The sequence below is a fragment of the Desmodus rotundus genome, chromosome X (genome assembly GCF_022682495.2).
Source record: "Desmodus rotundus isolate HL8 chromosome X, HLdesRot8A.1, whole genome shotgun sequence".
In the NCBI taxonomy this organism is placed as follows: domain Eukaryota; kingdom Metazoa; phylum Chordata; class Mammalia; order Chiroptera; family Phyllostomidae; genus Desmodus; species Desmodus rotundus.
Window position 1 is genome coordinate 78,533,985 of NC_071400.1, and position 288,358 is coordinate 78,822,342.

The 288,358-nt window shown below is 37.8% G+C and overlaps 1 protein-coding gene and 3 pseudogenes across 1 annotated transcript; 2 read left to right on the plus strand and 2 right to left on the minus strand.

Annotated features, from left to right (window-relative positions):
- Positions 1–35,292: 35,292 nt before the first annotated feature.
- LOC112310297 (melanoma-associated antigen B16-like) lies at positions 35,293–36,315 on the minus strand. The gene has a single exon (XM_024566515.1). It carries the CDS (start codon positions 36,313–36,315, stop codon positions 35,293–35,295), a length of 1,023 nt encoding a protein of 340 aa, XP_024422283.1.
- A 31,200-nt stretch (positions 36,316–67,515) lies between these two features.
- On the plus strand, positions 67,516–197,484 carry LOC139440526 (PIN2/TERF1-interacting telomerase inhibitor 1 pseudogene; annotated as a pseudogene).
- Positions 197,485–206,875: 9,391 nt separating this feature from the next.
- LOC112310302 (small nucleolar RNA U3) lies at positions 206,876–206,951 on the minus strand (annotated as a pseudogene).
- Positions 206,952–256,300: 49,349 nt separating this feature from the next.
- Positions 256,301–257,794, plus strand: LOC139440527 (zinc finger protein 772 pseudogene; annotated as a pseudogene).
- Positions 257,795–288,358: the final 30,564 nt, after the last annotated feature.

The following is a 288,358-nucleotide window of genomic DNA, read 5'->3' on the forward strand; positions in this document are numbered from 1 at the left end:
TACTCAGCTAGATTAAAGTCTTACATGAATAGAGATATTCCTCTCTCTTGAAATTTGTTTTCTATCTCTTCAAATAATTTTTACTCATTAGTTTAATATTTAAATTCTCAGAAAATTATTTTCTGTATTTTAAAGTTATTGGAGTAAGGTAATTTCATGTTTGTTTTGAATAATGTGTATATAGTACTGGTTACATGAGTCTTGTGTACTCAAGAAGATCCAGAAATTTACTATGAAGAAGACAAGAATTATAAATGTGCCCACTTAACAAGGCTGAAAAATGGTGTCTGGACCAAATGAATCCTTATTAGGATTTTTCCATAGCACAACTGAATAAGGTTGTCTAGAAAAGTTAACACAAAAATTTAACAAAAGATTCTTTTTATCTATATTGTAGTTTTCTATGGATCTGTCACTTAAAAAACCTACAGCCTATTAAAATATGAAAATGAATTTCTTGATTATAAAAGAAAAGTTATAAAATAGTTTGTGTTAGTCCACTTAGGCTAAATTTTGCTGTAATAACTTTCAACAGAAAAATCTCAGTGGCTTACTACAACAAAGATAATTTTTCCATTTGGTTTACATATCTGTTATAAGCTAGATGTGACTTAGTTCCAGAAGCACTGCTGCAGATATCCTTGGCCTCATGGCAGACAAAAAACAAATGAATAGAAAGCCCCATACTGACCATGAACTCTTCTCCTGAGAAGTGACAAATCATATGGCCAAAACAAGTGATATGGCCAAGCTTAAACCCATGGAACAGAGAAATGTATATTTCTACTGGGAGAGGAAGACAGTGCAGAGAAACATGGTGCACGTATTTGACAATAAGACAATGTACCATACTCTCCGAGTCACCTACCTTGAAAACCAAAAGTATGTGTCTTTCCATCTATGATACTTGCCACATTCTTCTTATCAGGACTTATCATCATTGATGAATAATATAAGGTATTAATTGAATGTCCTATAACATTTTTGAGACAATTAAGTCAGCGTGGACTAACTTATTGAATAAGAGGCTTGACTTAGATCTTAAGTGAATTGATGGAGTACTGCTAATCCATGCCAAGTGAAAGCATATCCTTTTTCTGTCCTCTCCCATTTAACAAAGAAGAGAAAAAAGTGTTGCTAGGTTACAAGCTGCACACCAAGCCTGTGTTGGTGTGTTCAAGCAAAGAAAGCACATTTAAATCAGTAAGTAGGCTTACAGTAATTCACTATTATTCTTCACAAAATGTTTATCTTATACTTAGTCAAAACAAGGTATGATCATGAAGATATAACAAATAATCACCTCTGCACAATAAATTCACTCTGACTAACAAGTGAAAGTGGTTACTAAAGAATGTTGGGTACCTTACAGAGTCTTGTGAGGCTAAAGAAAGTCTAGAGGCTAACACTCTAAACTAACAGACACAATTGTGTTTATTAGGAAAATACCGTTGCAGCTATGAAAGCAACCCCCACTAGCTGTAACAACTAGGAACTTGACTTTACAGAGACTACTATACTTTCCAGCACCAATGCCATTTCTGTGACAAAAAATCATCCTTTCTTCTGAAAGGTAGATTCCTCTTCTGCCAATAAAGATAAATAGAACCGAAGCTCCATACTGGTCCCATTTTCTCACACTTCTCAGTTTTGAATCAAATTTACCCATCGCATTTCTGGACCATAGAAATAAGGTCACATGCCTGCTCCTAGCTGAAAGGAAAGTTTGGAATATGACATTTTGTTTTTTATGTATGAGATAGGTAAACTTCACAATGCAGAAATTTTCTCAAATATGGTAAAACTATTATTCATGCAAATAATGAGCCATCATGAAAATGACATATACTTCATACATGGAAGTCACTGACTAAATATACAAGGGAAAACTGAAAGCTAAAACTGCAAAAAAAGAAGCTAGTATGAAACAAAATGAGCGGAACAACAAAACTCTAAAAAGCCTCAACAGAAGGAGACAAAGCCTCACCTGAAAACTTTGCTCACCAGATGTATTTAAAATCAAGGAATTGGTTGCATATGTGTAAAAAGGACAATTTGACCTTAAATCTGTCAAACAAAAACCAAATTCAGACTTAGTAAACTGGAAGTGCTTTAATCCAGAGGACTATTGCAAAGAGGTTTTTTTTTTAAAAGGAGAATGTTCTGACAAGCATCTCAATAACTAGACAAAACAAATTTTTTCTTTTCTAGTGAGAAGTAAACGAATGGAGTATGGGCAAGAGATATGAAAAAACACAATCATTAGTAATGATCAGGGAAGGTTTTATTCTGAGTCCATCCTATTCTCAGGAGAGGCTATTAAGGAGGGACTGTGCTCTCCCTCAGGCTGAGGACAGGTCAAAGTTCAGAGACCTGGGGAAAGGAGAGAATCTTAACCAACTTTTTATTAAAAACCATTTTGTTCTGATTGATAGTTAGGGGGGTGAGGTTGGGGCAAACAGTTCTGCTAATCATATACAAGACAAAGAATGGGAATTTAGAGGGTCTGTGTCTGGTCTTGTTAGAAGTAAACAAGGGAAGGATTTGTGAATCTCAGCTAAGTCATATGGAGAAGTGTGATTCTTTGCAGTAAGCCCTTGTCCAGAACGCAAAATGGTGGAGAGGATTCCTTTAACCTTCACTGTTTTTCAGGAACATAGATTGAACATTGTCAAATACCTTACCCTAGCCAATAGAGCACAGAAACTATTCTGCCTCTGCCCTCCAGGGCTAGAGATTTATTCTCTAGAGAAGTTAAGCCAGATAGAATACATATTGGAGAGCACCAGGCATACCTGAAGACAAGAGTGAGATGTCATAGTGAAAACAAGGGAATTCAGTGAGACCTGTCAATAGAATGCTGAGAACCCACCCCTCCCCGCCAGTTCCTTTCTGCACATAATCTAAGAAACTATGATATAGATTATAACTGGCCCAGGAGCAAAAGCCTATAAATATTTCCACATGTAGAGGGGCATGGGGGAATGAGGGAAAGAAGAAGGGATAGGGAGAGACATAGAGGAAACTTACTAAAAACAATTCAGGGAGAAGAAAAAACGAATATTTTTAGAAATATAAGGAAATATTAAGTCCATTAAAGAAGTGATGAATGTCATTATTTTAAAAAATACTTTTAAAGACCAAGAAAAATATATTGGAAATGGAGTCAAAATATCAATTAAAAGGTTAGCAAATAATATTAAGGAAGTACTTCACAAAATAAAGAAAAAAATAGAGTTGCAAAATAAAATAAATTTTAGAAAATTAGGGGATTAAAATCAGAATAATACATGTTTCAGAGAATAAAAAATTTGACAGGAAATTATTTTTAAAAAATTATTCAAGAAAACTTTCCAGAAGTAAAGGATATGAATTCCTTGAATTGAAAGGGCCCACTTAATGACAAGAAAATTTAAAGTAAACAAACAAACACACAGTTATAAAACACCTGTGATAAAGAGAAAGTCATAAAATATAACAGGGAGATAGGATTTCAAGGATCAAGGATCAGAATGTGATTAGATGCCTCTTTGGCAACATGAACCTAGAAGATAGTGAAGAAATACCTGTAACATCTTTAAGGACACACTATTTCCAAGCTAAAATAGTGTACCCAACCAAATTATCAAATATGACATAGAATACAGGCATTTTAGAATGTGCATGGTCAAAAATTTTTCTTTTATAGTGAGAAGTAAACAAATTAAGTATGGACAAAACAAATCTAATGGATAAAGAAAACTACTGGAGGAAGTATTCTACCAAAAGTTAGAAAGCAAATAATTAAAAATAAGGAATACATTGACAGGGTTCAGAACAGCCCTTCCCAAGATGAGCCACTTTGGCATGTGGATTATTTTGAGCTGAAGGCAATCAAGACCATGCAGGCTCACAAGAAACTCTTACCTCTTCCTTAATTTTTTTTTTAAATTAGGGACCTTGCAGTTGGTCTGAAAGTTGTGGGTTATTGTTAAGCTGATTAAAATTAGGGACCTTGCCCATAATAAAAGTTATCACCAAAGATCACTTTTTATTACTATCTATAGGATAAGTCAAAATTCTAATTTCTGAACATATGTTCTTCTTATGTCCTTCAAATGACCTTCCTCTCCTCTTAAGCATCAAGGTGATCCTTAGCTCAGAATGTTATATAGGCCTCATTTTCCCTTTCTGTCTTTGAACCTCTCATGTATGTGGGGTTCCCATATGTATGTATGTAATTACATTTGGTTATTTTCTCTTGTTAATTTGTCTCATGTCAATTTAATTATCACACCAGCCAAAAGAACCTTGAAGGATAGTTTCTTCCTCCCCCATGATATTTGGAATGTAGAAAATAGGGATACAACGCAAGTGTATGGTTAGTAGAATTCTGAGGCTGAGGCTGAAGGGAAGTTCCAGAAAGACAGCTGTAAGGAAACCAAGAGAATACATAATTATTCCACATTAGAGAAGGAGGATGGAATGTTTAAGGAGACAAATTCAAAAAAAAAAGGTGAAAGTGAGAGCATACCTGAAGCATTTGACTATTTGATTGGAGGCGTACAGTTCTATTGAAAAGACCAGAGATGAGTTAATGGAGAGATAAAGTAAACATGTTATTGTGTTATAATGAGATATATCTTATCTTCAAGTTCTACACTAAATGCTTTGGAATTTATACAGGGAAATCATTTTGCCCATGGACCTCTTTGTAAAGAACATGTGACTATTCATTCAATCACTTATTCGAGAAATGCTACTTATGACTTAATACATATGAAGCATTGCTCTAGCTGCTGGGGATCCAGCAAGGAAACAACACAGACAAAAATCCATCATTCACTTAATGGAGCTGCCAGTTCGGTGGGGGAAAGAGACAAAATTAACAAAGTGAATAAGCAAATTCATGAGAGATGATGTCAAATGCTAATGAAAAAAAAACAAAAAACAAAAAACCCATCATTTTGGATCGGGGAGTGCCAAAAGGGTGAAGTAGGAGAGTAGAGAGTGGGACCTGATAGAGCAGCCATTGATGGATAAGAAAGCCTGCTAGGTTGAAAGGAGAACTCATTGTTTCAGAAGTAGAGCCCGCCAATTGCAGAACTATCAATTATGCTGTTCCATGAATGACTCAAGCCACTTGTTCTGAGATCTGAAAAAGCCTAGTCAGTCCTGTAACTGATTGCATGGCAGTCTTTTCATCATTCCAGCGGATCAATAAGTGTCAACTGTAGGCATTTATTTGATCATTTTTTAAATAGTCTTTCAGCCCTGGAATTAGCTTGAATAATTTTGGTTGAAGCATTATCTTGAATTGGTCATAGTTTTGTATAAAGATTTTGCCAATGGAATGTGTGGTCAACAGATTTGAATTTAAACTTCTAGTTATGCCGTTTACTCTCTCAGTGATTTTGGACAAGAGTTGCAGACTGGGTTCCCCAGGTTGCAGAATCTGACATGGACTTTGGCAGGCAGGATGTTTAGTAAGGAGTGCCCTGGGAATCAACACCTGGGGGAGGAAGGGGAAAGAAGGATGGGATAGAGGGAAAACTCCAGTTTCAGTGTAGGCCCAGTGGAGACCCCAACCATTCCCATGGGGAGATTAGCACTGGGAAAACCCTTCAGAAATGTCTGAAGTTGGGCCAAGATAGAGATTTTTGTACTCATTTTCATTCATTTCTAAGGAGATTTATCAAGTATAGAAAATCGACTTGATTGTTTGGTAGAATTAGGATTATGTTAGCATATTAATTTATTGACATGAATAGAATTATTCTGAAGCATTCTGAATAACGCAAAGGTAGCAAAAATAAGGAAATGACCTTTAAAGGATATTTTCCACCTGGGAATTTTATACCAGGCTGAGAAACGTGGCTACAGCTAGCATTTAAAGGCTACCCTGAGTGCATTTAGATATTTGAAACTATTTTTAGGCCTCATTGTCTCCCTGACAATGCTTTTATATTTTGAGGTCACAGGAAAATTGGAAACCATCCTGTAAAGCAGTTGCACTTTAACTTGCAGCTTATAAATATACACATTTCTAGATGGAAACAAGGCTTTGTAATCAATGTGCAGTTTTAAAATGGGGCTTTGTTTTTAGAGGAGGACGTGCGGTAACTACCATTAATCATTTACTCCATCAAATTATAAAAATAAAATAATGGCTTTTATTGTTTATTCCATGACTCTTAAGATCAAATAAGACTAATATTTAAAAGAAATGAAATGCATTCTGCAATTATTGCTCTTGTAAATATAGAAATGAAAACTCACTTTACCAAGAATTTCCTAAATTAATTAATAAATCTATATACTGACAAATATTATTTGATAAACTTCTATATACTCTACTCTGTTCTGAGCATTATGATGCAATTTACCTTAAATATAAGATGCAGTCTCTGCCTTCTTATTATTACCAGTTTAAGATCTAAAGAATCTGAAGAGAGTATAGTTCAAAACTGATACGTATCTGTCAGGATTTTGTTTTGCAAATTAAAACTGACTTTGGCTTACTTAAGCAGAAAATGAGTGTATGGCAAGGATATCTGTCAGCTCACAGAACTGACAGGATGTCTGGAGAACCAGGCTCAGAAAATGAAAACACAGGGATGTTTATATAAGAACAAAATGATACAAGTTTTTTCCACTGCTGGTGAGCCCAACCCCTTGTGCCAGATGCTTCCATAGCTGTACATCTAATTGCTTCTTTCCTTTACCTTCATGACCCTCTAAGAATTCTGATTCCCTAAACACAGAGTTAAGTTGGGTTGGGTTGTTTGCCAAGGGCAGAGAAAAGGATATTCCCCTATTTGGCCTTGTCTTTCATAAAGATTCCGTTTAGAGAGGATTCCTCTGAACTAAAAAAGGAAAATTGGGTGCTGGGAAATCCAAAAAAAAAATGACAAGAGTGCATCCAGTGGACGATATGAATAAAGATGGAGTAGCCAGGAACGCGCCTTCTGGAGAAGGAATAAACTAAGATACATAGGCCCAATGTGAGGCCCTTGGGTCAATGGAGGAGAGGCAAACCTTGGCAGTCCTGCATGTATCAGAAGCCCTGCTGGCTGCAATTCAAGGATGGCATGTGATCCTCTACAACTTTCTAAGATGCTTTAACTCCCTTACTTCTGCTCTGAGTGGGTCTGTGCCCCCAAATCACGATGGGTCATTCTTCCCCAACCCGATCATAGACACCTGCAGTTTGTGATCTTCACAGGACAATGGACATCACCTGGGCTAAAGGAGGTTTCTTATTTTACAGAGGACAAATCTGATGCCCAGAGAGGGATAGTTACTTACTGAGAACTCATTAAGTCAGTGGCAGAGTCATATTCAGAACCTGCCAACTTGGCTCTAAGGTTGGCATTCAATCAACTACGTTTGTTGTTTCTGTCATATCTTAGCTACACCGAAGGCCCTCACTTACACTGCTGTTCAGGTCGTAACTTAGACTGTTGCCTTGGCCTCCTAAACTCTCTGTCCCCCTTGAGTCACCCCAGCTCTCTACTGATGCCAGATTTATCTTATAAAACCAGGGCTCAACCTGCAGTGATTTCCCCAATGAATGAAGTTCAGACACCTGAGCCTAATTTCCCAAGCCCTGCCTGCCCCTTGGGCCTTCTCACCTGCAACACCCCAACTTTCACACTGAGATTCAAGTACTTATCAAGCTCCTCCCATTGTTTGTAGTTTTATATACTTTACCCTCTCCCTGGAACTCCCTCATCGCTTTTTTTACTTTGAACTCCTTTACATTTCAAAAACCAATTGAACTATAACTTTCCCAAAGAAGTAGTTGCTGAGTAGTATTAGCATTGTTTGCTGTGGTCCCATAGCATCCTCACACACAGCCACTGCACTCCCAATTGAGTGTATTGGCTTAAATGTGTCTCTTCCTCTCTATATTGTAAATGCCTGGGATATATATTGTATCCTCATACCCAGGTCAATTTTTTAAAATACCACACATTCAGTGAGTAATTCTGAATAAGTAATTAAAGCAATTTATCTGTATAGCTTCCAAGAACTTCTATGTGTCCAGGAACATGGACTTGGGAAAGACATTGCATGTTTTAATCCAACACTCTCCTGCACTGATTACAGATTATTTTCACTTTGGAATTCTAACCCAATTGTAACATCTTCAGCTTTTTGAAAATCAAAGAGTAACTGCTTCCACAAATGTGACTTTGTCATCATTGAGAATGGATTCAGTTTTATACATTTTTATGAAAATCTGATTCCCCAAACTGAATTGATACAGTAATCTATTAAAACTCTGAGTGATGTCATGAGAAATAAATTTAAAATAAAACTGTGCTCCTTAAAACTAACTAGTGTAAGATTTTTTTTAAATATGAATTGTACAGGCTTGGGGCACTGTTTAAATTCTAACCCATCAGTATTCTTTTTGCTAAACCAAGTTTTGTATGGTAAGTGTTCAAGAGAGCTGTCAATAAGAATGACACTAGTTTATTTTCCCTCTTTCTTTTCTTAGTACATAATAATAAATTAAAGAAATAAGTAAAGGATTAAGAAAAAAGAAGAGGAAGAGTGAAGAGCAGTGGGAAATTACTCTGGCACCTGAGATAATTCAGCATCTCAGTTATTGAGATTTCAGAAGTGTATGGACTTAGGAAATAAAGATTTTACAGGAGAAATACTCGGGTTCTGGAAGAGCAGAGCTGAGCTCCTTTTGACTATTGCAGTAACAGCGGCATACGTCACCCCATCAGAATGTGGCAATATAAGACCAAGGTCAGTTACAACACTAGAATAACATGGAAACCACACTGATGGGTTTGTGAGAGCTCTTACAGGACAGCTGTGCCCCCCTGCTGCCTCTCCCTGGAATGTAAATCAATAGAAAAGGGCACTTGAGCATTGCACTCTCGCGAATATTAAATATCAAATGCTTCCCAGTGCTGGCAGTAAGTGGGACACATCGATTTTTTACCCTTACTCTACTGGCATCCTGCTAACGAAGCCTGTCTCTGGGGACTTCTACTGTATATGCGAATGGGCACCATGGGAAGAATGCATCCTATCAGAGCCCCAACCCTGTGAGAGCAGTTTGTGGATAAAGAACGTTTGCTCTTAGAACCACAGCCCATGTTAAAGTATCTGGCTTAGGAAAGTATGATTCCTGCCACAAATGTATGTCTCATCAAAGTGAGTTTGCATCTTTGCAGGTCTGTGTGATGTCAGATCCATGTCCGTTCCAGAAACACAAACTGCTGTGATGGAAGATGAAAGGGATAATCCTCGACAGGGCTGCAAAGTAGAGCACAAAGCACCAATTCTCACAAGTGCTTGCACATCAGAGTCACCAGGGGGTTTTATACAATGAAAGCTGACTGGACCCCACCCCCGGGAACTCTGATTTAATGGTGTGGGCTGTGGCCTTAGCATCCGGATTTTTACCAGCCCTTCAAGTGATTCTAGGGGCAGTCAAGGTTGAATGCTACTCATGTGAAGAATACATGCTGTGGTTCAAGTTCAGAGAAGGCATTCTTCCACCGAGTTGGTCACTGATAATGATTGTATTTGTGTATGCCCTGGCTCACTCACACTCACGTTCACAGGCTTGATATGCTTACTCAGCCTCTAGTAGTTAGTGTGTGTGTTGTGTGTGTGTGTGGTATGGTGTGTGTGTGGTATGGTATGGTGTGTGTGGTGGTGGGGTGTGTGTGTGTTTGGGGGAGGAGATGCACGTTTGGGAAGGAGTGAGTCACTTAGAGTATTTTGCTTTCTTCATACTTAACTTGCTAATATTTTTATAGAAACCTAAAACAAGCATAGAATTTTTCAGAAAACTCTTGGCAATATACGGATATCTCTTTATACTATTAGTATAAAACTGAACTTGATTGTCAGGTTTAAAAATGAGGAGGCTGAGCCCTGGCTGCTGTCACTCAGTTTGTTGGAGCATCGTCCCGTGCACTGAAAGATCGCTAGTTCAATTCCAGGTCAGGGCACATACCTAGGTTGTGGGTTCAATCCCCATTCAGGGCGCATATGGAAGGCAACCAACTGATCTTTCTCTCTCACACTGATGTTTCTAAAATCAATAAACATATTTTTAAAACTTTTTTAAAAGAAAAATGAGTAGGCTTTTTATTTAAAATAAATGGTTTAGGGTAGTGTGAAGGGCTTAGTCTACCTCCTGGAATTCACAATCTGGGGTCTCAGCAGACCACAGAGGACAGTGACCTAGAAGCATGGAGAGGCACTTCCACCTATTTCCAATGCTGTCTGGCCTGCTTTTCCAAGAACCAGAATATATGCTGACCTAAATGAAGCCATAAAAGGGTCACAACTGAATCAGATGATTATTGCAAAACCAAATAGATTGAGGTAGGGTGCAGTGGGGAAGAAATGCAGCCTTCTAGCAACACTCCTTGTACTACAGAGATGCGACTGCCTCATCGTGAGCCGTGGGGAAGGATGGGAGTGGAGGGAGAGGGTCCTCCAGGGATACTCCTTCAGCCTCCTCAGGCAAATGCATGATCCTTCTGGATGCCCCTACCTTGCTCATTCCAACTCCTTTCTCCAGTCCTCTCTCACTCAATAATTGGTTTTCTGTGCTTTCACTTTCCCCAGTCTTCCCAACTATCACCTCTGCCTAAGGAAATCAACTTGGTCCCTTAAGACTTACAAATGTGGCACTTTTTAAAAAATAAATGTAAATGACATTTGATCTGCCCAGTTACTGTTGGTTCTGTCCAGAGGGGTAGTGGTAAGGGGTTTCCTTTGGTCCCAAGAATGAGGTTTGGAACATTGAAAGGCTTCAACCCTGTTTCTTTTTTTTAAAATGTCTTAAATTATTCATATCTCAACTTGCAGGAGATCATTTTCTTTCAAATACTCCCGACTATGCCACAAAAGAAATTCTTCTTCCTCATCTACTTTGACTTTGACTTGACTTCTAACTAAACAGTATCTTCATATATTAAGAGAGTTTTTCTCCTTACCCTTACCTGGTGATGTTATAAGCTTTCTTTATTAACTATTCATGAAGGGCACCATGCCCAGATTACTTCATTCTGATCCTTAAACCCAATGTGTCTAAGGGAGGCAGAGAAACCTCAGTTTAACCACCACACTACATAATCCACATAGCCCATTATTTCTTACACTGATGAAACATCAATATGTGGTTGCCCTTTGCTCACCCCCTGCTGGGAACCTGGCCTGCAATCCAGGCATGTGCGCTGACTGGGAATTGAACCAGTGACCCTTTGGTTCGCAGACTGGCACTCAGTCCACTGAGTCACACCAGCCAAGACAATACCTTTTTCTTTCAAGACACAAAGTGCCTATAGGTCACTGTGCAAGCATTTCTCTAAAGGTGACTTGACAACAGTAGTCCCATTAGTGACATCCTTTCTGGAGTCATTAGACTTTTTTTGTTGTTGTACCCATAACTATTTATTTTATACCCCTTGAGGACTCATCAGGTTTGAAAATAAAGGAAAAAGACATCTAGTGGAAATTCTGAAACAGTCCTGAGATGGCCTTGCAAAAAGAATCTAATGAACACAACAGACGAACAAAATAGAAACAGAAACAGGGACACACGGAACAGAATGACAGCTGTCAGAGGGGAAGGAAGACTGGATGAAAGGAGCTGAAGAGATTAGCCAAAGAACATATATGCATGACCCATAGACACAGACAACAGTGTGGTGATAGCAAGAGGGAAAGAGGAGTGGGAGATAGGTGGAGTTGGGCAAAGCCTGGGGGGATGGCAGGGGAATGAGGACATCTGTGATATCATCAACAATAAAAATACAGAAAAATAATCTCCTTATTTGGGAAAAATATTACACTAAATAGGTAAATGGACCTACCATATACATTCAATGTTATAGTATTTAAGTCTTTCTAGGTTTGATCCATTTGAGGTCCCACTGTTGCTGACTAATAATTCTGGGAAGCTAGAATGCTATTCAGAGACATGCAGAAAAAAAACACTGCAGTTTTAGGTCTTGATCTTTTTTTATGCTTTTAATTGTTTTTCTTCTTCTGAGGAAATCAGGATGGTGCTCTGCTTAAAAATAAATTCTCACGTTGAAGAGTAATTCTTGGGGAAAAAATCAGTAAATCCAGAGAATTGGTGGTGTTATCTTGGCAGATGGCCAATCACCCTTACGTTATCTAGAGTTACATTGCGTGCAGTGATAACCACCAGATGGTCCATTTTCCCATCTGTCCAGAGCCACTCAAATTATATCCAAAAAGAAACATTTGGGAGATTCTCAAGTGTGACATGCCAAAAGATAAAAGGTGAAATGCAAGTGCAAAATAGGAAGAATGAAAAGTTCCCTTAAGGGTGAATTTTTTAAGTCACCAAAAATTAATGAGGTTTGCATGGTGAGTAAATTGCTAGTATCCATTTGGGTTACCAATGAGTAAATATGAACCAATCATCATTCTATTCACTGTGTGCTCCTCAATTGAATAGTGAATGCCTGTCCCTACCTTACCAAAGCTCCACTCAGCCTCACACACCAAAATTGCTCAAATTGTAGCCTCAGTCACATCTAGCTTCTGGTCTTGATTAAGATCTGGACAAAGGCTGGTGACATATTAGCCTCATACCCAGGTCTGTCAAATATATTACCTTTTTAATTCATGTATCTGATGTGCCAAGGGTAACCCAAGCTGCAGGCTCTCTACGTTTGAGCTTCCAGGCATGTGGTGGCTTTTGCTCTGGTTTCCTATTTTGCTTGCTAGTTTTTTATTTTTATTTTTAATGAGGTTAGTTTGCCTTTTTTGAATTAAGACTTAATGGACCTTCACTCTAATCTTTCACAGATAGCTGTTCAGTCCTTCTCCTCTTCATAACATGCCTATCTCATTCATTAGGGAAGAGATACTGAAGCACAAGAAAGGATCCACAGGCCATCCTAGTCTCCTGGGGTCTTCTGCAGCATCCCATAGAGTGACAGCCTATAGACCTTTTCCAGCAGTCTTTTAATGGGAAGATGTGAAGAAATAGTGAAGCAGAAGCACATCACGGGATGCCAGATGAATAGACAGCCTCTTTATAATCCCACCCTCTGTGTATGAAGCACGCTGGGGCAGTATACAAGATAGAGGAGTTTCTCCATTGCATACATTATACTTCCTTTCCCACGTTACCTAATTGTTCATGTACTCTGCTTCCCCACTTGTCAAATGGAGATAATACACCTACATATGGGGTTGGGTGAAGAGTAAACTAGTTAATACATTTAATACTTAAAATAGGTCTGGCATGAAGAAAACAGTTATTATTATTAATATTACCATTAATTCTATAATGAAAATATTAAAATACACAAAAATATTAACATTAATTAACTATGGATTAGCAAGTGGTGGGAGTTCATAGGTACACCCTTTACATTTGTTTTTACTCTTCTACCTTAAGTTTCCAAAGGAACATTGTTTATATAATTATGGAAAGTCAATCAGTGTCATTTTTTTTAGATTTTATTTATTTATTTTACACAGGAGGAAAGGAGGGAGAAAGAGAAGGGGAGAAACATCAATGTGTGGTTGCCTCTTGTGCAAACCCACCTGGAGAACTGACTCACACCCCAGGCATATGTCCTGACTGGGAATTGAACAGGGTACCCTTTGGTTCGCAGGCCTGCTTTCAATCCACTGAGCTATACCAGCCAGGGCCAATCAGTGTTATTTTTAAGGTACTAACAATTCTGAGGAGTAACTTACTAAAATATAAGTTTTTCTTAGAGCAAAGGAGAGTCAGAGATATGATAATACCTGAAAGATTCTAAATGATTGTTTTAAAAGTATTTAAAATTTGAATAATTGCCACACTGTGGAATCTGCAAAAAAAAAAAAAAAAAAAAAAGGCACAAAAAATGGGGAAAATCACAAAATCCAAAGACAGACACCATTCTATTTTTCGATGTAACATAATTCCAGGAGTTCCTGTGCACGGTCCACACCGAGGTTTCCTCTGGTGGTGACTTGATGGAGGAGGTGCCGCCCCCTCAGGACTTTCCAGCCCCATATCCCAGAATTCTCTCCTGCAGGACTTTACCAGCAGCACTGGGATAGAGTCTTCAGGCCAAGGAGGGAAATTCTTTCATGCTGCCCCTTTCTCAGACTTTTTTTGCAATCAATTTTTCTTAATTTCTCTCTCTGTCTCTCATTTTCTTCTCTTTTCCTCCCAGTGAAGGCTAAAATAATAATAACCAATCATTAATTATTAGGTAACCAAACCTTCCTTTCTGAGCATTATTTAAATTGGAAAAATGTTACTACAACACAGCACATACATGTGTGTGCACATGTGTGTTAATTCATCTCTGGAAATTTTAGAAAAACAACTGGTAGGGGTTTTTTGGGGGGGTGGTTAGAAAGAAAGGGGAAAGAGTTCAGAGAACTGATGCTGCTGAAATACAATTTTCCCAGTTCAGATACTGTGAGAATACTATCCTCCACTGTAGTAAATTAAAATCCCACCTTTGAAGTGTTAGACTTTAAAATACTTTTGAAAATATATTGGGAGAAGAAGTTGTTGCAGATGAGGTCCAAGGATCTATTATATACATTGCACTATATATATATATATAGTGTATATACGTATATAATATATATACTAATATGCTATACTTCTAAAGAAACTCTAGAGAATGTGTTGCTCACTCAGAAGCCAGAGTCATAGCTTCTGTCTACCAGCAGTAAAATGTGTGTAATAAGAATTCACATTTATAAAGAAGAAGAAGGGAAAATACATTAGCACTGTGCTGTTTTGAAAGGTAGAAAAGGCATTTGATCAGATGATTGATTCTCATCTGTCATGAAAAGCTTTCTTATAAAGAAAAAAAGAATCTCAGTATGTTTCTAATAGTAAAACGGCCGATTCTCATTTCCTGCCTAATGAATTATTTACATACTTTGCCCAAGGCCATTTATACTCAATTTACTCTTAGGCAATGCTCCAGAAGATGGCGCACTCATTTATAAATCTCTGCTTTCCATATATATTCGTCATTTACTCTGTGAAATGTTGGTGTGCTCCACCTCAAAGAAGAATGAAGACATGTTTTATGATGCATTTGCTCTTCTATAATCACAGAGCAAAACAGGTGAAGTGAATTTTTGTGAGGATGCCATTATTTGATCGACGGAAATAAACAGAATAGACAATTCAAGACCAAGCAAGAAAGAGCCACTGCAATCCGAAGGCACGGCCCAGCCCTTTAGTCAAGACGCTTTGAGTCCTGTTGCCATTTCCTGACTCTCTGCTCAGGGGCCTGCTCTCTGCCCGGCTCCTCCAGGCCCTCGCACTCCTTGACCTGGCAGATGTTGAAGGGAATTTGAAGAGGTGGCATTCTTTAAACAAAAGATTATGCTTTAAATATCTTGGGAAACCTTCCAAGTGACAAATTGGTTGTTATGTTTAGGCTTCCTTCCTTCCAAAGACATGTGTTGACAATACCTTGCTCATTAATATATACAGCAGCAGGCTTTCCTCTCACAAAAAGGCCTGTTTTTGCTCTGCATGGTGTGTGGCAAGAAAAATGTGTCTTGAAAGTTCTATAGGTGCCTTCAGTTTGCTTTTTGATACAGAGATGACCTGGGAACTTTATGATAACAGTAGTAACAGCTGGTCTCCAGCCAGAGGTCCCAGTGCAACAGAGTAAATACAAGTGAAATGCAGACCAGCTGCCTCTCAAAATACATTGTGTTTCCCATGTCATGTTGCTGGCAGAGTTAATTTCCCTATTTACACATCAACTGAAAAATGTGGTTTTGACTCCTTGAGCAACCGTTTTTGGGAACATTTCCTAATTTTAGTGTGCTATATCAGTTCCAGTTATCAATTTGATATAGGCATTAAAATAAAATACATCACTGTGTGGAGTAAAGATGTGATTGTGAAACTAACAGAAATATTGCAGCAGCATAGATATATAGCTGGATTAACACATCCTTGAAGCCCTGTCTCCAAATACAGCTGCTTTGGGGGTTAGGGTTTCAACATAGTGGTTTTGACCTAATTAATTTCACCCTTAAAATGGATGGGGCTTTTCATGGTAAAGGAGATTCAAAAAGCCAGAGGGAGATTCTCCATTGCTGGCTCTGAAGATGGAGGAGGAGCTAAGAAGGGCCACAGCTGACAGCCAACAAGGAAACAGAGACCCATCCCTAAACTGCAAGCAACTGAATTCCACCGCACCCTCATAAGCTTAGAAGAGGAGCCTGAGCTCCAGATAAGAATACAGCTTGACTGGACAGCTTGATTTTAGCCTTGTGTAACCCTGAGCAGAAGATCCACCCATGCTATGCCTAGAATTCTGACCAACAGACAGTGAGCTAATGAACTGATGTCGTCTTAAGCTGCTAAATTTGTGGTAACTTGAAAGGCAAAAATAAAAAACTAGTATATATTTTGCTACCTGAAAATGATATTTGTATCTATGCTTTGCAAAATAACACACTGCCTTAATTACTGTAGCTTTACAATAGATCATAAAGTTGGGTAATGTGACTCCTCCGACTTTATTCTTCCCTTTCAGAATTGTTTCAGTATTCTAGTAATTGTGCCTTCTCGTATACATTTCAGAATCAGTCTGTAGATCTTTTTATAAAAGGAGCTTGTTGAGATTTTTATTGGGTTTGTATTAAATCTTTAGGTCACATTAGGGAAAAATGACATTTAAACTGTATCAAGTTTTCCAACCCATGAATACAGATTGTCTCCCTAATCATTTATATCTCCTTTGGTTTCTTTCATCAGTATTTTGCAGTGTTCACATGCATATCCTGCACATATTATGTTAGATTTATACCCAAGCACTTTAGTTTTTGATGCTGTTATAAAAAGTACAGACTTCTTAGTTTAAAATTCAAATCGCTTATTGCTGGTATACAGGAAAGCAGTTGTCTTGTAAATTGACATTGTTTCTGAGACCTTCCTAAATTTAGTTTTGGTTCAGAAGTTGTTTTGTTTGCTTTGTTTAGTTTTTAAGACATTCATGTTTTCTATATAGACAATCATTACCATATGAAAATAGCGATGTTTTTCTTTCGGAAGTGTAAACTTTTATTTTTCTTGCCTTATTGAACTAGCAAGGATTTACAAAACAATGTTGAATCAGAGTAGTAAAAAAGGATATCTCTGACTCATTTCCAATTCTTATTTTTATCAATGGATTCCAAATTAACCCAGCAAGGTTCTCTAGAAATCCATTCCTCCCCACTGATCAACAAATATTCTTTGCTCCTTTTCTTCATATAGTAAGAGTGCATATAGGAATTGCTCTGTTTCTGTCTATTCTATTTCTATTTCTATTCTATTCTATTCTATTCTATTCTATTCTATTCTATTCTATTCTATTCTAATTTGGTTGATTTTCTATTGAAACACCAATCCCATATATTCTTGATTACCATAGGTTTGTAATAAGCCCCAATACTGAGTCAGGCAATTTTTGTACCTTGTTTTTCTCTACGATAGTCTTGACTCTGTTTACCACTTTTTTTCTAAATGCAAATTTTAGAATCAACTTTTCCTATTTCACAATGGGATTTAGACTGGGATTCCACTGATTTTATAAAACAATTTGAGTAGCATTGATATATTGACAGCACTGAGTTTTTCAATACATAAAAATGTATCTATTTTATTGTTTTTCTTAAGTTTCTTACCTTAAGGCTCTACCGTGGAGATGAGGACCAGCAATACAATGTTGAATAGCTGTGTAAGAGCATGCTTATCTCAAATGGAATTCTTTTCAAATTGTCACTCTTTAACAGATTAAAGAATTTCCTTTCTATTCCCAGGTTGCTAACAGGATTTTTTTACATTTTTATATTGGAAAGAACACTCAATAAGGCACCTACCCCTAAACAAAATGTAAGTGCACACTATTTTTTCTTTTTTAATCTTTCATATTTGTGAAATTTAATACTATGTTTTCTTTCATTAAAATGATTATGTGAATTTTTCATTTTATGATAATGCAATAATTTCCATTAGCTGACTTTCTAATGGTAATTTAACTCTGAGTGTACTATTCTTTTTATATGCTGAAGATTCCATTTATTATTATCATGTCCAGGATTTTTGCATCTATGTTCATCAGTGAGATTGACCTATAAATTGACTTTCTACTTTTCTCCTTCACTTTCTGTACTTGGGGGTCTGGCAGCATGAAACTGAACTGGGAAGTATTCCCTTTTTTCATCCTCTGGGAAAGTGTGTGTGAGATTAGAATAATTTGTCCTTGAACATTTCAGATCACTAGAAGCCATCCATTGCTCATACCCAAGCAGCAGCATTCCTTGTAGATCCTGAGGATGGGTATAGCGTGGGCAAAGTGTGGGCAATGTAATTCTAACTTTTGCTAGATTTAGCTAAGATTCATATGGGGAAGATCCCTGTTAGTCTCCAGCCTCTGGCAGGCCAGCACTTTACCTTTTGTATCCTAAACCAATATTTTGAAAACTTAAAGTCAAATTCAATGAATTCCCTCAGGGTGAAAATGGCTTCCATGCTCAGTTTAATGATCTGGTTCCAGCTTTCACTTCAGTTTGCCCTGATCATTATTTCCTGTTTTGTAAGCTTGGCAATATTTATAAAAGGTTACTTTTTATATTTCATCTAGTAGTTTTGGTTATTTTTGGCAAGAGGCTCAGTCTGAACACCTGACCATCACTAGTATCAAAATAGAAGTTAGATTTGAACCTAGATTTCCATAAATTTTGGTCTGTTTTTCCTTTCTAGAAAAGAAATTTGTTTGGGAACAAGAAGAATTTCAATTTACTTCAGTTCCTTTTATATGCCAGCCACAATGTGAAGATGTGGATGGTACATTTATCATGTATAAGACCTTCAATAAGGTCTTACACATTATAAAGCCTGAAGGCCATGAATAAGACCTTCAGAGATTTCCATTGCAAAAACTGCACCAAACATTAGAGACTAGCAAGAACTTCAATTCTTTTATGCTACTTTTTTAAAAAAGATTTTATTTATTTATTTTTAGAGAGAGGGGAAGGGAGATACAAAGAGAGGGAGAGAAACATCAACGTGTGGTTGCCTCTCCCACACCCCTACTGGGGACCTGGCCCACAACCCAGGCATGTGCCCTGACTGGGAATCGAACCAGTGACCCTTTGCTTTGCAGTCTGGCACTCAATCTACTGAGCTACACCAGCCAGGGCTTTATTTTTTTGAATTTTGGATAACAGTCTTTAATCAGATGTATCTCTTGCAAATATTTTCTCCCAGTCTGTGGTTTCCCTTATAATTCTCTTGATATTGTCTTTTGTGGGTCAGAAGTTTCAAATGTTAATGAAGTCCAGCTTATCAATTTCTAGTCCTTTTCCACTTAAACCTCATTTATATTTATAGTTCTTCATCTCATTCTTCATAATTGACTGACTATAGGTAATTTCAGTGGTATTTTGCTCTTGACTGCAAGACTTAGGCTACATTCCAACTTTCTGATTCAGTGTGATTAGCCTAAATTGTGCTATCACCACAGAAATAAGCAGAGCTTTACATTATCACCACAGAGAATTCAGCAGGATCTGCGGAGAATGTTCACAGCAGCATTGTGCAGACATGTCAGGAGTGTGACAGTATTCAGGCTACTTTGAATCTTGGGTGATGAAGGTTCAGGAGGCGTGAATGTTTCAGGGTAAACTCCCTGCTGAAATGTACTCTGAACACCGGTTTAGAGGAAGAAAGGACTGAATTTCATGTACCTTTCAAGCTGCAAGGTAGGGTCTGGGGAAAAGCCAAAAAGTTTTCCTTGTAAAAAAGGGTGTTTCCAAAATGAAAAAGCAAAGAATGTAAAACATAAGCCACGTGTGGAACTGAGCTGAGTCCCCATAGGTTGGTGAATTCCTAGTGACAACCGAGAGAGGGCAATTCTTTTAAAGTTTCCCAAATTTTGTATCTTCAAACAGGCCAGATTTTAGAGTTTCCTATTGCTAAAATAAACTAGTCTCTATTGACTTGCAATGATCAGTCTTTTATAAGGTTTAGGAGCAGTGGGATGTTTATTTTTCCATTTCCTCACAGTTCATGATTAAGCACATGCAAGTAACATAAATATTAGTCTATAAAGACCTATCAACATATCATCCATTTTTGGCAGCTGTTTATACAAAATAATTTTTAAAAACTGATGAAGAATTAGTTACATATTCTTATGAGGTATTTTTCTGGCTTTCCGCAAATAAAAGCTTACATTTGTAAAGTTTAAAAGGATTTTTCTTGTCTTCAACTTTATGTTTGGCAAGGATTGGAAGCACACACACATGTATCCATTTTATCAAGCTAGCTAAAGTGCCTTAATACTATTAACTGGGAACTCATATGGGAAGCCTTGCTTGCATTTAAGAAAATAAAATTCTAAAATGTGTAGTCTACTAACCAGAAACATAAGTAAGGTAAGCCTACTTGACACAAAGAAAAATATTTCTTTGTACTGAAGAAAGAAGACATTTTCCTCAAAGCTTCCTCAGGCGTCAGCATTTACCGGGTGTAGGTAAGTTGACTTAAGAAGAGGTGGAGGTCCAAGTACTAGAGATCTAAGAACTGAGTAGTTATGAAGGGTGGGGAAATATATCTCTGTCTAGCTCTCCTTAAATAGCACCTTTCCCCCCACAGGGAAATAAACGAATGTAACCTAAGACTTATTAAAGCCCAATTCCTGAACTTTTACTCTCTATTAAGCAAACGATGTACATTAGTTCGAACATTTACCAAAATGAGGGGGCAGGGAAGCACTGTTATTCCCCCTTTACAGATAAGCAAATTGAGTCACAGATTGTCCAAAGTTCCATTACTAGTAGTGGTAAAAGTAGAACTTGAACTCATTTATTTCTGACTCCAAATCTTGAATTATTTCCACTACACGGTAAGCTTAATGTTTAATATTGTGAACAAATAAACTGTGCACATCTTCTTTTAACACATTTAAAAACTGCACATTAGAGTCGCCCAAGTAACTCTACTTAGTTTTACACAAAGTAGATTTTTAGTACTATATGAAATTAAGTTTAATCTTCTTGTTCCCATTAAATATATAAGGTTTCAGGTCCTACTTATTGTACCTTTCTCTGAGCCCATTCCTTCTGGCTCCCTTCCCCAAAGCCACAGTTAGAAATAAATACCTTAAAATGCTGAGGTTGAGAAGAAATTAAAAAGTTGACTGAAGCTTCTTCTCACTGCAGCCATTTTATCAGAAGGTATAATAACATATATTTGATCTTTACCTATTCCACAGAAGGGGAAAAAATGAGAGAAATGTATTCAAGAAGAAAAGAACATAGAAAATTGAGGCAAAAGATTTTGAGACAAAATATGATTTCTCCTTTGTACCTTAATGCTCACACCTGCATGAAAGAATTTTGGGAATCCTGATGACACGAGTTTACTGCTTATTTGGAAAATATTTTGAATATAATATTTTACCAATGGGGATATATTTATGTACTAGCATTTGTAAACAGACTTGACTAAACAAGAGAATGGGCTTGATGAAGGGAGATATATGTAAACGTATGTGTTATATGATAAGGGCCCAATTAATGAATATTCCTATTTATTTCCATCATCTATTTTTAAAAATCATTTTATTTTCTGTGGAAGCTACTATCTTGAACAGAAAGCACTGTTTAGGGTATTAGATATATTTGGTTTTATATTTTGATTTTATTTTATCATAGCTCTATGCTACAGGGCAAGGCATTTAAATTCTCCAAGCCTCGTTTTATTTATCTCCAAAATGGATCCACAGAGTTATTATGAGGCCTTCATATGCCACTCTATTTAGGGAACATACATACTAAAATGCTTGTGGTTCGATTATAATTATTCAGTGGTACACCTGCCAGTAGGGAAATAGATTTCTAAGAAATTAATTTACATTGAACCATTTATTTAGGTCTCCATGTGATTATAGGGAAGACTTAAGGCCTCATAAGAGAACTGAATCATCGGGCACTACCAGTTAAGTCAATCTACAACTCCTGACCCACAGACACTGAGATAATAAATGTTTCTCTCTTTACGTCACTCGGTTTTGGGGTAATTTGTTACGCAGCAATATATAACTAATATAACTCTTTAAAAAGGTATATGTAACATTTCTAAATGTAATTTACTAGAATTTGTGAATATGTTAAAGCTATCTGTGAAAGAAAGACCTAGATAATTAATGAAGTGATATAGTATGAGGAATGGGATGAAAATTTAAGAGTATAAAAAAAACTATTTCAAAAAAAAACCCAACCTATTTCCAAGAATATAGATTAATGCCTCCTGTTATTGTTTGTGTGTTTTGTTTCAATAGCTTTTCAAAATAAGGATGTTTTCTTGACTAAAGGAAGTATCTTTTGATAGAAGATATGGTTTATGTTACATAAATTATATTTTTGATTGTCAAAAGGAAGTTTCAAAGCTCAGTAAAGACAGCCAGGAACATGCTTGTGGTCAAACAAAGTCAGGTTTATTTAGTAGACCGCAGCAAGTGAAAACAGCCCATAGGGAACCTTGGGGAATCTTAGTAATGGGGATTTAGAGGGGCTATTTATAAGTCTGGGTTTGTGTTTCATATTCCCAGGGGTGATTATGGAATCCTGTTTTGATTTAGATTTTGTTGAGAAGAAAGAAAAGTTCAGCAAGTAGATTCTCAGTAACCTTTGTTCACAAGGTAGGGTAATAATGCTGACCTGGGGATATTACTGATAAGAAAACAAAGATCGCTGACAAGGAGGGATCATTAGTCCTATTTTCAGCTGTGGTGTGGCCTTGTATATATACACTGCTTACATAACCTTGTCCATGTCCCATTGGAAACACTCTTTTACCAGTAGTGCTGATTTTCACATTCTCATAAGGATATTATGATACTACCTACATGAAGTGGAGAGTTTTAAGAGCTCCCATAGGACCACTGAGTTGGTACATGCTTTTGCCTGCCTTCTGATCAGTCAACACATAGTTAAATAGTAATGAAGGACAAGACCTTACAATTGTAATTTTATGGATGGGGAACCTGAAGTTTAGGGAAATGGTGATTAGCTCAGGGTCTTCCAGGTTATTTGTGCCAGAGGGAGAGTTAGCACCTAAGTCTCTGTCAATTAGCCCAGGAGCTTCACCAGAAATCAGTCCACAAATGTACTCACAGTGACCGGGAGCATCAGGGTCAGGTGTGAAATGTTTGCAAGTTATTTGTTACTGATTAGAGTCAAAATACTAAAGTGGCACTCTATGACCATTTTCACACTGTAAAAATTTTGGACATACAGTCAGAAGAATTAATCTCTTCACTTCTCTTCAATCTCCTCTCTCATCCCTACCACCATATAACTTTATTATGAGTTCATTCTGTGTGGATGAAAATTTGCATTTGACTGTTATATAAATGTAATAATATAGCAATATATATTGTTTTGCAATTTGCTTTTCCCCCAACTAATAACATATCTTGGAGATTGTTTTATATGTGTTCATAAAGTTGGGAAACACAGCTAGCATTATTTTACCATTTTCCAGAGTGAAGATGTCCTTTATTATAATCTATATACTTTTCTACATCTCCAGACTTTAGGTACACTCTATAAATAAACCTATCTTTTTTCTTATGTAAAAACATAACTAGCACTAATTAAAACACTGAAATATTTTCATTCAAAAATTATATTGAGTAGCAAAGGTTTTCACATACATAATCAATGAAATTTATAGGTCATTTTTTTCCATGGGTCATGAGAAATATGAGAAAAAAAATGCCTAGTTTGAATACTACTTGTCTTAGTCTGTTTGGGCTGCTATAACTAAGTACCACAGACCCGGTGGCTTATAAACAACAGAAATTTATGTCTCACAGTTCTGGAGGCTGAGGAATCCAGGGTCAAGGTGCCAGCAAGGGAGGAGGGCCCTCTTCTGGACTGCAGACTTCTGGTTGGATCTTTGTAAGGTAAAATGGGACAGGGACCTATGGAGAGTCTCTTTTGTAAGGCAATAATCCCATTCATGAGGGCTTGACCCTTATGACCCAAATATCCCCAAAAGTCCCACCCCCTAATACTATCACTTCAGGCATTAGGATTTCAACATATGAATTTTAGGGGAATACAGGCATTCTGACCATAGCACTGCTATATAATATCTTTCTTTCTTGTATAAACTTATCTCAAATTCTTCATCTTCAGGGTACAAAATCCTGCTGATCATAAAGAAATATGATGATAAACATATCAAGTAGCAGATGGAGAAAAACCCAAAACATGATATCCTAGCCTTGATTTTCACAGGCTTAAATGCTCCTATAGTGAAGACAGGCACAGTGAGGGATTTTTCCATTCGTCCCTCAAGAGCTCATTATATCATTGTTATGCTGTATTTGGGTGAAATAGTTTTTTAACCTAATCCATCCTATCATGAAACTGTTTCACATCCCTCTAGGCTTATTGTATTTCATTTACATTCTTTTTGTGAGCCTGGAAACAAGAATAAAACCACCTACAGAACCGAGCATCTACCTTTGGAATGCAGCTTTTACATCTTTATTTCATTTTTCTTTGTCCACTTTGATGTACTTTGTCATTAATCTAAAATAGATTGCCCTTCCACATGTTTTTCTATTTCTTACAAGATGAGGGCTTCATAGAAAGAGATTCTTTATACAGTATGTGGCATTAATTCCATCATGAGATTTTAATACTTTCTTCTTCATTTGCTCCCCTATTTGGCTCTACATTATCCCTCATTATAAAGCAATTAGGATTTAAAAATGGATAAAAGATAGATGTAGAGTATGTAACATTACTCTTTTTAATTTAGGGTGTTTTAATGGCACATTAAACATGTGCAATTCACAATAAACACATATGTTAAGTAAAAATTGAATTAAGAACTTTTTTGGTAAATATAACAAATGAACTTCTAATCAAGGCTACTTTTAATGTGTTCATTGTTCTATAAAACTAGAACAACCAAAGTCACCCTAATATATTTAATTTTAAAAAACTATTAACTGATAAAGATTTTACTACACAATGTAACCTCTTTCTTTTTCGTAACCCCAACCACTAAGTATGCCCCAGAATGGTGATTACTCAGCTACTGAAAGCAATTTTTCTGAAATCAGAACTAAGAGCATGCTATTAGGTCATGTATACCTTGAACAAGTTGAAATATTTGTCTGTAGATCTACAAAAAACAAACAAACAAACAAACTATAACATGGCAACTATCATTGCAAAACTGCTCTATTAAGACTATTAAATGAGCTCTGGCTTGTGTGGCTCAGTGAATTGATTGCCAGGATGCAAATCAAAGGGTCACCAGTTTGATTCCCAGTCAGGGCACATGCCTGGTTTGCGGGCCAGGTCTCCAGTAGGGGGGGGTGTGAGAGGCAACCACACATTAATGTTTCTCTCCCTCTCTTTCTCCCTCCCTTCCCCTCTGTCTAAAAATAAATAAATAAAATACTTAAAAATAAAAATAATAAATTAAAAAAGAATATTAAATGAATGAGTTTCTTTTGGTTACTGAGATTAAAATAAAAAGTCAAAAGTGTATCCTGCTCATGCAGCTTTTTAATTAAACTATTTATAATTATTGTATATTGTAAAATGGCACACTACATACTCTATTAGATTTGCCCATGCTGCTCCATGTATAAGAAATTACCATCGAATTTGCTTTCACTAGGTAATCTCTCTCCTCTGTTCTGCATTTTTTAAATACATTTTCTGGAACAGCAATCAGGTCATTGAATGTTAGGTTACAAAGGCTGTGTGTCCGTGCATAAGTAGTCTACCTTAAGTGACCATCAGTTGCTTATAAACAGACCAGTAACTAACTTTTCAGTACCAAGCTGACTTGACTAGTTTCTCATAGAATTAAAATACATTGATTGTATCAAATGATGAATTGACATACTAAGACAATTACTAGTTCACTGAACTTTAAAGACAGATAAGAACTTAGATCAAGGTTTCTAAATCTAAGCACTACTGATATTTTGGACCAAATAATTTTATTTTATTTTATTTTTTAAAGATTTTATTTATTTATTTTTAGAGAGAGGGGAAGTGAGGGGGAAAGGGAGGCAGAGAAACATTGATATAAGAGAGAAACCTCTATCGGTGACCTCCTGCACACGGCCTGACTGAAATTGAACTGACAGCCCTTTGTTCTGCAGGAAAACGCCCAACCAACTGAACCACACTTAACCAGGCTGGGGCAAATAATTTTTTTAATTAGAATATGATTATTGATTTGAAAGAGAGAGGAATGAAGAGAAAGAGAGAGAGAGAGACATCGTGAAAGAGAGAGACATTGATTGGTTGCTCCGACTTTGGTATTGAACCCACAACCTAGCTGTGTGCCCTGGTGGAGAATCGTACCGCCAGTCTTTTGGTGTACAGACTGTGCTCCAACCAACTGAGCCACATCAGCAGGAACAATTTTTCCTTGTTGTTGTATGGGGCTGTCTAGGGCATTGTAGGATGTTCAGCAGCATTCCTGGCTTTTGTGCACTAGAAGCACCAGCAGCACTCCACTTCAGTTGTGACAACCTGAAATGTCTCCAGATTTTACCCATTGTCTTCTGGGGGACAAAATCCCCTCCTTTTGAAATCCACTGCCTTGAGAATATCTGACCCAATATAGTCATTTATCAAACTTAAAGCCAGGTAGATAAAATTACTTGGCAAAGGTAACTGAAAGAATTATATAAACATCATTATAATTGAATAATAATTTAACATCATTACTTCCAATTCCACATTCATAATGTATTTTACACAGCTCATGTAATAAGCATATTCACTTGATTTTGGGGTTGCTATATGGATTGTGAATTTGAAATAACTATATCTCACAATGTAAGTTTAGTAGGTGATATTCTCCCAGATGAACCAAAAGTGAACCTAAGTAAAACACTACTTAGTGTTTTACTAAGGATTTGCTCACAGGAGAAACTATTAAGAGAGTGAAAGAGGCAGGATAGAAAAGGGAAAGTGGCCAAGTAAGTGTATAATTTCAGGTGAGGTCTCAGAGTCAGCCTAATCCTACAGGGAGCTCTGGAGCATAAAATACACCTCAAAAGTGTTTTGGCCTTGAGGCCAAGGAGCTTTTCTGTTGTTGACTATGGACCATTTTGGGATTGGATGAGGGAATGTAAAATTCCTAGGCATCTCCAATTCCCTATACTGGAAAAGAGACCATGGATTGTCTGAGGACTGGAAGGGGATAAGAGGGATATAAAATCACTAGAGATTTCTGATTCTCGGTGTGAACAAGGAGACCTCATGCCCAAGGGTGACTCTCTGAGGGTTAAATGTATGACACCTCAGCAGCAAAGCATGAAGAAGTCTGTCTAGAAAGGGATGCACAAAGCTGGTAAGACATATCTGAAGGTATCTGGGCAGGGCACTTACGGTGTTTTTACTCCAGTGGAATTGTGGAAAAAACAGGGAATTTAGAGATAGAGAAATATATATATTCAAGTTCTGCCTTTCTACTCACAACATGACCTCAAACAAATTACTTGAATTTATAGACCCACAGTTTCTTTATCTTTAAACTTGAGGCGATAACACCTAGCCTAACTCATATGATGTGAGAATTAAAATATATAATAAATACAACATGGAAACCATATAACAAGATTGTTATTGTACTTTTCAATTCATGGAAAAATATATCTCCACATTTTGTTTAGGTTTTTTTACATTTTCTTTCATTATGGCTACAAAATTTCTTTGTAAAGGTCATATACATGTTATGTTAGATATATTCTAGGGTATTTGACATTTTTAATCCTATTGCAGATGGTATTTCTTAATTTTATATTTCATCTTTTTTCCTGATATGAAGAAATGCAATTGATTTTGTTTTAAGGAATTACTATCTTGAAAACTCATTATTTCTCATACATTCTTCTTAGGTTATGTTGGATTACTCAGATACATACAATCAGATCATTTCTGAATAACACAATTTTGTTTCATTCTGTACAATTTCACTCTGTTTTGTTTATACTATCTGCCTTCCTGTGGAGGTGAAAATATGCAATACAATTTTGAGTAGCCATGTAGACCATTATTGTCTCAAATGAAACTCTTTCAAAATTTCACTAATGACCAATAATCTTTAGCAGGTTAAAGAACTTTTTTCCTGTTACTAGGCTAAGAGGATTTTTTTCTTTTTCTTTTGTATGCTGAATGTATGTTTGAATCTATCAAATGCTTTTTCATTAAAATAATTTTATGCATTTTCTCTCTTATTCTGACCTTGTAATGATACATTAGCTTGCCCCTGGTGTATTGATGTTTTTATATGTTGTAGATTAAGTAAACTTTTATCATGTCTAGAGTTTTTGCATCTATGTTCATGAGTGAGATAAACCTAGAAGTTGGCCTCCTTGTACTTCTCAGCTTTCTGTGCCAGGGGTATGGTAGCGTGAAACTGAATTGGGAAGTGTACCTTTTTCCTGTCCTCTGGAAGTGTATCTGTGAGATTAGAATCACTTGTTCTCCATCATTTGAAAGCACTAGAAACCATCTTTTGCTCATCATCCAGGCAGCAATATTTCTTACAGTTCCTGAGAGTGGGTAGGGTATGAGACAGCTTTACCTCTGGTTCTTCCTTAGTTAGGGCTGCCAGATTTAACAAATAAAACTGAAGGGCACCTAATTTTGAATTATTTTAACTGTCTGTGTTAGTTTTCTATGGCTACCATAACAAAGTACCACAGACTAGGTAGCTTAAACAACATAAATTTTATTTATTTATTTTTACAATTCTGGAGGCTAAGATCAATGTGTTGACAGGGTTGGTTTCTTCTCAGGTCTCTCTGGCTTGTAGATGGCTGCCTTCTCCTTGTGTTTTTTACATTGATTCCCCTCTGTGTATAGGTGACCTAATTTCTTCTTATAAGAACACCAATTATATTGAATTAGGGCCCACCCTAAAGATGTTATTTTAATCTAACTGCCTTTCTAAAGACCCTGTCTCTCAATACAGCCACATTCTGAGGTACTTTAAACATATGAATTTTGAGGAAACACAATCTAGCCCATAATATTTTCCATTATACATATACATTTTATATACACTTTGAAATAAAAAAGAAAAAGCATGTGGGATATACTAAACCATTATTTCTTATTTATGTAAATTAAATTATAAACACTTCAATCATGTATCTTTCTTTCATTATATTCCCCTGATGATTTACCTCTTTTTAACAGTTTTTATTTTTATAGAATTTGCTTATAAAATTCCTTGAATTTTCAGTCTGTCTTCCATTTCCATTGTAGCATAACTACAACAGAAGTCACTGTAACTTGTTTCATTATTTCGTCCTTTGAAAATTCACTAATAAGAATATATGCTCATCGCCAGCATTATGGGCTGGTATATTGAAAATGTACTGACATAGTTAACAATTCTGAGAGCTGCTCTTCAATTTTGCTTTGTTCAGTCACATAATACCATCTTTCATGGCACACCTCACCCTTCCATTGTTCAGGATTGTGTTGCATCTCTTAACTTTTTTAAAAAATGTTGCTCACTGACAAAAGAGGACACTCTCATCAAGTGTTATCCTTCTTGCTTCCTTGATGGAAGAATATTCAGTAACATTCATGTTACTAATTCAAATTCTTCAAGTGATGAAATTCATTTCAAGTGATAGTCTTGACAAGTTTCATAATAATTATCCACTCCAAGTCAGAATTTCTTTTTTTGTTCATTAGTAATGTTGTTCTTTTTTAAGAACAGTCTTGACACATGAAGGGAAACATTTTTTTACCAGTTCACTCTCTAACGCATTCAACAAGTTCCTTTAGTCAACGAAGCATGTTAACAATGCTGCTCTTCTTGCAAAGTACATAATCTTATTTCTAGAGAAACATTAAAAACTATGAACAAGAAATAAGCAGACTTTGTTCAGTGGCTTATTGGAAAAGTCAACAATTTTGGGGATTTTCTTCAGAATTAAAAAGTGATATCAGAGCTTCAAATAAATTGAAGTTTCTTTCAACTGCATTTGTTAAAAGGAATCAATAGATTTTTGAATGAGAATTAAAGAATTCTAAATGCTAACAAACTCACTACAATCCTTTAATAACTCAGTTCAAAAAATATAAATGCTGAAGTAAGAATCATTTTGTGACTATTACTTCACTTTCAATAAAAGAACATCAGATGCTGTTTAAATTGTATTAGGGAATGCAGACTGGTGCAGCTACTGTGGAAAACAGTATGGAATTTCCTCAGAAAACTAAAAATGGAATTGCCTTTTGACCTGGCAATTCCACTGCTGGGACTATACCCTAAGAGCCCTGAAACACCAATCCAAAAGAACCTATGCACCCCAGTGTTCATAGCAGCACAATTTACAATAGCCAAGTGCTGGAAGCAACCTACGTGCCCATCAGTAAATGAGTGGATGAAAAAACTGTGGTACATTTACATGATGGAATACTATGCAGCAAAAGGAAAGAAGGAACTCCTATCTTTTGCAACAGCATGGATGGAACTGGAGAGCATTATGCTAAATGAAATAAGCCAGGCGGTGAAAGGCAAATACCATATGATCTCACCTATAAGTGGAACCTAATCAACGAAATAAACATGCAAGCAAAATATAACCAGAGACATTGAAATTAAGAACAAACTGACAGTGATCAGAGGTGATAATGGGGGAGGGGGAGTGTTGTTAAGGAACCTATACAAAGGACATGTGAACAAAGCCAAAGGGGTAGGATTGAGGTGGGAGATGGGGATGGCTGGGGTGGGGTGGAGTGGTGGGGGGGGAGGTTAATGGAGACAACTGTACTTGAACAACAATAAAAAAAGAAAAACAAACATTTAAAAAAAGTTTTTCTGTGGGAGATCCTTTTCCAAGAGGAATCCTACTTTGACGGATGTATCTTTTGATAAAGAGATAGGAAGTGAAATGAAAATTTAAAATAAAAATAAATAAATTGCATTATGCAGAATATAGAATACAGATAGTACAGATAACATTTACCACAGAATCATGCACACTTTGATGTCAACTTTAACCTCTTTAATTCATTAAGTCCTAACTAAAACAAAAGGAAGTCTGCAAAAAATGTTCTATTGTTTCTGAGGCCACATCTGCAAAGGATTTTACTCACAATAGTCTTGTAAAAAATCCTTTTCTTCTGTGGCCATGATGTCAAAAAGGTGAAATATTTAAATCTTTGATGATCACTGTAATAGTAAATGCAGCTACTGTATTTTTTATTATTGCAGTAGATTTATCTGGTTCTGCAACTTCAAAATTTTCTTCTACCTTGAGGTGAAAAATCAGTGATATACAGTATAGAAGGCCATTACAACTTCTGTTGTGATTGTTTTATCCTTGTAATCTGAATATCTCTTAAATAAAAAATGCACTATTTTTTAAATGTCATTGGTACTAGTTAAGGAAATCATACCTCTCTCATGCTCAGCTGTTAGTATAAGCTGGTCTATATCTGGATTTCCACCTTTTTCTCTGTTGAATGAAGTATTGCACGTGGCACAAAATGCTTTGAAAGGGCTTGTTCCTCATTTAATAAATGTCCACCATTCATAAAATTTATTGCAACATTTAAACTTATGCTTGGGCATTTTGAGGTTCAAATATACACAAAACTAGATGAAAGCAACCATAACAGGGTTTGAAATGACTGAATTTGAAAATCTCATGACCACATCAGTCAGTATGCCTGACACTCACAAGCCTGAACAAATCTGTAAATAGGGTTTGTTGAATGGTTGAAATGGTTGTGAAATTGTGAACTAAGAATAACTTGAAATCCATATTTGATGCAAAAAGGAGAACTTCTCATTAGCTTGAGGGGAGAATTGTATTGTAAGGCTCAGTCTTCCCAAATAGTGCCGGAGCTGATCTCGTATGAAGTTTTGGTTAGTTTGGGGATTCAAGAATGGAGGACTTACAAAAGCAGAGTGTTAGGGATCAGCAGACTTATGGCTGTGTTCCTGCAGTTATTAGAGTAAGGCCGTTATAGACCTGCTGACTTTCAGAAGTATGGCCTCTGGACAGAAGAACTTGCTGATTGGATGCTGACTGGAAGTGTGAGACTGTCACCAATTGGATGACTTTCAGGACAGCTGTTTGTGAGGGTATCACTGATTGGCTGATTTTCAGGAGCCTGACAGTTTTTGGAGACAGTCATTGATGGGTTGATTGCACTGATTATATATTTAGTTAATGGTGGTTACTTGTTCATGACATGGGAGTAGGGCCAAAAACAGGCTTTTTCTTTCTGGAATATTTCCTTTTTTTAAATTTTAAATACACCCGCCACCCCAAAGCTCTCAAGAGAGCAGATCTTTATTTGTGAAGGTATGATTTTTCCACACAAGTGATTTAATCACAAATCACTATGGTTGAAAATAGCTCTAACTGCTAAATTTGTGTAACTTGCTAAAAAAAGCTGAATATAGGACATTAGGGTGTCCTGACAAAGTTGACATAGAACATGAGACGAAATCCAATAGAGCACATGTCCTGTGTGTTCAGGACGGTTGGCAACCCTAGATGAAGTCCATGTCCGAGGCAGGGCCTTCCAGCACTGAGCTTTCCCAGCAGTGTTCTGGGAGCACCCTGGAGTTCTGTGGGTATCAGGGTCCACTCTCCCCAAGGGGAAGAAAGGGCTGAGTAGACAGGACTCTGGAATGGTAATCCCTACTTTGTCCAGATTGCTAGACCTTCCTTATGTCTACATGATGCTGAATTCTAGATTCAGATCCCTGCCTGACAGCCTGCCATTAAGTTCTCTGGACTTGGTTTTGGTGGTGGTTTTCCTCAAGAACTCTAGAAACTGCTCTCCCCCATCACCCTCCACATGCCCCTCACTAGCTGAGATTGTCTGGCCCCAATCCCCAGTACCTCGTTATTCTAACTCTTTCTTTCTCAATGTAAAAGGAAAATTTCTTGTTGACATCAGTTTTAAAGCATGTTCAGAGGAATCATGTGACTGAGAACATCTCTGTAGAAAACTAGCTTTACATGGGCAAGAGAGTAAGTTAATTTTCTGCACAAACTAGTTAGAAAACAAGGAGCTACAAATTAATATAACTATGAAACATTTTTAAATATAAAAGTTTGAGTAAAAGTTAAAGGATCAGAAAAACAAAATGTGAAGAATATAGGGTATTTACAGACTTTAATTTGTGAAAATATGAATTGGTAGATTAGTGGGATGATACTTTGGCAATATTTATAAAAATTTACAATTTTCATACCCTCACAAATTTATCCCAATTTCTGTCTGCTTTCCTATGTATATTTCCCCAAGAGTTGATGTCCAAAGATGTTGATTTCAGTTCTGTTAACCATAGAAACTAGTGGGACCTACTTATATATGCATCAAGAGGAGAAAAGTTAAACTATTATGAAACATTCATATTTTAGAACCCTAGAGAGTCGTTAAAATAATGAGGTACATTTATATGTGTCATCATGGAATGATGCTGCATTCGTTTGATTAAGTGACAAGGTAAACGGGAGAACAATATGTCCATTACTACCCATTATATTTTAAAAATCACAATATATTTTATAGCACACCTATCAATTAAAAGCATAAAATATCTTTAAAATAATATATACCATATTTCTATTGTGGTTACCTCTGAGGAGAAAGCTTAATTTTGGAAGAACATTATAATGGGATAAGATAGATTTATGTATGTTAGAAATATTTGCAACAGGAATATATGCACTATTATTAGCTTTGTCATTAAAATGTTAAAATAAGCTTAACAACATAAATAGTACCTGTTTATTAGTTAGAGAAAGTAACTGCCATCTGATGCAAAATATAAAACCTAAAATCTGAGTGGCTGGACACAACAAAGATTTATTTCTTGTGCATGTAAAATTTGATGTGATTTGGCAGGGGATTTTGCTAGTGACTGACTCAGAGGTTCAGGCCGCTTCCCTATTGGAGGATATATTACTTAATAAGGGCTTTGGGGGAGGGAGTATTTCCCAACTGAGTGCATCTCAAAGCTCCTAGAATTTGTGTCAAGGACCAACTCCTTCCCTCCCTCCCAGTTGTCCTTCCAACAATACATCTCTTTTTTCATTCATTCACTCCCTCCAAAACTCTAGGCCTTGCTTAGTTTGTCAAATTATATTGAACATAACCTATTTAAAATGTCCCTTAAGTGATGTGGGCTCTGGATCTCCCAGCCTCGGGCAAAGAGTGCCAGCTTCGGGGTATCTTACCTGAAGAAGGTATCACGCTTATTTCTCACAAACTCCTTGAAGATGATGTTCATAAAACATGAAATTTGTGCATTGTGTTCAATTGCACTTGGACAACAATATAGGATATATTCCACTCTTCTCTCAGGTGGGATCTGGTTTATCCATGACCCCAAAGCAACTAGTAAGAAAAATTTCCTATTCCTGGCCCCTGCTCACCACTCCCACAGCCTCATCTACTGTACCATGCAGCTTAGTTTAAAATTACTTCCCAATGAAGGGCGTGCAGTTACCCAAGGCCTCAGCCTGCCTTGTCTCAGGACCTTTACACTAGATTGCCTTCACACAGACCCCCCCCCACCTCCTGACTTCTTTTGAAGTTTTCTTTTGGTATTAAAGGATACCCACCATTGTCTTTACATGATCCTTGCTCCTAGTCTCCCCAGTTCTATGGGTGGGTAGTGAGTCTTGTTTATCCTAGCATCCCCTGTGCTAACATAGTGCTTTCCGAAGAACAGATGCTGAATTAATGTTCGGGGAATAAATGAGCCAGTGTACAGAGGGTCTAATTTATTAAGATTTATTTCTCATACATCTTAAATAAGCTAAGAAAATGCATGTATATGTCATCTAATTTTACAGAACAGCAGATTAAAAGGAATAAGAGAAGCCAAGAATTGTTTTTTTCTTGAACCCAACTATTTTCCTGCTGAGTTCTCCTGACAGTTCTAAGGTAAAGTCTATTCAAATGTCATGTTATCTTTTCAAGAACACAAAATAAGACAGTCAGTTTCACAATTTAACTTACAAACAAATAAAACTTGCATTCTTAAATTGCATAAATAGCAATAAGTATATGACCAATGTCATTCATAAAGTTAGATTCTGAAGCTAATGAAATGTTTATTAAAAAGAACATTTGAAAACTAACTCTCCCAAATAAGATAAACCTCCCTCTTAATCACATAAAAAAGTGACACAAAGAATCTAATATACTATGTTCTTTACTGCTGTACCCTAGCACTCCACTACCTTTCATGAAGAATCTGCCTCAGATGGCACTGGAACTTGCTGTGTCCATAGCAGTAGTGTCCATCCTGGCTGAAGCTGTAGCTTGGGCTCTCTCTTCTTCATCTCTCAAAGCCTCCTCATACTGCGATGGGAAGTCAGTGGGATCACACCCATTGACCTTGGCCAAAAACTCCAGCAATTTCATCTTGCTGACTTCAGCATGGGCTCTTGGACCCCACAGGAACTCATAGCATAGAGGATCACTGTTGGGCACCTGGTGGTACTCCAGGTATTTTTCCTGCACCAAATCTTGGGTGATGAGTTTCCTGGGCTCCCCAAAAACGAAGTGATTCATCCCAGGATGTAAGTTCATTGTATTTAGCACTTCCCAGATATCCTCTTCAGTGGCGCTATTGCCCTTCATGAAGATCACACCCAGGACCATTATCAAGAGGCTGGTCTTGGGCACGCCCTCATCACTACTCAGCCTTGGATCATAGGTGATGCCTAATTTGTTAACAAGGGCATAGCTGTGGCTGGTCGGGTCTACTTCCTCCACATCAACGCCAAAGACCAGCTCCATGTACTCAAAGACTCTCCTGAAGATCTCAGGAAAGTCATCCCTATACTCTTTGATAACAACATCAATCATGTCTGCCTTTGTGATCGGCTCAAACATTTGATACTTGTGCAGCAGGAACTGCACCAGCAAAGTCACCTTCTCATCTAAAGGGTCTTCAGGCAAGCTCTCGGTTTCCGACAGGGACTTTGAAGAAGCTGAACTATCCTCCCTTTCTTGGCTGCCAGAGCTCTCATCTGATTTACCTGATGAGGTGAAACCGAAGAAAGTGGACGTTGAACAGGTACTCTGAGGACTCTGTGGGCTATCGGGTGTGCGAGCAGCCAGAGCCTCCTCCAGATGATCAGGCATTAGAGTATAGAAAGGGGAGGATGGGCTCACCTCCATAGCCTCGAAAGCCTGTGTAGCATCCAGGCCCTCGGTGTTACTATGGACATGTTGTTGTTCCTGTGAATCATGTGGAATCTCCTGACGCTGAGACATGATCACTCTAGTCGGTGGTAGCAGGCAGGGATTTGGCAGGAGGGAAGATTAAAGGGGTCCACAACCTAGGGAGAAAGGGGGATGTGAGTGGTCTCATCCGGGAAACTCAACTCAGTCTGACCGTTAGGCCGCTAGAGCGCCACAGCCTGACAGTTACTCCGCGAGCTTCCCGGGATAATAAAAGGGACGGAACTTTATTCAGTGGGGCCCCTTCTATTCTGAGATTATTGGCCCCCTCATTCAATGTCCTTACCTTGACACTTGTCCAGTTCTAGAATTACTCTTTCTATTGATTAAGGCCGCGTCTTTCAGTACAGGATTTCACCAACGAAACTCGAGACCGGAAGTTGGAGGATGTCCCTTCCGAGCTTACCCCTAATCGCAACTCCATATGTTGACCGGGCCGTCCCACCCTGAGTGTAGGAGTAAGGTTCCGTGGGCTCCTTATATTCTGGGGTATTTAACCTCATTCAGTGTCATCTTACGGTATCCATTTAGAGCCAGGGATTCCTCCTTCCACAAAATTGAGGTTGTGCCCCATACACCAAGACCCTCATCACCACTGTCAGACTCCCAAGAGAGCAGAGTCAGAGGAAGCCTCTATCAGAGTTACTCCGGAGCTTCTCAGCACTAACAATAACGGTGGAATTCTTGGAGCTTCAGCCATTCTGCAGTTCATGGTGCTCTCAGTCTCAGCCCAATGTCTTAACCGGGACACTTCCCACTGTTAACATGAGGCTGCGCCTCCTCAACTCGAGGCCCTCATTAGTTTTACACTCTGGAGTCCCCAGTCAGGGGATGCCATTTGTAGCCACCTCTGCTGGGAGTCTCCCAGGATTGAAAGCAGGTGTGGGGCTATATGTGGCCCCTCTCTTCTAGGGTAACGGTTTTCCATAGCTCTCACTTAGGATCTATACTATGGCTGCAGTCCTTTTGATTAATTACTTCCTAGGCAGTGCCACCTCTCTGACAATCTGTCTGCATTTACCACACTGTGACTCTTACACAGATTAAGTCCAAGTTCCAAGTTAGATGCTAGGTGGTCAAGCTTCAACACAGTGTATAAACACACACACAAACAGCCCTTCACATGGGGTCCTTTCTCCAGTCAGTTGAGAATCTGTTCTTAAAGACTTTCTACAGGGAAGAGCCTATATAGACACATTGTTACGGAGTCTTGCAACTCCCACTGCAAACATTGCATCACTTCTTATAATCATGAAGTGGAAGAATTCTAAAGGCCAGCAAGGGCCCACTAGGTTAATGTCTGCCTCCTGACTTCTGATCACTGGATAAATAATTGAAATAATAAAGCAAGACAGAACTGTGATTTTACAGATGAGGAGCCTGGAGCATAGGAAAGTGTTAAAGTGTTTTGCAAGTGATTTGTTACTGATCAGAGTTAAAATATTAAAGTGGTGTTCTATGACTATGTTCTCATTGAAAACATTTCAAACAATAGATTCAAAACAAAATTCTATCTTGCCTTTTCAGTCCTTTCCATCACCTGCACCACCATATAACTTTATTCTGAGTTAATTTTTATAGATATAATTGTGCATTTGATTTACATAAAAGTTATGTAAATTACATAAATATAATAATCAAGTACATATTATTGTGCTATTTGATCTTCCCTTTAATTTATAATCTGTCTTGAGGAGTGTTTCATATCAATCTTCACAGTGACATGAAAGTTTGGAAAACAGATATTTTGTTATTATTTGCAAATTGAAGATGTCCTTGATGACATTCTATATATTTTCTATATTCCTAGACTTTATAAGCGCTCTATATATAGATCTGCCATTTTTTCTTTTATCTAAAAAGTAAAATAGGTGGCTATTTCCATAATTAAAACATTGTCATGCTATACAGTAAGTCAAAAAGCTGAAGTAAAAGTACTTTTAATGTAAAAACTGGAATTCTAATCACAGTAGTTTTAATGTGTTTGTTGTTCTATTAAGACTTGAAATAAAGAACAATCTGACAGTAACCACAGAAGAGGAGGGGAGGGATAATAGGGGATAATGGGGAGGCCATCAAGGAACATGTATGAAGGACACATAGACAAAGTCAAACGGGGGTAGGATCAAGGGTGGGAGGTGGGGATGGGTGGGGTGGAGGGTCATTATGGGATAAAAATGGAGACAATTGTACTTGGACAACAATAAAAAAAGACCTGACAATTGTTATTGGAAATTTGCTGTACTGAGAAAAGTAAATTAAAGCACTAAATTACTTTTTCTTGGTTCCTGAAATGAAGATAAAATGTCAAAATGTCAATACTGTTTATATAGCCTATTGGTTAAGCAGTCTATCATTGTTTTGTGTCATAAAATAGCCTGATATATACTATATTCAATATGCACAAACCACCAGAATAAATAGCAATCATCTTTCAAATGAAAATGCTGATATCCAAATAAATGCAATGACTTGGCCAAGTTCACTAAATAAATAATACACACACTTGACTGATTAAATAATCAACTCAAATGATTAATTTTAATTCCATAACCATAATGTAATCTAAAAATTTTATTAAAAACACATTCTCATGATCTTGTAGTTAAAATGTAGATGAACTCATAGTGAAATATATATATAATTTAATATAATTTATATAATTTATAGCATAAAATAGGTATCTCAACTCAGGGTCTCCAAGAAGCAAACCCTGAATGAAAATTTGAGTGTTAGTGATTTACTAAAGAACTATGCCCAAGGTAAAACCAGTAAGAAAGTAAGGGCAGCATGATTATAGAAGAAGAAGCAGCCAAGCAAAGATACAATTGTAGGTAGGTGAGCTTTTAGCCTGATCTGATGAGGAACTCTGGAACATAAATTAAACCTCAGAGTTCACCTTGCTTTGTGGCAAAGGAACTTGGCTTTTAAACTCCCATACCAGTCACTCATTGGTATTGTGGGGTGGTGGGGGAGTAAAGCACGAGGCCTCTAAGATATTTATGATTCTATGTTTAGGCAAGGAGACTCCAATGTCCAAGAGCAGCCCTTTTATAGGTCAATCAAAGGTACAAACATTTGGTACCATCACATGCACAAATGAGGAGATCAGCACAGATAATTAGGAAAGGGGATCTGAGAAGATCATGACTCTATGCACCAGTGCCTGCAACTTGGTACTGTGGGAAAAACACTGGGCTTTAGGGAAAGAATTACATGTTCAAGTTGTGGCCTTGCTCCTCAGGCATAACCTTGGGCAAGTTACTTGGGAAATCTTACACAGATTTGTGAATAAATTCTTTTTAGTTTTATTCCCAAACTTTAGCAAAATGCCCAAAACACCATTGACATTCACGAATAGTGTTGAATAAATGAAATCTATAAACCTATTTTTATGTAGCTCTAGTAGGATTCATCTTGTTGAGTTTTGTCATTATTATTGTTTGTTACTTTTTATTTTTATATTCCTCCCTCTATTGCACACAACTTTACTTCCATAGTTTTAATTTATATCTATCTCTAGCCCAAGCATTATCTCTATCTCTACCTAAGGATTGACTGGGATTGATTTTCACATCATAAAATTTTTATCTATCTAGGCCATAGATATAATCACATTTATGTATTTATTTATTTTGAAGGAACTTAGCAGCAAGTCTGCCAGCCAGATCCTAGGAAGCAGATTTGAACTCTGGACCTTTGATTAATTTCCCCATATGTGTATTAAGACCAAACCATCAAAAGTAGATTTGATTAGCTAATTACTACTAATATAATCAATGTTGATCTACCAAGTCATACTTAAATGGAAAAGCCATGGAAAATAAAGTAGAGGTTATGAACTTATTGTTCACTGCCTGAAAACATGAGGAATATTTTAACTTATATTCACTCTGGGGGGCCATGGGAAAAGTTTATTATAAAATACCCCATCATTAGGTTGCTTTAAAATCTGTTCTTATTTTGTTATTTCTTATACCTCATGGGTCGTTTATTTCTCTTCAGATATTGATGGCTTCAAGATAGTGCTTCTCAAACTTATTCAGTGACCTTAGGAGAGAAATTCATAAACTTCTATGTCCAGAAATGTACAAAAAGAAGAAACATTTTTTAATGGAATTGTAAAAGTAGGATTTTTTTCTTGTTGTTAAAGTACAGTTGTCTCCATTTTCCCCCTACCACTCTCCCCTGTCCCAGCCACCCCCACCTCCCACCTTCAATGCTTCCCCTCTTTGGCTTTGTCCATGGGTCCTTTATACATGTTCCTTGATGACCTATAAGTAGAATATAATCAACAAAACAAACAAGCAAGCAAAATATAACCAGAGGCATTGAAATAAAGAACAAACTGACAGTAACCAGAGGGGAGGAGGGAGGGAGATAGTGGGGGACAGAAGGGGAAGGGTCATTAAGAAACATTTATTGAAAAGGTGCTTGTGCCTGGCGCGGTAATGAGGATTATCATATTTTATTTCTCGTTTTATACTCAGTGCGACTCTATGAGTTAGGTACTACAGTCATCCCACTTCCACAAATAAGGAGATTCAGGCTAAGAGAGGTTAAGTAATTTGATCATGGCATGTAGTTAGGAAAAGGCAAAATCTGGATTCACAGTAAGGTGATTGGAAGCCAGAGACTCAACTCCAACTTCCAAAAGGGAGAAAAAAGTTTGAAAGTCTATATTAGACCTCAAAGCTCTCTATGGAGAATCCAGCCTACTTTAAAACCTGGGAAATTGAAAATACAAAGAGAAGGCTCTGCTCCCCCAATTAATATAACCTACATTACCAAACAAACCAGAAAATTGTTTATTCTCCATAACTTTCTTAACATATCTTAATGACCTATTCTTCACCCCTAACTCCAGTGAACACAACTGCTTATTAGTGAAATATCATCATGAGAGTTTGTACAATGAAAACAGTTGAAAACCCCACTTAGATTCCTTAGACACAAAAGAATAGTTAACAATCTCAATGATTCCTTGGGGGATTGAGGTTTTCATAGGAAAGCTAAAAGTCTTAAGATAGCTTTTCATTTACCTTTAAAAAGACAGATTTTAACAATTCCGTTTTAGCAGAGCAGTCTTTTTTCAATAGAAGTCAAGAACTAGACAGTCCTAATTGTGCTGTTTCACTAACAAGAACATTTAAAACAATTTTACTGCCTATAATATGGGTACACACTCATATTCAATGAGAAACTCCATTAATTCATAAAGGAAGCATCACCAAGTGCAGGGAGGGCACCAAAGTGAGCAGAGCAACAGCCGAAATGGGAGGTTATTTTGTTCACAGAAGACGTACACCTGCAAATTCTCAAATCTGACCTGGCTCACTGTGGACTAAATTAGAGATGAAACTGGCTCAGTGCTAGCATTAGGAAAGGCTTACTCTTCATTGGGTAACTCTTCACTTCATCCAAAATGACCAAAATACAGTAGGAAGGAACATAAATCTTGCACAAAACAGATCTTCACATTGCAAGCATTAAACATGGATTTGGGGTAAACACCTGCATTGGTAGCTGAGAGAATGACACAAGACTTTGGCATATGAACCCCATTATGTATGTAGCATTATGAGTATAATCCATGAATCACATCTGCCCCAATACTGTAGTTCTGTATTGCTACAAACTCTTAAGGACAGACCAATTACAGATGGAAAGTCCCACTCATTTATCTAGGCAGAGCCCCAGTATTCCCCGTACTGTACATCATGCCATAATTAAGTTAATTGAGACAATCTAATTTCTGATGCTCTGAGTATAAGGCCCGACATTCATCGTGTTCCCAGGGTTTGTCCACCACCCTTGCTCTGGTTGTGAAAATAGCATAGAAGCAAGTGGAGTAAGGAGAGGAGGTGGGACTTGGTAGCATCAGTTACATTTTCCATTCTCAAACACACAAAATAGAGAAGTGAAAAGATTATTTTCATGGCCACGCTGTGGTGACTGCGCAGGAGAATTCTGCTAGGGTGGCCAACAACCTACATGACTAGAGAAGGGAATAGAACGGAAAGCCGTGTTTCCTACTGAGAATTATGATGGAAAGTTGTTGCTGCCAGGACCTTGGGTTATACTGAGACATTTTCTGAGCTTCCTCTGAGTTTCTGGACAAGACCAGTTTTGCAAAGTCTGAGAGCCATAGAACTGCTCTTCTATTTCCTTCGTTAGGAGCAATTAATCATGGTTGGATGCCACCAACAAATATTTTTTTTAGACGGGCAGGAAAATTGGAAAGGAAATCAGGAAGAGTGTTCCATTCTAAATACATCTTTATTTATTTTACATTCAGTGCAGGATGTTTTTGTTTTATTAGTACACTTCCAAACACAGAGCTGAAAACCCTGAGGCCAAGTAGGTTTATTACACTACAGTCTTGTGCTCCCAGTCACACCTTCTTGCTAATTTAAGGATGCTGTCAGTGCATTTTCCTCCTAGTAATAATAGACAGGCATTTTCCTTCTGGTAGAAAGACACAAGGGTTCCATATCTGTGCAATCCATAGGTCTGTTCCTAGGTGTATGGTTACATTTGCCTTTTCCCAATATTTTACACATTCCAGCTGCAGTTCTTTTTGTGAATTTTAATGAGAGAAGATTTCACACAAACTGGTCTCAGTGTGCTTCAAAGGACTTTCAGTAACGGTAGTATGGGACTTTTTGGTTTTGTTAATGAGAAAAATGAAATTTCAAGGCTCCATACTTCACTCCTTCCTGGTCCAACTTTGAGGGTGGGTTCTGAACAGCCTCTTAGAAGAGAGCACAAGGATGCTGTAAGCACCCTTCAATGCCTGGCTTGATCCTGTATTGTCCCCTCACAGAAATAGTCACATTGAAAAGTTCAGTTAAGCTACAAAATTTCCAGTATCTGCAACTTAAAACAAAAGCAAAACCAAAAGCAAGCACAGAAACAAACCAACCTTTCCTGGAAACTATGTTTTCTTCAGCATAGTGTGTGAAGCAAAGATCAACATGAGAGTGTTTTATTTACCTATTTTTCAGAAGTAGGGAGAAATATTAAATGAGGTCTACAATAACTATTGTTTTTACTATTCCCATTCAATATTATTTCTTATTTTGTGTTATAGCTTGGAGATTTCACAGAAATCCCTGTAAACTCAAAATGCTGTGCTTAATATTGCTCTAGCTCCTCAGCAATTGCCAGAAAACTTTTATTTCCATTTGGTTTCATTCGTGTAGCATTTCTGCTTTAATGAAGGCTGTGTGACCTGTGGTTAAAAGCAAATGGGAAACAAACTTAAACCCATTCATTTCACAATTTAAATGGAAATAATCCTTGTATTCAGTAACTTCCAAGGACATTTTTTTCATCTAAATATGTCCCATAAGCTTTTTGCTCCCAGTAGTCTTAAATCTAAGCTGTGATGTTTCATGAAATCAGTCTCATTGCAGATAAAGTAAGTTAGACATTTTTGCTTTCTGTTTTCCTGTTATGCAACAAGTATTTATTAAATATCCATTTTTGAGCAAGTCATATAAACTTTTTGAGATTCCAACACCTCATTTCTAAAGGAAGATACTAGACTAATGTTTAAGATACTTTGAACATTAATGTTTCATTTATAATCTTGCTATAGGCTTAGAATCTTTCTAAACACCAAAAAAGGTTATATATAAGAGTGACTGTCGTGACCAACTGGAAAGATAGTGGACTCTATAGTAAATAGACCGTGTTCAAATCTAAGTTCTGTTCCTCTGTGACTTCTGTGAGCCATAATTTTCTCACTGAGCAAATGAATACATTATTACTGTCCTCACAACATTGTTTGGAGAATTAAATTAGAGTAAAGAACAAAATATGCAACACAAAGTAGTTTAACAATACCGGCTGATCTCTTTTGTCTTCTTTCAAATTGCTTCCACTCCAAGCACCAAGAGAGGATCTGTGCAAAACAAAAAACATATAGCAATGCAATGTTAGTAAAGGCTGTATAAAAAGCAATTTATACATAATGGACATCTTTGGTTCACAGGTCCATGCTCAATCCACTGAGCTACACCAGCCGGAGCACATAATGGACATCTTAAAAACATTTTGCAATAGGGAGTTCAAATGAAGCTTAGCTGCCCCAGCCCTGTTTAATTCTAAACTCTGATCCTTATTTATTCCTGATTATTGCCTTGACTTGACATCTCTTTTTGGTGCTCCTCGTTAACCCTTGGTATGGTAATAGATCAAATAAAGTCTGAATCCATTTTCCCATAGTTATGAATGTTTAGATCAGATGTAGGAGCTGTGGATAGGACAGGAATCAAAGTTCTGAATTGAGAGGTAGATCACTGCTAAACGGTGGATGCTTGGGGCCTGAACACAGCTAGAAAGTCCACTTCTTCAGCTTAAGCTTACTTCACAAATGAATTAATCAATCCCTGCTAGCTGAGGCAGCCTGATTCCCCATTGGGCCCTGACAATTCATTAAAGATAAAAAATAAATAAGTAAAAAGTCAGGAGAGCAGACATCCTTTATCAAAACCTTCTAATAGGCACATAGCAAAAAAATTATAGAGAGCTTTGAGGTGCTTAGACTAAAAGGTATTGCAAATAATACTGATAAAATCCAAAGTTATCAGTAAGTCAAACTGATAACTGTTATCAAAATTATCTATAAGTCAAACTATGTAGTTTGCTCTGCACAAGTTTGGATGGCCTCCAAAAATCCTGTAATTAGAACCTATTAGAATAACAGGCAATCCAGTACACCTACCTTATTTTACAGATGAAGAAACTGAGGCCCACAGAAGTTAAATGACTTGCACAGTAGCACATAACTCAGCAGTTAAGAGCAAGGATCTACTCTATCATTTCCTACCAGTGAAATTTCTGCAAGTACATGGCCTTTCTAAGATCCAAGATATTTATATGTAAACTGGGTCTAGAATAGTAAGTAACCCATTTATATCTGTATAATACATGCAAAATATTTAGAAAAATGCCTGACATATATTAAATATTATTATCATTATTAAAATGTGGGTTAAATGTGACATTATGATAATTTATAATTTGGAATAATGAATAGGAGGGCTCTACTTTTTTTTCAATTTTAAAATTATTTTATTGTTGTTCAATTACAGTTGTCTGCATTTTCTCCCCACCTCTCTACCCCACCTCAACCAAACCTATCTCCCTCCCCTGCTTCCACCCTCCCCCTTGTCCATGTGTCCTTTATAGTAGTTCCTGAAAACCCTTCTCCCCACTATCCCTTCCCCCCTCCCCTCTGGTTATTGTTAGATTGTTCTTAACTTCAATGTCTCTGGTTATATTTGGTTTCCTTTTTTCTTCTATTTATTATGTTCCAGTTAAAGGTGAGATCATATGGTATTTGTCCCTCACTGCCTGGCTTATTTCACTTAGCATAATGCTCTCCAGTTCCATCCATGCTGTTGTGAAGGGTAGGAGCTCGTTCTTTCTTTCTGCTGTGTAGAATTCCATTGTGTAAATATACCATAGTTTTTGGATCCACTCATTTGCTGATGGGCACTTAGGTTGCTTCCAGTACTTGGCTATTGTAAATTGTGCTGCTATGAACATTGGGGTGCATAGCTTCTTTTGGATGGGTGTTTCAGTGTTCTTAGAGTATAATCCCAGAAGCGGAATTGCTGGGTCAAAGAGCAGTTCCATTTTTAGTTTTCTGAGGAAATTCCATACTGTTTTCCACAGTGGCCTCACCAGTCTGCATTCCCACCAACAGTGCACTAGGGTTCCCTTTTCTCCATATCCTCTCCAACATTTGTTTGTGGATTTGTTTATGTTGGCCACTCTGACTGGTGTGAGATGGTACCTCATTGTGGTTTTAATTTGCATCTCTCTGATGGCTAGTGATGCTGAGCATCTTTTCATATGTCTCTGGGCCCTCTGTATGTCTTCCTTGGAGAAATGTCTGTTCAACTCCTTTGCCCATTTTTTAATTGGGCTGTTTGTCTTCCTGGAGTGGAGTCATGTGAGTTCTTTATATATTTTGGAGATCAGACCCTTGTCTGAGGTATCATTGGCAAATATATTTTCCCATACTGTTGGTTCTCTTTTCATTTTAATGCTGTTTTCTTTAGCCATGCAGAAGCTTTTTATTTTGATGAGATCCCATTTGTTTATTCTTTCCTTTATGTCCTTTGCTTTAGGGGACATGTCTGTGAGGATGTTGCTGCATGAAATGTCTGAGATTTTCCTGCCAATGTTTTCCTCTAAGACTTTTATGGTGTTACGACTTATATTTAAGTCTTCTATCCACCTTGAATTTATTTTCGTGTATGGCGTAAGTTGGTGATCAAGTTTCATTTTTTTGCATGTAGCTGTCCAGATCTCCCAACAGCATTTGTTGAAGAGGCTATTTTTGCTCCATTTTATGCTTCTGCCTCTTTTGTCAAATATTAATTGACCATAGAGACTTGGGTTTATTTCTGGGCTCTCTGTTCTGTTCCACTGGTCTATGTGCCTGTTTTTATGCTACTACCAGGCTGTTTTAATCACAGAGGCCTTGTAATACAGTTTAATATCAGGTATTGTGATCTCTCCTGCTTTGTTCTTCTTTCTCAAAATTGCTACAGCTATTCAGGGTCGTTTATGGTTCCATATAAATTTCTGAAACATTTGTTCTATATCTGTGAAATATGTCATGGGTACTTCAATAAGGATTGCATTGAATCTACAAATCGCTTTGGGTAGTATGGCCATTTTGATTATATTAATTCTTCCAATCCATGAGCATGGTACATGCCTCCATTTGTTTGTGAGGAGGACTCTACTTTGTATATTACTTAAACTAAAGAAAATTTAGATCATGTTTATGATCAACCTTTGACCTTGCAAGCAGAAAAAACTGCAAAGCAGAATATTTTCCCTAATATTTTCCTTAAAGACAAGTGTCTTTTGCCAAAAGCCTTCTATTATAGCAACATTCAGAGAAATTCCCCAGTAGATATAATATTTAGAAGAAGTAAAATTTATTTCCCTATAAATTCATAATAAATATTTACTCTAGAACATCCATATACACTGAGTGATCAACCCCCTACCTAAAAAGGAATAAACCCAATATAACAAATGAAAGAAAAATAATAAAAGCTTCAAATATTATAGTTTTATGGCATTGAAGGCTCCTTTGTTGTGGTATTGTGTGGCCTTCAAAAACCTAGACATGTTTTGAGGTTTATACAGAAAGCAATCCTTACCAAATAAGAAGAGATTTATGTAGATCCATCTTCCTTAAGCATTTCTTCTTCCTGTAAGTCTTTTCCAGTTGTTAAACTATTTTGAAACCCACATGAGGGCTTGCAAGATAAAGGGGTAGTATTTTAAACAAATGTGTAAGTTGCATTCACACCCATTCTAATTCCAAATTGCACTGTTTATGCAGTTTTTTTCAGAAAAGACATAAGGAAACCTTCTGTGTCATTTCATTTCATTTCTTTCATGCAAATGCAAAAGAGACTAAGCTCTCTTGAATGGAGGTAAACTTGAACCTTAGCTAGATAGTTGCCAGAAGCCAGGTCAGTGGTAAGTGGTTCTAGGGCTATGAGGTGTCATAATGGAGCCAAGGATGTCAGAATGCTAAAATTAGAGCACAACCCAGGGCATTCAAATGCTGAAAGACCCTTAGTTAATCCACTTTGAAACTGTAGAGAGGGTTCTGCATCATGTGTCAGAATAGTAGGCAATATTATCTGATCCAATCTTGCCTTTGGAAAAGAGGTAAATATTGTTAGAATAAGTATCTTATAATATAATCTGATGTTTTTTCCTGATTAGAACCAGAAAAAAATAAAAGACTTGATTATGCCCACTCTCACATGCATGTACCCACTCTATTTATTTTTTCTTAACTTGGAGTTAGACTTGCACCCATTGTGGAGTACACGTCATATCCCACAACACATCAGTAATCAGCAGGAGGGGCTTTATGGAGGATGCTATCTTAGTCCTCTATAAAAGGTTCTATAATGCAGACCCTTCCCATTATGATCACTGCTCATTTTACTAATAATATATTTCATGGTCTATGTCATGGCCCATAAGATCTTGAAAAATATTTAGATATTTCTATTCCTTCATATAAACATTACACATTTTGTTTTTAATATAATTATTCCCAAGTTAATTATTTCCAATAGCCAGTTATAAAAACTACATGTACCATGGTCAACATTCATGCACTGAACAATATATTCTGTCTCAAAATGTAACTAGATGCATCAGGTAAACCAAGTCCCAAGGAAGGCACATTTGCTTTTCATTTAATTTCCCAAATGTAAGACTACCAGATGACTCATAAAGTTGTTATGCCCATTAGTATCAATGAGATTACTCAGGATGAAATAAATACTTGAAGCAGTTTTATAGTAGTACTTATTTTTTGCCCTGACACAATGATTTTGGAGTAACCATGTGGGCTGAAAACCATAAATCATATATGTTTGAGAAAAAATAAATTGGGTAAAGACTGGATATTATTGAATTTAAAGGGTTGATTCTTTATGAAGGAAGGTTTTTGTTAAGGGAAAATATATTACATTATGGCACCAATCAAAGTGACATTTATTCTGTGGTCTCTAGAGACTTGCTGCTCACATCAAATGGAAGACTGACTTGGTCCTGAGCCTCAGGGCCAAGTTGTTCTACAGGTTGAACTCCAACTTGTCTCATTACATGATTAATGACATCTGCAATAAGAGTGATGCACAGTTAAGTTTGTGGTGCTTCTACACAAATAGGTTCAATTTTAAAAGTTATAAATTATAAGGGACAGAATGTTCTTTTATGCAACCAGGAAATCACTTTTCCTGGTGGGCTTTTAATAACATTGAATTTATCAAGGGTTGACACTTCTGTTATTTCCTCTAGGCTATAAAAAAATAAACCTTAACTGTTCATCCACAAGAGCCAGGATATTTTTTTTTAAGAAGGAGAAAAGGATGAAGTGGTGATATGAATACCACCAGATAAGTGATTACCAGAATATATCGCATTCTGTCACTGAATTGCCTTACATGAAGCATCAAGGGTGAATGTAAGGGCTTCAAATGCCAAGGTAACTTCTATGATGAAATTGTGCACTTGAAGATGGAAGAACCATGACTATCTATTTCCAAAACTAGTTCATCACCCCAAATGGAAACTGTGTTCCCATTAAGCAAAAACTCCCTTACTCCCCTTCTCTTCAGCCCTTAGTAATCTCTAATCTACTTTTTTGTCTCTTTGTATTCGTCTATTCTGAGTACTTCCTATAAGTGTTATCATGCAATATTTTTCATTTTGTGTCTGGATTATTTTGCTTTGCTTAATGTTTTCAAGGTTAATCCATACTGTTGCATGTGTCATAAGTTCATTTATTTTTATTGCTAAATAATATTTAATTGTACAGATATGCCACATTTTGTTTACCCATTCATCTGCTGGTAGACTTGGGTTGCTTACAACTTTTGATATGAATAAGGCAAAAAATAAGAAAGACTTCAATAAAATCCAAATAAAAATACTCTTACATGGCTCTTCTGTCAGTCTTCTAGTAATATAATGTTTACCTTGTCATGGTTGAGTTTACTTTATTGCATTATATTTAATACATGAGATATAACATGCAGAGCACTTATGGGGCTACTGAATATATTGCCACCTTCAGAGTATATTATTGAATATCTGGATTTTTCTGAAAACACAGCCAACTTCCAAAAACTAGAAGTTTCACCTAAGCCCAAACACCCACTGAGTAAATTTGGCTCATCATCATCCATGTGTGATTTTTCTTGTCTATGTAAATAAACCCATGAACAAACTAACTAATCGAAACAACCCTTCCCAGTCAGTACTGCTTACCTTATTGCTATAGCACATGGCTATTTGTCTTTATTTTATTTGGTATCAGCATATTTTGATATAGCTGATGGCTTCCTTCTCATAACACAGGGTGTGGCACAAAAATGCCCCTTTTTATTACAAAATCATAAGCATGTGATTCTGTAACATAATAATCTTACACTGAAGCAAACCATATGACATTTTAGGTTAAATGTTCAAATTAAAACTATAAATTATTACACCTATGTTATTACCCTACCAACCACATTCAAGCAGGTTTTACTTCTGCTGGACCCTGTACTTTTTTCATTTGTTTTTGGGACATCACAGTCTCCAGGTTTTCATTTTCAGCCCCCTTTGTTGTTTGTCCCTCTTCTCTCTTACATTTTTAACATTGGAATATCCTAAGGTTCAGTCCTGAGACCTCTTCTCATCTTTTCATTCCTCCACTTACTGATATAATTTCAAGTTGGAGCTCTGAATACCATCTGCATTATAATGAATCCCTAATCATATCTCCAGTATGGGCATTTCCCCTGAACTTTAAACTCATAATGTTCAATTGCCTGTTTGATGATTCTCACTTGGATATCTAATAGACATTTTTAAAATAACATGTCTGAAATTGAACTCCTAATCATCCCCAGGCACCTGCTTTTTCCAGTCTCGGTTAATGCCAACTCCAATATTCCAGTTGCTCAAACCAAATTTCTTGATATTATTCTCAGCTCCTCTCTTTCCTTTATTCCCATTCCCAATCTGTCAGGAAATCTCTCTTTCTAACAGTTCTACTTTTAAAATATACCCAGAATCTGATGAGTTATTTTTTAAAACCACTTTATTGAAGTATAATTTACATACAAAAGCTGTATACATTTAATGTATTTAACTTAATGAATGTCAGCAAATATACACTTGTGAAACCATCACCTCGATTTATGCCACAAACATACTTCCAATACAACCAGCGAATTCTCAATCACTATTGTTTCCCTCTCAGATTACTTAGTAATGGTAGCCTCCCCCAGACTTCCCTCTGATTTCACTCTTGTTGCCCTACAGTCTGGTCTTAACACAGCAGCTAAAAGGATCCTCTTGAAAGTTCATTGGGTTATGTCATTCCTTTGCAAAAACTATGCCAACGGTTCCACATTTCTTTAAGAGTATAAGCTCAAACATTTAAAATATCTGACAAGTCCCTATACAATGTGGTTCCTTTCTAATCTCATTTACTAATTTCCCACTACTCCTCTCTGCTCACTTTGGTCAAGCTGTGGTGAATGTCCTCTTCAAACACCTCTGGTGAGTTCCTGCATCAGAGATTTGGCACTGGATTTTCCTACTGTTTAAAATCCTTTTCCTCCAGGCATTTGCGTGATTCATTTCACCTTCTTCTTCTTGGTGAGAATGCTGCCTGTCAGTGTAAAGGTTGTTCTCTACACTAGAGTACCTGGAGAACAGGTAAGTGGGTGCAGAACCCATGACTCCAGGTATGCCTTTGCACTTGTGGGCTAGCACAGAACTTGCTTCTCAGTAAGATGCATCCTGACCAGCCTCAGAAGTCCTGGTTTTTCTTACTGTGATATATATATATGAAATTTTCTGTATTCTGATGCTTTGATATCTGGGAGTTTTCTGACATGGAGGGACTGCTCCCGTCCCCAAGGTTAGCCAGTTTCTAAAGATAGTAAAGGATTTGCCAATGCACCTTTCATACGCAAACCAACCAACCCAAAGTCCCTATGCCCTAACTACTTCTTTTATCTAGCTCCTCCACTCTGGGCCCTCATACCCCAGGGCCAATTACTAGACAGCTAAGGACAGTCCCTACATCCCAGAGCCTGCTGAAATTAGTCAAACTAGCCAACCATATGCTTGCTTATCCTGCCTCACCAGAACCTTCTTATGGAAGCCACAATACAGGCTCTTGCCACTGTTTCTTCTCTCCCTTCTGCCTCATGACTGACACTGGTGTTTCCCCATGTGTCCCTCCAGGGCATTGAATGTCCCCTCCTTTGGGGAACTGAGGATAAGAAACTATCTTTTCAGTGGCAATCATTTGTTGATCTGTTGGCTTTCTTACACCCCAAACTTTCTAATATACAATATTTTAAAAAGTTCATATAATCTTCTAACATGTATATCATTCTCTTATTTGTTTTTTTTTATTTTTTGTCATTTTATTGTTATTCTGTTACAATGGTTTATTATCTATCTTCTCCACTTTATCAATGAAAGCAGGAATGTTTGACTATTTGTCGTTTTTTTCACTGATATATATCCTAGCTTTTATAATGGTGTGTAGAACACAGTAGGTGTCCATTAATAATTTGAAAATGAATAAATAAATGAATAAACAGTGGCAGTCAAGAGCCAATGTACATGTTTCAATGATTTACATGGTGTTACTGGCTGGAGGATGTGATCATGGATTATAGAAAGGGCCATACACCATCCTTGAAGAGGTAAGGGGACAAGGGATGTGAACAAAACAAGGAAGAAGAGCACCAACATGTGTGCACAGTGGAGTAACCAGACAGATATGACCAAAGGGGCAGTCGTACACTGTCAAAAGCTGAGGTAACTGGGCATGGGATACAGACAGGGCAAAAGAGGAGCCGCAATCTGTAGTGCAGGTGTGTAACTGGGCTGAGGAAGTGAGCAGTACAAAGAGGAGGAATTCTGAGATACCAGCTATCGGGTGTAACTAGAATGAGAATCTAAACAAGGCAGAGGAGGATCTCACACCTTTAGTGTAGTGTACAAATGGGTAGGACACATGAACTGGGTGAGGAAGAGCAACTTCCTTCATCAGTGTGACAGTATACCTGGACAGAAGAAGTCCAGTGTCATTCTGGTGCCACCATACACCTTTAGTGCAGTGAGTATTCTGGGCTGGTTTTGAGAACGAGGCAGAATAGGATGCTCAAGCTGTGAGACCAGGGGGATAAGCAGTCTGCTGATGTGGCAAAAATGTACCCAGTGCATTGGTGTAGTAGAGTAACTGGGTGGAGGGAGGAAAGAGGGTGATTAAGCAGAACCCTGCATCCTTGGTGCCCTCAGTTACCTGGGCTGGTTGCTGAGCAGCACAAAGAGTGATTTCTAAACAGTCAGTCCAAGGGGAAAGACGGAGGGGATATGACAGTGGAAAAGAGGGGAGACCCTGTCATCAGTGCTGTGATGTAATTGAACAGGAGATTCGACCAAGATGGAGAGGAGGAAACATACTGTGTCATTGAGGTAGTGTAAGTGGACAGAGGAGGTGCAAATACAAAGGGGAGTTGGCTCTGATCATCAGTGCAATTGGTGTTGTACTAGCAGACACAAGCTGCAAATGTCAAAGAGAAGGCCCCTCACATGATAGCTATGTGGTTTCAGTAGTCAGCAGATGAGAACAGGAGAAAAGGAAGGAATACTACACCATCAGTAAAGGGATGTTGCTGGGGATGGGATGTGACCAGGACAAAGAGGACAACCTCATCCCAGAAGTGAAGTACAGTGACAGGGTGAGTGATGTGAACATGGCAACCAGTAGGAGGACCACACCATTGGAGCAGCATCTGTGCAGTGATGTCACTGAGCAGAGTGTGTAAATGGGACAAAGTGTGCTGGCATCACCAGCGTCACTGGCCAGGGGATACTATCTGTGCAAAGAATAGTGTCCCTACACCATCATTTTTACATTGTCATAAGTGGATGGAGGATGTGAACAGGGTAAAGAGGATGAGGCACCACCCATGAGGACAGTGATGTGCCTGGGCAAGTATATGATCATGGAAAATGAAAGAGCTCCACACACACTTGCTGCAGTGGGACAGCTGGACTAGAAATGTCAACAGGGGAAAAAAGGGGATCCCTGATCTATCCACACACAAGTGGCACTGGATATGGAAGGCAAGAAAGGCAAAGATGAGGAGTTCTATCTCAAGAATTCAGTGGCGATGTGGACAAAACAGGAGAACCCTCACACCATTAGGCCTGAGGTGTAACTGGACAGGATCCATAAATGGAGCAAAGAGAATAAACCTCGCCATGAGTTCAGAGATGTCATTTGGCGGGGTTATGTGAATGGGGCCAAAGGGAGGAATACCACACCACCAGCACAGTGGTTCCATGGCAGAGATGTGGCGGGACAAAAGCAGCATGTGAAAAACTCTGGTGTGGTGCTGTTCCTGGGTTGGTGACATGAACAGGACTGAGGAAGGCATGATCAAGGCAGTGGTAGAAGTGCACAGTGGATCCAAGTGGGCACGGGGGATCCCAACAGCATCATTACTGTGGTGTGCATGGACAGGGCATGTGAAAGGTGCAAAGAGTTGGCTCACAGCACTTCAGTGCAGTTTTGTAACTGGTTCCAGAATGTGAATAGGGTAAGAGGTGCAATCTGATCAGGGTGCTAGTTGAGTGGAAAGGGAAAGTTGGAGGTGGAGCAGCTCCACATCAATACAGCTGTGTGAGTGAACAGGAAGTGTGAGCAGAGCAAAAAAGTATGATCTTCCACCCTCACTTTGCTTGGCCACAGGACAAAAATAAGGCAGAGGTGAGCATACACATACTGTCACTGCCACAGTGTCACCAGGTCTGGCATACTCAGGTCAAAGAAGGAGCTCAACTCACCACTGCAGTGGTGGGCCCATACCAGGGGTATGAACACAGGAGAGCAGATTGTCAGTGCCACGTGAAACTGGAGAGAGGATGTGAACACATACAGAGGAGAAGCCCAGCCACATCAGAGCCCTGGAGTAACTGGGAATGTGTGTGAACAATCAGGAGGAGCCCCACCACACTCATGCAATGGAGTAACCTGGCTAAATATGAAAACAGGCAGTTGAGTGGAGCCTCGCCCCATCAGCACAGTGGAATAGTGTTGGGAACCGCCCTGCCTGATTTCAGAAGCTGTAAACCCCCATGGTCAAGGCTGAGTCAGAGACCTTGGGACCATAAGCCACTAAGGAGACAAAGCTTATCTCCCTGGCAGGGGCGCCACCTCTGCCCACTTTACCCTGCTTGGCCCTGAGTTTGACCAGTTAGCCAATGACAGGTAAGATTCCTCAAGGGAGGGCTGACCTAAGACAGGCATGGTCATGAAGAGGCCCTCAGGGAAGGACTCGGGGGGCTATAGAAAAAGGGGGTGATGGACCCTCACCCCTCAGCTTTGACATAGCCTGAGTCCTTATTCTGTCTTCAAGAAGTCTCCTAATCTCTTGGTTTACTTCCCCTGCCTGATTTAAGCCCGAAACAATGCCAGAGGGTGGTGCAGTCCTGTGCTGGAAAGGGCAGATTCCCTGGGGCAATCAGGCCTAAAAAAGAATACATAAACCCCTGTGAAACCTGCTTTGCTAATACCCTTAATTTAAATGATAAGGGTCCAAGCCTGAAATGAGTGTTTCCCAAAGTGTTATAGCCCTTTAGCTAACTGACCTTAACCCAGAATAAGCCCTCAGAGTTCTTTGTGTGTTATCTATCATTTGATTCTTACTGCCTGACAATGATTGATGAGCTTTACCTGTATTCTTGTGCAAACTGAACCCAATAAAAGCCCATGGAGGAAAAGGCTCTTGGCCCTTCTCCTTTGAGAGATCGGTCACCTTTCCTTCCCAAGCAGATTCTGTTTTGGTAGACTTAGTCTCATCCTTGGTGGCTGGGGGTGGGGGAAGAGGGGGGGCCCTGTGGGTGGAGCCCCCCCACAGAGTAGCTGGGGGGGGGATGTGAACACCCGCACATGCCCTGCTCTGACTGGCTCAGTTTTCCTGTGCAACTGAGGGAAAGCAGGGATGGCTTTGATGCAGGCAACACAGGCTTCCCCCAAGTCAGTGAGAATTATAGGGCTGCTCTACAGCACCCCAGGAAAATGACCAGTTTGCCTTCAAGATAGTGTGATTTATAGTCACAGTGTCCTAAACCTTCCATCTGCAGTAGATGGATCTGCTTTCCAGAGCCTGAGGTGACCTTCCAGACATTGCTCAGCTAGTTGGTGGAAAGCCGATTCTCCTGCAGTCCCGCTCAGAGCCTATCTCGTGTCTTGTAACATATATCACTGAGCACTGTGAAAGCAGGGGCCCTAAACCTCAGACACTGTAATAGTCCAAGCTAGCTACCCTGACAGAGATAGGCATGATGGTTACACTTGGGAACATGCTCTAACTAACGTGGAAACCAAGTCAGTGACCCAAATCCAGGCCAAGTGAGAGTGACTAAAAGCCGTCAGGAGCGACTGTCTGGCAGCCTTGACAAATTGAGTTCCAGCAGCAAAGAGAAGGGCTCACAGAGCGACCCCTGCTGAAGCTGGAGACTTATTGATGTTTCTACAGCCACAGCCAGGAAATCAATGGACTGTGAACACTGAACTATCCTCTTACTCTGGACGCGATCCCCTCAGGCCTCACTGCAGGATGTGAGCTCAGTGACTTGCAGGAACGTGCACCATTCCAGGCTGCCTCTCCTTTGGCTTTGGGAATGCAGAGACCTCCTTGAGTTCAAGGCCGTGGACCTGACATTCGAAAGGAATACTGTGTTCACCACGGAGCCATCTATTCAGCCAGCTGTCTCTCTCCCTGTATGTCTGTGCTACTTTATACTCACCAAAGTTAAAGTACACTGGAAAAGATAGGCCAAATCAATTTTAATGGATAGAAACTCTAAACTTCTTAACAAAACTTAACAGGTAGGCATGTTGTGCTCCGAGAAGAAAGGAGAGGAAATGAGTTTGGGAGGAGTGGGAGACAAGTTTGAGGAGTGTGAGCATGCTCAGCAGGCCACCTGCAAGAGCTGAGTGGTTCCTGCACTGCAGAGTGCCCAGTCACTGGGGACTGGGGGGGTAGGGTGGCAACAACCTGGTCCATGTCCTCTCCAATGTACAAACCTCCCATGCTGTGTGTGCCAGAGGGAGCACTGCTTTCTGAGTCCTCTCTCACAGGGGGACATTTTCCATGGGGTGGGGTAGGAGCTTTTCCAGTTCATTCTCCTAGAGACAGTACCTTCTCACTCACTCCCATGGGATGGAGTGTTAAGAGGATGCTTTTCTAGAAGTATTCGTGCCCTGGGGAGGCCAGCACTGATAGATATGTTTTCTAGGTTTCTCATGCAGAGACCGCAGTATTACACGTGTTTCCTTCCTCTGCCGACAACACGGTGCAGGGACAAGTGCACCGAGTAATGGCAAGTTGCAGGAGGTCCGTCCCTGCTCTCTGTGAGCAGCCATCCTGATAGCAGCAGCTCCGTGCAGGGGCCACACTCGGCCACACCCCCAAAGCCAGGAGTGCTGGCCCATGTGTGCATCCTGGTGTGGAAGGTCAGTCACCCTCTCTGGGACTTCTTCAAACCGCTGCTCTTCCCAGCCCACTGATGTCCAGACGGTGCTTTTCAGCACCAGTCTGTCTTCAGGCCTGAAAATCTTCAGGAATGTAAACAAAATCCAGGCCATGAAACACCACTTCCTTAGAAAGAAGTTTATCTCACACCGTCTACATTTCGTAAGGCCTCCCCTTTCTTCCTTCCAGTGATTTGTGTTGCTTCTTCCCCTACACTCTCGCCCTAGAATTCAGTCCCATTAAATGTCTAATTACAGATACAATGAGTTCGTACTACAGAACCATTTTCACAGGGCCTTGGATATTATAGGAGGAACTATCCCAGATCAGGACCTATAATTTCCCAGGTAAGTTTCATTCGTGTATACATTCATTCTACAAACATTTCCTTAGTATAAACTATGCACCAGGCACTGTTTGGATGAAACCATTCAAAACTATAATAAAAACCAATCATTTAAAGCTCCTTGAATTGATCCTAAGGACATATAGCAAGTGAAGAAATATCTATTCATGAAAATCAGTGGTTGTTCAATAAGAAAGGCAAGACTGATATTTGAACCTGCCCTAGACCCTCCCAGCTGAGCAAGGTGGAGACCCCACTCCAGAACGCTGTAAGGCTCTCTCTCCCCCAGATGCCAGCCAGAGGGCTTTCTTCCTGGGAAGAGCTAGACTTCAGCTTTTCTCATCTTCCTCCAGCTGCCTGTTGCAGAGGTTAAGTCCCTGCAGACTGAGATTGTGAGGTGAGGGCTGCCTCCTGCGTGACATAGATCAGTGGTTGCTTAAATCTGGGGCATGGTAGCAGGAGATAAAAACCTTAAAAAAATTAAAGGTAGCGCTACCATATGATCCATCAATGCTACTTCTAGGTATATATCAAAATGAAGTGAAATCACATTCTTAAAGAGATATAGGCACTCCCATGGTCATTGAAGCATTATTCACAATAGCCAAGACATGAAAACTTTTGAAGTGCCCACTGACAAATAAATGGATAAAGAAAATGTGATATGTAATAAATGTATAATATGATATTAGACCATGTTTGTATATAGTAAGCAGCAGTTATTGCTGTAATTTTAATGACTACCTGTGTAATTATTGAAAGGCAAATACAGTCACTTAAAATGATGGCATGTTCCTGAGAATCAACTACAAAACTGCTGTATATATAATAATTATATAATGCATAACAAATAATATAAAATATATAATATATCTACAGATTATATACTTATTAAGATTATATGGTATATATTATATGACAGAATATACTATATGTTATCTATTATATAACATAATATATTTGGTATATTATATATAATATTATATTACAGACAGTGCTTTTATATAACATATGTTATATAGCATATATTATCATATAATATATATTCTATTATATAATACATTCTACATTGTATACATTATGTTATATTACGTATAGTTTATAATGTATATTATACATAACTTATATAACATTATATGTTAATGGAAGCATTATTCACAATAGCCAAGACATAAAACTACTAAGGTGTCCACTGACAGATAAATTGCACAGCAAAGGCAGAGCAGAGCCAGAGAGCAGGAGAGGGAGAGAGAGAAGCTTTCCCCTCAATTCTGATTTGTGAATCCCACGGGAAGAGAGGAGAAAAACTGGAGCTTGCAGTCAGGACCTGCACCAATCCATGCCTGCAGCCAGGCCTCCCCCTGTGATTTTCTGACCTCTGCAACATTGACGTTTCTCCTGCTTCTGGCTCTGATTTGTTTCATTAGGCAGAGTGACTGTGTCACATCCATTAAAACAGGTTCCCAAGTCCACAGCTGTGACTTTCTCAAGGCTCCTGATGTCTATGCGATGCTTTTAAATTTCATGGTAAATGTCAGTTTTCATCAGCTCAAATGTCCACATGACATGACTTAAAGATATGCAATCACCTCCTTACCAGATTCTTCTAATTAGACAGAAGTATTGGGTGGGGAGGTACCCCTTAATTACTTCTGAGGTGATCAGGAGAAATCACATTTGATTATACGCTGTGTGTTGGCTTCAGGAAGCTCAGAGCCAGCATTTACTGCCACAAGGCTCCTGGGAGGCAGGTTTCTTTTCCTGAAAGAGGCTTCATCTCTCTCCACTCAGCTTCTTCGAGTCCCCTCCTCCCCCTTTATTTCAGGGTGTGCAGATGGCCAGGGACCTTGTTTCGCATTATAAGCGGACCACCAACCAGGCTGAGAGCCAATGCTGCACAGTCCTAGAGATACTCAACAGTCAAAACGAAGAGGAAACACACAGGTGTCAGGCAGCTTGAATAGGAAATCACTGGGAAATATCACAAGGGCAGACATTATGGTTAAAGGGAACTTGTCGACTAGCAGGGAAGTGACAACAATGGTATCTGGTTTTCTGTATATATGCAAGAGAGGAATTTAGTGATGTGAACTGAATTGAGAAATCCCTAAAGAGCTACAACCACGAGATTTTAGAGACCATAAATCCATTTTATGTACTTTCACCTGCCAATCTTTTGGGGTACATTTTATGTCAATAACTCTTAGTCTGATTCATAATTGTTAAAATTTCATGTTCTTAAACTTGATAGGGTTTCAATTAAGCCACACCTCTGGAGTGACAGTAAACAGCAAAACTAGGAGATCCAGGGGACATTTTGAATGAGTGTGTGGTTTGCCTGCATCACTTCTACTGTCCAGACTGGGGCATAAATACAGAATGAAAGGCTCCCATCAGTGACTCGGTGAATTTGTCTATCCCGGTTTACATGTTTCCATGGGTTTTCTACTTAAATATGGAAACACCAACTAAATTTTCTGCTGTGATTTCAGGGGTCCAGAGAAAATGTGAAATGTGTAATTGGTGTTGACATTTATTAAAGTAGAACAGAATCGGGCCCACACTGCAGCATTCAATGCTTGAGTGATTTAAAAAGTGAGTGGAAGTGGTACTGTTCGTTGTGGTTTAGAAAACGGGGACTGTCTATTTAACAGGGTCAACAAGGCCACAGAATGTGCTTTAATGTCAAACGGTTTTGGCTTTCTAAGTCTGCATTCACCAGTAATTGCACAGACTGCATTCTGCTTACAGAACTTGTGAATCTATGCATTTAGAGACAACTTATCTTTTGATATTTCCTTGCAACACTTCTGAGGGGGAAGATAGTATAGCCATTCAAAGTCCAATCCAAAATGCTAAACGTATAAGGTATTCATGCTTGTAATGTTAACAATGAGTCATTTAGACCTTAGATGAGAAATGATTCAAGAGTAACCTAGGATTATGCAAGAGACAGCAATAGAGAAATGTAGTACCCGATTTAATCAACATAAACAGCCAGAAGAATCATTTCAAGACAAAATTAGAGCTCTGTACTCCCAAGAAAGCTGACTGTGCAAACTATTCAATATAACCACCCAAAACAATTTAAATTACCTATATTTAATAGTTATTTATTTTGCAGATTAATGAATAGTACAGTAAGCTGACACCATCTAATTCCAATTCATTATTTCAATAGAAAATATTTGGCAATTAACATTTATTCTTGTTGTACAGCCATGCACCGATAAGCATTGCTTATTTATGTTCTTGGAGTGAATGTAAATGCCTCTTCACCCAGGTCACTTTACTGGTCAACAATATCTATCCAATGCCATAACTATTAACTTGATTATTTACGAGGTTATGTTGGGAAGGGGTCTTCAACTTAATGGAAATACAGAATTTACCTGCCCTTGGAGCTGATACAGCAGCAGGGAGAAGAGGCTAGAGGAGTTGTGTTAGTGGATGGGGTCAACAAATTGTGCTGGTGGTAAATAAAGGACTCTAAACGTGGCCAAGCAGGACATGAGCACCATTAACAGTAGAATGAATGACTCGCATTTGTACATGTTTGCATTGTATTGCTGGCCTGCAGAGTACACCACACAAATTGGGATTAGTGGCTAATAAGCAAAACACACCCTGACATTTGTAAAAAATAATTCACAGGGAACTATAGCAAACCAACCAGGCTATGAAGGCAGGAGGAACACAGAGCAGGGAGCTCAAACTCTGCAAAATTATGACTCAAATATCCCTCCCCCATGTCTCAGTTGTCACTAGGCTACACTTTCAGAAGGGTGAAATAAAGGGCTTGCTGTCGTCTTTGATGGCTGCATCACACTAAGATTGACCCTGTTGGGATCATGAAACAATGCCAAATCACATAATCACTGGCACAAAACACCTCAGCTTGTACCATGAACAGCATGGTTTAATTTTCTTTGAGTTGAGTTTGGTTTAGTTTAGTTTGTTTCTGTAACTGACCTTTTAAATTTTTTCTGAACAAAGAAAACAATATTTCAAACATGTTTGAGCCTGTGGTTATGTCTCCAGTGCCAGGTCAAAATGCCTCAGTAACAAATTTTTTTCCAGCTCAGTTAGCTGGAATACATGATATTGGTAATTCTGTGGTCCTTGGAAGTAAGAACTTCAGGGGGTCCACAGTGGCTGTAATAGCAGCATCTCTAGTTCCAGCAATAAGGACTGGGGCAAGTTGTGTATATATATCCAGCTTTAGGGGCCAGCTGCAAGTACAAGTGCATTGGCAAGGGCCAAGGCCAGTAGCAGGGGCCAGGGCTGACTTTGTGTGCACATGCAGCTTGGGGGGAGGAAACTGGCAATATTCATGTTCACAGCTGCTAAGGTTATCTGTGGGCATATGCATGGCAGCGGGAGCCCACTATATATGAGTGCACAGTGACAGTCACCAGGTTGGTGTCATGCATGTGCATGATGTCAGAGATTGCAACCAGCTGCGGGTACATGCATGCTTGCTGCACTGGATCCTAAGGCCCAGGCACCTGCAGAGGTACTGGCTGGTGTGGCTCCATTGGCACTAAGGAATTAATGCATGTGGCTTTAGTTGCAAAAGCAGGAAACTGTTAAGTCCTCATGAAAAAAATTTTAATAAAGTTATACTATGGACTAAATTCACAAAAGACAATATAGAGTTGAATATTAATTTTGTGAGCTATCTTTAGTGATTATGCAAACTATTTACTGTTTGATATAGTAATTAGAAAAAAGAATAAATTAAGCTTTTAGAAGTTAGATACAGCTATTCAGCAAGATATATCCATGACTAACTAATTACCGAAGGAAAAGGATGGTCCCTTCACAGTGTGAATTTTTTCATAATTATAGCTTTGGATACAATTTATCTTAATTAGAAATGTTCAGTGTATTGAGGGATACTACATATCATCACTAATCTTATATTCATAACTGTTATGGTTGTTCTTTTGTTTTAGAAGTTTTGTATTAAGTAGGTAACTGCACAATTACCATAAAAACCTGGGAGATGTGTGTCTATTGACTTTTTTCTATAGTAAAAAATGAGCAATCTTGAGAAAAAATTTTAAACACTTATTGGCTGATACATAGGTCTTTATCAAGACATATTAAAAGTGTTAATATATTATAATTTAATGAGGTCTTTATCAAGACATATTAAATGTGTTAATATATTATAATTTAATATACATAATGCCATTGGTGATATTAGAAAAATTACAATCATTTGTTTAAAAATTTTGGTGTGATTATGACTACAAAAATCCCTGCTACCTGACTCTTGTAATTTCCACTTACTACTGTAATAAATTACCAAAATCTTTGTGTGTGTGTGTCTTTTTTTGTTTATTGTTATTCAAGTACACTTGTGTTCATTTTTACCCCACCACGCCTCCCCAGCCCAAACTCATCCCTGACTTCTATCTACCCACTAACCTACCCCCTTTGGCTTTGTCCATGTGTCTTTTATACATGTTCCTTGAGGACCCTTCGCCTATTACACCTCTCACCCCTCCTCTCTGGTTACTGTCAGTTTCTTCTTTAGTTCAATGTCTCTGATTGCATTTTGCTTGATTGTTTTGTTGATTAAGTTCCACGTATAGGTGTGATCATGTGGTATTTGTCTTTTACCACCTGATTATTTCACTTAGCATAATGCTCTCCAGTGCCATCCATGCTGTTGTGAAGGATAGGAGCTCCTTGTTTCTTTCTGCTGTGTAGAATTCCATTGTGTAAATGTACCATTGTTTTTTGATCCAATCATTTACTGGTGGACACCTAGGCTACTTCCAGCACTTGGCCATTGTAAATTGTACTGCTATGAACATAGGGGTGTACAGGTTCTTTTGAATTGGTGTTTCAGGATTCTTAGGGTATAATCCCAGCAGTGGAATTGCTGGGTCAAAAGGCAATTCCATTTTTAGTTTTCTGAGGAAATTCCATACTGTTTTCCACAGTGGCCACCCCAGTCTGCATTCCCACCAACAGTGCACTCAGGCTTGCTTTTCTCCACAACCTCGCCAGCACTTGTTTGTTGCTTTGTTTTTGATGGCCATTCTCAATGGTGTGAGGTGCTATGTCATTGTGGTTTTAATTTGCATACTCTGATAGCTAGCAATACTGAGCATCTTTTCATATGTCTCTGGACCTTCTGTATGTCCTCCTTGGAGAAATGTCTGTTCAAGTCTTTTGCCCATTTTTTAATGGGTTGATTGTCTTCCTGGAGTGGAGTCATGTGAGTTCTTTATGTATTTTGGAGATCAGCCCCTTGTCTGAGGTATCATTGGCAAATATGTTTTCCTGTACTGTTGGTTCTCTTTTCATTTTAATGCTGTTTTCTTTAGCCATGCAGAAGATTTTTATTTTGATGAGGTCCTATTTGTTTATTCTTTCCTTTATGTCCCTTGTTCTAGGGGACATATCAGTGAAAATATTGCTGTGTGGAATATCTGAGATTTTCCTGCCTATATTCTCCTGAAGGAGTTTTATGGTGTCACGACTTATATTTAAGTCTTTTATGAACATTGATTTTTTTTTCTGCATGGTGTAAGTTGGTGATCAAGTTTCATTTTTTTGCATGTAGCTGTCCAGATCTCCCAGCTCCATTTGTTGAAGAGGCTGTTTTTGCTCCATTTTATGCTGCTGCCTCCTTTGTCAAGTATTCATTGACGGTAGGGACTTGAGTTTGTTTCTGGGCTCTCTGTTCTGTTCTATTGGTCTATGTGCCTGTTCTTATGCCAGTACCAGGCTGTTTTGATTACCGTGGCCTTGTAATACAGTTTTGATATCAGGTATTGTGATCCCTCCTGCTTTGTTCTTCTTTCTCAAGATTGCTGCAGCTATTCAGGGTCGTTTATGGTTCCATATAAATCTCTGAAACGTTTGTTCTATATCTGTGAAATATGTCATGGGTAGTTTAATAGGGATTGCACTGAATCTATAAATCACTTTGGGTAGTGTGGCCATTTTGATGATGTTAATTCTTCCAATCCATGAGCATGGTACATGCTTCCATTTGTTTGTGAGGAGGACTCTACTTTGTATATTACTTAAACTAAAGAAAATTTAGATCACGTTTATGATCAACCTTTGACCTTGCAAGCAGAAAAAAAACTGCAGAGCAGAATATTTTCCCTAATATTTTCCTTAAAGACAAGTGTCTTTTTGCTGAAAGCCTTCTATTATAGCAACATTCAGAGAAATTCCCCAGTAGATATAATAATTATTTAGAAGAAGTAAAATTTGATGATGTTGATTCTTCCAATTCATGAACACGGTACATGCTTCCATTTGTTTGTGTCTTCTTTAATTTCTTTCTTCAGTGTTGTGTAGTTTACTGAGTACAGGTCTTTCCCTCCTTGGTAAGGTTTATTCCTAGGTACTTTATTTTTCTTGTTGCTATAGCAAATGGGATTTTCCCCTGAGTCTTATCTTTCATTATTGTTGTATAAAAATGCCTTTGATTTTTGAATATTAATTTTGAACCCTGCTGTTTTTCCAAATTCGCTTATTGGGTACAGTAGTTTTTTGGTGCAGTCTATAGGGTTTTCTATGTACACTGTCATATCATCTGTGAAAAGTGACAGTTTTACTTCTTCCTTTCCAATTTGGATGCTTTTTATTTCTCTTTCTTGTCTGATCACTGTGGCTAGGACTTCCAATATTATATTGAATGCAGGTCATGAAAGCAGGCATCCTTTTCTTGTTCCAAAGCTCAGTAGGAAAGCTTCTAGTTTTTAGCTGTTGAGTATGATGTTCACTGTAGTTTTCTTATATATGGCATTTATCATGTTGAGGAATGCTGCCTCTACTCTCACTTTGCCGAGTGTTTCAATCATAAATGGATGCTGTACCTTATCAAATGCTTTTTCCGCATCTATTGATGTGATCATGTGATTTTTGTCTTTGCTTTTGTTTATGTGATGTATTACATTTATTGATTTGTGAATATTGTACCATCCTTGCATCCCTGGGATGAATCCCACTTGGTCATGGTGTATGATCTTTTTAATGTATTGCTGGATGTGGTTCCAAGTTTGGGAACTCTTTTTATGAAGCCAGCATCATCCTAATCCCAAAATCAGATAAAGACATGACAAGGAAAGAAAACTTCAGGCCAATATCGCTGATGAACATAGACGCTAAAATCCTCAATGAAATATTGGCAAACGGCATCCAGCAATACATTGAAAAGTTTCTCAGTTCCTTGTAGTTGTCTCTGAGCTTCTTGAACATATTTATAACCATTATTTAGAATTCTATATCTGATATTTTCTTATCTCCATTTCATTTAACTCTTTTAGTGGGGAGTCTTCCATGCCTTTTGATTGCATGTTCTTTTTTTGTCTCCCCATTTTAAGTGACTCTTTCTGTTTGTTTCTGCAATTCCTGATGATTCACTTTGCTAGCTGTCTTTCTATGGTGGACTTTTATGGTAGGAATTCTATGGGGTTCAGTGGTGTGGTCTCTTTGATCTCCTAGTCTGGACATTCTAGGTTTGCCTTTTCTTCTGTTTTTGTGGATATCTTGTTGTACTTGGGTTTTTACCTTTTGGTGGTTCCTTTGTTGGTGGTTTCTCTCTTCTAGTAGTTATACTGATGTTCACAGCTCCCACCTATTCTTGTATGTGATCAGTGGCAGGGGGTAGGCAAAATGGGTTAAGACAGTGGGAGAGTATTTTATGGGATTTAATGTACCAGCAAGTAGAGAAGAGATAATAGATTCTTTGGGTAAATATAGGGTTAACTGTGCTATTTCACCCAACTAGCCACTTTTTTTTATAAAAGGTGAAAGAGAGATAAGACTCTTGTTAGAGGGGAGGAGGACTGTGAGCTGAATCCAGAAAACAAAGCACTTGTGCAAGGTTAGGTGATGAGATATAGTGAGAGTAAAGGATAGAAGGTAGGTGTAGTCTGTGAGAGAATAGAGTTAACCACAACAATAATAATGCTCAGGAATAAAGTGAAGTGGACTAAGATCTGGGAGGGTTGCTGTGTAGTATGTACAATTGTATGGAACAACAATTATTTACAATAGTACTGGAAAAACAATAATATCACAAGAAATATATGATTTGGATAACCAGAATAGAAAGTACCTGATCAAGAGTAGTGTGTTATTGGAACATGAGTGAAGTGAAAGAAGGAAAATTAAAATACATTAAAGAGAGAATAAGGAAAAGCAGTCAAACAATGCAATTAAACAGAGAAATAAAACAAGGAACACTAAACATGAGGAAGAGAAATAAAAATACTAATAAAATAAAAGTAGTAAATATAATGAAAAAATAATAATAATACACATAAACAATAAAATGCCAGTTCTATGGAATAGCAAAGTGACATTTGTCTCAGTTTCTCAATTTGTGGGGTTAGCCTTGTGCTCCCCCTTTGTATATGTCTGTGGACCTTTCCTAACTCCACATCTTATTGTCTCACTTAGGGGAAGAAAAAAAATGAAAAAAAAAAAAAAAGAGAGAGGAAAACAAAATAAGCCTCCTGCTGACTTTAAACCCGTTCAGCGAGTTCTGCTGGTCTTCCTGAATTCCACAGGAAGAGGGGGGTTGGGCTTCACTTTTCTCCCTTCCTATGGTTTTGCAAGGATGGGGGCCAGGTCTGGGTCGCAATACTCACAGTTGCCCAGGTTCCGGCCTAGGTCTTCCACAAGCTGCCAGGCTCAAATCAGCCACTCATTCTCTCAGCACGCAGTGCGAGTCAACCTCTGGTGCATGGTTCCAACTTAGGCACTCAGTCTCTGGGCATGCGCAGCTCAAATCAGCCTTGGGGCAAGCCAGCCACCGTTCAAGAGCTCATTACAAATCAGCTGCCCACCATTCTTAACAAGCACACGGCTTTTCATACATCCCGACTTTCTAACCAGTCCAGAGACTATCCGAGTCAGGGTCCTACAGGACCCAACTCCTCCCTTCTCCAGGTGTCGCCCAGCACCCGGCGTCCACAGTACCAGCGGATGTATACTTCCTGTGTGTGTCTCCCACTTCTTCTTTATTCCCCTAGCGACTTCCAGCATCCAAGTCCCCTCTGGTGCCAGGCTGCCCTCCCTGCTCTGTTAGGGGAGGGAGCTGGTGATCTAACTCTCCTCCCTGTATCCTGTGGCAGGCGCCAGGCGAGGGCCACAGCGGCCTAGGTCCCTGCGCAGATCCCAGGGACCTTACCATCCCAGTGCAATCTCATTACCATCTGTTTTTTAATGTCCTCTATACTTTTTGGCCTCCAAACTTCATAAAAGCTGGGATTCCATTGGCTGTTCACTCTGTTCCTCAGAAGATCGGCTAGGTGTTCCAGCTGGGCACAGGGAGAACTAGGCTCCGCTCCCACCTACTTCGCCACCATCTTCCGCTTTTCATTACTTGGAATTTTTTTTGTCATTCTTTCCTGGCCTGAAGTCTATCTGTTGAGAAATCAGCTGCTAGCCTTATCGAAGCTCCCTTGTTTGTTACTTCTGGTTTCTCCCAAATTACCAAAATCTTTAGTGCCTTAAAGTTTTTATCTCAAATTTATTATCTCAGTGTTATAAAGGTCAGAAGTCAATAAAATACCACGATAACTAAATAACCCCTCCCCTAAATGCATAATACATGACTATAAAATATATGAACGACTAGTTTCTATAAGCATATACGATATTTCACAGGGAAGTAAGTGTTTTCCATCCACAGAATCATCATGTGATGATAGACATTTTCCAGCAGTTAAAACATTGAAGAAATCTTGCTTTGAACTTGTGTTTGTGTTCCCTCATTAGAGTTTCCTGAATGGTGAAACACTGTTCATATTTTGGGAGAGGGTGAGTTTTATATTTAGAAATATAAACACAATATTTTGAGTTACAGCCAGTGAAAAAGTGGCTGAGTCTTTCAAATTATACTGTTTGCTGTTGTTTTTATTATTGTTAGTTTTGTCCAAAAGAGCATGTCCACAAACTGGTAGTAGTGATTCTGAAGGCAATTTCTAAAGAAGAGATACAAAAAAGCAAAATTAAATGAAAAGTTAGTAAGCCTTTATTGGAGTAGTTCTATAAGGTGTTAATATGAATATATGAATTGAAAACTCTTATAAGTATTCATGAAATTTGCTATATGTGGTGCTATTATATAATCGAACCATATGTTAAGCACTAAACTTTCAAATCTAATGCTTAAAATTTCAAATTATTTTCATTACCAATGAATACACACACACACACACATTTCAAAATGACACCACTCTACATGTTTTCTTGGTTGTCCTGACTTTAAAGAGTCACTAGTCAGTACTTAAAAGCAACTAGAAGTTGCTTTAGGATAAAGATGTACATGGTGAGTACATTTAAATGAAACATTATATAAGAAAACCCTTTTCCTGTGGCCTTCTCTACATTTTTCATTTATATTTAAACTATCTTTAAATGTTCACAGTGAACCATTTTGAGTCTTTCTTGTAGCTTGGATCCACTCATGCTGGCACTTGCATTTCTCCTTCTCAAACACCTCTAGTGGTAGGAAAGTCACTGTTTCTAGAAGTAAGCAACTCTACATTTTAATTGCTTTAAAGTGTTCGAAAGCTTTTCTTGAGATCAAATCAGTCTCCTTATAGCTTCTCATCATTGGACTTTATTTGCCAGTATGGATCAATTCCTTCTTCCATTTGGAAGTCTCATGGATTCTTAAGTGAGTACACATGAAAATCACCAAGAGAGCTCTGTTCATGTGGCTCAGTTGGTTGGAGCAATGTCCCGTACACCAAAAGTTTGCAGGTTAGATCCCTGGTTGGGGTGTGTAGAAGACACAGCTGATTGATGTTTCCCCCCACACACACATCAATGTCTCTCTCTTTCTCTCTCTTTCTCCCCTTTCCTATCTCTCTCAAATCAATAAACATATCATGGAGTGAGGATTTTTTAAAAAATCAAGAGATTGCAAGAAAGAGGAAGGGAAGGAGGGAGGGAAGAAGAAAGGAAAGGAGAGAGGAAGAAAGAGAGGGAGGGAGAGGGGAGAGAAAGAGAGAGACAGAGAGATATCCAGATCTTTCTTTAGACCAAAATAAATCAGATTTAGGGGTAGAATCCACTGCGTAAATTCATACACATCCTTAACTCACTTATTTATTCTTATGTAAATATAGTGAATAATTAACATATGCCAGTTACTGTTCAAAATACTGGGGACACATCAGTGAACAAAGCTGACATCATAGAATGTACATATTCAGCATTTTGGACAAAGAATAATATGGCAAGTGAGAGTGTTTTACTTGTGGATTCGAGTAGTGTGTATTACCGCAATAAGATAATCAGGCTTTTGGGGGCGATGGGGGGAAGCCACAATATACTATGCATTATACTATAGCTACTTTCAGTTAGCATTATAGTCAAGTATTACTCTCAGAAGAGATGCAATCTTTAAGCAATAAGTTTAATTTTTTTTAACTACGAACAGACATTAATGCAGAGTAGGTTAAAACTGAGCTGGCCCCAGAAAAAAGGTGAAACGTTGCTGTTCAACTACCCAACTTCCAGTAGCTCACATCCAGGCCCTCCAGCTCACCTGTGATTTATGTGTCTTTGCTGAAATTAAGCACCCCCACCCCAAAAGACCTATAAATCAAAAACTGGCACATATTCCAGTAACAATAACAGTGGAACTTGTTTTTTCTCTATTTGAAATGTGTGCACTTTTAGATATGTGGCCTATGGTATTTTAAACTAGAGCAGTTTAAAACACCCTCACCTCATACAATCCATTAGAGCTGAATCACACAGGCCTTCAACCATTTGACAACTGGGTTCTGTGTGAGGAAATGGCCCGTGTCAAAGAAAAGTGACAGGGACCGTTTTTATAACATGTTTTAGGAGAAGAAATGTGGTTAATGTGAATCTGCAGGAAGACTCCCTCTGACAAAGAGCAAATGGCAGCAAATTGGGGTAAATACCTTATATATACAATGACAAAGGAATGTAAATAGAAAATTATAGCTTTGGTGCTTAACTGTATCCAAAAGAAACCACTAGTCTTTTCCAAAAGAGCTATTTAGCTGGCAGTTCCTAAAGCTGTAATTTTCCTTGTTTTGTTTGCTTCCATAAAATCCTCTGGAAAATAAACCAAAGAGAATTTTTGAGAGACCATCCTTCCCTGTATTCTCTGGAAACATAATGGGAAAAAGCACGCATCTCTTCATCTTGTCTGAGTGATATTTGATATGGATGTTGTGTATCTTTATTAACACTCTGTGTGACATTTGCTATCATTTTGTAGGTCTGGGTCTGTGAGATTAGCATTTTAAAAATGGTTTATTTGCTTCCAGACACTGTGTCTATACTTCAAGTAGCTGAGTGAAAATTATTTCTCAGGTTATACAAATAAATAGATAAATAAGCTAAGATTTCCCAGATGCGTATGACAAACAGCAGCAACAGAAGCGTGATTCAATACATTATGGCTTTTTCTCTGAAATTAAACTTTTTATTAATCTATTGAATGCATATGATTAATCTCCCCTTGGTACTTTTCTTCCATACTGCTCCTCTTCCAGTAACTTATCTAGGGGGAAAATTTTGCATTTCATATTGACACATGTTATTTCAATACCTAAATCCATTCAGTAGGTTTTGACTTATAGTACAATGAAGGCCCAAATCTTACACGTGAACTTACAGACAAGGAATAGTTTGACACCCCATTTCTTCAGCTTGACCTTACACCATGTTTTCCTTCACTGTTTTTTTCTAGCACCTCTCTCTTTCTTCCAGTTTTTCCTAAGCTCACTCACCTCACATAGTCTACGCAGATCCCGGCTCGCAGGATCTGCTGTTGTGGCAGCAATATACAAATACACACGGACTACAGAAATCCTGTGGAGGAAAAGGGACGGTGTGGCCACTCTCTCAAGAGGAGAACGTCCAGACCCTTGCCTTGACAGGCTTTTATTGTTTTTTTAGGCCCCTTACATCAAAGATGGTCCTCCTTTACTATGCAAAGGTTTGTTTTGGGTGGTTATCTTTCGCAGACAAAGGAGAGGGTGTCGCTGAATACATAAAAGAAGGATATTTGCAATGTAAAAGGAAAAAGGGTGGAAAGGGTTATGTTCCATACCTGGAAGGTCTAGCTCAGATTCTGGGAAGATAAAGATACTCAGTAAACATTTGCTGCCTCAGTGTGAGGGAGTTTTAGCAAGAGCAAGTCTCATAGCAGTCTAGGTACAATGCAGGCCTGATTGCCCACTGGAGAACCTATCCATGGACCTGGGTCCTGCCTGCCAATCTCGCTCCCCACTGGCTTTTCCAAGTGGGGGCTGAGCCACATTACCCATGCTTGGAACGGTTCCCCACACATAGTTATAATTTTAAAACTATCTTTTGAGAGGCTGAAAAGAATTTAAAAGAATAGAATAATGCAAACAAATTTATTTGAAAGTAACACTTCAGTAGTTTTTCAAAAATATAATTCATATTCTTTGCTGAAAGAAAATGATTGGCTTCAAGTGTATAATATAGTTTTAGACAGGAACTGTATATATAAACACATATACATGAAGAGATTTATTATAAGGAATTGGCTTACGTGATTATGTAGAATGACAAGTCTCGTGATCTTCAGTTAGTAAGGTGAAGGTCTAGGAGAGCCAATGATATAATTCCAGTCCCATTTCAAAGGCCTGAGAACCAGAAAAGTTGGCAGTATACTTTCATTCAGAAAGCCAACAAGCTCAATACCCAGAAGAACTGATGTTTCATTTCAAATTTAAAGGAAAAAAAAAAAACTGATGTCCCAGCTCAGATGCAGCCAAGTAGAAGGAATTCCTTTTTATTCAGGAGAGAGTGAGCATTTGTTCTATGCAGGCCTTCAACTGATTATACGAGGCCCACCCACATTAAGGAAGATAGTCTGTTTTATTCAATCCATTGATTCAAGTGTAAAAATCAAGGGAGTGACATAAGCAAGACATTCACAAACTTACTGTGATAATTGTTTCACAATACAGTGGTACCCCAGTACTCATGGTTAATTTGTTCTGGAACTTGTGACAAGTGCCAAAACTGATGAGTCCCAAACGATGAAGCATTAGCTCTTGCGGGGTGGCATTTGAACTCTCACAAGCTCTAACAAGTGTGATGAGTCTCAAGCAAGCGCCGAGTGCTGAAACATTATTTTTTTCATCAAAATGCTATGACTACAGGGTTTGCCGAGTTCTGAAGCCAATGAGTACCAACGTATGACTGTATATACATTTTATTGTACACCTTAAACCAATACAGTGTTATATATCAATTATATCTCAACACTGTATACCTGTATACCTCAACTACCTGATAGAGTATCAACACATAAAAATAATAATTGCACTTCAATTGAATGTTAAGTCTCACTTTTTTATGAAAGTGAATATTTGGCTGTTCACCTATTATTTTGAGACATTTTTCTACCTTCACTCTGAAAACATCTTAGATAAGATAGTTCTGGACAAGTTTCTCTGCCATCAGAGACCAATGGAGATTGTCTCCCAACAGTAGTATTCATATATACCATTTCTTTTTTGTTTTAAATATTTTAATATATTTTATTGATTATGTTATTACAGTTGTCCCATTTTTCTTCCCCTTTATTCCCCTCCATCTTGCACCCTCCTCACACCAGCATTCCCCCACCTTTAGTTCATGTCCATGGGTCATACATATAACTTCTTTGGCTTCTCCCTTTCCCATACTATTCACAAGCTCCCTCTGTCTGTTTTGCATGTACCATTTATGCTTCTTATTCCCTGTACCTTTTCCCCCATTATTCCTCCCCTGCCCCCTCCCCACTGATAACTCTCCATGTGATCTCCATTTCTGTGATGCTGTTCCTGTTCTAGCTGTTCACTAAGTTTGTTTTTGTTTTTAGGTTCAGCTGTTGATAGTTGTGAGTTGTGTTTTTACTGTTAATTTTTTTGGTCATCTTCTTTTTCTTAGAGAAGTCTCTTTAATATTTCATATAATAAGGGCATTTTTAAAGATTTTATTTATTTATTTTTAGAGAGGGTAAGGGGAGGAGAAAGACAGGGAGAGAAACATCAATGTGTTGTTGCCTCTCATGAGCCCCCTACTGGGGACCCGGCCTGCAACCCAGGCATGTGCTCTGACTGGGAATTGAACCAGGAACCCTTTGCTTCACAGTCTGGTGCTCAAAACACTGAGCCACACCAGTCAGAGCCATATATTCCATTTCTTGTTGATAGTAATAAGAATCATTACCTACACTCATATATGCAGTGCTTACTGTGTACTTGAACTATTTTAAATATTTTTACCTATATTAACTTATTGGATCTTCCCACAACAGTGTGAATTAGGCCCTAGTGTTTCATAGTTTAGTATACTCAGGCAGAATGGTTAAGCACCTTTCCCAAGATCTCACAGCTAGTAAGTGGCAGAGCTGGGGACATGTACCCAAGTAATATATTACAATTCTGTTTCATTATCCAGTATGCCGTTCTGCCTCTATAAGTTATTATTTACATATTATGTTATACAGTATAATATATTGTATCTCAAATTACAATTTTATATTTTATACAAGATGACAGGACTTTGTCCTTTGAAGAACTCTCTGCCTCAAAGTATCTCCCCCATCAAGCTAAAAAAGCTAGGAACAATTCATCTACTTTATTAACAGTAGGGAGCCCTTAAGAATCATTCATGCAGAGAAAATAATTAGAAAAACAGTCAACAGCCACACCACACTGGATAAGAAGTTTTGGTCTGGGTCTCATATTATTCATACTATCATGTTCAAGCTTTGGCATGCCCTGTTCTTTTCCCCTTTTCAGTTTCTCAAATGTTGCCGAACATTTGGCACTGCATATATATTCAGTATTGGTCTCTCAAACATTTCTGTTTTACTTGGCTTTGCCTTTTGAATTTAAATAATTTGACTAACATGCAAGCCCTGATTCTCTATCACTACCATATTGTGAACGGTTTAATAAAATTTCTTAATGAGGTTCATATACTGTCTTTCTGTGCTCTTCCCCTCATCTGCTATTGTAGTGAAGAATGAGCCTTGTTGAAATAATGAAATGAGGTAAGTTAGACTTGACTTGTCATTAATTAATTCATAATGGTGCCTGGTAAGTACCACTCCACACCTAAGTTCTCATTAAAGCTCTTGGCAAGAATTAGTTTATCTTAAGAAATGCATTATAAACTTCCTCTTTTGCTGAAAAGAATGGTTGTGAGAGAAAATTGCATGGCAAAGGCATTGAGCAGTAAAGACGTAGGTGTTGGCATATTTGTGTGCCTGCGAGGAGAAATGAAAAGGTTCATGCTATCAGGAAAGAACACTAACGCTGTAGTCAGACACCTCTATGTTTGAAATGCAGTAATAGGCAACAGAAAATGAGGGATTCAATGTCTAATTCGCAGCGCATTTGTAAGGACTAGAAGCCACTTCAGAAGGATTCGTTTTCTACAGGATTTGGTACTTAGTAGTGACTCACCTATTTTATTACTGAGTGAGAGGGAAAATGGGGAGGTGGGGGAGGCGAAGGGGAAATATATAGATTAAATGAGCATGAAATGCATACCAATCATAATAATATACAGGTATTATTTAGATCTTTATGGAACAAAATGTTTTAAAATTATGGTGTAGAAATCAGTTGTAATTTTTAACACTAGACATTTGATGATGTAAACTATTTTTATTTTAAGTGCAAAAATGGTATTGTAGTTATGTTTTGAAGTTTATCTTTTACTTATACAAACGGAAGAATTGACAGATGGAAAGGGAAAATAAATAGGGTGCAGAGGGCACAGGATTGGCCATGAGGTGATGGTACTTAAGGATCAGGAATGGGTACCTAAGTGTACATTATGTAAGCTTTTCTGCATTTGTATATGCTCAAAATTCTTCATTAAAAACAATTAGAAATAATGAAGTAGTTCCCCCAAAATAGGGGAGGGGAGGAAGACTGCTCTGAATCATAGCCTAAGACATGAAGCTACCCTGAGAAGCCAGGCCCTCCCAGAAGGGCGCAGGGGATTTGAAAAGTGGCATGAACACATGTAGAGTTTCTGAAGGGGAAGTAGTGAAGGCCAGAGAAGTCCTTTATTTGTGCCACAGATCTCCCTGGGTCCAGGCTCTTCCACACATAGTAATCGTTATGAATGTCACGTAACATAAAAGTCGAGTTGTATTTAATGTCAGCTTCACAGATCTCATTTGGAATTCTGGCTCTTCATTAGCCCCTTCAAAACCTTGTCCTGATGCATCTCCATAATCGATAGCTTTGCTTGTGGCTTTGCTGCATCTTCATTGCTGACTGTTCAACAGTCTATTTCCCCTGCCTTTGAACGACCTCTGCTTCGTTTCATGATTTATTTATGCTTCTAGAACATGCATGCTGATATAAAATGTCTCATTTATTCCCTTAGGGCACACTGTAGAGTATTAGCTTTTCCTTACCTTTTTTTGTCTTGCTATTTCAATCATGTATACTTTAACTATATTCAGAAGAAAAAAATCATTAAAATTCGGTAGGAGATTATGCAGGATTGACCAAAAACTTAGCTGAGGTAATTATTTTAGTTACAGATAATCTCAGTTGTCGACCAATCAAATGGATGACTACGTAATTGACTCTAATTGCTTGTTAAGATGAGGGCAACAACTAGCAAGATGACACCTTGATTCAGATCAGTTATTTTAATGACTGAATCAGAGCTCTGTGATAATTCAAACTTGAAGAATCAACTGCTACTGAGCTGAAAGGAAGTAAATCAACTAGTAAGGGCTACACCCTTTTTATAGGACTATGTCAGAAATCACACTGAGAGAGTTTAAAAATAGCATCAATAGTACTATATAACAAGGGTGCTGCTACCTTCTAACTTATCATTTCACAGAGTCTGATCACCTATAATTTGAACCTGCCCTTCCAGGTGATTAGCAAGGTACCATAGGAGCATAAAACACATTTTGCTTAAGAGTTTTTAGTGTCATTTATAACTTTTGAATATACAGGTTTATTTTATGTGGGCCTTTATTAGTTCTTGTTACAAGCCCTACAAATGTTACAGGTGTGAGCAGGGCTGGCATAGGGAATTTGACTTGCTTTTGTAGCATATGCCATCATTTAACATGTTAGATATGCTTTGATAACATCAGAAAACATGTCATGATGACCATCAGAGCCTTATTTGTCTTATATTTAAGTAGCTTCCCTGCTTTCCTCCTGTACGTACCCTAAAAGTAACAGAGCACTTTGGGAAGCCTCTATTGAGAGTTATGAGCCAAATATTAAGAGTTCAAACTCTCCTGAGAATTCAGGGCAATTCAATCAAAATTATTCATCCATTCAACAAATAATACACATATAATCATGTACTGTGTAGATGGAAGACATTTTGAAAGGCTCTTAAGGGATAAAAAAAGATGAATGAGGCTTAGTTATTATTTTCTTGTCTAATAATGGAGATTGGATTAGCAGGTTAATGACTATAATCTAGGGCAACAAGCACTATGTCCGTAAGAGATGTCATTCTGTGGGAGTTCCTAGGTGGGCAAATTGGTGTGGGAATTACGTGCACAGATTCAGTTGTGCCGCCCAAGCTTGAATCCCCAAAGCTCACGGCTGCCTGCTCTGTCTGCTTACAACCTTCTTACTTCATTCTTTTTCTAGCTAACTCCTAGCTAATTTTGGAAACTCAACCCATATATTACAGTCTCTGCCAGGTGCATTTCCTCATAGTCTAGTCTCCTTCCCTCGGGTAGGTGTGTATCCCCCGAGAACCTAGAGTACTGCATGCACATTTTTCACTGTGGTCTAGAGCTTGTACATCTGTTTATCCACTAGAATTAGATCCCTCTAGGGCACAATGCTATCTTCTATTATGTCTGACCCATGCTACCCACAATGCCTGGATCATGTTAGCAACAACCTACAGGCCTGTCGAACGACTGCGGACTTCAAGGGGACAATAACTATATTGTAGAAGACATCGAGATGGGACTTGAAGAAAAAGAAAAGGGAAAACTATTTGAGGTGAATGAAATATCGTGAGCAATGCACAAGTGAGACCCTGACAGAGTAGAAAAGCAAGTAGTGAAGGGGAGGTTTGCTGTGGGTTTTCTGGAGCTGTGATTTGGGAAAAATGTAGGAAGTCATGCAGACTAAGGAGGTTTTCAACATTAGGCTAAGGAGTCCACACCTAATTTTTTAAGCAGCAGAATCATGTCAAGAATGCTTTTAACCAGTAGAGTTTTACGACTTGAGCTCTGCTTGAAGAATTCTAACGTAATGGTATGAATGAAGATGCATCAGAGCAGAGACTAGCTGCAGCAGATGAACTAGGAAGTCTTCATTCAATAAGCCATTTATTGAGAACATGTTAGTTCACAGGCATTGGTCTAGGATCCGGAGACACTGAAGCACATAAACAACGATCTGTCTTTTAAATCCCACAGTCCAGCACGGGAGACTTACCTTTAAATAAGGAGGAATAATTCTGAAAGATATTGTCGAGGTTTTATGAAGGGAACTTTGTAGGCAAGGGAGCAGAAAGAATCAAAGTTGGCGGTGGTTAGAAACTGACATTAACCTGGAGGGAAGAAACTTCCACTAACCAAGTGAGACGATGCAAAAGTAGGGGTTGCTCCGGGGGAACTACAATCATTTAATCTTACTGGGTGACAGGCAGAAATAAGAGCACAGGTTTGTTGAGCACATTATGCCTCAAGAATCGCGTGTTTTAATTTCTGCAGTTACCACCATAATGAAACATAAGGAACCACCAATGTTAAACTGGAAGGCAGGCAGCCACTCCTTTATTTGGGGCACCAGTAGTGTCAAGTTCATAGAGAAAACACACGATGTGACTGTTGGGAAGACAGGGTGAAAATTTAACATGAGCCACATGGGACCAGGAATCAAGTTAGACCAGACATTGGCAAACAAACATCGGTGTGATTGCTAAGAGTGAATCCCCTTAGCACTGTGGGCTAAGATGGCCTACCTACCAATCCATGTACCTCACTGTGCTGAATTTCTAGAAAGCTACTGGAACAAGAGCTCTGGTATTTGTTTAAAGAAGACCACTTTCTGCTCCTGATGAGAATACTTTGAGTTTGAGGAAGAATTCCATATGGGAAAAGCAGTAAGGCAGGAATCCATTCCCATTAGTGAGTGAGTGCATCTGTCACACCTTTCTCCACACACAGGCCAATAGCAAGCAGAATCATTCAGGCCCAGTGCTGCTAGTTCTGGCCCCTACTTCCGGCTGCAAACAAGTCTGCCAGTCAGTATCACCTTTGTCAGGAAATACTGTGACACGAATGCTGGAACCAGTCCGATGGTTCTGTTCACACAAACTATTGAGAACCTGTCAGAAGTAACACCGCAGGTGTCACCATGGAGACCTGCACGCTGTGTGACATCCAAGGCAGTGACCTAGAGAGGGAACATTGCAGTACTTCCAAATCCTATTATAGATTTGCCAATTCAATGTGGATGGTAATGAAACCTATTACACTTTAAGACAAGGAGGCTTGACCTGGGGTGGCGAACACACAGCACAGTGTACAGATGATGTGTGGTAGAATCGTGCACCTGGAACCTGCATAATTTTGTTAACCAGTGTCACCCCAATAAATACAATAAAAAGGGAAAATAAACAAATAGTAAAAATTTCTCAGAACATCAAAAAAAAAATAAAAGCACAAGCAACAAATTTGGAAGGAATCAACTCCAGAAATCCATGGCCTCAAGATTTCTAATAAAACCTCACTTATCTTCTCAAACTTATAGTTGACATACAACGCCCCATATTATGTTAGTTTCAGGTGTACAGCACGGTGATTCAGCATGTCTCTGCCTGCTGCGTGATCACCACAGTAAGTCTAGTGCCCGCCTGGCACTGCACACAGTGTTCCCATGTCACTGACTCCATTCCCTGTGCTGTGCATTACACCTCTGTGACTGATTTCATACCTGGTAGCTTGTACTTCCTAATCCTTCCCCTTTTTTGTCCAACTCCCCACAACCCTCCCCTCTGACAACCATCAGGTTTTTCTACGTATCTATGAGATCGTTCCTGTTTTGTTTGTTTGTTTCAGATTCCATGTATAAATGAAACGTATGGTCTTTGTCTTGCTCTCTCCAACTTATTTCACTTAGCATAATACTCTCTGTGTTCATCCATGTTGTTGCATCATTTTTATGGCTGAGTAATATTCCACTGTATGTATGTACCAAACCTTCCTTATCCACTCATCTATCCATGAACAGCTAAGTTGCTTCCATATCTCAACCATTGTAAGTAATGCTTCGATGAACATAGGAGTTAATATATCTTTTTGAATTATTGTTTTCATTTTCTTTGTACAAATAGAATGACCCACAGGTAGAATTGCTGGGTCATATGGTAGTTTTATTTTTAATGTTTTGGGAATCTCCGTCTCTTCCATAGTGGCTGCACTAATTTACAATCCCATCGATAGTACACAAGGGTGGCCTTTTGTCCACATCCTTACCAATACTTGTTATTTTTTGTCTTTTTTGATAATAACTGTTCTGACAGGTGTGAGGTGCTGTCTCAGTATGGTTTTGATTTGTATTTCTCTGATGATTAGTCTCAGTCCCAAGTAATTAGCTGCTCCCTCATTATCACTCACGTCATCACATCTTCTGGTATTTGCTCTGAGATTTCCTCTCTCCAGAGTAAATGGGACATGTAACCTGGACAATGTGCTCCTTTAGGATAAGGCCTGTGACTGCTCATCTGCATACGCCCAGAACAGCTCATTGTAAAAAGTGAGGAATAATTAATTAACTGGAAGAAAAACCCACTAGCTTCCGGGTATCTGGATTCTAGTCCTACCTTAACTCCAATTTCCACGTTTGCAAGAAGGCCAAGAAAAGTGTTCTGTTCCCTGAAGGGAGAAAACCCATCTCCAGGTTTCTCCTGGCTCTAAAAGTCTATTTCCCTAAAAAACGAGACTATGTCCACTTTCCTGCCCACCCGCTGACACCTGTTCTGAGGAGAACGTGAGCAAGCCTGCCTTTCTCTGGGCAGGAGTCTTCCTACCGACCTCCTTGTTGTCTGCGTTCTGATGTCGTGTGCCCTCAGCAGCATTGGCTGGCATGCAATTTGTCAAGTGCTTGTTACAGTGTTTTATTTTTAGTTTGCTGAGAACAGGTAACCATACAATATTACCTTTTAAAACATCTAAAACGTAAAATGGAAATAAAGATGGAAAAATTATTTTCCTCCTTTGGAAGAGAGTGTTTAGTGCTCAGTAAGGAGAAAAGTGACAACTACCAATGAGTAAGTGTTCCAGAGAAATGCAGAATGAGATGCTGGACAATAAAGCCTCTACTTACAAATGGTACAGCCAAAACACCAAACCAGGGCACGGATACTTGCTGTTAGTTGTTTCACTAAAAAATTAAGAGTACTTGAGTTACTAAAATGTATTTGGACACCTCTGGCAGTATAGCATTTGTGTATATTGCCCGGCCTTGACATTCTTCATTTCTGATCAGGGCAGGCTGTAAAACAGCTTAGAAACACATAGTCTGTTACTAAGAATCAGACTGAGTTTATATGACTCACAAGAACAAATGGCCATCTGTTCTGGAAAAATGAAAAACTACAATATATAATTTTTACTCCATAATAATACATCATTCAACAAATAATTTTTGAGGAGCCACCAGAGCTAGATTTCAAGGCCCTGTGCTCTCTGGGGTGGGGGGGAGTCCACGTGAATAAGACATGGTTCTTCTCCCAATGACGAGGAAAATTAATGATTAAAGCACCGATTCTTGCAGCCTAAATTTGCGGTATTCCAATCACTCATTGATTCTGCAAACAATTCACTCATGTGCCAGCAAAATCACAGGTAAACAGGGGACTTATCATCATTTTTCCATCCACCCACAAGAAAGTAACCTTAAGAGTCTTTCTTGGTCTGGTTTGTTCCTGGAGAAATGCCTGGCACACAGCATCCATTATAAATATCTGTTCAATAAAGAATCAACTCACTCCCTAAATACTTCAGTTCACACTGTGTTAGAAATCTGAGAGGTTCCATGACAGTTTGTAAGATGCACACACGTGGTCACTGTACCCGGAGTCCGTACACAGGAGGTTAGGAGCACAGTCTCGGAGTCATATCCTTGTGTCCAAATTCTGGTCCAAACTCTCCAGCTGTGTGACCTTGGGTAAGTTTCATAACATCCATGACCTTCAGTTTGCACATTTTCATTTGGGAGTGGTGGTCATGAATGTCCTGACAGTGTCCTGTGAAGGTGAGTCTGTCTCACGTGCGTTCAGGGCACAGCATGATGTCTGGGCAGGTCCCCAACTGTCCTGGTTTGTGGTGCTCTTCTTATCAGTTAATAACATCCAGCTCATCTGAATTAACTCGCGTCTGCAAAGTCACGTGAAATTGCCCTGGAAGATGAAAATTTAAAATGATGGGACGTCTAGGACAGAGCAAAGTGCCAAAGGCACAGTAAGTTACAATCTAATTCACTGGAACAACAGAGAAGCTGGGGAAATGTGATTTCCAGTGTGTGTAGCCCTGCGGCGGTCCCTGTTTATCTTCCGCACGCGGCTTTCAGAGCGCATCGCTTACGTTCAGACAGGCAGCATCAAGTTGTTTCTTCCGAAGAAGCAGAGATGAAAACGACAGTTCAGGAATGTGTGAGGGGTTGAAAGGAAAGGAGGTAAAGGTGTTCAAGGACCCCTGACTACAGAGTAACAGAACATAAGCAAGGGCTCCGCAGGGGGCCCACCAGGACAGTGCACAGGTGTTCACATCCCATCAACACTCCTGGGGACCTTGTATCTCTCCCAGAGGGAAGCTGTCCAGGAAAACATGTGCCTGTGAGCCAGAAAAAGACAGTTTCTTCACTGTTGCCCGTAAAAAGAGATGAAATTAAATCTTCCTAATGGAGCTGCGTCCCTCATGTGTGTGGAAACAAAAAATGTTAAAACAAGTTTTAAAATTGATGTATGTCTTAAATAACTCAGTTTATATAGACAGATTTTTCAATATCAGTAAGTGGTTATGAAGAGTAAACACGCAGCAGGGATGCAAGTATGGAAATAACAGCGCACCACGTGCTGCCGTGTTACAGATGCAGGGGCCGCACTGCCTGCTGAGGGGACGTTGCCATAAGGAGCGCGAGGAGCGGCTGCCAGGGCTCGGAGTCCCTGTTCTCCTAGTCGCTGATTCTGCTTCGGGAAAACCCAGCAGGCTTCACTGCGTGCCCAACGTTAGGGGGATGAAGTTCTGTCCCTTGGAGAAAGACAATAACTGCTCCATTTCCTCCTGCTCCCCTCAGTCAGAAATGGATTTAGTGCCAACGTTAGGGATCGATTCTGATGATATGTGAGATTAAAACCCCCAGGATGTGTTTTCAAGAGTAGAAGTGGTACAGCCAGTGTCACATTCAAATTCATGCTGTGGATCTGGTGTTTTACCTACTTAAGTGCCCTATTTTTCATTTTAAATATTTCTCGAGTTTCAATACTAAGTAAGTGGTATGTGACCTCTTAACATGCACAGAAATGTATGTTTCTGCGATTCTGGGTGAAGAGAGTGTACTGGGAACACGTCTTCCACTGTCTTCCCTCCAAAGCATGCAACTGACTCCTGTCACATCTCTCACCTCACTGTGCTTGTCAAAGCCACGGACACATAGACATCACCTGGGTGCCCAGGGCTGTATCTACTGTAGCAGACTAAAGACTACGCTTAACACACAAATATGAAAAGGGGATAAGCTTGCTTTGCAGCTATTCAAATTTCCTTTCCAAGTCACTCTCTGCACTCACCCCTCACCAGGACAGTGAAACCCACGTCATGCTGTTCCTCCAAACTGTGTGTCCCCTCCTCCACCATCCCATATGTACCCCATCCAAGCTAGTCTTTTCTAAGTAGATACATCATCTCTCATCCTCTTCCCCAATAAGACTTCTCCCATTTTGTCTCTTCATTTGTCTGACATTCTGGGTATTTTGTATCAGTGATTTTGAAAAAGCATCAAACATTAATCACCCTAGAGGTATATTTGTGTTATAAAAAGGAGGTTGTGAAGCTACAGTGTTTTGCTCCAAAAGTTAAGAATTTTGAAATCTCAGGTCTAGATCTCTCTGTTTACACGGCAGGGTTATAAGGTATGGGCTGGAAAAACATGAGGTACAGGCACTTTCAAGTTGCCTGTGTGACACTGGGCTTCACTGAGGCCAACTGTATTTGGAGTGGGCAGGGTGGAGCACAATCAGAACATAGTTGTCCGTGATTCAACTTTATACCTCAAACAATGGCACAGTGTTTCTTATGGAATATGTTATCCTGTGACAAAAAAAAACTATATGATTGAAGGACAGTGGGTTCTATATTTTTATAAGTCTAGTTTCAAGACAAATATTTGTCTCTCAATTACATCTTTCCCTAAATTCCAGAGGAAAAACAAAGCTATATCGAATCTAAGCATTTAGCAAGATAAGAAAGTAAATAAGGCAAGGACACACTATTTTCAAGTCTCAATACTACTTCGAAATAGTCTTTAAATTCAATATAATTTAATAGAAATCCCAACAGGTTATTTTTGTGGAACAATGACATCAATTCAAAAATTAATATGAAAAGTAGAGAGGATCCTAAAAGAGACAAAACTCTAAAGAATAAGGAGGCAGACCTTACCTTACTAATTATCAAATAATAACCAAAACAGGTGTTATTCACAAAGAGAAACAAATAAATCAATGAAACACAATAGGATGTTCAGAAAGACTCTCAAGCTCATCTGTGTACTTGATGAGTATTGGAAAATACATCATGGGAGAAGAATGGACTAGCCAATCAATCACACTAGGACAACTGGCTTTCCTTAAATTTTGCAAAGATTAATAAACTAAATGTGAAAAAAACAAAACTAGTATAAAAAAGTAAAATAATTCCATGCCTTTAGGCTTGGGAAAATATTTATTAAATGCAAGATAAGTGCACTCTAAAAGACTGAGAAATGTAACTATATTAACATCAAAACCCTTCAGAAGAATGAAAAAGCAAAAGCCATAAAGGCATTTTCTATCATTTCAAGTGCATCAAAATGTATAAAACCTATATGAGCAAAAATATGCAACATTAAAGACATGACAGATAGGGAGAGATATGTGCAAAATGTATAAAGCAAAGAATATAATCCAGGATATATAAATGAGCAACAAAAAAAAAAGAAAAGTGACCAAAGGGTATAACAGAAGAGGAAAATTAAATCATGTCCCTACCAATGACCTAATTTCCCAAGTAAGCACAGAAACAAAAACAAAGAAATATTATTTTACACTAATTACTAGGAGTCTCCTCCAAAATATTTTTGATGATGTGAGGTGGAAAAAACAGCATACACTCTTGATGGTCATTATTTAAAAGAATTAATTAGACTTAGAAATTTTGAGTAGAGATGTCATTTATTTTTTTATTAGGTAAAGAAAAGACCCTGTAGACTACCAAGTAGGCTATAATATAATTTTAATAAAGAAACAACAAACCATTTTAAGATTTATATGTTTAATAAAATAGAAAATTATACTAGGAAATAGAACAAGTTATGAATATTGACTATCTTTTTTAAAAATTTTTTTTTTATTTTTAGACAGGGGAAGGGAAGGAGAAAGAGAGGTAATGAAACATCAGTGTGTGGTTGCCTCTCACACACCCCCTACTGAGGACCTGGCCCACAACCCAGGCATGTGCCCTGCCTGGGAATCGAACCAGTGACTCTGGTTCACAGGCCCGTGCTCAGTCCACTGAGCCACACCAGCCAGGGCAATATTGACTATCTTTGATACATGAGTGACACAGAATCAAGCACACAATTTGTAATATATACAGCTTTGTTGTTTGAATTATCATAAACACATTTATTATAATTATACAATAATACAAAAGAAATAAGCTAAAATTAATATCAGAAAATGTTTAATTTAAATAAAAATAACAAATGGAATTATTTTTCTTGGTAAAAAGACACAATGACCAAAATTACAAAATAGCAATATAATAAGCAGAGTATGTTATTAATAAAAAGACAGTTTAAAGCAGTACAATAGATTAAAGTTGTTTTCACGGTGGTATTGATTTTAGTGAAAAAATATAAACAGTTTTGTAGCAGAGAAGGCTAATTGTTGGTCACAGATTTGATGTCCTTCTTCCACTGTAAAAAGGTTTGAGCTATGAAAAGGTTTTAGCTATAAAAAGAAATGATGAATGCTATTTCTAGGTCTGATCAGTGAAAAGCTCCCAAGGGAGATCTGTCATGCTCTGTTCCCATGGAGTAGAGGGAAAGACCCTAAAGGGGAGCAGAGTTGGAGTAGCACCACTTAGGTCCCCAAGTGGAGAAAAAAAGCCTTCCATTAACCAGAAATGTAAGGCACAAATAAAGTCTTACTGAGTTAAGTCACTAAAATTTGGAGGTTTGGTTTTTATAGCAGTTAGAGTTGTGAGCAAATTCGTTAAATAAATCATGCTGTATTCACGCAAGGGAACATTAAGCAGCCATTTCAAAAGATGATGATATAGAAAGAATCCCATATGTTGATTACAATAAAATATTGGTATTAAACAGGATCAATAAGATATTATGCCATTTTAAATAGAATCTATATCAGTGTGCATCCATCTCTATGTATGTACACCTATATTATGTATTTATATCCATCTATACATGCCTATCTATTTGCATATAAACACATAGACAAAAGTCTGGAAGAATAAACTCTAGAATGTTAACTATGCTTATTTCTGGATGGTGACATTATGAGTGATCTCACCACTTTTTCCAACCTTTTCTCTATTTCCTAATTTTTAAGACTATACATATGAATAACTTTTAAAATAAAAGGCAAAAGGGTTTCAAAAAACTTCCATAGGTATGCCAATTTTCCTGCCCAACATCTGCCCAGATGGCAACCTCAGCTTAGCTAACCAAAAAAAGTACAAGGTAGTGTATACACGGGCATGTTCTGTGGAGACGAAGCAGGAAATCTGACTTTGCTCCAGCACTGAGGTAGAGAGTGTTCTGTGCCAGATGACAGTAGATTATTGGACCTCTTTCCTTGCTCTCCAAGTTCAGCCAAAGCACATGCTCTGCTTTTGTAAAGCATGCAGAGTCCTGAACACTCACCTCAATGAGCTAACTCAAGACAGAAATAAAAAAAAGAAAAAGAAGACCATGAATTTCTTTTTCATTGAATTTATTAGGGTGATACATTGGTTAATAAAATAATATAGGTTTCAGGTGTACAATTCTATAACACACCATCTGTACAACGTATTGTGTGTTCACCACCCCACGTCAGGTCTCCTTCCATTGTTATTCATCTCTCTCTACCATCTTCTACCTCCCTCCATCCCCTTCCCTCTGGCAATCACCCTACTGTCATCTGTCTCCATGAGTATTTCTTTAATTTTCCTGTGCTTAATCCCTTCACCCTTCTCACTCAACCCCCAACATCCTGCTTTCTGACAGCTGTCTGTCTGTTCTCTGTACCCATGAGTCTGTCTCCATTTTGTTAGCTTATTTTGTACACTGGATTCCAAGCATAAATTATATCGTATGGTATTTGTCTTTCTCTGACTGGCTTATTTCACTTAGCATAATGCTCTCCAGGTCCATCCATGCTGTTACAAAAGGGTAATATTTCCTTCTTATTTGATGAGATAGAGGTTCACCATCTTATGCACTAATTAATTGACTGAGTGAGAAATACATACATACGTGGCCCTAATAAAATGCAGATTAACATTAAAAATATGCACAAAAGAAGTGTATAGGGAAGACAGGATTTATTAAGGTCAACGGAAAGAGCACCACAAATCTTAGAGGGAAAGTTACGATCTGTTTACATAATGAGTAGGAAAAAACATTACAGATTTTAGAACTAAGACTCATTTAGTAGCAGCTCACACTCAGCAACCTTTTGTTTAAAATCTACTATCCACAAATGTATATTATAATTTCTATTGAAATATAATGTTTTTTCTCCAAAATTACTCCTACTTTTACCAAAGATAGCCAAATTAAGGTTATTTATTTGTAAAATAAGTCGTTTCAACTAACTTGGCTTGATTATTTATATAAGTCCAGCAAGAATATTAATTAACCATATAGGCACTTTAAATCTGCTTTGCTTGAATTTTCCATAAAAAAATATTCATATTGAACTTAAAAGGCCTCTCAAGTCCGGAAAAGCCAAGCTAAGAACTCACCATCAGACATTGACTGCAATAGCTTTTGGGTGAGCTCTTCTCTTGTCAAAGTCCCTAAAATGTCTTGAGGTTCTTGCACCTGCTAATAAGTGACATTTTTTATTCACATGGTAAGGCTGCTGGGAACCATGTAAGCGGTGCACCAGGCCAATATTTCCAAGGGGTTTTATTGGCTTCCATAAGTCAATCTTAATTCCTTAAAGCTGTCTGGTTGTATCCAAGTCTATGCATTTTCAGCAGCCTTTATTCTGGAATTTTGACAGGCATTCCCACTAATGAGGAACATGATTGCAGAGCTATTTGGAAAACCAGCATTACAATGGGCCCGATGTACTGAAAAAAACTGTTTTCTTGATGATTCCCACATTGTCAAAATTAGAATCCATTGTAAAGTACCTTGAAAACTGTAAAAGGTAGCCCACAAATTGGGGTAGTTACAAAATAGTGACATAATAAAATCAATAATATTATAATAACTATGTATGGTGCTGGGGGGTACTGGACACATTGGGGGAACACTTTGTAAAGTATGTAATTGTCTAAGAGCTATGCTGTACACCTGGAAGTAATACAAAATAATATTGAATGTAAACTGTAACTGAAAAATAATATTTTTTAAAAAGAGGACCCAGAGAGCTCTCTCCCTTCCACCATGGGAAGACACAGCAAAAAGATGGCCATCAATGAACTAGGAAGAAAACTCTCACCAGACAGAAAATGTGCCTGCACCTTGATCTTGGACTTCCCAGCATCTAGAACTGAGAAATAAATATGCATTGTTTAAAAAAAAAGGATAGCCTAAAAAATAGAAAAAATAATCTCTCTATATGTGTGTATAGTTACTATAGCATATATAAATGTGTGTGTGTATATATATATCTATATATATATATATTCATTAAACTAAAAGACACATTCAAATCTCAAAAACATTGAAGCAGTTTTTGATTATTTTTAAAATTTTAGTAATGTTATTATAATTATTACTATCATTATTATCACTGCAATTTCTCACTTTGTCCTTTAGGACAAAGAACTAAATTTTCTACAAATATTTTCAAATTTTGAGGTAGAGTACAAATATTGAAAGCCTATTTAGCTCCCACTTACAAATATTCAAAATTCATCCTTGAACATGTATTTAGTGTAGATATGATAGTTGTAGCTTACATGAAATAGTTCCTTGGTACTGGAAGGCGATATAAATTTTAGTTAACTTCTAAATATTTAATTTAGTAGTTGATGACTTTAAATGGGAGAATAATACAAACTCATAGGTTATTATTAGAATTAGAATTAATACATGTAAATTTCCTAATTGCATGCCTAATAATGATGATGCCCAATACTCAGAGCACTTGATATGTGTTAGACGTGTTCTAAGTTTTTTTCATGTATTAATTCAACTGATGCTCACAAGTACTCCATGAAATTGGTGGTACATTTAGACCTCTTTTACTGATAAAAAAAAGTGAGATACATAAACACTTAGTAACTTACCCATGTAAGTGGAAGCCTTGGGATTAAAACACTGATAGTTTAGCTCCAGGGACTACATTCTTATAATATTATTTTAGTACTATATACAATTGAAGCAGTAATTATTGAATATATATATATATATATATATACACATATATATATGTATGTTAGGTAATCTTTGAAGCTACTTTACTTAAATCAAACATCTGATATAGCTATTCATTCACTAAGGAAAATCAAGACAAGCAAACTGGTCACCTACTGAAATAATTTAGCACTGCATGGAAAATGCAGTGGTGAATAAAACATAGACTGTATCCACTATTATCAGTAGCTTGAAGGAGAACTTCAGTAATTTCTATATTCTATAAGTAATGGAATTCTTCTCTCTTTCACTTGGAGTGGTATATACCTCCCTGCCACACTGACTTTTGACTTAGCGGGGTGACTTATTTCACTCAATTGAATATTAGCAGATGTTCACATGCCATTTAACATGAGAATAATGTACCCTGGTAGGCATTGGTCCAACAAAGATATTTGGAAACAATTTTTCATGACTGCCCTGCATTTCTGCCTATCTTCTGAGCAAAAGGCATTAACAGCTTTGTTCTGAAACATCTTTTCCTGGATGCTTGTAGAGCAAACAGCTTCGATAAGTCAGAGTTGTATCTCCATCTAAAGCAGAGGGATGACTCCTGACCAAAACAACAAAGGTAATGTCTCCTTCTAGGCAATGGTTGGAAAGGTTTGCTAGGAGCCTCCTTTTAAAATACTGGTTTCCTAAACTCAGAGTTACCCACATGTGCAGAACCCCACTAGGTGCATAGCATCCAGCTGGACCTGCCTCCACATCTCCCCCTTGGAGTCTGGGGTTTAAGAGAAACCAAGGAAAACATGAATCTCATGCTGTCTGCTGTGGTATGAACAATAAAAACAAATACAATGAAATAATAATAGCTGTAATAATAAATAATAAAGTTCTGTCACTATCCAAGGAGTCTCGATTCTTCTGCCAGCATCTGTGGAACTGTGGCAAGGAACTTGTTAGCTTTCAAGTAACATAAACTCTCAGGCACTTCATAGATAGTAACATAAGTTAAAACTCAAATGGAGCAAACTACAATCTCACTCATTACTTGCAGTTAAGTTCACCACACCTGTAGATTGAAGCAGAGTCCAATGAGTCCAGACCAGTTGAACCACAGCTGATTCAAAGTCAAGCGAGCGAGATCTTTGTACTTACTGTTTTAAGCCACTGACTTTGGAGTAATTTGTTTTGCAGTTATTGCAGCTTTAGCTGGCTAATATCAAAACACTATACCATGTGCTATGGTAAGATCAAGCATAGGTTATAGCAATGGGAGAAAATGACATAAGTGCCTAAAATGAAATTATATATTCTCTGACAAGTACCATGGAAAGTAAAACAATTCTAAGATTTTATATCATCTACCTAACATCCAGAAAAACAAATTCTTCTCACTGCTTGCTTACCAAAATTTATAAATTATTCCTTTTTTGCATTCTTATTATTTTAACATGTAATAAAAAGCCTTCCGTGCTAAGTTGAGATAAACATACTGAAATATATTGAGTTGAAAATTCCCAATCTAAAATATTTCTCAAGCTGAATCTATAAAGCCTAAAATTTGGAGTTAATTATGGAAAAATAGCTGACACTAAATTTAATATAGTAAGTCTTAGAACGAAAGTATTGGTAAACTTTATAAAACTACAAATGATGTAGAAAAGTCTCTAGAGCCAAGTGTTTACTTCATCACGCAAGATGTTTTCTCCATGACATTCTGTCAAAATAAGAATGGGAACAATTGAAAAGAGTTGTCGGCCCCTTCTTGTTAAAGTACCCACAATCATGAGACAGAAACCTTTCAATATTTCAAGCATACTGCTCAGAGAATTAGACAGGAAAAATGACCTTCTTAGAGTAACTTCTTTGGAATATCTATTGTTATTAGTGCAAATACTTTTGGTTAATTGGGCAATTTTGTTACTTCCAGTGAGTTTGTCAGTGGATGGCAAGAAAGTTATGGGAGCATTATCTTGGCAAAAAATAAGAAATGGGAACAATTATTCTTCTTAACTAGATCTTTTATGTGAAGTTCCTTTTTAATACTAGTGCATCATATGCAATTCTATGTGAGCTTTTTTTCCTTAGGATTTATGAACTCGATTTTACATCTGTCATGGTTGCACGCTATGAAAGCAAGATTGGCTTACTCTCCTTGTCTCTACTAACTAAAGAGTTTAAACAGCAGTTGTCACTTCAAGATGTCAGAGAATGCATTTCATTCTGCTCAAGAATAACATTCTGCTCATGTGTGATGTTGTAAATATGGGTGCCAATCAAGGGTAATTTCTAGACAATGGCTTTCCCTACCCAGGAGAAATTTGAAGACCAAAGTAATAATGTATCCACAGAGAAATTTTCATTGAATACCTGTTAATAAAATCATATATGTGTCAGGTGTACAATTCTATAATACATCATTTGTATATTGTATTGTGTGTTCACCACCCCAAGTCACGCCTCCTTCCATCACCATCTACCCCTACTATACCCCCTTCTATCTCCCTGCACTCCCCTTCCTTTTGAAAATAGAGCTTTCTTAGGGTCTATATTTTAAGACTCCATGTGATAACAAATGTGGATATACAGCAGGAACTGCATAACTCCAATTTTTAATAGTGTGTGCATTAAAATTCAAAATTTGAGCCTAGACAAGAAGTTGAGAATTTTTGCTGATTTTATTTTATTCTTGACACAAGTTAATCATTTGGAATTATATAATCATATTTTTTTAAAGTATGGGACCCAGAAGAGGACCAAGAGGATGAAAATACCAGGACAATGATGGTATATTAAGACAAAGATAAAAACCAAATAGTCCTGACTAGTATTTTATGAATAACTGTTTAGGTGAAGTATAGATCATGATCAGAAACAGTGTAGACATATGTTATATGAATGGGCATGCTTTGTTGTATTATGCAGTAAGTAATCTGTATAGATATAGGTAGTTTCATATAATTAAATTATTCTAATTCAAGTAATTGAGATAGACAAATACATAGAAACATAAATATGGATACAGACATTTATAGATATTGTAAGGATAGAACCATATATATAATGTATATGGTTATAGGAAGGTATAGCAGTTTACCTCAAGTCGAGGCTCTCAAGTACTCCAAATGAACTATGAATACCCTTATAAGAAAGAAATGTAATATTTAGAAGAAACTTAAATATGAGCTTTTTAAATTATAAGTAGTTTTGAAATAAATTAATTTGAGCAGTATTAACTGAATAATAAAACATTTTGTGATATAAAAATGAAAAATTTTACCCACTGACAGAATTAATTGATATAACTAAATTTCTTTTAGTCTTTACAGACTTGCAGTGTACATAAACACTATCCTTGTGTTAATTCTGTTGAAGGAAGAGTATATTTCAGGAACATAACAAACACAGAAAAGAGAACTTTGTACATCTTCCAAAGTTAAACAAGGATAGTATTGCTTACTTTACTGAAACATGGTGAGGATTAAATGAGACTATGTAAATCCCTTGGCATAGCATGGTTGTTTTAGGGTAGCTCATTTTCTTAGCCCAACAGAAAACCTTACTTTTAAGGATGCAGCTATGCCAATGATTAAGTTGACTGTGGGAGGAGTAAGAGCAATTACCAGGTGGTATTGACTTGTTGAAGAAGGAGGAATAAAGCAGAGTCATAGCTCAATATAAAAACAATTTGGGGGATGGCTGGGGTGGGGGGAGTGGTGGGGGGGTAAATACAGACAACTCTACTTGAACAACAATAAATAATTTTTAAAAATAATAAAATAATAAAATTAAAATAATTAATTCTTTAAAAAGAAGTTTGTGAAAGTAACACACCTGTACATTCATAGTAGTTCATTTCTAAATTGGCTTATATTACTTTAGATTTGAAATATTCCAGTCAATTTTTAAATGCACATGTATAATTTGTAAAAGTATCCATCTATACATTTTGACCTAAACTATGTTTTTGCTAATATTGCTAACAGTAACTGTTGCTTCATTAAATTAAATAATGTTATTGTTGCTGTATATGAATACAACTGATTACTAAAGGTTCATTTTCTATCCTGTGGCTATAATAATCATATTTTTATTATTGTTCATTCTAGTGATGTTCCAGCCACTTCCTTAAACATGTTACATAATCTGGTCTTCTACTTTTCAAGAGTTAAAACTATTATTACACTTTTTTTGCCTTAAGGTATTGGCTAGAATTTCCAGAACAACGTTGAAAATAGCAGTAAGAAGAGGTAGATATTCTTAAATAGTTTCTTAATATTAAATCTGTAAAAATTCAGCACTGAAATAATTTTTACCACATTAATGATGTACATGTCCATCCAGGTTTATTGAGCATTTTTATTTTGAAAGGTTTTTCAATTTAATGAAATGGATTTTCATGGTTAATTTACATGGTTATAGTTTTTTATTGTATCTACTGCTATATTGTATTAATAATTTTTATACTGTTAAACTGTTAAATTCTGGAACAAAATCTACATAGATAATCTTATTAGGGTTCTGTAAAATCATGGATTTATTAAATAAATATTTTATATTTAATTCAATTTGTTGAATTAAACAAATGTTTTATTAAAGTTATTCTTATTTTTAGAGGATATTTGCATGTATCTTTTTAGTAGGCAGCTTTTGCTGGGTAAAGCTAAAGTAACAAACCATTCTAATATGTCCGTGGTGTACACAACAAAAAATGTTTTTTTCCTCTCTCCCCAACAAATTACACGGTGACTACAGTTCTGTGGCTTCGCTCCATTATCTTAATCATCCTGGGATCCAAGCTGAAAGAACAGCTCTTGTATTTTATATTATTAGAGGAAAAAGGGCAAAAGAGCTGGTAAAAATCAGCAATAACTCTAAACCTTTTGCTGGGAACTGTTAAACATGATCATACTCACATTTCATTGATCAAAGCATTTATGTGGCCAAGCTTGATATTAATGAGGAATCATATTTCTACCACAGGGAGATAATGCATGTCACATGACAATGGACAGGCATATATGATCTTCTTACAGGGAAGGAAGACATAAATAACTGGGAATAATTATCAATCCAATCTTCCAAAATAATCATAAATAAGATTGGTAATGCTCAATTTAATTTTATCTTTGTCAGATTTCATGTTGTCTTTTTCCAGGTATGGTAACCTTATAAAATAAATCTGAAAATTTTTCAGATTTTCCTCTGGAATTATACGCACATAAACACAAATACACATGCAGTTGATTTTTATTAATCTTGGTAGTTATTTTCTATAAAGTCACCACAAACACTGAATTAGCAAATACTGAGCCATTGCTCCTAGGGGAAATACGGAGTAAGGTTTCTGTGAAGCTCTGTTCATATTTTCATTAGCTAATCAAAACATAAACTTGTTTTATGTGTGCTTCTGTTTGAGATACCATAGTTAATATACAGATGATTCAGTAACATTGAATTCATAGCCAATGACACTATAACTCACTCCTGAACAAGGCTTATCTAACGTGTTTTCTCCATAAGACATGTCATGACATTTTGACACATAGGAATGCTAGACTGCACTTCAATGATATACTTGGGGCCATTTTAAACAACAAAATCATCAAAAAGCACCAAAATATGAAAAATGTGACACTAAATATACTGCATTATGGGAGCTGAACTTCTCATTCCTCCCTCCCACCCCAGCTCCTGACAACCATCATACTACTTTCTGTTTCTATGAGTTTGGCTGTTTTTACATTCCACATATAAGCAAGAACATACAATACAGCAGTCCCCTCTTATCCATACGTTCACTTACCCACAGTCAACTGTGGTCTAATAATGATGTAGTCTTATGTCAAACCCACTCTGTCCTGCCCAGAATGCGAATCATCCCCTTTGTCCAGCATCTCCATGCTGTAGACACTCCCTGCCCATTAGTCACTTAGTAGCTGTCTCGGTTACCAGACTGATTGTCATGTTATCACAGTACTTGTATTTAACTCACCCTTATTTTACTTAATATTGGCCCCAAAGCACAAGAGTAGTGATGCTGAAAATTCAGATAGGCCTAAGAGAATCCATAAAGTGTTGCCTTTCATTGAAAGGGTGAGTGTTGTACCATAATGTATTTTGAGAGAGACTACATTCACATAACTTTTATTACAGTATATTATTATAATTGTTCTATTTTATTGTTAGTTTTGGTGGTTAATCTCTTAGTGTGCTTAATTTATAAATTAAACTTTATCATAGGTACTTTTGTATAGAAAAAACATAGTATATGCAGGGTTCCATACTGTTTTTGGTTCCAGGCATTCCACGGGGGGGCCTTGGAATGTGTAGACAGTAGACAAAGGGGGGCTGCTGTATTTCTCTTTCTTTGCCTGACTTTTTTCATTTAGTATAATGCCCTCAAGATTATTCAAGTTTTGGAAAATGACAGAATTTCCTTCTTTTTAAGGTTAAACTATATGTAATATTTTATGTGTCCATTCATCTGTTAATGCACATTTAGATTGTAAGATTTCACTTTTAATTTTACAAACGTTTATGCTTTTAATATTTTTTGACACATTTATATGTTTAAATTACTATAAAGGTTTTAAAGGCGGGCATACTAGGGGCAAAAATACTGACTAATCAAGAGTCTAGTCTGGTACCTTTGTGGATGCAACTCAATTCCTAAGCATATGTGGGAAGTTTTTGCTTATTTTAAAGCAGCATAAAATAACGGAGATCTTTTATGAGCTGCTGTAAGGTTGGAGGTGCCCAAGGAATGATTATTCCTTCAACTAATTATAAAAAATGGTGTATTCCTTAAACTCTCCCTGACTTAGGAGGAACAATTGGATATAATTTACATTAATTTTATCTCTACTAAAGACATACAGATGTATTATTAATGCTGCTGTTAGTATTTTCAATAATATGCATTTCTTGAATATTTCCAGTGTTCAAAGAATTGCCCTTATATGGTTAAATTATGATTTCTTAGAAAAAAAAAGTCATATGATACAGCTAACCAGAAGAGATGTTAATACTATTTTTAGAATTTTCATCTTTGTCCATAAATTGAAAATCACAATACTGAGAGACTTAATATGATTTGGCTTTAGGAAATATGTCATTTAAAATTACATAATATAATCTAATTTCAAACTAATATTGTACAAAGATCCACAAATACCTCTACTGTTTTCCCCTTCATTCAGTTTTCCTGGTAAGGGTCAACTCTAATCTAGGGAAATGACTTTCCAGCCATTATCAGCCAAAGCACTATTGGTCAGCAAGCCAGTTAAATTTATCTTTGCTCACTGTATAAAAAGATACAAGAGACTAGTTATAATAATGCTAGCTTTGACAATATGGGCTTTCTATGTTAAGAGCTAGAGCAACACTGTCAATTAATTTCACCTGGATTCTTAAGCAACTGTAGTGATAACTACATGTTCAATCAATAAATACACTGAGTTGCATCAAAATAATTAGCCCAAAAGAAGATAGGTTCCCTATGATAGCATCATTCTGTTGAAAAAATTATTCCCTAAGTGAAATCTCATAAGCTCAGTAAGATGAGCTACAATATTTAAAGGATCATTTTGTAGGCTTTTCTCCTTTTTCAGTACACTAAACTTTGCAACAGACCAGGAATGTGGCATTTAAGAAATTAAACTCGATTCATTTACTAAACCATGAAAGGGAGTCACATCCAAGTGGTAAGTCTAGATTTTTGTTTTCTTGTTACATGTAGTCTATGGTTTATTTACTTTTAAAGGAAGAAGGAAAATGGTATGAGGAAGTTACCTCCCAAATTTTGTACTCCAAAATACTTCTTTTATTCTATGGCTCAGATCAAGGCTTTCCAGAAGTTCTGCCAAGGTGTGTTAGAGTCCCCCACACAGAGGAATGAGATTAAATGTTGGAGTGGGGGGGAGAGGAGAAAGGAGGGGCAACAAAAGAGAGCTATAAGGTGCACCACCTTTTCAAAGTCCAGAAGCTCAGTAAGTTTTATATGTAATGGTGCTAGATGATTTTGTGTAGAAAATGATTACTTTGATTTTTAAAATCTTAAAAACTATAAGCCTAAATATTTTTATTTCCTATTTGAGGAAAATTGGCATAGTATATGAAATAAAAGTTTTTCTGTAGGCAAAAATAAGAATGAAGAATGCAGCAAACCTTTAAATGTTGGAGTAAAGGCTGACTTTGTGCATTGAACATATTCCTACTTCACAATAGTAGTTTTTAATAGTAGTAATTCATATTTTGTTTTGACTTCCAAAAAAGTGGAATCTTATAATCAATAAAATGAATATTCAGGAATTTAGAATTTTCTGAATGTAAGTAAATTAATTCACTGGTAACCATAAGGAGCACCTCGCTAAGCATTTATTGATGACTATTGATGATCTTTGTTTGCATTGAAGGTCCAGATTTCAATCCAATTCTGTGTCTCTAAAATGAGGATGCATACGTGATTGTCAATTCAACATGTATTTTCCAGCTTCCTCTTTGCTGAGAGCATTTTACTTTTCTTTACCTAATTTTGAATGTCCATCATGTTTGGGCAAGACTAAATCCCTACTGAGACCTGAGAGGTGTTCCCTGATTGGTCTCAAAGTCTATCATGCCAGTTTTGTTTTACTTTTTAATTGTTCAGCAATATGATGCAATTCTGGTCAGTGAGATATGAAGTATATATGCATAGGAATGTACAGGAAATGTCTAATCTACCTTAAAAAACAATCAAACAAGGAAATTCTTATAAACATGTTAACCTGAATGTGATGTGTGGAACTTATGTTGTCATAATACAGCAATATGCTGATAAATGGTAGAGAAAAAAGACAGATCCTTGATAATGCCATTGACTTTACCTTGAAATCACCTACTATCCAGAGTTTCATTACAGATACAATATAGATCCATTTACTATTGCTCATTACGCAAATTATCTCATGTGGTACAAAATACTTGCTGCATCACAGATGTGAGTTCCAAGTAATGATTTTTTAAGCTAAGAAAACTGGTTATGGAAATATCATGCTGTTTATAAGATTGATGTGGCAAAGTAGATGAGTGAGAATGTCCAGGAAAAAGTGAAAAATGAATATTGAAGGTGCACTAGCCTAACAACATGCTGAAATTAAGAGTTTACAGAATAGTTATGTCCAATAATAGAGTTATGTGTATATACAAGCTTACTATATCATAAAAATATCATATCAAATTAGCGGAGAAAAAACACATTAATAAATAAGTGGGTTGGAACAGCAGGCTAAATTCTTTCTTTACACCATCAAACCCCAGAAGAATCAAACATTTATACAAAAAAAAAAGAAGAAACAATTCAAGTACTGAAAAGTAAGAATAATTTTCTAAAACTGTCATCTTGGAGTTGGTATGTTCTTGGTAAACACCATTAAAGAAACTCTAAGAGTAGTTTAATAGAAAACCTAGCAATAGAATTTCTATATTAACAGGAAAAAAGGAGTAAAAGTATATTATCATAATACATACAGAAAAGTGTATATTTCAATATTCGATTATTTTTTAAAAAGCTTTTATCAGCCAAAAATAGAAAGAAATTTTATCAGAAGAATAATAACTACCAAAAATCTATACAAACATCATACTTAATGGTGAAATGTTGGTAGCTGTTCACTGACATCAGTGAATAGACACAGAGAGTGAATAGACAAAGATATTCACTCTCATTACTTTCACTCAACATTGTACATGAGGTCGGAACAAGAAAAAGAAATAAATGTTGTAAGGATTTCAAAGGAAGAAATAAAATACACGATTTGTAGACAATATGATTATATAAGAATTCCAAAATAACCTGCATATTATTACACTTTTTACCAGGATTTATCAGAGAATTTATCAGGATTGTTTTGTAAGAATTAATGTTCATATGCTATCATATTATTACTTATATGATATTAATACCATGTAAAAATTAATTATATTTTTATAAATAAACAACACAACTGGGAAATAAAATTAAAAATAAAAATATCATTAGCAATAACATAACAAATATAAAATGCTTAGGAATAAATTTGACAGAATATTTTTGAGAGCTGTATGGAGAAAACTATAAAATATTATAGAGATAATTTAAGATCTAAATAAGTGGAAAGATATACCTGCTCATGAACTGGAAGCTTTAATATTCTAAAGATGTTAATTATCTCCAAATTTATCTACTGATATAATGTGATCCCAATTAAAGCATATATATTTTATAATGGAACCTGACAGGATGTTCCACAATATATATGAAAATGTAAAGAGGCAAGAATGTCAAGATATGGCACATGTACAATGGACAAATACATGAATGTATATGGCACTGACAATTGAGTAACAAATCAATGGAAACAACCCAATGGATAAATCAAAGGTGGTATTGTCACACAATTGAGCAGTATATAACAATGGGCATGAATGAACTCCATTAATCAAAATGAATGAATCATAGTTAAGCAAAACGTGTCAGACACAAACTGATATCTGATTTAATCAAATAAAAATGTTTTGAAAACAGACACAGTTAACGTTGGCAATGCCTGCTGAAGCATAAAAGTCCTGGATAAAATTAAGGACTATTACTACCAACATATGGATGGGGTTTTCCTTTGCAGGGGAAGAAGGGAGAGCGTAATGATTGGGATGACACATGAGAGAACTTTTTGGTGCTGTCAATATACGTTGGTGATTAATTTGCCATAGATTATTGAATTGTTCATTTGTATTTCTTGCACTTTAGGTATGTGATATAGTTTGTGATAAAAATAGGTGAAGTTTGTTATATATAAATTTAAAACTTCTTAACAGTAATAAATAAATAAATAGGGGTGGAAGAAAAGGCAGCCAACTGTAATTGAACAATAAAATAATTTTGAAAAATAAAAATAAAAAGTACATGAAAGCAAAATAAATAATAATAATAATAATAATAATAAACAGGAAGGATAAATATCAAAGTGAAAACAATATTTCCCACATGTGATGGGCAAAGGGCTTATAAATCACCTAGATAAAGGTCTGTTCTTTTTTATTTGGGTTACTGTTTCCCTGGCCCTCTAAAAACCTTATCATTTCAAGCTCCCTTTCTGCCAGGGTTGGAACCAGCACACTAGAGTTTTGAAGCACTGTTAAATGTGCAGAATATTTAGAGTCTGTGTCCTCTTGACTGTCATAAAGAAGACATATCCTCCTGTATTTGCCCCTAGCACTTTTTTCAAAGAGACTGTTCAAGTAAGGAATGCATGTGAACTAAGTGGGTGTTTGGGTATAGAAATCACTGAGTTCAGATTTATCCACAATTTAGAGGAGTAAGCTAAGCAAAGAAGGCTGTGTTTAGCATATAGGAAATGGGGCTTAGCAAAATGAAAGTGGTGGAATGAGTAAAGAAGATGTGGTATATATGGACAATGGAATATTTATTCAGCCATAAGAACAAAGAACATCCTGCCATTTGCAACATGGATGTAACTTGAGCACATTATGCTAAGTAAGATAAGTCAGACAGAGAAAGACAAGTACTGTATGTTACTTATATGTGGAACCTTAAAAAGCCAAACTTATAAAAACAGAGAGTAGAATGGTGGTTACCAAGGAATGGGGGGAATAGAATATTGTTTAATGGTAAAAACTTGCAATGAATAGTGAGTAAGCCCTGGAGAGCTAATGAGCAGTATAATGAATACTGACAACAATGTTGTATTAAAATAATTAAACTTGCTAAGGGGCTAAAACTTGATTGTTTCCACCACTAAAATGAAATAACAATTATGCAACATGATAGAGGTGCTAATTATTGTTATAATGAGTCATATTACAATATATAAAAAGTATCAAATTAACATATATGCCTTAAATTTACACAATGTTATATATCAATATATTTCAAGTAGAAAATAAAATAAAAAATTAATTTTTTTAAGTGGTGGAGATCAGAGGAAAGACTTTACTTTCAAGACCACTCTCATTTTCTCCCACCTTATCACCTTGTTTTTAATGGTCCAGCCAGTGAAGATCATTCCCCAAACCAGTCTCATTCTATGGAGAGGAGCAGAGAACAGAGAAAGAGTTGGAATATTTTCAGGAGAGAGTTAGGAAAGGAAGGATATCTATAAGGTGGGAGGCTGTACATCATGGGTAAGAAATATTTAAACAGAGAGGCATGGACAGGAGCATGAGTGAGGGTCTATGTTTAAATGACCCAAATGGCAATATATTTTGAGAGTAGAAAGTCACCATGAGGTAGATTGGGACACCGTGGATTCAAATAGAAGGTCTATACTATACAATATTTGTGTGCTCAATTATGCACACACACACAAAATATACTGATTGCAGAATCTTAGACACGACAGATACACAGAGAATATCAACCTCTTCCATTAAATTGAGGGTAAGGACAGAGACAAAAAGCCACAACATTTGGGTATTATAATGAATTATTTTATTTAATTAAATTTAATATTTAAGATAATTATAATTCTCATTGAACATAAAATTCCCACATTAAATTATTTAAATTTATTTCTTTTATATTTTATTATCTCTTTCTTCTGACTGAGACTTCTGGAATTGTAGTTTAGATCATTACTGGAAATAGTGTGCTCATGCCAAAAAAAAAAAATGCACTAGGAAAGTTCTCTCGAACATAAATTATGGGTTAATGATTTAGCATTCAATGTCCTAACCAATAATTTGGAAAAGAAAGATTCCTATTTTAAGCCAAATCCAGCAAAATGGATGCCCATGTGTATTTAGCATGTAGTATAAAGTATAAACACTGGGGGAGAAAGTTTTCCTGACTTTGAAAATAATTCCATGACTGATGTTTGAAGTATTTTCATCAGCAACTCTGTGAAGACACAGCTTGAGATCTGGCAAGTTTGTGAACTTGACTTATATGAAGGTTATAATTAAGGATATAATTGGCAAGTGTTAGCAAGATGTTAAAATGTCTTGTAGACAGTTTGACAAAGGCACGGTCAGAAAGAATGTTAAAGATCAGAGGAAGAAATCATAAAACCTACAGGAGAGATACTAAAATAATAATTTTTAAAAGATTAATTCTAGTTTAGCCAGTATTTCTAGCTCAAGTAACTTAATCTGAAGATAAAGTTATACAAAAACATATATGAGAATGCTCATTATAGTCTTGTTTTTAATAATGGAAAATTGTGGGCAACTAAATTATCCACCAACAGAAGAACTGATAAATAATTTAAAACAGGGAGGGACTCTTATTTCTATGAAATACCATAATAGAATTATTATTTTAACAAAGTTATACCTGAATAATATTATTCTCATATTTGTTTTGAAAAAAATATATTTTACTTCTCTCTATTGTAGAAAGGTCAGGTCTAGGGCCCCAAGACTATTATGTTTGTACCCGCCCCCCGCCCATCCTTGCCATGAAAGTCAATGAACTGTGAGAAATACATAAGCCTATTTGTGCCTTGGACACAATCTTATGTTGATCTGGCCCAGTGTAACAGCTTTACTACTAACCTTTTGCAAGTGCAACCTGAATGTCATATCTAATGACTTTTTCATATTTTCCCCTAAATATAATATAATATGAATCTGTACAATATCTAAACACTATTAAAATATATAACATAGTGAAATTTCTATATCTATATGGATATATAAGGTGGGGGTAAAAGTTGGTTTATAGTTGTGATTATACAAAACACAGAGTTCATTCTTATATTATTATTTATTAAGTATTGTATTATTTTCCATATGAACAACTGTAAACCTACTTTTGCCCCACCCTGTATAAAGGTGTTATATATATGGGGGGGTCACACTGTAATGTTCTGTAATTTTTTCATAAAATATACCTCACTCTTGACTTTTTACTCTCTTAATCATATCTTTTGATGGATAGAAGTTTCAATTTTAATTAGTTCTATCTATTTTAACTGTCTTTTCCTTATGATTAGTACACTGTCAAATATACTGTTAAGAAATATTTGCTTACCCCCATATTTATGAAGTTATTATACAATGTTATCTTCAGGATGTTTAATTATTGTACCTTTCATATTTAAGTCTCCATATAATCCATCTACAATATATTGTTCATATTGTATGTGGTAGAGGCCAAGATTTCCTTTTATTCATTTTATTCCTGTTAATGTCCAACTATCCCAGCACAATTTATTAACAAGATGATCCAATGTGATGCCATCTCTATCACAAATCAGGAGACTGTGTACATATAATGCTATTCCTGAACTCTATTCTGTTTCATTTGCTATTTGCCTATCCCACTGTGCTATTTATAAAAAGTAGCTTGGGTTCTTTTGAATTGTGTTTCAGGATTATATGATCTCACCTATTAGTGGAAACTAAACAACAAAAGAAATAAGTAAACAAAATACAACCAGAGACATTGAAATACAGAGTAAACTGACAGTAACCAGAGTGGGGGCAATAACGGGGGAAAGAAGGGGAAGAGTCATCAAGGAACGTGTATAAAGGACCCAAGGACAAAGCCAAAGGTGGGTAGGATTGAGGGTGGGAAGTGGGCATGGGTGCGGTGAGGGAGGGTGGTGGGGGGAAAGCGGGGACAACTGTGCTTGAACAACAATAAAAAAAGTAGTTTAAATCTCCTAACTTTAGTTTTTTGTCAATATTGTATCACCTAATCTTGATCCTTTGCATTTCCATATTTTTAGAATTAACTTGTCACACTGTCCCCCTGCTGTGGAATGAATGTTTGTGTTCCCCCAAAATTCTTATGTTGAACCCTAATCCCCAGTGTGATAGCATTTGGAGTTGGGACCTTTAGGAAGTGATTAAGAAATGAAGGATTAGTAAAAGAGACCCCAGAGAACTCCCTTATCTTTCCTGCCATATGAGGACAAGGCAAGAAGATGGCTGTCTATGAACCAGGAAGTGGGCTCTCGCTACACACTGAATCTGCTGGCACCTTGATCTTGGACTTCCCAGCCTCCAGAACTGTGAGAAATAAATATCTGTTGTTTATAAGCCACCAGTCTGTGGTATTCTGTTACAGCAGACCAAATACTCTAAGAAATCCCACCCCACGCCCCACCCCACACCACCACCACGAGTGCTTGCTGGGAATTTAGTTCAATTTGCTTACCTTGTGTCTTACAAACTATGAGTATATTTTAAGGCTCTTCATTTGGATCCATTTCAATTTCTTTTGAAGTAAACAATTTACATATATTTTGTTAGAATATTATTAGGTAGTTGATCTACTTTAAAACTTTTATGACTACTTTAAAAGTTTAATTTACTACTTGTTGCTTCTAAATAGAAATTGATTATTGTATATTGAATTGCATGCAGTTAGTTTTAATTAATTGTAATAGTTTTATTAATAGATTTCTTGGATTTTCTATGTATGCAATATTGCCCTCTCTGTAATTATAATTTCATATTTCTTCCTACTCATTGTATTTTTAACATATTTTTTCACCGTATTGCAATCTGTATAACCTCCAGGATAAGGTTAAATAAAAATGGGAATTGCAAGTAGACTTTTTCTCTGATGACAGAAGAAAGCTTTAAAGATATAAGCAGTAAATATAATGTTTCTGTATTTTTTGTGTGTTTATAGATGATCTTTATTAGATTAAGTGTATTCTCATCTATATCCTATACTTTGTTTTCTAAGAGTTTTCCTTTTATTTTTGACCACATTTAACTGCCATTTAAATATATGAAATCATACTTTTTCATTTCTTGGTTTTATCATATGCTTCTTCTTTAACCTGCAAACTTAGTGATTTATAATAATTGAATTTTAAATATTTATCCATATTATATTCCTGGTACAATTGATTCTGACCTTTCATATATCTTTGAATTTGATTTTCTGGTATATTGTTTATTTTTTATGCATCTATATTCATGAATTAGTTTGGGAGGTAATTATCATCATTTTATTGTACTTTTGTCAGATTTTGACATTAGGCTATGTTAGCTTTGTAGAATAACTTTGAAAATCTTCCTTATGTTATAGAAGGGTTTTTATACCATATTTTGCCATGTATAATGTGTACTTGGCCCCAAAGTTTTGAGGAAAAATAAGCATGTGCTTTATACATGGGTAGTACCTGAAATACCTTGTATCTGTTCTTGTGTTTTGTAATTATTTGTTTTTTAATATAATCTGTATTGTATTTTTTCATTACTGTTTAGTCACTTTATATCCCTCAGCTCCCAGCAATGACCAAACTGTTGTCCATGTCCATGAGTCCACAAAAACCTGGTAGCGCATTATACACAGCAAAATACAATGATATTAGTGTCATTTCATTTGTTCCTCAACTATTTGGAAGAGTTTGCTGTAAGAGTAAGTTTTGAATTGCAGGCTCAAATTCTTTATTAGATATAGCTTTTCCATTTACCCTTACCCTTACCCTTACCCTTACCTTACACAGCATTATTAAAATATGTTTTCAAGATGTTTATTTCATTTAAAATTTAAAAGTACTGACATAATATGGTTTCTAATAAATTCTCATAACTTTTCAATGTGTATAGAATCTATAATAACTTTCTTGGGGATTTACAGAAATCCCTTTTTTGATTTCTGTTATTGTTGCCATCTATCTTCACTCTTTGATCCTGGGATTTATCCATTTTGTTACATTTTTGAAAGAATCAACTTTTGGTTTTCTCATTTATCATATTTTTATTTTTTATTTATTAGACTTCCTCTACTTTCTTTGGATTTAATTTGTTGTTCTTATAAGTGCTTGAGATAAAGATGTAGAGCATTGATTTTCAAACTTTTAAAATACATGCATGTGAGTCTGCAAGTTTTTTATCTATGCATGGCTTCGCTTTCATCCTGCATGTTTTGATACGGCTAATCAGTTATCAGTAATTTCTGAGCATTTTCTAATTTTCATTGTGATTACTTGTTTGATCACAGTTTATTATAACTATATAGATTAATAACAAATATTAAGGAACTTACTTTTCTGTGTATCTTTTTGTTACTGATTTCTATTTTAATTCCACTTTTTGCAGAAAATAAAATCGCCTTTGAAATTTATTGAAATGTGCTTCAGACTCCATTATATGGTTAATACTGGTAAATTTCCAAGTACACTTGAGTATGTCTTGCGGTTTTGGGGTCCAGTATTCTATATATGTCAATTAGCTCAAGTTTATTAATGGCATCATTCCATTCCAATCAGAACCCCAGCAATGTTTTGTTTTGTTTTGTTTTTTAACATGTTGATAAAAATCTGATCTAAGTGGGAAGAAGCAGAAAAAGTCAGGTCCACCTGAGTATATTTTATTATTCTCATAACCTTGGTCGCCAAGTCCTGACCTTTTTTATTGTCCTCCGATATCTTTAAACAGCTCTTCTTTGAATTTTATCCAGCTTTTATTACTGTTCTCAGTAAAAGGGTTGCTCTGATGCAAGCTACTCTGCCAAAACTAAAATGTAGCTCCCCAAACACCATATTTTCACTGACGGCATTACTATTTCCAATGGAATGAGCTCTTTTCCTAAAAGTATCACAAAATAAATCTATTTCTAGCCTGGAAATGTGTTTTCCAGGTTGTTTGAATTTATTATGTAGTAATTTAACTAGTGTATTTCTAGAAAACAGAATGGATAATAAAAGAACAAAATCAAAGATTTTTTCAAGCATATAAGGATTATTCCTATGTAAAGAGTGTCGGCATTTGCCTCAAATCATTATGTTTCAGGAGGGCTGACCAAAAAAGAGATAGAGCCCATTGTTTTTCTCTGGGAGACATACTGCTCATGGCTGAGCCAAAGCTAAACAAGCCTGCCAGAACATAGGAACCCCTCACACACCAGCACCAATAGTTTTTCTACCAAAGTCAAAATGATCAGCGTATGTTGTATATGGATGTGGTGACTATAAATGTTTATGTGTTTGCATGAATGTGCCTATGTCACATGAATGTAGGTATACATATTTATGTGCATGCAGTTTGTGTAATGGCTTATATATGCCAACCAGTTTATCTATAGGCATCTAAGGAGAGCTATGTATACTTGCAGATAGTTGTGTGGGAGCTAGTCCCATCAATACATACATATACACATGGCATGGGTCAACACGTATCTGCAGGGTACTGTGTCCAAAGGGTTGGGCTCATGGATCTGGGGCAGAGGTGTCCAAAGATGGGGATATGGGAAGAGGAGAAGCATCACTTGATAGTGTGAACCGTGAATATTAGTGTGCTTTGGCACTTTTATGCCCATCACCCTGTGATATATCACCTAATCTCTTATGTTTATGTGCATTCTCCTAAAAGGTCTTCTGTCTTAGTATACAGACAATATTTCCATTTCTGCAGTATAAGAAAATCTTACTTTGGCCTTGATTCTTGTGAAACCCCCAAACTCCTGCTAGCTTCCACCCCCCAGAATCTGGACCTCCATCTTCGTGTTCTCAGCTGCTCTTCGTAGTTCAAACAAAAAGCTTCCTTGGACCACATGCACCTATCTGACTATAAATTTGACTTCTTTCCAGAGACTCTTGTTAGATCTATGAACTGTATCAGGCTAAATGCTGCTATGATCCTTTGAGTATTATTTTCTACAAGCACAATACACATTTCCAGGTCATTCACCTCTACCTACTATTACAGTCCCAGACTACCTTCCTACTATTACAGATTCAAAGGAACTTGTGGCTGCATCTACATGACGCACAATAGTAACAATCATTCACAAACCTCATTATGAACTATCACAATGCTATATTCATTCGCAATTTCTAGAGGCAGCAAAACTGCCTAAATTTAATAAGAAGATATTTTAATTATACTATATGAGAGTAGGAAAGATAGGGAATGTTTTAATATATTCATTATGGTAACTCCATATATACTTCCTGCCCTATTCAATTAATATTACAGAAAAATTCAAAAGAAACTTTGAATATACTCTTAGTAAAAATGATAATCTCAATAATTTTAATTTTGAAAGTCCATTATCATAATTTTTTTAATTTGAAAATCCCTGGAAACAATTTAAAATAAGAGATTTTAGAATTGACCAAATTTTGTGTGAAGTGAATGTAGTGACCACAGGGAGACATTATGGGTTCACTGAAAACAAGTAAGACTAAAATAATTTCATGTTCTTCTTAGAAAGTATGGGAAAGTGATGGTGGGAAAATGGAGACAACTGTATTTGAACATTAATAAAAAATGATAGAAAAAGGAAAAAAGGAAGTATTAGTATGTTGGTATTCCACGTAAATGCTATTGTCATTATTTCTCGATTCAATACGATTCTTAAAATGTAACTTTCAGAACCATTTGGAGAAAATGGAGAACTATGAAATAAAAGTAATTAGATAGATTTACATCTGGTTCAATCTCCATATCCAAAGGTTATCATTTAATGAATCAGTTTTAGCCTGGGTCAGATATCCTGGAAGGTAGCTATAGATCTTATGGATTTGGCAGTCTTTGAGTATTGTTGCTCCTAACTTTCCCTCTGGTTCCATCTAGTGGCTGATTATGCACTAATGTATGGTCATGGCATTCATCTTGCTTTGTGTTTACATGGAACATCAGTTATCTAACACAGCTGTGATTATATAACTTCGTGGCGGGGAGCTGCTTAGCCACTTCCTGGTGCATCTTCATTACCAACAATGAGAACCATTCTATCTTCAAGACCTCGGTTATGCTCCAAGTCTGAGGGTACAAGCTAACTGAGTCCACTCAAGAATCAGAGAGTAGAGAATCACTTTACATTAAATACCATGCAAGTCCCGTGAATTGGATTCTTTTGCTTTCTTTTCTGTGGCCTTTTCTGCATTACCCTTTTATTCTGCTTCCCCTTATATCTGTGGACTCCTTTTTTCTTTTATGTATTGTCTCCTGGTTTACATCGCTCATTATAATAACACTAGTGTAAATGTTGGCCCCAAGTGGATTAGAGTTTTGTGGATTATAAGTACATCATTAAGTGGCATTTTATTTAAATAGACAGGGAGTTTGCGATTTTCTCCTGACAGATGAAGACACTAAGACTCACGTATGTTAAGATTACTGATCAAGCTGTCACAGTTTATTGTGAAGCCTGGGCTCCAGACCAGCCCCCCCCCCCACCTTTTCACCTGTATATACACACACACACACACACATATAGACACACATCACACATATTATATAGACACACACAATAGATAGATTTCCATTTTATTGAAGTATGATTGACAAATTGTGAAATATTTAAAGTGTGCATCTTGATGATTTGATCCCAGCCTAGTCTTTTGAAGAATAATCTAGGTCTCTTTCTAATCATCATACTGCTTAGCAGAAAAGCCCCAAAGTCCTCAATGGCCTAATGGCAGGGAACTTCTTGAGTGCTTTCACCTTCTCCTCTAGCTGTGATGCCAACACATCAATTTTGATCAACAGACTTATGGAGACAAATATGCTCCTTGCCCCATGGGTCACTAGGACAAATTCCTCAGAGCACAGACTCACTGGGCCTCAATTTGAACTAGAATACAGTGTCTTACCCCTTCCCTGAAACTTCTTTAGTATCTACAGCAAAAAGGACCTTAACCCCAACAATTTTTACTGGACAGAGGTTGCTTATACTTAGCATTACCCTTCCCTTATCTGCTAACAGCAAGCTGCCATAGTATGTCAGGAATGAAGAATGTGTCCAGGGATCCTTCAATACACAAACACTACTCTCCAGCACCCCTCATCACATACTCATAATCACAAATGATACTTATTGAACAATATCCATGGCAAATAACTGTGCCAGGTGCTGGATCTTACCTAATCCTTCTAAGTCCTGAGATGTAACACTTCCTATATTTTAGACTGTAAGTCAGCTGAAACTTAGAAAAGCTAAAAAATAAAATAATAATAATACAGATAATAAGTTGTTGAGCTACGAATTGAAACTAAGTGTGTCTCATGCTCCTGGCACCCAGAATGATAACTCCTACAGGTACCCACTTCATGCAGTACAACAGTGATATACATCTTCCCCCGTATCTCTTCCTGCTCTTATAAGAAATCTATCTTAATATAGAACCAAATGGTCTCTTGGTCTTTCGAGGTCTTAGACTCTATGAACCAAATTATGAATCTTGTCTTACACAAGCCTGAGAAGTAGCAGAGTTTTGATAAAGATATGACGAATAAGCCAGACCCCACACTCCCATGATAAGAAACATTAATTCCGGAGCTGCAGCCAAGAGGGTCTTGCTTTTGTTTTCAAAGAAACTAATTTACACAATAAACCCAATGGAATCATCAGTGATAATACTTGCCAACATGGCTCAGCACACTCCAGTGGAGAATTACCCATCCCTTGTCATGATGAAAGGAAATTGGAAGGTCAAGTATCGCCATACCCTTGTACATGGATCCAATGCTGCAGGTTTTGGATGATTTGCTGTAAATTCCTTTTCCACATCATTGTTTCTGGTGGTTTGGGTTGTTAGCTAGCTGTGTGGCTTATAACTTAAGAGACCTAAAAGAAGGTTCTTTAAAAAAGGAACTTAGTAAGAAAACAAAATCAAATCTAGTTAGGTTCTTAAACATTTAGGGTTGAATAATCTTTAAAATGTTCACATGATAGTAGATATTGTCCAACAGAAGCATGTAGGGTAGTGATTTTCTTTAACAGCGCATGAACATTTGCATGTACTAACTACAATTAAGAAAATCCTGCAAAGACAAGCAAAAATGGTACTTGTAATCTTGTTCCGCATACAAACAAGTTTTGTTAATATAATACAATGTAATACAGGTGTTGATACAATACAACCTTTAATGAGGTTGCAGTGAAGGTATCATTTGATGAATGCTTACATTTTTAGATGTCCTCAATGTTACAGAAACAAAATCCGGCTTCACTGCATTAAGTGACAGTGCAAAATACCTTACACCTCTGTCTAGTTCTGCTGCTCTAATGCTACTTTCACAAAAGTTGCTGCTAACACTGAATTAACAACTTCTCTTTCTACTGTCAGATATTTTACATGCCTGTCCAGATGCAATTATAAACAGAAAAAACAAAATTATAACCTCCATATTCTGTCTAAAATAACCATTACTTTTCCTAAAGTGTTACTAAAATAATTATCAAATAATTCTTTATTCATTCTTTCAAATTTGAACACGTGGAGTAAATCTCACTGACTGAAGTCAGAGTCATAATAACTAATTGGTAAACATTTAAATTGGTTGCTGGAAGGTGAGTGAAATTAGTATTCCGAAACTGGATGCACAATTCATTAATCACAATGGTCATTTTCTACTATGATTATGGAAGAAATCTATTTTATTTAAGATTTGATGGACATAAGACATTAGGCAAATGTTCCACTAATTTTCTCAATGGCTTATTTTTAAAAAAATCTACCAAGGAAATTGGAAAAATCATTCCTTTCAGTTCACTCCCAATACACAGAATAATGTGTTAGTCTCCACCTCTGAGAAGCTACTCAATGAACTATAATAGTCATTTCTACCTACGGTTGTGTCAGTTCAGGCAGGAATGTTATCCCATTTATCATGCACCAATGAGTGACAGACCTTTGAATTAGAACTCTGAGTTGTAGGCTACTGTTTCTTTTGTTGAAACCCAGAGCTGCTTCAATTTTCAGCTCCAGGTGATAAGATATACTTATCTGCACCCCTATCTCGAGTCAAAAATCCAACATAATGTGGCTGCAAGGTGCTTACAGTGACTGGATGCCTCTTCACAAGGCATGTGGAGAAAAGAACATTGTTTCTCTCTGTGCACAGCGTCTACCGTAGTCCTCAGGGATATCAGCACCCTTGTCTTTATCAGATGCTTAGAGAGAGTTGCAGGGACGTCACAGATGTAGAGCCTTGGAATCACATGTATATAATTCCTAGATTATATATAAGCCCCTGCAGAGGAAGTATTAGTCACATATTTATTTTTCATATCTTCTGACACAGGTTGAGCTCCCAGCAGGCATTCAGTACATTCTTGCAGACTTGTTTAATTGTTTTGACTCCTGGGCAGCATAACGGTATACAAATAGGAAGTATATGAGGTTATGACTGTTACATACGCTAAGACTGGCTTCTGGTTGCAGGAGATAATCAGGTATGAGATGGAGAATGAAGATAGAGGGATGTGTGTATATGTCAGTGGCGGGGGTGGTTAGACTTTCCCCTCCATTTCAGGAGCTCATATTACTGCCAGTTTCAATACTGCAGGAAAAGCAAATCTAGAAGCATTTAATCTACTCCATTTATTTATTAGATTCCCTTCATTTTGTGGTAGGCCAAAATTCTGTAATAGGGAAATCATTATTTCAAAATAAACATGTAATATATAAATGCAAAGCATAGAATAAAAACAAATTTATTTATGTAGTCATGAGAGTATTTTGGAGTTAAGAGTCCTCAAACATCATTTATGTGAACTCCCTCGTTTTATGAATAAGAAAACTAAGGCTCAAAGAGGGGAAATAACATCTTCCAAGCCAAATATCAATAAAGATTAAGGATCTTGACTTTTAGTTCAGTGAGCCTTGTACTTCACAAGGTGCCCCGCATGCTCTTGGGTCACTTTTCCATTTCCAATCTCATGCGGCACATCAGTGAACTCATCATGGAAATGACATGAATGGGAAATGTCTTTTTTTCTGCTCTTCAGTGGGTATATATATAGATGATTTCTTTTAAGCCTTGTGATTTAGGAAAATACTTCTACCCATTTGTAGATTTTATAATCAGTTTTTATAATCATTTACTTAAAGATTTGCAATTTTAACTTTTAGACATTTCACTGGGTGGTTGACCATTCTCTTTTAATTTTGTCCACATTAGAGTGGTCTGTCTGTAATACAGACAGGCCTCTGAGTTCTTTTTGTCTGAAAAGGCATCCAGGATAATTTATACTCTTATAGACAAAGAATAGCTGCTTTTGGGCAACATTTAAAACCATACTTATCAAAATTCAGAAGGGAAGCCACACTTGGCTTTATGTCTGGAAATCATAGTTGCCCAAAACAAATAAAGCTATTATTTTTACTAATAATATTATCACTAGTTTAGGATTCTCACCCTCAAATTTTCCTATCCTGCATTCTTTTTCTATCTGATTTGTATTGTTTCCATTTCTGTATGTACCATTCACTAGTCATTGGTGATCATCACCCTGTGCTTAAGATATTAAAAAACCAGTTCAACAAAATAATAAAAACACACTTATTTACCATCAAAAATAGATGTGAAACAACTCCTCATAAATTTACATAAAGATTGGCAGTTATAGCTGTTCGTTCATTCCCATAATAGGATGTTCAGCTTCTCATGGTTATCACCTGCCAAACCATTTCCTCCCACTTCCTATTGCTTCTAAAATACAATGAATTTCCTTAATTTACTGTTTTCTTTTCTCCTGTAAAGATTTAATAATAATTTTTAATGATACTTCTCTTTGAATCATCAGAAAATATGGAGGTAAATGTATTTAAAATATAATTTTTAGCACAAATAGGTATTGAGTTCAAGGCAGGTAAGTTAATATATAATTTTGGTCACAACTTAGGATCTGCACTGTGCATTTTCTAAAAAACATCTGCACAATATTTTAATAATATTTTTGGAGACCTCAAATTATATGTAACAATGTCTTTTGACTCAACGATGGCAGAAACATAAGACTATAACTCCTGAGCACTGACAAAACAAAAGAATCACCCTTTTGATAACAGAAATGAAGAAACTTCCCTCAAAGGTTTTCTAGTGAATCCCCATCCTAATTCAAATGCCAGGGTAGATTCAATGAAGTTTATCTAATTTATATTCTATATTACTGTTACAGCAGTCTAAGAGCTTCCCAGTTGCCAAATTGTACTTGATTTATATTGTGCTCTTAGGCAGAGAGTATGAATTTTATGGGTTTGAATCTTTACATTCAGAGAGATTGTTTTGTGGGTTGATTGGCTGGGTTTGGGTTTTTGCACATGAATTTTAATTCTTTCTTATCACACAATGGATGTTTTGAATGTAAATGCTAAATATTATCATGCAAACTATTAGTTATGCCCTAAGGTCCAGTCATCTGCATATAAGAAATTCATGCATGTCCTTTATCTAATTCCCCCCAACTCACTCTCTCTCACTCTCTCTCACACACACACACACACACACACAGGTTGCCTACTTACCTGTTAGTACTACTTGGAAATAGTTACTCAACAGGCAATGCTAAATGTTCTCAATTGGCTTTAGAAAAGACTCAGCTGCACTTAAAATCCTCGAAGTCTGTGGCAGCATTTTCCTAACCTACTTTTTTTGAACTCCTGTGAAGAAAAGGAATGAGGTCACTTTGGTGGTGAAACTTCTCCTTAATAAAGCCTGAAGTCTCCTGGTGACCACTGATGCTTTCACTTGTTCTTGTGTTCACAAACCATGAGCCTCACAATCAATTTGGAGACGATTTGTATGTAGAAACCAAAGTCACTTATATTACAAGTCAAATTCTACCATTTCCTTTTAGGTTCTGGTGTTCTGACATCTCTCTCATTTCCATGACATCTTAAACACGACTAAAATAGTTCTACCATTGCTTCTGCAAGAACTTTATAAGGTGAAAGTCATGTGGGTTTTTATACTTTAGGTTATATAAGAATCACTTGGGATATTACTAAAATGCAGATTTTGGTTCAGTGGGTGTGAACTGAATGTAATATTTTTCACTTCTGATAAACAGTTGACGCCTCTGCCACTGGTCCATGGATCATAATTTGTGTAGTAAGGAACTAAGGGATGATTCTCAAACTTGAATGCTCATTAAAATCGCCTGAAGACCTTTAAAAAATCTATGTCTGGGTCCCATCCTCTGAGATTTCTATTTAATTGGTCTGAGAAATTGTTAGGAATTTTAGAAGTCCCCATGTGATTCTAAGTGCATCTAAAGGTGGCAATCACTGGCCCTTTCAGCCCTTTCTGTACCAGTGCATTTGCTTTGATATACAGAATGGAAGCAAATTAGCAATTGCTCTTTCAAAAGCAACAGAGATGGTACATCTCCTTTATCCATTTATCTATTGATGGACACCTAGGTTGCTTCCATATTTTGGTTATTTGTTTATTGCGATGAACGTAGGGGTGCATATATCTTTTAGAATTATAGTTTTTGCTTTCTTCATACAAATACAATGGAGTATTACTCAGCAACAAAAAAATAAATCTTGTCATTTGTGATGACTTGGATGGACCTAGAGGGTATAATGTTAAGTGAAATAAGTCAGACAGAAAAAACATATACCATATAATCTCATGTATATGCAGAATGTAAAAACAAAACAAAACAAATGAATAAACAAAAGAGAAACAGGCTCATAGATACTGAGAACAAGCTGATGGCTGTCAAAGAAGATGGTAGGGAGAATAGGTGGGAATAAGAACGTCTGGCTTCAAGGTCATCTATAGGTGCCTGATACATGCAGTTATTGGTAAAACAAAAGACAAAAACAAAACAAAAAACAAACAAACAGAAGAGGGATGCCAGTGGCCAAAAAAGCTCATTTGCTCATTCATTCACTTACTCATTCACTCATGTATTTGTTCATTAACAAGCACCTATTATAGGCTGGGCACTGGGGAAATTTCTCCCTCATGGAACATCTGTTCCAGAAGGGAGAGGCCAAAGAAAAAAACAAGAACAACAAAAACAAAAAGCAACAGAGCAAATGGCTTTCGTGGCGCATGCTGATGATTATAATAAGGCAGGAACCATATCTGATTACATGTATGCCCTGTTCTACTGCTAGTATGCTGGGCCCCTGTGACTGTGAGTGTGGTACCGGGATGATCATGTGACAATTGTTAGAAACGAAGAATCTCGAGCCTCTCCCCAAACACTCAGAATATAACCTGCCGTTTAACAAGATGTTCCAGATGATGTTTATGTACATTAAAGTTTGAGACTCACTACTCTAGAAAGCTCTGTTCCCTGGGCAACTTCTCTGTGCCAAATACACAATGCACCAACCAGTCCCATTATAAAGGCCTTGGAAGCGAAGAGAGGAGAAAAGCAGCCAATCCAAGGTAAATGATTGAAAAAAATGCTTAATAGAAACTTGTAAGCGCATTCCAAAATAAACCCACAACCAGGGTAAGTTTCAAATCTGTCAAGAAAGTATTTATGTAGCAAATAAAAAGTAATAATTATTATTGCTGATTTATACAGCATTCATTTTTTCTTTCTTTTGGTGATTAGTTGTGCAGGTGGTCTGTATAGCACTACAGTTCTACATCAGTAGTTCTCAACCACGGGCAACTTTGTTCACCAGGGGACATTTGGAATTTGAGTTGCCACAACTGGGGAGAGTGGTGCCTAAAAGGTAGAGGCCAGGTATATTGCTACCAGGGAAACATCCTACAGTGTAGGGGACAGACTTCCACAACACCGATGTGGCCCCAGATATCAATAACAACACTGAGGTTGAGAAACCCTGCTCTAGAGCATATCAATTTAGGAGGAGACACATGATTTCCTGAAGAGGCAAAATCTCACTTGCAAAAGTAGAATAAGGCAGTTAAAAATTTCCTCTGGAAAATCACTCAATTATGAGAATCGGAAGGATCAGGATGATATATCTACTTTTTATTTCTCATTAGTGTCCAAAGTGTCAAAGCCCAGTAACCATTTAGTAAACACCCTCATACTGGTGAAACCTTTAATCACTTGCAGGATTAATTCCCAATTTGTAAAATGCACAATTGTGAAACCTTCTGAGAAGTTCTCCTGGTTTTGCTCTTATCTCATTTTATGTGATCATGTTGAGTCTGTTCGGAGTTGTTGAAGTTCTTCTGAGGAAAACCAGTATGGCATCAGTCAACCTTGAACGCGGGTAGGAATACTTGTATGGAAACAGCCCGTTAACTGTCAGATACGGGACTCTATAGTGAGGTGCACAATCGGCAGTGACGGATGCAATTCTTGGGAATATCAGACCTAAAAAAAAGGTAGAGGACTCGCAGCAGGGATCTGGCAGGCTGACGGTGTCAGCCTCCTTAATTTCTCTGCCTCCTACTTAGGCTTGCTCTATACCCTCTGTCTCCAATGTCCAGAACACATCTTTTAGGGGTGTTTCATGTGACCCTCTGGTGTGTTAGAGGAAAGTATTAAGCCTTCCAGTGAAAATGTTCTGTGTAAAAATGGAAAGCAAAGAGGTTTGCTAATGACTGAGATATGACTTTCATACTTGGTTTGTCTACTAGATGCTCAAGTATCACACTGTGTCCTGAGGGAAACCTAGAGTCTCTCCACAGCTGTGACTTTACTAGTTCATTTTTTTCGATGTAGGGAGACATACTGTGGTTTCAATGTACTCAGGTATGTGGTTTTACCATCTCAAAATGGTACAGTGAATCTTCACAACATTGTTTGTTGGAATGGATTATAAGCATAATATTTGTTTCCCATCAAGATTCACTGGTTAACTTCGGCAAAGCAAAAAAAGAAAGTACTTGAAAATAGATATCAACTTTTCCTTTTAAAAAAATGATTGGAATTAATTTGCGGACCTTTTCAAGGATGACCAGTGACTGTCAGTAGTGCTACCTCGCAGTCATTTAAAGACGCCCATAGACACCCACATGCAACCTGTCACTTAATACTAAGTGGGTTTTTATAAAGAACAAGGCGGTAGTGTTGTTGAAAATAACTCGTGCTATGCAGATAATGTTATACAAAAAATTGGGAGGTGGGATTTTTCCCCATTTCTGGGTTGTTTTTTGCTGGAAAAAATATGCATCATTATAAAATCTCTGAGATCTTGTTGCTTTAATAACTAGACTTCAATTTCCTACATTATTTGAAAATCTCCCTGAGGAACATTTTTAGTGGAATTTCAATGTGTTTCATCAAAATCTTTTGTTCTCCCTCAGAGGTTCACTGGCTAACTCCTGATAAACAACAAAAAGGCATAATTGACATTAAAGCTGTTATTTTTTAAAAACAAAAGGTAGGTGTTAATGTGCTGGTATTTTCAGAGATGTCCAGTGACACTCAGTAGTTCCTACCTCACAGATATTTAGAGACACAGACGCACTCATATTTGGCCCATCACATATCATGAAATTATCCCTGTTAAAGTGTGTAATTCCATAGTTTTTCACTATATTCACATGGTTGTCCAACCATAATCATAATCGGAGAATTTATGTCACCCCAAGATGAAACCTGTACCTATTATCAGTAAATCCTTCTTCCCACCTACCTTTAGCCCCAGGAATTGATCACAAAGGGCCACATATTGAGAATAAGCAAAGATAACATATATTTACTCCAGAAAATGGTTTTCTTGGAATATAAGACTGAATCAACTACGATAACTCTAAGCTTTTATATCATAAACTATGCCCAATCTTAAGCAGTTGTCCACTTCACAAGGACAGCCTTAAAATCACCAAACCCAGACTCTAAACTCTTATAAATATTGTCTCCTGACTTCTTTTCTGAGACACTACTAAGACTCTGTTAAGTTCTAGAACTAGCCTAATAAACAGCTTTGCTTGATCCACAGGAGTGCTTCCCTACTACAATGAGTCTGGTACACTTACCTTTGAACAAGCAACAGAAGTTTCTGGTAGACTCTTGGAATCTACACTTAGCAGTCCCCTTACTCTCCCAATTGGGCTTCTTGGGCAAGAGCCAAAGAATGCCAGCTCTCTCTTGCTCATGCACCATGAAAAACACTCACACATTCTCGTGCTTGTCAAACTCCTGGAATGCGGGTTGATTCCAGTATAGTTCTTTTTTCTTCACTTTGACACCAAAGAGCTTGCCTTCCTGTCTCAACTGCCTTTGTGGTTTTCCTAGTAAGTAGTGAAATTCCAGTCACTTGACAACCTCACGGAACATATATAAGTATCTCGGCTCCCTTAAAATCCTTCTCTTTAAGCTTGTGCTAGGATCCAGCTATATCCACGTTGGGATTGGAGGGAAGCAAGGGGTGAGATCACAGCATGGCAACAGCTTCCTGTGAAGAAATCTCATAAATCCACTCTTCACAATTTACTCAGCTGTCTAACCCCCTTAGAGAATTCAAAAAGTTGAAAAATGAGCAATTTCGAATTTTCTTTGAAAATTTGAATTTGGTATGGCAATCACATTTTGGAATATCGTATTTATTGTGTCCTTGTGTGTCAGTCAAAACTCCCATTGTGACATTCAGCTACAGTCATCTTTGGGGGTGAATGTACCCAATGCTTCTTTTACTAAGAAGGGTATGGTATTAAAAATAAGTTTGGGATATATATAGTGTTACTTGCAAAGTCATGTGTCAAGAAGAAAACTGAAGAGAGCTTGAAAAATATTCTTGGTGAGATTAAATATCATATATAACAGCATCCTTCCTAAAATGTGAGGTATTCACTACCCGCCTTTCATTATATTCTCTTCCTAACTCGTTCTCATACTTCACTTGCCCAAAGAGAGAAAGAACTGAAAGTTCTGCTTACACCACTTGTGGGATAATGAAAATTCTAATTTTTATTGAGATAATTTTCTATGTAGATGCAAAACAACTGGAATGATTATGAAGTTTAAGTCCTCGCACCATGCAGTAGGACTGTGTTTGTCCAACCTGGGGCTGGAAAGTGCTACTGACTTCCAAAGTGTCCACAGATTGTGGTGGTAGCAGCAGTAGTGCAGCCTAACTTGGTATTCTAATGTACACCTTCACTGTTTGGGACCCTGAGGTGATAGCATTTTAATAGTCAACTGTAGATGGTAGGTAGCAACTCATATATCCCAATACTTTTTTCTTCTTGTTCTATTACAGTTGTCCCAATTTTCCCCCATTGCTCTCCCCTGCCTTGCCCACCCTCCACTCCCACAGTCAATCCCCACCAATATCCTTTTTTATCTGAATTGTTGCTATAATTTTGAGGTGCCTCTATTGCTGGCTTATCTTTCATTTATTTGTTTAATTTTTAAGTATTTGATCATGTTTATAAAACTATAAAACTATTATATACTATAAAATTAGTAAAGATAAAAAGTTATAGTCCTCCCCTTCCCTTCCTGAATCCACATGTATACACTTATAATCCTGTAACACCAATTTATAAGAACCTATGCACCCCAATGTTCATAGCAGCACAATTTACAATAGCCAAGTGCTGGAAACAGCCTAAGTTCCCATCGATAAATGAGTGGATCAAAAAACTGTGGTACATTTACACAATGGAATACTATGCAGCAGAAAGAAAGAAGGAGCTCCTACTTTTCAGGACAGCATGGATGGAACTGAAGAGTATTATGCTAAACGAAATAAGCCAGGCAGTGAAAGACAAATACTATATGATCTCACCTGTAAGTGGAACCTAATGAACAAAACAAACAAACAAACAAGCAAAATAGAATCAGAGGCAAAGAAATAAGGAACAAACTGACAGTGACCAGAGGGGAGGGGAGGGGAAGAAGAATAACAGGGCAAAGAAGGGGAAGGGTCTAGTCAAGGAACATGTATAAAGGACCCATAGTAATGGACAACAGAGTGGGGACTGACTGAAGGGGGTAGGGGAGAGCAATGAGGAAAAATTGGGACAACTGTAATTGAACAACAATAAAAAAAGAAAAAATAAATAAATAAAAATAAAAATAAAAATAACTTTGGGGACCCATGATGTAGCCCTGTGCTTCTCATACTTAATGTACAGACAGAACCTCCTTGGGAATCTTGTTAAAATGCAGACAAGCAGGTTTTCGTTCAGCAGGTCTGGAGTGAGGACTGAGAGTCTGCATTCCTTCCAAGCTCCCAGGAGAAGCAGATGCTGCTGGGCCTCAGACCACACTTGGCACAACTAGACTGCAGCCAGCCTCCGTGTCTCAGGGTTAGATCAGACTGGGAATTCTCTGAGCTGGAAAATTGAAACCAGAACGACAACCAGAATGCAATCACTCATCTCTATGCTGTCCAGGCGAGGAGACAAGGAGCAAACAATCTGGATCACGTGTTGGGCAGAATACGAGCGCTGGTTACATTGAAAAGTGGTCGTGAAGGGTCAGGAGGATTTCAAAAGGAGCTTGACTGGAAATGTGAGACACAGTAGGCAGGAGAAAAGAACAGGTCAGAAGAATAAGAGAGAATAATGGGAGGAGGAACACGGCAAGACCAACATAACCTGGCGTTTCTAGTTTCACTGGGTGAACACACTACCCAATGCCAGCTGTGCTCCCCAGCAATTTTTGTTTTGTTAGATATTAAAAGGAATTGAGGGGGTAGAGGATAGTTTGATAATTGGGAAGACACAGGTCCAGCCTGATAGAACATACTAATTCTGTTCTTTTCTGCTTATTTACAAAACCACGGTCACTATGACTCATTTGGGAAATTTTATTTTGACAACTATCCAAACTGATAGTAAAAGTATTACAGAAGTTGAAAAAATAAAATTATGAAAAAGTCCAGCTTACACAAAAATATATTTACCTTGTAAGTTTGCTGGAGCTAGAATAATTTCCAGTGTTTTCTCTATCAAAGACTACTCACCGTGATTTTGTTTGTGTAGTTAATACATAAAATTTTAGGAAAGTGTGGGGGTTGGTGATTTTCAGCAGTGCATTTTGAAAGAGCAAAGATGAGACTGGATAAAGAAGTGTCCATGAGCAGGAGTTTCCACTTCTGGACTTCTGTGTTTAGGAGAAACTGACCATGTTCTATCAAGATCTCCCACAAGCAACAGTGACAGAGCATCTCACCTACATACATTCCCCACTTGTAAATAAATACTCTGAGACCAACTGTTTAAGTGAGACACCGTGCAGGCACCACAACCAGCAGCAAAGAAATTAGTGTTTTTGGTCCAGAGACATAACCAAAAATAGGAAAAGAAAACAAATGAAAAAAAATAGTATATTTTTAGTTTACTCACTAAACTAGAGAAAAAAATAGGTACTTTTTACTTCTTAACTTTTAAACATTTTATAACAGTTCTGGTCATAAGAAAGCTATGGGTAATTTCAGAGGTAACTTACTGTCTTGAGAGTGGACAAATAAATGTGACTCTATCCAGCAAATATGTGGTTGCCATAAATTAAAATATTTACTTTATTATAAATATACAAGGTCTCTCCAAAAAGTATCCAGCCATGCAATATGAAAAATAGAGACATTTATTGAAGAAGATACAGGAAGCATTGTACATAGGACAATAACTCATCCCACCATGTAATATGAAAAAATACATTTATTGAAGAAGATACAAGATACAAGAAACATTGACATAGGACAATGACGCTTCGGTCCCCTTCAAAGTAGGCACCTTGGGACCTCACACAGTTCTCCCAATCGCGATCAACTGCCTCATCATATTTTCCTTAATCTCATCAACAGTCTGAAATCTGTTCCCTTTCAAAGGTGATTTTAGTTTTTGGAAATGCCAGAAGTCGCAGGGCACCAAATCTGGGCTGTAGGAGGGCTGAGTCACCTGGGTGATTTCATGTTTTGTCAAAAACTCTGCAAGAGATATGATGCATGAGCAGGCACGTTGTCGTGATGAGGCTGCCAATCACTAGTTACCCATAGCTGTGGCCTTCTGAATCATCCAAATTGTTTCTGAAGAGGAATGTTCAAGCTTAACATAAAATTTGGTGCAGATTTGTTGCTCTACTCACTCAGTCATTTTTAATGAAATGACCACACAGCACACATGCTCACTCAATGATGTCTACTGCCCCCACTGACCAGTAGAGTTAAGTTGTCATTGTCCACACATGTGCATTCCAGTCCACTCTCCTTGAGTGCCCAGTTACATCAATGTCACACAAACCATTCTCATTATATTAACAATGGTTGGATTTTTTCCAGACAGAAATATATATATTTACCCAAGACTAACATACTGGGTGAAATCTATGCCTTGGTTAGCTTTTAAAAATAACTTTCCTAGTTATTATATTTATATGCTGGTATCCTCCTTATTATCACTTCTGTCTCTTCTTTTGGGAACAGTGTTATAAGTGACTTGTGATACAAAAAATAAATGCAGATGAATCATGAAGATTCTTTAAATGAGTCTTAAATCTTATCAAAATAGTTGAATCATTTATGTCTCCCTCCCACAGGGGCAATATAAAAATTCATTTAGGCTAATTTGTTTCACTTTCTCTACCAGTTTCAGGATTTTTAAAGTTGAATAAACCTTCAGAACATTTCCATCTAAGGGATTGAGAACCTGTGTGTGTGACCCTAAGAAGGGCAGGTTGGGTGGGATTGGCATGCTCTTATATTACAATTTTAACTTTTTGTGCATAATGAAACACAAAAGGAGAAGAGAAAATAAATTATGACTGCATCAATTAAAGTAATTAAAACCTCAAACTTCCAGTCTTTCTTTATCTGTTGATTACAGGCCTTTTTCCCACTATACCTAACCAAACTTCCTCTGATGTCCAATTCTTGTCACAAAATTCCTACTTCAATTGACTGAATAAATATTACAGATTTTGCAATTTATAGAATTTTTAAGAATTTCAATCATGTTGATTTGAGGACAATCTTGGAAGGGATTCTATTGGGATACATGTGTATGGCAAGTCATTGAAGCCAAGAATATACATATGAGCAATGTATGTCCACATAAGGATCCTGGGTTGTGATAACAGTGGCTGCTTAGTGCTGTTTCAATTGGATATTTATTCCCCCAGGGAAATGTATTTCTGGGGGAGAGTGTGTTAGATTTCTGTTGCCCACAACTTCCAGTCAAGATGGAGGCATAGGTAAAAATGCCTCACCTCCTTGCACAACTACAGCAAAAAATTACAACTGGACCACAAAATAAATATCACCCAGAATTGTCAGAAAATCAAGCTGTATGGAAGGTCTACCACCATGGATTTAAAGAAGCCACATTCACCCAAACAGGTAGGAGGGGCAGAGAGGCAGAGCTGTGCAAAGAGGCACAGAGACATGGGATGGGTGGTGCCACATCCACATGTGGTGGATAAAATTTGGGAGGGATACCTCAGAGCAAGGGATCCCAGCCCAAGGTTCCAGCATCAGGAAGATACATCCGCATAACTTCTGGCTGTAAAAACACTGGGAGATGGGGTGGTGGAAGAAACTGCACTATTCTCAAGAGACTCGTCTTAAAGGCCTCACAATGGTCTTTGGACTTATGCACCCTCATCCTGTATGGGATTCATTACCATGACAAGGCTGAAAGGGTACCACTGGCATAGAGGAAGAAATTAAAGTGACTGGCAACAGAGTGAGTGATGGGAGACAGATTCCTCCTGGGCAAAACTCCGGAAGCCAGGTAGCAGCACTGTCCCATCTCAGAGCCCACCCCACAAAGAGCCACAGAGCAGTGAGACAGGTTGCCCCATGCCTGGCAATTACCTATGGCTCTATCCCATACAACTTACAGGTGCAGTTTTCTACAGTAGGCCACGCTACTAAGACAAGGAGACAAAGCAGCTCTACCTAATACACAGAAACAAACATAGGGAGGCTGCCAAAATGAGGAGACAAAGAAATATTGCCCAAATGAAAGAAGAGAACAAAACTCCAGAAAAAGAACTGGACAAAATGGAGATAAGCAACCTGTCAGAGGCATATTTCAAAACCCTAGTTATCAGGATGCTTAAGGAACCCATTGGGTACTTCAACAGCATAAAAGAGACCCAGGCAGAAATGAAGGTTAGTTACACTAAGTGAAATAAAGAAAAATACAGAGAAACAACAGTGTAAGGGATGAAGCCAAGAATCAAATCAACAATTTTGAACATAAGGAAGAAAAAGAAGCATTCAATCAGAACAGCAAGAAGATACAGGAAAAAAGAATTAAAAAAATACAAGGATAGGCTAAGGAGCCTCTGGGACATCTTTAAATGTACCCACAGCTGAATCATAGGGGTGCCAGAAGGAGAAGAGGAAGACCAAGAAATTGAAAACTTATTTGAAAAAAAATGAAAGAAAACTTCCCTAATTTGGTGAAGGAAATAGACATACAAATCCAGGAAGCAGAGAGTCCCAAACAAGAAGGACCCAAAGAGGGCCACGCTAAGACGCATCATAATTAAAATGCCAAAGTTTAAAGATAAAGAGAGAATCTTAAAAGCAGCAAGAGAAAAGCAGAAAGTTACCTACAAAGGAGTTTACACAAGACTGTCAGCTGATTTGTCAAAAGAAAAAAAAAAAACAACTCTGCAGACAAGAAGGGACTGACAAGAAGTATTCAAAGTGATGAAAAGCAAGGACCTACAACCTAGATTACTCTATCCAGCGAAGTTATCATTTAAAATTGAAGGGCAGCTAAAGTGATTCCCAGACAAGGTAAAACTAAAGTTCACCATCACTAATCCATTATTACATGAAATGTTAAAGGGAATTATATAAGAAAAAGAAGATCAAAACTATGGACATTAAAATGGGAGTAAATTCACAACTATCAGCAATTGAATCTAAAAAGCAAACTAAGCAAGCAGAACAGAAACAGAATCATAGATATGGAGATCACTTGGAGGGTTTTCAGTCGGAAGGAGGAAGCGGGAGAATAGGAGAAAAGGTGCAGGGATTAAGAAGTACAAATTGGTAGGTACAAAATAGACAGGGGAGTGTTAAGAATAGTGTAGGAAATGGAGTAGCCAAAGAACTTAATATATATGGCCCATGGACATGAACTAAGGGGAAGAACTTCTGGAGGGAATGCGGGTACTGGGTGCAGGGGGCAAATGGGAAAAATAGGACAACTGTAATAGAATAACCAATAAAATATATTTAAAGAGATATAAAATAAAATAAAATGAAGGTTTTTATTGCCCATAGAGGTCTTTATTCTTTAATTAATGTCTCTGGTGCAGAGATAATAAAATGGTCTTAGAAATTTGAAGTGTGGTTATACTGTGTTAGTATTTTGTAGCTAGCTTAAGGACTTACAACATTCGTAAGATTATATTGGAAAATTGCCAATATAATCTTTATTTTGTGAAAACATATTGGAATAACACTGCCTTTTGATGTTTTTAGATAGAAACTATAAATGAGCCTATACAAAGGAAAGCGATTTTCTGCCTACCTCAAAGACTAGTAATTGAATTGAATTGGCAATGTGTGGTATTTGAAATTAAAATCACCCACAAGAAACCGTGGTGAGCATCTCCCCTAGGTCGACGAATGTAGTGGAGGTGGATTCTACGGAGACAAAACCTCCACCATGCCCACTGTGAAGATGAGCTCATTTGCCCAAACTCATACTTCTCCATCTGTTGCCTGCCAAACAACTAAGTATAAATGAAAATCTGACTAACTTGGTTGATTTCGGTCCTAATTTTTCCTTGGGAGTCAAATTTGCTCAATTTGCAAATGTTATAAATGTTTGACATCAGTTTCATCTTCTTATTGCTCAACTTAGTACAACATAGCTAAAATTATTGTTGGTAAGGCAACAAAAGATAAATAATTGGGCAGGGCAGCATACTTAAATGACAAATGAGCAATACTAATTAAGAAATCTATATTCCTTTTGAAATTTGTTCTATGATCCTATGACCTGGAAGCTTTCTGCCTCTGTAGACCTTCCCCCGTGATGTTTTTCATAGTGTCTGGCCTATATGTTTTCAATTAGTCCTACATGCTATTTAAAGAAACAGCATTAATTTCTTTCCTAACAGACACTCTGTTGTGTGAACACCAAGTACTCCTAATGTTTCTCCCTCAATGCTGTCCTTGATGAGTGGTTCAAATATTTGAACTACTGAAAATTATCTATTTACTGAATATAAACAGGTGACTCCAACTCCCCTATTCATTTTAAATAGCATCCCATTTTATATCCTGACTTGTTGAAGAGAGTGCACTGTTTTCTCTTTGAATACTAAGGTAATAAAAATAACTTCAACAATAGAAGCCCACAATGTTTGAATCATTTTATCTCAAGTGATAAACAATATTTATAGTGATACTAAATTAATTTACAAAAAGAAAATGATTTTCTGCCTAGTTTTATGAGAAAGGCCGATTTTGGCATTGAAACATACTTGTGAGAATAATAAAAATGTTAACATCCTACTACAGAATTCTAAAAATCCACCATAAGATATTTTAAAGTGTATGTAAATTTATATTTTTGGTATGGGACAGAAGATGGGTGGGTGGAGATATGTAGGAGCCAGATAGCACAGAGAACACACTTTGTTACTCATAATGGCTCAGGGGAGAAAAATTACTGAAGGAGCTGTGCTATAGCCAGCAGACTCAGCAACAACTCTTTCTGTGGAGGATCCAGTGATGCATGGGAACCCATATTCTTGGGACTGTTCTGTGAAACACGGATTAAAATTTCAACAACATCAAAAAATATTACCACTTAGCAAGGATTTATAGTTAAGCAGCATCTTTCTCAGAAGTATCTTACTAGTCTTTATTGATGAATATATAACTTAGTTATTTAAAACCCCACTGTTTTTCTTTTGGCTATAACTACATAAACTCTAGGCTATGTCATAAAGATGGTTCTTCTAAGTTTTCAAGATTGGCTGCTAACTTATGAAGACTGACCATCAAGAAATTATTTTTAATGCCTTGATCCTTAGCACCATCCAAACATTGAGAGAAATGGAATCCAAACATCAAAAATGTTTTGAGACGTAATTCTAAATGGTTGAAACAATTATTTCTTTTAGTCTTATAAGGAGGAAATAATGCACACCCCATTTTTTTTACAGAGCTAGATAACCAAATATATAAAATATTGAGTCACTTGATAAGTGTGATATTAATGGCAAGTTTAAACAAAAAAAAGAAAGATATTTTAACCCAAGAAATTATGACTGTTAACTGGGAAATTTGGGAGAATGAAGACTTTAAGCTGATTTCTACCATCAAAATCAGACTCCTCCAATATTTAGGTCAGAAAGAAATAAAGCATATTGTTTCTATGTGACAGTATGTGACAGAAGCCATAAAAATGACACAAAATAAGTGATATATTAACAAAGTTCAGAGTGACCAGAAAAACTAACAAGGTGAAAGAGGCCAGTCAGCCTTACAGGTGGGTAGATTTTTAACAAAAGAATCATTAGTACTGAATTCTCTACAAAGTAAATAACATGGGAACAGAAATGAATGCAGTAAAGACAATGCGTCATCAGAGAATTGTGAATATTTGAGTCTAGCTGGATCACAGGACTCTTGTACCGGAGTAGCAAGAAGAATTTCTCTTTTGGAGAATTTTGATAGTCAGGTAAAACAATATGGGCACATCTCATGTATATTTGACTTTTTAAAAAATGGATATTTTCCTTGAAGTATTTCAGGAAGATAAATCTGGAAGTATAAAAAACGTGAATTGGAAATAGGAGGCTCTGGAGGCCGATCTGAAAAATATTGAAATAGCTTCTTCATGCAATGATAAGGTTTGAGCTTTGATGGTGACAATGGCAAGGAAAGACAGCACCACTATGAAAGGTCAGGAGAAGGAAAAATTCATTAGGATTTAATGACTGGCCTTGGGAAGGAGAAAACAAAAGTCAAAACAACAGAATTTCAGACAATAGTGACTCTCAGATCCAAGTAATTTTAAGAGAGAAACAGAAAGTATAGGAAAAGACTTGGTTGCTAGTAAATGACATATTGGCTTTTAACTAGGGTTAATTCTGTCAGTGTCTTTAAGACAATAAAATGGCATTTTCCTCCCCAAGGCGGTGTCGGGGTATATGAAGAGAATGGTGTGGAGGCTCCCCCTGACATGTAAAAGAAGGTCCTCAGGTGCGATGCCCTCTACCCTCCTGGCCTCTGGAAAAAGATTCCTGGTAAACATGGGTGGTTAACCTCGCTGATTGTCACGGCTGAAGTCTCTGATTGGTTCAGTTCGTTATCTGGTCTCTTTTAACTTGGTCAGAACAATTTCACCACAACTTGGCCTTCACTGCTGGCAGGTTACTGATGGCAACTGATCCCCCATCACGTGCTGGCTTGACTGCTGCAGTGAGCTCCCCTGAGGAGGCCAGCCAGATTTCCATCTGTGCCCTATGGGAATTGGGGCTCGGTCAGGAAAGGAAAACTTAAGGGCTTCCCTCTGTCAGATCCCATTATAGACCAAGTTCCCAGTCTTGTTCAAGGTTGGTGGGAGAGGGGCAGCCCAAGAGGTGACCCTTTCCTACATTTCTCAATGGAGAGTGAAAGCAACAGCCTCCTTCTCAGCCTTTACTGTTATTCTTATTTATCAAAACTCCATCCTTTCTATTACCCTGCAGCCACAAATGGGGAAATTGGTAACTGCTTCCTTCTTTCCCATGTTTCCTCATTTTCCTCTTCCTTCCAATGATTTCCTAGCCAGAAATGGGCAGTATTTCTCTATACATCCCCTGTGCTCTATTTTCCTTGTACCACTAGGAAGTGAGTACAAGAGCCTAAAGTCCTACATGGGTGCGGTAAGGAATAACTATAAACTGGCTTCATTAGGTTGACGCTTCATAGCCTAAAATCTGGACAATACATGCTTGTTAAAGACAATACTGGATTTGCAAGGTTGCCATCTTGTGGCTTAATCCAATTTAGAATATTATTAATTATTACCTGGGTCTTCTGTAACCAGTCACAATGATGTCTCAGGCAGATGGATATCTATGGAAAACTAAGTCAATTGCAGTTTACAGAAGCAGTCTAAAAGAAACTAACCTGTTATTTCAGGAGAGCTGATTTCTGAAGGTCGTGGTTTGGACTGCCCTCAGGGCCCAGGGACAGAATCTCGTGTTCAGTCTGCCCTCACGCTCGAGGATGCTCAGCTCTGGCCGTAGATCTCTAGGTCATTTGAGTTGAGGATGCCCCACCTCCTTCTCAAACCTTCCCCACCTCCCATTTGTTTTCATCCCTGAGATATCCTTCCCTTTTATTTTTCATAGTTCTCACCATGGGCAGTATTCAATCAACCCTGCCCGATAACTCCCCATTGGGTTGTCTACTTAAGAACCTGAAGGCTCTGGGACTTACCAACCTCAAGCCTAAGCGCTTGATTTTCTATTGCAACACAGCCTGGCCCCAGTACAAACTGAGTAACCGGGAACTCTGGCCCATGAATGGATCTCTCAACTATAATACTATCCTCCAACTTGACCTGTATTGTTGCCATCTCAATCCCCTCCTTAGGTTTAGTTCTCAAGAGCAGATAAGATTTTAACCTTCACCTGAGATTCCAGGGATTCCAGGCCTCTTTCTCCTAACTATGACTCCTTCATATTCTCCTCTCTCTAAACCCCCCTCTCAAACTGTAAAATACTCTGAATTCTCACCCTGGAGACCTGGGAGCTGCTCAGTCCTGGAAACAATTGGGCCTGCCAGAGAAAAAAATGACATTTTAAACTCAAGCTGCTTTTCTGCCCCTTCACCTGACACTTTAACACCCTCTCCATCTCTTCTTCCTACTTCTCCTCCTTGAATCTCTCCCCATTGTCCCCAGCTTCAGACTGGGTTTCTCCCAGCCACACCCATTCCTGCTGTCTCTTTCAGGAAGCTCCCAAGAGAAAACTGATCTTGAGCCTGACTAAATGTTTGCTAACCATCTTTCTTCATTATTAACTTCCAAGAGAGCCTTAGGGACAGCTGAACAGGGTACCTGCTCACCTCAGAATGGCCCAAAACAGTCCAGAGATTTACAGAGATGCCTCTCTCAGCTTGCTACATATTTGTCTTTCTGAGTGGGTTAAATCCATTCCCAGGGCATTTGGCTGGCACTCTCCTCATTGGTAAAATCACCCTCAGGCACAGGATAAACACATCCATCTCTTTGTATTTCTCTGCTGGTGTGGGTATAACTCCTGGCCCTCCATCTGCAGCATATGTCTTCTGCTACCAGGTGTCTGACCTTTCAGGGGCCAAAGTAGCCCTTCCCAGGCTCTTTCCTGCTGCTCAATTCCTTGGAGCTGAGACATTATTTCCACCACTCATTCACAGTCCTTAAAGCTTGTATTGAGAGTCTCAACAGGTCTTCTTGCTTGGTGTTTAGGCCTTTCCATCCCCTTTCCAGTCTTCTTGAAAGTTGCCAAAGGCAAATGAGAAAAATCTTATGCTTTTCCTATAAAAATTAGTAATTCAAATTATGTATATGGTCTTTATGTGTTCAGTCTTCATGTGTATGGCCTGTCTGTGATATGTGTTTGTCTGTGGGTTACATGTGGCATGTCTTCTGTCTCTGGATGACATAACTAGGGTGTAATATTTTATAGGCCTAAACATATTAAATACTTATATAAATTAAATGAGATCCTGTGGTTTGAACAAATTATTTGATATCAAAACCAGTTTTAAGTTTGATTAATGTCTTTTATTGTTATTACCAAAAAATATATTTGTTTTACAACAAGGTTATGTTATAATCTTTTAGTTAAGCTTGTTTGACACCTTTCCCAAAGTTTAAATTTTAAAAGACCTTTTAACAGAGAAATGACTTGGGTTGGTCCAATGGGCCCTGGAATGCCTCAAGGATTTATTCTCTCTCCTTATAAAAGTTTTTGAACTAATAACTTGACCTACTTAATATGCTCGAAATTACATGGAAATTATGTCAAGCAGAATAATAACAACTATAGTCTATTTGTGTATATATATATATATATATATCTTTTTTTTATCAAAATAGATTTTCTAGAAATTTCAACCTGCCACAGGGAGGAACCTGCGAAGATTCAGAGCCAAGTCCAAACAAGAAATTCTCAGGGGTAACAGGTGTCCTGTCAGTGACACTGGACAAGCCAACAGTGACGGTTCCCTGTACGGACATCAAGCAGTGGTAGTCTGGATTTACATGCCAGTCTCTTTGATAAAGTGAGGGTAATTTTAGGGAAAATTGTGTTTCAATGGAATTCACAGTGTCCAATTGTCACCCACAAACTGAATTAAATCCTAAAATCCTAATTTTCCTAGTTTTCTTTCAAGCTGATGTTCCACTTTCTTTCTTTCATCCCTTGCCTTAGAATTATTGAGAGCTACTGACGCATTGTCAGCCATACAGAATTTAACGACTACTCCACCTTTCCCTTTTGGGGATTTTAAGGCCAATATCTAGCCCTGCTTTTTCCTGGCTAACTCCTTTCCTAGGTCCTACCACAGCTTTTCTCTTTGTTGTTGCTTCAGGCCATGTCTCCTAAGGCACCTTACATCTTTCATCCAACAAAGCATCGAAGCTCTAGGAGACTCCTTTTGCAAACAACCCCCAGCTACAGCACTTGCCTTTCAGGCTGTCCAGTTCCACCCTCTCCCTCTTAATGACCCATACCCGGATCCACAGGCAGGGGCAACTCTATGGCCATAATACACAGGAAGTAGTTCCAGAAGAAGAGTCCTTTGTCACTACTCACCAGAACGAGAACAGGTCCAGATCATGAAGAATAAATTCATCTCAAAAACCAGAGGGAGGAATAATAGGACAAAAGCCACTTTCTCAGGCTCTCTTTCCTAGAGCTGGCTGGACCCCATAAAGCGTGACTGACTCTAATTGTTTTATAAGCCTTTATCCTCAGGACTAGAAAATTACTGGAAATGCCCTGAAGGCACAGAGGCTCCGGGAACTTACAAAACAGGACAAAGGAGACCACAAGGACAGGACAATCAGACCCTGCACCCAAAGATAACATCGAAACAAGCTGTGGCCAAACTGAAACATCCTGGTCTACAAACACCCCATTACCCAATAAGCTCGCAGCACTGACCCCTCAGTGTTGGTGCTGGTGCTGGTGCATTTCTCTGCACCTAGCCCTTTCCCTCTCTTGAAAAAGTAAAATAAAACCTTTACTCTCTGCACTTCTCTTTGTGAATTCTTTCAAAGCCCATGTCACCGACCACCCTAACATCCTCTGATTTTTTTTTCTGTTACTGAAGGGATATTTTACTGAGAACTCTGAGAGAGTGTGCTTCCAAAAGTTTTACATTCCAAGAGATTTGCTCTCTTTTTTAATGTCAATGAGCACGACAGATGGTGGTAATATAGGTTTTATATATATATTTTAGATTTATTCTTTAAAACTTTGCCTATAGTCATCTCAATGAATGATTATATTTTTCCAATCTACAATCTGATTCACTTACTCTATAATTCTCCATTGTGTCTGTTCTAGAACTATGAGGAAAATGCCAAGCATAAGATGTGAGCATTTCCCTAATCAAAGCAGAGAAGTGAAGATTGTAATAAGTCTATTTAAAGTGCTCTGGGGTCCGTAATAAAAATGCTAACATAGCACAAAATATACTATTAAACATATTTATACACTGAATATCCCCTAATGTTGTACAAATACTAAATCTTAACCAAAACTGGTTTCTATTCTGTTACTAAAATTCCATTTTTCCTACTTCATGAATTATTTCAAAGACTTTTCACCAGCATGTGATTGTAAAGTACTGGTATTTTTAATCCTCTGTAAATACATTCAAAGTTTAAACACAGTGGGAAGATTATTCTCTGTTAGAAATTTCGTACAGTTGTGCTGAGCAAAAGACGTTGAGTTCTTTTTCAAATTGGACATATGAATTTAAATAAAGTAAAGCAAACCCTGTAATGTAGGATACTAACCTGAGTTAAAAACCACTAGTTCAATGGTTAAAAATCACTCTTGTTTTAAATAAAACATTAAATTGTTGAGTAACAAATCGGATCGTCACCATAATACCAGTTCAGAGATCAAGTTACATGAATTTGGAAACAACTGAGTTGTACATACCTGCCATAGAGTAGCACTGACCTAGCAACTGAGCTCGATTTTCATTAAACTTATTTCCATTCACATGCACACAAAGAGCCTTCAAAATATTCCCTGTATTCTAACCAAATATGCACTTAAGAAAAATACTATAAACATTATAATTTCCATCATTCTCATTACTTCCCTAACTGCAGAAACATTTTGAGTCTTGCCTTGACTAACAGCAAAATTGTACTATCGAATGTTTTCAAGGTTTTGCATTTCAAAGGGCAGAGAATACTGTTCCAGGCAGTAATTTCTAGAAAGCATGATAGATTGAGGCAGGAGTCATAAAAACCAATCCTTTGATTCTCTCCAGTGATCTCATGTGCCTATGGTGAAAACAAACCTTTCAATATTTGGAACCATGTCAGGAATAAATTGGTCTTTTGATTTAACCCTACTCAACCAGACACATCACCAGCTGAACAGAATGTGACATAGTCTATGAGGCACTACTATTGACTGATGCAGAAAGAAAGGCAATAAGACACACTGGAGACTATGTCCCACTTTGCTGAGTTAAATAAGGCACTAGGATGATTACAAATGTCCAGGAGCCCTAATCAATATACCTGTTAGACTCAGAGAAGCCTTAACATTTTAGACTATCATCAGCAACGAAGATTGAAAGCTCTTATTAATTGATCTGAGCATACTATATTGTCACCTTAAGCAGAAAGAAATAAAGACAGACCTGGCAATGACACATAACTTTGGGGACAGAACACAGGGACAAGAAGACACGGAGTTGCAGGCCATCATGATGCATGTTGTGTGGTGATGTCAATCTGTAGGTGGACCAAGGTTCAGGAGAGGGCACCTCACTAGAGTACAGGAGACCCGGAGGGAAATGTAGCTATCTGAAACAAGTAACAATCAACATCAGAGAGCAAGCTGTGTGGCATGTATTCAAAGGTTGTCCAAAAAATTCTTAAACACTTAAAATGTGAAGTCTAATTCTCCTCTTCTTAAATATAAGCTGGGCTCAGTGACTAGCATCTAACTAATAGAATGTGGCTAAGATAATGCTGCATTTCTTCTAAAGCTAGATTTCAAAAGGCAATACAATTTCCTTCTAGCTATCTCTTTTTTAAGATGTTTACTCTTAAAACCTAGGTCATGTGAAGAGGCCCCACGAAGGTGTTCCCGTCAGCAGCCTTTGCTGAGGTTCCAGCACGCATCCGGAATCACCTGCCAGCCATGTGTGAGTGGAATTTTCAGAAATGGTTCCAACCTCTGTCACTGTCCAAGTACATGGAAGACTAAAAGAAAGAACTATCTAGCTGAATACAGTCAACACCTAAAACTGTGAAGAGATAAGAAAAACAAATGGCTGGTGTGTTGTTACTTTGTTAAGTATGGAAGAGTTTTCCGACAGTAATAGATAACTGAAACAATGGGATATTTGCAAGGATAATGATCCTAAGAGGTGGCTTGTTGGGACATTCCTGTTGAGTGTAGCATGTTACCCTCACATATTCCAGGGATTATGGTAGTTCTCAAGTCTATCACAGACATGAAATGCAATTTGTATAAGACAGTATGTGATTGCAAGTTATGGTGACATACGTTGTGTAACATCACCTTTAATATGAAGCGAAGTGATTTGCATATAATCTATAAAATGTTGAGTTAAAGAGTAGAAATTGTTCTTTGTTGTCCAGCACTGTCTAAGAGAAAGTGTGACTTTACCGTGTGCCATGAGTATTCTAGACAACTTGGCAGATACCCGTAATCTCACCATGGAGATAGAGGATATCCGTGTACAATAATCTAATGAAACTAGCCACATAATCGTTCTTTATTTAAGTTATATACTTATATCCCATATAGTTTCAGAACAGATTTGAGGAAGCTTAAAAGGATATATTCCTTGGAAAAGGCAGCATAAATTTAAAATGTGGCACAAACTTGGCTCTAATTATTTTAACATCCAAAATAAAATGTGAAATTTAGACAATTATATAATTCACAGGGTTCACAACATTAAACAAAACCATTACTCAGGAGTATACTTATCCCTAGCATAAAAAATGAAATAGAATTATTTTTCTTTTGGGGCAGGATCATAAAATGAGGTTATTATGTTTTGTAAATGAACAATATCTTTTCAATTACTACACAGGCAAGTTCTAGAATATTTCTTTTACTTTCATCTTTTTGTTACTGTCTTACAGTTTAAATTAAATAAGTAAAACTAGTTTTACTAAAAATAAACAAACAATAGAGAGATATATAGATTACGAGATGAAAAATACCCCTTTATTTTTGCCTCATCTTTGCCACCCAATTTGAAATGTCAATGTCATCAAACAAGAAGTTTTGGACTCTGTTTTAATTTGACAGATTTATTTATTTTGCAACAGCACCACACAGTTTAACAAGGTTGTTCCCAGACTTTCCTTCAATAAGAATAGTGGTCAAACATTTCTGAGTGTGTGAAACAAGTGACAAAGGCAATGATCTAGGCATCAGATCTGCTATGACAATCTAAGAATTCATTTCAAAATGTCTGGACGAATATATGTACCACATGTCATTCAAACAACAGTTATGAAATACTATTTTTGTATCAGTTGAAATGGTACTAAATGATGAATAGTGAATAGTGCTGAGCATAAAAGTATTTTATCTAGTAATTGTCTAGAATGTAGCTATTAAGCATTCAACAATAGTTCAGAGTCATAGATGTATTATCAATAACAGTGTAAGGGTATATATAGGTTTAACATAATTTTGTGAAACCATAACATGTGCCCACTGGTATAAAGGGATATTACTCTCTCTGAGGAGGGGTGGATGAGGGCAGAGCACACCTACTTGAAGGGTTAGGCTTCTTTCGATAACCTATTTGAATTGACTGAGACTTGTAGAGGACCTGGTGTCCAAGGCCCCAAGGTTCTGTCCCACAGCTCCAGTGATTTCGTGGTTAGCATTACCTTCATTTGATTTTGGTCAGTAAGTACGGCTTATATATTACTTTCCTACAGAGAAAGAAGAAGATCATTTGATATAAGTATTCATGTCTGTTGGCAGTCTTATTTCTCAGTACCAAGTAATTCACTAGCATTTTATTTATCATTTTCCCACATTTTCAAAGAATGTACCATTCACCTAGTACCTAATTACACTGACCAAGTGAATAGAATCAAATGTTGAAAGTATGCTGTGTTGTGAATGACTTTTTCCCTGCACATAATAAATATTAACTATGTTTGGCATTATTCTTGATGCTGACTGAGGTTAGAATGTTTTGCAAGACAGGCAGATCGAGTTTGTCTGGTCCTCTGAAGTTTATCTTCTATTTCAGAAAACAAACAACATATAAGTAAATACAGCCATTCCAGAAAGCATTATGATGCTTTAAAGCTGGGTTTTGATCTTGGAAAATTGTCTTTTAATTGTAAAGTATAAGACTAAACACAAGAGGAACTGAATATAAACATTGTAATCTAGTTTTGGCAAATTTATTTCTCAGGAGAGTACAGGTTAACAATTCTGAAGTTGCTATCCATGTGTACTGAGATTGAACAAACAAGTATATGCATGGCAGATGGTAGGAGGTTTCTCACCGTTGAAGTAGGAGGTTATACATAAGCAAGGAGGCAGAATAAACCCTTTGATATTGTACTGCAGTTGGACACACCAGTATAAACTCATCATTAGCTTAACATAATGCAACTGGACAGATACAGAAGAAAATCTAGGTATGTGTGTATATGGATTAATATGCATACATATATTTTCTAGCTCTGTTCACTGACAGTGTTTATAACCAAGTATGCCTTCAGAGTAACAAGCCCAGTCAGTGCCCAGACCATGATTTCTAATACCATTAAAGGAACTAGGGCATTTTTGGAGAAATGTTAGGGCACAGAATACACAAGATGAGTCTGGAACATCTTATACTACCAGAAAGTATGGAAGTGTTCAAACAACACAAAGATGAAGGCATATCAAAGGGACATAGGAGCCAATCAGAAAGAGTTCCCATTGGCCAAAGCTGAAACAATTTGAGCATACACACACACACAAAAAAATAAAATAATGCAGTAATGGATTATAACCCAAAATATTAAATAAATATCTGAGAGTTCATACAAAAACACAGACACAGTGGAATGTCTAATATAAATAAATGATGGGCCCTGGCTGGTGTAGCTCACTGGACTGAGTGTTGGCCTGCAAACCAAAGGGTCACTGGTTTGATTTCTAGTCAGGCACATGCCTGGGTTGTGGACCAGGTCCCCAGTAGGGGGCGTGCGGGAGGCAACCACGCCTTGATATTTCTCTCCCTCTCTTTCTCCCTCCCTTCCCTTCTCTCTACAAATAAATAAATAAAATCTTAAAAAATTTTTAAGTAAATGATGGAATAATAAATAAATAATAAATAAATAAATGGGAAAGAAGGAACACATCTCTGGCACAGAAGAAGAATTTATGTAGATACTCTCCACTCAAGGAAGTGGAGCTTACCTCCCAGCCGTTGAGTGTGGGCTGTGCTTCATGACTTTCTTCCAGAGAGAACTGTGAAGGAACCAGTGTGGGAGAGAAGAGTAGTTTAACAGCGGAGAAACCTGATAAACACTGTCTCAGCCAGCTTATCCAAGTTGCTATCATCAGTGATAAGTCATGTTGATAGCATGTAGTACCCTTGATCTATTCTAATGGGAATGACCTTTACCTCCATGATCTTCCTCTCTAAAACCCATAACCCCAGTCTAATCATAAGAAAAACCACAATTGTGGGACTTTCTACAAAATAACTCACTAGGACTTCCCAAAATTGTCAAGGTCATCAAAAACAAGGAAAATCTGAGAAACTATGAAAGACAAGAGGCGACTAAGGAAACATGATGACTAAACGTGACTCAGTATCCTGCCTGTGATCACAGAGCAGAAAAGTGCATTAGGTAAAAAACTAGTGAATTCCAAGTACAATGTGCCATTGAGTTAACAGTAATATAATAATGTGGGTTTTCCTGTTGTATGAAATACATTATGGTAACATAAGATGTTAACAATATGGAAAACTGTATGTGAGATATAATAGGAACTCTTTGAACTATCTTTGCAAATTTTCTGTGAATCTAAAAGTATTGCAAAATTAAGTTTATTTATTTTTTTAAAAAACCTGGGTTTTCTGAAAACAATGAGAGGCAGTGAGAGTTAGTTACTTTAGACTGGAGGTAGTCATGGAAGGCTATTCTGAGGAAGTGATATTTGAACCTAGACAAAATCAGGGTTGCAAAGTTCTGGAAGAAGGGCATTCTTGGTAGAAAGAACAGCAGGTGCAAAATCTTGAGGCAATAAGGAGTTTAGGCTCTTGAAGGAATAGGAGAAAGACCTGTGAGGCTTAGAAAATAGTATATGAGTGTTGGGAACCGCCCTGCCTGGTTTCAGAAGCTGTAACCCCCCATGGCTAAGGCTGAGTCAGAGACCTTGGGACCATAAGCCATTAAGGAGACAAAGCTTATCTCCCTGGCAGAGGCGCCACCTCTGCCCACTTTACCCTGCTGGGCCCTGAGTTTGACCAGTTAGCCAATGACAGGTGAGATTCCTCAAGGGAGGGATGACCTAAGACAGGCATGGTCACAAACAGGCCCACAGGGAAGGACTTGGGGGGCTATAGAAAAAGGGGGTGATGGACCCTCGCCCCTCAGCTTTGACATAGCCTGAGTCCTCATTCTGTCTGCAAGAAGTCTGCTAATCTCTTGGCTGCCTTACTTCCCCTGCCAGACTTAAGCCTGAAACAATGCCAGAGGGCGGTACAGTCCTGTGCTGGAAAGGATGGATTCCCTGGGGTGATCAGGCCTAAAAAAGAATAGATAAAACCCTGTGAAACTTGCTTTGCTAATACCCTCAATTTAAATGATAAGGGTCCAAGCCAGAAAGGAGTTTCTTTCCCAAAGTGTTATAGCCCTTTAGCTAACTGACCCTGACTGAGAATAAGCCCTCAGGGTTCTTTGTTTGTTATCTATTGTTTGATCCTTACTGCCTAACAATGACTGATGACCTTTACCTGTATTCCTGTACAAATTGAACCTAATAAAAGCCCATTGAGGAAAAGGTTCTTGACCCTTCTCCTTTGAGAAATCGGCCACCTTTCCTCCCCAAGCAGATGATGTCTTGGTAGACTCATTGTCATTCGTGGCAGCTGGGGGGAGGGACCTGTGGGCGGAGCCCCCCCAATTATTAAGCATATTAAATTGTAAGTCAAATAAAGTGACCCAGAAAAAAAGAAAGTTCAATTTCTATATCCCTCAACTTATTCTTAGTGAACTAATTTTGTCTGACCCCCAAATCTTCAATCCCCTGTCACAATTCATATCTGCGTGAATCATTTGCCAAGGTATTCCTAGGTATTGATAACTTGTCCCGCAGTTTTTTCTTGGGAAAATTACAATCTTTATGCTTTTGAAGATCAGAACCTCTCCCACTTCTTCAAAACACCACTGTTACAGAGCAAGGGGGTGGGGGTGGTTCCTTCACGATAAATTATTACAGAAAGGATTCCGCCTTTCTGTCTCTGGAGGTTCCTTCCCCCCCACGCCCACCTGCTAGGTTCGCAATGCCCGCCGCCAGAGGAAAGACGTCTCTCAATGCCAGAGACTGGTGAAAAGGAAAGGAATTGTTTATTCAAAAGTTACACAAACTTAGAATAATGACCTAATGTCTTCAGTAAGATACTAAAGTCCTCTAGAATACCCACAGATGCACAGTCCTTCCCTCTCCCTGTGACCAGTCCGGGGTACCGTGTCTCAGGAAAAGAAGTAGAAGTCCGTGATTCAGGCCCCCCAGCACCATCAGCTGTGTGGCTGCTGCGATCTCCAGTTAATCCAAAGCCATGTGGCACCTTCTCATGGCCCAGCAGCAAGAGTCCTTTCTCCCCTTTCTCTATGGCTGCAAAGTCTCTCCTGCTGCCTAAGCCGCGTGGCAAGAAGAAGCACCCCAAAACCACACGGTCCTCTTTACTCTCCTTCAGAACCGCGTGGTCCTTTTCCCCACTTCAGAACCACATGGACCTCTATCTATCTACTTGCTTCAGAGCCTCGTGGTTCACTCCTTCCTTCAGAGCTGCATGGTCTCTTCTTTCTCCCCCATAACCTTGTGGTCCTCCCTACTCTTTGAAGCCGCGTGGTCTCTCTCCTCTATGGCTGCCGGGCCTAGGTTTAAATCCCAGTGCCCATCTTCCTTTGCAGCCCCATTTCTGACTCCTCCTACAGTCAGCTACACCTGCCAGCATCTCTGTATTCTTCCAGCTTTACTGGGCTGCCATAATAAGTCTGGGCAGGTGTGGCCCCAAGGCATGGAGCCAATCATCTCCACGCTCTCACGCAGGTCCTGTAACCAGGGGGAGTTGCTTCCCGTGGAAGTCACGCCCATCCCCCTGGCTCAAAGCAAGGCCACAGCTATTTAACATATCTATGAAACCAGTTAAAGGTTATAGATATGTTAAATGACTGTGCCAAGGGTTAGCTGCAAAGCTCTTGCTACCCAAAACAGCTCTGAATGGCCCTGTTCCATGTGTCCCATCCCCCTTGGCTCAGGCCTGTGGGGGTGAGGACATCCTATACACATTTTTCTAATATTTCCTGGACACCCCGAGTCCTGCACCCCATTACAAATCCCTTCTTGGGGCCCTCCTCTTGGCTGCACCCTGCTTCACCACCACTCCGTACCTGTGATTGCTCATTGGTTACTGGCAGTCATTCGGTAATTTACGGCAATGAATCTCCTTTTAGTTTAAGTAGCAGGTTGGGATAATCATCCTGCGATCCTGGAGTTTGGCCAGCATGTTAATATTGGAGAGCTCTACCTGGAATTGAACATCTCTTCCTTGGATGCACATGGCAATGAGGGACAGCACTGTCATGAAGCATCTGCTTTGTGTCCTGCTAGGTCAAGAAAATGGAGGGAGTCAGTAAAGGAAAGGCATAAAGACATACAGAAAGGCAACAACTCCAAGAAGTCATTCTGGCCAAGGCATACAAGAAGCCATAGTTCTTTGTGAGAACTCTCGTATGATGGCATGGACTACAGTCAGTATTAAATTCTCCAACGTGTAGATCAGGTTTTATGTGTATATACAACAAAAATTATTGCAGACCATATTTCAATGGTGTACAATGCCCAAATATAAAGACCAGCATTTACTAGTACTGTTGTCTACAAGGGAGATAAAGGAGCAGCTCACCTTGTACTTTTAGAATGGAATTATGTATTTAAAAAGCTCATTTAAGCTTAAAAATAGCCTTCTGATAACATGACCCCATTTACAACACAGGAAACAGCGCTCAGAGAGTTCAAGCATTAGGAGGAACCATATAAAAGTGCCATTTTTGTGGGTCAAAAATGCAAATATCAGTAGTTTTATACTTAGTCTATTCTGGCCAAAAGTCACAGTGTTGGTAACAAAGCAGATCTTGTTCTTTTCATTTCACTACACTGCATTTTTAGGATGGCAATAATTTTTAAATATATATTATTGATTATGCTATTATAGTTGTCCCATTTTCCCCATTTTATTCCCTTCCACCCTGCACACCCCATTGCACCTGCATCCCCACCACTTAGTTCATGTCCATGGGTCATACATATTAGTTCTTTGGCTTCTACATTTCCTACACTATTCTTACCCTCCCCCTGTCTATTTTGTACCTACCATTTATGCTACTTATTCCCTGTACCTTTTCCCCCATTCCCCCTCCCCCTCCTTGCTGATAAACCTCCATGTGATCTCCATATCCATGATTCTGTTCCTGTTCAAGTTGTTTGCTTAGTTCATTTTGTTTTTGTTTTTTTTTTAAGGCTCAGTTTTGATAGTTGTGAGTTAGTTGTCATTTTACTGTTCATATTTTTGATCATCTTCTTTTTCTTAAGTCCCTTTAACATTTCATATAACAAGAGCTTGGTGATGATGAACTCCTTTAACTTGACCTTATGCAGGAAGCACTTTATCTGCCCTTCCATTCTAATGATAGCTTTGCTGGATAGAGTCATCTTGGATGTGGGTCCTTGCCTTTCATGACTTTGAATGCTTCTTGAGAATGGCAATATTTTCAGTAATATAAACATCTGGACAATGGGCTTTCTGACTTTTTGTATGTGGCTTGCAAGCAATGAATGGTCTGAAAAATATTAGAAAATCAAGGATATTGCTCATTTGGTATTATGTTGACAAGAGTTGTTAGGTCTACTGCTTATTAGCACTACCTGATTGATAAAATACGTTTTCCTGGACCACATACCTGGTGATTCTGATTAAGGATGTTTGTAACAAGGCTCAAATCCTGTATTTCAATAACTACCTAACATAGTTCTGATATACCTAATTCTGGAGAGTTATTGGGGATTCAGTGAGATAGAAAAAGAGACAGTTGTGATGAATTGGATGTTTCTCTTTGTGTGCAGAGTGTTTGAACACCATGCAGTTACACTTTGAGTCTGAGTATTGAGTTTGGGTGCTACGAATAGGAGATTCAATGATTAAGCATCAGGTTAATGCTCAGTGTACATCCATACACAGCTGGCTATGACTGCATCTTCAGCTCCAGCTATACTGAGAACACCTGCTAGGGGGTGAGTAAATTAGAATGAGTAGATTCCTTTCTGCCTTCTCACACTCTCCTGCTCCCTCTTCTCTAATGTCACCAGCCCCCATTTTCTATTCTCCTTGACATTTCCTGAAGCCAACAGCTGCCACTAAGTAGGTGTGACCAATCAGATTTCTGGTGGGAGAAACATCCCAGAGATAAGCCATTTTGCACACAAACTTAAAAAAAAAAAACTATTTTGATATTACATTAGAAACCTTGTTTGTTAACCAAAGAAAATCTGTATGCTGTCTCTTAGTATATACAGAGTAAAAAGCAAATAAAACGAAAAATAAGGTAATTGTCTTTCCTTCCTTCAGATTTATATTCTATTTTCTTTGACCATTAGTAAACTGGCTTTTTATTTATTTGCTTCTATAACTCAGCAAGTTTGGCTTATATGCTTCCCCAAAATAGCAAATGATTATATTTTCTCTGTGTCAGTCATTTATCAATGTCTGACAGGGATCTGAGGTGTTCTCTACCTAAACCTCTTCCCACCATCCTGCAACACACACACACACACAAAAAAAAAAATCCTGTTTTTCTCTACATTTACATCCCCCAAATTTAGAGGATTGGGGAATAGGAATGAGGTTTTAAATGTTTCCCTTTCATCACCATTGACTTACAAATAATTAGGTGCTGTTTGTAAGTTCTACATACCTAAATAAGATTTAAAAACAGTCATTCATTCCAGGACATTTACTGAGTGCATATTATATAGCAGATGTGCTAAATCACTGGGATGTATCCCTTCAAAAAGCTAGGCAGTATTCATTGCTTCTTGAACTTTTGTTCTAGGAGGGAAAATGAACATTAAACATTTCATTGAGATGATGATGATTGTTATGAAACCCAGAATACCACCAAGGGAGAATGTAGTGGGGAGACATAACCTAATCTGGGATTCAAATAAAGCCCCCAGGATGACATACTTCGCATATTGGTGGGGGCAGAAGAAGCAAAGGGAGAAGGTGGCAAGAAATTAGGTGAAATTAGGAGCAGGGGCCAGATTGGAAAGCTAAGCAGCATTGAAAGTCCTTGATGACTCATTGAAAAGTTTAATATAGAATTTAATAACTTCTTTCATTCCACTGTTAGTTCACCATCTTCAAATGAATGGACTATTTGCTTCGCAATGTATTACCATGTGTATAGGGTTCACTTTCAAAACATTTTTGCAACTGTCTAAAGTTGCTTAAATGTTTAAATCTATTGTACTATTTGTAAAACTAGCTTCATCCCCTCCTTAGTATATACTTAACAGTAACCATGTTTCATAGGTGTTTATGTGACAATTGATAATAATACAGTGAGTTAAGGAATCCTCCAATGGACCATCTTACTCCAAATTAATTTTGGCTCATGGGTGAGAATTTCTGGAAAATCCATTGATTCCAAGAGATCAATGCATTACATATAAGAAGCATCATTTTTTTTGTAATTTACTGATGATTTCATATAGTTCAGAAACCAGTCTTACCTAAATCAGGATATATTTAACCTCAGCAGAATCCTTTAGCCCATTTATACTCTCAATATCTCATTCTATACCTATGTTAATGCTCTTACTTATAACCATTATTTTAAAGCAGGAAAGGGATTTAGAAATAATTGAGTCCATACCACTTCCATTCGGAGACACCAAGAGGTTTAATGATCAGCCCCAGGTCACACTATGGGTTAGGACAGAGTGGGGCTGTGTACACTGGTCTCCTGCTTTAGTTTCAAGTTTTGACCATGCCATGCAGTGTGGGGAACTATTCCACGCATGGGAAATGTGGCTCAGCCCCCACTCGGAAAAGCCAGTGGGGAGCAAGGTTGCCGGGCAGGACCCACGCCCATGGACAGGTTCTCCCATGGGGAATCAGGCCTGCATTGTACCTTGACTGCTGTGAGACTTGCTCTTGCTAAAACTCCCTCACTCTGAATTGAGGCAGCAAATGTTTACTGAGTATCTTTATCTTCCTAAAATCTGTGCTAAACCACCCAAGTATGGAGTGTGAGCAGTTTCCCCCTTGAGCTGTAACATCCTTCTCTTTGAAGTAATTAGCAGTATCCTGTCCTTTGTTGTCCTTAAAAGGTAATCACCTGTGGTGAACCTGTGCATAGTAAATGAGCACCATCCTCCATGTAATATGCCCAGAAAAGCAATAAAAGCCTGTCAAGGCAAGGGTCGGGGAGCTCTCCTCTTGAGAGAGTGGCTGCACCGTCCCTTTTTCTCCACAGGATTTCTGTAGTCCGTGTGTGTGTATTTGTATATTGCAGCCACAACACTGTTACAGAGCAAGGGGGGGTTAGTTCACGATAAATTATTACAGAAAGGATTCCCCCTTTCTGTCTCTGGAGGTTCCTTCCCCCCACGCCCACCTGCTAGGTTCGAAATGCCCGCCGCCAGAGGAAAGACGTCTCTCAATGCCAGAGACTGGTGAGAAGGAAAGGAATTGTTTATTTAAAAGTTACACAGACTTAGAGTAATGGCTTAATGTCTTCAATAAGATACTAACGTCCTTTAGAATACCCACAGATGCATAGTCCTTCCCTCTCCCTGTGCCCAGTCCGGGGTACCGTGTCTCAGGAAAAGAAGTAGAAGTCCATGATTCAGGCTCCCGGCACCATCAGCTGTGTGGCTGCTGCAATCTCCAGTTAATCCAAAGCCATGTGGCACCTTCTCATGGCCCACCAGCAAGAGTCCTTTCTCCCCTTTCTTCCTGGCAAAGTCTCTCCTGCTGCCTAAGCCACATGGCAAAAAGAAGCACTCCAAAACCTCGTGGTCCTCTCTACTCTCCTTCAGAACCGCGTGGTCCTTTTCCCCATTTCAGAACCACATGGCCCTCTTCCTTTCCCCTCACAACCTCATGGTTCCCTCTATTTACTTCAGAACCATGTGGCCCCCTATTTACTTCAGAGCCGCATGGTCTACCCCTCTATGGCTGCCGGGCCTAGGTTTAAATCCCAGCGCCCATCTTCCTTTGCAGCCCCATTTCTGACTCCTCCTACAGTCAGTTACACCTGCCAGCATCCCTGTATTCTTCCAGCTTTACTGGGCTGCCATAGTAACTCCGGGCAGGTGTGGCCCCATGGCATGGAGCCAATCATCTCCAAGCTCTCCCACAGGCCCTGTAACCAGGGGGAGTTGCTTCCCAGTCCCATCTTGGGTGGAATTCGCTCCCATCCCCCTGGCTCAAAGCATGGCCACAGCTACTTAACACATCCATGAAACCAGTTAAAGGTTATAGATATGTTAAATGACTGTGCCAGGGGTTAGCTGCAAAAAGCTCTTGCTACCCAAAACAGCTCTGAATGGCCCTGTTCCATGTGTCCCATCCCCGCTGGCTCATGCCTGTGGGGGTGAGGACATCCTACATACATTTTTCTAATATTTCCTGGATACCCCGAGTCCTGGACCCCATTACAAATCCCTTCCTGGGGCCCTCCTCTTGGCTGCACCCTGCTTCAACACCGGATCCTGCGGCCTGGGATTCGCATCAATGCAGCTTTTGCCAGTCCTCAAATGCAGGTTCACAGGCTATCCTCAATGCATACTGAAAATGTGGGACTCAGGACATGTTACAATAGTTACTGTGTCAGGAGATTTGATGTATGACATATACTTCTACACCTGTAATCAGAAAATAAAACCAAAATAAACCCCCTCCCAAAGTAAACCCCAAACTTTATTTTCCTTCTTGAAGAACAAGGATCACTTGGACCTTAATACCTAAAAAAGGTATATTCAATAATTATTAAGGTTCAAATACTGGCAGTAATTTCCACTAAAATATTTTTTTCTTTTTTTGATAAAAGAAAACTTGTTACTAAAAACTGCGAAGGCTTTTACAGAATGTAAAACACCTTGTATAAACCCATAACTTGATGGTATAATACACAATGAACTTAAATTGAATGCACACCATTTTCTTTAAAGATAATCTAATTATGAAAAGTTAAGGAATAATGCTTGGCACAATCTTATAATTATTCCCCAAATATCCTTTTCAAAAGTGAGAACAACGTGCATTTGCTCATTAAAGAGGAGCCTGTTGCTTCCATTCATTTCAACAATAGTAATTTAACTTGGTTTTTGTTATTTACTACGACATACTCAGTGGGTTACGTACTCCCCGGGTGTTCAATAAATGGTTGCTGTCGGACTGACTGACAGTTGTGCTTGATCTCCTAAGGACTACTGTAGCACGCACAAATAGATACACAGATGTTGAAAGGGAGTAACTCATACATTTATGAAGGGAAGCAGAACAGAGGTGGAGGTTGGAGGTCATCAGCAAGCTGAGACACTAAGTCCTATACGTGCTTTTTGAAATTCATGTCTGTTAGTTATTTAGAAGCATTTGTAGGGAATTAGTAAATCTGAGGTATACAAAAAAGTGTGACAAGTTACTGATATTGTTAGATAAACAAAACAGAGTTCTATCTTGGCCTTTTGTTTTCATCCCAAATATTTTTGTAAATTTCAAGAGGCAAGCAAAACTTACCAATAGCGCATGCCAGGCCCTAGAATACACCTAGAATATCTATAGTAATTTCCCATGGGCCAGGCTCTGTGCTCTGGCTGTGCACGTAATGACAGAAAAGACAATTTCTTCCTGAATGCACTCCCAAATCAGTGATACAGGTGAGGTGTCTCCCTCACTTTGGACACCAACCAATATTAACCATAACTTTTATTCACTATATTCTCCTGCTCTGACATCTTGGGGTCTTACTGACCCTGGAGGGACTTCACTCCCAGAGTTAGCTATTTTCTAAACCTCAATAAAGGCTCTAGCCCATGTGTTCCTCCTGCTCCCTCTGCCACCTCACTAACCATGGTACTACCTTGTGTGGCCCAGAATGGCATGCTGTGCCTCCTGTTCCAGGAAACTCTGACTAGAACAAACTTCTTTCTTCATGACAGTCAGATCCATGTCTATGAGTCTTACCATTCCTGATTAAAACAAATCCTGGGCACCCTGAGAACACAATTCCACCAAAGCATTGTGTGCTTTCAACTAAGGGCTCTGAGATTATTTGGGGTCAGTGGGGGGCATGAGTGTGGATGGCCAAGGCAACAAGTATCTACAATGTACAGACAGCTACATGAGTCGTGAGTTCTTCATAAGTAAAGGAAAGAAAGGGCCATGAAATAAAATCCAAAAGAACTAGATGCCAATATATCTAGTGAATAAAAGGCAGTAACTTTAAAGGACTTATTAAAGATAAAGCTGAGTGCCAACCTCTAAATGAATTTCAAGGAATGAGACAGTTTGTCCATATGGGTTAGATTTGTATTAATTTTGTTGAATCCATTCTTTGGAAATCATATAGCAAGGTTTTTCAGAAGATGGGTGAAAACATCTGTGGTCAGAAAATACCAATGGTGGTAGTTGAAAGTACTTGCATTTTGAAGGATTAGGATGAACCTCAGGAATGAGGTATTTTTATGTAATCTTGAAAATAATGAACATGTTAAGGACTTAAAAGTTTGCAGTCGTGCATACTTTGGGAGCCAAAAATCAGTATTAATTAGCATTATTAAAATGCTCTCAGTGTGCTCAATATTTTCAAATACATTTTTCTACTCTTTAGAAATAGATTTGTGATTATGAATGCTGATTGAATTAAGCATGCCTTTTTTTGTACAGAAAGAGCAGTAGTAAAAGAAAGAGGATGATTTTTGTCAGAATGGGTGATAAAATTCTCCCTTCTTCGCATAGAAAAATGCCCATAGTTTCCATGATCGATTTGCATGAAGACCATTCATAATGAAATTATATGCTTAATAGTAGCTAGTATGTAGGCCTTCTGACAGCTGGTATTACAAAATCACTCGCTCAACACTTAGCTGCCCCTACCTTCCTCCCATTCACATGCTTCATGGAGGTTATTGAGTAGACAAGGCAGATGCCCTGTGCTTTGTTTTTGTTGTTGCTTTACCCACACTGATTAGGTCTGTGTATATATATTACATAGTTTCAGACATTATTTAGTTAATCAAGCCAATAAAGAAAGCAAAAGAACAAGTAGCTTAGAAATTGGCATTATGAAAATGATTAGTGTAATGCATTTGCTGTTCAGCATGGAGGTTCACACCATTATGTGTATCATGAGAAAAATCCCTTGAAATGCTGCAGCTGTGAAACCTAATGAAAACCCAGAGTATCTGTACCGTGACAGACATTCATTGACAAAGCCCTGGTGCTGGCCCACTGGTGGGCATGGAGAATGTCGACCAATGTCTCCAAGAACTTCCTTCAGACATTCCAGAATCATTAGGACTAGCCCCATGGCAAAACACATTTATCAAGGCTTTGCGGCACATTGTTGATTTCTTTTTTCTGCAGCCGATGTGCAATAGAATAGAAGGACATGCATTCTGAAGTCACAGGTCACATTGCCTAAGAAAGAAATATACATAACAAAAATCTATTGCTAATACAGAAGTGAAATTCTCACTGGTCTATTGTAGCAACAAACCATCAAGTGCGAAAAATTAGAAAATAAACTCTCACGCAGATGAAAGGAGTCATGAAGCCCACACATATATTAGATGCTTAGAGAAAGAGTGAGAAATCTTACATGTACTGAGTAATTAAATTGCCCCATGCTCTGTACTAGAGGCTTTACCTATGTGATCACATTTTAATCACCACACCAGCCCTATGGGAAATGATAATAACAGCAACAATATAATAATAAACATTTTGGGCGCTGGCTATGTCTCAGGAACCAAGAGTTTTACATATATTAACTCAGTATTAAATTTTCTCAACAAAGCTGAGTGGCGAGACATATTATGGTCCCCATTTTAAAGTTGAAGAGACTGAAGCACACAGAGTATGTAACGTTCCCAATAGCCAGAAAATCAGAGAGCCAGTGCACATCACATAAAACAGTTGGAGGATTCATTAAGGGATAAGGAAAGATGTAATCATTATTTCTTCAAATAGGGTCTCAATCCCTTGCTTATTCTCTTCCTCTGGTATTCCCTTCATGTGGATGTTTACATAATGAAATACTACCCAGCTGAAAAAAGAAGAAAATTTTACCCTTTTGCAACAGCGTGGATGAACCTGGAGAACATTATGCTACCTGAAATTAGCCAGTCAGAGAAAGACAAATTCCATATGATTTCACTCAGATGTGGAATCTAAAGAACTGAACTAACAAGGAAAATAAAGACAGACTCACAGGTGGAGAGCAGGGGACAGCTAGTGGGGGAGGGGGGTTAGGGGGTGGAGGGAATGAGTAAAAAGGAAAAAGGACTCATGGACATGGACAACAGTCTGGTGATTATGGGGGGGAAGGGAGTAATGGAAAAATACAATAAAGTATGCAAAAACACAAATAGATATTCTTAATACCAATTGAAATATTTTTAGGCTACAAGGGAATAAATTATTGAGTTGCTGGAATGAGTCAGACCATTATCTAGATGGACAACGTTACATTTGTTATCATATGTCCAATAAAAATATTTTGAGAAGGCATTATCTTCCTTTTACCAGAAATAATAAAATAATAGAAGTATGAAAAAAGAGGATAAGGAAAGATTCAAAATGGCACGAGGTTGATGGCCACCTCCAAAAGTATGGATGAGTGTCACGCAAAGGAGAGGTTAGATTGGATCTCTATGGCTCCAAGACCTCTTGCCACGAACAGTAAGTGAAGACAGAATCACATTCTGAATTGCTCAAGATTGAATGCTGCCTCAGAGAACTGGAAACTCCATAGCAATCTGTCCATCACAGGAGGGTTCAAGTAAAACTAGGCGACCACCGGACAGAGTGAAATGAGGCAAAGAATCCAATCTTTTGAATCTCCGTGAGCCGGGTTCAAATCAGCTTTGCCTCCATTCCCTAGTCAATCCAAATGAAACAAATAAAGGCACCTGGTTCACAGATAACCATGTTTTCCTCATGATAAGCTTAATACAATGTATCACTTGGCAAAAATGCCAAGGTCATTTTCACAACAGGTTAAGTTAGCACATTTCTAAAGTGTGAAGTTGTAGCATGCCCTGACTAGCTACATGCAAATGTGTGTGTGTGTGTGTGTGTGTGCGCGCGTGATGGATTTTTTCTTATCTTTTATCTTTTTGGCCTTTATGTGGATTTCATTATTGAAAGTTCTGTGAGAATTTTATATGTAAGGACAGTACAAAGACACCAATGGTGAATATATTTAGGACATTCTGGCTCATGATTTTTGTTTCTGTGAGAATGAATTCTAACAATTTACTTTATCTCATGGTGGGGGGCAGTGGGTATAAGGGCTTTCTAAATATTGAGGAGATGATGCCTATTTTTTTACTTACTCGTTCTGCAGTTGTCCTACTAGTGAGATTCACATGCAGAACATCCTCTTTGAGGATTTGTCCTTTTCTTACATTTGTCTGTTATGACATATTTTCCCTAAAATACAGCTGCCAGTTTGATCTGCATGCTGCGTCAGCTGGAGGGGTAGGAAATGCCTCTCTCACGATTCAGCTGGTCCAATGGAGTGGCTTTGATTTGCTTTCCCAGCTGTTGTGGAAATTGGCTGCTCCTTGAGTGTATTAGAACTAGTTTATGTTTCATAGCATATAATAGCTCTAGCATTACCAGAAATATCTGTCATAATAGTTATGAAAATGATAGCACTAATTCTTCTTCTTGAAAAGACAAACTTCCTTCACACATTTCATCTCCTATTCTGACAGGCAAAGGCAATTATTGGACAACTATGATTCCAAATTTGCAATCAAGTATTTGGGAAGGTTCTTGAAACCTTATTTCTTAATTCCTCCCTGCTTTAAATTTCAATTGCTTCATTTTCTTTATTTTAATTTTTCTCTCTCCATGCGCTGTTTATCTATGTGAACATAATCCCTCACCTCCTTAATTTCACAAAGAACAGAAGATTAGATGCACATGACACCTTCTTCCTGTGCTAAATATGGTCTATTGGCAGGGAAAATAAAATGAGAGAATGGGTACTAGAGAAAAAAGGAACGTAGATAAATGGTGAGTTACCAGTTATTTCATCCAGTGCTCTCCTGGCAACACCAAGCCACCCAGGCCATTCACTCATCTTTTCAATCCCTCCCGATCCAATAAGGTTAATTTGAGCTTCAAAATAGACTTTCTTTAATAGACCATAAAAATCTAATTTTTTTTTTACCAAAAATAAAGCCTTTTCATTTTCTAGTAGTGAACCAAAAGTCTTACGTGGGAATAATCACATGGAAAATATAACATAAAAAATTAAAATTACACAGAAAATAGTCGTATCTTGGACACCCATCATTTTGGGGAGAAGATTATGCACTGCTCTCTGAAGAGTTTGAAATGGAAGATGACACCTCTGTAAACAAACTAAAAACAAAGTCTTTCCCAACTCTTACGAGATACTGTCCCATCCTTAAATCACAATTCCACCCCCAATCTGGCCTCCAGGTTATCAGTGAGAGAATCCTTTTGTATTAATCCATATTATTCTCTGAGTTGATTCTATTTATTCAGCCCTAAAACATCCCAGTGGATCCTGTTTCCTGGATTCTTCCCCGCCACTCTCAAACTTGAATCACAGAAAATGTTTAAAATAATATAAATGCTAGTTCTGCTTACCCATATTTAGACACAATACATACTTCCTTCTGACTGTGAAGAAAACAGTCTTCTTGGTCTTTGATGAACTTACTTAACACAAGTGGAGAGTCAGATTCTTTCAACTTGACATTGAGCAACCATATAGCCTTCGGAAAGAAATGGAGATCTATTGGTATCCTGAAAGTTATAGAAAGAAAATCTCAGTCAGTCAGTGTTGCCTTCTCCCTACAACTAAAACTTCAACTTGGATCTAGAACAATGGCTGCCAGCAGACCTTGAAGGATTTGCACACCCCTGGGACACTAGCTTTCCTCATTCGCCCTTGGGGATTTTAAAATTCATTTAAGGCCTTCTGTGCCTGTGCTTTGTTTTGGTTTGCTACAAAGGAATTCAAAGAGAAGCAGTCACCATTTTGGCATTTATAATCCCAGATGAATACCATTGTTGACCTCTACCAAGGTTATTTTAACTATCTCTTTTATGACATGGATTTTTTTTCTCTCTTTCTTTCTCCTTAAGTTCTGGTGATTTTACACTCAAAGTGTTTATTTGAATATGGTCATCTCAAGCTGATTTTTTTAATGGTGGCAGGTGGCATGGCTAAATGTTTGACCTCCCTTTCATTAAAAAAAGTTGTATTTGCACTGAGCCAGCAAGCCTCTTCCAGAGCCAAACAAAGAGCTGAACAGGCACAGAATACTTGGCCTTTTCGCAACCATCTGGTTCAAGTCACTCTCGGCTGTACCAAATCCATCCCCACCTGTGAATTTATCTTCGAGGGCAGCCAGGCTTTCCTTGAGTCACCGCCAAGTTTAGCTTTCACATCTGACAAGAAGGATGCTTTCAGCCAACTGACATCCCTCTTAAAGCAAATGCAAACTTGTTTAAGTAACTGTAAGAACCAGAAGAGACCTTGTTTTAAAAAATTGCTTTATAAATACAGTACATACAATTTGGCAGTTGATAGCATTAGAAGAAATAGAAAACACAACTAGCTTTCATTCTTTGGGCTGGAGCTGTCATCTCCATGAACTCCTATGTCTCATAAGAAAACAATTACATCTGACTGCTTTCTTCTTAGAAATGTTCATTTTATATCTATACTGTAATAAATTCTCTCCACATGCTAAAAGTAGATACAGAGCAATGGTTGATTATGACTGTGAAGGTCTGAGGTCAAGGCCAAGACTCACAGGTACATGGTTTGATCATGGCTGAAGAATCATGTCTTTTCACAGTATGAGCAATTTCAGTACTTATTTTGACATATCACCATAATTTTGTTATCTCCCTCTCATGTTTATTCATATCTTTTGAAAATGTTTATTTTATGGTCCAAGCATAGCAGCACTGTTTATTCTTTGATAATTCATAGTTGCCTCAATATTTATAAGTTTATATGCATTGTTTTGCATTTAATCAGTTTTAAAACTTTAGAGCTCAGGGCTAAATCTTAGACTACTGAGACTGAGCGTGAAGAATGCCAAAGTATCCATACTTGAGGGAAATTTTTAAAAATTTTCATGTCTCAAGCTGGCAATTAAAATAACAAAGAATAAACAAAAGGCAAAACTGGTTATGATAATCAAGGTGTACAAGATTCAGGATAATGAGATAGTTAATACTGCTCTATAATCTGAATGTTCTCCAGTTATATTTTATATCTGTTAGTTTATTTTAATAACCCTTATCAGAGTGTGTCATTATTTATTTGACTTTCTGTTTTCCACATAAGCAGGTAAGTATCATGAAGGTCCAGGCTGCAATTTTATTGTTGAAAATTAACAGAGTTTCTTGGACATCATATGCTCTCAACAAATATATGTTCAATGAATGAATAAATGAAAGAATGTATAAAATGCAATTAGTTGGTTTTCTTGTAATAAATTTTAATGAATTTATTGTAAGAAAGATATGACATGAACAAGGTCATTCAGTGTAACATTTTTAATATCTGAAAAACAAGAAAAGCTGACAGAATTTCCTGACTTACTAAATATGGAATATGAGCAAAAGAGAGACACTGGCAAGGGGCCTGAGTAATTAGAAGAATGGCATTGCCATTAACCATGATGAAGAGTGTACAACAGTTGCTATTCACGAGGAGAAACATCAGGAGCTCAGTTCAGGACATACTAAGTTTGCACACATAGCAATTGGATACACTGGTCTGGAGTTCGGGGGAGAAATACAAACTAGAGGTAGAAACTGACTAGTCATCGGCCATTCAATATCATCCAATCACCTTAAAAATAAACATAGATAGAAAACAGATCCAAGGGCAATGTCCTGGGGCATTCTAACATTTAGGTGTCTTGGGAGCAAGCGAGGAACCATTAAAAGAAACCAAAAGGTAGTAGTTAGAAAAGTAGGAAACAATTCATAAAAATACATTGTTTTAGAATCCAAGAGAAGAAAGTGTGGCAAGAGGGAGATCATGACCAACAATGGCAAATTCTACTGTTAAATAAGATGAGAACTGAATCAACCAATGAATGTATAAGTAAGTGGAACAATAAATCAATGTTCACGTTTCTCTCTCATCAATAAAAAAAGGGAAAAAACAAACAAGTGAGAACTGAGAAATGGCTTTTGTTTTGTAACATGAGGGATATTGATGAGAGTGTTACTGTGTTCCCAACAGTGTGCAGGTTGGACATCAAGAATCTGTTGTTAATGGGCCGCAGGCAGAATGGGTAAAATTTGGTAATATTGCCTTTGAGACCAGAACGCATGGCTTGCTGATAGGCAGGTAGTGAGACACTGAAGGTCCGTCAACATGAAGGGTCATTTACATTACAGAAGTAGTAGTATTAGGCCAAGTTGTAAGGATGACACAAGTATCCCTATGCGCCTAAGCTGAGCTACTAATTAGAGATTCTCCTACACATGTATAAGAGTCTGCTCTGGTTTATCTTAATTGTGTCTTGGGAACTCTATTTACTTGATTATAAAATGAGTGTTTGGCTTCAACTTGTATATTCATTCAATCAACAAATATTTAAAAAGCACTTACTGTGAGCCAGTCATTGTGTCAGATGCTGAGGAGAGCAGTGAACAAAGGAGACATAATTTCTGCAGCTTACATTTTTGTGTGGAAAACAGAAAACCAACAAAGAAAAAACTGTCTCTGTGTTATACTAGACAGAGGTAAGTGCCATAGAAAAGAATTAGGCTGGGAAGGGAGATAAACAGTGCAGAAGATGCGTGATTCAATTTTTAAAAAGGTAGTCAGGGGGGACAAAGGTGACATTAAAATATAGACTTAAAATGCGTGAGTGAGTAAGCCACAGGGATGTACTTGACGCAGGCACATTGAATGCAGAGGAAAGCTTATGTAAAGGTCATGAAGAAGAAGTGTACCTGATGTGTGCTACAGAATCTACAAGTTTGGGGCATGGGGACTAGTAGGAAAATAAGGCAAAGACTGAAGGGAGAGTGGACAGTTAAGGATGTGTGTACAAGGCTTTGCATGTTGTACAAAGGGCTGTGGCTTTTACCCTCCTGAAGAGGGCATGCCCTGTTTGCCCCTGCAGTCCCCCTTTTCCAGCCTTCCGTTTTCTGCTACGGGAGAAAAAATCAAGACAGTGGTTTCCTTTGGGGTGCATGTGTGTAGGGTTTGACTAAGAAGTATGAGAGTATTTATTGCAGGGATGGTAATATTCTATATCTTGATAGGGGTTTGGATTACATAGGCATATGCATTCGTCAAAATTAAACAAGTATATATTTCATATTTGTAAACATCAACATATGTAAATTTTATCTTAAAATTTAAAAAACTGTAAACCAGCCCTGACTGGTGTAGGTCAGTGGGTCGGACATCATCCCACAAACAGAAAGGTCTCTGGTTCGATTCCAGGTCAGGGGACATGCCTGGGTTATGGGTTCAGTCCCCGGTCGAGATGCATATGGAACGCAGCTAATCAATGTTTCTGTCTCTCTATTTCTCCTTCCCTTTCCCTCTCTCTAAAAATAAGTAAATAAAATCTTTTTCTTAAAAAGCTGTAAACCAAAAATAATTCTTATTTAAATAAGCCTGTGCAAAGTACACTAGAAACAGAGTAGGTCTGGAGGTACAGAGGTACTGGAGGTGTCATATATCCTGAAAATACATGATAAGTCTGCAAGAAAAAAAAACAATGTGTTCCAATGGCTAGACAAAAAAAAATCTTGCTTCTCTAATTTTTATAGCTCTTCTCAAGAAAAAAATACTTTTCATGATCTCCAATGTGAAATAAATACTGATAGGTTTGTAACAACTCCAAAGGAATAATGCAACCCTTTAATGCACAAAAGTGCCTTCTGATGCATAAGCCTCTATCATTCTCTTTGACCTCACACAGAGTTCAGAACTTGAGTTATAGTTATGTTCTCTATGCCAAGCTTCAGCATGGTCCTAGAGGGACTCCATGCCCATATGGATTTCCATTCAATCTCCTATCCACCAAGCTTCTTGATTTCCTGGGTACCCAGCCACTAGTCTAGTGGGGCCTCAAATTGGACCTTGCCACACCCAAAACTTTAATGACTCCAAGTCTAAACCATCATTTGAAATCTTCTCAAAAACAGCATCTCATGATTTTCTTCCTACCTCTCTGATCATGTTTTTCCAGTTCCCTTTGCTGGCCTCACTAGCTTAACCTACACCTAAAAGGTCATTAGCCAAATTATTTTGCCCTTGGCTCTGTCACTATACACACGTTCCTTATCCAGTCTCATCACACTCATGGCTTCACCACCATATATATCAATGACTCTCAAATGTCTGTCATTAGCTCACACCTTTCTCTTGAGCTCCATCCAAGTACATGAGGTGCCTAGTGAACATTCTTACTTAGATATCCTAGAGGGGTCTCAAGTTTACTATCTTAAAGAGAGCTCACTGTCTTTCAGTAAATCCTATTGCTACTGTGTGTTCTTCAACTTGGTAATGACACCACAGGTATAAAAATGGAAGTCATTTATTCCTGCATTACTTTAACGAGCCCTCCACATTTGGGGCTGTGTCCTGTCACTTCTAATGTCTTTTTCTTTTTCAGTGTCTAACACACTTTATTTTGAAAATGTTCCAGCTTTATTGAGGTATAATGGACAAATAAAAATTGTACATTTAAAGTGTACAACATGAAGTTTTGATATATGTATGCATTGTGAAATGATCACCAAAATCAAGCTAATTGACATACTCAACAGTTCACATAGGGTGTGTGTGTGTGTGTGTGTGTGTGTAGTGAGGACACTTAAGATCTACCCTTTTGTAGCAACTTTCAAGTATATTTTATCATATTGTTAGCTACAATCACCATGCTGTGCATTAGATCCTCATTACTTACTCATCTTAAAACTGAAAGTTTGCACCCCTTGGTCAACATCTCCCCATTTTCTCCACCTTCCAGCAATTGGTAATCACTACTGTAGTTTCATTCCTTTGCATGTGCCTGTCTACTTTTCCCAGCACCATTTATTGAAGAGCCTGCTCTTTCCACATTGCATAGTCTTGGCTCCTTCGTCATAAATTAATTGGCCATATATGTGTGGCCTATGTTATATGCTTCAGTATAACTAATGTTTATTAAAGTTTTTTGGCACTCACCACAGAATGACATTATTACTATTATTATCATTCTTATTTTTAGTAACATCATGACTGTTTTTAATTAATAGCTTATAATAAATACTGTTCTATCTATTTTCACCTACATTATCTCATCAGTCTCCACAACAGAACTAAGAGATGGGTAAAATACTTCAGTTTTTCAAATGGTAGTGTTGAGGCACAATGGGTTTAATGGATGCTCAAAGTGACACAGTCAAGACAGAGAAGAACAATCAATTCACATCTATGCATATGCTGCATTTCCCTCTTTAGAACCGATGGATAGACGGATGAATCAATCCAAATAAGCGGTACGTATTTTTGCCATGTGGTAGTATGATAGGCAAAATAATGGCCGCCCAAAGATGTCCATGCCCTAATCCCAGGAACCTGTGAACATGTTGCTGTCCATGACAAAAGGGACTTGCAGATGTGCTTAAGGGTCTTGAGATAGGGAGATCATCCCAGATTATCTGGGTGGGCCCAATATAATCACAAGAGTCCCTATAAAAGAAAAAAGGAGGGGAGAGAATCAAAGTCAGAAAAGAAAAATCTAAAAGAGAAGCAGAGGTCGTAGTGTAGTTGCTGGAAGGAGGCCATGTGTCAAGACATGCAGGCAGAGCCTCTGGAAGATGGAAAAGACAAGGAAATGAATTCTCTCATAGAGCTCCCACAAGGAACACAGCTCTGCCAACACCTTAATTTTACCCCAGTGAAAGCCATTTAGAATGTCTAACCTTCAGGAATGTATGATTATACATTTGTGTTATTTTAAGATACCATAGGTATTTTATAGAGTGAAAGTAGTAAAGAAGGTAAAATGGAGTGTTTAATAAGATGTATAACATAACAACCATATTAAAGAATCTCCCAATCTTAGCCCTGGCTGGTGTGACTCAGTGGATTGAGCACCAGCCTGCAAACCAAAGGGTCGCTGATTCCATTCCCAGTCAGGGAACACGCCTGGGTTGTGGGTCCCCAGTAGGGAGAGTGTCAGAGGCAACCACACATTACTGTTTCTCTCCCTCTCTTTCTCCCTCCCTTCCCCTCTCTCTAAAAATAAATAAAATCTTTTAAAAAACAATAAAATAAAATAAAATAACAAATCTTCCAATCTTAAATCTACAGCAAAAATATCTGGTTTATAAAAATTTCATTGGCATCACCCACATTGTCTCCTTTCGCATACCCATAATCCCTTTTCCTCTTCTGTTTCTCCATGGCAGGTTAATGGCATACCTAACTTGAATCCCTTACTTTTACTGTAGAGTACTAAACAAAGTATAACACGAGCTGAAATATGACATCTATGGACTAAATTTAAACATACTTTTAACTTTTCCTCCTACTAAAATCTTACAATCACACCAATGAACCACTTTTAATTATCCATTTATGGGCCTTTGGAGATGAGTGTTCCACCGTTGGCAATGCCTCTCACATTCTCTCTGCTTAGATAAATTCTGCTAATTTTTCAAGGACCCTTTGCTAAATTTGAATTCCACTTTGTCCATTGCATCTTTCCTGAACATCTGGGCAGTTCTTTGTGAACTCCCATTTCTCCCAAATACACTATAAATACTATATGCAGATGATATGCCAAAAAATCCTTAGTCAATAATTTCCACTATGATGTAAATAATTGTTTTTATTTCAAATATTTATGTGTCCTCCCTCCAATCAGTGCACAGATTCTTTGAGGAGGGTGGTGGGCTGCTTATATTGTATCACGCTAAAAGTGGTTCCTGTTTCTCAGCTGGTGACTCACTAAAAGTCATTTTTTTCAACTGTCAAAATGTGGACCCATATTCAAGTCTCAATGGGTTTGCTGTGAGGAGTAATTAATATGGTGTATGTAGACTTTCTTAGGACAGGCACAGCATGAATTACACACTCCATAAATATTATATTTTTACCTTTTCCCTATTCATCACAAGTGATTACTGAATATTTTCTGACTTATAATATGTCCATCATTCTTACTAGGGTCCATCTAGATTTTTGAGAAGAACTTGTTCCTGAATTACCATTAAAGCCATTTCAGATCCTGATTAATAAAATTTTAAAAGTATGACCATAATCCTGCAGAAGAATATGCACCTGGAGAAAAATCTGAAGGCCAATTTTGTACTGCTTGTGGGAGGGGGCCGAATTATTCTCTACCTTTCTGTTCTCTGCCTGATGTAGCAGTTCCAATATTTTTATAGCTCTGGTTTCAAAGAACAGACAGGGCACACAGAGGGCATCGCATTTGATTCTCCAATTTCAAGTGTGGCATATGCCACAGTATACTCCGAAAGAACTTCCTGGCCTTAATATTAATTGTACTTACTTGTCAAATAGTCTCTAAAACCTCTGTCTTTCGCTCCTCGTCTTTCTTCTAATTCTTTCCTCTTGACTCCTTTACTCATTATTCGAAGGTGCCCAAATTGGGGTATAATTGTAATAATCAAATTTCAGGCAAATCTACCAAATGAGATAGTTCTATTGTGTCTCCAGGGCCTACCCACACTATTCATGAAATAAAACTGCTACATTAGGGACAAGTGGAGTAGTTTAAAATAATTTATGCAACTCTTTTCTTCCTCTTAGAAATGTAAATGTGCCTCAAAAGCCAGACATGATGTTTATCAATTTGTCTTACGTTGAAATTTGCATAACTTGTGAAACCTGCTAGAAACAACACTTCTGCACTGAATTATTACTAAAAAGATTTTTTGTGTGTGTGTTTTTAAAAATCAGAATGCTTTTATTAATTTGGCTGCAAAAAAGTCATAACTGTGTGTTCTATTGGCAGCATGCTTAACCTGGGGACCTCATTTTTTATATCATCCAATGCATTGGTAGAAATTACAGATCCTGTTCTTCATTTCTTCATCATCTACATACATCTACTTTACATAATTAAAGGTATTGGCTTTAACTTTTCTCCTTGAAATGCTTCATACAAAATGCCAACATTATGTTTTCTGCATCAGTATCTAACTCCTTTGCCTTATCAGTCTCACTTGGCCTTTCAGCACTGCTGAGGACTTTAAGGATACTTTAAAGGAATATTAATATTTAATGATTGGTGACATCATTAAATGATTTAATTCCAGCATAAGTGTGAGGAAGAGACAGCCAAACTTTATTCTTTTTACATTTCATTTTTTATTACCATTGCCATTCATCCCCCCATACCCTCTTCCACTTCCACCCTTCTTCCCTGCCATCCACAATCACCACACTGTTGTCCCTGTCCATGAGTTCTTTCTAGTTTTTGGTTTTGCAAGTTTCCCTCTACCCCCAACCCACCCACTAGAGCTGTCAGCCTACTCTCTGAGTCTGTCTCTATTTTGCTTGTTAGCTCAGTTTGTTCATTAAATTCCACATATGACTGAAATCATATGGTAACTGTATTTCTCTGACTGGACAGCCAAACTTTAATAATAAGCTTTCCAAAGGATGTAAGAAAATGCTCTCATGCGTATTGTAAATATACCTTTCAGTATAAATAAATGCTGTGGCAAAAAGACCCTCTGATCACTGCCCATAGAACAACTGGAACATGTAACTGAATGTTAATGAGTCACAAGTTTAAATTAAAAATTAAATAAATAATAAAGTTTGAAAATCATGTTGATGTCAATTTGTTAGACTATCAGGTTCTTCTGATGTTTCTTTTTTTTAAGATTTATTTCTTTATTTATTTTTAGAGATAGGGGAGAGAGGGAGAGAAACAGCAATATGTGGTTGCCTCTTGCTCGCCCCCAACTGGGGACCTGGCCTGCAACCCAGGCATGTGATCTGACTGGGAATCCAACTGAGGACCCTTTGGTTTGCAGGCTGGCACTCAATCCAGTGAGCCACACCAGCTAATGTTTCTGTAAATTACTGTTCAGAGTATTTTGGGATGGATGATAAATCTGCTCTGTAGGCAGTTTAGGAAAAACAAACTCCTATTACTAAAAACACTCCACCCGCTTCCCACTAAATTTAGGTCCCATCACCCATCTCCAATTATACACAATAGCTACATAATTGGCAGATTCACTTTTCTGATGTACATATGTTGAATAAAATATATCTGCTTTTACATTTCCAAGAGTCTGTACTTACCTACATAGGGCCACTTTACACATTCACACACACAGATTTCAATGTAGGCTCTTGCAAGCCAGATTGAGGAGGTTCATGACTAAATTCAGAATTATAAAAAATGTTCATATTTTTTCAATATTTTAACTCCATGTTGTTTTCCCTTTAACCTTTGGCATCAGATCAGCTCATCGCCTGGCTTGCACCAACATAACATACAACATACTGAGCACTGAATTTCTGAACACACATACCCAATTCTATTGCTTCTCCATAGGTATTTAATGATATCATATAATAAATGCCATTATTCTGCTCTGGTGGAGAAATCCAGTCTACGTTAGGAGCTATAAAACTTATTACATCATCACTCTGCTCAGAGTCAGACCACAAAGCACCAGTGTGAAGCAATGTGATTCTAGCAGAGAGAGAGGGAACCCCACTACTGAACTATTGGGCCAACTTTCAGAGGCTAGCAGGAAAGGCTCAGCACTATCTGAGATCTATGGTAATAATAGTGGTAGTTCAGAATAACAGTTAGCATTTATCGAATGTTTACCAGGCCCCGTTTTTTTTTTTTTTTTTTTTTTTTTTTTTTTTTTTTTTAATTTATTTATTGTTATTTAATTACAGTTGTATGCCTTTTCCCCCATCCCTTCACCCCACCCCAGGTGAACCCACTTCCCTCCCCCCTCTCCACCCTCCCCCTTGGATTTGTTGTGTCCTTTATAGTAGTTCCTGTAATCCCCTCTACCTACTGTCCCCGCCCCCACCCCCCACCCCCGCCCTTGCTATTGTTACATTGTTCTTAACTTCAATGTCTCTGGTTATATTTTGTTTGCTTTTTCCTTCTATTGCTTATGTTCCAGTTAAAGGTGAGATCATATGGTATTTGTCCCTCACTTCCTGGCTTATTTCACTTAGCATAATGCTCTCCAGTTTCATCCATGCTGTTGCAAAGGGTATAAGCTCCTTCTTTCTCTCTGCTGCGTAGAATTCCATTGTGTAAATATACCATAGTTTTTGGATCCACTCGTTTGCTGATGGGCACTTCGGTTGCTTCCAGTATTTGGCTATTGTAAATTGTGCTGCTATGAACATTGGGGTGCACAGATTCTTTTGGATTGGTGTTTCAGTGTTCTTAGGGTATAATCCCAGCAGCGGAATTGCTGGGTCAAAGGGCAGTTCCATTTTTAGTTTTCTGAGGAAATTCCATATTGTTTTCCACAGTGGCCTCACCAGTCTGCATTCCCACCAACAGTGCACTAGGGTTCCCTTTTCTCCGCATCCTCTCCAACATTTGTTTGTGGATTTGTTTATGTTGGCCATTCTGACTGGTGTGAGATGATACCTCATTGTGGTTTTAATTTGCATCTCTCTGATGGCTAGTGATGCTGAGCATCTTTTCATATGTCTCTGGGCCTTCTGTATGTCTTCCTTGGAGAAGTGTCTGTTCAAGTCCTTTGCCCATTTTTTAATTGGGTTGTTTGTCTTCCTGGAGTGGAGTCGTGTGAGTTCTTTATATATTTTGGAGATCAGGCCCTTGTCTGAGGTATCATTGGCAAATATGCTTTCCCATATTGTTGGTTCTCTTTGTAATTTGGTGCTGTTTTCTTTAGCCATGCAGAAGCTTTTTATTTTGATGAGGTCCCATTTGTTTATTCTTTCCTTTATGTCCCTTGCTTTAGGGGATGTGTCTGTGAGGATGTTGCTGCGTGGAATGTCTGAGATTTTCCTGCCAATGTTTTCTTCAAGGACTTTTATGGTGTTACGGCTTATATTTAAGTCTTTTATCCATCTTGAGTTTATTTTCGTGTATGGCGTAAGTTGGTGATCGAGTTTCATTTTTTTGCACGTAGCTGTCCAGATCTCCCAACACCATCTGTTGAAGAGACTGTTTTTGCTCCATTTTATGCTCCTGCCTCCTTTGTCAAATATTAATTGATCGTATAGATTTGAGTTTATTTCTGGGCTCTCTATTCTGTTCCATTGGTCTATGAGCCTGTTTTTATGCCAGTACCAGGCTGTTTTGATTACCGTTGCCTTGTAATACAGTTTGATATCAGGTATTGTGATACCTCCTGCTTTGTCCTTCTTTCTCAAAATTGCTGCTGCTATTCGAGGTCGTTTATGGTTCCATATGAATTTCTGTAATGTTTGTTCTATATCTGTGAAATATGTCATGGGTACTCTAATAGGGATTGCATTGAATCTATAAATTGCTTTGGGTAGTATGGCCATTTTGATGATGTTAATTCTTCCAATCCATGAACATGGTACATGCTTCCATTCGTTTGTATCTTCCTTAATTTCTTTCTTCAGTGTTGTGTAGTTTTCTGAGTACAGGTCTTTTACCTCCTTGGTTAGGTTTATTCCTAGGTACTTTATTTTTCTTGTTGCTATATCGAATGGGATTTTTTTCCTGATTTGTGTTTCTGCAGTTTCGTTGTTGGTGTACAGGAATGCCTTTGATTTCTGGGTATTGACTCTGTATCCAGCTATTTTGCCAAATTCATTTATTAGGTCGAGTAGTTTTTGAGTGGAGTCTATAGGGTTTTCCATGTACACTATCATGTCGTCTGCAAACAGTGACAGTTTCATTTCCTCCTTTCCAATTTGGATGCCTTTTATTGCTTTTTCTTGTCTGATTGCTGTGGCTAGGACTTCCAATACTATGTTGAATAGGAGTGGTGAGAGAGGGCATCCTTGTCTTGTTCCTGATCTTAGTGGGAAAGCTCTAAGTTTTTGTCCATTGAATGTGATGCTGGCTGTAGGTCTCTCATATATGGCCTTAATTATGTTGAGGACTGCTCCCTTTATTCCCACTTGGCTGAGTGTTTTTATCAGAAATGGGTGCTGTATCTTATCGAATGCTTTTTCCGCATCTATTGATATGATCATGTGATTTTTGTCTTTGCTGTTGTTGATGTGATGTATTATGTTTATTGATTTGCGAATATTGTACCATCCTTGCATCCCTGGGATGAATCCCACTTGGTCATGGTGGATGATCTTTTTAATATATTGCTGGATGCGGTTTGCTAATATTTTGTTGAGAATTTTAGCGTCTATGTTCATCAGCGATATTGGCCTGAAGTTTTCTTTCTTCGTTGTGTCTTTATCTGGTTTTGGGATTAGGATGATGTTGGCTTCATAAAAAGAGTTTGGGAGTCTTCCATCAGTTTGGATTTTTTCGAATAGTCTGTGAAGGATAGGGGTTAGTTCTTCCTTAAATGCTTTGTAGAAATCTCCTGTGAAACCATCTGGTCCAGGGCTTTTGTGTGATGGGAGTTTCTTGATGACTGCTTCAATTTCCTTTGCTGATATTGGTCTGTTCAGGTTTTCTGCTTCTTCTTCAGTCAGTTTTGGAAGATTATATTTTTCTAGAAATGTGTCCATTTCATCTAGGTTTTCAAATTTCTTAGCATATAGGTCTTCATAGTAATTTCTTACGATCCTTTGTATTTCTGTGGTATCAGTTGTAATCTCTCCACTTTCATTTCTAATTCTGTTTATTTGGATCCTCTCTCTTTTCTTCTTGATAAGCCTACTTAAAGGCTTGTCGATTTTGTTTATCTTTTCAAAGAACCAGCTTCTGGATTCATTGATCCTTACAATTGTGCTTTTAGTCTCTATGTCATTTAGTTCTGCTCTGATCTTGGTTATTTCCTTCCTTCTGCTTGCTCTGGGCTGTCTTTGTTGTTGTTCCTCCAGTTCTTGTAGGCGTAGGGTTAGGTTGTTTGTGTGAACTGTTTCTAACTTCTTAAGGTAGGCCTGTATTGCTATGAACTTCCCTCTCAGGACTGCCTTAGCTGTGTCCCATAGGTTTTGGGTTGTTGTGAGTTCGTTTTCATTTGTTTCCAGGAAGTTTTTGATTTCTTCCCTAATCTCGTTCTTGACCCATTCATTGTTTAATAGCATGCTATTCAGTCTCCATGATTTTGAGTGTTTTGGGTTTTTACCCTTGGGGTTGGTTTCTAGTTTCAGACCCTTGTGGTCAGAGAAGATGCTTGATATGATTTCAATTTTCTTGAATTTGTTGAGGGTTGCTTTGTGTCCTATCATGTGGTCTATCTTTGAAAAAGATCCATGGACACTTGAAAAGAATGTGTATTTTGCTTCTTTGGGATGAAAAGCTCTGTATATATCAGTTAAGTCCATTTCCTCTAGGGTATTGTTAAGTGACACAATATCTTTGTTAATCTTTTGTTTGGAAGACCTGTCCATTTTTGATAGTGGGGTGTTAAAATCCCCTACTATAATTGTGTTGCTGTCAATATCTTTCTTGAAATCCTCCAAGATTTTCTTTATGTATTTGGGTGCTCCTATGTTGGGTGCATATATATTTATAATGTTTATGTCTTCTTGGTGGATTCTTCCTTTGAGTATTATGAAGTGACCTTCTGGGTCTCTCTTTATGGCCCTTCTTTGGAAGTCTATTTTGTCTGATATGAGTATTGCTACCCCTGCTTTTTTTTCCTGTCCGTTTGCTTGGAAAATTTGTTTCCAGCCCTTCACTTTCAGTCTGTGTGAGTCTTTTGTCCTGAGATGGGTTTCTTGTAGGCAGCATATGTGTGGGTCATGTTTTCTTATCCATTGAGCTGTTCTATGTCTTTTGATTGGAGCATTTAATCCATTTACATTTAAGGTTATTATCGATAGGTAGTTATTCATTGCCATTATTTCCTACCTGTGTTCCTCTGTCTTTCTCTTTTCCTTCCTTTCCTTAAAGCAGTTCCTTTAGCATCTCTTGCAGAGCTGGTTTGGTGGAGCTGTATTCTTTTAGACTTCTTTTGTCTGGGAAGCTCTTTATTTGGTCTTCTATCTTGATTGAGAGCCTTGCTGGGTAAAGTAGTCTTGGTTGGAGGCCTCTGGTTCTCATTACTTGGAATATTTTTTGCCATTCTCTTCTGGCTTGGAGCGTTTCCATTGAGAAGTCAGTTGCTAACCTTATTGGGGCTCCCTTGTATGTTACTTCCTTTTTCTCCCTTGCTGCCTTTAAGATCCTCTCTTTGTCTTGGAAATTTGCCATTTTAATTATGATGTGTCTTGCACTGGGTCTCTTTGGGTTCCTCTTGTTTGGGACTCTCTGTGATTCCTGGATTTGGGTGACTTTTTCTCTCCTCAGATTAGGGAAATTTTCCATCATTACTTTTTCAAACAGGTTTTCTATCCCTTGCTCTTCTTCTTCTCCTTCTGGTATTCCTATTATACGGATGTTGTTACGTTTCATGTTGTCCTGCATTTCCCTTATTGCCTCTTCATTCTTTCTGAGCCTCTTTTCCTTTTCTTGTTCCTTCTGGGTGTTTTTTTCTACTTTATCCTCCAGCTCGCTGATCCGATCCTCTGCTTCATCAAGTCTGCTTTTAATTCCTTCTACTGTGTTCTTCAATTCAGAAATTGTATTCTTCATTTCCTCTTGGCTCTTGTTGATATTTTCTATTTCCTTTTTCATGTTGATATAGTTTGCAGTGAGTTCATTGTAGTTTCCTTGTAGTTTCTGGTAGTTCTCTTTGAGCTCAGAGAGCTCAGTGAGCTTCCTGATGACCATTGCTTTGAACTCAGTATCTGATAGTTGACTTGCCTCTTTTTCGGTTAGTATTCTTTCTGAGACTTCCTCCTTTCCTTTCATTTGGGAATTGTTTCTTTGTCTTCCCATTGTTTGTGAGGCTCTTCTTGTTGGCCTCTGCTTCTTAAATTGCTTTGTTCTGAATCCCTGGGTTTATGATATGAACTTCTATGGTAGAATGCCAATGGGATTCGGTGGTGCTGTCTCCTTACTCTCCTGTGCTCACTGGTCTTGAGCTGACGTTTATGTGTTTAACACGGTCTAACTCTAGTCTTTTCAGCACTCCAGGTTTTGTTGTCGCACCGTCAGATCTTTCAGTGTCCTCTATCTTTGGTCTCTAATCTTCGTATATGCTGGAGTACTGTTGGCTGTTCGCTCTGCTCCTCAGATCAGTTAGGTATTTCCCTGGCACTGAGGGGAAGTGAATTCTGCTCCCACCTATGTTGCCGCCATCTTCCAATCCCCCAGGCCCCGTTTTAAAACACTATTTTAGGTTACACTCTCCCAGAAACAGACTCTGAGGCAGAAGTTGTATGCAGAAGTTTTATTTGAAATTCTCTTAATATGAACTGCTGTGAGGGCAGGAGGGAAAAAGGACTGGGCAGTATGAGAATTTGAGTACAGAAGCTTCAACAGAGGCCTCTACCAATGCTATGAGGGGCTTGGAAGCTGGACAGCCCTTCAGAGTTGTCCTGAATTTAGGCCAGAGTACCAGACAAAACTGAACAACTTTTGGCCTTGTGCTGACCTTCAAGATGGGGCATAACCTTGTTCAATGCAGTTCCCTTAGGGTAAGGGCAAGTCTGCTGGAAGGACTCATCTGTAAGCCATCTGCAGCCAACTCCCACCAGCTGTAAAAATGAATGCCTCAGTCCTAAAGTGGGTATCTGTGTTGTGACTTACAGCAAACACCACACGTGTCTTATATGCACTGTCTCACCTAGTCCTCACAGCCATCCTACAAAGTAGAGACTATTTTTTCCCCGCTTTACAGATGAGGAATTTGAGATTCAATTATTAGTAACTTAGGAAGCCAGGACTTGAGCCCAATTCAAGCCTTTAGTCCTCACCCTCTGAAGACAGAGTGTGCCATTCTACTAACCTCAGTTAATGTTTGATAAACTTACTTAAGAAGACAAGTGGGGAAGTTACAACTTTATAACTTGGGTGAAATGTCTAGCTTTTGGAAAAGAATTGAAACCCACTGGTATCATCAAATTTATTTCAAAAATCACAGACCATCACTTGGCGTTTCAATTTCTGCACGAACTAAACTCCAGCTTGAGTTAAAGCAGGCTGATGGGTATGAAGGGCTTCATCATATAATACTTTCAACCATAGTAAAAGTTTAAATGTTTTCAAATGAACATTTTTTTTTGGTCACAAGAACCAGAGTGGTTTATAGATGAGTTCTATATGAGATTAAGGAAAAAAATTAATTTCAATATAATCTAAAGTATTTTATAAAGCCAACAACAGTTTAACATTATACCTGATAACTACAGTGAAAAGTAGTGCAACATCACTTATAGATAGAGATGAAGGATTCAAAATAAAGAATTAAGGAATGAAGTCAGAAGAATAATACAACATGTCTTGCTGGGGTTTACTCTAGGAAGCAAGAATGGGTCAATTATCATAAAAGATATCAACAAAAATCCATTCTATCAAAAAGTAAAGTAGAAAAGCTTCATGATATCATTAAATGCTTAATAGTCATTTGGTAAAACTCAGAACCTTATTTATAAAAGTGCCATATAAAACAGGAATAAAGGAGATTACAGCAAAGGAGGCAAAAACATACAATAGGGATAAAGACAGTCTCTTCAATAAGTGGTGTTGGGAAAAGTGGACAGATACGTGCAAAGAAAATGGAACTAGACAACCAACTTACACCTTACACAGGAATAAACTCAAAATGGATTAAAGACATAAACTTAAGGCCTGAAACCATAAAAATCCTGGAAGAAAACATAGGTAGTAGACTTGATGACATCTCTCTTAGCAATATCTTTTTGGATATGTCTCCTAGGACAAGGGCAACAAAAGAAAAAATATACAAACAGGGCTCTATCAAACTAAAACATTTTTGCACAGCAAAGGAAACCATCAGGAAAACAAAAATATAACCTACCGAATGAAAGAAAATATTTGCCAATGATACATCCACTAAGGGGTTAATATCAAAAACATATAAGGAACTCATATGAACAACAATAAAAAAAAATCTAATTTAAAAATGAGCAAAGGACCTGAATAGACACTTCTCCAAAGAGGACAGATAGCCAATACACATATGAAAAGATGCTCAACATCACTAATCATCAGAGAAATGGAAATTAAAACCACAATAAAATGTCATCTCATACCTGTCAGAATGGCCATCATCAAAAAATCAACAAACAACAAGTGCTGGCAAGGATGTGGAGAAAAGGGAGCCCACTGTTGGTGGGATTGTAAATTAGTACAGCCACTATGGAAAATACGGAGATTCCTGAAAAAATTAAAAATACAGCTCCCATGTAACCCAGCAATTCCACTTCTGGATATTTACCTAAAGAAAACAAAAACACTAATTTGAAAAGATATATGCACTCCTGTGTTCATTCCAGCATTACTATAGCCAAGATATGGAAGTAACCTACATGTCCATCAATAGGTGAATGGATAAAGAAAATGTATTATTTTTATATATGTATATATATCAAACACACACAATGGGATATTATTCATCAATAATAAAGAATGAAATCTTCCATTTGAATCAACATGGATGGACCTAGAGGGTGTTACGTTAAGTGAAATAAGTCAGAAAGAGAAAGTCAAATATTGTGTGATTTCACTTATATGTGAAATCTAAAAAACCAAAATGAATAAACAAAACAAAACAGGAACAGATCCAAAGAAATAGAGAACAAGCTGATGGTTGCCAAAAAGGACGGTGGTGAGGAAATATGGAAAAGAAAGAGAAGGGAGGGAAGAGAGAAAGAAAGAGAGAAAGTTAGATGCAAATTTTCAACTGCACAGAAGTTGGCACCTCCAATCCTAACCCTTGCATTGTTTCAGGGACAGCTGGACTTAATTCCAAATTGCCCTACATGAAAGTTAAATACCCCATTGGCTCTGAATAGATATTTTATATAGACACATAGTTCAAAAATTTAGTAGTCTGTCATCATTATTAATCATGTCAACTCTATAGTTGTTAGGTAGCATAGAATCTAAAGCAGTAGGGGGGAAAGGAGATTACTTATGGTAGATTTGTTACCAGAAACCAACATAAAATATATAATAAATGGTAATCACTGAAATAATTGCCACTATAAATTAGGAAGTAAGACAAGAACACCTGTCTTCAGAAACACTACTCTTGCAACATCTGTGTGTTAGATTTCTATGTCTGTTATAACAATGTCCCACAAACGACATAAGATGTAAACAACAGAAATGTATCGTCTCACAGTTCTTGAGGCTAGAAGTCCAAAGTCAAGGTGTTGACAGGGCCACGCTCTCTCACAAGACGAGCTTCTAGTGGTTGTTGGCAATTCTTGATGTTCCACGGCTTGTAGATAGATCATTCCAATTTCCACCTCCATCTTCACATGGCCTTCTACTCTGTGTGTCTGTGCCCAAATATAGCTCTTCTTTCTTGTTAGGACGGCCATCATTGGAATAGGGCCCACCCCAATGCAGTATGACCTCATCTAATTTTTATCACATCTGCAAAGACAGGTTATAACTTCCACATGTTTTCTATAGCATGCAATTCAACCCACAGCAACCTATTAAAAATTTAAAACTTGTAGATAACTTTGGCCCAGCAATTAATCCCACTTCTGGAAATCTCCCCCATAAAAACAGAAATCCTATTATTAAGCTATATATAATATTAATATAAATATATAATATAAATATAATATATTTATGATATATATATTTATAATGTGTGTCATAAATATATAATATTTATTTAATTTATTTTAATTTTGAAAACAAACTGAACCTCATGAGTTGAAGAATTGTGGCATATCGACACCACAGGTATTAAAAACTATTTTTAAATAATAAATTAGAGTTGAGCCAGTTGGCATGATGGGTACACTACCAGGTAAATGATAGTGTGTAAGAAATGCAAGATGCAGAAAACTTTTCATGAACCTAATTTTTTAAAACAACGAAAGAGAATTCTTATAGCAGTATATAGACTCTAATATTAGAGTCTAATATTAGTCTAAGGTTAGTGTGGAGTAAAATAAGGGATTCAAAGTTGTTAACATGAGTTACTTTCTTGGAGGAATATAATGGTGGTAAGAAAGAGAAGAGGAGAAAAGCAGCAAATAAAAATCAAAAGAAAAAAGAGTGCCTTGTAAAAATATATATCATTCATAATCTTATACAGCTGCATGGGTGTGTGTGTGTGTAAACACTCACTCTCCAGAGCTAAATAAAAATATAGTTAAATAACTTTTGTAGGTATTCTTGCATAAATATCCCTAAAATGAGTATAGTTGGGTGACTATTAGAGAGAGCAATCCAGGCAATTATGTTCCTTTATATAGTTTGGTCAAGGTGTGCAAGGTATTACAAAGGGGTGTGCGTGACACAATTAAATAAGTAATGAATACATATTAATGGAAAACATGAGAAAATATAATTTCTGTAAAATACATATGCAATAACACTTTTTACATGTGCTATTTGTATGAAGTAATAGCTGAACAGGGCAAAGTTATTTTAATTCTTTCCACAGAATTTAGTAGAATAATATTGTACGTTATTCCGCAAATAGCCTTGTGATTTCCAGAACTCTTCCCCACCGAATTAGTATAAAAACCTGAATTCTACAATATCTCACTCCATGCCAGGCCTGTAGGTAGAGCATGAAGTTAAAATAGTCACATATTTTCTAGGGAAAAAAGAGTGGATAAGATTAATAAGACTGTTTCATTGCAGTGTTTAATCAGATGACAGCAGATTAGGGAAGAGATAGTGTGAGCTGGAGAGAGAAAAAATCTGAAGCAGAATAGAGAAAACCCAATCGGCATACCTTGAATATGTGCTTTGGTGAGTTTACTTTAACTCACTTAGGTCAATTTTAGGCTGTATATGCAAGACACTGGACTTTAAAGATTTCCATACTTTTTCCTCCTCTACTGCCCCAGAATTTACATGGGCAGAAATCAACTGAAACATTGAAGGCTGAAAGGGTCTGGCACTGTCAAAAGCATCTTTTTCAGAATTAAAACCTAATATAATCTACTAAATATAATACAAACCAAGACATTTCCCCCAAAACCACAGCATTAGTGAGTATCCATGTTGAGTAAGCCAGTTATGAAGCCCTATGTGCACGACGTCCTTAAAGTGTTTCCAATTCTGGAAAGTAACTGTCTCTGTCCACAATTTACCACAATTCAAAATAGAGAGAAAAAACTTAGAAGACCAAATAATATGTTTAGAACAAAAGAGAGAGTAATTATGTCCACACGAGGTAGCAAAAACTTAGTACACAGAGTTAGCTCCAATAAATATTTACCTACTACTCCCAAAAAGCCCAATGATATTAAATCTTACAAACTACGTTCTCGTGTTTAACAGTGCAGTACTTAAAATTAACCGCACACAAAGGGCGTAGCTGATTGATGGGCAAGAGTTTTGAGCACGAACTTTGTGCTGGAGGCTGCCCTGGGAAGAGCACTTTGCAAAACTGAGAAGCAGGTGTGCATTCTTTTGTACTAAGAACAATGCGGGCAGTTACATCAGATCGTCAGCATCATGTTAAATAAAGGCAGCTGTTTTCTCAAGTGAAGAAGAGTCTGTATGAGGTTTAAAGCTATGAGAACTGAGTTTTAGTCCCGTTGTTTCCTCTGTTCACCCTCATGTGCTTAAATAAATCATTTACCTTCTCTGAATTCCAGTAGCAATTCAAAACTAACTGAAACTAGTAATTCCTTTTGGCTGGATCATAAAAAGGATCAAAAATATAACATGCATAAAAGTGTTTTATCTGAACGTAAGATGTCATTATTAAAATTACTAGTACTAAGTACAATAGAAGGCTGATAAAGGAGTTAAACATTAGTTTGCTTAAAACTACAACTTCTGTAAATAGGAATGGCAGGAAATGTGCTTTTTATTCACTCCTACAGTTAGTAGATCAGGAATTAAGCCAGACTTTCAGCTACGTCATGAACTCTGAATGACCTTTGGCTGCAGTGGCCCTACAGCCAAAACCAATTTGAAAATCTCTAACATGAAAGGGATGAGAGAAATAATCTAACATGAAAAGGATGGGAGAAATAAGCTCCTCAATTCATTTCATTTCTCAACTTACATAAGAGTAAACAACTAATTCAGTGATGGGTAAATGTTATATACTATGGTTTTGAATAAAGACAGTTTGAATCTTAGAGGAGAGTAGAATCTGAATTAGAAGACAAGTAACCACTGACTGATAATTTAAAAATAAGATGCCATCATTTATTAAAATTTCATGGCAGGGACTTTGGTTTCAGCTCAGACATATAAAGAGCTTGGAAGCCATCATTCCCGTCCTAGCAACAACAACAGAAGCTAGATAAACTGACTATCAGCTTATGGGGGGCGGGGGACACATCAGAGAACTGAGATTACAGGGCCGACTGCCATCCTAACATCTAGACAGGTGGGCTCTTCCAGGAAGACAAATCAGGCATTTACTTACCTGGAGCAGAAGCCACTGGACAGATGTCATATAAGCTGGAAGGTCCATTCAACTAGAAAATTTGGTGAGTTGCTGGTGGCTGAGTATGGGCTATCATGAGAGCGAGAAGCTCCTTGGAGTTGAACTAATAGGGAGAGGCCCACATAGTTATAGGTTTTTCCTATAGGAACCCGGCTCTCACAGAATCAACAATGTGGAGAAAGCTACACTCCTGCCCCCACCAGGTGGCCTTAGCTGGTAGGAGAGGAAGGGTAGCCATGGTGAAATCCACTCATACCCTTCTCTCTTAGAGAACAAAAGGCTTCAACTCCAGGAGGTCTGACACTGATAGTGGACATCAGGGAAATCCTATTCCAGTTGGGCGAAGGGAACTCTGTGCTGCATCAGCCTCCCTGTGTCATTTAAAGAGAAAAAAAACTAAAAGATTAAATGTACAGAGCTGAGGACCTCAGTTACATAGACTGGGGACACTGGATGACAACCACTGCAGCATGGGAAGGATTAGAGGGCATGGGTTGAAAAAACTTTCTGCCTACAGAAGGAATGGAAACACTTGTGAAAACCACATCCCCCTGGGCAAAGGCCCGCAGTACACTCCAAACACTGGGCTTCACATGATTGAAGAAAACATCCTCTCCCCCACACCCTACCGCTACCATAATAATGAGCCCTGATAAAGGACTCATTATGATATTCCTCATAATAATAATGAGAAATAGTACTAGTGGATTACAGATGGGCAACAGAAAGAGACAAACTCTCTCTGGGCACCAGTACAAAGGTAAGCCCTAAAGTTAAGAGAGGAGACAAAAAACAAGGACAGTGGAGGAATTTGAAACCTCTGGTACCTGTAATACAAGAAACACCAAATACAACACAACTCCTGGCCACATTCAAATAAATCCTCACATTATGGACTTCAGAAGTTAACACCTTAGACACTTCTCCAAGGAGGACATGCAGAGGGCCCAGGGACACATGAAAGGATGTTCAGCATCACTAGCCATCACAGAGATGCAAATTAAAACCACAATGAGACACCACTTCACACTGGTCAGAATGGCCATCATAACCAAATCAACAAATAACAAGTGTGCGGTTGCCTCTCACGTGGCCCCCACTGGGGACCTGGCCTACAACCCAGGCATGGGCCCTGACTGGGAATCAAACTGGCAACCCTTTGTTTTGCAGCCCACGCTCAATCCACTGAGCTACACCAGCCAGGGCAGAAAGAGACTTTCTTAACCTATTATAAGACAGGTATGAAAAATTTACTGCTAACACCGTACTTAATGGTGAGAGTCTGAAACTGAATGTTTTCTGTCTTAGGACAGGCACAAGGCAAAGATATCCTCCCTCACAGCTCTTATTCAACATTGTACTGGAAGTGCTAGCTAGTGCAGTAAGGCAAGATAAATCACTAAAAGTTAGACATATTGGACAGGAAGGAATGACACTGCCTTTATTTGCACATGACGTGAATGTCTATGGGAAAACACCAAAGAATCTACCAAAAACATAACAAAACAAAACAAAACAAAAAGCGCCTGGAGTTAATATGTAAGCTTAGTTTAGGAGGGCACAAGATAGAAGATAAATATGCAAAAGTCAATACCTAACCCCTGTACCTGCAATGAACAGATGGAATTTGAAATTTTAAAAATATATGTATGTATACCATTTAAAATCATATCAAAAATAAAGTACTTAGGTATAAAATTAACAAAATATATACAAGACCTATGTGTGGATATCTACCAAAAAAACTAATGAAAAATATAAATACACATATATTCTTAGCTCTGCTTACTAGAGAGCCTAGAAGCAATTAGATCCCAGAACAATGAACATAATCAGCACCCAGGTCTTGATTTCTAACACCATTATCCAACAAAGAGAACCAGGGCCTCTTGAGGAAATGCCTGATGGTAGGGCAGAGGCAGAGAATATACGTACAAGGTGAGCCCAGAGCATCTTGTAAGCGCCAGAAAGTAAGGAAGTGCTTGTAAAACAAAAGTTTCGGGCTTGTCAAAGGGGCACAGAAGGTAAATGAAAGAGCTTCCAATGGCCAAAGCTGGGAAAACTTGAGCAACAAAAGAAATAAAGTGGCACTGGATTATAACCCAAAGTATAAAATAAATGTAATTCCATACTGATATAAATGAACAAATAGATAAATAAATGGGAGAGAATAGACAAATACTCCATGTAGAAGAATTCCAAATAATTTATATACATACTTCGCCCTCAAGAAGGTAAAACAGAACTCTGCATTCCTTTAGTTTGGGCTGCATAAGAGTTCCTTCCAAAGAGTGCAGTATGAAAAGAGGAAAAATGAGTAACTTTGAAGCAGAACAACTTTACAAATACTACCTCAGTCAGCTGGTCAAGGTCAACATCAACACTGATAAGTCATCTCAACAGTATGTTCCTTTTATAGGATATAAAGAAAATGACACTTTACATCTGTGGTTTTTCTCCCCTAAACACTTAATCGTTTACCACTCTAACCATGAGAAAAATGTCACAAACCCGAACTGAGGGACAACGTTCAAAATCTGACAAGCACTTCTCAAAACTGTCAAAGCCATAAAAAACAAACTCTGAGGAACCGTCACACATCACAGGAGGTGAAGGTGACACGAGTAAATGTAATGCAGTATCCTCGATGGGGTCACGGAACAGGCAAAGAACATTAGGGAGAAACTAACAAAAGCCAAAACAAGTATGGAGGTTATGTTAATTTACCAATGTTGGATTCTTAGTTCTCGCTGGTGTACCATAATAATGTAAGATGTTAATTAAGCACACGGGAAACTGGGTGTGAGGTATAAAGGAACTGTCTGTACTATTTTTGCAACTTTTCTGTAAATCTAAACCTGCTCTAAAATAAAAAGTTTACTTAAAATGTAGATAAGTACTTTGTAGATAAGTAAATGCAAGAATAGGAATGGGAAGTGTGTGGTAGGGAGGGATTGAAAGTTGCGGGGAGGCATTACGCATAAAGTGACATTTAAACAAGACTTGAAGGAGAAGAGAGTTAGCCTTCCAAAAAAATCCATTGATAGATGAGTGGATAAAACAACTATGGGACATTTACACAATGGAATACTACTCGCTTTAAAAAAGAAGAAAATGTTACCCTTTGTGACTGTATGGATGGACGTGGGGAACATTATGCTGAGTGAAATAAGCCAGGCAGTGAAAGATAAATCACATATGATTTCACTCATATGTGGAATCCAACAAACAAACTGAACTAATAAGCAAAATGGGGACAGACTTATAGATGGAGAGCAGATGACAGCTCAGGGGAGGTGGGGTTAGAGGGTGGAGGGACTGAGCAAAATGGACTCCGGTACATGGACAATGGTGTGGTGATTGCTGGGAGAAGAGGGTGTAAGGGGGTTAAATGATAATGAAAAAATACAATAAAAATTAATTTTTTAAGAAAAGAACCTTGGGGAGAAGAGAGAAAGAGATTGAAGAAGAGTCCTCTTAAACTCAGTAGCTTAAACTCCAGTTTGCATAGATAAGAGCTCAAGCGCACAACTCTGTTTTGCAAAAGTCTCTGCATTACAAATACATTGTTCACGTAACTCATGGCAGTAGCCATGGACTAGCCCACAGGCCTTCCAAATGTTGGGAACAAAACTAAGGTGTTACAAGCAAAATGAGAACAATAACAATATCTCCTTCATCAAGTTATTTCGGGGATTAATTTGAATAACATGTAATGCAATTAGCACGGTGCCTGGCACCCGAAAACACTCAATACATTTTTGCTATTGTTCAAAAAAATTACTGAGGACAAGTGCCACAGGCAGAAGGAATCCTCAATGCAAAAGCCTGAGGCAGGAGTGTACCTGGCATATTTAGAGAATAACAAACAGGCTGATTATAAATGCAGCATAGGGACCCAGGTAGGTGGGAAGCAGAGGAGTTAAAAGAATTAGCAAGATAAATGATTGTAGAGAAGGAGATATAGTACATTGAAGTCCACTGTGTGATGTTGGCTTTTATTTTGAGTGTGATATTGAGCCATTGTTGGGTTTGGAGCAAAGGAGACACATCATGCAACTTAACTTTTAAAGGCACCCCCTTTGAACCTAGAACAGACATTAGTGAACAAGACATTAGTGAATGACAGTTCATAGAACTGCATCGATGTTAATTTCTTAGTGTTGACAGATGTAATATGGATGGTTGTGTAAGATGTTAATGTCAGGGAAACTGAAAGGTATGAAGGCACTATCTGTACCAACTTTCTAACTTTTCTGTAAATCTGAAAGTATTTCAAAATAAAAAAAGCTTATTAAAAAATAAATTGCATACAAAGAGGGAAGATATCATGTTAAGTGGTCTTATCACCAAAAGGGGAGGCACGAGGAAACTTTTGAAGGTGATGAGCATGTCTGTATTTGATGGTGGTGATGGTTTCATGAGCGTATGCATGTACCCAAACCCATCAACCTGTATACATTAAATATGTGCACCATTTTGTATATCAGTTATACCTCAATACAGCCATTTAAATGATATATTGTGTTGCCATCTTTATTTTAAAAAAGAAAATAAACAGCATTGTAGGGAAGAAGGAGAGATCGATTGTTTCAGCCAGAGGCTTGGACGTACTACACACCAAAACTGCAGGTTTCATTACACACCGAACGCTGGCCAGAGACTCAGATTCTCATACTTGCCCGGGGTCGTCAACAGTAGAGAGGATCTCCCCTGAGACTCAAACCAGGAGAGGAGATTCCAAATACTGAGCAGGAGGGAGCTTGGAATTGCATAGGTCACAAGTAAACAAACTTCAAATGCTAATTTGAAAGGGAGTGAATAACATACAGGTAGAGCTTCTTGTATGTGTCCAGTAGAACATGAGGAGGGGCGGGGCAGTGTTTGCCCAAGAGCATAAATCCTTAAATGTCTCTTAGTTGGTACTTTACTGCATTTCTCCAACTATTGAATTCAGATTCTCTGTAAACATCAATGGGCTGATTTCTTCATCACTTTACGTTCCACCACTTAATTTGTGGCCTTGAGACTAATCACAGCTTAGTTTAAATAAGTTACCTTATCTATAATACTGGGGTAATATTATAATACTTCATAGTCAAAAGCCAGGGATTAAATCAGATGGCCACTGACAGTTCTTCCAGAGCTTCATCCCCTCCATGTCGAAGGTGCATAATTAAATCGTCACTTGCTTGAAGTTTCAAGCTTTTCTGCATTCACTCTGATCACTCTTTTCCCTTTAGAAATAGCTGCTTCCTTTCTTGGAATTCCTTCTTTCTATGCTACCTTGGTTAAATTTCTTATCACTTGCAATTCAGCAATAACCAAATAACGGCATTTGCACTAGCATGCAATTGATACCTATCTGTGGAGCATGGGAAGACTTTTATTTGATCAGAGAAAATGAAATCAATCTTCTGTTACGCTTCAATGTCATCCTCATTCCTAGCAGTGAGCAACCCTTCTACAGAAGATAAGTTGTCCCAGTGAACTTGCACTCCTGTGTGTTATCATGCATAACTGGGTCATTGTTCCTTTTTGCTTTTTCTGCATACCCTATCCCTGTGAACCTTACCTTCCGGCAAAAAAAAAAAGAAATATTCTAATCTACACAGTGATGACTTACTGAAAACTGCGTGACTTACTTTAGTTTTTTAAGAAAAAGTATACTTTAGATTTGTATTCATTTATCCCTAGTAAGTCCAACGGCTTTGAAAGACATGAATGAACTTTACATTACTGTCAGTATTTTTTGAAAACATCATTAATTATTCAGAGTTTGCTAAGGGGTGTTTCAGAGACACAGCAAAGTATTTCAATAGATACTTCCAAATAGCTTATGTAGGTGTTTAATATTTATGACGCTTCTATAAAGTGTTGTCACCTTTATAAAATGCAATGACCTTAGATCTTTTCTTTGAAACATCACTTGCCTCATCATAAATAAATGGTTATAAAAGCTGGGCTAACTAGCTTAAGTTTATCTTTTATAAGATTAACATCTTAAAGCAATTTGTAGGATAAAGAAAAAGCTAAACCCATCTAGTGTTAATAAAAATAGGACATTATATTTTAATGGTTTATAAATTAGATATTACCTTTCCATAAATTAACTTGTTTGAGTCTCACAACAACTCTGAGATATAGTTAAAAATGGGTATGTTACCTCCATTTTAGAGATGGGGCAACCGAAGCTAACAGAAATGTCACAATTAAAAAGGAGAATGAATAGCCAGAGGGGAGTGGGAGTGGGGAGTGGGGAGGGGACAGTGGGGAGAGGGGATTACAGGAACTACTATAAAGGACACATGGACAAAATCAAGGGGGAGGGTGGAGGTGGGGGAGGGAGGTAGGTTTGGCTGGGGTGGGGTGGAGGGATGGGGAGAAAGTGCAGACAACTGTAATTGAATAACAATAAAAATTTTTAAAAAGGAGAATGGAAATGATAACAAATAAACTAGTCTTTGATATTTGATCCAATGATCAATGTCAGGCTACAGAGCTTTGAGTGGGACTACTTGTATTAGAATGAAAACTATATCCCTCTGTTTTCTCCTTTCCCAAATGAAACTGGAACAGGCTTAAGGTAGTTTTGTAATCATGTATCTCCCTATCAATATATTACAAATTATTTGCAAGTATACTCACTTGCTTTCACATCATTGTTAAAAAAGAAGTATAAACAAACAGAACCCACTGTAATGGTTAATGTTACCTTAACAGATGGACATCTGTCTCCCTAGATGAATGTGTGTAGAAGAAATTGTACCCGCCTCCCAAATAGTCATCTTTTAAGCCCACCGATGCCTAGCAGATGTTCTAAATTAATATTTCTAGAAATTCTTGTGTAATCTGTGTGTGCTAAAGGGGTGTCTTACCCTCCTTGATACTCTAAAGGTGAGGATAAGAGACTGGAGGGGAGAGTGAGGCTCTCACACTGGCCCTGTTTCCCAGATAGGGTAACAGGTGAGACATCTATATATGGATAATATAGAAATAGAGGCTAGTAAGTGGGAAGGTCAGGATTAGTATAATGCAGACAGTGTTAGCTACATTTTTATAACTACCTCACTTTTATAATCAAATTTCATCTTTCACTATTTAATTTACACCCAACTTGGAGTTGTCTCCCCTAGTATGAGGAAAATACAGGTTTCACACTACTTCTTGTACATTCAAGACAAATGCTCCCTAATATTTACATTAGCTCAAATAGCTCACTATTTAGAGAGGCCTAACACACAACAAATGATAATGTTTCCTAAGAAGTAAACATACCATGTCTTGCTATGAGCTTTAAGCACTTCTTTTGAAATAAAGTTACAGATCTTTATTGCTCATTTATTATGTACAAAGAACAACCCTACATACAATCATCATCATCGTCATTGTTGGTTTTCAATAATGTTAATTAATAATAGAAACTCTGAATTCCTGATTATTATAACAAAGTTTATAATCAGCGAAACTTGGATAAAATTAAGTTTTCATCTAACCTTGGAATCTACTGAATCTTAATTTTTCCCATGACGTTTGATATGGCTTAATTTGTACCCATGAAGTGGGGAAAGATTTTCATCAGCAAATAATTTCATGTAAAATTGAAAAAGAAAACAGTAACCTAAGTAGTTTGGAGTGATCACTGCAGACTTTGTAGTCCAGCATATGGGCCAGTGGGAGTCTCATTTCATTGCCAGCATTTGGAATTCCATTCAAGAAAATAGTGGTAGGAGAAAGCATTCTACGAATTTTTCATGTTAAAGTCCCAGCGACTTTTTAAATTTTGGAAGTAATTGTGTAATCTAATATATATATATATATATATATATCTTTTCCCGAAGTTATATTAAAGGACATAATATTTCTTAGTAACAGGTATGCACCAGATACATTTTAAAGGCATCAATAATAACGCATGTACTTGTAGAAAACCAGTCTGTCTCTACCTATTCCAGGAAATATTACTCAGAGCTGTTCTCTGTCCACAGTTCTGAAAAGTCATGTCAATTTTACACAAATTGACTTACTAAATTTACCTTAATCTGTGTGATGTTTATATTTCTTCATAATTTTTAGCCTTTTCCGTATTGACTTTAACAATGTCATCAACGTTTGCTACCTGAATATTATGTATAACTTCTTCACTGCTTTGTTAGTTCTGTAAATACTTTCCAAACATACTCATTCCTTAGTGTTCCCTTGACAACAGGTACTTCCCCCTTGTACCGCCCATTTCCTCTTTTCCTCTTTATAGAAAATCTTCTTGGAAAAAAATTGGACTTTATGTATCCAACACCCCTCAATAACTCAACTGTCAGAGGAAGGTGGCTTCATTGTTGTTAAATCCAACATTCACATTTCTATTTTTTTAATTTGTTTTTCCGTAGTAGTCTGTATCAGTGACCACTCCTGCCTTGAAACACTTCCCTTCCTTGTCCTTCATTACATTACACTGCCTTGTGCCTATGGGCCATTCCTACTCACGCTGCTTTACTGGCTTCTCTGCGAGGTCTCTAAAACAATTGGTGATGCTCTAGTTTTCTGTACCTACCAGTCACATCTTGTGGCTTTTAATACCATTCATGTATTTCTGACTTCCCAATTACCTGCTTGTGTTTGAGACCTAGTATACCAGGCTCATTTATGCATCTACCAATTTGATACATCCACTTAGATATTGGATTGGGCATGCACTTCACAGAACATTCCAAAACAGAACGCTCGATTTCACCATCTACCATACCTGCTCCCTCCTAACGCTTTGCAGTCTTAATAAATAAATCTATGTCACAGAAAAGAGGAGAGATTACAGCACCAAAGTCCTTGAATAGGCAAAAAGAAATTCGATCTAGTGCCCAAGTGGAAGTGTTCATTTTTGCTGGGAGAACAGTTAGTTCACAGTGACCAAAAAGAAAGCAGGATGGGTGGGCACAGATGCAGGTAGTGGTGGTGGGAGTTTGTGGAGATGATCTCCTTTCACATTCACTGAAATGGGCAGCAAGTTCTTCAGCTGAGACCCATTGCAGAGGAAGAGTTGAGCACTGCACCAAAATCGCAGCAAGCTCCAGAACAAACTACTGAACTTCCTGTGAAGTGATGGGACATCTTTTCAGCAAATGAGAAGTGGATCGACCTTGGTTACCTGTCACATGGGATATTTTTATAAACTTCACCAAAGACAAAAACCTTTCAATGTTTGTCTTTGGAATAGTGTTGTCCACCAATATATAAGAAGTTGTTTGCAACCAGCCTCAATCCATTTCAAACATATTTCTTTAGAAGACAGATGTCAGGAATCTAGCTGAACAGCTGCTCTTGGAGACCTCAATTAAGTCACGGAAGACAAAGGGAAATTGTACGAAAGCTCACTGGCAAACAATGAGGAATGCAGCACTGTGATGTGTCATGAGGAATATATCCTCAGGGAGTAGAATATCAAGATTTTCGTTGAGCAAAGAAAAGGCTGTGCTGTCTAGAAGATGAAAACACTAATTGGCAAGCAAGAGGAATACACAGATATCTATCTGCTCTACAAATCAAAAGATAAAATTTCATGATCTGGCTTAAAATAAAGGTCCAACATATTAACCTTAGTTTGTAAACTAATGACTACTGATTTCTCATAAGCTTATCTCAGCAGCAGCACAGACTCATAATAATCACAAAGTTCTCAAAGGTCACTTAGATCATCCTCTCGATCGGGGCAGTGTCACTTTTAAAGGATAACCATGGAGATTGTGCAAGAAAATGGCCTGTGATGGAGACCAATGATGTGTTTGGAGAGGCAGTGTAGCTTGGTGGTTAAGAGCATATTTTCTGGAGCTAGACTGGGTGGATTCAAACTGTAATTCTGTTACATGGTAGTTATGTGACCTTTGAGCAAGTCACTTAAACTTTCTGTGCCCTCTGTTCTTCATCTGTAAAAGTGATAATAATATCAACTGTGAAGATTGTAGTGTTAATTCTGAGTTCATACAAGGCTTAGCTAAGTGTAAATTCTCTGTAAAACTAATAAAGTCATCAGAAAGACCTTCATTATATTGTTTTTGAAAATATATGTCTTGTTGCATTAATCCATTGTCCCTAGTTATGAAATCTGAAGCAACCTGCTGTATATTTTAGTAATTCCTTCTGCATATGGTCTCCTATAATTTTTCAGGACTATGTTTTTGGTTGAATTTACACAATTGTAACATGAGTTATAATTATCCTGTATGTTTCTTGAAAAGAGCAACCCCTTCTTACTCATAATTCCTCCCCTCAGAGCCCATGCTCAACAAGTACCTGATGTGAGATATTTGCTCAAGGACTGTTTACCGAATGACTGGCAACCCTTCCGATTTTTAAAGAACACACTGTGTCTTCTGTGTGTTCTAATCTCCAACCTAAACATTTCCAAAATTTTCACTAATTCTTTGCATGTCATCATTTCAAACTCCCAGTTAGCTTCTCTTGAACATATTTCAATCCTTGAAAGATCGTTGTAAAATGTGGCATCCAAAACTGAGCCTAAAATGTCACATATGGTCTCACAAATACTAATATTCTGGACTTATCAGTTCCCTAATGTAGACATCATTCTTCTATAAATGCAACAAAGAACAAAATGCATTCAAATAGCTGACTTATTAGTATTCCTCCACTAATATGTTCTCCCAACAGATGTAGTTCATATGAAAAGCATTTATCATCCAAACTCAGGATGTATTGAATAGATTTTTTATAAAGAACTGAAGCTGATTTGATATCTAAATATCTACATGCTTCTAATTCAGCTTCCTGAGGTCACCCAGAGATTTGGTCATGAATCACTATTAAAGAATCTAAAACTATGCGTGGGACCTCTCTTGAGGGTATGTTTTCAGCCAGTAAACATACATATATAATATATTATAGAATCTTCATTGGAAAAAATTGGGTGATGCCCAATATTTACTCAAGAGTTATATAAACCAAGATCTAATCAACAATGTTAAGGTTTGTTTCTTTCTTTCTTTTTTTTCCAGCTTTTCTGAGGTATAATAGATAAATAAAACTATGTATTTAAGGTGTACAACATAATGATATGGTTTACATATATATATTGTGAAATGATTACCACAGTCAAGTTAGTATATACATTCATCATCTCACACAGTAACCACTTTTGTGTGTGTGTTGAGAACATTTAAGATCTACTCTCTTAGCAGATTTCAACCACACAATATTTGTATCAGTGTTTGTTCTTATGGAATAATCTCAATGAAGTTACTTTGGGTAACATTAAGTTCTTTTAAAAGTCACTGAATATAGAACTCCTATGATGTGAATTTCTTTTGTGAGAAGGCAGAGGTTGGCCCAGCAATAATGAGATTGAAAGGGCCCTTAGAGTAGTGCGCACAGGTTAAGATAATGCTCTCATCATGGTGCAGAATATTTTCTATTAGTTTAATTGTATCACTATTGGAAGATATCCATTTTATCAGTTAGAAGATGGATAAATATTTATATATGATATTTGTATACATAATAAATGAATTCATAAGTGAAGAAAAACTCAAAATGCCTTTGGGACTGTTATCTATAGTGACAGAACAATTATAATAGAAATCACATTACTTTTCAAACAGATGTATGAGGATATTATTGAAATGAAATCTCGTGTTAAAATTTCCTCTGGACTGAGAAATGTGAAGTGGAAAATAACATAAGTGGAAAACATTACATTTATGGGCATTAAGCCAGGGTTTAAAAAGTAGACATTATAGGGGGAAAACATAAAAGAGAAAATTAAAGTATCAATGCCTTTGGCATCCATTTAGAACACTATTCATAGAATAGTGTAATTTTATAATGATTTAGGTCATTCTCCAATATGATATCATTAGGTTAAATGACAGTCTTTTTGCCCATTTCACTGATGAAGAGATTTGGGCAGCATTTCAATAGCCTCCCTTCAACTAGCAGATAATGAAAGGTTGGCTGCTTTTGGTAGCACAGCCTAATGAATGGCACTGATGCCCCTCCAACTCCTGGAACAAGAAATTCCTAGACAAAATTGTTCATTCACAGCTCAGCTATATCTAGAGAAGAAGATACCCCTAGTTTCCAGAAACAGAAAGCCAACTCAATACTACAGTGTTAACTCTGCTGGTTGGTACTATGGTGTTCCAGGATGTTATCAAACCTGAAAATAGGCCCTGGTTGCACAAGGCTGGAGTTGTAATATGCAAGAGGACGAGATCTTATGCCTGTATGAAGTTTCACATCAGGAAATGGGCCGAAATGCCGGCAGATAGCTAATAAAGGGGATCAGAAAACTACAGTTTCTGGGGCAAGGAGGCAGCAAGGACAATCGTCACCTGTCCAGTCTTCTGGCTGGCAAATAATTAAGAGCTCTCTGAGAGATCAAAATCCTAGACTCTGCCATACATGAGTGGAGATCCAAACTCATATCTCGTGAGACAGAAGAATCCCACAATTCCACATGAGTGTCAAACTTTCATCTAATAGCAAATGCCTGTGGTGAGTGTCAAACAACAAGGAGTACACTTCCACAAACCCAGAAGCCCTACCTAGAAAAAATTGTTTTAAAAAACATAAACAAGGGAAGTTTCCTCAATATATTTCCTAAAGCCAGGGTAATTTAAAACAGTCAAAAAGAGTATCTCCTGCTTTTTAATTTTTAATGGCAAAGCATACAGGAGAGATTGCTATGAGAATACCCTTAATATTTTTTCTGTTGCTAATCATTTATTATTATTATTATTTTATTTTATGCCCATCCTCCACCCTAATTTTGATAATCTAACATTTAAAAAATAATAAGGGAAAACAAAATAATATAAAAATCTCATTTAGAAATGTAATGTTAAATTCTAAATGGTATATTTGGAAACTGAATGTATCATATGGTATTAAACAAATCAAGGATTCCATTTCTTTGTTGAACAATCCTACCACGGAAAATCAAAACGATGCATGATAAATTTTTTTTTAGTCATCATTCAGCTGAGAAAAAAAAATAATAAGTCCTCAAATTCCAGAAAGAAATTGAAAGGTGAACTCTAGAGAAGTGAGTAACTTTAGAAGGCAGCTTTTAGGCGGAGGCCATGTACTGAACTTTTGCTTGTAGAAGGAGGGAAAATATCCTCCCCTGGAATTCCTAAACATGCAGTGATCCAAAGCAGGTGGGTATGGAGCTCAATTTCACACTGTTTGCAAGGAAACATAAATCCTGGAGGAATAACCTTCACCCCAAGCCTGTGGGCGACCCCGAGGAATACTCACACAAGTAGTGTTGCAAAGAGTTTATACAGATAGTATAAAAGGAAATGAGGCACTACAATGAAGTCAAAAAACACACAGATTCAGAGACACAAAAGTCCACATGTAGGAATCATCAGATACATAATAGAAAAAATTTGTTCACAGTATCTAAAGAAATAAAAGAAGAAATTTAAAATGCCAGCAAGAACCTATAAAAATAACGAAACAAGTTACAAAAATATCAAATAGACTATCTCAAAATTTAAAATACTATACACTTACGATAAGCTAAACAACAGATTCAATAGAGATAAGGAAAAATTAATAATTGATACACATGAAAAATGTATCCAGAATGTGTAATAGAGAAAATGTAGTAAATATATTAGATATTAAGAGAAGATTAAACAAGGCCTAATATCTTTGAATAATGCTCTTCCATTTTCTTTATCCTCTCCTTCAGGAAATCCAATTAGAGATACATTAGCAGAGAATTTTCTAGAATTATTGAAATACACCAAACCTCAAAGTCATTCAATTATACATGAAACACTTTTTAATGGCTATACATTTTATCGTGAAGCAATAAAAATTTTAATAAATTGTAATCATATACAATATGTTCTCTGATACAAAACAATTAAGTTAAAATCAGTAATAAATGGTAATTAGAGAAGACTTGTATATTTATAAATTATAAACATTTTTCAAACAACTCATGGGTAAATAAATTAACCACACTGGAAAGATAGATAATAGATACATTTAAAAATACTTAAAATAATATAAAACAAACACTCATATTGGGAAACAGAAAGTTTGAACTTTATGATCCAAACACATAATTGAAAAGGTGTGAAAAAGAACATAATCTAAGGAAAGTAAGATAAAGACATAATACAGGAATAAGGACAGCTTAATAAATTAGAAACAAATAAGAAAACGATAAGACAGAAAAATCAACAATATTAATAATTTGAAAAGATTCATAAAAGTGAAAAAAGATAGGAAAGCCCATATAAAATATTTTAAAAATGAGGGGGACATTAAAAATGTTACAGAAAATAAAAAGTTGAGAAGATAAAATAACAACATGTCAATAAACATAAAACTTAGCTCACATAAACACATTTATGAAAATATTATTAAAAAACAATATTGACACAAAAGTATAATGTAAATGGTCTTTTGAAATAGCTAAATAGTTAGAGAAATTTTATTACAGCTTTAAAATTTTCCGACAAATAAAATTACACATTCAGCAAGTGTTACCTGTGAACTATAAGAAAAAATCTACCAACTTATTTCAAATATTCCAAAGTCTACAGGAATGCAGAACAGGCCACTTGACTATAATAATTAAAATTATTATAAACTTGTTAACATAAGAATCCTGAAACACTAATTCAAAAGAACCTATGCACTCCAATGTTCATAGCAACACAATTTACAATAGCCAAGTGCTGGAAGCAGCTTAGGTGCCCATCGGTAAATGAGTGGATCAATAAACTATGGTACATTTACACAATGGAATACTATGCAGCAGAGAGAAAGAAGGTGCTCCTACCCTTTGCAACAGCATGGATGGAACTGGAAAGTATTATGCTAAGTGAAGTAAGCCAAGTGATAAAAGACAAATACCATATGATCTCACCTTAAGTGGAACCTAATTAATAAAACAAACTAACAAGCAAAATATAGCCAGAGATATGGAAATCGACAACAAATTGACAGTAAGCAGAGAGGAGGGGAAAGGAAAATAATGTGGGAAAGAAGGGAAAGGGTTGTAAATGAACATGAATGAGGGACACATGGACAGAGCCAAGGAGGGGTGAGATTGAGGGTGGGAGGTGGGTATGGGTAGGGTGGGGGAAAGTGGTGGTGGGAAAATGGAGACAACTGTATTCAAACATCAATAAAAAAAAGAAAAAAAAAGTGACTGAATATCTTCCAGATGAATAGGATGAATTATTTTCTTTCAACCCATATCTAACATTTGCAAAAGCTTCTTAATTTCTCAAATATATGTTGCCCTTTAAAAATTTTTAAAAAGCAAAAAAAGTGTTAAAAAGAAAAAGACCAATCTCAACATGAACCTAGATAAAGGGTTTGCAATCCCTTTTCTGTAAAGGGCCAGGTGGCAAATAATTTAGGCTTTGTGGGCCAGACAGTCTCAATTGTAACTAGCAGCTGATGCCCTTGTAGCACAAAAACTGCCATAGACAATATTTAAATGAATGAGTACTTCTGTGTTTCAATAAAACTTTATTTATAAAAACAGGTTGCGGCCTTGCCCTGCCATCTACATGCCCTGCACATGTGCTGCTATACTGGGAACAACAACTGATAAAATTAGAAAAAACTCAGCCCACCCGCCTCAAGGCAAGAAATTTGTGGGCTGGTGTTCCAAGACCACATCCTCGTGTGCTTCTGTCCCCTTCCCTCGTACACAGCACTCTCTCAATAATTTGCAACCAAACATATGTCTGCTTGTAGTTTCCTAAACTAAGACACAGATTGAATCAAGCAATGTGAAAAGAAACATAAAATATAGTTAAAATTAGGTTTTGTTCAGAGATATAATTCACCTCAGTGACAAAATTAAAGAGAAAATCATGTGAATTTTAGTAACATTAAAGTACATTTTATAAAAAGATTCTACTAGTAAATTTGGTATATAATGGAACTTTTTTTAAAAAGCAAACTCATCCAACTCAATGGTGAAATGAGAAAGTATTACTTTTAAGATAATAAGTAGGACAAGAATGCCTGCTCATACAACTGCTGTTGAGCATTGGAATGGAGGACTCAGCTAGTACCACATATAAAGGAAAAACAAAAATTAAAAAGAGAATGATTGGAAAGGAATCCACAAAATTAACCATATTCACTGATGATAATTATTTGTATAGAGTCCTAATGTAACTGTAGTTACATTTACATAATAAATATGAAATTTTAGCAAAATTACTGGGACTTATTATACAAAAATCAAATACAACCTAATTTATACACACAAATCTTGTAGTTATTTAAAAAATACTTTACAAGAAAAATACAGCTAAAAATACATCTAACAAAGTTGTCTAAGGTCATTTTAGAGGTAATTTTAAAGCTTCTTATTACAGAAAACTTAAATGAATACACAGACTGGCATTTGGAAGACTTAATAATATAACTATGTAAATTATCCCCACATTATTTTAAAATTTCAATTTATTTTCAATCAAAATTTTATCTAGTATTAAATAATAGTACAGGTTCCAGACAAGATGGAGGCGTAGGTAGAAACCCTTTGCTTCCTCGCACAACCAAAAGGAGGATAACAACCAATCTAAAATCAATAAACAACCAAAAGCACCAGAAAATCAAACCACATGGAACTCTGACAACCAAGGTAATAAAGAAAAAGTCAACCAGAACAACCAGACTGGTAAGGCGAACCTTGCTGGCAGACTCAGAAAAATGGTGGTGAGGAGGCTGAGGGGCGGGGCTGGCTGCCAAGCTTGGCAGAGCTGCGAGGGAGGAACTGACTTAAGGGGAAAACTGAGACTCAGAGCTCACTCTGGGCTAAGGCTGGGGTTGCTGCGGTGGGACACACTTCCAGTCTGACATGAGAGTCTGTCGGAAAGTGCACTACAGATGAGCAGGCAAGCTGCACTGTTCCCTCTCTGGCCCCTCCCCCACAGGCAGCACAGCAAAGAGGGTTGCCTTGCAGGGGTGAACACCTAAGGCCCCACCCCTTACAACTTATCAAAGGGTGCGCCAAGACAAAGAAATATGGCCCAAATGAAAGAACACAGCAAAACCTCAGAACTAAGTGATGAGATCGCCAACCTATCTAATGGAGAATTTAAAGCCCCAGTAATCAAAATGCTCACAGAACTGATTGAGCTTGGTCGATAAATGAAAGAACAAATGAAAGATACCCAAAATGAAATAAAGCAAAATATTCAGGGAACCAACAGTGACAGGATTCAAATCAACTATTTGGAATAAAAGGAAGAAATAAACATCCAACTGGATCAGAATGAAGGAACAAGAATCCAAAAAAATGAAGAGAGACTGAGGATTCTCTGGGACAACCTGAAACGTTCCAATATCCAAATCATAGGGGTGCCAGAAGGAGAAGAACAAGCACAAGAAATTAAAAACCTATTTGAACAAATAATGAAGGAAAACTTCCCCAATCTGGCAAAGGAAATAGACTTCCAGGAAGTCCAGGAAGCCCAGAGAGTCCCTAAGAAGTTGGACCCAAAGAGGAACATGCCAAGGCACATCATCATTAAGTTACCCAAGATTAAAGACAAAGAGAAAATCCTAAAAGCAGCAAGAGACAAGGACACAGTTACCTATAAAGGAGTTCCCATAAGACTATCAGCTGATTTCTCAAAAGAAACCTTACAGGCAAGAAGGGGGTGGAAAGAAGTATTAGAAGTCATGAAAGGCAAGGACTCACATCCAAGATTACTCTATCAAGCAAAGCTATCATTTAGAATGGAAGGGCAGATAAAGTGCTTCCCAGATAAGGTCAAGTTAAAGGAGTTCATCATCACCAAGCTCTTATTATATGAAACGTTAAAGGGCCTTATCTAAGAAAAAGAAAAAAATATGAACAATAAAATGACAACAAACTCACAACTATTAACAAATGAACCTAAAAAAAAAAAAAAAGGAAAGAAAAACAACGAAAACAAAAACTAAGCAAACAACCAGAACAGGAACAGAATCCGAGAAATGGACATCACATGGAGGGTTTTCAGTGGGGAGGGGGAAGGGAGGAATAGGGGGGACAAGGTACAGGGAAGAAGAATCATAATTAGTAGGCATAAAATAGATGGGAAATGATAAAAAATGGTATAGGAAACAGAGGACTCAAAGAACTTATATGTACAACCCATGGACATGAACTAAGGGCAGGGGGCAATGCTGGAGGGTGGGGGGGTCAGGGTGGAAGGAGGATAAAGGGGAAAATTGGGAAAACTGTAATAGCATAATCAATAAAAAATACTTTAAAAAGGAATAGTGAAATATTTATTCATGTTATTATTGTTATTTCACAATCACCAGATAAAACGTAAGAGGAATATGTTTAGGAGTATAGATCTGGCAATGAGTCAGCCTGGGCTAAAAGCTCAGCTCCCTCACTTACTGATGGCGAAACTTTGGTTACATTATTTAACCTGTCTCTATCTCAATTTTTTCATTTATAAGATGAATATAAGAGTGTTGTGGGGATTGAATTAATATGTGTAAACCACTGTTGTGGTTAAGTTTACGTCAAACTGACCAGGGCAAGGGATTATCAAAGAGCTGGTTAAATGTTATTTCTGGGTGTGTGTGGAAGAGACTAGCATCTGAATTGGTGGGCTGTATTTAGTAAAGTAGATGGCCCTTCCCTATGTGGGAGGTCATCTTCCATTTTGTTGAAAGTCTGAATAGAAGTGAAAAGTGGAAGAAGGTTGAATTTGCTCTCTGCCTGATTCTTTTAAAGGTTTTATTTGTTTGTTTGTTTTTAGAGAGAGGGGAAGGGAAGGAGAAAGAGAGGGAGAGAAACGTTAATGTGTGAGAGAAATATCAATCGCCTCTCACACACCCACAACGAGGACCCGGCTCACAACCCAAGCATGTGCCCTGACTGGGAATTCAATGACCTTTTGGTTCATGGGCCAGCACTCAATCCACTAAGCTACACCAGCCAGGGCTGCCTGATTCTTTGAGATTATTCTTGGGCCTTCTAACTCAGACCTTGCTTTCAGGCCTTCTGACCCAGACTAAAATCTGTATCATCAGCTCTCTGGCTCTCAGGGCTTCAAACCACACCATTAGCTTTTCCAGCATCCAGAGAGCAGATCATGGGACTTCTCAGCCTCCATACTTGCATAAGCCAAAACCTATATCCCATTAGCTCTGCTTCTCTGGAGAACCCTGACTAACACGAATAGGAAAGTACTATACATCTTCTGTGTGCCTCCAAGATCTACTCTAGATCCTTCTCCACTCTGCTCTGTGTCCCATAAGGCTTTCCTATATGGACTGAATTCACAGCCTTCCTAAACTCTCAGGCTTTGAGTTGGGTTCAGCCAACAAGAGATACTAGCAAGGAACTGGAGGATAAAAAAAACGAGGGCAAAGTACTGATTTCCCTGGCTCACCCCACAACCTCCCTCCCAGAGGCTCCTGTGGATTGCTTGCTTTCCTCTGTAGGAATCCACAGATCCTCTCAAACACGTGTGTGCATATTCTGTGGGCGTGTGGCAGTGTGAGCTCTCCATTGATTCTAGCCCAGAGGTACTGCGCTATCACAAGTTGTTTTGCCTAAAGCATATTCATAACTTCGCAAGTAAGAAATTGCCATTCCATAGTATTAGAAAACATAGACAACCAATTAGACCTATTTTTAAAGATAACAGTGATAATATTTAAAACATACCTAGGAATAAATCTAATAAAAGATGTCAGACACTTTCAGTCTGCTCTTGATGAGTGAGGTCCCTTTCCTTTAGTACTTCTATACTTGTGAGTATGAGTCATAGAATTGTTTAGACTTCACTTTTAAAATCAATCCACCTGCCCTGGTTTGTGTGGCTCAGTGGACTGAGCACCAGCATGCAAACCAAAGGGTCACCAGTTCAATTCCCAGTCAGGGCACAGCCTGCGTTGCAGGCCAGGTCCCCAGTGGAGAGCGTGTCAGAGGCAACCACACATTGCTGTTTCTCTCCTTGTCTTTCTCCTTCCCTTCCCCTCTCTCTATAAATAAATAAATAAGATCTTTTTAAAAATTACAGATAGGTATCACTTTGTTTGAAAAAAAATAAATAAAATTAAGTCACCTAATATTTATGGAAATTTAAAAGGGCCATAATAGCAAGATAGTTTTGAAGCACTCTACGACGGATACTCTGGACAGAACATAGGCTTATTGAAAGTATATGATAATTTGTAAAATGTGATATTGACAATAATTTAGGAATAATTGATATAACCATGGCAAAAGTAGAGTATATAAGTGTGTTAACATGCATACACACCTATGCATACACCAAAAACTTGATATAAGAGAGTTTACATTACAAATGCATGGGGGAAAGAATGTACTATTCAAGTTTATAAAGGACAGTGATACATCTGACATTTCATATGGAAAAACATTTCTCTTTCACTGTGTACACTACACAAATCAAGTATGAATTGAAACCTAATGAGAAAAACTAAAACATAAAAATATTAAAGGAAAAGTCTGGGCTGGTGTGGCTCAGTCGGTTGGAGCATCATCCCATGCACCAAAATGTTGTAGGTTCGATTCCTGGTCAGGCCACTCACCTAGGTTGCAGGTTTGATCTCCATCAGGAAGTCTAAGAGAGACACTGATTGATGTTTCACTCTCTTTTCCCCTTTCTCTCTCTGAAAAGCAATGAAAAAAGTGTCCTTGGGTGAGGATGACATACTATATATATGTATGACATATGTATGTATATATGTATATGTATATATGTATATATATGTGGCATTGTACTAGTAAAGGAGAACACAAAAAATGAATAAAAAACTATGATTTTTTGGTAAAATTAAAATCTGCCTTAAAAGGTGCCATAAATCAAATTAAAATATAAGCCATAGTGTGAGAAAAGATGCTTGGTTGGAATGATCCTAATTCTAATGGACTCAGTATTATTATACAAAATAAGGATATAGATATATATACATATAGATATTGACACATAATTATAGATAATTACTATGTGTGTGTGTAATGGAAGAAAAATCCTAAATAGCCGATGGCATGAAAAAGATATTCCATAGCTGCAGTTCTCTGGGCATGCAAGTCAGGTGGTCCCAACTTCTCTGCGAGCCAGCTGCCAGGTAGCCCCAGTTGCTCAGGTCTGGAGGCCTGGTGGCATCACAGGCTCTGCCACAGTTCGAAGCTGGCTAATAATCATCAGTGGAAACAGAAGTGGGTTGTGGATGTAAGGATGATTCCACGTCTGGCCAGAGAATATTGGAGAAGATGGAGTGGCCTAAAGGAAAGGGTTTAGGGATTCAAAAGAAAGGAGCCACAGATCATATCGAAGTTCAAGTTAAAAACAACCACCTGGGACATGGAGCTATGATCAATAACGAAGACAACTGGATTGCTCATTGGGATGATTTTAACTAGCTTCAGGCTGAAATGAACACTTGCCATGGGCTAGAAACAGCAGACTCCTCCTAGGTCAACAAGGGAAAAAAATCTTTCGGCCTTGAAGAAAAGTCTGAAATCTCCAAAAATCACATTCATTATAGGAAATATAGAAAAGAGAAGGAAATATCTCAGAGCAAAACAGATCTTGACTGCATTTTTCGGAAAAGACAGAGTAAGGAGACACCCCAGGATTATCTCAGCCTTGCCACTCCAGATGGGAATGAAATGTCGAATACGGCAGCAGTGCCTTCACCATCCAGGAAGACTTTGCCAAGCTGATGGCAGGACTAAAGAACAAATCATAGGCCATGGATGCAGGGCTGGTCTTCCAGAAACCCGGATAGAAAGGAAAAGGGGAAAGAAAAACATAAGAGAAGTAAACAAAAGAAAGGAAAGGAAAAAGAAAAAGGAAAAAAGAGCCAAAGATAATGTGGAGCATTACACCCAACCCAAGACCAAGAAAAAGAGAGTCCAGGTTGAGCTCAGAGACCCTTACTGAGATGAGAATTCTGATGCTTCTGCTGAGGATGGTGAGGATTGTGTGTGGCCACGTGATGACCAGGACTCACCATGAAACCACCCTCCCCCCACCAAAAAAGAAAAGAAAAAGCTACAAAAACAAGTTGAGGCAGCAGTAAATGCTATAGTAGATGAAATACTAATGAAAAAGAAGATTCCAAATAAATTCTCTCAAGCCAGGGCCTTTCAACCACTCAGGGTGCTGCCAGGCAAGCATCTTTGGCCTGAAATCAGAGCAGAGTTCACCCCAGAGTTCGCACACATCTTTTAACACACCCATAGATTGCCGAGTCTCGCCTTCTCACTACATTTTTCCCAAATCATATTCCCAGAAGAACTTTTTAATGTTCCAAATCATGGCTCTCGTAAACAAATACATTTCTTTGCAGACTCTGAAAAAAAGATACTCTATTTCCCCATTAACCAGAAAAATAATAATAATTATAAGAAAATCGTAGGTGGGCCTGGCTTAATTAGGTGAGCCTTTTATTATTTTTATTTTTCATTAAATTTATTGGAGTGACATTAGTTAATAAAATTATATAGGTTTCAAATGTACATTTCTATAATACATCATCTGTACACTGCATTGTATACCTGCCACCCAAAGTGCAATCTTCGGTCACCATATATTGGATGCCCTTTACCCTTTACTACCTACTATCCCCCAATCCCCTTCCCTCTTGTAACCACCATACTGTTGTCTGTGTCTATGAGTTCAGTTTTATATCCCACATTAAGTGAAATTATATGGTCCTTGACTTTTCCTGTCTGACTTATTTTACTCGCATGATAGTCTCATGATCCATCCATGTTGTTGTAAATTGTACAACGGTATTTCATCTTTTCCATTAGCTGAGTAGTATTCCGTTGTATATATGTGCCACATCTGTATTCAGTCATCTATTAAGGGACACCGGCTATTTCCATATCTTGGCCACCATGTATAATGCTGCGATGAACTTAGAGGTACATATCTTTGCAAGTAAATGTTTTCAAATTTTTAGGGTAGGTACTCAGAAAAGGGATCTCTGGGTCATATGCTGTTTTATAAAATCTATAGTCCAAATTCAGGGAAGATCTCCTTTTTTCCTTCTGAGTCATACATTAAATATTAAGTCCTTATAAGGCAGTGAATACAAGTTTCATAATTCAAGAGAGCAGAAAGCCTTATGAATAAACTTCCTGTTTTGTTTACTACTCAAAATAACATTAGGTAATAATCTGGTCTTACTTGCACGTTCAGCCTTCTCTTGATGAGTGAGATCCCCTTCCTTTAATAATTTTATACTTCTGAATGTAATAGAATTGTTTAGACTTCACTTTTAAAATCAAAACACCTGATATTTATAATCAGGTAATATTTATTTATGGTCACCTCAAACTTATAATGTGGCAAAAACATAAAATGCCATTAAACATTGTAGACACATATAATTTTCAACAATAGCGCACAAGTCAGAATAGAATATAATTATGTCCTAAAACAAAATAAGTGTGTAAACTTGCTTTCTATCTACAAAATTATTCTGCCTCTAAACACTGATATGATGGTAATAATTTTATAAGACTGGTTGAAAAACCAACCTGAATTTGAAATAAATGTCCATTACTTTTGTTTTAGCTCCAGATTGTACTACATAAATTGGAAATATTCACTTGTCAAAGATACCATTTCCCATTTTCAGTTCTATTCTAATTTTCATACTAAAAGTCATTCTCTGAGTGGGATACCGTAGCAGTATTTCTAGTTGTGCAGCGTCTAACATGAACAGAAGTAAAAGATCTCAAACTTGACAAAGGAGGAAGCTCTCCCTGGAACCAAAGGCATTTCCAAAAATCGCAAGACTCCTCCATAAATAACATCATTTAAATAGTCCTTTTAATCACTGTCAACATCTAGCACTCTAGATAATATTTTCACTACTTTTATTTCCCTAGTCCCAGAAACAAATTACAGAAAGGCAATAAAATCAATGAAATCCACTGTATTCCACTTACCCAATTTAAACAAATTCTCAAGATAGTAAGGTGTCTTCAGATGTATTTTGAGATATCAAATTGTTTTGAAAGGCTTTCAAAAACTTCAAACAGAACAGATGAAGATGAAGTAAAAATGTAAAATCACCCTTCCTTTGCAGTAACAACTCAGCATTTCAGTTAAAATGTTTACTGGAACCATCTTGCATTGAGCATCATTAAAACCACCTAAGCATCACTGAGTACATTCTAAGTGGTTTTTAAGGTAGATATCCAGAACTGGAATTGATGGATCAATGCGCACACATTTAAAACTTTAGGAAATTTTGCCAACATCATCCACAAAGTTTATATCAAAACATATTCAAATGAGAATCCACATATCCTCACCCCCTTGAAAAACTCTTTATTGTGTGACAGGGAAGCATCGGTATGCATTTTTGGGCTTACCTGTGATGCTGAACACCTTTCCAGAGATGTATTAGCCCTTTGGAACCTTCTGCTGATCTCTTCCTAGTTATATTCTTCCCCTGATTGTCTCTTGTTTTTCCTTCTGGAATTTAATTTAATCATACTGTTTTCCCTACTGTAATTCAATAATGTCTCAATAACACTATGAATGTTTATCTTTCACTGAGTATGTTGCAAATATTTCCTTCCACTTTACACTTAATTTTGTGCTCACTTTGATCAGACAGTAATGGTTCCTTTTTATATAATCAAATTTAACGTTTTCCCTTATGTCTTTGAGATTTGGAGTGTCTCTTAAGAAATCAAATTCAAGAAGAGTAAAAATATTCTCTCATATTTTCATCTAATCATAATAAAAATTCTTTAAGCCAAAAATCCAGCTAAAATAGTGATTGCCAATCTTTCTCTTCTCATAGCACACATAAATTACTAAAATTGTGCAGCATATCAAAAATATATTTTCCCAATCTAACAAAAAATTGGTATTTTTAAAAAATTATTTTATTGTTCAATTACTGTTGTCTGCATTTCCCCTCCCCCCCGCCACTCCCCCTCACCCTAGCCAAATCCACCTCCCTCTCCTGCTTCCACCCTCCCTCTTGGTTTTGTCCATTTGTCCTTTATAGTACTTCCTGAAAACCCTTCGCCCCATTGGCCCCTCCCCCCTCCCCTCTGGTTATTGTTAGATTGTTCTTAACTTCCATGTCTCTGGTTATATTTTGTTTGCTTTTTTCTTTTGTTGATTATGTTCTAATTAAAGGTGAGATCATATGGTATTTGTCCCTCACCACCTGGCTTATTTCACTTAGCATAATGCAGACTGGTGCAGCCACTGTGGAAAACAGTATGGAATTTCCTCAGAAAACTAAAAATGGAACTGCCTTTTGACCCAGCAATTCCACTGCTGGGATTATACCCTAAGAACCCTGAAACACCAATCCAAAAGAACCTGTGCACCCCAATGTTCATAGCAGCACAGTTTACAATAACCAAGTACTGGAAGCAAGTTAAGTGCCCATCAGTAAATGAGTGGATCAAAAACTATTAGTACATTTACACAATGGAATACTATGCAGCAGAGAAAAGGGAGCTCCTACCCTTTGTGAAAAAACAGGTATAATTTTGATTCATTCATACTGATGGCTACTGTTGACATTTTTTATTTGGCAATCTAAAGAAAAAGAAATCAGGTATTGCATGTTTCAAAAATTCTGCAACACATCAGTGTGTCTCTTGCGGCACACAGGTTGAAAATCACTGACCTAAAATAATATTGTCATATATGGGGAGAGGTAGGTAATTAAGATTTGCTTTCTAAGAGTATGGCCAAATTGTTACAACACCATTGAATATCCCCTCCTTTGCTCATCCGATAGAAAATAGAATCTCAACCATTTATTAAAATGTATATATCTACATATACATATACATATGTGTATATATATTTACAAATATATACAGGGTCTGGCACAAATAATGTCCTGTTTCATTATAAAATCTTTTATTACAAATCATAAGCATGTCATTCTGTAACATAAGAATATCACACTCAAGCACACCACATGACATTTTAGGTGAAATGTTCAAATTAAAACTATATATAAATTATTACACCCATATTATTACCCTACCAACCACACTCAAGCAGGCGTTACTTCTGTCGGACCCTGTATATGAGTTTGTGTCTAGATTTTCTACTCTATTTCATTGCTTCATTGCTCTATTTTTAATACTTTTAGTACTACCACACTGTTTTAATAATGTTTCTTTACACTATCTTTATACATAGTGGGAAAATCTTCATTTTTTCATTTAAAAATATTCATGTATAGTGAATTAGCTTTACATCGCCTTTCTTCAAGAAAATGTGAGAATCCTATCAAGTTGTACACAACATTCTTTTAGTGCATTTGTTTTACACTGATTCAATGGTTTCATTTCCATTCCCTTTTATTAAAAATCATTATGTTTGCAGCATATTTAAGCCAAGGAACTTAACTATGCCATAGTTTTGACAGTGGAGTGAGCTTACTTTCAGAAGGTCTGTCATATAAAGCCATGTTCTCTCTTTGTTTTTATATTCTTCCTTCACACCCATCAATAGAGCTTTATTTATTTATCTATACGGATTTTTCACACCTTTTGATCAATTTATTCTCATGTACATCACATTTACTATTTAATCCCAAGTTTCATTTTTAAATAATTACTGGTGCTAATATATAGGAAAAGGTGGTATGTATATTTTTCTTATATATAGGCATCTAAAAATTTTGAGTTGTTACCATTTTTTAAATTTACTTCTTTGGAATATTATGCAAAGAAAATCATATAATGTGCAAAAGATGATAGTCTTTCTTTCTTTCTAGTATGTATACTCCTTCTTCATTTTCCTCACTTTATATTATTTCCATGTGTCTTATGCAATATTTAATAATAGGAGCTAACCTTGTTTTGTTCCTGATTTTTATACGGAAGCATTCTTTAATGTTAAAGAATGTGTTATTTAATCAAATTTGGTAGATTTGATTCATTAAATTAAGGAAGTTCTCTTCATTCTTAATTTGTCCTAACTTGTTTTTTAAAATAGAGATAAGGGACTTTTTAATAAAATGTTTTTTCAACTTTTATTTTTCCCTCTCTTTTAGTTTCAGAATGTAACAATGAACATCAATGGATTTTTCAATATTGAGTCAATCTTGTATGCTAATAATAAATGTTTTTTACCTTAATACAAAGAGGATTCAGTGTGTTAGTATTTTATTTAGAACTTTTGCCTTGTCATTGTTTGAATGGTATATAGGTCTAAGTGTGTATGTTTCTGTTTGTCTATTGTGTGTATGAAACATGTCAGTCTCTTTTTCTATGCTCTGAAAAATAATATATACTATCCTCATTATAGGATTGGTAGGACTGACCTTTAAATACTTTCTAGGTCTGGTGTCTATGTAGGGAAGAAATTTTACCAACTTTTCCATTTATTGCCTGGTGGCTTGCATAATCAAGTTTTCTATCACTGTAATAGTGGGAAGTTGTAACCTACCCTACTATTTTTTGACATTGTTTCTGTAAGTACTGACTCTGACTAATACGTAGCTTATAGATAAACAGTATGTTTGTATAAGAATCCTAGGTACTAACTTCAAAAGATACAGACCCTGACCTTCAGGCATCCCAGCTCCAGGAGATTTGTTGACCTTCACCTATGGATCCAGGATGATTTGAAGCTGAGTTGACGTGAAGCCAGGATGACTAAACCAGGATGCTGCACACCGGACCATCACTCGCCTTATCGGAAGGGACTGTGCGGGTCTGCACAAAGAGAACTTTGCAACCCCCTCCCTTGATGTCTTTGCTCTGTTCCCCTCTCCCTCCTTATAAAAACCTCTATCTCCACTGAGATGTGGAGACAGGCCTGAGACAAGAGTCCTCCATCTTCCCAGGAGATGGGCTTTGAGACATGAGTCCCCCATCTTCCAGATGACCCACAAACAAACCACTTTCCTTTATATCAGCACCTGCTTCTCCAGTATTGGCTTGCAAATTGGCAGACAGCCAGACCTGCATTAGGTTACATCACTTTGCCCTAGCTGGAATGATTTATATTTTCTTAGAAAATAAAATAATTTTTCTAAATTTTCACATGCCTTGATGATGTAACAGAAGGAACTATTTTTTTTTCAGTTTCAGAGCATTGCCCACCATTTCCTTATGAGTCTTTTCTTATTCTGTGCACATGCTCTCTCTCTCTCATTCTGGCTCATTATCTTTCTGTTCATCCCCTTTCTCAAAATAAACCTAATAAAATTTAGCTGTTATATTGACCTTTCCAAAGAAACAATTTTTGGATCCCCTATCAATTTGTCCCAATAATAAGCTTATCTTCCTACTATTTTTTTCATCTTGTTCGTATATTTAAAATATATTTAAGTATGTGCTTGAAGCTATACTTTTTATTTTTAATATATTTTATTGTTTATGCTATTACAGTTGTCCCATTTTCCCCCCTTCACTCCCCTCAGCCCTGCACACCCCCTCCTGCCCACATTCCCCCCTTTAGTTCATGTCCATGGGTGGTACAAATAAGTTCGTTGGCTTCTACACTTACCATACTATTCTTAACCTCCCCCCTGTCTATTTTCTACCTACTATTTATGCTACTTATTCTCTGTACCTTTTCCCCCTCCCTCCTCGCTCCCCCTCCCTGCTGATAACCATCCATGTGATCTCCATTTCTGTGAGTCTGTTCCTGTTCTAGTTGTTTGCTTAGTTTGTTTTTGTTTTTGTTTTAAGTTCGGTTGTTGATAGTTGTGAGTTTGTTGTCATTTCACTGTTCGTATTTTTGACCTCCTTTTTCTTAGATAAGTCCCTTTAACATTTCATATAATAATGGCTTGGTGATGATGAACTCCTTGAATTTGACCTTATCTGAGAAGCACTTTATCTTCCCTTCCATTCTAAATGAAAGCTTTGCTGGATAGAGCAATCTTAGATGTAGGTCCTTTACCTTTCATGACTTGGAATACTTCTTGCCAGCCCCTTCTTGCCTGTAAGGTCTCTTTTGAGAAATCAGCTGACAGTCTTATGGGAACTCCTTTGTAGGTAACTGTCTCCTTTTCTCTTGCTGCTTGTAAGATTCTCTCCTTATCTTTAATCTTGGGTAATGCGATTATGATGTGCCTTGGTGTGTTCCTCCTTGGGTCCAGCTTCTTTGGGACTCTCTGAGCTTCCTGGACTTCCTGGAAGTCTATTTCCTTTGCCAGACTGGGGAAGTTCTCCTTCATTATTTGTTCAAATAAGTTTCCAATTTCTTGGTCTTCCTCTTCTCCTTCTAGCACCCCTATGATTTGGATGTTGGGATGTTTAAAAATGTCGTGGAGGTTCCTAAGCCTCTCATTTTTTTTGAATTCTTGTTTCTGTATTCTGTTTTGGTTGGATGATTCTTTCTTCCTTCTGGTCCACACCATTGATCTGAGTCCCGGTTTCCTTCCTATCACTATTGGTTCCCTGTACACTTTCCTTTATTTCACTTATTAGCATAGCCTTCAGTTTTTCCTCTATTTTGTGACCATACTCAACCAATTCTGTGAGCATCCTGATTACCAGTGTTTTGAACTGTGCACCTGATAGGTTGGCTATCTCTTCATTGCTTAGTTGTATTTTTTCTGGAGCTTTCATCTGTTCTTTCATTTGGGCCTTTTTTTTTTTTTTTTTTTGTCTTGGTGTGCCTGTTAGGTAAAGGGGTGGAGCCTTAGGTATTCTCCAGGGTGGGGTAACATCGCTGCAGCTGCTCAGTGATGCTATATGTGGGGGATGGGCCAAGAGGGAACAATGGCACTTGCTCCACTCTCTGCCAGTTTTCAGTCACTTCCCCTGCTACCCACAAGCAAAGTGGGCCCTGCTGATTCTGATTCCCAGGTGGGTGGGTTTGTGTACGTTCTGGGACGCTGTGGGTCTCTCCAATGAACTCTCCTGTGAGGCTGGGAGTTTCTCCTGCTGCCGCCTCAACCCACACAGGTGATTTCAATCAGTGGTTTGGGGCTTTATTTCCTCATACTGGAGCCCTGGCGTTGCCCAGTCTGTTTCGCTCCCCAGTTGTTCCTCTCGGTTTATCTGCAAGCAAATGTGGAACCGCTGGGTCTGCCAGCCACCGCCTTGTGGGATCCACCAGCTACTCCTTGCCAGCCAGCCACTGTCTTGCCCACCCCAGTCCTCCAGCTACTGCCATGCCTCGGGTCCTCTCCGCCCAGCTGCACATCTCCTCCCCTCCTACCAGTCTGGGTGAGTGTGTCTTCTTTAACTCCTTGGTTGTCAGACTTCCATACAGTTCGATTTTCTGTCAGTTCTGGTTGTTTTTTGTTTATAAGTTGTTGTTGTCCTTCTTTTGGTTGTATGAGGAGGCACAGTGTGTCTACCTACACCTCCATCTTGGCCAGAAGTCCCTCGAAGCTATACTTTTTAATTAATTTTAGAGAGAAAGAGAAGGGGACAGAGGGAGAGAAACATCTATTTGTTGTTCCGCTTACTGAAGCATTTGTTGGTTGCTTCTTGTATGTGCCTTGACGAGGGATGAAACCAGCAACCTTGGCATATTGGGAGGACGTTCTAACCAACTGAACTAGCCAGCTAGGGCAAAACTACACTTTTTAAAATATGTTTGAGGTCATACATTTTTTCCTGAACTCCTCTTTAGCATTACTCAAAATTGGCAATGAAATATTCTCATTTTCATATTGTTTATAATTTCCATTATAAATAATTTTATATCTCATTTTTGTTATCACTATTATTATTAGCCTTTATAAAGGACAGCTTGGAGTTTAAAGTTATTGTGGTGTATTCCATTTTTATTGCATTACATTAAGTGAATGTAACTTTTAGAAATTTCTCCTTTTAGTTTTTTTTTTCTTTTTGTAATTTTTTTGAGATTGTTTTAAGTAATTGCACAGAGTTCATTTTCAAACATGTTTGAAAAATTTTTGTTCTCATTACTCATCTTTCTTACTCATACTATTTAAATCCTCAATATCATTAATTAGTTTTGGTCTACTTAATCTAATTTAAATGCACTTTGATGTCCCACTAAGATAGTAGGTTGGTTAATTTCTCCTTAAAATTATTATTCATATTTTGCCCTAAGTATTTTAAAGATAGATTATTAGTGAAAAAAGATTCAACACCACTGTGCTTTCCTGGACTGGAATTTTTTCACTACAAAATAAACTATTATGTTTACCTAATGCATTCATCATGAGTTCTATCTTATCTGAGATCAATACTGCATTATCCATTTTCCTTTTGTAACCAAAAGTAAATATCTTATGATTCTTTTATATTTATTGATTTTAATTTATTCCATTTTAAGCTTTTCATGTTGAACTCTTTGCATCTTCTTTTCTTCTAATAATTACTTATTCCATTGCATCCGTTTGTTATATTTTAAATTATTTTTTAAGTTATGCAAACAATTTAATTAACATGAAACTATAAGACATATTACCATTTACTCACCAATTAGGTTTTAACAGTTTAATAACAAACTATAGAAATGATCCCTGAAAGTATAGTCTTGGTTCTAACAGTTTAATATTAACTTTTATTAAGTTAATATTAAATTTTACTATTAACTTTTTTTACACTTTCTATGTTAATACTTTGAATGAATATTTAAACTTCCATTGTATTACTACTATCAAGATAAAATCAATAGCTATATCTTCCTTCTGAAAATCACCATAGCCCTTGTATAGTATCACTCTTTTAATTTTCTCACCAGCATGTTTCATTATTTTTCATAAAATATTTTTTGTTTCTCAATTGGCATTTTTAACATTATGCATCCTTAATTGTTTAATTAACATTTCATTACTGGAATATATCTCACTACTGTGTCTTGTTTCCCATATTATTGTTCTTTTGTTGAAGTTTATATGCATTGGGTAATTCTTACATATAAAGTGTACAGGTATTAACATTTTTGAATATTTATCAGATAAAGATGTCATTATTTCGCTTAGTTGATTTGATATAGAGTAAGAGCTACCAAATCATTTCATCTCAAACTTGGAAGATGCTTGATCATTGTCTTCTAGCTTCAATTGTCAATGATGATGATTCTGATATCAAAATGAATTTCCACAATTCTATATTTAGGCTTCTTCTTGACCCCCTCCCCATGCTTTTAGAATTTCTCTTTGTTTCTTGAAGTTCTAAAATTTTGCTGGATTATCACACTAGAAGTGGGTCTTTTTACATTTACCTAATTTGATTAACTCTTAAACCCCAGATTTTATGTGCTTCTAGTTTTTACAAATGTTTTTCTCTTACTTACTAAACGAGTATTTATTCTTGTTTCATTTAAATCTGATTTCATTTTTGCCTTCTGGAGTTTATTTTAGATACATTCTGAAAGTCCAAGGCTGACTCTTCATATCTATTTACATTTGTTTTTTCCCCGTATTTGTATGCCTCTTTCTTTTTGCTCATATTACGAATATTTTGTTTTTACCTTCATATTCTTGACTCTTTTTCTCAGCTTTGTCCACTCTATTGATATTTTAAACTTATTATCTTATACATGCTCATACACTTTTTATGAGAATCTTTTTTCGCTTATTTTTGATTGCCACTTATTTTTGTGTCTAATATCTTAGCATCTCTCTGGGAGTACTAATTAGCAGCTTAGAGTTTCTATTCTAATTCTAAATTCCTTGTGTTTCAGAGCCAAGATATTTTTTTTTCCTCTCCCTCTCCAAAGGTCTTTCTTTCTTTTTTTTTCGCATTTACATAACTTTTATTAAAGTATATCATTATAATTGTTCTATTGTGGTTTTGTTTTTTTGGTTTTTTGTGTATGTCCTTAAGTGTTTTTATTTTTTTTTTATTTTTTTATTATTTTATTGTTGTTCAATTACTGTTGTCTGCATTTTCTCCCCACCCCTCTACCCCACCCTAGCCAAACTCACCTCCCTCCCCTGCTTCCACCCTCCCCCTTGGTTTTGTCTATGTGTCCTTTATAGTAGTTTCTGAAAACCCTTCTCCCCACTGTCCCTTCCCCCCTTCCCTCTGGCCGGTCTTTCTTTTTAATGCTGTTAGTTTTGCTTCATATCCCATGATTCTCGATTTTCAATTAATTTTATGAATTAAAGATTATGTTGGTGATAGGAAACAAATGATACAGGTTTTCATTGCAGCTACCCCACCTGCAGCGATAACTTCAAGCTTGGTGTGTGCAGAAGCATAAAGTGTCAAGATTCAGGCAAAGGTTCTAGGTAGGGAACAACATGCAGAGCCTCATTTGCTAAAAGAAGGGGCATCTTACTCTGTCACATTAGGTATTAAGTGTATTTACCTTCTGAGAAGACTGGCCTTTCCATTCACTCCTTCTGTGCATGTGTTCGGGATTCTGAACTACCTCTTGCTCTGCTCTTCTCTCTCAAACTCTGCATGAGTCTTCCCCAGAGAAGAAATTCACTTCCTTTAGTGCAGGGGATCTCAACTTTGGTTGCACATAGGAATCACCTAAGAAACTTTAAGGAAATTCTATGCCCAAACTTCAATCCAAAACAACTAACTCAGTTTCTAGGAGAGGGGCCAAACATCTGTATTTTTTGAAACTATCTGAGTATTTCTTTTAAAAAAACAGTGTTTATTTGTATATTATTATTTTTAAAAGATTTTATTCATCCACTTTCAGGGAGGGGCAGAAACATCAATTGTTTGCCTCTCACACACCCCAACAGGGGACCTGGCCAGCAACCCAGGGATGTGCCCCTCCAGGGAACCCAACCAGAGACCTTTCAGTTCACAGGCATGTGCTCAATCCACTGAGTCACACCAGCCAGGGCTGAATATTTCTAATGAGAAACAAGATGCAGAATACCAACTGAAATGAAGTATAACATGGAAGAGGAACATTTCACTCTTTGTCTATTCAGAATGCAGTTCTTTAATTAATTACCCTGGTAAATTCCCTGAAGAATCATCTCCATTATTTTAAATTTGATTTTGGTTATTTTTTAGTATCTGTTCTTATTGCACTAGGACCTTTTCAATACATATTGAAGTGTCCTCTTTGTTAATCAATTTGCTCCTTGTTAACAAATTTTAGAAAATTCTTTAAATTGATAAGCCACCTATCCCACCAGCATTGTGTGTTGTCTGCTATTTTCTATAATTTTAAGAAATATTACATAGGTGAGAAAGTGCACAGGTATGATCAGTTTGCCATAATGATCTAATCTCCAATGTTGGCATATTTTATAATTCTCAAGTCAGTATTCTCAATGCTATCTTGAAAATAGAGTTATTTTAAAAGTCTCACTCACCTTCATTTCTAACCTTATGTTTGATTTAATTATTCATAAATACAGTTTGTCTTATTGATAGCTTTTGTTATGGGAAAAAAAAATTGGACACCAGGACTCTCATCAACGTGAAGTGAAGTACACAACTTTGACCTTTAAAATATTTAAGTTTTAGAGAATTATTCAAGTAGCCCATCAATTATGAACTAAAGAGAAATAAATAAAATTAAGATAAGATCATAGAGCAAACTAGAGCTCAAGCTTCAACTGTTTTCAAAACTTGAACTTTGCCTCTCTTCTGATTTCTTTTATTTCAAAGAATGGCCCCACCAACCACCAGCTCCTTAGGTCTGTGTTCTTCTCAATTACTCCTATACATCTCACAACTAAAATGTCACCAAGTTCTGTGGATCTGACTTCCTAAATATTTCTTTTTTTATTGTGGTAAAAAGTATAAAACATAAACTTTTTAATTTTAATTATCTTAAGTATATAATTCAATAGTATTACCTAAAGACTCTTGATTCAAATTTTATCTCCCTACTATGATTACCCTCTGTGGCCACTTCAAAATAATCTAATTATTTTCCTGACTCTTACCATTAATATTAAAAGTATTGTAAAATAATTGCAATGACATGGAAGAATTCAAAATAGGTTGATTACTTTTTAAATTAATTAATTTTATAAAGAAAGGGAGAGAAAGACACATCAATGTAGAAAGAAACATTGACTGGTTACCTCCCATATGTGCCCCGACCTGGGATTGAACCCATAACTTAGGCATGTGCTCTGACCAGGAATCAAACTGGCAACCTTTCAGTTCACGAAACAACGCTCCAACCAACTAAGCCATGTGGCCAGGGCCAGGCTGATTACTTTTTAAAAGTGTATTATACAGTATCATCTCAATTTTTAAAAAAGACATTTATATAGGCATTTATGCATATACTCTGTATATTACTAGAAGTATATTTTCTGCACTGATAACAATGTTTTGTCTGCCTGAGGTAATTATTTAAATATGCTTTCTTTTTTTCTTATCTTGTATTTTTGTTTTTGCTCCTTCGTAATATTTCCCAAATTTTGTAATATAATCATATTCTTTTAGATAAACCTTTAAAATTTTGCTACTAAAGGTTAAGATTAAAAAAGAATCAAGACATAGAAGAGAAAAATTATAATTACAAATAATCATTGGGGGCTTATTGATCGAACTTACTCATTTAATCTTTATAACAACCCTGGTAGTATTTCTTTTCCTGAATTCTATTTTCATACATATGTTAAAGAATTTATATTGAAAAAATAGTCTCTTATATTTATCCCAATACTTACCATTTCCTTTGTACTTCCTATATTTCTGAAGTTCCATATTTTCCTCTGGTATAATTTCCCTACTGCCTGAATAACTTTCCTTAGCATTCGTTTTAGTTCAAGCTACATTGCTACAACCCTGTACATTGTCTTTGTAGCTCTTATCACAACTCTAAGTAAATTTTTCCATGGGATTAAAAAGCAGGTACTTAGGAGATAAAGGTGGTTCATAGGCTGTATCATCTCCATTTAGACCCAGAACACAGGAGGCAAATAAAAAAAATATCTACATACTTACCAATGATATAAATGACAAAGGAAGTCATCTCTATCTTGATAAATCCTAAATCAACATCTTTAATTATATTTTCTATTTCAGCCAAATTTCTAAAAGCCTGTGAGGCATGTCCACTACAATGTAACATTTTATGTAGGAATATCACTCTTTATATTTAAGTTTACTCAGATTCTAAGACTAGTTTGTTGGACCTATATTATTGACTATGGATGTATGCAGTTTTACACAAAGACATGTGTATGCTGGAAGTTCCTACTTACTTTGATCAGGTGGTGTTAGTGCTTAGTTTTTGTTTTCAGCTTAGAGCACTTTTCTAAGCTGTTTGAAAGTGTTTTAAATCTACTCTTCTTCTAAAGCCCAGCCTAAATACCATCCCCTCTGCTGTTTTCTCAGCTTCTTCTTTTTTATGTTCCTCTTCTATACTTCCATAATGTTACAAGTGAGGTTTTTCCCAAAAAAGAAAAACATATTATGACATCCTCATTGGTAATGATATCCACACAGCAGTCTTTTCTGTTCAATGTGAGTGACTTAACAACAAAATACATCTCCATTAGCAGAGATGTCGCAGGGAGCATGTCCATACAGTAAGAAGATGTAACAATGCTGAATGTGCACAAAACTAAAACATGAATTTAAAAATATTAAGGAAATATTGATAAAACTAAAAGGAGAGATAAATGAATCACAATTAACATTGGAGACTTCAACCTCACTCTACTCAATAGACTAACTGTAGTAAGTATAAGAATAGAGGAAACATAAACAATACTATGATTCAACCTGACCTAACTGCCATTTATAGAATAAACCAACCTCCCAGCATCGGCAGAATACACATTCTTTTCACGTTCACATGGAATAAACACCAAGACAGATCATGTCATAGGTCATAAGACAAACCTTAAAAATTTTATAAGGATTGATATCATCCAAAATATGCCTTATGATCATAATAAAATTAACTACAAATGAGTAACAGAAAGATATATAGAAAAATCACTAAATATTTAGAACTCTAAAAAAATGATTCAGAGAGGAAGGAACAAGTTAAACTAGAAAATGTTTTAATAGAGTGAAAAATGTCTTTACTCATAATCACCAGAAATTAGAAACAGCCCCTATGTCCTTCAACTAACAGATGGATAAACTAACTGGGATACATGCATAACATGGAGTACTACTCAGCCATAAAAGGAACAAATTTCTGATATACACAATTTGATATATACACAATAACATGCTGATTTCAAGTGCTTAGTGAAAAGATGCCAGACTGAAATGAGCGGCATACTATATAAACCCATTCATATGGCATTCTGGAAAAGGTACATGTGTAGAAATATTAAACATTTACAATTTTCCAGGGGCTGAAGGGGAACTGATTTTAAATGGGCAGCACAAGGTTGATGCAACTTGTGTTTTATTTCTAAGGAATGCTAATCAACTGGATTCATTTGACAAATCCCTAGAAATGCACAAGTATGATTTCTACTGTCTATAAATTTTAAAAGTGAATAAAATGTAAATATATATATGGGTGGCAAAAATATTCAAAAGTTATCTGGCCAAAAACCTTTCCAATTCCTTTTACTAGTTTTTGCTTTTTTCTTATTGGGGAAATTGAAGTCAATAATCCCCCCAAAACAAAAAAACAGAGAAAGAATTATCATACCTTCATATGAGTTTCAAAGGGAAAAAAGAAATGTGGGAGCAGAACAAATGAATGCAAGTCTCTTAATGTCCTCTTTCATGCCTAGTCCATTGTGGGGGATCCAGCCTTATGTCAGCAACACACAATGGGAATGACCCACTTGCTCACTGTGAAGCTATAGCCCCTTCTGTTTCCAATCTGTCTTTTGAGTTCCCCCAGTTCTGAGTAGGTACCCGCTCTACTGTTCTGCTTGGCCAAAAGAATCCCTTTTATCTTTACCATTAGTCTTATCCTGCCTGACACACCAGTTCTTTCTTCCAGTGAATTGCTTCAGCTTGAGGTGGCACAGCCATAGCTCTGGGAATCAGCTGTTCATTCCCATCTAATAGGCATGAGTAGGTCTCTTTGATCCCTATACCCTCCTTTGGTGACCTCAGCAGCTGGAGCATGAAGTCTTGGATTACAAACCATTCTTCAGCCCCAGCGCCCCCTCGCTGGAGCAGTAGACAGAGATCGAAAGCACCAACTCAAGCATCAAAGGCATTAAATGACAAGAGAGGCAGGATCATGTTTAATGGGGGAAAACTGCCATCTTTAATGACTGAATGCACATCCGTGATGCTTTAAAATGGATTTCATGATTCTAAAATGGCACTGTGCTAAAGTACCTAGATGTTATAGAGAAGAAAGAATCTAAGTTGGAGTCCAGCTGATACTTGTCCAAGATCCCCTGAATGGATGCCTTCCTTCTGCTGGCCACTATCTGTCCCCACCACCTAAATGACAAGGGTGCAATGAGGCAGCTGTGATCTGTTAACTGCCTGGTAGGAACTCAGTGATGCTGTAAGAGAAGAAATGGTCCTGTACCTGTCACATGTTTACCCTCTTCCCTTCTCCCTCAGATTCTTATTGAATATTAACTCCAGGAGTAATTGAATGTTAACTCACAGAGTGACAGCTCTGTGGAACATAGGGTAGGAGGCTGTGAGTCATATTTTAGTCATACTTCAAAAGAGAAAGAAATAAACCACACTTCAGTTCCCTTTTCATGTTAGTCTTTTGCTTCTGATGAACCTGTTAACCAGTTCTTTTGTAGGTAGATTCTATCAATTTCTAAAGGTAAATTCCAGATTTTCAAATTCAATTCAGTGAAATGCTAAGCTTCTTTTCTATCTGTTTACATGGGAAATTTATAACTTTCTGACAGAAAACATAAAATAGAGTTAGCTGAGGCTATGTAAAAAATATCTGAGTGACACATAGACCATAAATATTTCTGCATATTATTCACATTTTATATTTTCTCTTCCACAGAATTCTCATAGGGAAAATCAGGGAAGAAGACTTTCCATAGTGAAAAAGAATGACATTGTTGTACAGCACTTAAAAGTTGTGCCTCATCTGCAAACTCATAGCTGAAACTGTGAATAATGGGGGAAGGGTGCAAGGGTTTAAGCCAAAAAGGAATCATGAGTGTCCCAAGCTAAGTTTCCTTCTTCATTTTGTTTGTACTGAAGATAAGGTATACACGGCCAGGCTCCTACATTAATGCTGTTGGATATGCTTAAGAAACAAATGTAATTCATGTGGTAGAATAGCATTGCAAACCCTGAATTTTTTCATCCTGCCTAAATCCTGCACATCATCCACCCTACAGAAACCTTTGGCATGCCAGAAATGACATGCTAAAAAAAGAAGCAAACTCTGTTGCAGGAATCAGCTATGTAATAATCACTAACAGCTTTGCCACAAATATGATAATAAGAATGCTCTGCGTTTTGAGTAATCACATCCATATTAATAGGAAAAATTAGCAAAGCTTTTCATTTATGAGCCAAACCCATTTCCTAAGGAGCAGAGATATTGCCTAATATTAGGATTTTAAAAGGAAACCAATCTGGCTTCTTTTTATTTTGTGAAAGCAGAAAATGAACTGGAGGAGAAGACAGAAATAACCGGAAGTTACTGAGAGATGGACGGCTGCAGTAGGGAGTGTATTGTACTTGACATTTGATGTTTCCAAGGAATCCCTAGTGTTGCCGTGGACATCTCGTTCCCACCCTCGTCCTCACAGTTCTGTGTGTTCATGTGAGATGATGCCACAGTCTGGCAGGACCACATCCTCTCTCCTCGTCTTACTGCTGTTTGACTCTGGCTCTTTGGAAATATGGTCCTGTTGCCGCGGTGATCTCAAGAGGAGTCAGGAATGTTGATTTTTCAGTGTGTGTTCTTTCAGACCGGCCATTTCTTTGGCAGTCTATTTCAGTTAATGCAGTAAGAACTAATTGTATTATCCAAAGAGAGAGAAATAAAATCACAGCTGGGCGTTATCTCAGCAGCAGGCCTCGCATCGTGAGCACTCCCATATTGTCTGGCTGATTGTTCCCTAAATTGCTAGAATGCCGAGAAACTTCTGTCACCGGATAGCACTGAATCGGAATGAAGAAGACTTCTGTGCTCCCGGATACTGAGAGATTCGTCTCCAAGCAGCCCCTGAAGGCTCCCTTCCAGACTTAACCTCGCTTAGAGTTTGACTTGGTGACATATTTGCCTTCCATCTCTTCCCTTAGGCCATGGTGACATGGTCTTCCCTCTCTACCATGAAAACACAGCTGCGTGGTGCATCTATCGCCCCCGTCGGTCAGGCACCTGTGTAGCGTGCAGGTGCGTTGCGCTGCCTGTTCTGAAAACAGTTCAGGACTGAAACACCGTGAGCCCGACTCAGGAGCCCAGCTTGACTAGTGGGAACAGGAGGCGTGACACAGAGGAGGCAGTCACATTTGCTGGGGTGGCAAGCCCACGAGGGCAACTGTCATTTTCTATTTTCGTAATGTCACCCACCCTCACCATGGCATATCTTGCTCTGTAACTCGTGACCCTGTTCAAGATGTGTGACACCCTTGGTCTTCTCCAGAAAGAGAATATGTTTGCCATTTAGTCAGGCTCACATGACTCACAAGATTGGATTTATAGAGGGAAAAATATGATGATTCTAACACTGCCACTCACTCTGTGCAACTATCTTGCCACATTTCACTCATTAGATTAACATAAAATACAGTTATTATTTGGGCAAGAAAGATTTTCTGTGCTGCTCCCCAAAGAAAAGTTTTCGGTTTTCTTTTCAAATCATTCGTCGCAGTCTGTACGCACAAACAGTTGTGACTGGGGGGGGTTACGAGAAGAACGCCGGGGTTTCCAAAGAAATAGAGCCCAAGAGCTAGTTTGCATTGCCTCAGTTTACCCAGAGTTTCTAGCCTCCAAACCTGGTCCACTGCGTCACTTGTGCCCAGGAGCCCAGACTGAGGGGGGAAACCTGAAGAAACAATACTCCTTTCCTATTCATTTGAACGCATTTGAAAGAGACTGTGAAGCCCATAGTATTTACAGTTTATCATGTCCTTTCTGGCCTCCCAGCCTTACAGCCCTCCCATTAAGGGGCAAGACACTTACACCCCAATCCTCCCCTGTTCCCCCACACATACAGGATCAAGCCTGGCCTGAGCGCACATTCTCAGCCTCTTTGAATCTCCAAACCCTAATAACCTTCACTTGCTCAGCTCTCGCTCACTCCTCTTCAGGTCAACATCCTGCCAGGTATCCAACTTTTTATTCACCACTATTTGTCTCCATGCTTTTTCTCTGACATATGGCTAACCTAGGACCATCATCTTCTGCCAATTGTGTATCATTCCTTGTCTGAACCTCTTCACCAGATTGCCTGTAAACTTAAAGGTATAGCTCAACATGAACTTTTTTTAAAAGATTTTATTTATTTCTTTTTAGAGAGAGGGGAAGGGAGAGAGAAAGAAAGGAAGAGAAACACCAATGTATGGTTGCCTCTCACACGTCCCCCACTGGGGACCTGGCCTACAACCCAGGCATGTGCCCTGACTGGGAATCCAAATGGCGACTGTTTGGTTCACAGGAAGGCACTCAATCCACCGAGCCACACCAGCCAGGGACTGAACGTTTTTTACAGGGCTTTTTATTTTAGATGAGTCTTAGGTTCACCAACAACATACGACTATCCTAGTTACCATGAAGCATTCTCTCTGAAAACTCTACACCATTTGTTTAGCACTGTTAATGAATCTTTTATTGTTACCTAAGCATATCATGCACACACATACACACACAATCACACATTTAACCTTGCCCACAAAATAGCATATTCTCTACTCATTTCTTATTTCAATAAATATCTATGACCACCTTGATATGGGTCAGATACGGCGCTAAGAATTGTAGACCACATAAAATATAAAAGACGTGATCTCTGCTTTCAGGAGATTACAAACTATTGGTAAAGATTAGGCACATGCAAAAATAACTAACGGTGGGTAAAAAGTGTGTCATGATGAGGAAGTGAAAAGACAGAGGTCGTTCTTTAAATTTCTTTAAGACATCCCATGATGGTTTTATTTATTACAGAATTGTAGGCAACTCATAATTTAAATAATTGCTAATTTTACGTTTCAAATATGATTCTAAGCACAAAACAAGCTGTATCAAAATTGTAGTTCCAAAACCTTTTGTATTTTTTCTTTTAACTTCATTTTATGTATTATGCCTTGCCCTAATAGTTAGATAAATCCATTTTCAGATACCTTCCCACAGAAAGGGTCTTTTCATATGGCTTATTATTGCAATGGTTCTCAAATTTGATATACAGAAATACAACCTGGGGCAGTTAATACAATTAATATCCAATTTACAGAGGCCATACTCCAAGTATTTGGATTTAGTTGGTATTGGTAAGAGCAACATAATCTGCATTTTTTTAAAAAACAATTCTTCAGATGATGCGGTGTCAGCTGTCTCTGGAGCACATTTTGAGAAACATGGATCTAATTACATTGCAACAATTCTTGAAATACTAATTTTTTCCACTAAATATAATTAAGTCAAGCAATTTTCTTAGCTGGTCAAACATCTATCTGAGGGGGAGACATATTTCATCATTCAGAGGAGCAAAATTTACTAACCCAAGATGTGTCTCTATGGCAGGAGAATAATTTTAGGCTGGTAATTTTTAAGAAACAAAAGACTCAGGAAGAACCTTTAACCTTTCCCCCAACTACCTAAAAGAATTTAGATACTGGACCTGCTCCAGGAAAGGAACTATTGGCATTGGTAACTATAGTATAACATGAACTAAGTATGGTAGACAAAGAGAAACCTAGCAAGTCTGTTAAAATTCCTCTCTGTATTCCACTGTTTCTTTAAGGCTCAGCAAGTACCTGTTTACCAAACACCTGCTTTTTTCCTCTTCCTGTGAATTGCCTTCTTTCCTTTTGAGGTCCTAGACCCTTACCCTTCCTCCTGAGTTCAAAATAGCATATGGATCACATTTTGCCTCTGTCTTTGGGATCTCTCATTTTTATGTGGATTCCCTGAACATATGTAATTAAAATTTTTCCTGTTAATCTGTCTCATGTCAATTTAATTCTTAGACCAGCCAGAAGAACTTATAAGTGTAGAAGAAAAGAAGTTTTCTTTCCTAATAATCACTGATCTTCTTAAGAATAAAAAGCCAACCTTGGCCTATGCTTAAGGGCAAGCCTCTTTTTTCTGGCTCATATAGACATGGGTCTTAGAAGCTGAAAGCAAGATCCTGTGACAGTGAAGATATCACTGAAACTAGTAAAACGAAAATGCAAAGAATTTTATACCTTGGCCAACTGGACAAATAATCTCAATAAGGTATTTTGATTAATTCTGCTACAATGAAAAAATGTTGGCACATTAGAGTTGATTTGAATGAGATTTTTAATGATTTGTCAGTTCTCATCTTTGAACTTTCAGAAATGCCACCATATATCAGCCCTTCCAGTCTTCTTAATCGTATTGTTTAAGCTGAAGTTTCATAAAGCTAAACAACAAGTAGAAATCCTCCAGTGCTGGGAGTACTATAAGATGGAAATTTCCCTGCCTTGCAATTAGACAAAATCTGATTTAAATGTAGTAACCCTGTCATGCATATAAAAACAACAATAGATAGAAGCATTTACTAAGCACTGATTAGTACTAACACTGAGTATTAGCTTTATTAGCACTGAGCTGCGTACTGTGTCATGTAAGGAGGAATGTCAGTTGGTTTCCTGGCCGGAAGTAAATATCACATGTAGACACAGGGAACTGAAGAAGTTTAATGAAGGAAATATATGAGAGAACTAAGAGTTACCAAGAAGGATGGTGAAGGAGCCTGACTTAGTGACAAGAGAGCACAAAGAGCAGCTACACCTGAAGAGGCAAAGGGAGTCAAACATACAGGTATAAGTGAGAGACACCCAACAGGAGCTGAAGTCCTAGGAAGAGGAAGCAGCCATTGCCAATTATTGGCCCAGAAGGCAGGGTACTGAGAAAATAAATAGCTTGAATTCCTGTTGGTGTGTCTCTTTGCCAGAGAGGAAAGGGACCCACTTAATTCAGCCCATTGAGGTCCGCCTCTGGGAGAATACAGAGCATGGAAGAATGGATCAGGAAGGGACAATGGGAAATATCCAACACAGTGGCACAGATGAATAAATCAGTCTTTACTGCTCCATCCCTAAAATTTCAAAGGACAAATAAAGGACAACTGAGTGTCTATCACTATTATGTGACTATCTTCTCATTCATTATCTTATTTTCATACAAAAAAGGTAAACTGTTTTAAAGCAACATCTATCATCGTTTTTCTTGCCTCTGGGCTTTGGCTGAAGTTTTGTCATTTGGGGGGACAGTGCCTACTAAGAATTCCAAATTATTTTTCCAAAACAGCTGTAGCACCTGCAACAGAATGGGTTATGCTTGAATAATAGGCATTCACAAAGTTACTGCTGTTCAAATTGATAGGTGGCTTTCTACTATCTCAGGCTGAGCCATATCCAAATAAATCTCAAAATAAACACCTTCTAGCTTTCTAACCTATTTTCTAAAGAATTCCTTATCTCCACTGTCATCAGCATTAAGTTTTCCTTAATAGACATTAAGATCGCAAACCCTTTCAGAAAAAAATCTATTAATCATGTGTCACAAGATGATTAAACCATCTCTTGTCCACTGTTACTGCCAGGTAAGATAAAGAGTACAGAGTTTTTACTGGTCTGGATTTGGCCCAAATGTATGAAGGTCCTCGCTATATCTCCTCTGATAAAAAAAAACAAACACATTTACACCCTTGCAAAGATGATCAGATTTGGGGGACTTGGGATGGGGTTTGGTCCCATAAAAACTCTAGATTCTTGAATAACTTCAGACACTTCTGGCTTTTCAAAAAGAACTTTAGGACTGAGATTAACAAGTTTGAAAACTCACTGCCTCCTTATGAGGCAGAAACAACTTTGACCCTATGCCTTCTACACTTATATTTCTGGGAATTAGCCAAAATTGAGGATCAGACTTCAGGGGCAGTAGATAGAAGGAGTACTGTTCACAGGGACAATCTGTGAACTCATTTGAAAGGGAATCAGAAAGAAGAACATGTTCTTACGTTAAATGGGTATTTTACTGCTTCCTCCTCCTTGATCTTGCCATTACCAGCTCGGTACATCCTCAGGCACTAGAGTGCTAATGAACAAAAAATCCAGCTTAAAAGCATGGCTTTAAATCCAAGTGCCTTAAGCTTTAGGAAAACTTGTTTCTAATTAAGACTTCCTATCCATTTTACAATTTCAGTTACAGAGTGAGAACCAGCACAATATACACAAGAAGTGTTCAAGAAAGAAAAGATAACATTGAAATTGGTTATACAAACTTACAATTCTGAATATTCCCATAAGTCCAGGAAGCCCAGACGCTGGGTCTTTTCCTTACTGTTTTCTAAATCTCTTGGAATCTTTGTATGTGTGTATGTCCTTAACATTAACAGGCCCCTGTTCCCAACATTGCTGTGTGCAGGGTATCTGGACACGTAGAATGCCCTGGGAGGCAGTAAATGACTTCTTTGAGGACTGATGGTTATCCGGGGGTGGAAAGGGAGATGGCAGTCTCACTGCATCTCTCTGTATTGAAAACCATGTGCACTGTACAAGCCACACCACAGGACCCAGTAGGAGGCCTCCAAACTCTCAATATTGAAGTTAATGCAGGAACACGTCATGGGAGAGGCTCCGCTCTGACACACACATTTGTCAGGAAGTTTCAGGCCTGCTTTTGGGGTGTACAGTCTCCTTTCTTTAAAGAGTAGATTCTATGAGCTCTTAAGTGACTCAAAAAAAAGCCAGGTCAGTTCTTTGGAGAAATAATAATAATCATAAGATTTAGCATTCATTGGATTATTTCTTCTATGTTTGTATGAACTATGTTATTTAATCCTCAAGGCATCCCATAGAGTACTATTATTAACCTCCCCTTTTACGAATAAGGAACCTGAGGTACAGAGTTTAAGAACTTTCCCTGAAAAGTGCCTATGTTGTAAGGCAGTAAATCATAAGACTCCTGGAACACATCAAACTGGCCATCATCGTTATCATTAATTGGACAGCACTTGTTACCAGACCATGGTGCGAAGAGCTTTACATGCCCTATCCTGCAGAAACTGAGGTTAAAGAGGATTAAATTAAATAAGCTCTGAATGAACATGCAGCCTTTAGAGTCTAAACTGGGATTCACAGCCCAGGTTTTCTGATGCAGAATTCTACACTCTTTACCACGTCACACTGTCTCATTTCACAACCTTCTCTAGGGGCCCTGTGTGTGACTATTTTTAATTTCAAAAAAATCTTCATTTTGAAGGAATGACGCACAAAAAGGAAAGTAATTGTTAATGCTCAACCGTACATGTAAGTATGGAAAGGGTTATAAAAAGGAACTAATAATGATGTAATTTCGTACGCACCAGAGACTCCCCATGGTGCTGAACGTGTGCTGTATTCTCTAATTCTGACAACGATATTTCCACATTGTCTGTAAAACACTCAAGTTTGACAGAAAATTCAAGCCTTTCTTTTATTTCGCTGTCTCCCATAGCATGTTGGCTTTGATAAGGTTCAGGGCAGGTAGCCCCAAATTTACCAAAGTCACATATTGATTATTTTGAATTAAAGTTACTTGAGAAACAGCCAATCAAAGAAGGATAATCTGATCCTCCTCCCTGTTTCCCCCAAAGGAGGAAATAAATGCCCCATATGAAAGGTCCCCTCCCTACACCAGGAGGTAGAGAAACGTCTTATCACCAGAAAGGGAACTCAGGGCCAAGGAGGCTTTATAAACAAACTTTATTATTTCTTTACTAATTTAGTGCCCAAGTCTAAGTTTCTTTGTCTTGTCACTTCACAAATGTATTGTTCCTTTGTCTAAAAGGTATGAAAAAGCTGTCTGCTTTGGTCACTTCCTTGACCCTCTCATGTCTATGTGAGGCTCCCGTACGTACAAAAGTAAACTAGATTTTTTTCTCTGTTACTCTGTCTGGTATTAATTTTGTTATTAGACCAGCCACCAGAAACAAGAGAGGTAGAGTGAAATTTTCCCCTCACCAATAGTTTCTTTACCCACACTGCTTGCTTCGAGAGTATGAAATGGTTATTTCATGCTGGCCTTGTGTTCATTTGATAGACAGGAAGAAGGGGGATTGAAGCTGAAAAATGTGACAACTATATTGGAAAGTAAAGCTTTCCCAGTAAACCCGCAGCTAATATCTCATTGACCAGAACTATTTGCAACAGGCACCTCTTATTGCAAGGCAGCCTGAAGAAACAAGTACTTTAGCTGGCCACACTGCTGCTGTGGTTCTAATATTATTTAATAATGTCTTTTCTTTCTAGTGTGAACGAATGTTTTAAGCTACATTCTACATTCTATGTTTCTACATTCCTATTCCTAGATATATAATCAGCCATTTCTGCAAGAAGCTCTGGTTTTAATTTTTTCTTTTTTTTGTTCTGTTTCCATAGACTTCACTTTTCATTTATTTCCTCTCTATCCCTTGCTTGGAATTTCTGCAGTGGCTATTCTTCAATGTGCTACTTGTAATTTAATCTTCATTTAGAATTTTGTTTTTCTATTTAGGGAGTTAGGTTGCTTCACATTTCACATCCTCCTGTTTTCAGGCCATCATTTCCTGTTCTGTACTCATCTTTTCTTTGAGTTCTTCCATTTGTGCTTTGCAAGATGCCTGCATAACTGTAATTGCTCTTTCAAGGATTTGTTTCTGTTAGTTTTCTGTTGATCTGCTTTTAGTTCTTGTTGAAATGTTGTTAGAATTTCCATCTGCTTTTGGAAAGCATTTGCCGATGAGTATGTCTATAACCCATAGGAACCGACGTTGCTCTCATTCAGCTTTATTCTGCCCCATCCTTGCGTGCAGGCAGAGCTTCCTCTTCCTTTCCTGTTACTCGCAGGGACAGAGACTGAAAGGGGATGGACTTCCCTAGACTTCTAGTAGGAAGAGGGTGTTGGGGATACAGTGATGTGCTAGGATAGATAGCATTCCAGGCTTCACAGCTCACACCTCCCTCCTCTGTCACTGCAGGGAATGCTTTCCAACAGGGGCCTCTCAGTAGCCAGCGCAGCTGCAACTCTCAGAGCCCAGCCCGGGTCAGGCGGACTTCTCCCACCAGCCCTGAATTTCCTAGCTCCCTGTACAGCCCTTTCTTTCCCCATGATTCACTCTGAGAAACTGATTTTTGCTGTCACATTCTGCTCTCTGCCTCCCTGCCTCTGCGCTCCTGAACACTTTCTGAACCTCTCTCTCCTTCCCCAGCGCTCTTGAGGTGCTCGATCTCAGTGATGCTCACAGTAGGCCCCTCAGATAGGTTGCTCTCATCTGGGAACCAACTATTTGCTGGGAGGTCTGAGTTCCTTCTGCCCTTTGAACCCCTCTGCCACCCTGTTCTTCCCCCTCGGTCCCCTCACCATCACCTGTCTCCTGGGTGACTTTACCTTTGATGTCAGCTGCATGTAACTGGGAGTCTATGCGTTTTCTGTCTCCTAGTGTCTCTGAAAATATAGTTCAAAGTTTTCTTTCTTTCTTTTTCTCCACGATTTCCAGGAGAAGGGAGGCATTCTGAAATTAGTTGCTTGGTTATAAAACTCTTGATTATAAACTATTTGGTTATAAAGTGTAATTTTCAAGCTGTTCTAAATAGTTAGAACAGTACCATTCACTACGGGCTGCAAAGGGCCAGGCTCAGTGCCACGTTGCGCGGACACACGGAGATGCTCGACACAGCAACTTGAGCACTGATCGCTGCCATTATCTCACTTTTGGATGCAGTGACTGAGGTCCCAGAAGGTTAAGGAATGTTCTTAACCTGCCACAAACAGGGAAAGTAGACAAATGAGGATTCGAAACCAACTTGTTCTAAATCCAAAGCCCAAACCCGGAACTCATGAAATGACTTGCCACATTTCCTTCAGTTTTTAATCTTCCAAGGTGAAAATGTTTACATTTTGTGTTGTACAGTAGTACATCCAGCCACAGTTTAATGTGAACCAAACACAAAGACCTTGATTGATAAACTGTACTGAGTATGTTTTCATAAGAGCTTCACACATTTTTCATTTAGATTTGAAAGTGAAAATCTGACTTCTAATTGTAATATGAAAAGATAAATATAGCTACATTGTAGCAACACATATTGGCATAAAAGTAAGCTTCTTTAATCTTTTCTCCAAAACTTGACAAAAATATTGAGCTAAAGGTAAACATAGTAACAAAGAAAAGAATATTTTATAAATATTAGGTATATTATACCTAATATACCTAATATTTATAAAGTCCTAAAATACTACATTAATGTACCCATGTCCACCATGGTAATTTTTACCTATACTTCTGTCAAAATGTTCATAAATTTGTATGCTTACAAATTTTACATTATACCATATTACAAATATACACCATATAACTATAGGTTCAAGGTTATACTTTTGTGGAACTAACATTTAACAAACACCTATTATATGGCAGAGATTTTTTTTAAAACATAGATATGAAGGTGAAATAGAGAACTGACACTTAAGAACAAATAGATATAATTTATATCATGTAATATGTATGTGTATATAATATTATATATGTACATATTATTTATATCATAACATAATTTATGTAAATTACATGCAACATATTATCATATGTTTGCAACAACTGGCCCTTAATCTTCAGTTTACAAACAACCAACCTGAGGCTCAAAGAGGTTAAAGAATTTTGGGAAGTAATTTAGCTCCTGAGTGTTAAGGCAGGAGATGCAATGCAGGACTCCATAACTTCCAAAGCCATTCCCAATACAATGGGTTGCCTTGAAGGCCTAAGTTCAAAAGAAATAGAAAAATCTCCAGGTCCACCCATGCTGTCACAAAAGGTAAGATTTCTGCTCTGGCTGGTGTGGCTTAGTTGATTGGAATATCATCCCATAACTGAAAGGTTACAGGCTTGATTTCCGGGCAGGGTACATACCTAGGTTGTACGTTTGATCCCCGGTCCAGGCATGCGCACATGAGACCCCTTGTCTGGGCATGTACAAGAAGCAATCAACAAATGCTTCTCTCTTACATCGATGTTTCTCTCTCTCTCTCTTTCTCTCTCTCTAAAAGCAATGAAAAAAATGCCCTTGAGTAAGAATTTTTTTTTAAAGGTAAGATTCCCTTCTTTTTTTTTTTTTTACAGCTGCATAGTATTCCATTGTGCAAATGTCCCACAGCTTTTTTATCCATTCATCTACTGACGGACACTTGGGCTGTGTCAAGATTTTGCTTAGAGTGATGGGCACACAATGCAGTGTTCAGATAACGTTTTATTGAGTTGTACACTTGAAGCCTGTGTGGTTTTGCAAACCAATGTCACCCCAATAAATTCAATTATTAAAAGAAATAGAATAATTTTGCAAAGATGTAAAATAGAGAGAAACAAGGGAAAATGAATTTGGAGCTTGTTTATAGTGGGAAGTTTAATTTTACAGTGAATTCTTAATTTGTGGACACTATATTATGCTCTCTAGACAAAAACAAAAACAAAACATATTTAGATGTATTCAGGGAGCAGCCACACTGCTCCAATGCCCTGGGCAACATCTGGTCTTTCTCATCATCTCTCTTACACTAGGCCAAAGCCTGAAGGCAGGGCTAGAATTTCAGAGTTTTAAAGTTATATACATTGAACACTAATATGCCCTGCCATATTAAATAATCTATATCATGTAATAGCATAAATGTGTATTTTCAGTTAATATCTTTAAACAATATTTAAACATAATCAACTACATCAAAAAGGCAACATACATCAATTTGCATTTTTCTGCATGTGATTCAGTGGACATCAGTGGAATGAGTACACATGAGAAAAGGAAGGTAAACGCCAGCCAGCAACTCTGAAGACACATGATGACAGGCTTTATGGGGCTCTACACCCTATACAGGACAAAACGCATTTTATTTTCCTCCATTAGTTGGAGAATATTGAGCTCCAATTGTTGCCACATGGAAGAGAACTGAACTGCTATTGGGACATTTCTGACACCCAGCAGCCTGACTGACTTTGACTACACAACAGTTCAGAATATATACATCACTGCTTTTGAAACCTCCTAAATGCATGCCATTTAAATGATACCTGCTAGGGGGGAAATGACACTTCTAAGGTCTGTTAAAATATTGAAATGCCTGCATTTTCTCCCCAGGCATTTCTGAAAACCCTTCTCCCCACTGTCCCCCCACCTCCTCCCCTCTGGCTATTGTTAGATTGTTCTTAATTTCAATGTCTCTGGTTATATTTTGTTTGCTTTTTTCTTTTGTTGATTATGTCCCAGTTAAAGGTGAGATCCTGTGGTATTTGTCCCTCACTGCCTGGCTTAATGCAGACAACTGTAATGGAACAAGAATAAAGTAATTTTAAAAATATTGAAATGCAGTAACTGTATACAAGTGACTAGTTGGGCGTGGTGGTTAAATGAAAAATTCTTATACTTTAAGCACAGCCAAGTTTTATGTGTTTATACATTCTTTTTTTAAGATTTCATTTATTTATTTTTAGAGAGAGGGGAAGGAAAGGAGAAAAAGAGGGAGAGAAATATCAGTGTGTGGTTGCCTCTCACATGCCCCCTGCTGGGGACCTGGCCCACAATCCAGACATGTGCCCTGACCGGGAATCAAACTGGCAACCCTTTGGTTCACAGGCCAGCACTCACTCCACTGAGCCACACCAGCCAAGGCAGTGTACATATTCTTTATATGAAAGATAAAGCCTCTCCTTTAAGTTATACAATCAGTCCATCAGTAATCAATTGACAGCTATTTATTTAGTAACTATATTATGAGATGCACAGGCATAGTTGATAAGGACAATGCAGGAAAAAAATCGAACAGATCCACTTGTCGATGATTTCACTAGCTGGGGACACATGACAAATAAATATACTCACATACACACATAATACACATATAAAGCCTCTTTAAATATAAATTACACCTTCTTTCTCATTTGATCAAAATCCTTCAATTGACTTCAAATTCTCCTCAGAAAAAGATGTCAAGTTCTTAGCAGAGTCTGGAACTCCCCGTAGGATGGGCATCCTCGCCCCTCCCTTACCATCCTTACTATTAGCTCCTGACCTTTTCTCTTGCTACACTTCCCCTCATCCAGCCGCAATCGATTCCTTGATATTCCTGGAAAACTTGCAGGAAAGCTCCCACCACAGGGTCTCTGAGCTGGCAGACCCCACTGCCTGAAACCCTCTGACCCCAGATAAACACGTAGCTAAGTCTTTCACATCCTTCACACAGTTGCTGACAGGAGGCATTCTCAGTTATATTCTTCTGAGGGGGCTCCGTCTGACCACTGTTTAAAATTCCATATCCCACTCTAACGCCCCAAATCCTACTTCATTTATTCTATTATTGCCACACTACTTACCACCATTCCCCACTCCATATTTTATATAATTATTCTCCTCTCTCACATGATTTTCATATTAGAACTCAGAAGGCATAGATCTGTTTGTTCACTATTCAGCCATCTCCTAAAATAGCACCAATCACATAGTAAACATCCCATAAATACTTCAGTGGATGAATAAACGGTAACTAACAGTAAAAGGAGAGCATTATAAATATCGAATTAATAATATAGAAAATTTATGGCACAGTGTTGAGAAGATGATAACAGCATGGGTTGTATAGACTCAGTCTATATTAGAGAGAAAGTGGGTTTGAGATGGACTCAGATGACGCTGTGAGCGCTATGAAAGCACAAATGGCTCCGCATGGGGAGTGGCATCCCCAAACCACTGAGGAGGCATGCGCGTAACGAACACAGACATGCGGTGGAAATGGGGTAAGCCAAAGTCGGAGAGAGAGGCAAGAAGTCAGCAGGCCTGTGCTTAGAGTGACTGGAAGGCCATACTCAAGAAGGTGAATATCATTTATTTATTTCAGTGTGGATCTCTAAACAAGTATGAGCATTTTTATATGAACACAATGAAAATATCACAGCTATTAAAACTGAAACAGTAATTCCTTTCTAATAATACCCTTTCCGTGATCAAATTCCCAAATGTGGCAGCATTTCTCCCAATAGTTGCTTTTGGTTCAATCAGGATCTAAGTAAGATATCTCCACTTCTTATTTTGTTGATGTTTCTTAAGCATTTTTAATCAAAAACAGTGCCCTCTCCAATCTTTTTTTTTCTTCATGACATTAACGTGAGTCAGAACCTGGGAAAATTGCCCTTTACGATGCCCAGAATCTGGATTTGTCTCATTGTTTTCTTATGGTGCTATTTGTCTTGTTCCTTTATCATATTTCCCAAAAATGAATGCAAAACCTTATGGGCTTGATTGGATTCCAAATTCATATTTTTGGGATGAACACTTCCCAGGTGTTGGCTGAGTGTCATATTCATCATACCAGGTGTATACAATGTTGTTTGAATGACTTTTAATGACAAAGCTGTTGGAAAGGAAAAATATATCCTCTGCCCTCTTAGGTTCTTCTAGCTGGTCTACAAATTAAATTGACATAAGACCAATTAACAGAAAAAAGTTAATTATGTATGTACAAGGGCTCCGTGAGAACATGAGGCCCACAGGCAATCAGACAATTGAAGCTTAAGTGCCATCCTGAGCTAAGGAGAGAGGGCTGGGTGTCTGCGACTTCAAAGGAGGGAAGGCAATTCGCAAGGAGATAAAAACAAATTGGTAAACAAATGTCTCCTATGCTAGGCAGGGACAATGGGACACCACAGAGAGGACTTTTGTCTCCAAGCCCTGCTGAGTTTCCTCTACCACATCTAGTCCGTATTTTTTATAGATAACTCTGCTGATAGTGCTCTTCCTATGCCAGGTCCTTGATCTAAATTCTTTTTGGCAGTTAAGGGGGAAGTAAAAACCTCCTCCTAAACCTTTTGTTTCTTAAAAATAATTAGCCTAAAGTAACCCTCATGCCAAAGACACACCTTTTGGTGGCAAAATCCTGCTCCCCAACAGGGCTAATAAAAATATAGTGGCACTTAGGGTGAGGACAGCTGGTCCTTTTGTGGTAAAAGTTCATTCTCATTATATTATTCAATGGTTTCATTCATTAAAGACAGTTTCGTGAACCAATTATTGTATTTGAGATTGCAAAGTAGTTGTTAGTATTCTTAATTGGAAACTTAAGCTGCACTGTTACCTTTTTATTTACTTTCATAAAGGTCTCCCAGCCAATTTATAAAATTAAAGATTTTACATTCTTTTTTTTATTGTTGTTCTATCACAGTTGTCCTAATTCCCCCCCCCATTGCTCTCCTCTGCCCCAATCACCCCCACCCCCCTAGTCCCACAGTCAGTCCCCACCCCGTTGTCCATGTCCATGGGTCATTCATACTTGTTTTTTAACTAGGCCCTTCCCATCTTTCCTCCCTTATCCCTGTGGCCCATCTTCTCTGGTCCCTGTCAGTCTGTTCCTTGCTTTCATTCCTCTGGTTCTATTTTGCTCGTGTGTTTGTTTTGTTCATTAGGTTCCTGTTATAGGTGAGATCATATGGTATTTGTCTTTTGCTGCCTGGCTTACTTCACTTAGCATAATGCTCTCCAGTTCCATCCCTGCTGTCGTGAACAAAAAGTTATTTGAAGTTGCTTCTACTACACAACTAATTTGAGATATATGAGATAATGTGAGAAGTGTAAGAGCTCACCACTGATAACTCACAAATAATCTTGTTACAATTTTAAGAATGTCAACACTACAAGTGGAGTTAGGTATTTATACATTGTGTACGTCTTTTATCAAATGTAGGTGTATGCTTTGATATTCTGGTATATTATCCTTCTGTAAAAATTTTTATTATGAGCATCCTTGTGATAACAGGTAAACATAAACATGAAGCGTCATTCAAGTATTTAGTTTTCATCAAATAAGAATTCTTTCTTGAATTACATTTAAGAATAATAATTAGAACATTAAGTATTCTCCAGGGTTCCTTAAGCAATGATTACTAATGTCCCTATTAAAAGTCAGCTTGAGGAATTCTCATTTATTACTGGTGGGAGTGCAACTCTGGGAAAGACACTTTGGAAGACAGCTTGGCAGTTTCTTACAAAACTAAACATATTCTTACCATACGATCCAGCAGTTGTACTCCTTGGTATTTACCCGAATGAACTGAAAATGTACGTCCATACAAAACCCTGCATATGGAAATTTACAGCAACTTTATTCATAATTGCCAAAACCTGGAAGCAACCAAGGCATCCTTCAGGAGGGGAATGAATTGCGCTACATGTAGACAACTGAGTGTCATTCAGTGCAAAAAGCAAATGAGCTGTCAAGCCATGAAAAGATGTGGTGAAACCTTAAATGCATATTACTAAGTGAAAGAAGCCAAAATGAAAAGGCTACATATTGTATAATTCCAAAGATATGACATTCTGGAAAAGGCTATAGAGACAGTACAAAGATCGGAGGTTGCCAGAGGCTGGGGGGAGGACAGATGAATAGGTGAAACGCAGAGGATTTTAGGGCAGAGGAACTACTCTGTGTGATACTATAATGGTGGGTTCATGTCATTATACAGTTGTCAAAACCCACAGAATGTCCAACACTAAGAGTGAAGCCTAATGCAAATTGTGTACTGAAAGGGTCAGGCCGGTTTCCCAGCCCGCTGCACTGCCTATGACTCAGTTGTCCCAAATGAATTGATAGCCCGAGGCTTAATCGGAACTCTCTCCCACCGAGGACAATAGACATCTGGCACCAGCCACAATGGCCGGTGGTCAGACTGACCCTCCTGTACCTGGGAATAGCCCAGCCCTTTACCTAACCCATTGTCCTGGCTCACTTCCTGGAACCCTAAGGCACCCGCCTGGAAGAAAAAGAGACTAACCCCTCCCCTATCCTCTCACAAACCCTGCCCTTTTTCTTTTAAAAACCCCACTCCTGCCTTCCCCCAGTGCTGCAGTCGATCCCCAACTCAGCCCGCCCTAAGCACATAGCATCAAATGAAAGCACTTGGATCAGATCATCCGGTTCCTCCTGCCTCTATTTCTCGCGCATTTCTAACGTGTACTTAGAATGATAATGACGTGTCAGTACCTCTGCAATACGTTGACAGTGGGAGAAGCTGTGCATGTGGGGGGAAGAAGCAGGGGGTGTATGAGAACTCTGTACTTCCACATCAATTTTGCAGTGAATCTAAAACTGCTCTTTAAAAAAAAAGTCTATTTTAAAAAATTCAATGTCATCAGTGATGCCTGCGGGAAAAGTCTATATTCACTAATAGGCTACAACTTTGGATTTTATCACTCCTTCCCAACTATAAAATTAACCTAACCCTAGGATATGTAAGAATGTTTAAGTCTGTGTTTGAGAATGAGGTGTAAATGATATATATAAAAATTATTCAAAAAAAACAAAAAATAAATAAATAAAAATAAAAATTATTCGCAATATCTGACTACAGTAGGTGTTCAATAGATGTGCATTGAAAATTCATTAAGGCATCTACATGAATCACTTGGGAAGCACGTAAATACAAAGATTCTAATCCAGCAAGTCTGCGATGGGCCTGGGGTTGTTCATTTCAAACAATCTCCCAGGAAATACTGATGCCGCTGGTTCCTCAGACACTTTATGTGGCAAGGTTTGCCTTCCAAACTGACATGTTTCCAAAAAGTATTCCTGCTTAGTAGTTGTTGGCAAAGGAAAAATTCCTCAGATGAACTTGGTCTGGAAAACGACCAATGCAGGGCTGTCTCCTTGGAAAGCTTTATGTACATAGATAGTAAAGGCTGTGGGTAAAGCAAACTGTTGAACTTTGCATAACCCAGCATTCTTCAATCAAATGTGACCTTAGCACCTTATTTACTTATCTGAGTAACAGCTATTAATCATTCTAATATTTCACAGTACACATTTCACAGAATGCTGATTTATATAGGTTAAGAAAACCAAAACCACACAATTTTAACATATGGGTAATTTAATTCCTGTGAAAATATTTTAAGTCTAATTTATGCAGCCCCGTTTTTCTGATTCTCTTTAAATAAAGAAAATGATTATAGCAACTGGTAGGTTAAGCACAGATAACAGTAATCCCATCTAACTACACACTGGAAGGAGCAAAAGCAATGGACGAAAGTAGATTTCAGCCCTGGCTGGTGTGGGTCAGTAGGTTGAGTGCCGGCCTGAGAACCAAACGGTTTCTGGTTCGATTCCCAGCCAGGGCACATGCCTGGGTTGCAGGCCAGGTCCCCAGTGGGGGGGTGCATGAGAAGCAGCAACACATTGATGTTTCTCTCCCTCTCTTTCTCCCTTCCTTCCCCTCTCTAAAAATAAATGAATAAAATCTTTAAAAATAAATAAATAAAATCTTTAAGAAACAGGAGATTTCAGACTCTCAGACAGTATGCTTGGTGCACAATGCTGAAGACGCATTATCCCAGACCCAGTCGCCAGGTGCGTGGCAGATGATGAAGGCAAAAGCGGCAACAAAGCCTTTCACTTTCTTGACACAAAGAACACCTCTTTCTGCTGACTCAGAAATGTTTTCTTTTTTGCCAGATATGTCTTCCCCAAGGAAAAGTACCAGTATGTATTTTCTTCAGGTTTGCCTTGCCCTTCCTTCAACTTAAGTGGAGGTAGAAGATAGTTAAAGTTTTTCTAACTGTGTGTATCCAAAAGAGTAAGTACCCAATTATGTCAGCTTATCTACTGTGAACCACGAGTGGTCAGGTCAATAATATCCTCAGATATCACAGTCTGACAATTACATTAGCACCTGACCTTCCCACCTTAGCGTCAGAGAGAGAATCCATTGAGAGGTGAGCCCTCCAAGCTGTTTCCAACAGACTGCAAGAATGAGCTTGACATATACATGAATATTGTCAGTTTCTAGGGCTCTAGGTCTTTCTTTTTTCAGAAAAAAAATAACAAAATAAAAATATTTGCGAAAATAAATATTGAGCAAGCAGAAGAAAAGGATAGAGTGACCCACCTCATTTTTTAAAGTAATGCTTTTGTACTTATTTCAAAAATACATCATAAAAATATTTATGAAAATTTAAGCAAAATAAACTCTAAAGTTTTTTCAACGTTCAAGTATGTTTGAAACTTTTCATAAAAACTTGAAAAAAATGATACAACCACAATCAATAAATTAAATATGACTTCTAATCCTACTACTCAGGTAACCACTATAAATATTTTGGTGTATTTCCTTTCAGAGATTTTTTTTCTCTGCCTTACACATTATTTCCTTTATATAAAAGGACTCACGCTATGTAAATAACATTTTGTATCAAATACTTCCTGTTACTGAATATATATTTAGACTATAATTGTAGCCCAGGCTAGGTGGCTCATTTGGCTGGAGTGTCATCCTGTACACCAAGAGGTTGTGGGTTCGATCTCCTGCCAGGGTTAGTACAGGAGGTAACTGATCAATGTTTTTTCTCACTCTGTCATTCTCTCTCTCTCTCCCCCTCTCTGTCTCCCTTCCTCTCTCTCTAAAAGCAATAAAAACACATCCTCAGGTGAGGATTTAAAAAAAAAGAATATAATTGTATGCCGATGTAGTGTGTATATGTTTATTGTATAAGTAATTTCTTTTACCATAATATTACAGTTCTCATACAGGGTCTCACAGTTTCCTAAACAATCAAATCCTTCCCTAAATGACCATGGGAACAAAAAGGATCATTTTAATATCTTTCAACCTTGCAGGTGTTTTCAGGTAGCAGCAAATTTAGGGGGAGGATCAGAACATCAACAATAGACCTGTGAGACTCTAGTTTTTAACCATATATTTTTTCCATGTTGCTATATAAAAGGAAGAGAGTAGACTGTAGTGATTAGGATACACACTTTCTTTAGAATCAGGTAAAATGTGATTTCATTTCTGGCTTTATCACTTACTGTGTGACTTCAGGCAAGATGTTAAAATAGCTGGGCCTAGGTTTTCACATCTGCAGTTTCTGAATAATAATAGTATATTCCCCGTAGAGGTGTTGAAATGATTAAATGAATGAGGTTCTACTCAGGTACCACTGTGGATGCGGTGCTCCTTGCCAGGCTTCGCCATTGGTTTTTCTGAAAAACTGTATCAGGGTTTGGGGCTCTGATTAAAATAAAGGCCTTAAAATGATAAAAAGATTTGTGATAATGAATGAATCTATAACGTGATTTGAGAACTACTTAAATATCATCAAATCGCTGATAAAAATATATACAGTTGCAAAGGACATACGCACAGTAGGGTTCCCATATCAACATCCACTTTACACTCTGCAATGACTTAGTAATAACCCTGAAGCCATGTGGAGACAGAACAACGTTTGGACTGCTGGCTAGATTTCCCTCTTCCCAAGTCCAGCTGACCTTTTTCTGTGTGTCCCATTTCAGTCTTGAATCACAGAAGTTTTTTCTGGAATGCTACTTCCTTGGTTGAGAGCTCGACTTACTGTATACATGAAGTCTTTTCCCTTTTCCATGTAAAGTGTCTATGACGTGGCCTACAAGGATTGTCTCCATCCTTCGTTTTCTACCAATATGTTCCATCCAGGCACTATGCACATGTAGATTGCCTCTTGTCATCAGCCAGCCAAGGGCAGATTTCTGCTGTAGCTCTTGGTCTTGATCCTTCCTTGAGCTACCGCTGCATTCTAAAGCTATATATTTATTATATCTTGTTGCAGTGGATAGAGAGGTACATTTTACTGTTCTTGTAGTTAAAAAAATCATAAATAAATAAAATTAAAACCACTTCTTGATTGGAATCTGAATCAGCTGCATAAATACCACCAAGTCTTCTGTGTATGTGCCCTGAACATCTCTTTTAGGGAGAAACCACTCCAGGAATGTTCCTATGGAAACAATCACGTTCAATATTATCTCAAGTACATTAGTGCTGTGTCTAGTCTCAAAGTCAATTACATTTGTCTAAGGTTAATCTCCTATTAAATTAGGACTCTTTTTATTAGTAGTTAATATTTGTAATATCTGACTGTAACACATATTTGCATTTTCTCCCCTAAACTACAGAGCCATCCTTTATACTTAAAAAGTTAAAAAGTTAATGGATACATTTTCAGACAATTTATATTTCCATTCTTTAAATCATCAGTTCTAAGATTCTAAAAATATTCCCACATATTTTCAAGAATGTGAGTCTTGCAATGTGTAAAATGATATGACCTCTCAGTATTTCAAATAATCATATGTCCAGAGTAATAAATTCAGGTAATCTTTAATATATAAGAAAGTGTCAGGCTCTAGAACAGTGCTGGTCAATAGACCTTTTTGAAATGATATATGTTCTGTGTCTGTTCTGTTCAATCACAGTGGCCACTAGCCATGAAGAATACTGAAAATGTAACTAGTGTGAGTGATGAACTGAATTTTTTATTTTAATTAATTTGAGTTTAAATAGCCCCATGTGACTAGTTATTACCATATTGTAGAGCACAGCTTCCAGAAAACTTTTGATAGACATGTCTAGCATTAAACACACTGTGTTTGTTTAATATCTTGTCATAATAATAACGTTTCATTTTGGAACCTTGAAGCCTTTTTCTTTTTTATTCAGAGTGCCCATTCAGCCATTCACTTTCTGTACCTCATTATCTCCTGTGCATCAGAGTTATAAGTATGCACATCTTCTCCAAGAGATCATCAACTCCTCTAGTGTAGGAACCACCTCTTTCTCAATTCTGTATGCCTCACTGACCATACTACAGTACATTACATATCGTAAGTACTCAGTGTTCACAGATAATAATGATAGCCTTTTCTCATTTCAGTTTGAAAACATATTCTGACGGTATGCCTCTCTTAGTACTACTAGTACTGCTCTGTGACCTGGTATAACTTAGCTCCTGAATATTCAGAGCTTAAACTTTCTTCTCTGTGTTGCATTATAAGAATCCCAGAGAGTGCATTTTATTGTTCTGGGAACAATCTAAATCAGAACTCTAGAAAAAAAATTCCAAGAATATATGTCTTTGCTGCCATGATACATTTTGAAGACATTAGAGTAAAACTTTTTTTTGGCAACATTGCATCAAGAAAAAGATCTGATGATGAACTAGAGAAATCTACAACCAGGGAATTGAAAAATTCGTTCTTTAAATGCACACCTCCTTTTTTTAACTCTGTCTCAAAGCATTTTTTTCATTGATCATTTGTGATAAAAACAAAAAGGAACACTAGCTGGAAGACTACATGAAACCCAGAATAATGATATGCTCAGAACAATTCAAAAGGCAAGGAGGCAGGAGGCAAGAATTTGATATTTGTCTATTTTAATATGATAAATTCTAAAATAATATTATAGACAACCATTTAGAAAGCTCATATTTAGGACTTAGTGACATTAGCTTGAATTACTGACTGTTCCAAATTTTTGGTATCAATGTAAAGTAAATCGGTTTTAGGTTTAAAATAAAAGCTCTAGATAACATTGAACAGTCCAAAAATGATAATAATCTACCAAGGTATCTATTTTATAAAAAACTAGCTTCATATGGAATTCTGTTTGGGGAAGGAGGGAAGTAAGAATCTAGATTGTTAAAATATACACCAGGTTTGGCTGATAACTTTAGTTAAATTTTATTTTTACATATTTCATTTTTCACTTCAGTTTTTACCCTGTGGGCAAAATGTGTGGGAACTTCATGGTGACTCTATCCGCAACTATAGAGTCTTGTGTAGTTACATGAGAATCAAGACCTTCTATGGCCTAGAAATAAAGTGGCACAGCTAATACATTCAAGAATTATTTCAAAAATATTTTGATAATGCTTTTTATTCTATTCATGTTTTAGGTACCAGGTTGTACAATATATATGTTTATCAGGAAATTTTACTTTTTCTTATGGTACAAAGAACTTGTGCATCCCTTAGTATAGGAGGACTATGCGATCATAATAGGTATCAAAATTACGCAGCCTCTTTTTAAACTCGTGAACTTGTTCCAAGCTTTGGGTTTGTCATGTCCTTCTTCATTGGTAACTATGAGGTCAAAGAGATTTTGGTAGCAGATAAATGTCTTCTGACTATATAAAAACACACTAGTTTTAAAACAAAAAGGAGTATATAATAGAGAACTTTCCCCTCAAGGAATGAAGATCCATTAGCTCATTATCTTCCAAATTTGGTTTGGCAATTTGTAGCCTTGAAATCGAAGAAAATGGCCAGGGATCTTCAACCAACCATAAAATGCAGGACTCTGCTTGTTTGTCCTAAGAGTAACAAAGGGATCAATGGGTAAAAATGATTATGGGCTTGTCTATTCACTATATTTCTTGGTAATGGAATGTGGAACTCTGTTATCCACAGATATTGTCCGTAGTTTTTGAAAGTCATGTAATTGATATTTACTGTCATAAAGGAAAATATTAAAAATTATAACTTAAAAGAAAAAAAAGAGCAATGAATCTAAGAGCTAGTTCTTTGAAAAGATAAACAAAATTAGCAAACCTTTAGCTACAATAACCAAGGAAAAAGAGAAAGCTCAAATAAACAAAATCAGAAATGAAAGAGCAAAAGTTACAACTGACACAACAGAAATACAAAAAAAAACATAAGAGATGACTACAAACAGTTATACGCCAACAAATTGGTGTAAAGAAGTAAATAAATTCCTAGAAACATAATCTTGCAAGAAAGAATCAAGAATAGAACGTCTGAATAGACTAATTTCTAGTAAGGAGATTAATCAGTCATCAAAAACCACCCAACAAACTAAAGTCCAGAACCAGATGCCTTCACCAGTGAACTTTACCAAACACTCAAAGATTTAATACCTATATTTCTCAAACTCTGCCAAAAAACTGAAGAGGAGGGAACACTTTGAAACTCATTTTACAATGCCAGCATTACCCTGATACCAAAGCCAGACAAATACACCACAAAAAAGAAAATTATGGGCGGATATCCTTAATAAAAATCAATGCAAAAATCCTCAACAAAATATCAGCAAACTGAATTCAACAATACAGTAAAAGGATCATACACCATGTTCCAATGGAATTTATCCCAGTGATGCAAGGATGGGTTAACATCTTTAAATAGAGCAACATGATACACCCACATCAACCAAATGGAGAATAAAAACCATATGATCATCTTAATAGATGCAGAAAAGCATTTGAAAAAACTTCAAAGTCCAATTTTGATTTTAAAAATCTCTCAACAAAGTGGGTAGAGAGGGAACAAACCTCAACAGAATAAAGGTCATATAAGAAAAACCCATAACTAACATCAATACTCGACAGAGAAAAGCTGAAAGCTTTTCCTCTAAGATAAGGGAAAAGACCAGGATTCCCACTCTCACCACTCTTATTCAATGAGTATTCAAAGTCCAAGCCACAACAATTAAGCAGGAAAAATAAATAAAATGTATCCAAATCAAAAAGAAAGAAGTAAAACTCTCACTATTTGCAGATGGCATGGTACTATATATAGAAAACCCTAAAAATAGCACCAGAAATATAGAACCAACAAAAAATTTGGTAAATTTATGGAGTACAAAATCAATAAACAGAAATCTGTGGTGTTTCTACACATTAATAATGAACTATCAGAAAGAGAAATTAGAAAAACAAGCACACTTATGTATGACTGTACCAAAAAGAATAAAAAACCTAGTAATAAATTTAACCAAGGGTATAAAAGACCTGTACTCAGAAAATTATAAGGCACTGAAGAAAAACATCAAAGAATACACTAATAAATGGAAGCTTATACTGTGCCCTCAGATAGAAATAATTACATCATAAAAATGTTCATATTACCCAAAGCAATCTGTAGATTTAACTCAATGCCTGTCAAAAGGCCAATGGTGTATATGTTGCAGAACTAGAACAAGTAATCCAAAAATGTATATGGAACCACAAAAAAACCAAATAGCTTCAGCAATATTCAGAAAGAAGAACAAAGGGAAGGTTATCACACAACCTGATATCAAACTATACTACAAGGCCATAGTAACCAAAACAGCATGGTACTAGCATTAAAACAGACACACAGATCAATGGAACAGACTAGAAAGCCCAGAATAAACACGTGCTTTTATGGTTAACTAATATTTGAAAAAGGAGACAAGAATATACAGTGGGGTAAAAACAGTCTACTCAATAAATCGTGCTGGGAACATTGGACAGATTCTTGTAAAAAAATGAAACTAGAGTATCTCTTTACACCATATACAAGAATATATTCAAAATGGACTGAAGACTTAAATGTAAGTCTCAAAACCATAAAAAATCATAGAAGAAAACATAGGCAGTAACATCTCTGACATTTCTCCTAGTGATATTTTTTCTGATATATCTCCTAGGGCAAGAGAAACAAAAGGAAAAATAAACAAATGGGATTACATCAAACGAAAAAGTTCTTGCACAGAAAATAAAACCATAAAAAAAAAAAAGAAACAAAGAGACCACTTACTAAGTGGGAGAACATACTCACCAATCATACATCTGATAAGGGGTTAATATCCAAAATTTATAAAGAACTCATATTACTCAACACCAAAAAAACCCCCAAACAATCCAGTCAAAAAGTGGGAAGAGGGCCTGAATAGACACTTCTCTAAAGAGGACATACAGGAGGCCTATAGACATATTATAAGATGCTCAAAAAGACGCTCAACATCACTGATTGTCAGAGAAATGCAAATTACAACCACGATGAGATGCCATCTCACACCTGTCAGATCTGTTACCATCAATAAATCCATGAATGATCCCTGGCTGGTACAGCTCAGTGGATTGAGTCCCGGCCTGCGAACCAAAGGGTCGCAGGTTCAATTCCTAGTCAGGGCACATGCCTGGGTTGCAAGCCAGGTTGACGGTAGGGGGCACACTAGAGGCAACCACACATTGATGTTTCTCTCCCTGTCTTTCTCCCTCCCTTCCCCTCTGTCTAACAATAAATCAATACAAATTTAAAAAATAATAAAGCCATGAATAAGTGCTGCCAATGATTTGGAGAAAAGGGAACTTTCGTGCACTGTTGGTGGGAATGCAGATTGGTGCAGCCATTATGGAAAACATTATGGAGTTTCCTCAAAAATTTTAAAATGGAACTGCCTTATGACCAGTGATCCTACTTGTGAGAATTTATCCAAAGAAACCCAAAACCCTAATTTGAAAGAATGTATGCACTCTGACATTCACTGCAGCGTTATTAACAGTATCCAAGCTATGGAAGCAACCTGCGTGCCCATCAATAGATGAGTGGATAAAATAGTGGTGGTTCATACACACAATGGAATATTACTTGGCCATAAAAAGAATGAAGTCTTACCATTTGCAATAGCACGGATGGACCTAAAGGGCATTATGTTAAATAAAATAAGTCAGTCAGAAAAAGACAAATAGCGTATGAATTCACTTATATGTGTAATCTAAAGAACAAAATTAATAAACAAGCAAAATTGAAGCAGACTCATGGATACAGAGAGAGAACTGTTGGTTGCCAGAGGGGAGGAGGGTTGGGGGACTGAGTGAAAGAGGTGAAGGGACTAAGAAGCACAAACTGGTAGTTAGAAAATAGCCATGGGGAAGTAAGCATAAGAAATATAATCAATAATACTGCAATAACTATGTATGGTGCCAGTTGGGGTACTGGAAACATTGAAGGAAACACTATGTAAAGTATATGATTGTCTAACCACTGAGCTGTACATCCAAAAGCAATACAAAATAAAATTGAGAAAAAAAATTATAATGAATCTGAAAAATCATTGTTGCTCAGTGACATGGTAGCCATTGTAATGTCATAGCACAAAGCATTATTCACATGTTTGCGGTGATGCTAGTGTAAACAAAGCTAACGTGCTGCCAGTTGTATAAATGTTTAACACATACACTTATGTACAGGGCATAATACTTGATAATGACAACAAATGACTATGTTACTGGTTTATGTAAGGTTGACCAAAAAGTTCGTTATGTTTTTTTCCGTAAATTAAAAGACACATTCTTCATGTTCACCAATAACTTTATTGATTTGGATATTTTAACTATGTCGGCTATCTCCCACTATTGGCTTCCAGTGGGTAGAGGCCAGGGCTGCTGCTAAACACCTTCCAATGCATAAGACAGCCCCACAGCAAAGAATTATTTGGCCAAAATGTCAATAGTACCAAGAAACTTCGCAAACCACTTTTCGATCAGTTAGAGCGCCTTCTCCATACACTGCACAAATCTTTCTTTTTGGGTTTCAGTTGTTTTTTACCTTTCTTGAAATAATAAAGCATAATGCACCGAAAAATAACTGCACAAAAAGTCACCAATTTTGGTACTTTTGTTTTAATGCATACAGATATGACAGCTGTCACAATACAATTTAACAAAATTGTTTCAAATGAAATTAAAGACAACTAAACACTACTAGAGCCATCATATGGAAAAAACTAAACAAACTTTTTGGCCAACCCAATATTTACTTATACTATATATGTTACTGTTATTTTAAGAGTGTATTCTTTCTACTTATAAAAAAGTTTGCTATAAAACAGTGTACTGTTCAACTGTATTATGCTGGCAGCAGCCGCATACATCTCGTGTTTACCACATCTCTTGATCACATGATTTTCTCTTGCATTTGATTTAATCCTGTGTCGTTCTGTGCAGTAACATGTTGTATAAGCTTGTAGCCTAGAAGCAATAGCCTATACCATATAGTCTAAGTGTGTAATAGGCTATATCACCTAAATTTGTGTAAGTACACACTAAGATGTTTACACAATGACAGAATTGCCCAGAGACGCATGTCTCAGACTGTATCCCCATCATTAAGCGGCACGTGACTGTATACATAAAAGCTACAGTAATCAAAACAACATATTGGCATAAAAACAGACACACAGATCGATGAAAGAGAATTGAGAGTCCAGAAATAAACCCGCACCTATATGGACAATTAATTTATAATGAAGGAGCCAAGAACATACAACAGAGAAAGGACAGTCTCCTAAATAAAGGAAACTAAACTGTCACATGCAAAAGAGTGAAACATGGCCACTATCTTACACCACATACAAAAATTAACTCAAAATGGATTAAAATGAATATCTAAAACTATAAAATTCCCAGAAGAAAACATACACAGCAGGATCCTTGGCATAGGTCTTAGCACCTTTTTTGCGTACTTGACTCCAAAGGCAAAAGAAACAAAAGCAGAAGTAAACAAATGGGACATCAAACTAAACGGCTTCTACACAGCCAAAGAAACTATCACTAAAACAAAAAGGCGGTCTGCTGGATGGGAGAAGGTATTTTTAAATCAAACATCTGACAAGGGGTTAATATGAAGAACTCACATAACTTAAAAAAACAAACACGATGATTCACAAATGGGCAGAAGATCTGAACAGACTGTTTTCCAATGAAGATATACAGATGGCAAACAGGCACATGAAAAGACATTCAACCTCACTAATTTTTAGGGAAATGCAAATCAAAACCAAAATGAGATATCACCTCACACCTGTTAGAATGACTACTATCAAAAAGACAAGAAATAATAAGAGCTGAGAATGTGGAGGAAAGGGAACCCTTGCGCATTGCTGGCAGGAATGTAAAATGCTACAGCCAATATAGAAAACAATATAAAGGCTTCTCAAAATGCTAAAAGTAGAACTGCCATATGACCCAGTAATTGCACTTCTGGGTATTTATCTAAAGAATATAAAAACACTAATTTGAAGAGATAGATGCACCCCTATATTCATTGAAGCATTGTTTACAATAGCCAAGATATGGAAGCAACCTAGATGGATAAAGAAAATGTGATATATATATATATATATACACACACACACACACACACACACACACACACACACTCAACCATAAAAAGAATGAAATCTTACCATTTTCAACAATGTGGATGGACCCTGAAGGTGAAATAAGTCAAATGGAGAAAGACAAATACCATATGATTTCATTGATATGTGGAACAACAAAAACCCTGAAACACAAAACAAAAACAAAGTCACAGGTACAGAGAACAGATTGGTGGTTAGCAAGGGGAAAGTGGGTTGGGGGAGGGGTGAAGTGGGGAACGGAGGTGCAGTGGGTGAAAGGGGTCAATTGTATGATGAAAGACGGTAACTAGACCTTGGGCGGCGATCACTCTGCAGTGCATACGGACATCAAATCCCAATGTTGTACACCTGAAATTTATATAATGTGACATACCTATTTTATCTCAAAAAAAACTTAGAGGTTAATATTTTTCCAAGGCATAAGTCCTTATTTTGGGATAACCAAATATAACTTAGATTGTGAAGATAAATTAAACGGTTATTTAATATTCAAAAAGTTTACTTGTACTCGGATATTTATTTAAGTATGTCAAGTCTTGTTAAACTGGAATATTGGCTTTTATTCTTCTAAAAAAACAAAGAGTAAAGAATAGAAGAGCTTAAGTATATCAACAAGTATTTTATTCTTCTCACTAACAGAAGCTACTAGACATTGGGGTAAGAGCACACTTCTTCATCCCAATCCCCACAGTCACACAGTCTTTTTCCATCTCATATTCATGTTGAGCTTAGCACTGTGTTTCAAATAATGTTTTTCAGTAATGGATCCAACAGGAAAAATATATGGGCTTTAGAAATTATTGTGAGTAAAAACAGCAAAATTGCCTTAATGGGCTGTCCATTTTTACAATTTAGTAATGTAAGACATTTTGGGGTTGGAATAATTACTTCTTCCTTATTACATTTTAAATTTTATAATAAGTAATGTTAGTGTGTACTGCAGCTATTCTGTTTTGAAACCCACTGACCAGATTTATATTTGACTATAAGAGTTAGCATTTACATATTCTAATGCCAGCATCATTTACTATTAACACAATAGAGGATGATCATCCCCACTTTATGTTTGAAGAAAATCACCACACTTTCAAAGGTCAAATTCATGAGTGAGCTTCTTAGAATACATTTTCAATTCTGTTTAGAAATACATTCTGTTATGTTTTCCCTTCACATTTGCGTAGCATTCAAATTTCACCTGTAGGAGTGACATCACCAAAATGACGGAAGACATAGGAGACTCCAGCTTCCACGCCCGCCCCTACCCCCACCCCGCCCCCTGCAAAGATCAACAACTAGACAGCTATTACAAACAAAAACAGACCTGGGAGAGTTCTAGAGTCCTATTAAGAAATTTTAGCAATACAGAGGAACAAAAATCCTGAGAATAACCTCACAAGAAGAGAACAGTTTCATTTTGCCTGCATCATTCCCTGCCCCAAACTAGAATTATTCAAGGCCAAGGGGGGAACTTCCCAGCTACAAAGAGTTCCCATTAGCAGGAAAAGGAAGAGCTGGGTAAGCAACCAGTTACTCCAGCCTACTGGGACACTGCACAATGGTCTGCATTGGTCTAACCCTACACAGACGGGAAAGCTGAGATGCGTAGAGATGACTAAGAAAAAGGAAGAAAAGCAAGGTCTAGTAGTTGCAGCCACCCACAGGAGCCATTACAATTCACAGTGACCTCCCCTGCAGACAAACACAGCAGATTTCTGCATTGACGAAACCTACGACTGACCTAGCAGCCAAAGTGGACTACCTGCAGATTTTATCAAGTTTCACCCCACAGGTATTCACACTCACTGATGCCAAACACCTGAGACCCTCCCTACTCCCCTACCCTCAGCTCCACTAGCAGCCAGCTCAGGCCTCTGCAGCTTTGAGAGTGCAAGACACCAGCCTACACCCCAGCAGCTGACCCCCACTGCCCTGCAAGCACTCCGAGCTAGTCCCTCCAGCTGTGCACTTGCAAACCCCTGATTCAACTCCCATCACCAGCCTCCACTGAATTGTGCACATCCCCCAGGGGGACAGTGTATACCTATAAGAGAGTATTTCAACAGCCAGGGCCCCTACAGCTGCCTGTGGGCCCAGTTCAGACCCTGTCTTCTATTACTGGCCTACACCACCACGCTCACCTATAGCTAGCCCCACCAGATGTGCACGTACATAGCCCCAGAAAACCTCCTATCACAAGTCTCCACTGCAAAATGCTTGTAAAGCAGGGGGCAGGGCAAGTATACAGTTTGGAGAGCATGGAAAGTAGATACAAAGACCTTTGAGGAACTAGAGGAATAGCAAGGAAACCAGTATTGCTGATGCACCTTGACTGAGCAGTTTCAAGAAAGAAGGTAGGAAATGAGGTCAGAGTAACCAGAAATCAATCCCCAAGGCTATGGCCTATGGTAAAGGTATGGGTTTTATTCTCAGTGGGATGTAAAGTATTTTGAAAATCAAAAGAAGAGGAGTGATATAATTTTACTTATTTTTCAGAAGGATCACTTTGCAGGCATACAGAAACTTGTGGGAGTGGTGGAAAGAGCGAACATAGGACACAGGTAAGAAGGATACAGGACCAGTCTAAAAAAAAGATTGTGGCTTAGGCTGGGGAAATTGGGTAGACGTCTTAAGAAAAGAGAAAATTAAAGATTAATTTGGAAGATAGAAAAAAATTTGTCTACAATTGGATATGGAAAAATGAAAGAATGACAGGAATTCTGGATAACTCCTAGGTTTGGGCCCTGAGCAAAGGGTGAATTATGGCATGTGCCACCTTCTGAAAAAAGAAACACTGGAAAGGGAGCAGATTTGGATGGTGAAACCAAAGGTCGATTTTGAGCATGTTAACTCTGAAACTGGCATTAGACAGCAAAGTGGAAATGTCTAGTGATCCCTTAGTTGTAAGTCTGAAGTTCAAGGGAGTGTTCAAGGATGGAGACTTCCATTTTAATCACCAGATATTTTGTGTGTCATTTGGGGTTGTTGAACTGGATGGTATCATTCCATTCAGTGATTCTCAACCCTGCCACACATTCAATTCACTCGGGGAGGTTTCAAATAAAATACGGATGCCCCCTTCCCCTATCCCCAGACCAATTCAGTCTGAATCTCTGTAAGGGGAGGAGGGCAGGGTATTGGTGAATTTTTAAATCTCTTGATTTAAATGAATCATTTTAAATGGAAATGAATAAAGGAAGCATTCAAAAATGGAGTCTGCAAGCCACGAAGGGAGAGCTCTCATGCACCTACCACTCATCACAGCTAACATAACCAGCAAAAGGAAGGAAAATTTATTTCCTGCTTGACTCAGCAACAGCAACTGCCCTCCATTCGCCGCCAATGAGAAATGGTCACACCTTGGAATATTCATCCCCCGCCAATGGACTCCTGTTCAAAACAACCCGCCCCAATTACCTCCTAAAATCCAATAAAAGCTGACTTCCCTTTTCTCCCTTCAGAATTGTCTGTGGTTTGCCATAGTTGGTGTGTCCCAAATTGAAATTCCTCTGCTATTCCTAAATAAACTCATTTGCTGCTCAATAACCTGATGTGTAACTTTTAAGATTGATACTCTAATGTACAACCAGGTTTAAGAACCAATGGGCTACTGAAATGGCATGCCAAAATTTACACATCTCTAAAAGCAGGTTACAACACAGGAAGCTAGAAACAAGCGACCACCTAGGCACTGAGAAAATCAGGAGAGTACGCAGTGTCCCACATGCCAAGAAAAGAAAGTGTTTCAAGAAGGACAGTTGAACTCAGTCAAATGCCATTGAGAGTTCAGTTAAGGTGAGGAATGAGAGTTGACGGCTGGATTTGACAATGTGAAGGTAGCTATAACAAGTAGGTTTAGGCAATAGTTAGAGACTAAAGACTGATGTCACTCATTCAAGAGAGGGAAATAAAGAGAGGAAGTAACAGCAACTCTTTGCCATATCTGTTTGTCAGTGCTTTGCCCATTTTCAAGGGCTAGTTAAGAGGCCCAGAAACCTCCTCCAATCTTACTAGCTTGAGGCATTATCTCTATTGTACAATTTCCACTTGCCCTTTCCTTTGAGATACCAACTTGAATTCTCATTATTTATGCTCTTTGTGAAGAAGGATCACATTTAGTTGATCTTTCTATGCCCCACAGTGAAAGAGTAATAGGTTCTCAGTAATTATTGGCTCAAAATTCAGGAAAGAGAAAGCAGTGAAATGTGCTGAAAAGCCAGTGAGTATTACTGAACTACTGAGCAGAGTTCTAATGTCACATACCAGAAAGGGAAGATGTTGAAATTCACTTGGCTGTCTCAAGTAAACGTGAAGTATTGGCAGAAAAAGAAGGAAGAAGTAATCCAGTAGTTGTAAAAACAGTTTTCTTAATTATTTCTAATGCTACCTTCATTATTGAGCACTGTGAGGCACTAAATGACAGTTATGTGACAAGCCACTGATCCATGTATGGATGACAACAAACCAAGCATCCTCCTCTTACTCATACATAGCTGCCGGGCCTCACCTGGACCACCTGCTCTGCCTGTAATAAGGTAATCGCCCAGAAAATGCCCAAGTTGTAGTTAAGGAGCTGCATGGTCATAATTTTTGTGTTTTTATTTCTTAATAATATAAATTTTACAACACAATTTTTGTAAAATCTGCCTCAGTAAGTTAGTGAAAAATAACAACACAGAGGACATGGAGATTGGTAATAGGTATTTATCCAGTCACCAAAACATGGTGGGTATTAGATTTTTCAGTGGATTTCAATGTCCCGGAAGTCATTAGTATTAATGTCATTTTCTCTTTTAGTGGTCTTTAGTCTATACTCATTCACTATGCCCAGTAACGATTTTCTGCTTAAATGCTTTGTAAATTAAATGGGTCTCAAATGTATGAACTATACATAGACCTTGGGCAGAGTTTGGCTTTTAAAAGTCTTACTGGACTTGATTGCCTCTCTTGAACCCCCAAGGCATTATGCCCCCCATGGACCTGAGTACAATTGCCTCAGCTGTTATCTGTGAACTTTCTCCCCCCAAATCAAACATCTTGCCCCAGATTGATGAATAACCTAACATGTGTAGAGCAAAGATGACTTCCTCTTTCTGTCTTCCTTTAAAAAAATGAGATACATGAAAACTGAATCAGAAAAAAATCTCTTTTCCTCTGCTTTGGAAAAAAATTAAGAATACATTGCTTATGAGAACATGCCACAAAAAGAAAGAAAAAAAATAACTGCTAACTAAAACTAGAAATACAATTTGAACTTTCCTTCTCTAAAGCAAGATAAATATATTTGCTCCTTATTTCAACATATGTTTAATTGGAAGAATATAGTAAATCTACTTAATGATTCAGGACTTTTTTTTTCTGAATCAGAACCACAAATTTGCCTTCTGGTATCTCTCAGTATGTAGATAAAATTATAAATTACACAACATAGTGTTTACTATAGCTAGTGAGGAATAAAGGGGAAATTATTACTAATTAGAAATAATTTTCAATGTTTAGATATATATGTGTTATATAGAACACAGCTATTCTTAACAACAGAAAACACCCAAAGCAAATAGAGATATTACTTTTAAGAACTTTTATTCTGATAAACCTTCATATGAAAAGAAAACCTTAGGCTGCTGTGAAAAGATACAATATAAATCACTGCCTTACAAAGATCTTAAAACGTTCCTGCTTTTATTAAATCTGCTTTTTTTCATAATAACAAAGAACCAGTGGAATATGTTGGAAAGCCCTTACTTTTTATCTAGTCCAGCCTCAAAATCAATCAGGAATCTCCTTAAGGCAATCTTACAAGGTGGTGTTCATATAGTACCTTGAATCTTCCTAGCAGCACTCCGTTAGGCAGTCCAATCCATTGTTTGAAACTAATTGTTAAGAGGTTCTCCCACAAATATCAAAACCATGAACCTGCGTTACTATTAAGGAAGAGAGCCCACGTGGCATTGGCCTTCATCCCTTAATATGTCCCTCACGCTAAGGAAATATCCTAAGTCATTTGCTGTTAAAAAGTGCAAGATTCTTTTTAACAAGTCCTGAACCCCAAACTGCTGCTTGTTTGTTTTTCTTACTGTTGTTTTTAATGTTGCCACATGATAGAAGAATGATTACAACAGATTCCATGACAAATCATATAAAATAACCATTTCCTGAAAGATATCCACAAGACCACCAAAGGACAAACTACAGAGGTACCTCTGAGAAGCCCAACAAATAAGTTATCTATTTCAACTCAAGGCTGGATAAAGGAGGAGCACGAATTCGTGAATAAAAAAAAATTGTACAGCCATCACCAAGAGGGGTGCGAATGGAGATGGGTGTCCTGGATGAAAGAGAACAGCCACTGCTTGTTCCCAGAGGACAGGCTGCGGGTAACTATGCAGGGCATGCAGGGGGGTGAGGGAGTCTAGGACCAGCACCTCCACCTCTGCACCCTCACAAGGCAGGGGCCAAGTGGGGATCCTACTGCCACTCACCTACATAAACATCACGTGGGGATTGGGAGCACCGGTGCATAGGACTTGTGCACTCTACTCCATATTAGTTAAAGGCAAACAGGGATGCACGCACCACACACTACCTGCCATGATGGCCTGTGGGTACGGCCTCAGTGATTCCCTCCCCTCCCAGTCCATCCTTTCCCACAATCCACAATCTCACAGATGTAAAATTTGGCAAAAATTTACACCAGCTGATTTGTTTCACCTGCTATCTCACCACTGTACCCTGTCCTTAGCTTCACAGTATATGTGTATGCATGTGTGCATGCGGGTGTGTATATACATAGATATATGTGTGTATATATGTTGAATTCATAAGAATATTTATTATTTGGGAAGGCTTCAATTTTTAAAACTTCAGATAACTGGTGGATGTAAAATGGCAACTTAATATTACATTATTTGTATAAGCAGTTTAAAATTGTTTCAAGGTGTTTTAAAGTGGGACCAAGTGTTTTCCAAAGGTCTTTTAAAAGTGGAACCTAATCAACAAAACAAACAAGTAAGCAAAATATAACCAGAGATATTGAAATTAGGAACAAACTGACTGGACTTGAACAACAACATTTTTTTAAAGTGATTCTTAAATTTTCTAGATCCCGAATAGTAAAATAATAAATAGTAAAAATAATAATAAACCTACTGACGTGGCACCTAAAGTCTATGGAAGAATCAAGTGTTTTCATTTCTTTTTCTTTTCCTTTTTTAATTTTTGCTCAATTACAGTTGTCCCCATTTTTCCCCCATTACTCTCCCTGGACCTACCCATCCCCACCTACCACATTTAATCCTCCTGCCCCCCCTTTGTCCATGGGTCCTTTATATGTGGAGGGGGACGACCCTTCCCCCTCCTTTCCGCCGTTATACCCCTCTTCTCTCCCCTCTGGTTTCTGATTTTACTAAATTAAGCATCAGTGTTTTAAAAAATTAACCCCATACATATTATTTTAATAATATAAAGGCCACCTTGAGAATTCATACACAGATAAGTGCAAACATGCAAACACAGCCTCCCATTTTACATTTCATTAGAAGGGAAGTTTAAGGGCACTATTTCTTCTTTGACTCTGTACTTACAGTTTCTAGCCCAGTATCTTCCTACTTAGTGTTCAGTGTCATCTTCCTTGTTGATGCTAAATGAATGATGCTCCTGGGAGACTGGCTGGCAAGCTCTTGAGTACGGTGCTCCTGGGGCCTGCAGAGCTCTCTGTCCTCTCCCTGCTCTGACTCCGTGTTGGGAAGGGGGACTTAAGCCTTTACTCCTCCCTACATCAATGGGAGCACTGTTCTTCCCAGTATTTAGAGGGAAGCTTTATGCAATGTTGTATTTCCAGTGTCTGGGGACTTTAATGATTACCCATAAATTTCAGCAAAAAATCCACAGGCACGCTGGGTCTTTATCTACCATGCTACCTCAGAGTTATAATATAGGTATAAAGATTTATTGTGGCAGTGGACCATATATCTAGTAAGCTAATATCTTTCTTACTTTCTGGTTAAGGAAAAAAACTAACTAAATCAAATTGTTTTCTCCATTAATAGCTCTAAGATTTTTGAAAGATTGTAACTAATATCCTCAAGAATCCTTACTCTCAACAATAACAGCAAAAAAAAAGACTGTTTTCATTCCTTACATTATTGCTCTGGGTTACTTTTCTTAGGCTGTACCTAGGATAAATTCAGAAAAGTAGTTTCTGACTAGTACAGTGGGACTCTCCTCCACCCACCCACCCCCACCGTGAACCAGACACTACTTCTTTTAATGCAGGCTGAGATGGCAGCAGATGTGCTGTGGCATTAAGTGCTGCCAGATGTTTTGTGGCTCATATTCTGAGAGTCATCACTGTACTCACATAATTCTAAAGTGTACTCATAAAGAGCTGAGCTGCAGTTCTAATAGGTCATAGATCCCATGTGCTGTTAGAAATCTCTGTTTTCTCCCTGAATCACTGTCAATCATAGCAAGTGACTGACTGGTCTATTTCCTGTGTCTGAGAAAATAACTGTTCTCTCTCATATTAAACAGTGATTATTTCTCTCCTTATAACTTCTAAAATTATCTTTCTATTTCCCCTTATACGTAAGACCTTGGCTGGGTTCTATTTTTATATGAGCCAATGCATTTTTCTGAGTATGTTATCTTTTTAGTCCCTAAAAGACGTCTTTAAAAAAAGGCTCTTAGAGAATGCCCTTGAAAAAAAACACATATTCATTCTTTGAAACATTACTTTCTTTAGCATTACCCAAAGTCAAAACACATGTGAAAAATGACTGATTTTATTTTTTGTAAGTTACATTAATATCCAATTAACTAGAAAAACAATAAGCCACCTTAAAATTACACATCTTAGCTGTATTAGCCATAAATCTGACAATCTCAAAATAATATCTAAAAGCTTTTCAGGAAGTACTTGGTAAAGTTATTTATCATAAATAACTAAAATTACTGGTAGAAGGTATGTTTTGTTTTATATCCTAACTAGCTTCCACCCCTCTTCTATAAAGCAGGGTGGTGGTCTTCTTAGTACTGTCAAAAGAATACATAGTACTTAGTACTGTCAAAAGAAATCCTATAATAGCTATATGATTCTAATAATGTCATGAAATAGACTGAGGAACTTCTTGGATAGTACTATTTTCAAATATTTATGTAATTGTATTCATTACAAAATATGAGATTCATTTTCCTGCAAGGTCAATTAAATATGCAATTAGAAATTACACTCACATGGCATCCTCCCATGGCTATCAGTGCAAGTTCTCCAGGGTCATCATCTCTCCTCCAATTTGTACACTGTAGAAAATCATTCATACGAACTGCATTCCAAATGGCTTTAAAATATTAAAAGTTCTATTTTACAATTTCTTCTGTTCAGTGATCAGTGTGGTGAATCTCTGTTTGATAAAGGTCATGAAGGTTTTTTTTTTTTTTATTCTTCAAAGCGACTGATTTTGTTGCGGCAGGAAAAAGAACTGCAGGGGAGAGCAGGTCATGAAAAAGAAAGAGAGTGCAATCAGCATTATGAAAATGACAGGATGTAATTAAGGAGAACTAAACAAATTTCCCCTAATTCTGAATTTTCTTTCTTCCCTTTCACTATACTTATTCAATCAGATGACCACTGTGTGTGACTCAGCAGAAATGGAAAGAGGGAGACATAAAAATAATCAAATTTTGTCTTCATAATTTCAAACATCTAGGTTCAGGGAAAAAAGAAATCACTTTTATTCAGTCTATATATCTAGAAGTTATCAGTAAAAATAATTTAATAGCTTCCCTTCTACCTTACCACTTCCTCAAAGTGAAAAAAAATTCCCTTCTTTGGGTGAGACTAGTGATAGAGGAAGGGTGAAGAATAGGAAAGTTCTGTCAGGGATTTGAAATTAGGAAGAAAGAACCCAACCTGGAATGAACAATGAGCAGGAACAGAAACTAACAGAGACCACCAACCTAAGAGGCAATTTCGTTATCTTGCTGTTGGTAAGTGGTGAAGATTAAAGCAAACTGTGTTAGTGAGTCAGTCCTAAGTAAAACCTTCCATTCTAAGTTTAATCATGCAAATTTAGAACTGAAGGAGTAATGGAAAGTGGAAAAAGGTAATATGTATCTCAGAAACCAAATGCCAGCCTTGAACTAATACATCTGATATATGTGCTCCCAGATGAGGAAACAAAATTTATTTTCATGCACATGCAGAAATGTACACAAACATAAATAAAAGCAAAAATAAAGTTTCAAGTTTTCTGAAACTATCATACAAGAGTCACAAACAAAATACAGTGAAATAGTATTAGAAAAATCAGTGACAAAAACAATACATACAGTATACTAACCAAATATCTCAAAAACTGCATGCATAATTTTGAATAATTTGTAGGTAAAAAGTGAAATTCATATGAAACTTACAATTAAAAAAGACACAAAACAAAATGAACCACACTACAGCTCAGACCTCAGTGTTTCAGCAAACCACTGATAAAAGGGAGATTATAACTTCAGCGCATTTACTCGAGCATCAGAAGGCCTGAAAATAAATTAATTTACATTTTACATTTCATTGCAAGAAGATAGTAAAAGACAACAAAACATTCTAAATAAAAGAAAATAATTATTAAACAGAATGATGAAACAAAAAAGCATCACAGATTTAATCAAGAGATACATAATTTTTATAAGAATAACAAAACAAATTTTGTCTAGTGTGATTTTATTTGTGAATTTGTGAATTAAAATAAGGAAGGTGTGAATAACTAACATCAGTAATGAAAATGTGTAACTAATTATTAAGTAATCGATTACTTAAAATTAAATACCATATGATCCGTAATCCCACTTCTGGGTATATCCAAAAGAAATGAAACCAGTATCTTGAAATATCTGCACTCCCATATTCATTGCAACAATATTCACAATAGGCAGGATACTGAAACAATCTAAACATCCATCAACAGAAAAATGGGTAAATTAAATGTTTTTCATATATACAATGGAATATAATCTGGTCATAAAGAAGGAAATGCTGCCATATGTAACAATATGGATAAACCTGGAGGACCTTATGTTAAAAGATATAAGCCAGACACAGAAAGTTAAATACTGTATGTACTTACTCATATGTGGAACCTAGAAAAAAAATCAAACTCATAAAAATGGTGGAATGGAGGCTGCCAGGGGCTAGATAATGGGTGAAAGAGAGAGATGTTCATCAAAGGATCAAAAACTCAGTTATAAAATGAATAAGTTGTTGAGATTAACTGTACAGCAAAGTACTATACTTAATACTGTATTATACACTGAAATTTTCAAAGACAGTAGATTTTAAGCATTCTCACCATGCACACACACAAAAAGGCAACTATAAAAGGAGATGGATATGTTAATTAACTTGATTGTGGAAGTCATTTATAGAGTGTGGCAAAAGTAGGTTTACAGTTTTGAGTACGCAGTTTATTCTTGTATTGTTATTTATTAATTTTTTTCCATACGAACAACTAAAAACCTATTGTACTTTTGCCCACCCTATGTGTGTGTGTGTATATATATAACATATAATATATATTCATCATATTATAGACTTTAAACATACATACTTTTATTTGTTAATTATACTGCAAAAAAGCTGGAAAAATATAATACAGTGAGTGATCAACATCCTAGAAATATATAGATGACATGAAAAAATTCTAGAAAAATACAAAACAGCAAAGTGGACATCAAGAAGACAATCAGAGAAAGAGTAGTTTAATTTCTTCAAACACAAAGATATCAGCCCTACTAAACTTCTTTTTAAAAAGTTAATTTCGACTGTATAAAAACTACTCCAACATATAGAGCAGAAAAGAGATAATTCCCAATTTTTTGACTTTAGCAAAGACTGTGGACCGCCAAGTTAGGAAAAGCACAAGAACGTAAAACTGTACATTAATCATACTTATAAATATAGAAAAGTAAAAATGTATATAACTTACATTTATAAACACAGAAGCAAAAATTCTAAATAGAGTATTAGGAAAATGATAATCAACACTTTATTATAATAATCACATTATGACCAAGGGTTTAATCTCAAAATTGCAAGGATAGCACAGTTTAAGAAAATTTATCAACAAAGCTAAAATAATGTATCTAAATGAAAAAATATATGTAATCAATTGAATATATGTCAATACACCATTGAATGTTATCCAACAATCATTCATGGTAAAAAAAAAATCTTGGCAAACAACTTCCACAAATGTAACACCAGATACCTTTAACAAATACATACACTGTAATAAGACGCAAAGCCTAGAATAATTCGTATTAAATTCAAAAATCAAAATGTTACTTCTTGTCACCATTACTAATCAACATTGTCGTAAAGGTTCTATTCACTGCGATAAGAGAAGAGAAAAAAAAGGGGGGGAAATGGATGTAGAAGTTAGAAAGTATGAAATAAAACATGATTTGCAGAAGACATGATTATCTATATAACCAATCCAAGATAATCAACCTACTAACAAGTAGAACTAAAAAGAGAATTGAGCAGTGCCTAAATACAAGATCAACACAGAAAAAAATAGCTACCTCGTACAGCGACAATGAGATATATAAAAGGAAAAAAAACCTAATTCCTAATACCAAGATTTATTTAGGAGCAGGTTAAATTGAAAACATGACTATGAAATTTGGATGGATTTGAATGAAGCTGAGAATTATTATTTTAAAATTGCCTCGTCATCTTCGCCGACCGCAGACCGCAGACTTCCTTCGTCTCTCCAATTGAAGAAAGCCAGCCCTTCCGGGATTAAAGCTTTACGACAGTGCCAGGCGACAGTGCCAGGCGGGACTTCCGGTCTTGCGCACTAGGGAGTTCTTCGTGGTTTCGGTCCGGCGCGCGCGCGTTCGGCTGAGGCTTCTCTTCTGTTTCTCTCACGACCCAGCTTCTTTTCTGGTTCTTCTATACCAAGCAGACGACAGTTTCAAGGATTCGACCTACCTCCACGCCTTTCCTGGCTCCAGGTTTGGGTGAGATTCCCTGTCCCTGACTGGCGCCAACGAACGGCCTCGAGCCTCGAGCCTCGAGCCTCGAGCCAGGCGGCGCCCTCTCAGGGCTTTGGTACTATAGCAATGGCTGAGGCAACAGCACAGCCGGTCCCTGATGACAATCTTGTGACTTTTCAGGATTTGTACATTAACTTCACTCCAGACGAGTGGTTGCTACTTGACGAGGGTCAGAGACGCCTGTACTATTCCGTGACTCTGGAGACCTTTCTAACTGCCGCGTCAGTGGGTCTTTTAATTTGCAGACACCCTATGATTGCCCAACCTGGGCCAGTGAGACAAACCAATGCTCCTCAAAGAGCGGGTGTATCTTTAGAGACGACAAACATGATACAAGGGAACTCTGGTCCTGATCCTGGGAATAGAGCGAATGACGAAAATGCAACTTCTGAGAGGGATGTTTCTGTTAGAATATCACAGGTGAGAACTCTCCAGGTGGATCCTTCCATCCAAGAGAGCCACCAATGTGACACGTGTGACCCCACCTTGAAAGACGTTGTGCATCTGACTGGGCACCAGGGAACATCCCCTGGGCAGAAATTAGACCCATGTAAGTCATCTGGGAGAGCCTCCTTGGATAGTGTAAACCCTGGCCAAATCCCAAGGCATCAGAGTGGAGAGACATCCAGTGGGATGAATAATGGCCAGGCCCAGGTTGTTATGAGCGGCAGAGGCCCCGTGTCAGAGAATTCCTTCACTGGCAGAAACGGTGGGGCAGACTTCTCTGCCAGCTCTGGACTTGTCCAACACCATGCCGTTCACAATGAGGAGAGGCCACACCAGAGCACTGAGTGTGAGGGAGCCTTTCACACTGAACAAAGAGTATACAATTGCAGTGAATGTGGCAAATTATTTGACAACCACTCCTTCTTTATATTACACCAAAAAGCGCACAACAAAACAACATTTTATAAGTGTGTTGATTGTGGGAAATTGTTTCGGTGTAGCTCCAGCCTTGAAGAACACCTGCAAATTCACTCGGATATGTTAAAGCCTTATAAGTGTTCTGAGTGTGGGAAATCCTTTCGTATAAATTCCTACCTTACGCTGCACCAGAAACTTCACACTGGAGAAAAACCTTATGGGTGCAGTGTATGTCAGAAAGCCTTTACCCGTAGAAACACACTTACTCAACATAAGAAAACTCACAGTGGAGAAAAGCCTTATTTGTGCGAGAGTTGTGGGAAAGCCTTTCTCCGTAAATATGCACTTACTGAGCATGAGAGAGTCCACACTGGAGAAAAGATTTATGAGTGTAACGAATGTGGAAAATTCTTTAGCTCCAGCACCTGTCTTAAAATACATGGGAGGCTTCACAGTGGAACCAGGCCTTATGTGTGCGACGAATGTGGAAAAACCTACATCGCTAAAGGCCACCTTAATCAACACAAGAAAATTCACACTAAATCAAGGCCTGGGTGTGAAGAGAATGTGGAAAATTCTTTGGTGGAAACTTCAGCCTTATTACACAGCAGCAACAAAACACTGGAGCAAAGTCTTATATGTTCAGCAGGGGTGGAAGAGCCTACAGAAGATGCTCCCACCTTACGTGGTTCGTGAAAAGTTCACATCAAAGAAAGGCCTCCTGAGTGAAACTGTTTTGGTGACCATTCAGCTGCATCTTTTAATTTCATTTAGCACCAGAACCTGCACACTTGAGAGAGGCCTGAAGAGCTGGGAATATGCTCTCTCCTTGCTCAACATAGCATGACTCTGAAATGTAGTCTTTGAGATGAAGTTAACCAGAAATTGAACTTTGTACATCCAGGTATCCAAAATATGGAGATAACAACAAGTGCCAGGTATGTGGGAAGCTTTCAGGGACTACTTTACATTTTCTAACTTTCTCAGGACCTTTCTGTGGCCTGAGTTATGTTACTGGCAGTGTTTGTTGTAGAAACCATCCTACTTCTACCAGCAGTCAGGGCCATAGACTGTGTGTCAGTCACCCCAGCGTACTCAAATAAGGCAGACCTCCACTATCCCTCCTGTTTCCTGGATTCATGAGTGATCTGAACTCACTGGAGTTCCTCGTTCCCTTTTCCCCTGACAGTTTCAGTATGGACATGACCCTGCTTCTGCCAAAAAGAAGAACTGGGATCTGCTGCAATTTTCCAGTGGTTTCTGTTTTCCATAGGTGGTATTGACTCTATGTGAGATAGTCTCCAAATCATCCAACCTTGCAGCTGCCTACCTCACACTGAACTGATGTGTGCAATGAAAAAGGCTGACTGTTAAAGCTTTTTCTTTGTTCTGTTCACTGTGTGTGGTTAATTGAGAAAAAAAAAGGGGCTTTTGGGAAACAGGTCATCACTCACTAAGCTCATTGCTTCCCTTCACACCTACAAGGGTGTTGATTCCTTTCCACAGTCAGGAAGAAAACTAGGACTGTAGGCCGAGCTAAATATCTAGAAGTATTGTGCTGTCTGATAGGGTAAGCACTAGCCATGTATGAATACTGAGCACTTGAAATGTAACTGGGCAAAGCTGAGGTATGCTATAAGTATAAAATGCTAAATAAGTATGCTAAAAGTATAAATTCCCAAGGCAGTATTTCTAAAAAGGAGAATGTAAAATGTCTTATAATCTTTATATTGACTATATGTTAAAATAACAGTTTGGGTATATTAGGCTAAGTAAAATGTTATTAAAAGCAAAAAGAAAATAAATGGCCTTTGCCGGCATGAAGGTAGGAACCCTTTTGTGGGGGCCTCAAACTTATGTGAAAAGAAAAGAAATAGCAGGATGGCTGAGAACAGTTGTTGGTCTAATTTGGCCTAATTGGCAATGCTGGCTAAACACTCTTAGGAAAAACTGTCTGGCCACATGGAACTGATATTATGACCTAGATGTCAGGTTCTCCTTTGAGACATACACTCACCATGTTGAGGGGGTAATTGGTATGACAACCTCCATTTTTTCTGGGAACAGTGTGAGTTACGTCCCTTTTTTCCCAGGGGATACCTCACATTTCCCAACACGGTTGAAGTGTAACTGTCTACCAAGACCTATCCAGAAGTCATGACCTCTGTGAAGTCTAAATCTGGCAAGCAGATAAGACCTACAGGAGTTAAGTGGGAAACATAATTGATATATTTCTTGTTTCAGTGCATAAAATGTTGTCATCTTTTCTGATATTCAAATGTTAAGAGAAATACTAATTGTTTTTCTACTTTCTAAAAATTTAAGCCTTTACTCTTAGTAAGACTAATACTGCTAAATATTATTTTACTTAGAAATCTTAAAATAGTTTTGATGATATCCTATTAGATGTTGTAATAGCTTATTTAGAGAAAAAATTCTTTCAAAAAATAAAATCAGTAAAATACACCTTTCAGATATAGAAAGGGTGTATAGAAACATTAATAGTAGGGAATGGTGGAGATTGTGGCAAACTAGAGGTTCTGTCTGCTCAGAAGAACATACACAAATTTCATGTGTCTGTGGCTCTGTGGGTTACAGGTATACAGAAATTCTCAGGACATTCAGACTTCTTTATTGTCTGTGGCGAGGTCAATGTCAGAACAAATAATCTAAAGGTTTTCTGGATTCCTATACCAACCACGCTATTGACCTTATGACCATCACTGCACAAGCAGGAACCCCAGGGCAGAGAAGAAAGGCCCTGCAGTGTCAGGTGGGTCTTGTGACCCAGCCAGTGTTTGAGTAGACATGATTTTAACTGTTCTCCAGTTTTTGCTGCCACTGAGGCAGGGTTCAACAAAATAGGGGAAGTGGGAGAAGGTAGAGTCAATATACAGTTGGTTGATTTTCCAAGAGAAATGGGAAATCCATATTTTTATGTGTAACAATTTCATTTCTTAACAGTTTTATTAGTATGTAATTGGAATATAGTAAACTGCATATAGTTAAATTGTACAGTTTGATAAGTTTCACCAAACTTATGATGGTAACCAAACCATCACCACAATTAAGGTAATGAACATATTACCCCAAAAAGTTTTCTCATACCCCTTAATTTCTTGCCCTTCTCTGATGCCTCATCCCCATGCAACCACCGATTTGTTTTAGTTCACAATACAGCAGGTACTTGACTAACATCATTTTGTTCAATGTTGTTTTGATATAAACTTAAGTGAGAAAAAAAAATTGATTCCAAACTAGGGCCACTGGCTTTGCGGAGTTTGCACATTCTCCCCATGTCTCTATGGTTTTTCTCCAGGTACTTCAGTTTCTTGCCACATCCCAAAGATGTGCACGTTATATGGGTTGGTGTGTTTAAACTGTCACAGTCTGAGTGGGTGTGGGTGTGAGTATGCCCCGTGACAGAAGAGTGTCTTGGCCAGGGTTGATTTCCACCTTGCACCCTGAGCTGCGGGGATAAGCTCCAGCCACCTACAGCCCTGAACTGGAATAAGTGGGTTAGAAAATAGTGCTTTTATTTGTTTTTATTAATCTTTCTTAAATGTATGTATAACTTACATTTATTTCAGTGTTTAATATGAGAAGTTTTTAGGTCTTGGTTTAGAAATTTGGTGTTTCTGTGACAAGAAAAATGCCATAGGAACTTGTCTTATTTATGCAAATTAGTGTATGATAAAATTTGTTTAATTATATGTCATTTTGCTTAATGCCACTGTTTCCAAGAACCTATCAGTGATGTAAGTTTACATTTTCTAGAATTTTATATAAATGTAATGCAGTTATTTTTCCCTACTTTCTTTTAGTAATAAGCATAATTGTTTTGAGATTAGTTATTGTTGAGAATATCAGTAGGTCATTCTTTTTGTTGCTGAGTATACTTCACTGTGTATGAATAGGATACGATTATGTATCCGTCAGTTGTTGATGAACATTTAGGCTGTTTCCAGGTTCTGGCTATTAAAAATAAAGCTGATTTAAAAAAAAAGAAAAAGAATATTTAATGACTTGACAGAGGCGGTGAAAAGCAACTCCTCAAGGACACACGCTACCGCTCATATTGCCTTCATATTGCCCTTGGAGAGTCAGTTTCTAGCATAGCCCAGGGGAGAATGTCAAGATTTGGGGGGACATAGCACTTACATCCAATGTAACTGCAAGTTCTTGCTAATTTGTATAAGCAAGAACTCAGCAAGTATTGTGGGAATGGATTTTAAGTTTGCTGGACTGAGGAGAAGAGAACATAAGGTTAAATCGGGTAAAATTTATCAAGATGGGTAAATTTACCTGAGATTTGGCATTGAATAGGCAAGATGAAAGAAGATCTGGAAGTAGATCTAATAGTTTGCTAAAGCCTGAATGGAAAGGTGGCATACATAAAATAGTTCAAATGCCCCCAAATTTCCCTTGGATAATTTTGTATCTCAGAAGTATGACTCCTGCAAATTATATCTCTAAGTTTACTTGTTATCTAGCTTCCATTTAGGTTCAGCCACTGGGAGGCACCTAGGTGAGACTGGAGGGCAGGGAGTAGGGAGAATCTGGGTTTCTTCTGCTACCTGTGTACTTCATCTGGCGTCTCTGGCAATATCTGCATCTCCGTCGTTCCTCCAGTGACCCTTCCAGGCAGTCTTGACATGGTTCCAACACTTACCAAGTGATCTTGGGCCCTGGACACCAATAACAGCACACTGGTTTTATCCCCCTAGCCCTTGGGTGGTAATTGCTTCCTGCTGATACTAATGTCTGTGTTGCCCCACCTCCCTTAGTTTTGGGTTCCCAACAAATCCATCAACTGAGTAGTCAGTTCCCTGAATTAAACTCTCTCTGTTTAAATACTTATTTAAAATATATTTTCTTGGCCTTGGCCTGGTAGCTCAGTTAGCTAGAATGTCGTCTATATACTCGAAGGTTGCAGGTTCAATCCCCAGTTGCAGACTTGATCCCTGATCAGGGCACATATAAGAAACAACTAATAAATGCATAGATAAGTGGAACAACAAATTGCTTGCTCACTCTCTTCCCCCCAACTCCTTCTCCCTCCCTTCCACTCTCTCTCTAGAAATCAATCAATTAAAATTTTTACATCATTTTAAAATAGTTTTTTCTTAAGTCTTATTTTTTGTCTGGTTATATCCTAAGTAGTAAATAACTATGTTGAAAGAATGGGAGGAGGAGAGTAAGTGTGTGAAAAATGTGGGAGCTAAATATCATTTAGTCATGGTTTCTACAGAAAACAGCTTATTCAAAAGGTAGTTGAAGAGAAGTTTAACAAAAAGACTATAGAGTTGAGGGAAGGATTAAGGAACCCAATAGAACTGGTGATGCACCTAGAGACTGCAATAGTAGGAAGCAATTTCTAGCCTTACAAAAGAAGGCATGGGAGAAAACTGTGTTATTGGAACTGGTTAAGATCTATAACTGTAGGAAGGGGCCTCCCAACAGGAACAATGGCCATAGGTAGGTAAACACAGCCACTATTAAGCTGTAATCTGATAGGGAAGGATCATCACACACCCAGAATAGACACCTGACCTCTCGCCAATAGTTATCATTGGCAACATGAAATTATCAGCCAAAGGTCAAGGGGGTTCTAGTGATCCAGTCTGTAGAGGTCATCCTCCCAGGACACGGAACTGAACAGAGAGGCAGAGATTGGACCTAGAGAAGCAAATAAAATTCGATCAGCATATCCCAACTTTTGAATTGAAAGTTGCGATTACTTGCTAAAACTGATAAATCAAGAAATAGCTGTAAAAGTTTGTGTCTAGGTAAAAGCACACTACACTGTTTTCCTTTCCTCACACACACAATACTTCTGACACCAGATGTGGGGTTTTTTTGTTTTGTTTTTTGTCTCACACTGACCAATTATCCAACACCAGCTATGTGTCCTGCAATTCAGTCCAATCCTGATAATAGCTGGAGTTAGCACATACCCCACAAGTTAAGGGCTCAGTTCCAAAAGATTGCCCCCCACTTCAGATGCCAATTGCAAGTAGTAGCTCCTCAGACTACTCACAACTTCTGTCTGATGGGGCTACAAATCAGGGGTTTCCAGGACCCCCACTAGTAGGACAAAAGTCACTTTCTCAGATCCTCTTTCCCAGAGCTGGCTGTTCCCTCAAGCATGACTAACCCTAATTGTTTTATGAGCTTTTAACCTCAAGACTAAAAAATTACTGGAAGCGCCCTGAAGGCCCAGAGGCTCCTAGAACCCAGGAAACAGGACATATGAAACCACAACAACCAGATTACTGGACCCTGCACCCAAAGATAGCATCGCAACAAGTTGCAGCCTAACTGAAACATCCTGCTCTATATTACCTGATAAAAACTCAAAGCCCTAGCCCCTCAGTGCTAGTGCTGGTGCATTTCTCTTCACCCAGCCCTTTCCTTCCCTTGGAGAAGTAAAATAAAACGTTTACTCTCTGCACTTTCTTTTCTTCGTGAATTCTTTCACAGCCCACATCACCAACCACCCTAACACCCACCTTGACTGATAATTTGGTAGAATGGCTCACAGAACCCAGGAAAACAGTTTACTTACTATTGCTGATTTTTTATTGCAGGATATTTTAAAGAATACGAAGGAACATGCAGATAACAGGTACATAGGGCATGGTCTGGAAGGAGCGTAAGGGCTTCTGTCCGCATGGAATTGGCGTACACCACCTCTCAGCATGCGGATGTGTTCACCAACCTAGCAGCTCCCGGAGCCCCATACTTTGGGGATTTTTATGGAGGCGTCGTTGTGTAGGCATCATGGATCATTAATTCAATCTCCAGCCTCTCTCCTCTTCCCAGAGGGTGGGGGTAGGGTTAAAGTTTCCAAGTTTCTAATAATGGCTTTGTCTTTCTGGTTACCACTTGGGGTGGGGACATTACCCAGCCTGCCACACACGGTGAGAGAGAGCACTGTGAATAATTACATAGCAGCAACAGGGACAAATGAGGACTGCCCAAGCAAACCAGAATACATGTTCACCTATTGGGAGACAGACTTGGGAGCTTCAGGTTTCTGAAATGTTCTTTTATAAGTAACCGTGACTCAAGGAGCCTGGACAATGGTCACCATCCATTCAAGAAAGCATGTTACAGAGGAAACAATTATCCTTGAGATAGAGGCAGGAAGCTGATGGCCCACACACCTGTGTATGCATCCTGGTGGATGCAGCCTCAGCACCAGGGTGTCTGAAATTTGGTCACTCTGCACTAAGCAGTCTTCACAACCATTTGCAATAGCCCTAGATAGACATCAGTTTTATGAAAGATAAGGGAGAAAAAGTGTGTATGAAGAAGTTTGAAATTCAAATAAAAGAGGTTCAATTTGAAGCTCTGATAAATACAGATACAAGAAATGTAGTGGAAATAGCTGATGTCCAAATTCCTAAGTGACATTTCGTATGAACTTCACACACCAAAGAATTTTCTTCACAATCAGTAAACACCAAAACTTCTAATGTAATACCTTCTCAATGTTTCTGCTGGCTTCTTCCTCTTACCTTTGCAGAGCAGGAAAAATAATTTTTCTTCTACATTCTTCTGGCCAGTCTAATCAAATTGACATGAGGGAGATTAACAGGAAAAAATGACCACATTTATATAAGGTGTCCCATCAGAATATGAGAGCGGAGGACAAACTGCGCGGTTGAGACTTAATGTGCCATTCTATCTAGACTAAGGAGAGGGAGGCAGGGGTCTGGGACTTCAAAGGAAATGCAGGCAATTCACAGATGAGAAAGAGCAAACATGTGGTAAACAAATTCCTGCCGGGCCACCCAGAAACAATGGGACACAGAGGGGAGTCCAGCAAACAGGCTCTGCCAGATTCCTCCCTGTCTGTCACACTCAGTTCTTACTTACTATGCTGACTGGATCTCCCTTCCAGGAGCAAGCTTTTCTATCCAAATTTATTTAGGCAAGTAAGGACTGTTCTTGAGTCTTTTTTTTTCTTAAAAATAGCCAGCTGAAAATAATCAATATCCCTAAGAGGCATATTTTGAGGTGGCAAACTCTGTCCTCCCTCACCTCATCTCAGTTCCCCAACTGCCTAGATCTGTGTGTGGGGAATCACAATGTGGTCTAGGCTATAATCTCTTCCTAGTAGCGAACACTGACATCTGATTTTTCTTCCCTTAGATTGTCTACTTAAACTCAAATCCATTAGATAATTTCAACTAATTTTTCAACTTGATGCTGTGCAGATGGATCTTAAATGTAAATTTTGTAGATTGGCAAAATACAATTAAAATAAGAAAATTAAATATAAGGCAGACATATCCTTCTTTTTTTTCTTTTTAAAATTTTATATATACTACTCCCCAAGTTTCAGTTGAAGATTCCTGAGGAGCAGAAATTAGTTTCCTTAATGAAACAAGATGTCCTATTTAAAAATAAATAAATTCTTCGATTCTCCTACGCAAAGTAGCATATTTAAAGAATGACAGGGAGTGATGAAATTATTCTGGATGAAAAACAAACCTAGTCCTGTTAAAGAGGCTTCTTCAAAAATAATATATAATCTTTGTTACTCTGTTGATAGGTACTTATGACAATATATAAGCATTGTTTTCAGTTGATAACAGTATTCTATAAGTCCCAGAAGGTATAAATTCCATTATGTAGTTTCTTGATTTAATACACACATAAATAAAAAACAGATCAAAGCAAAACTCATTTTTCATATGGAAATGAAAAAGAAACAGAGGTAAGTAAACATGCTTTGCTCAGCCCCGAGGTAAAGGATTGCATTACACTGAATACATTTCTATTCGATTTTAAACCTGTTGACTGGCGAGCTGTTTTTGCTATTGTTTCCCTTGGAGGTGCACCAGGTATGCACACACGTAATCTAGTCCATTTCTCATATGCAGAAGCACTTAAAATTGAGTAAAAACAAACAGCTTTTTAATCTTGTGACATTTGGAAAACAGCATGTGGAAAAGGAATTAGAGTATGCATTTGGCAGTAAAATAAAATGACAGAAGTGGATCTCCTTATCTATTCTTCTCCATCGTGATGGAGCTGTAAATTAAGAAGGTGGAAAAGAAGGTGAAATGAGCCAACCATAAACTCAGCAACCTTATTTCAAAAGCATTTCATCCTTAAATGTGCCAGTGATTCATTTACCTATCTATTCTTCCAGCATTTTTCCACAACTTGTAAATTTTGAAAGTTTTGCCTATTAGATAAAGTACTGGCAATACGCTTAGTCTCTTTCAGTTTAATAAAATCATGTCTATTCGAAGTGGCCTGTACTTAAAACTTTGCATTTTGAAAGGTAGCAAGCCATTATAAAAAGGAAAATCTCAACTCTGTGGTAATGGAGTTAGAAGACTCCAGTGCAACAGCGCTAATAATAAGATTGTGAAAGCAATTTTAACCCACAAAGTCAAGCAGTGACCTGTAGGATTGATTTTACTTCACTGAGGGTGTATTAATGTGTCATCTCCTTGGGTTTTAGGAATAGATTTATTTCACTATAAAAATAAAACACTGAAGTCAACTCTAGTTTTAAATTACTAAATTATTTCATGCCCATCTATATAATGAAATATTGTCTAGAATTAGATACAGATACTTGAGGACTACTTTAATGTGTGAGGTTAATTTTATGTATCTTCTAAGAGTATAGCTTCTATTGGCCAAGTATAAATTTCACTTTCTAAGTTGACATTAAAACATTATTTAACATAATAAGAACAGAAGTTAAATATGTTGCTGTCCAGGAAAAATAAGAAATAAGGGCCAAGTCAAGGAACATGTATAAAGGACCCATGGACAAAAATAACTGGGCAGGGGAATTGAAAGTAGAAGGTGGAGGGTGGGTACGGCAGGGGAGAGTAATGCGGGGGGGGGGGGGAGGAATGGGGACAACTGTAATTGAACAACAGTAAGAAAACAAAAAAGAAAAAATTCACTATGAAAAAATAGTCTCTATATTCATGAATATTAACTGCAAAAGAGAAAAAAACCAAACCCTCCTGTCTCCTAAAATTTTCTACAAATTGGGCTTAGCCTTGTCTTTCCTGGTTTTATCTTATAAATTTTGAAATTATCAGAATTCATTTTTCATAGTTGCTGCTGTCTAGTATGTGGTGTTCTAATCTGTGATGAACAGGTTTCATTTACTAAATAATTTATTAACATCATATCTCTTGTAAAATTAATCGATTGCCTATACCAAATAAATTTTGTAAGTTTGAAATTCTGAGCTAAAATGGGCTGGGGTAAAGTGAATTACTCGACCTACTGTATAGGGATCCTATAATCGCTGTTGGTTTTTAAATAGTTAGCAGCTTTAATGACAGTTGCAAGCTTGTTGTCTTCAAATGGTGGAGGAAACATTAAAGATAAACGTCTAACTTATCTCCATATGATAAAACATAGGCCTGGGGCATTAAGGTGTAACTGGAAGAGTGGGACTAGACCACACAGCAATAATGCCTTGAAGATCATTTTGCACCTAAAATTTTATATTAAATAAAATTCATGTATCCAATCAGCTAATTTTATATACAAATACAAAAAAGGCATGTATTTTGTGCAGATGATCCCTGTTACACGTCGGGAAGTAGAATTCCAGTTGAGGTAGATTGAAAAAATGATCCTGTGTACTCTGTAATAGTAGAGTCAGTTTCTTTACCAAAGCGTAGGAGAGAATTGATATTCTCGGGGCGGGGGGGGGGGGGGTGTGTGGTAAGAGGCACATCTTGGACAATGTCATTCAACACAGATGTCAATGCATTAACCAATGGACAGAAGAAACAACTAAAAGCTACATAGCCTTCTTATCGTGCTGCAGAATTAAAAGGGAGGGCCTATGTTCAACACTTGATGTATTTCTTCTTTTCTAATGCCATTGAAGTGTAATAGAATAGCTATTGTTGGGCTATTTTCTGCCTGTAATAGAATCTTTGATTTATAAAGGTGCTGAATCATGCATTAGCCTTATTTCTCAGTATGCACACAGGAATCATTTCAACCAGAACTGAAAGGCTAGAGCCAGGATAGAATACAGCAGCCGTTTAACATCACACAATATAACCACGCATATGAAAGAGCAGCAAGAATTTCACTTTACTGATTTAATTTCAGAACATTTGCTCATTACAATGGCAAACATACTAAGACATTTTCATTTTAAGGGAATGCCACTGGTTCAAGTTTAAGGAGATTCTATCCTCAGTAGAATTAAAAGGTCATGCAATTTGGAGTTAGGTAATTCTCTAGAGAATCTAGTCCCCCCCCATTTATATATTAAGAGACCAAGGCCTGAAAGAGATTAAATGATTTGACCAAGGCTAGTAAATAGTTCTGACCAGAGAGCCCAGGTCTCAGCCTTTTGATCTTTTTACGTAGCACAATTATTAAAGAGCAAAATAGTATGTAATTCAGTTCTTCCTATGTTCCACAGAAAATCTGATGTTTAAAATATGTTAGAAACCAGTTATTCTTAACAATTTTGTGGCATGAAATAGAATGAATGAGAATCAAGGGGATTTGTCTCACTGAAAATTCCTATACATTTTTCTAGGTTTGAATATTGACCACATCAAGAAATTTAATATAGTGAAAGTGGATTCATGGAGGGGCACAGAGAACATTTGTTCTAAGTAGGATTGCTTTAAGTAATTTTCTCAGTTTTCTGGGTCCCTATTTTTCCAGTACTCTTACCTCATACAATCTTAGTTAGGCTCACCAACTTCCTAAAATTTGATGGAGAATAAGAAACTTTTTAAAAGGGAGAAAGTGGTTGAAGATGATTGTAGCAGAACAATGAACCAAGCGCTCATATTCTTCCAAAGCGTTCCCTAGTAAGTGACATAACTGATAGTAGCTAAGATCACTGAGAGGAGTGGATTTTATTTTAGCTTAGTTGTTCCAGTTAGACTATCCATGCCCAGGCCTGACATTAACACGAGAGGCACCAAGTGCATAACCATGTTTAAGTGCTATAGATTAAAAAACCCGGATTGCCTGGACACAAGCTAGTGGCACAGTAAGCACCTGACAAGTCAAGAAATACCAAAACACAGAGAAAAGGTTAAATGACTGAGAATATTTAGCAACAAATAATTCCAACAAATGTCTAATCCTAAAACTCAACCTTTAAAGCCTGCAATGGTTGATAAGTGACTGATCTAAGGGATTGTAAAATCAACTCAGAAGCCAATTAAAAAGTAGTGGTAGTCCCAGAAAGTGAAAGAGTAGCTAGATCAGGGAGAGTAGGAGATACACCCTAAATATAAGAACATTTTAAGTAGAAAAAATACTGTTACTTGCATATGCCCATATAAACCATAAATGTTGATTATTATAGCATTGTTTATAACAAAAACTACATCCCTGACCAGTATGGCTCAGTTGGTTGGGTGTCATACCACAAAGTGAAATTCGATTCCCAGTCAGGGCACACGCCTGGGTTGTGGACCTGGTCCCTGGTTGGAGCGTGTGCGAAGGGCAACCGATCTGTGTTTCTCTCATACATCAATGTTTCTCTCCCTCTCTTTTCCCTTCCTTCCCCTTTCTCTAAAAATAAATAAATCAATAAAATCTTTAAATAAAGAAAACTACATGCATATACAACAATGGATAAATGACTTCACATTGATGGTTTGAAATACCACACTTACAGTGAATGTGGTAGATCCAGATGGATTGATTGGAAGGGATGTCCCTAATATGGAGTTAAAAAAAAATTTAAAGCATGCACAATAATATGTATTTTTATCATACTAATTTCATAAAACCTGTTTTTTAAATCCCCAACCATATAAGGATATATTTGTTTGTTATACATGTGCATAAAAAAAGAAAAAAAGGTTGAAAGAAAACATACGACATTCCAAACAATGTTACATTGCGGGGTAGAATTGGAGTGTGATGGAGGAGGAGACCTTTGATTTCCTATTAGACCCTCTGCTAATGTCAATATAATGAGCATATATAATTAATTCACTTAACTGACTGTATTTTTAAAAACTGAGATTAAAATAACACATTTCTAGAAACACATACGATTTTTCTTATGAAGATCCAAGTAAAACACCCCTATACAGCCTACTAGAATGCAAATACTTCAAAGTTATATACATGAACATATAGCCAAGAATAAGGAATAATAAATTGAAAATCAGTGGTATTCTTTAGAAGTCAATAGTCTCCAACTTTGGTTTTCTCTCTCTGCTCTTTACAACTGTGGTCTTAAGTAAGTTTTAAACAAGGCTTTTTTATGGGTTCTCTGTAAAACTCAGGACAAAAGATAATCAAAAGGAGTTAACACATGTCTTTTGGGATCCTTTTTAACTGAAAGCCGAGATATTGGATTAAACAGTGATAGAAGGCAGAACTGTGTGATATTATTGCACAGCAGGGACCTTAGTAAGTCTATGTAAGAGGTGAGTATGGACCGGCCTGACTGAAGCAAGTTATCATCAGGAAGGAGACATAAGAAGGCTTTGAATGATACACCTCCAAACTTCATATGGAAAAATCCAAGAAACTATATTTCATACTGTCAAATCCAATACATATCGTGCTGGAATCTGATGCTATATTTGATACCAATTATCACATTTCTTTGGTTAAACTATCAACATTCTTTTTTTCTCCTGTTCCTCATCCTAACTCTGACTCTTCCTTTTTGAAGTCTGTACTTGACTTTTTTTGTCCTTTCTCCTGCCTTATATTTTATATGCCAAGGATTCCATGTAGGCCATTGCTTTGTTCATGGTACATGTTGTGCCTGACTGATTTCATCCACTCCTTACTTCCTTTTAACGACAGTTTAAATGCCAATGATCCTCGGTTCTAATTTGACCGCACACCCTCAGATTTATACATCCAACCATTCGTTGCCTACACCCACTTGGATATTCCATAAAACAGTCAAAGGCAGCATATCATTTTCCTTCTCTCTTTCCTTCCTTCTTCTGTGTAGCCCTAAGACCTGCCCCTCTTCCTGAATTCCATTTTTCAGTTAATAGTACTACCAAGGTTACATAAGGTTAGCCAAGCCAAAATACGGTCTTCCTACATGTTTTTCTTCCATGCCTTCAAAGTTCAAAATACATCACCAATTCATTTATTTCTCTCTTTCTTCTCTGCAAATACCCTGAGGATCACTGTAACATTCTCGTGCTATGGCTCGGTGACTCTGACACTGGCTCAGATCACTCTTACAACAGTAAAGACTAGATTTATCAACAGCAGTGTTTTTCAACTCCTGATGATTTTGCTCCCCACGATACATTTGACAATGTCTGGAGATATCTCTGACTGTCACAACTAGGGGAACGAGTGCTACTGTCATGTAGTTGGTAGAGGCCAGACATACTACAGAACATCCTATAATGCATATGACAGACCCCACAACAAAAAACTCTCCCACCAACATGGCAGTAGTGCCCACAATGAGAAACCTGGATCCATAGTTTTACATTCTAATTAGAGAGCTCTTAAGAAATATTTATAGATTGGATTGTAGAACCAGAGTATGGCCCGATATTATTCATATGTGAGTCACACAGATAATTTATTTTAGATCAGTATGAGTAGCATTATAGTGGACACAGCCTAAGGTGACCTTTAATGAGTCTTGCCTTTATATAATCCCCTCCCCTTGAGGTCAGCTGGAACCAGTGACTTGCTCCTAGCCAATAAAATACAGCAAAGGCAATCGGATAGTCACCCCCTTAATTATGTTACACTACTTAAGACTCCCTCTTAGCACACCAGAACAAGAGAGAGTCTCCTGTTGCCCTTAAAGGAGTAAGCTGCTATGTGTTGAGAGGACCATTTAGCAAGGCACTGTGGGGGCCTCTAGGAACTGCAACGAAAGCCTACAAGAAAGCAGAACTTCCAAGAATCTCAAGGAACTGCAAGGAATTGAATTCTGCTAACAACCACATGACTCTGGAAGAGAATCAGAGGTCCAGATGAGAATGCAGAGTTCTAGATGAGAACACAGGCCAGCAGACTCCTTGATTATGTAAGACTAGGGGCAGACAACCTAGAAAAGCTGTATCCAGATTCCTGACCCAAAACACTATGAGATTAAAAATATGTGCCCTGGCTGGTGTGGCTCAGTGGATTGAGCACTGGCCTGCAAACCAAGGGGTCGCAAGTTCAATTCCCAGTCAGGACCCAGGTCTGGGTTCCAGGCCATGTCCCCAGTAGCGGGGCACACGAGAGGCAGCCACACATTGATGTTTTTCTCCCTCTCTTTCTCCCTCCCTTCTCCGCTCTAAAAATAAATAAATAAATAAAAATTTAAAATAATAAAAATATGTATGTTCTTGTAAGCTGTTATATTTATAACAAGTTATTATGCAGCACCAGATAACTAATACGAGTGCCATCACAGGGAAAAAAGACAGAAACACAGGAAGAGGAACACATGCCTTGAATTAACACAGTATGACAATTTATAAATTTTATTTTACATTGTTTTGTTTTCTCTTCTAGCCATTGATTTCTTTCAAACCTTTTTTGTATTTGGGGACTAGATTAATAGCCATATTAATCAAATATACATACCTTAAGATTCTACCAGTGTTTGTTTTCACTTTAAAACTCCAGCAACGAGAAAGTTATCATGAAGAAAACTTGGCTGAAGGTTGGTAAATAGAACATATACTTTTGCAACGGAAAGTCAAGTGTGCTGACATGTACATGATAGGAACACAACATGGATTTCTTTGTTTCTAGCTTTATTTCATGATCTAGGTATGATAGCTGTTTTTTGTAGTTATTTTCTTTTTTTTCTTCTAATTTTATGTTATTCAAGTACAGTTCTCTGCCTTTTCCCCCCACCCCAGCCTAATCCCCAGCCCTCCCCACCTCCCTCCCATTTCCACACCCCCCCGTTATCGTCCATGTGTCCTTTATAATTGTTCCTACAAACCCTTCACCCTTTTCCCCTGAAATTCCCTCCTCTCTCCCCTCTGATCACTGTCGGCCTTTTCTCAATTTCAGTGTCTTTGGTTATATTTTGCTTGCTTATTTGTTGTGTTGATTAGGTTCCTGTTAAAGGTGAGTTATTTTCAATACATATTATTAAATCTCAAATGGAAGTGATGCCTCTCTGGAACAAAGCAGTTTTTATAAACTCAAAATTGCTGGTAACATGGCAGAGGGTAAGAAACATGTTGTGTAACAAACTACAGAAGAAATGGATAAAATACAGAGCTAACTTGTGATTATCTTAGCATTTTAAAGTAGCCATGTCCTTTAAGATAAGTGAATTACATTAAGTATTAGGGAATTTTCTCAATTGTAAAATACTGTCAAATTTTAGATGTCGTAACATTTTATTTTATCTCGTGGATCTTGACCCTTTAAAGCATGGATCAGCAAACTATAACCTGTGGACCAAAGCCAACTCACCTCTTGTTTTTGTACAATCATCAACCTAAGAATGGCTTTCACATTTTTAGATGGTTGAACAAAATTAAAAATTAAAAGAGAATAACAATAGCCAGAGGGGAGTGGGGAGGGGATAGTGGGGAGAGGGGTCTATAGGAGCTACTATACAGGACGCAAGGACAAAATCAAGGGGGAGGGTGGAGGCGGGGGAGGGAGGTGGGGCTGGCTGGGGTGGGGTGGAGGGATGGGGAGAAAATGCAGACAATTGTAACTGAATAAATAAATAAATAAATAAATAAATTTAAAGTAAATAAATAAATAAAAGAGAATAATGTCTAATGACATGAGAACTGTGATACTCAAATGTGAGTGCTGATAAATAGTTATTGGAACCCAGCCACATGCATTCATTTACATACAGTTTATGGCTGTTTTCCAGCTATAGCAATAAAGATGAGGAGTTGAGACAGAGACTGGATATAGCCTGCAAACGTTAAAATATATACTATCTGTCCCTTTTTAGAAAAAGTCGGATGATCCTTTCTTTAAAATATGTTGTTTTTTTGAAATCACCCCAAAGGAAACTATTGCATATATTATATTTAGTATGTGTGATGAATATGTTCATATACATGTGAGTGTATCTATGATCCTATTTTTTAATGTACCTATTTGATATATTATTTATTCAGCTACAATTAAGCATCACTTTCCAAAAACACAGGATGCGTTTCTTTTGCACAGCTTCACACTCAAGAATTCTAAGGTACTGGCTGCCAGTGTGGGTTCCATGATTTTTTTCCTTTATCCCCATTTTTATGGATGTTTCACGCCTTGTCCTAAGTGCACAAAGCCCGCAAGACATTCCCGAGATCCGCAGCCCTGCGCGCTGCACAGCGCTGCTCAAGAGTGCGTCACACCATTTGCGTGACGTCTTTACAAAGGCCATACAAGGGCGGGGAGTTGTAAATCATTGCTTGACATTTCTAGAAGTTAACAAAAGGTATTAAGATTCTATTAGCATTGCTGGAGGAGGACAAGTCAGCCCCCATCTTCTTTGTCTGGAGATTTTGATAGCATGACGCCTCTATAAAATGGAAACATGCCCAGAAGGAATATAAACATGCTAATGGTAAAGGTTAGAAAACTCCAGTAAAATTACTCTTAAGAACCATGCAGGTATTATGCCTGCTTTTACATAGGAAAAGGGAAGAATGGAAAATTCACAGGAAGGAAACTAATGTATTGTTTACTGCTGTGAACAGTCAGGTGCTGTGCTTGTGACAAAATAATTTTGATATATGCCTGAGATCCGTCTGATATTTCCTTCTCAGACTTCCTTGACACATAGAATTCACTTGTAATGTGGTTTGTAAAACATTGAGACACCAAAATACATTTTAAAATGCATGTCTTTGCAGTAAGTATTTAAATGTGTACTCCTCCTTCCATTTTGCAACCTTAATTTTACTAATATCTGTGGTATATGAAGATAATACAGAAACAATTCTTATATAAATGGAATACTTTGTTAGAAACTTCATACAAGGTCCCCCCTCTAACCTCTCAGGCCCAATAGAAGAGAATCCTTATCAATATTCCTGTCAATACTTGTTGGGAAACAGAAATGACTTAGGTCGTGTTAGGAGTGGTGTTCCAGTGCTGGACCTGGAACCCAGAATTACTTCCATCCCACCGAGCCCAGCAAGATCTTCCCTGCCACCTTTCTGAGGAAGGTACCGTACATAAGAGGCACAGCAAATACAGAGATCCGTTATTGTTCAGTGGGGCTTTGGCCCTGAACCTCCAAAGTAGAACACTACTACCAGGAGATCTAGACCACCTGGCAGGCCCCATGAGCCTTTGGTCCGGAATCAAGCAGGCCGAGCAGTCTTCTGGCTTAAAGAGCCCTGCAATCAAAAGTTTTGTTCACTATTTCAACTAGACAAAAGGCTGCACCCAATTTTCATGTTAAATCCTGGCTCTTGGATCCATCCCACTTCTGTGAACAAGGAAAGACTCGTGAATGGAAAAATAAAGATAGAGCTTTTCGGATGAAGCCAAACTCTATGGGTGAAGAGGGAGAGCACAGGGAAAGGAACAGATAAGTTCGTTTCAGAAGGCTATTTAAGCACTTAGAACACTAGATGCAGTCTAGGATTGACCCACTAGGTGAAGATCATAATACTTTAATGAAGAAAAATAATGAGGAAAACAAACCCTGAGTTAAAGTGAACAATAGTGATTTACTAATTGGAAAGTTACCTATTTATTTCATTTCACATTTGAAAATCTCCTTTTAGTAATCCAAACTATATCTCTTTTTTTTGTAACTTCCTCTCAATGATTTCATCTAGTTCTGCCCTCTGAATGTAAACAGGTAAAACCAATACAATAGTTATGCATGAAATGGCATAACTATATGCCATTTATTTAACTATTTATTTCAGGATTTACTCCTTCCATCACCTCAGGTGGAAAAATCAGTGGCTATTCCTTCCCCACACATACATACATACAAAGGTAACAAAAGGTAACGTTTGAATTCATGAGGAACCCTGACTTTCGGAAACCACAGTCTTTTAAAGGGGGTGCTTCTGAACCAACCCAGGCTGAGAGAAACATCTTTTTTATTCTGGACAGCATAAAAACATCAGTCCTCTGCCTCCTATCCCAAAGGAAAACAGTATTTCTGTCTCCCAAAGTGGTTGGCCACACAAACATCTTTGAAAGATAGTTCAAAACAAAAGCTGATATAAGATTGCAGAATGTGAGAGCTCCGTGGATATGTGTCTGCCATACACAGGGTGGGGCCAAAGGAGGTTTACAGTTTTTCGTATGGAAAATAATACAATAATTAATAAATAATAATACAAGAATAAACTCTGTGGTTTGCATGCTCACAACTATGAACCTCCTTTTGCCCCACCTTGTATATATATACACACATATATAAAATATGTGCACTCTTCACACTCATAAAAGTTAATTTCTGCATACATTGGATCAATTTTACTATATTTTGTAACATTTTTTCTTCATGGGCATCTTTTCTTCTCAGTATGCCTCATTGTTTTTAGAAACTGCATAGTATTCCACAATGTTTCTATACTATGATTTATTAAAAGTTCTCAGCCATTTCCCAATGAATAAACATTAATATATTTCCCAATGTTTCACCATTACAAAAATGCTAGGAAAAATAACCTTGATATATACATATTTGTGCACATGTCTGAGTATTTCTGTAGGAAAAATAAATAGAAATGCAACTACTTGATCAAAAACATGTGCACTAAAAAAATGTGACAGACATGTACAAGTTGCCTATGACAATTTATATTCTTCCAACAGTGTAAGAGTGTAAAAATGCTGTTTTCCTATGTGTGCTAAAATATTCCCATGTCCCTGCTAAGGATAAACCTATAGAAAGACATAATTTAAAATGATCTTCAGATAGTACATTGGATTTTCATGCAATTTTGTCCTCTCTGTCGAACTGATCCCTACACAAATCCTGGAAGCTGGCTATTATTAGTTCCAATATCACAAAAAGCAAAGTGAAACATTTCAACAAATGAAGAAGCTATGGAAAAGAGATATAATCAGAATTTCTGCTGCTAATTTCTTATATTTTTTTATTCAGTGCTACTGGTTTCCCCTGACACAAATAAGGTATATGCAGTCTAGGAGGTCATACATCAAAAAAAAAAAATGCAAGAACTTCCTACTGGGGCATTTCCAGAATGTATTGCATCCCCCAAAGGTACCTTTACTATATAGCTTCATCACATTTTCCGAAGTTGAATTTCATGGCAGTGGATTTGCAACTGGGGACTCATATTGAACTTGAAGTCAACTAAAACTTCAGGTTCCTTTTGTGCTGCTGTTGTTATTGTTGTTGTTGTTGCTTTAACATAATCTACTTATTGTCAAGGTTCCCCCAACTTATTTATAAATGCAATTGTTTTTTTTTTTATCTTGAGGAGCTTTATATTTATCCTTGCAGGACGTAAATGCATCATCTTGCTAATTTCAGCTCATATTTCCAAACTGTCACAATCTTTTGGACACATGCTCCTGTCATCTACCAGCTGACTCTTCCATTTCTGCATCATCCACCCATTTAACAAATATACATCCTTTCCATGAATTCACTCAACTCACTTCTAAAATGTCGGACGGGACACGTCCAAACCCAAGTATATGTCTGTACCACAAGCATCTTGTTAGAAGATGGACATCATTTTGTTTATTGCCCTGTCTTGCCTTCATCAGGAAAATCATGGTCCTGAATTAAAATGAGTCTAATGTCACTAGCTGAGACGTGGGGTATGTGAGATGACTGTGGCAGGAAGAAACGCTAATGGAAAGGAAAAAGCTGCTATATTTCACACAGATCTATAGTTCAACAGGCCTCACGGGAAAGGTAGTAGAGAAGGGCAACATATAAATTGAATTAAATTCTCATAAAATAAGATGCTCTTAATCTATTTTTTCCTGAACATCAATGTACTGAATAATTAAAAATGTTTCTTCTTAGATTTTCAGAAAGCAGTGAATTTCTCATATCCACTTGGCAGCTTTATTAACTATTATTGTTCCTTTTTATCAAAAAGGTCATCTACATGCTGAATTTTTTTTATCATTTTGGTGATTTCATGCTTATATTTGCATGATTATATTCAAAGCTTTCATGTCTAATAAATGCACTGAATGCAGACAAAAAGGCTGAATGATAATATTGGATATGAAGAAAATGAGTATTTTAATGCCCATATGTAATTGTGGTCTTAATTAACAACCAGTCCAGAAGAAATTTAGGTATGAAACCATTTTCTTTCATTTTTAATTAGAAGTTTCCTATTTGCAAGGAAAAGAAGAAACATTTCTGCCTTGGCTGGTGTGGCTCCGTGGATTGAGAGCTGGTCTGCCAAGTAAGGGGTCACTGGTTGGATCCCCTGTTAGGGCCCATGCCTGGGTTGCAGGCCAGGTTCCCAGTGTGGGGGGCTCATGAGAGGTAACCACACATTGATGTTTCTCTTCCTCTTTCATCTCCCTCCCTTCCCCTTTAAAAATAAAGATCTTTAAAAAATCTTAAAAACTAAAATCTTTAAAAAAAGAAACATTTCTTTTTCTCAATTAAGCTGTCATTGGGAAATGTGCTCTAGTGTCAGAGAGGGGAGCCAAATTATTTTTAAAATATTATTAGGTTAATCCCTTGAGGGACATAGCAAAACACTGATCGAATTTGTAACACATGCAATCTTGATGGGATAAAGCTATGACAGTTGCATCTCCAAGGCCCTGAGGAATACTGTGCTAGGAAATATCAAGAAGAGAAGGCAATGGCAACCCCATACCCTTCAGTGGAAGAGGACGGAGCACCACTACCAGACAGATCTGTAAAGCTCAAATACATATATACTCACCTGGCTATTTTCAATGACAGGATCTGGTCAAGAGGACAGCAATTCTTGACCGGTTGCTGCTCTTTGGGGACATCACTGTATGGTCCCATTGTTCACCTAAAATCTTGTTCAAAATAGGAAATCCGATTCCTGGTTATTCTACGAAATCCATTTGTATTTCAAGGTATAACAACAATGTTGTGACCTAAAGCATACATACAACCTAGCTAGTGGCCTAGCATAGACTAACTTTTATTTAGAATGTATAACTGACTTCTTTTTTTAAATATTTTGTTTATTTATTTTTAGAGAGAGGGGAAAAGAAGGAGAAAGAGAGGGAGAGAAACATAAATGTGTGGTTGCCTCTTGTTTGTCCCCTACTGGGGAGCTGATCTGTAACCCAGGTGTGTGTCCTGACTGGGAATCGAACCACTGACCCTTTGTTTCACAGGCCGGTACTCAATCCACTGAGCCACACCAGTCAGGGCTAGAATTTATAACTTTCTTAGATTAACCCGTAAACCCACTTAGACCACCCTAGATGTTATAAGGTTTGTATAACCATATCCTGTACGTTGCTAAAAGTTTAACAGAAAGGCTGAGACTTAAACTTTCTTTCACACCTGTGCCATCCCTCACACTGATGACATTGATGATTGCCAGAGCTGTTTTTCAGGAATAAGCCCAGGATGCTTTGCAGGACCAGTGGCTTGATAGGACTGAAACCACCTAAGGCCACCCAAAACGGCCTGGAAGGCCCTCTAGTGACCTCCTCATGAACTTTTCTCTTTATACCCTCATTAAAACACTAAAATCTCCTCCCAGGAGTGGAGATTTTCTGCCATTTTTGAACATTCCATGTATATATAGGCACATTTTCTAACTGCGCATCCACAGGAATGTTCCCACCTATACAGGCGATGACGACCTTCACCTTGCTGTTTCTGCGTGATTTCCTTGAATAAAGATGAATCTAATCCTTTGTTTGGGGACAAGCAGTTTTGGGAAGTGACCTTTAGTGTGTCCCTGCTTGCTGGCTCACAATGAAGTTCCTTCTCATAAAAGCATCGTGGAGTTGTCTTTTGGATGGCAGCTACAGAATAATTGGACCTGGTTTGGTCCAGCAATAATGTGACCAGGCTTCTTGTTCATCATGACCAAGTCTGGTACTGAAACAGCAGTGGGGCACACCACTGCCATTTTTCCTGCGTGCAAAAAATAAGTAACAAATATTACTTTTGCTTCGTATTTCCTTTTCTTCTTTGGCTCAATTTTATTTCTCCCTCTCTTTCCTGTTTGAAACACTACATGTATGCAGTAACTACCTAATTTAATAATGCTTCTGCAAAAATATTGTGGCAGTAGAAGGGATATATTTTGCATGTAGTTTTGGTGTGTAAAGCCAATTTGTGTGTGTGTGTGGAGTAAATGAATAAGTAACAGTAACGTGGGTAACATTCATGACTTATAAACATCTACCACAAAATTACTACCATTACAGGGCTGAAAGGAACTTTAAGTACTTTTCTCCTCCTCTACAATATCTAAACTTTTCTAACAGACACGACTTTATTAGCGTGAAAGAGAAAAACACAGGCCCAAAATGACATCACTCATGCCGAGAAACCATGATACCAAACCTAGGCTTAATACCTGACCTAACTGCTATTCCAACCTCTCCCAGCAACATAAGCATCATCCATCAGTCTGAAATTTCCTAGTCAACATCAGCGAGGTAATCTGTCACATGGGCCCTCTCCATCCCCCATAGAAGGAAGCAGCAACCTACATGATAAAAACCCTTGTCATTCTCTTCCTCCCACAAGATCTCCTGATCTGAAAGTAATCCTTTATTTTCTTTTCTTAATAGGTCCCTTTCCATACCCTTCTTTGTATAAAAACTTCCCATTCTGTGCAGCCCCCAGGAGCCCTTCCAGTTGCTAGATGGGATGCTGCCCAATTCATGGATCGCTTACGAAAGCCAATTAGATTTTCAAATTTATTCAGTTAAATTTTTTAACGTGAGTTATAGAAATGTCTCCCTTCTTTTCTAGACTTTCATTCCATGAAGTTGACTTTGGTTTAATTGATCATTCATCCCCCAACAGTTTTAACAGTGCCTGTTGGATAAAAGGCACTCAAGGGGTATTTGCTGTAATGTAGACACTAAGACCCTGAAACATTCATGTGATTCCCAGTGGCTCACACAGCTGCTCAGCAGGGGAAACCTAGGTAAGCCCTGGATCTCCCAGTAAAGACCTTGTGTCATTTATTAACGACTTTGGATTTGAGTCCTGCCTTGCTTCCTTGACTTGCCCTTGAAGACACAAACCATGTGTTCAATGTCTAGAACATTGTTTTTGTTCCTCTGCATGCCCCACTCCAGTCCAAATGCCTAGCTCACAGATACCTCCAAAGGCGGTCTTTAAGAAAGACATGTGTACTGCTTTATTCTAAAACTTGGGTTGTTAAAAATGCTTTATGGAAAAATGCTTTATGGTCAAACCTAACTGGTATATTGTAAAATTGGCCACACATCATTCTTCTCTTGCCAACAATCTCCCAGATTCCTATAAATATCAGGGCAGTGTAGAGTCTACAGGGTAATAATTTCTGTCTGCTGCTTGATAGTTCATCCAAAATGCCTTTAATGTGCCACTTCAGATAGTTTCCAGCTCTTGGAAATTTGGGAAAATGAAGCCTTTGTAGCAGACCCACCCGCTCCAGAAAATTATAAAGGTAAGCCATCATCAACCTAAGGAACAAAGGGAACCACACAGATGTTAGATCTGATACAGCCAAGAGGAAAGTCATCCACTCCCTTTACTGTGCATAACACCTCGGAGCATATTATCATTCTAAAATGCTAATCCTTACTCAGTGCCTCAGCCCTTGCCCTGACGCCCTATGGGAGCAATTCTCTCTGACTGTGGGCAGTAGTCCAGCCACCAGGAGGCAGGGGCATAAAACTGATAGACATCAGTCCCTCAGCTCGTAACCAGGGAAACAATAAATAACTTCAACAGACAGGTAATGAACAGGCTGCTCAGCAAGTGTTCTGAGCTCCCCAAGCAGGGATTTAAGTCCAAAGAGGCACCAGTGCGTCCCCAACAGATGAAAAGCCCAGATGGAAGAGGGAATCAAGATAACACCTACAGCCCCCACCCCCTGACCCCCAATTCAGCAAGAGGCTTAGTATACAGTAATCGCATCAATCTGTTCAGCTTAAACACTAATATTTCTGCCCTTGGAAGCCTGTTTAGGTCCAGCCAACAACTGTACACACTTGTTTAAAAATGGAAGTCTTAATGCAGGAGGTGGAGAGACAGTACAGAGAGAAATGACAAACATCCTACGACCAACACTCTACGTTTTGTTTTGTAGGATATGAAATTTACTTGCTTCTGAGAATAGCTTTTCAGCCATAAAGCTTTCAAAAACGTAGTGTAGTTAATTCAAAGCCTTTAAAATTTATGTTATAAAATTTATTACAGTGCCTTATAAATCAGCACTTGGTAGTAACAAATTATCAGAATGTGCCATATATTAAAAAGACAAATCAGAATTAAATAGTAAAGAGAGAAGGTGTTTTCAAATCAAACAGCCAAAGCACTAACTAATGGGCACATTTGCAAACGTGACAGTGATTTACAGCAGGGATCTTGCTAGATGCATAAATCTAGCAGGAGATTTTGCATTTATCAACTGAGACTTTTGGTCCATTGTTTATAAATCAAAAAGTTAATGAAGTCAGGGGTCTGTAAATCCAGACACTAAATTAGAAATTTGTAGCTTTTGATTTATAAATAAGTTACCTCAAGAATTACATAAATAAATAAGCAGAAAAATAAACTGCACTTAAACTCAGGTGAAGGTTAGAATTTATAAATCAGAGTTATAATAAAAAGTTTACCAATACCAACTCAAACATTCCTATAATTCTGCATGTCGTAAACCACAGCAGGGATGTGTAGCGCAGAATGCCAACACTTAGCAACTTCAGTGTAATTAGCTCATTCTTATTCTGTTAATTTTAATGTTATAATTTTTACCAAAAATATACTATTGACATTACAATAATTTTTGCTCTACCAAAAAAAGATAAAGAATTGATTATATGTCAAATTATAACCTGAGAAGACACAAGTCATGTACGTGAAGTTCAAAGATCTTCCTTTTCCCTTAAGATATACACACGTACGCACGCATGCACGCACATACGCACATACAAACAATCCTAGGCCAGCATAACGCTCTGTATTTTGCTTTGCTTACTAACTTCCCCCCTCGCAGTGCAGCTCTAGACAAACACATGCCATTCGAGCGGCAGGTCGCCCAAACTCTCTGTGCTCACTTTATACGAGCACATGATGAGACACTACAGCACGTGAACTTGAGGGACGCTCACAGACCTGTTTGTTATCCCCAAATGTCTCCTGAAAGGAGCAATAAGATGCCCATCATAAAGACCAGGAGTGAAGCAGAATAAGGGACACTAGAGAGCACAGGGCTAAGAAACCTGTGACGACAGGTGACTGACTCAGGATGGGGTTGATCAAGCATGTGTCCGCCTTTCCGTGCTCAGTTTCAGAGAAGCCTCCCGCTGGAGCGCGTACCTGTGACTCACATCACCATGGGAGAGCTAAGCCCAATGGCACGTCAGGAGACTCATCTTGTCCGCACTCCTCCGTCTCTAATCCCCACCTCCCATTGTCCCTTGAAAGCCAAGTGCCTTATTGTCCGAGCTACCCTGTGTCATGAGCAGTCTGACAGCAACCTAGGCCTAACCACTCCGTCTACCCCTGGCTCCATCCCCGGTGAATAAACTGAGCGATTATTCCTATGAGCCCACTCAGATGCCACGATGCAGTCTTTCCTATAAGCCTGGCTGCCCGGCCCCGAGAAGGATGGAAAGCAGATACAAACATCAAGCTGCTGAGCACACTTTAATTCACACACCAATAATCATCATCGACGGCACTTAGTCAACTGGAAAAGGGGAATAACAAACCCGAGAGCTCCAAGAGTCTAAGTCCAGTGAGGGTCCCTCGGGTCCGGGAGGCAGAAGCCGAGGTCTGCGTCTGCTCGAGGTCCGGAGGGCTGGTGGGCTGGTGGGCCCGAGATGATCGGTCACAAGAGGCCCTCGACGTGGACTCGTCCAACGCAGAAGCTGAGCTCCCCAGCCTTCGAAGTGCGGGGATCTCATACCGAGGTCTGGGGATTGAAGTCCGGGGAATCCTTTTTGGTAAACATCCTTAACGCACAGGCGCGTTCCGGGAGTGCTCCTCCAGCCTTCATTTGCGCATGCTCCAGAGTTGTTCCCATAGTTCGACTGCGCCTGCTGGTGTGGGCGGTGCAGGTCTGCCCGAGGTGTGTTAGGTAGCCCAGCTGGCAAAGAAGGACCTGGAGCTAGAAAAGCCCAATTAAGGGCTTTTATTAGAGGGGAGACACTGCGATCAGGCAGGCTGAGTCCGAACAGACTGCAGCCCGAAGGGTAGGGGTAGAGGGGTTTTTAACGGTGTGGAGCAGACCCCCGGGCAGGGGGTTGGGGGGAGGTGAGTCACCCTGCTGGTCTGTTCCAGATGTCCAGGGTGTAGGTGTTTGCAAAACAACAATGTCCTCTGGTCAGGGAGCACTGATTTGGCAACAGAAAGTCCTCGGGAGATTTATGGGCCTTGTTTCTGGGGAATGCTCGAGGGTAAGGGAAAGGGGCAGTGGGGGGTTAACCGGTTCTCAGCAGGGTGCAGGTGGCTATGCCTCAGTTGCCTCTGATAACAGGGAACCTCGTGGTCAGGTACCTCGTGACTCATACCCTCTTAGTTTCAGCACAGGCAGTGGCTCAGGTCGCCAAGTCCCAGTACATTTTGACAAAGTGTTACTTACTTTAGTTACTGTGCATGCTCTAAACGAGCTGTCTACTTGTGCTAATTTATCGTGGAGTCACTCATGCTCTCCACACTCTGAAGATCAGGTATAATATCTGCCTCCCATTTCCAATGGTAGTGCCCCTCCCCGCGTCCTCTTCTCTCCATACCACATCAGACAGTGTCTCACCAATCCAAACCATTCACGCTCCAGATTTGAACGGTTGCTGATCTGTGACCCCATGTGGCCTCACAGCTGGTGTCCTGGCAGCTGGATGGGAGAGGGAGCCTGCAGGAAGGGTCACTGGCAGGAGCTGTATCTGTGGAGGGGACAGCCACTGCCATAACTGCCCTAATCAGGAAGAGGTGAGAGGAGCACATTCCTTGACCTTGCGCCCTTCCTGCCCTGCAAGCTCCCACTGACACTTCCCATTGGCCCAACCCAACAGAGGCCAGAGTGCAGGGGAGCCCAGGTGGTGTAAGTGACGGGGCTCTGCCGCCCAGGACAGAGAAAACAGCAGACAATACTTTCAGTAGGTTCAGGGGCACATGGAACATGTACCCCAGAGACCCTAAATCATGACTTGGTTGTTCTTTTTGCAAAGCGTCAAGTTCTAGTTGCCATTTATTTGATTCTTTATTCATTTAAATGGCTTTTATTTCTACCTCTGTTCACAAATGCTCTCTGGTAATCAGTCCTCTGATAGAGCCCGTTTTGCAAATCAGCCAGTTGAAAAGCATTGTGTCTTTAGGCCTGTGTTTTTAAATTTTAACAAATAATATCGGGTGGCTTCTCTGTGCACGCCCTCCCCAGGGATCTGCATGGTATATAACAGGACAAGTGGTTCTATCTGTGGTCAACACGGGGACACAATTGACATTTAGATTTTCCTGTGGTTTCCCCAGAGAACGTCATGCTGTCAGGAGCAGTGCAGCCGCCAAACTGAAAGGCAGGGAATCTGCGAAAGTGCACAGCCTGTAAACGTGCATTTGAAGAAGCCGTATGGCAAAGACCGTGCGAAGTGAGGAAAACCAAGGGACGTGTCATGAAGTCTTGGTGGAGAATAGGGTTGGAAGGGTAAGCCTGGGGTCCCCTGGTCCATTCCCCAGTCTTCACAGGAGACTGTGTCTGCCTCGAGATGCTACAGTTTCAGAGCTTGCGCAAGAAGTACATGGGGGAGTCCACGGCGTCCACATACATGAGTCACTAGCTGGTGAAAGCAGGAGGGAAAAGGCAGGTACTTTCTACTCAGTCTTTAGGGCTCGTGATGCAGTGGCTGCTGAGACCTGATTCGATGCCACTCTAGTCAGGGGAGTAAGTGGTGGCTTGTGAGGTATCATCTGGGTGGTTCTAGGACAGATGTCCCTGGTCCAAACACCTTCAACATACTATAACTCTCCCCATCTACTCCCACCCCTTATTATCCCTCCACTCCTCCTCTACAAACTGCCAAATTATTACCTTTTCCTTTCAAGTGTGGTAAAGGCTGCTGTTCTTGCAGGTCCCTGGGTGCCTCACCTCCTTCCCTAACCCTGTCCACATCTCTGTAAATAGCCCTACACTGAAAGATGTCTTCTAAGGTTTATTTCTCAACCACCCTCCTTTTTTAATAGCTAAAGTAGTCAAATATCATACAGTTATTGCAAGCTAGGGTTAGATGTTCAGTCTCGGGACTCCCAGTGTAGGCAGTTCCCCACACAGCCCTCGTGGAAAGAGACCTGGGGCAGGGGTTACAGCAGTAAGAGGAAAGGCTGTGGCACATCCACAAAGAAAGGGTGAAAGTCGGGGAGAGGGAGGCACGGTCCGTGCACTTGCATTGGCATCAACTGCACTGTGTTTGGGGCTCCACGCCTTAGGTGTGGAGGGATGCGATCCTCTGACTGAACAGCACATTTCACGCCTCCTCCCACAGGGTCAACTCAAATTCCACCTTCTGTCTCAAGTTATCCTGGAACTGCACCCCACAATCAAAATTGAATTCCCATAGAATTTGTTGCTCACAATATTGTGAAGTTCAAGTGAGATAATGCATATTGAAATGCTTTGTAGAAAGTCATACATTTACAATAATATTAATGAAAACCATCAATTAAAAATGAGAATCCTTGCCTCCTACATATGATGTCTGTTTTGACAGGAAAGGAAATGTGAGAAAGATGCTACCCTCTTAAGCAGTCATTAATATATCTTGACTTTCTTCATAGGGCTCAGATGAAAGGGCTCCATAAACAATGAATTAAACAACTTAAATTGGCTTAGATTGTCATCAGAATTCTGGCTTTGAGGCCTGTTTTCCTCTGGGTTTATGCATCTGGATCACTGTCTGCAGCAGGCCTTTTTCCTCTGGGTAACTAACTACGGATGAGGTGGTCGCCGTGGACTCTGAGAGGGCCTAGATCACCTCCAGGGACACGCTCTTCCCCACTGTGAATTCCCAGAACATAACTGGAACTCTTGTTGGATGGATCTCATAATTTCCAATAGATTTTCTACAACCCTCCAATAAAACAGCTCCCATACACACAAAACATGAGGATTTAGTAAATCACAGTTTTCAGAGGAATCACTTGCCTCAGAACTGGTAGTCAGCTCTAAGAGAGAAGGAACACAGGACGTCTTTCCCAGAGCTATACTCAATATAAAGCAGCTGGAGAATTCTTTGAAACTCAGCCTCGCTGAGCGTGTGTGGCTTCCAAAGCCTGACAGAGATGCCAGCATCTCTCAAACCAATAAAGCCCTAGCAGCCACCAGCAGTAAGGCATCCACATTCCCTCTGAGCTGCAGATGCCGAAACAACTTCAAGAAACAGGCTGAGTGGTGAATGAAGAATGAAGCTCCAGGTTCAGTGAAGTGCAATTTCTCCTCTGGAGCCTTAAGAAGAACTACAGGCTTCAGAGGCAGCCAACTCGTTATCCCCAATTTGCCCCTGAGGAAATTCTGCCAGTCGGTATTCATTGAGCAGTGAATGGAAGCAGAACCACCTGCAAGGTGCTCTCAGGAAACAGAACCGTGGAAGAGCAATGTGTTTTCCTCCACTAACTGCCACTATCAACACAAACACCCCAGTGCTGTCCTACAGAGAACTCTGTCAGAGAGTTCCCAGACAGAAGGCTGGAGTTACAGTTACCACGGGCGGGTTAAGGTGGGCACCATGTATGCACAGCTACTACAGGCAAATGGAGAAGCAGACACACTCACGTGACCCATGTGGACAGCCCTGCTTTTATGTCATGTACATAAATCTTCACCAGCTTCAGCATGTTGGGGAGAAATCTGACAGGTACAGCAACATACGTCTGACTTAGAAGAGCCAAAAGGAGTAATTTACTTTTATTTTAAAAGACCACCAAAATGTAACACTGATTCTGACTTGAACAGGAAGTGGAAATTTCGTTCAGAGGTGAAATTTTAGGGGAGTCAATCTTGCTTCAGCCTGTGTAGCTGGTACTTTCAAGTGCTGCCTGAGAGTTCTCTGAAGTTGGGCAACAGGCACTAGTCATTGGAATACAGGTCTTGGGTTGTAAGTTAAGAAAATATTTGCCTTTGGAACAACAAAGATCAAGTGAATTTTACAGGCTATTAGAGGAAGCCTATC

Excerpts from the sequence above, each read along its gene's own strand:
- LOC112310297 (XM_024566515.1), bottom strand. The coding sequence starts at position 36,315 with ATGTCTCAGCGTCAGGAGATTCCACATGATTCACAGGAACAACAACAT.